Source organism: Cervus canadensis, chromosome 11, assembly GCF_019320065.1.
Source record: "Cervus canadensis isolate Bull #8, Minnesota chromosome 11, ASM1932006v1, whole genome shotgun sequence".
Lineage (NCBI taxonomy): Eukaryota > Metazoa > Chordata > Mammalia > Artiodactyla > Cervidae > Cervus > Cervus canadensis.
The window spans coordinates 55,573,605-55,861,962 of record NC_057396.1 but is presented as its reverse complement, the minus strand read 5'-3'; the positions used below and the strand labels follow the sequence as shown (position 1 = coordinate 55,861,962).

The following is a 288,358-nucleotide window of genomic DNA, read 5'->3' as shown; positions in this document are numbered from 1 at the left end:
GCTTTGGGAATAAAGGTATAAAAACATAGAAAAGAATGGCATGTATACAGAAATAGAAATAGTTCAGTATTAGTGAAACATATCTTAGCACTTTCTGTCTCTCATTTTAAGAGATAAAGTGGGTTATCTGTCATTTTATGGAGTTTAATTTTACTCTGAAGGCAGTGAAAAACCATAGCATGATTTACACAGTGGGTGACGTGGTCAGATTTGTGGTCCAGGTAGATCACTTCAGCTTCTCTAGTGGCTCAGCAGTAAAGAATCCACCTGCCAATGCAGGAAATGTGGGTTCAATCCCTGGGTCAGGAGGACCCCCTGGAGAAGGAAATGGCAACCCCCCCCCCACCACCAAACTGTTTGCCTGGGAAATCCCATGGACAGAAGAACCTGGAGGGCTACAGGCGATAGGGTCACAAAGAGCTGGACATGACTTAGGGACTAAACAACAACAGGTCACTCTGGCAGGAGTTTCTTCAGCAGTTCTCTCATGTTGCCTGTTTCCTCACCCAGGATCCTAGTGGGTGGGGATGAGACCCAGCAAATATACCATCACTACCCAGAGCAAACCCTAGGGTCATGACTTTTTATGACTTCATGTAATAGCTACTTAGCAGGTTGTTCTTCCATCCATTCTGAAAGTACCACTAGAGCAGGGGCAATGTCTACTTTGTTTATTATGAATTCCCAAAGCCCAACTTAGTATCTGGAACATGTGACTATTCAATAAACATTTGCTAGTGAATGGGTAAATAAATACTGATGAGGTAGAGGAGATAATGTCAAGATATATTTTGGAAGTTGGCAGTCAAGGCTTGATGAGTTTTATGAGGATTTATTATGTACGAAGCAGGAGACTGAGTGCTTTGTACACATTACCTTCTTTAATCTTCACAACAATCTTCTGTATGATGTGTAGCATACCTTTTCCAGTTTTTCAAGTGGGAGAAAAATAAGCTGAAAGAGACTGAGTACTAGGTTGAACTTATGAAATTCCATCTAATAATGTCCAACTGTAGTTAATAAATCTGGAGCAGGGACCTGTCTAGTGCTAATCTCTGGGTCACCATGCTCTACTACTGCAAAGAGATGTGAAGAGTAAGGAAGAGGGGGGAGTCAAGAATGATTCTCAGCTTTCTATCTTAGGTAAATGATGGTGTCTCCAACTAAAGAAGAGAACACAGGACAGGAGTACTTCTATCAATGGAGATGATGGATTTGATTTGGGACATGTACAGCAGGAGTCCCCAACCTCTGGGATCTAATACCTGATGATCTGAGGTAGAGCTGATATGAGAATAATATAAATAAAGTGTACAATAAATATAAGGCACTTGAATCATGTTGAAACCATCTCCCCCAATCCCAGTTTGTGGAAAAATTGTCTTCCATAAAACCAGTCTCTGGTTGCAAAAAGGTTCGGGACTGCAAATATAGAGGATGAGGCCTGTGGGATGACCACAAGACAATGTCTGTCTACAAGTTAATGTTTATGGGCTTGAAAACACCTTTGCTAGAGAATTGGATTCATTGGTTGTTGTGCTTAGTCGCTCTGTGGTGTCACACTCTTTGTAACCACATGGACTGTAGCCCACCAGGCTCCTCTGTCCATGGAGATTCTCCAGGCAAGAATCCTGGAGTGGGTTGCCATGCCCTCCTTCAGGGGATCTTCCCAACCCAGGATCGAACCCAGGTCTCCTGCATTGCAGATACTTTACTGTATGAGTCACCATTATTAAGTTGTCAATAAAACAAGCATATTAAGTGAGGAAAGTATGTTGTGTAAAGAGAACTCCTCAGGAAATATTATGTTTTACAGAAGTGATTGACAGAATATAGTGCCATGGGAGCAAAAGGAAATAGAGAATTTGGGAAGGAGGAAATAGGGAGGAGGGAATGATCCATGGTGCTATATGCAGTGGAGAGGACTTGTTAGTGGACATATATTGAAAACTGTTCATTAGATTTGTCAACCAGAAGTTTATTGCCAACCTAAGTAAGGACAATATCAATAAAGTAGTTGGACAGAAGCCAGACTACTCGTGGTAGAAAAGTGATTGGAAAGTACAGCCAAGAAGAATAAATAATCTTTCAAGTGTTTTCAGTGAGAAGAAGAAAGAGGCAAGACATTAGTTAAATAAGGAGTCTGAAAGAAAAGACTATTTTTATATATTTTTATTTTAGTCTTTTAGAAAGAGAGAGGCAATTGAGTATGTTTGTCAGGTGTGAGAAAGAAGCTGGTTGAGAGGAAAAGATATTGGAGAGAAGACCTCACAGAGGAGAGAGGAAATGAAATGAAGCTCAGAGTGGAGGCGTACACCTTGAATTGGAGTTGGGACACCAAACTTCTGAGCTAGAGGAAAGTAGGTTGAGCCATATGTGAATGTCTTCATGGAAGAAGAATGCTGAGAGACATCCTGCTTGATGGGTCTGACTCTGTTGAAGTAACAGGACATCAGATTATATGCTTTAAGTAGGAGTTTTAGAAGAAAGTACAGTACTTCCTCAGTATCTGGGAGATTGGTCCCAAGACCTTCACAGATACCCAAATCTGCAGATGCACAAGTCCCTTCTATAAAATGGTATAGTTCAGTCAGCCCTTCCTACTGTGGGTTTCACATCCTCAGATTCAGCCAACTGAGGATACGGAAACCTCAGATACCGAGGGCCCACTATAAGATTGTCATCATGTGGTTTGGGAGAGCAAACTGATCAAAGATCACCTTGAAACTCTGAATGAGGGTTCAGCCACCGTGAGACGTTAAATTGGGTAAGGCTAACAATTAGTATGATTTTGAGATGTTCTTCTTAGTGTTCAGCTTTCTAGTTGACTGAGCAGTGAACTCAAGACCATCACATTAATCCAAACGTTGGTTTTTACTGGATCAGATGTACATGAAAGATAGTTGTACAAATGAATCAGAGATGCTCTGTTGACTGCTTATAGCCTCTAGAAGCTGGCAGCTGTAGTTTCAAAGCTCTCCTGGGTACAAAAGACTGGCTTTGACTTGGGTGAGGCAGACAGAAAGTTTTAACTCAGGTCCCTGCATAAAAGCAGGACCTTCGGATTGCTGCCTTTCAATAAAAGGGTAATTAGAAAAACTAAATGTTAAAACCAAAAATTAAATAAAATTCTTCTGAGAAATAAACACTCTAAGCTTTTGCCATATGCAAATGTAAAGTCTCATTTGACAATCTTCCTAGGATTTTAATATGAACGTTAATCTATCACACCAATGGAATCTCTGGGTGTCTAGCCAAAGCAGGACTCTTTGTAGCAGCACTTCTAGCAGTCCTGGGCAATAAAAAATATCCATGAAGAGTTAGTGATTAAAATGTATAAATCATAGAAGAAAATAATTCAAGAGAGAGAATAATTAGACATGATGAAGAGGAATATTAGAACTTTAAGAACTTGGAAAAGTACAACAATCTGATAGATACGCTAGAGTAACTGTGCTTAATATTATTAAAGTGATAAAAGGTGTGAAAACCAAAAGTAAAGAGTAAGATATTATGATATTAGAATAGGATACATGAATTCAAAAAATAGTTGAAAAGAACTGTCAAAAATAAAATCATTGAAATAAAAGAACTCAATAGGAGGGAGGAGAGGTCACAGGGAAAAATGAAAATTCCTGAAGTGGAAGGAAGAGTTGAGAAAATTAACTAAAATGCTACAAAGGTAAGTAAAGAAATGAAAAATAGGAAAAAAGGTCAAGACACAGAGAACCATCTGGTGACCATATGTCTAATATGATGAGAGTTCTAGAAGAGAAGAGAGCGGGAAGGAGAGGCAGTATATGAAGAAATTTTCATAATTGAATGTGTGACTGTTGTAAGCAGCATATAGTATTGTGTCTTTTTTTTAGCCTGACAGTTTTTGTTTTTCTATTGCAGTATATATTCTTTGTGTATTTACCATAATTACTAACATAATTGGATATATATTGACCATTATACTATCTCTTTTCTATTTGTCTCGTTTGTTTCATGTTCCTTCTTCCCTTCTTTGTTGGATTAATCAGATTTTTAAAAAAAATTATATTTCCCTTTATCAGCATGAAAATTATGCAAGTGTTATTAGGTCCATGTGGCTATTTAAATTCAAATAGGAATGTAAATTATTTAAAATAAAATAAATTCAGTTCTTCCTATCAGGTACTCAGTAGCCACCTACGTGTAGTCACTACTATATTGGATGGCACACATGAAACATTTCCATCATTGCAGAAAATTCTGTTGGACAGCAGTGATCCAGATAATCTGAAAGTTTGTTTATATCATCTGAATTTTCTCTTTTTCTTATTTCTTGGTAGACCTTGTCACCTTTCATGAAACAATGGGTATTGTATATGGAAAAACTGCATTGGTTCCAGATGCTTTTATCTTCCCTCAGAAAGGATACACCTTGTTCTCTGTCACAAAGCTAGGTTGGGGGTCAGATCATTTTAATTTGATCAACAACTGAGTTGTCATGAATCATCAGTGATTCAATTTTTACTAAGACAAATATACAACTCTTTGCCCCATCTTGTGGACACAGCCATCCAGAGGTCTTAACTGAGAGGCCGTGGATGTTTACTAAGGCCTCTTCTTTTTGCTGGGTCATATACTCTTATTTCCTTGGCACTGTCAGACCATTGTAAACTCTGGTGCTTTCATTGGCATTTTCCTTACATTCTTACCCTCTTGCTTTGTGTACCTTAAAAATTCAACTATGTGTCAAGCTTGTCTCTCCCCATCCCTGCTGTCTTTGTGATTCTGGAATCCACTTTTGGTCTTTTCTGTCCTGGCGCTATTGGTAAAGAACCCACCTGCCAATGCAGGAGACTTAAGATATGCAGGTTTGATCCCTGGGTCAGGAAGATCCCCTGGAGAAGGAAATGGCAACCCACTCCAGTATTCTTACCTGAAGAAGCCCCTGGACAGAGGAGTCTGGCGGGCTACAGTCCATAGGGTTGCAAAGGAGTTGGACACAACTAGAGACAGCACAGTCCTGTATGATTACCAGAAACTCCTTCTACTGCTTTGCTTATTAGGAACTCCCTGCCTGCATGCATGCTAAGTCACTTCAGTTGTGTCTGACTCTTTGCGACCCTCTGAACTGTAGCCAGCCAGGTTCCTATGTCCATCGGATCCTCCAGGCATGAATACTGGACTGGGTTGCCATGCCCTCCTCCAGGAGATCTTCCCCACCCAGGGGTGGAACCCACATCTCTTTCTCTTAGGTCTCCTGCATTGGCTGGTGAGTTCTTTACCACTAGTGCTACCTGGGAAGCCCATTAGGAACTACACCTCACCCAAATTAGCCTTTTAGCCAGCTAAATTAGCCTTTTGGAGAAGGAAATGGCAACCCACTCCAGTATTCTTGCCCGGAGAATCCCACGGACAGAGGAGCCTGGCGGGCTACAGTCCATGGGGTCACAAAGAGTCGGACTTGACTGAGCGACTAACACACATTAGCCTTTTAGCCTTTTATTAGGGCTTCCCTAGCAGCTTAGTTGATAAAGAACCCACCTGCAATGCAGGAGACCCCGGTTCAGTTCCTAGGTTGGGAAGATTCACTGGGGATGGGATAGGCTACCTACTCCAGCATTCTTGGGCTTCACTGGTGGCTCAGCTGGTAAAGAATCCACCTGCAATGTGGGAGACCTGGGTTCAATCCCTGGGTTGGGAGGATCCCCTGGAGAAGGGAAGGGCTACTCACTCCAGTATTCTGACCTGGAGAATCCCACAGTCCATGGGGTCACAAAGAGTCTGACATGACTGAGTGACTTTCACTTTCAAGAATTAGGAAATTAATTCCCCAAGGGGGAATTTACTGGCTTACCTTTCTCTCTTCACTTTTCTTCAGGATCTTGGCCCTTTCAGTCCTGGTTGCCTCAGCAGCTCTTAGTGCTTTCAAATAGAGATTTTTTTTTTTAAATTCTTGTTCTTTTTAGTTTTACTTAATACTTTTGTTTTACCTACTGACTTGGAAGAAATTTCATGACCCCAACCCTTGAGAAGCAGATGTGACCTGAAAATTTTTCTTCCCACTTCCTTGCTTATCTGCAGATTCAATTTCCCCATTGCTTGCTTCTTACTTCCCAGCCTACTTCTTCAGTATTCTGCAAGGTAATCCTGTTCTTTGTGATGTTTAATCTGAAATAAAATGTTGGAAGTTAAATTCTGGTTGTGGATACACTGTAGTTTCTAAGTTTCCCATGTTACCAAAACGATAGTTGAGAAGCGATTCTTTCTCATTGAGAACCAGAGTGTTTTAGTCTATAACTCCATCTAAAAACATTTGGAAATGGGTGAGTCCAGGTATTACAAGAAAGAAACTGACCTTGTGAATGGCTTATTTCAAACATGTTCATAGTTTAGAGAACGACCTAGCATGTTTTCCTATTGCTGTTGAATTACCTTTCTGGCCAGAGTAATCAGGGAATTCCCTAGCAGTCCAGTGGTTAGGGCTCTGTGCTTTCACTGCCAAGGTTGTTGTCATTGTCGTTTGGTTGCTAAGTCGTGTCTGTGACTCCATGGACTGCAGCATGCCAGGCTTCCCTGTCCTTCACCATCTCCAGGAATTCGCTCAAACTCATCTCCTTTGAGTCAATGATGCCATCCAACTGTCTTATCCTCCATCACCTCTTTTCCTCCTGCCCTCAATCTTTCCTAGCATCAGGGTCTTTCCCAGTGAGTTGGGACTTCACATCAGGTGGTGAAAGTATTGGAGCTTCAGCTTCAGTATTAGTCCTTTCAATGAATATTCAGGACTGATTTCCTTTAGGATGGACTGTTTGGATCTCCTTGCTCCAAGGTACTCACAAAAGTCTTCTCCAGCACCACAGTTCGAAAGCATCAATTCTTCAGTGCTCAGCCTTCTTTATGGTGCAATTCTCACATCCATACATGACTGTTGGAAAAACCATAGCTTTGACAGTCCAGACCTTTGTTGGCAATGTGATGTCTCTGCTTTTTAATATGCTGTCTAGGTTTGTCATAGCTTTTCTTCTAAGGAGCAAATGTCTTTTAATTTCATGATTGCAGTCACTGTCTGCAGTGATTTTGGAGTCCAAGAAAATAAAGTCTGTCACTGTTTCCAGTTTACCCTACTGCCAAGGGTTTAAGTTCAATCCCTAATTGGGAAACTGAGATCCCACAAACCACGGCTATGGCCGAACAAACAGAGTAATCATCTGATGGGTACCGAGAAGCACCCTGTTTTTCAGTCTGTTGCCCTCTGTCCTTTTATTACCTTGGTTTCCTCCCTTTACCCAACCCCCTGCTGGGTTCTGATAAATTTTGCTGCTCCAGAAAACCTATTTTAGGCTCTATCTCTGGATGGCAATGATGGACCCTTATTTTCTTAAATGGATCACCCATAAGGCAAACTTTATCTTTAGAATCACAAGTCAATCTTAGAGCACTTACATAATTGCATTTTTATGGAAGAAGGTCCTCTGTGCATCAGAGATGAGAGTAGACAGTGGTGACATAAAGGAGACAGAGGCCCCTGTGCTGTGGGATTATGAATAAAGGGAGTAGGATGTCATGACTAATGAGAGAAGTTCTAAGATACTCAGCTTTTACCAACTTGCTATTCTTTTTCATTATATTTGCTCTTTGACCAACTGTGTGGTATCTTAGAATTTAGTGAATACTTGTGACCCTGATGCAGCTTTCTGGCATTCTTTCTCTGCTTAGTTCCCTTCTCTCTGGTGTTCTGCTATAGAGATTTCTGCTGCTCAACCTCCTAAGTTCTGATCTCTGTCTCCCCGGCTCTGTAAATGAGCCTTTTTCTGCCCTGCTTATACCTTCCTTCTTTGCAGGCTGGACACTTCTTTTGGGCAGAAATTTGGAGTAAACATAAGGGGGTCAGAGTCCTTCACTACCTGTTGTATGAAGTCTGAACACAGATCTTTCACAAAGTTTGTCCAGTTTTCTGTTTGTTTATGGTGAAAATGTCTAGCATCAGTTAGTTACTCCATCAGGAGCAGAAGATGATAACCATGCTTTCCCAGAAGTTTATAGTAATTCAGTCCTAGGCCAGGATTAGATTTTCATATTCAGGTTCAATCCCCAGGTCAGGAAGATCCCCTGGAGGAGGAAATGGCTCCAGTATTCTTGCCTGGAGGATCCCATGGACAGAGGTGCCTGGTGGGCTGTAGTCCGTGGGGTCACGAAGAGTTTGACACTACCAAAGCGACTTAGCATGCACGCATTCATTCCTGAAACAGTTACTAGCCAAAGGTTTGTGATTATCATCTTTTAAAAACCAATTTTATTGTTTATTTTTATTTTTGGTTGTGCTGGGTCTTTGTTGTAGTGTGTGGGCTTTCTCGAGTTACATTGAGCAGGTACTACTCTCTAGTTACAGTGCTCGGGCTTCTCATTGAAGTGGCTTGTCTTGTTGTGGAGCGTGGGCTCTCAAGATCTGGTTCAGTGGTTGTGGCACACAGGATTAGTTGCTCCATGGCCATGTAGTATCTTCCTGGACCAGGGATCAAACTCATGCCCTGCATGGGCAGGTAGATTCTTAACCACTAGGCCACCAGAGGAGTTCTGTGATTATCACCTTTGATGCAATCTATTGAGAATTTATTAAAAGATGCTTGCTCCTTTGAAGAAAAGCTATGACAAACCTAGACAACATATTAAAAAGCAGAGACATTACTTTGCCAACAAAGGTCTGTAGGGTCAAAGCTATAGTTTTTCCAGTAGTCATGTATGGATGTGAGAATTGGACCATAAAGCTGAGCACTGAAGAATTGATGCTTTTGAACTGTGATGTTGAAGACTCTTGAGAGTCCCTTGGACTTCAAGGAGATCAAACCAGTCCATCCTAAAGGACTGGTTATTCATTGGAAGGACTGATGCTGAAACTGAAGCTCCAGTACTTTGGCCACCTGATCTGAAGAACTGACTCGTTGGAAAAGACCCTGATGCAGGGAAGGATTGAAGGCAGGAGTAGAAGGGGATGGCAGAGGATGAGATGGTTGGATGGCATCACTGAGTCAAAAGACATGTGTTTGATCAAGTTTCAGGAGTTGGTGATGGACAGGGAGGCCTGGTGTGCTGCAGTCCATGGGGTCGCAAAGAGTCAGACATGACTGAGTAACTGAACTGACTGACAGTCCGCTCATGGAAATGAGGTTGGCAAACTTTCTTAAGGCCGAATTTAAAAATGAATATATATCAAAGGAATAAGAGAGAACTTTTTTGGATGAATTAAATGTTTTATATTTTGATAGTAATGCTTCTTACACAGCTTAAAACTCATCAAACTGTAAACCTAAAATTAGTCAATTTTACTGTAGTTAAATTAGCCTCTATAAAATCAATTTAAGAATGATTATTGCTTGCTTTTGTTGCAATATACACAAGAGCTGTATTTTAAAAAGTACAAATATCAACAGAAAAAGAAGTCTGAACCCCAGTCTCTCAACCTTACAGGCAGCATTGTACAAGATAATATTTTAACTATAGTATTACTGACAGCCAAAAATAGAGAATCTTCTTAGGTCAGAATTCTTGACAGCTTTTTTTTCCCTTGCAATCTTTCCCTTATCTTTTCCTGGTCACTGTCATCTCTCAGGTAGCCAGGTTCTTTCTCTCTCATACCCCACTTGAAGAGAAAGTACTTTTCGCTCTGTTTAATGGAATGGCCTCTTTTTCCTTATAAGAGTCTATCCTCCTTAGCCTCCCTTAATAACCTGTAGACTAAAACAACGCAAAACAATGTCTCTGTTTATCTTCTCATAGAAATCATCTTTTCTTTAGTACCAGAGTATCCTATTGTTATTTCATTTGGGGCCATTGGTGAGAGAAGCCATTATAACTTTGGAATTGTTGCCCTGTGGCAGATACTAACAGTTGTCTACAGAGCATTCATCTCTCTTTCTCCCACTTAGAACTCTGAACCTGTTCCAGTATCTACCACATGCTCCTGCAGCCATGTGACTCAGGGGAAGTCGATCTTATCCTCTTTCCATGTAGCATGAGCTCAGTAAATCTCTGCTGAATGAATTGCATTGAACTTCTCATTTGATCATCTGTTTCCCCTAGTAGACTTAGGACTGTTTCATTTACTAGGTAGTGTTGGCATGGTGTCTTAGACCTGGAGGCAGGGTCTCTGAAAATGTAAGAGACCTGAAAAAAAAAAATACCAAAAATATAAAAATGGGGCTTTGTATTAGTCAGCATTGGTTAGACTATACTGAAACAACAGATATTTCCCAGGTCTTTAGCAGCTTAATACAAAAGCTTTATTTCTAGCTTGTGTTTCATGCTCATTTCAGGTTAATGGTAAGGGAATGGGCATTCTGGGCTCTAGAAAGTCACTGAAGAACCCATGCTGATACAACCTCCACAATCCCTTAGCTGCACCACCTAGAAAACCCAGGCTTCCTGATTGCCAAGGTAGAGAGAAAGAGAATCTAAAGAACTGAGGCTCTTCTTTGTCCATCATTCTCCTTTCATTGGGCAGGTCTAATCATATGGCTTTGCACAACTATAGCAATTGAGAAATATAGCTTTCTATTTGCCCAGAGGTGAGGAAGGCCAGATATTGGTATTAGAGCATGTCTCCAAAAATTCCAAAATGTGAAAATAAAACTGAAAATCTGAATTCATAAATTTAAGTTAATAAAAAAACCCAAAATTTAAAAATGAAGAAAATCTACATTAATAATTAAATGTTGATTTCATTGTTGAGTATTCATAAATACTTCAGTGCTTTTGAAAATTTTATTTCTTAATTTCAAAGTCCTCAATAAGTATAACTGATATAAAGTCATAATTGATGAATTATATGTGCTATTTGTATCTAAAGATTCACACAATAAATTGTAAGACTGCTTTCACGACTTTTACTGGTACATATAAAATGCTTGAGAAAAAAAAATGCTTGAGGAACTTCCCTGGTAGTCCAGTGGCTAAGGCTCTGCACTCCCAATGCAGGGGGCCTGGGTTCAATCCCTAGTCAGAGAACTAGATCCCACATACCACAACTAAGTGTTTGTATGTTGCAACTAAAAAGATCCTGTGTAATGCAATGAAGATCAAGGATCCAAGACCCAACGCAGCCAGATAAATAAATAAACATATTTAAAAATCAATATGTAAAAATGCTTGAAATGATGTGTGGTCTCTAAAATCAAGAAATCCTAAGAAAGCATTTTAATAGCCCTTCCATGAGGGTATGGTCTTTCTTGCTTGCCATTTTTTTCTCTGGATCCCTAACAGTGGAAGAACTTGCAAATACTTGTTAAACTACTGAACAAATAGATAAAATAATTGTTTGCATTTTTGAGGTGGTATATGCTTAGTGAAGAAACTGATTAGTAAAAATATTCAATACATTTCTGTAAACGTTGCCAGTCAGAGTCCCAGTTGGAAACAGCTGGAACACACAAAATTGGATAATGTGAGGAGAACTTAATGGAGATATGGCACAAAGGAAGGCGGAAGAAGCAGTAGCTGGAGAAAGGGACACCTAAAGAAAGGTGACTTTAGGTCAAGAGATTCAGTTAGCCTGAAGCAACCTTCTCTGGATCAGATAGAAAAAGTGAGTTGGAAAAGTCCATGCTAGGCAGAGGGAATAATATTTGGCAAGACACAGGGGTGTGAAAAGTCCTCTGTGTTGAAGCAGTGGTGAGAAGCACAGCATGTTGAGAGCAGGCAGGGAAGGAAGGATCTGGACTTGATGGAGCTAGAGAGCAATGGGAGCTGTTCCATGAAGGGCCCATGGAAACAGGATGTTCCTCTGTTGACATGGTACATAGGAAACCAGTCCCTCCAAAACACTCCTCGAGTCCCTGGACCCGGCATCCTGGGCCTAGAGACACCGTTTCTCACATGCTCCCACTAAGCTGCCAGAGCTGCCTTGGCACAGCAGTGCTTTGGCTGCTTTAAGGCTTTGACTCACCACTGTGCTTTGTCAGGATGGGCTTCCCAGGAATTGCTGCCAGTTGACTGTGGCGCCCACTCCAGTCAGGTGCAGGTGGTTGTCAGTTCTGTCGACAGGTGCAAAGGCAGTGGTGGGGTGTTTGAGTTTGCTCCCCAGGATCCATCCAAAGGCTAGGAAGCCAGCCACAGGCATCCTAGATGTGGGTAGGTGATGGGAGAGTAGTTGTGCTGATGAACCTACAGATGCCTCTTTTAGTGCCTGCAGACTTCAGCTCTGACCTCTCGTCTTGCATTCCTGCACTGTCCACATGCCCAGATATCTCATTCAGAGCCTTCCTAGTTCTTCCACACTCCTCCTGGTCTGCTTCATGGTTGATTTCCAGCTCATTGTCTCTTGAACTCCTTGTGTGATCACCACCTGGGAAGTATTCTCTGGTTCAATTAAATTACCATAGGCCACACTTGCACTAAGCTTTACTTAGGAGGATATAGGTCAGTAAAATAGATAATTAATAAGGACCTAGCACAGGGAACCCTGCTCAGTACTCTGAAATGACTTACATAGTGTGTCTACTAAGTCTCTTCAGTCGTGTTGGACTCTTTGCGACCCCATGGACTGTAGCCATGTAGGCTTCTTTGTCCGTGGGATTCTCTAGGCAAGAATACTGGAGTGGGTTGCCATTTCCTTCTCCATTCTATTGTCAGAATAGAATCTAAAGAGGTGGATATATGTATATGTGTAACTGATATACTTTGTTGTACAGCAGAAACTAACACTGTAAATCAGCTATACTCCAATAAACATTAATTACAAAACAAAAGGATACATGTCAGGAAAAGCAGCATGCCAGTAGTGCAGGCATGCGTTTCTTTTCAGTGGGAGTAGTCTTCGCAGCAATCCCTACAGTCATCCAGGAGCCAGTCTCTTTTGCACCCCCCACCAAAGTTATAGTGTAAAAACAGATGGTCCGTTTGGGTAAGTACAACATGCACCCTGGCTTAGAAACCCTGTTTCTCAAGTATAACCTAGTGTCTCATGTTACAATCTCAGGCATGGGAACATGTTCCTGCAAGGGACATGTTTAGTTACAAGAGTTATCACTTTCAAGGATTCCAAAGCTGTAGATTCCAACCAAGAATCTATGGTTCACATATGTAACTTTTGATCTGGATGTTACTTATGAATCCAGGGTTGTTTTTACCAAAAGTGCTGTTGCTTAATGACACAATTGCTCTTCTACCCTTATCAACTTTTCAGGGAAACAATACTAAAATGTTAACCCAATGGCAATTTTGTAGGAAAGGGTGTTGTTAACCATTTATCCAGAGGAATTTTCATTGAGAAGATATGATTTGAACAAAGACTTGAAGGAGGTGAAGGAGTCAGCATTGTGACTATCTGGTGAAAAGCTCTCCAGGCAGAGGGAACAATCAGTACAAATACTTGAGTGGAGGCATGTCTGGAATGAGTGAGTAACATCAGGGATGTCAATATACCTGGAATAGAGTGAGTTAGTCCAAGAGTAGTAGGAACTAGTCAGAGGTAAGTGACGGGGCTATAGCTCAGGTGGTATGCCCTAGGACACCGTCAGGACTCCGGGTATTTCTTTGAGTAAAATAGATAGATATTAGAGAGTTTTGAAAGTTGTCTTGCATTTATGAGAATCATTCTGACTGTTGGATTAGTCAGTTCTTGGGAATAGACTGAGAGCAAGTGTGGGAACACAATGACTTGCCAGGAGGCTGATGCAGTAATTCAATATGGACAGTAATGTGGGCTCATGTAGTACCAGTTGAAAGTGGGGGGTATTAGTCACATTCCTGATACATTATAGACAAAATGTGCAGTTCCATGTTTAGGTTTGCATTTGTCTATAAAATATAACTTATTAAGCTTATTCAGATATCTATGTATATGAATATAGAACATAAAGAGCTATAGCAAAGTGTCCTGAGAAATTTGAAATATGACCAGTAAGTGTTCAGTCTTTGACAGTGAAGCAAGTCAAAGAATAATAAGATTTTCAAGCTCAAATAAACTTCATTTGAGTTCATTCAGGAGTATTTTGAATGTGATTAGTGAAAAGCCAGACTTCTCAAGTCAAATCTGCTCACAGAGTTTAATACTGGGCAGAGTAAGGACTAGATTCTGGGCTATGGTAACTTCTTCAAAGTAATACCACCGTGAGAGGGCTCATTTTACTATTAACTCTTTTCCATTGGTGTTAGAATAGTATATTTCCTAATAAAAATGGATAAACTGGCTTTTGATTAACAAATCAGATTTTATCAGTAAAATTTGTAACCTTCAGGGTGAGTTGGTTCTCTGGAACGTGAACATTTCTGCATGAACTGATAAAATAGAGGCCATCAAAACAGAAGACCTTATTCCATTCACCAACATATAATAAAGAGAACTTCATCAGTGGCTATCCAGTACCTCTCCTTGATATCTGAAAATAAAAATGAAACAAACAAAAATGTATATATTTTCCTGCTTTCAGGATGTGTATAAACAAGAAATACAAGTTGTAATAAAATTTAGTGAAACTTTTTGGAAGATCACCCAAGAACTCATGGTTGCAAGATACATGGTCTGTCCTCTTACCTCTTAGTGTCTTCCCACAAATGTGATCTCTTTCTTGAAAGACTTTTTGTGGCTTCCAGGGTACTTTGTTTTCATGATGTTTCTTCTACTTGGAATACTTTTGGCTTTCATTTGCTTTTATGGGATCATCCATCATTCCTGACCTCTAAATGTTGGGATTCCTCCTGTTCAATTCTCATACCTCTTCTATTCTGTCTGTACTCATTCCCTTAGTGATGTAATTCAGTTCCTTAAATTTAAATACCACCTATATAAATTTTAAATTCACATTTCCAATTCTGACCTCTTTTCTGAACTCTAGGCTTTTATGTGAAAACTATTGACATCGCCACTTGGGTATCTAATAAACTTCTTAACTCTTAACATGTCTTAAACCAAATTCTTGATTTCTATTTTATTATTACCTCCTCCCACCAAAAAGGAAAGTAAATAAGAAAAGCTGCTATTAGTGCAGTAGTGTTATGAGTACATTTTCATTGACTAACTGTATAAGCTTGGACAGGTTACTAAAAATTCTTTTGCCTCAGTGTTTTTTTTATTAGTGAAGGTTAAATGAAATAATGTATGTGAGGACTAAGTGAATTAATATGTATAAAGTATTTGGAAAAGTGCCTGGTACCTACTAAGAATCATTTCAGAGTTAACTATTAGTTATTATTAATGTTGTTGTTGTTATCTTGGTAAATGGCATCTCCATTTAGCTGCTTGCTCAGGCCAAATACTTTGGAGTCATCCTTGATTCTTCCTTCTCACACCCTGTATGAAATTGAGCAGCAATTTCCTTTGGCTTCACTTTCAAGTAAAGAACCCAAATCCTGCCTTTTTCCATCACTTCGGTGGCTGCAACCCAAGTCCAAGACATCCTCATCTCTTGTCTGGTAAATGACAACAACCTTCTCATAGTCTTCCTGCCTCCTCTCTTCTTGCCTGTGTGTTGATTAATTTTATGTATTACCTTAAGTGGGCCAGGGGTGCCCAGATATTTAGTCAAATATTATTATGGGTATATCTGTGAGGGTGTTTTGGATGAGACTAACATTTGATTTGGTAGACTGAGTAAAGCAGATCGCTCTGCATAATGTTGGTGATCCATATCCAGTTAGTTAAAGGCCTGATTAGAATAAAAAGTAGACCCTCCTGTGAGTAACTGGGAACTCCCGCTGACTGTCTTGAACTGGGACATCTGCTTTTTTCCTGCTTTCAGATTTGAACTGACCAGTCATCTCTTCTTGAGTCTTGAGCCTGCCAACGTTTAGACTAGGATTTACACCTTCAGCCCTTTTGGTTTTCATGGCCTTCAGACTTAAACTGGAACTGTACTATCTGCTCTGCTGGGTCTCCATTCTACCTGCTGACTGCACATCTTGAGACTTCTCAGCCTCTGTAATCGTGTAAGTTCCTTATAATAAATGAATCTCTTTCCTATCTATCTGTCTATCTAATCTTTTACTGGTTCTGTTTCTCTAGAGAACCCTGACTGGTACACTCTATAAGTCTATCCTCTCAAAGCAGCCAGAGGAATACTTTAAGAAAATAAATTTGATCACATTAGTTTCCTGCTCAAAATACTCCAGTGGTTTCCCCTCATGCGTGGAGTAAAATTCTAAGTTATTTCCTTGAGGGCCCTGTATGATCTGGCCTGCCTTGTTCCCTGATGCCACCTTGTGTCTCATTTACTGCTCTCTGTGTTGCCCCCACAGTGTTAGGCTGTCTTCCTTGCTGTCCCTTGAACACACAAATCTAACTTCCATGTCAGAGTTTTTAAACATGCCATTCCCTCAGCCTAGAATTCTCTTCTTCAGTTTATCTTGGCTTATTCCTAATGAGTTCAAGAATCTACCTAAACATTAATTATCAGGAAGTCTTTCCCTAATAACCACTCTTTCAATCTCTTTCTTGGGCTCTTGCTTGACATTTTGTTAGTTACACATTTATTTAGTCTTCATCTTTATTCAGTCTCTATCTGTCTCTTCTGGTTAGAATATAAGATCCATGAGGTCAAGATTTTGTTTTACTAAATGCTTTTGACTTCTCTGTATGTGGTAGATAATCAATGTTTGTTGTTGAAATGCCTGGAATATAAATAACTGCACTTTCTTTGCTTAAACATCAGATATGTGTTGTTGACTCTTGCTGTTGCCTGGGGCAGTCTTTTAACCTGATCATAACTCACCCACTTGCTTTGTGCAGAGGCCTTTTTGAATGCTAGAGCTGGGCCTCGCTTAGTTCTCCAAAGATTTCTTAATTTAGGAAATTCTACAGGTAAATTCATAGGTATATGCTTGTGTTTTTAGATATCTTAATTAACAGAAAGAGAGAACTATTTTCATTATTAACAGAAATACTATCTGTCTACGTCCTTTTTTCCTTCAATAGTCAGCTGAAAATAGGAACTAGAACATGTGATCACGTGTGACCAGATGGAAGTTTCTTAGCCTCATCTTGCTAAGTGGATGATCTACCCTGAGTTCCAGATAATTGACTTAAAATTTTTAAAATGTTAAATAACTATTTATTTTTAAAGATAGGTGAAATGTATTTTAGGAAATTGACCATAATGTCTATGACATTAAAAAAAATAAAGACCTACTCATAGTAAACCTAGTTCAAACAGTATAGAAAGGTTCTAAATGATTCCCAGTCTCTCATCCAAAAGCACTAACTATAAATATATTTTTGCGCTTCTTTCCAGAAAAGAAATTATGTCTACACTAGCATCTAGAAATATTTCCGGTTTTTATTCACAGAAAAGGATCATACTTTACATTTTATTCTACACTTGCTTTTGTAACTCAGTAATACAGCTTGGCCATCTTTCCATTATCAGATAATGTAAGTTTCCCCGCATATATCATGGGTTGTATGGTATTCCATAGTATAGATGTCATATTTTGTTTAATAAGAACTGTAATACTAAAAGGATTTGTTGTTTCCATTTTTGGCTACAGTAAGCACCCTATATCATATCTTGCAAGTGTGGCTGTAGATAAATTCCTTGCAATGAATTGCTGGATCAAATGAATCAAATTCTTCAGATTTTGAAAGACAGGGTTTAATTGTCTTCAAAATATTGTATAAATCTACACTGCTACCAACAGTGTCAGTCTTGGTCCAATTGTTAAATTTGAAAAATTATGACCAATTTTGTGAGCAGTACTAATTAATGTCTTATTTTGGTTGGCATTTCTTTAATTATGAAATATGAATTTTTTCCATGCATACTGGTCATTTGTTTTTTCTATAAATTATTTTTTCACATATTTTGCTTAATTTTATTAGATTGTCTTAATCTTGATTCATAAAACTTTTCTATATGTTAAAGAAATTATTCCTTTCATATATGTATTACAAATATCCTCCCCAGTCTTGAATATAATTTTTAATGACTAATTTTTTTAATGTAGTCACATGATTTCTGAATTGTTTCTTATTTAGAAAGGCCTTTGCCATTCTGAGATTTTGAATGCATTCATTGGTTCTTTTAGAACACTCATGGTTTCATTTTTTAAGTGTTTAAATCTTAGATATTTCTGGAAATTATTTAATTGTTGCATATCAAATAGAGATCTGACTTAATTTTCTCTTTAATGGATCATCTAGTTGTCTCAAATCATTTATTGAATAATCTATTCTTTTTGATCACTTATTTGAAATACTCACTTAGCAAATGGAGTTTACATCAACTTTTGAATTCTGTCTTTATTCTATTGACCCGTATGCTGCTTCTTCAGTCATAAACTGTAGCTTCTCACCATGTTTAACTATCGGGGTGAGCTTGTCCTTCTCATTTGCTTTTTCAGAATATCCCTGGCTTTTGGTATATGTTCTTTTCCTCCAGTTGAACTTTAAAATTCAGTCTTTGTAAAGCTTTAGTCTGTATAGAGAGGAGTCTAAAGAAATCTTTGCAATGCTCAGAATGATAGATGGTGGAAATTGGGGAAAATTGATTCCAATACTTGTAGCCCTAAACAGGGAATAGCAAAACTCTTTAGATGGAATTCTAGAGGCATGGATGCTCCTGTGTAAGTTGTCAAAATCACGTGATTCTTGTTTTTACAGTGACAAAGTCAACCAGTAAGTGTGAAAAATAAGGGATCCAGTAAAAATATTTAAGAAGAACTCTGATTTATTGACTAGATATTTTCCTGCCTTCTTCCCCAACTCCCATAGTATACTTGGTATAAGCAAGTATCATTTTTTAATTTTGTGTGTTTTTTATTTGACATTTTCTCAACCTTTTTTTAAAATATTCTACTGTGTTGGCACTAAACTTAGAACAAATCTCTTTGGGAATCTGGTGCCCTTTCCATTCACTCTTTAAAAGTTCTTAAATATTGACAACCATCAGTTAAACTCCTAAAAATCTCTTCCCCCATGGATTTTCCACTAGATTTGATTTCTTTTATTTGTACTTCCCATTATAGTGGAAGTAACAGCTAACATGTTTCCCTAAATACTTATGCTCTACAACCCACCCCCCTCCACCCTTACCTTTTAATGTAAGTTGATATTTTAGCAGCTGGGCTGAGCAGCTGGAGAGATTTCAAAATCAATGAGTATTTTTTGGAACTCTAATTAAAACTCTTAATCTTAGTAATGTTCTGGTATATATTAGTATTCTCATTTAACAGAAGTGTAAACAAGCTAAAAGAAGCTGAGAGAGAGGAAAAATGTAAATTATATTTATTGCACACTTACTGTGTGTTAAGAGTTGCTGGGTGCGTTATTCCATGAGGGCGGTGACCATGTTTGTTTGGTTCGCCAGTTCATCCTCAGTATCTTGTGTGCTGCTTGGGCCATAATCCCCACTGAATATTATTTGGTAGAAAGCTTGAATGAACATTCATGTTGTCCCTGTCTTGGTGAGTGTATTTATGGAACAGACCAGTTCGTATCCCTATAAAAGCTTCGGTAAACCTGGATTATTTTATTCTGTTTTATCAGAGTGTCTCAGTGACTATGGGAAACCTTAGTAGATTTTTTAAAATTTCCAATAATTAAGTTTTCACCTCTTTATGTTAAAGGCTAGGGGATAGGCGTGGGAGTGGAGGGCAATACAGAGAAAACTGTGCTTATTCTAGATAGTATGTATCTAGACTGTATTTCCCTTTATCAAATGTTGTTACTCTAACTTCTATAACACTGTAAAGCTTTATTCTTTTGAAGATATTATTCAGTTAAATTATCGACCCATCCCCATGGATAACAGTTCCGTGGGAGGAAAATGTGTTTCGTATCTTGAAATTTCAGTTTATATTTTTGGGACAAAGTCAGGCTGGTTTTCGTTTGGCATTTAATTATGTTTGTGTTATCCACAACACTCTTTTCCATTAGCAAAATTAATCAAGGAATGGTTACACCTCCTCCACAAAGCCACTTGTTTTTTTCAGGTTTTCCATCTTCATCGCTTCCTATGCCTATGACACAGCTTGTGATTAATCACTCATTTTAAATACTTTGAACAATAGGACTTCTGCCTTTCTCAACCCTGGAGAGCCTGGGGAACACTCTCATCACTTACAGCACACATGAAGAGATACATTACAGTAGCCTCAGGGTCTCCTGCCACCCCAGGGTCATTTTTCACAGAAATGTATTTTAAAATTCAAGAGCAGTTGTGTGCCTTTTCTGCTAAATTGTTGAGCTGTTTAATGTCTTTTTAATGTAAGAAGCCATTTGCATTGTCCTGAAGTGTTACAGCCTTTAAATGAATCACAAGATGGTATGAAGCTCCATTTGCTCCCAGATTTCATGTGCTATAGTAATAGTGAAGGAAAAATCATACTCATTTCTCAAACACTGTTGGCAGTTTCTGTTGCTCCTAATGCAAAGGTTTGGTTTTTAATTTGTTGGTTTCTGCAAAGCACAGATCATATTATTGGTCTTAAATGATGATAGATGCTATTACTTTAGGTATGAGGGGAAACAAAACAGGATTGTGGTGTGAAAACTCAATTTTAAATTGCTTGATTAATTTATTTTAGTGGCATGTAGCAAAGACTATTCTTTATTATGTTGGAATAATCCAATTTACTGTAAACTAGTCTAACAAATGAAATGCCTGGAGGTACCTTATAAATTGCAGTAGTGTTTTTGTTGTAGTGAATATAAATGAATCAAATACAAATTCCTAAGACAGTTTAAAAATATGTTTAGCAACATATGTATTTAAATCATTGACCTCAATTTCATTGTTGACTACATTCAGCTTAGGTTTTGTTTGTTTATATCTGCTCAATCCTGGCAGAAATTTGAAATTGCCAATCATTTTGAATTACAGATTTCCTTTTATTTGGTTGGTGAGGAAGTTTCTTCATGCTCCCTTCTCACTGGTCATGCTATAGACTGAATGTGCCACCTCCACTCCCTCCTCAATTCACAAGTTGAAACCTAATTCCCAATGTGATGGTATTTGGAAGTGAGACATTTGGGGGTGATTAGATCAAGAGAGCAAAGCCCTCATGAATAGATTGGTGCTCTTATATTAATAAAAGACCCCAGAGAGAGCTCCTTCCTCCACCTCCTTCCGCCATGTGATGCAGGCAAGCACACTCAATGGTGTCTGACTCTTTGCCACCCCATGGACTGTAGTCTATCAGACTCGTCTGTCCATGGAATTTTCCAGGCAAGAATACTGGAGAGGGTTGCCATTTCCTTCTCCAAGCGATCTTCTTGGCCCAGGGATCGAGCCTTGGCTTCCTGCGTTGCAGGCAGATTCTTCACCATCTGAGCTACCAGGGACGCCCCTCCACCATGTGAGGACATAAGAAAAAGACTGTTGTCTATGAAATAGGAAGCAGGCTCTCTCTAGACTCCAAATCTTCTGGCACCTTGATCTTAGACTTGTTAGCCTCTAGAACCTAAGAAATAAATTCCTGTTGTTTATAAGCCACCCAGTCTATGGTGTTCTGTTATTACAGCCTGGACTGACCAAGCCAAGAAGATAACTTAAATGAGAGGGTGGTAAAACTTTCATAAAAGTCTGAGTTGACAACAGGTAATAATGTAGCCAATAAACACAACATGAATTAATATAATACTTAGAGGACTCTTCATAGATTCCACTGGGTGAGAAAAGTGATATGTGGAAAATCATGTAAAGAGGGTTATTGCATGTGCACATAGGTGGGTCATATGTGTATATACCTACATGTCTAAATATTTTGACATGAGCTTTGCTGTGCTTAGTCGTTCAGTCATGTCTGACTCTTTGCAACTCCATGGACTGTAGCCTGCCAGGCTCCTCTGTCCATGGGGATTCTCCAGGCAAGAATACTGGAGTGGGTTGCCATGCCCTCCTCCAGGGGAATCTTCTCAACCCAGGGATAGAACCCAGGTCTCCTGCATTGCAGGCAGATTCTTTACCATCTGAGCCACCAGGGAAGCCCATTTTGACATGTAGAGATATGTAAAGATGCAAACACACTAGTTGTTAAATCTGGGTTTCCCAGGGAGTGAAATGGGTGGGAATAGAATCAATAAACAAATTAAAAGGTAGTAAATACTTCCCTAAAATGCAAATTTTATACTTATTAAAATGGGCATGTTTGTACCAATTGACTTTGTCTTTAGAGGAGACAGAATTCAGGTACAGTGGAAGTTCTTCTTCATTTATTGAGTGGTGAGTAAATTAGATTTCTCCATACTTAATACCTTCAGTATTGGACAGTAAATAAGGGAAACTGGAAATCTGATTCTTTTGTTTGGAAAAGGAGTATGATTTTAATAACATGAAATAATCAACTCCTATTAATTATCGGTAAGCCAAAACGCCAAAGTGAGAGTGACTATTCATATAGGGCTGTCTCTTTCCTTTAGTCAATAAGAATTATTTAGCACATACCACAGGCCAGGCTCTATGGGAGGTGTTGGGCAGCCTATAAGTTTACAAACTGCAAACTTTAACGAACCTATACTATAGCTGGACCTCCAAAATAATTTTCTTGGGCTCCAAAATCACTGCAGATGGTGACTGCAGCCATGAAATTAAAAGACACTTGCTCCTTGGAAGAAAAGCTATGACCAACCTAGACAGCATATTAAAAGGCAGAGACATCACTTTGCTGAGAAAGGTCCGTATAGTCAGATCTACAGTTTTTCCAGTAGGCACGTATGGATGTGAGAGTTGGACTATAAAGAAAGCTGAGTGCTGGAGAATTGATGCTTTTGAACTGTGGTGTTGGAGAAGACTCTTGAGTATCCCTTGGACAGCAAGCATATCAAATCAGTCAATCCTAAAGGAAATCAGCCCTGAATATTCATTGGAAGGACTGATGCTGAAGCTGAAGTTCCAGAGCTTTGGCCACCTGATGCGAAGAACTGATGCATTGGAAAAGACCCTGATGCTGGGAAAGATTGAAAGCAGGAGGAGAAGGGGACGACAGAGAAAGGGATGGTTGGATGGCATCACTGACTCGATGGACATGAGTTTGAGCAAGTTCTGGGAGTTGGTGATGGACAGGGAAGCCTGGCATGCTGCAGTCCATGGGGTCAGACACGACTGAGTGATTGAACTGAACTGAACTATAGTTGGGGAGACCAACAAGCTATTAATTAACAGCTTGTTTGCCAAGTGAAAAGGGGAAGGAGGGAAAAATTTCCAGGTAGAACAGTGTGTGCAAGGCCTCAGATGTGAGAAAGAGCATAGCATATATAGGGATTGTGGAACAGAATGTGCCTGGGCTATACAGGGGAGGAAGGATGGTTGGGCAGAGGAGGGTTAGAGTCTACCAGGAGATAAGACTAAGGTGCGTTTGGATGAGATTGTTTAGTGGCTTAGTAGGGGTGCTCTGAGGAGCTTGGCTATCTGCTCCAAGTGATGAGGAGCTCTAGGAAGTGTGAGTGTAGAAGTGATATGATTGGGTTTGTGTTTTTAGAAAGGTAACTCTAGCAGCAAGGTAGAAGATATAGTTGAAGAGTAGGAGATTTGAGGCAGTGGAACCATTTAGGAAACCTGCTGAAGATAAGCAAGAGTAAATAAGGGGAGTCAGAAGAGGAAGGAGATCTTGTGGGGGATGGTATAAAAGTAGAATTAATAGAATATAGTGATTGGTCTCAGAGATTGGCTGAGAAAGAGAGGAGTTAAACATGCCTCCAGAGTTTCTAAGAATAAAGTCAGTGTAATAACCAATTCTCTCCCATTAACTTGGTGAGAAGGGAGAGGGCTTAGATTTATAAAATGCTTATACTCAGACTAGCTCTAAACACAAAACTAATTTTTATTGAGTGTTTATTATACATCAGGCTAAAATATTACATATGCTGTCTCTTTATTAATATTCATTCTACAAATACATAGTACCAACTGTATATCTAATAATGTATGAAATATTATTATTATCATTATTTCCATGCTATAAATGAGGAAACTGCACTTTTAAGTGGTTAAGGAACTTGCCCATTGTATCAAAGAGTTTGAGTAAACTCCAGGAGTTGGTAATGGACAGGCAGGCCTGGTGTGCTGCAGTCCATGGGGTTGCAGAGAGTTGGACATGACTGAGCGACTGAACTGAACTGTATAGATAGTGGAGCCAAGACTAGAATTCAGGTTTGTTCACCTCTCAAATCTTTCCAACAACTGTGCTGTGTTGCCTTTTTGACATCATATGGAGTGGGTAGGCTCCATATTTTCCATCTAAGCTGGAGACACACAACTTACTTCATTTCACATTTACTTCAGTACCTGCGAGTGTCTCTAACTAATATGATTTCATTGATATATTCTCATTTATCCAAGCTATTGTTTCTGTCTGTGAAAGTTAAGGATATAATTCTTTTCTTTCTCTGCCTCACTATACACATGCAGCTTTATCTCCTATACTTCCAATACAGTGAGGATCTAATTTTGGTTTAATATATTCATTATTCTTAAATTAAAATCATATTTCTGGAACTTCCCTGGTGGTCCAGTGGCTGAGCCTCCTCACTCTCAGTGCCCTTTATAATACCCTTTATAATAAGCAGGTAAATTAAGCAAATGTTCCTCTGAGTTCTGTGGGTGCCTTTAGCAATCTAAATGAAACCAAGGAGTGGGTTGTGGGAACCTCTGATCTACAGTCATTTGGTCAGAAGCACAGGTGACAACCAGGATGACTGGAGTCTGAAACGAAAGGGTTGAGTCCTTAAGGTGGAGGATCCCATGCTTTTCAGGTAGATGGGGCTAGCATTGAGTTAAATTGTAGGACACCCCGTCAGCGTCCACTGAGAGTTGGACAGTTGCTCCGTGGTGCTGGAAAAAACACATTATAGGAGAAGTTTTCCTTAGATGTGTAGCTGATGGGTAGCTTTCTTCTCAGTTTTCAAAGGGAATTAAAAAGCCAGTTGAAAATGTGAAAATACAAGTGCAAATTGTCAACTCCCTTGCAGGTTCCTCCGACTAGGCATTTGGAGTGGGGGACATCTGATGTTTATATCCTCTGGGGCTGATGAGATTCTGCAGAGGAGAATCTTCAGTCTCCTTCCTGGAGGGTGATGGCTGGCTGACAGCATTCTGTAAGCCCAGTGGGGTAGTGATTTCCTCTATTTTTAGTAAGCTATTTTTAGTAGCTGACCCTTGAGCTATTTTCAGTGATATCAGTCCAGAAGAGAGGTACCTCTGTGTTACATTTCTTAAGGAAAAGACCTCCAATCTTTTGCTGCTGCATTCTGAGACTTTCAGATGCCCAATTAGACTTTCAAATAATTTTCTTTTTAAAAGTCTTCTCTTTACCCACATTCCCAAAGATACCTGTTGTTGTTTACTTGCTCAGTCGTGTCCGACTCTTTGTGATCCCATGGACTGCAGCACATCAGGCTTCCCTGTCCTTCACTGTTTCCTGGAATTTGCTCAAACTCATGTACATTGAGCTGTCCAACCATCTCATCTTCTGTCGCCCCCTTCTCCTCCTGCCCTCAATTTCCAGGGTTTATTGCTGCCAGCTAAGGATTCAGTTTTCTTATCTCTGCTAAGTCATAATTTCTTTTCCTTTTGTTTTATATTCTCTTAGAATTTGTTTTTGTTTTATTTCCTGTTCTCCATGTTTTTGTGGGTTTGTGCCTTTAAAAAAATCCTTTACTATTTTAATGGATTTTTGATAGGTGCTGAAAATAAATATGTTTATTCAGTTTTCTGTCTTTATCCAGAAGTCCAGAAAATGCCAGAAAATGCTTTCTGGAGACTTTTGTGATGCTGCTGTGCTTTTGATTTTACTTATTAAAGCAGTTTCCTTGGTGGCATCTATTATGGAGATCAAATATTATGCCAAAATACCCTTGATTGGATTGGAACAGGTTTTTTTTCTGTTTGTTTTGGTCTCTGTCTTCGACTGGCTTTGTGATTGAAGTCAAATCCCTTAAACTCTGCTTCTTAGTCTTTGTCTTATAAAATATAAATAATACCTTATGCTCACAGGTTATTACGAAGAAGAAATCAGATAATCTGGCAGTGTTTTATGAAAGAGTTTTAATGTGCTTCATAAATGGAAACGCATCTGTATGTGAAGACAACTTAGTGTTCTTCACAGTATAAACAATGTCAGTTTTAAGCCCTTTTCCCTACAGATCTTTTTTTTTCCCATTGCCTAATTATTTTTGTTGCTTTTCCCTGAAACTTTACTCCCTTTTCCAAGAGCAGTCAACTGCTCTACCCTATGCCAAGAGAAGGGAAATCAGTATCCTCAGCTCTTCCTTGTCAGATTTGTGCCAACACCTCCCATGGCATTTCTTCCATAAGACAAAAACAATGAGGGAATAAATTCATCTTCAGCTCATTATGTCTTCTCTGTTTCTCTGTCTCTGGGTATCCCATCTGCTTACCCTAGATGAAGGATTTTCCCCTGTGCCATCACCCAAGTTGCAAATGAAATGACAGTGCTTGTCAGCAGCTTACCCCAGCTGCCAAACTGTGGGCTATACTTGCTCTACTGACTGAAGAAAAATACTGACAAATGGCCTGGATTCAGTGACCTAAGCCAAAAATAGTTACAGGCTAAAAAAACAAAAACAAAAACAAAAAACCCCAAACAAAAAGCAATTGTTTATGATTCCCTGGTAGTAGCAAAGAACTCCAAAATAGCTGTTATTCTTCTGAACTTTCTTTAAAAGATTGTCTTATGATTCTGTAGCATTAGTTCCTGAAATTCATGTGCCAGAGATGCAATTTTTTTTTTTTTTGACTGCACCATGTGGAATCTTCTTTACCCGGTCAGGGATCAAACCCAGGTGCCCTGTGGTAGAAGTGTGGAGTCTCAACTGCTGGACCACCAGAGAAGTCCCCAGAGGTACATTTCTTATGTACCTTTACTTGGAAGATTTTCTCGAGGTTGTTGATGGCTGGAAACTATGTGTTTTGTAGTATTTGTAAAAAGAAATATTTGTAATATTTGTAAAAAGAAAATAAGATGAATTCTGACTTCTAGATTTGATGGAGTAATTAGAACTAGCCTAGCTCTCCAACTTTAAGCATCTAGAAAACTGGACAACGTTTATGGAACAACATTTATTTTTTAAACAGTGGATAATAGGCATTCCCGAACTCTCATCCCTGAGAAGGGAAACAAATATGATGAATCCTAAAATCACTTTGATTTTCTGCCAGAGAAACAGAGATGGAGATCCCAGGATGAGCAAAATGATTCTGCCGATTTCAGGAGACAGAGATCACAGTGTGGAGCTGAGGTAGCTGGAGTTTGCAGGATAGAGTACAGGACAGGAGAGAGCTGTGCAGAAAAAAAGCTCCAGAAGTCTGCTTATGAGTCCCTTGGGTGTGATGCTGAATACAAATCCAGAGATTTATAGGGTAGAAACCAATAAGGCTGGGGAAAGATAATTGGAAAGTTATTAGCCGAAAACTCCCATAGCTCACTCAGGGCTGGGAGATGTTAATATTTCTAACCACTAGAATGCAGAGTGCTCATTTAACACCTATGACATTTCTGTAGTGATTCCAGAAAGGTCATACTTTAGAAGTATTATGAAACTAGCCATAATGTAAAGGCTACTCTAGACTTTTCATAACAATGCTGAAAAAGAAGTTTTGAAAAGATCAACCTTATAGGCAAGCAGATTTACCACCTGGCAGAAAAATGTCCAACACAATTTAAAAGCTGAAACAAAATCTAGCATTCGAGAATGTAAAATTAACAATGGCCAATGTCCAATAAAAGATACTAAATCAGTAAAGAACCTTAAAGCAGCTATTATGAATTTGCTTAAAGATGTAATGGAAACCATGACAATAATGATTCAACTATAAAAAAGAACAAAATGTAGCTTTTGGAGAAGAATGATACAATATTTAGTATGTTTTTTGGATGAGATTAATAGCACATTTGATATTGCAAAATAAAAAAAATAGTGAACTTTAAGATGTATGAGTAAGTCTGTACAAAGTGAAACTCTGAGAGAAAAAAGTCTGGAAAAAAAAATCCACAGAGCCCCAGTAACCTGTGGAAAATATTCATTCATTTGGAGTTCTAGAAAAGGGAATAGAGGGCAAGAAAATACTTGAAGAAATAGTGGCTGAAAAATGTTCGTATTTGAACAGTCCCAGGAAGCTCAAGAACCCCGGGAGTTAGACGCAAAGAAAACCACAGAGAGGCGCTTGGTTTTTGTTGCGTTTGTACTCAGTCGTGTCTGACGCTCGCGACCCCACGGACGGTAGCCCGCCAGGCTCCTCTCTTTGTGGGCTTCTCCAGACAAGAACACTGGGGTGGGCGGCCATTGCCTTCGCCAGGGAATCTACCGAACCCAGGGACTGAACCCACGCCTCCTGTGTCTCCTGCATTGGCAGGCGGATTCTTCACCACTGAGCCACCTGGGAAGTCCATCATAATCAAAGAGCTAAAATTAAATGACGTTTTAAAATTTCTCAGGAGCTGTTGGGGTGTGTATAAGGAGATATGTTCTGTACAGGGGAACATACTTAAGAAAGACTGAAGTCGTTTACACACACAGACACACACACACATGCAATGTAGAAGATAATGGAATGATTTCTCTAAAGTGCTGAAAGAAAAACTCCCAACTTAAGTACTATACTTAGGTACTATACCCAAACTATTCTTCCAAAATAGGGGAAGACATTTTTTTTTTCCAGACAAACTAAAGCTGAGAAAATTTGCTACCAGACTTCCATTATAAAATATAAAAAACACTGAAGAAAAATGTCACAGATGAAAATTTGTATGTGGATAAAAGCAGTGAATAGTGCCAGAAGTAGTAAATAAGAGGGTAGAGATCAAATTTTTTTTCCTAATTGAAATATCTTTAAAAGAAAATTGAATGTTAAAAATATGAATGTAGTGAGGTTTATAAACTTTATAAAAAAGTAAAACGTATAAAAACAAGGATGGAAGGGTGATATGGAAGTATATATTGTTGATAATTCTTATAAGTAAAGTGATATAATATTTGAAGTAAGACTGATAAATTAAAGATGTATATTTACAAACTCTCATATGACCACTGAAACAATAATACAAAAATGTATAGCCAATAATCCAATAGTGGAAATAAAATGGTAAACTAAAATATACTCAGTAAATCTAGAAGAATGATGGAAAAGATAAAGAGGAAAAAACTCAGAAAATAAATTACAAGGGAAATGAGAAAATAACATAAATAGAATGAAAATGAGAACATAACATTGAAATTGGTGAAATGGAGCTATAGTAGTCTTTTTTTTTTTTTAATTTTTTTATTAGTTGGAGGCTAATTACTTCACAACATTTCAGTGGGTTTTGTCATACATTGATATGAATCAGCCATAGATTTACACGTATTCCCCATCCCGATCCCCCCTCCCACCTCCCTCTCCACCCGATTCCTCTGGGTCTTCCCAGTGCACCAGGCCCGAGCACTTGTCTCATGCATCCCACCTGGGCTGGTGATCTGTTTCACCATAGATAGTATACATGCTGTTTCTTTTGAAAACATCCCACCCTCACACATTTCTCCCACAGAGTTCAAAAGTCTGTTCTGTATTTCTGTGTCTCTTTTTCTGTTTTGCATATAGGGTTATCGTTACCATCTTTCTAAATTCCATATATATGTGTTAGTATGCTGTAATGTTCTTTATCTTTCTGGCTTACTTCACTCTGTATAATGGGCTCCAGTTTCATCCATCTCATTAGAACTGATTCAAATGAATTCTTTTTAATGGCTGAGTAATATTCCATGGTGTATATGTACCACAGCTTCCTTATCCATTCATCTGCTGATGGGCATCTAGGTTGCTTCCATGTCCTGGCTATTATAAACAGTGCTGCGATGAACATTGGGGTGCACGTGTCTCTTTCAGATCTGGTTTCCTCAGTGTGTATGCCCAGAAGTGGGATTGCTGGGTCATATGGCAGTTCTATTTCCAGTTTTTTAAGAAATCTCCACACTGTTTTCCATAGTGGCTGTACTAGTTTGCATTCCCACCAACAGTGTAAGAGGGTTCCCTTTTCTCCACACCCTCTCCAGCATTTATTGCTTGTAGACTTTTGGATAGCAGCCATCCTGACTTGGCGTGTAATGGTACCTCATTGTGGTTTTGATTTGCATTTCTCTAATAATGAGTGATGTTGAGCACCTTTTCATGTGTTTGTTAGCCATCTGTATGTCTTCTTTGGAGAAATGTCTGTTTAGTTCTTTGGCCCATTTTTTGATTGGGTCATTTATTTTTCTGGAATTGAGCTTCAGGAGTTGCTTGTATATTTTTGAGATTAATCCTTTGTCTGTTTCTTCATTTGCTATTATTTTCTCCCAATCTGACGGCTGTCTTTTCACCTTACTTATAGTTTCCTTTGTAGTGCAAAAGCTTTTAAGTTTCATTAGATCCCATTTGTTTAGTTTTGCTTTTATTTCCAATATTGGAAATATAGTAGTCTTTAGAGGGAAATTTTTAGCTTTACATGCATTTATTTGAGAATAAACAAGGTTTAATCAATAATCTAGGCTTCCAGTTTGATAAGTTAGAAAAAAAATGTTAAATCCACTAAGCAGAGGTATGGAAACAATAAAGATAAATATAGAAAACAATATAATATTAAATGGGAAAACAATAGAAAAAAATCGCTGGTACCAAAAGCTAGTTTAAAAAAATAGCAAAAGTGATAGACATCTAGCTAGACTGATCAGGAAATTGAGGACACAAATTGCCAATTACTAGATAATGTAAATATTTAAGGAATAATTAGGTAATATTATAGACAACTCTGAGGCCATAAAAATTAGCAAGTGAATGCATTTTATTGTATGTAAATTATATCTCAGTAAAAGTGATTGAAAAAAACAAAATGAATAATTTCAGTTGCTATGATTGAGTTTTCGTCTAGTTACAAGCTATGTCATTTAATCTAACAATAAAATGGTGATATAAGTTAGTGATTTGGAGTTTATACTTTACACAGAGACTACCATCTTTGAATTATGGTTCAGTCAATTAGTAAGTATATGACTAGGTAAATTATTTAACTACTACTATGTAAACTGTTAGGTCTCCCAGGCGGCTCAGTGGTAAAGATCCTGCCTACCAATGCAAGAGACACAGGAGATACGAGTTCGATCCTTGGGTTGGGAAGATCCCCTGGAGGAGAAAATGGCAACTCATTCCAATATTCTTGCCTGGGAAACCTCAAGGACAGAGGAGCCTGGCCAGCTGCAGTCCATGGTGTTGCAGAGTTGCACATGACTTAGCAACTAAACAACAACAACGGCAATGTAAACGCACACAGACTCGGAATTTGTTTTGTTCACTTAGATGATTTCTTGACATATGGTAGGCAACCAGTAAATATTTGTTCTTAAATCCTAGTTGACAGATGAAATTGGCAAGGAAGAGATTTACCTGACTTTTAAAGGTTATCAGGAAGGGAGAAACTCAGAATCTGACTTAAGTCTGCCAGATTCCAAAATTAGTGTCTTTCTCCTGCTGCTATGTCAGACAAGTAAGAAACCTTAAAAAGAGTAAGTCAAAAGAGCCTGATAGGTAACTATGCATGTGTCTTTGAAAGCCCTTATAAGAAAAGGAAATTATACTTCTTTTGATTACCAAATTAATCCTTGAAACTGTGACCTCTCTCACTTTAAATAGAACTGCTGTGCAGAATGGAAAGAAAGCAGGGATCATTTTTCTTTTTTCAATGCTTTCATTTACTGCTGCTGCTTAAATTGTAAAGTTGAGAGCTCAGATGCAAGTACTCAGGGTTGTGTAGTCAGTTGGGCCTGCTGGCTAGGCTGTGTTTTTAAGCAGATTGCTGGGTAGTGTGTGTGGGTCGGGCAGGGCTGTAGCCTGGGATCCAAGGCTGCCCAGGGTACTGTTCAGCCTCCCTGGTTAAGCAGGACCAGAAGCTTCACTTCACAGCTGGGCAGGGCTGCTGGCTTAGATCTTTGCCGGAGCTGGGCTACAGGATGAGCTCTGTTTCTTGGCCATGCCTGCTGGATAGATGGGCTGGAGGTTATGCTCAACAACTGGGCGGGTGTGCAAATGCGCTTCCCAGCCCTTGCAGGTTGGTAGAATGGGCTGTACTCTTGAATGGGCCTGTTATCTGGGCACCCAAATCAGGCAAAACTGCCCATTAACCTAAAAAAAGAGGTAAGCTGAGGTAAACTCAAATGACCAGAAATTGTATTCGGAAACAGCAGAGGACTTCTTCCCAGGTGACGCTAGTGGTAAAGAACTGGCCTGCCATTGCAGGACACCTCGATCCCTGGGTTGGGAAAGATCCCCTGGAGGAGGGTGAGGCAACCCACTCCAGTATTCTTGCCTGGAGAATCCCCTGGACAGAGGAGCCTGGCGGGCTACGGTGCACAGAGTTGCAACGTGTCGGACATGACTGAAACGACCTAGCACAGAACAGCAGAGGAATTGCAATTCGGAAAACAAACTGTAGCAAGCTACAGGTGGGTCTGCTGAAGGTTTGGGGTGGCCTGTGTTAATGAGGAAGGCATGCAGAGTCAGGGGCGTGCAAGCATCAAATTCATTGGCTTGAGTGCAGGGTGAGATTCTTGTGGATGCTCATTGGTCGGGAGATAAGTTACGGGTTTCTGTAAGTCAGGTATTTGGGAGAAACCATTGTTTTGGTTAAGTTTCGTTTTCTTGTGGGCGCATACTTGAGATTCTCCGTTTCTTATGTCCGGTTCCATTTTAGATTGAAGTCCCTTTGCATGCCGGATTAGCTTGCTGACCAGACGGGGCCACCAGCTTGACTTTGCAGATAGGCAGAGCCACTGGCTAAAATTTCTGCTCTGATGCCACTTCAAGTGGGAGTGTGGTCCACCAAGGTCTGACAGATGTAAGTCCCGCCCTTTCCCCCATCTTTATCAGATCCCTGAAGCTGAGCCCTGCAGATAAGTCCAGTAGTTCCTGAGAGGTGAGACCTGAGTGCCCCTCTTGGGAACTCCCCTGCAGTGCTGGAGGGTCTGAGGGGGTCCTCCTTGGTCTCTCATTTCCCCCGCAGAAACAGTAAGCCCACGGGGGCCCTCTCAGGTCGGCACTGTGTCAGCCTGGGGGAGCGGTGATGTGGTCGGAGTGTAGCCTCTCTTCTCACCCTTTTAATGCTGTCCTTCTTGATCTGTGTGGTCCAGGCGGGTGCTTCAGGCTCACCTCTGGGTTTTGGGGTTTCACAGTGGTGTTTTGTCTACAAATAATTGCTAGTTCTTGCAAGAGGAACAGGAGTCAGGATCAATTGATAGCACTATCTTGATATCTCCAAACTTATTTTGAAAAGACACTGTCAAGTAAAGGAAAAAGAAACCCATAGGCTGAGAGAAAATATTTTTAAAATGGATAGCTGATAAATTGTATCCAGAATAAAGAGGAAACTTCACAACCCAATAATAAGATAACTCAGGTTTTTTTTTTAATGGAATAAGATATTAATGGATGTTTCATCAAAAACGTGTACAAATGGCAAAAACACATGTGAAAAGAGGCTCAATATCATTAATCATCAGGGGAATACAGTGAGGTGCCACTGCCCACCTAGTGGAATGACTAAAATTTAAAATGTCTAAAATAACAAGCGTTGGTGAGGATGAGGAGCAACTATAACACTCATACACTGCTGTGGAAATGCAAGCTGGTGCAGCCATAGTGCACAGTGTCCTGCTCTTCCACGGCGCCCTGCCATGCATCTGCTGAGCATCCAAAGTACTATTTCTCAGGTTATTGAGAAATGAATCATAAAAAGTGATTTGGGACAAAACCCCATGTCCTTTACATTATTCAGAATGTTGCAAGGACAATAAACTTGGATTACAAAGGAGCGCCAGTCTCCAAAGCACCAGGCATCCAAAGCCCAACTTGAAGAGTCCCGTTGTATAGGTCTCATGGGCTCCCTACCGGGGGATTCCACATGCTATTTTACTTTGAGCTTTATTTATGCAGGGGATACACACAGCAGGGAAGCTCTGGGGGTTTATCCTGATATTCTCCTGTTACTCCTTTTTCTGTAAGTAACTTTTAGTATATTAAAAGCATGGGTTTTGTATAGCACTAGAAGAAGTGTGGGCCCCCTACACCTTGAATGTGTAGCTCAACATCCATCCAATTATGGTTTTCAGAGGTATCTCCTCTTCTGAATTGGCTTTAACCACTCAGAGGGCAGTGGTTATTCCTATTATATTTCTTGGTAACTTTTGTAGTACCAAGCCTAGTACCATACTATAGTAGAGACTAAACTATATGTTTAAGAGATAATTTAAAGATGAAGTTGAGAGACTGTCAAAGGCATGAATATATTTCCCAGAGTCCACCTTACTACCTGGTTCAGTGAGAGTCTGAGGTGGAAGACGAGACGCTCCAGAGCAGTTGAGGGCAGGTATGTAGGCCAGTAGAGGGTCCAGCTGCTTTTAGGCAAGCTTCTGGATGATCCCTTTAGTCCTGCAGACTGAGCTGGTCTGTGGGAGATTACATGAGGTTCCTAAGATATTTAATAGCTTCAGAGTGAACTCTTGAGACTCACCTCTTGATTGTGAGCAGACGGAACAAGTTTGTGTTGGGAGCTTCCCAGAGGCTCTTATGTCTCCTGCATTGGCAGATAGGTTCTTTACCACTAGTGCCACTGTAGAAATGCACAAAAATAAAGAGGGATTTAAAAAATTTAGCCAATTATTTATGCATTTATTTATTTTCTCAATGTGAGATATTCCCTGTCTATGGATGTTTCTTTTTATCTGTCTGTCTGTCTATCTATCTATCTACCTACGTACCAACCTGTCAGGAGAGAGATCAATAAGAGAACTAGAAGGCATTTACTGGAATGCAAGATTGAAGTGTGTCTGTGGAGAGAAGATTGTTCAAGGTTCTTAGGACAATATAGAGAGGAAGCGGCTAAATGGAGATGCAGGGAAACCTGAAAGTTAAAAGACCATTTTAAATAATCTTTCAAAGTTCAGGATAGATCAAAATAATAATTAAAAATGACTATGGAATAAAGTTGAATTAACTCGGATACCTTATGATGATGAAAGAGAGGAAATAACCAGGATATCCCATGTTGGGGGACTAATTAAATTAGCAATAGTATATATTACAATAGGATTTTGTGCATCTATTAAAATGAGCTTAATAATGAGTTTTTAATAATATAAGAAATTATTGACATAGTGATGACTGGAACATTAGGATTCAGAATTATCAATAAACTTATCAACTCAACTGTATTTGATACATGCAAAGAACAAAGAAAATTTGCCAAAATTATGCTAGTATTTGTCACTTCATGGCAAATAGATGGAGAAACAATGGAAACAGTGACAGACTTTATTTTCTCGGGCTCCAAAATCACTGCAGATGGTGACTGCAGCCACGAAATTAAAAGATACTTGCTCCTTGGAAGAAAAGCTATGACAAATCTAGTCAGTGTATTAAAAAGCAGAGACATTACTTTGCCAACAAAGGTCTGTCTAGTCAAAGCTATAGTTTTTCCAGTAGTCATGTATGGATGTGAGAGTTGGACCAAAAAGAAAGCTGAGCACTGAAGAATTGATGCCTTCAAACTGTGGTGTTGGAGAAGACTCTTGAGAGTCCCTTGGACTTCAAGGAGATCCAACCAGTCCATCCTAAAGGAAATCAGTCCTGAATATTCATTGTAAGGACTGAAGCTGAAACTCCAATACTTTGGCCACCTGATGTGAAGAGCTGACTCATTAGAAAAGACCCTGATGCAGGGAAAGATTGAAGGCAGGAGTAGAAGGGGATGGCAGAGGATGAGATAGTTGGACAGCATCACTGACACAAAAGATGTGTTTGAGCAAGGTCAGGGAGTTGGTGATGGACAGGGAGACCTGGTGTGCTGAAGTCTACGGGGTCGCAAAGAGGCAGACATGACTGAGCGACTGAACAACAACGTTAGTATTTGCTTGGGGAGTGGGATTGTAGGAAAATGGTTTTTGCATTTATTGATATGTTCTTGCCTAAAGTGTCTAATTTTTCTACACTGACCATATTATTTATCATTAGAGTTAAAATTAAAGGAGAAGAAACTCATGGTTTCAAGAAGTAAAAAAAAATAGAATAGTTAATCAAGGATAAGGTGAAGTTTTTTCCTGAAGAAAATATCAGCTATATTTTTTTCTCTTTGTGAACTGCTCAGTGTCTCATAGTAGAATATTTGCAATAAAACCTTAATGCCTGACTGACTGGGTAACTGGCAGTTTTTAAAAGGTTCTGTCATGCTGTCAGAGAAGTGTGCACTTTCTTCCAGCATGACACGTTGTAAATGAGGATGGATGGCTATTTTCTTAAATGATTCTGAGATAGGTTTGGCTCTTAATTTTTTCTTTTAATCAAACTTTGAATTTTTCACATATACCATGAGAAATCTTTTAGGCCCTTAGAATATTCACAAAAAATCATCCTGAGTAAAACAATCTCTTCCTTAGAAGAAAACATGCTGCTTACCCACACCGATTCCCTTTTAAACTCCACAAATATTCATGACCACCACTGAAGCATCTCTTTACAGAGTTCTCAACCATCATTTTGTAGGTTAATAAAACTCTAGGGTTGATATTTGATTTTGATTTATTTTGTAGAAAGATTCAAAAGGATGGAGCCAGTGCCTCCTGTTTCTTGTATTATGTGGCTTGTTGACATTTGAAATTTCAAAGCATCAAGGATTTCTCCAATGTGACTCATTTGAATCAATTGTTTTTTTTTCCTTTCTGAATGATGGGCTGCTGATTCAGAATGATACGATAAAATTAGAATTGCCAATATTTTATTTCCTACTTTTAAAAAAGCTGTTCTTTCATTTTTGACATCAGTTGCAAACTAATTTGATTATTCAGTTTATTTCAGAACTTTTATTTGTGTTTTAATTTTATTCTTACGAACAAATAGCCTGAAGCACATTGATGAAATATGTGTTGGAAATGGTACCATTCAGGGACTCTGGCTATGTTGGTCATAGTATTTTCTGTATCACTGATTTTCTAGGTAGGCTGGGCTCTAAGGTTGGGTCTTGGTTTTTGTACCAGTAACATGAGAAGTGTTGGACTATCCTATAGTCAGGATAGGCTAAGTTATGCTATAGTAATAAAGAACACTCATATCACAAGGCTTGAAACAATCAGAATTTATATCTTGCTTCTATGATTGGTAACCATCATGAATCAATTGGATCTCTCCAAGTTATCATCATTCTCAGACTGATAGAACAGCCACCACCTGAAACATTGGTGTGGCCATGCAGTAGAAGAGAAGATGGTGAAGCATGGATCGGCTCTTAAAGCCTTTGCCCCAAAATGACACATTTCACTTTCTTTCATATTGTATTGATCAAAACTAGTATTATGGCCAAGTGTTACTTCAAGGAAGGGAAATTAGGTATTGGTAAAACTGAGTGTAATCTATAGGTAATCTGTAAAAGTCCTTTAACTCCTAGGAGCCTATGTTTTTAAAGTGCATTGAGAGTGGTTATGACACACTTTTGTTTTGAGAACAAATAAGTGCTTTGCAGCAAAGATGGATAATATTTTGGGAGAAATTTTTATTGAGATAATTGTAGATTCAAATGTAAGGATAAGCGATAATACAAAGAGATCTGTGTATATTTCATACAGTTTCCCCTAGGAGTAATATTTTACAAAACTATAGTATGCTATCACAGCTAGGATTCTGAAGATGATGCAATCCATCTATTTTATTAAGATTTTCCAGTTTCACTTGTACTCATATTTTTAAATGTGTATTTAGTTCTCTGCAGTTTTATCAAATGCATCAGTTCAGGTATTCTCCACCATAGTCAGAGTACTAGGTTCCAATGTCACAAGAAACCTTCGTATTGACTTTTTATAACCATACCCATCTCTTCCTACCATCATTATCTTTACCACTCGTGTTCTCCATTTCAAAAATTTTGTCATTTCAATAATTCTATTTGTTAGAAAATGTTTTCATTTCTCTGAGGTAAATACTCAAGAGTGAAGTTGCTGTGTAAAATGGTAATTGCATGTTTAGTTTTATAAGAAACTGCCAAAATGTTTTCTAGAATAGCTATACCATTTTACATTCCCACCAGCAATGTATACAAGAGCCACCAAATGCTTGCCTGCATCTGGTATTGTCATTATCCTTTATTTATCAGCCATTCTGACAGATGAGTAGTGATATCACACTGTGGTTTTAATTTGAATTTCCTTCATAGCTAACGATATTGAAAATCTTTCCAAGTGCTTATTTACCATTTGCATATCTACATTTGTGCAGTATCTATTGAAGTCTTTTGCCCATTCTTTATTGAATTTTTTTTTCTTACTGTTGAGTTTTGAGAATTATTTGCATATTCCAGATACAAGCTTTTCGTCAGGTATGTTCTCCCAATCTATTACTTGATTTTTAATTTTCACTACAGTCTTTTGCAAAACAAAAATTTTAATTTTGATGACACCTAGTTTATTATTTTTTTCCCTTCTGTGGATTATGCTTTTGGTGTCATCTGAGAAACCTTTGCCTGTCCCTACATCTAAAAGACTATCTCCTCTGTTCTAATGAGTCTGACTCCAGGACAAAATCCCATGTGTGGTCTTTTAGACCCAACCATTGACAATTACAGGGTTGTGTGTGACTGGCAGCCTACATGGGGAGGAAATTGCTGTCCCTACAGCAGCTGGCACGCAGCCAGTGCACTCTAGTTTTCTTGAGGGAGTTGCTGTCAAGGCCCTCATTGGTTAGCTATGCTCATTTGAATTTCTGCATTTCTAGCCCAGGCATCTCCAGTCAAGGCGTCTTTAATGGGCAGCTTGGCTGAGACCCTTCCCAGACACCTCTGCTGAGACCTCTTTATTGAGCTCCTTGGCTGAGTTACATTTCTCCACTTTGCCTCAGTAACTTTCCACTCCTAGACTTTCTCTTCTCTCTCCAGCCCAATGAATCTGTAAAAAGGCAGGAACTTGTTGTTGTTCAGGGTTCCTGTGCAGTGACATGATTTTCTCAGGCTAAGCAGGATGCGCCTGACCCTCACCTTGGGCCATTTCATGGATGAAAATATGGCACTAGGGAACCAGCACCTTTTGATTATGTTGTCACATTAAGTAAATAAAAGATTGATTTTTACTTTTGGTTTGGTTCATTATCCTATTTGAGCACCTCAATGTCTGATTTCTTGACATTTTCTTTCTTTCTTAAAGATCACATGATTAGTATTTATATTTAATTGTGTGATTCTTTTGAGTTGTGTAGTATAAGGTGGGAATTCTCTCTTTTTTTGTGTCTATATGTATCCAGTTGCCTCAGTACCATATTTTGTAAAAATCTGTTCTTCCTCCTTTGAATTGCTTTTGCACTTAAGCGAAAAATTGGTTGAGCATATTTGTTATTTCTGTGAGTCTATTTCTGGATTTTTTATTTTGTTGCGTTGATCTGTGTTCCATTGATCTGTGTATCCTTCTGCCAAGACTACACTGTCTTGGTTACTTGTAGCTATATAGTCAGCTTTAATATCAGGTAAATTCTTTCACTGTATTCTTTGCCAACAATATTTTAACTATTCTAGTGCCTGTGTTCTTTTATATACTTGTTAGAATAATCTTGTCTGTCTACATAAAAATATTACTGGTGTTTTGATATGAATTGTATTATACATATAAGTCACTTTGGTAGAGAATTGATACCTTTATGTTGAATCTTCCAATTCATGAATATAGTATGTCTCTCCATTTATTTAGGTCTTCTTTGATTTCATGAGCATTTTGTAATTCTCTGCATACAGGTCCTATACATGTTTTGTTAATTCTGTACCTAAAAAATAATTTCCTTCAGAGTGACTATAAAATATTGTTTTAAAATTCTGTATTCTGTATATTCACTGTTAATGTTTAAAAATGCAGTTGATTTTTTGTGTGTTGATCTTATATCATTCAACCTTGATAATTTTCAAAGATTTTTTTGTAGATTACTTGAGATTTTCTATGTAGACAATATGTCATCTGTCAAAAAAATGTTTATGTTTTATTCCTTCCTTTCCAATCTATATGCCATTTCTTTCTTTTTCTTACTGCACTGGATGGAACATCCAGTATTATGTTGAATAAAAGTGGTTAAGTGTGAACATTCTTGCCTTGTTCCTGATTTCAGGGAGAGACATACAAATTTTACCAGTAAGTCTAACATTAGTATAGGTTTTTTTTATCTTTATCAAATTAAGATATCTACAATTATCAAATTGTAGCTACTCTTTATCAAATTAAGATAATTCCCCTCTATTCCTAAATTGCTGGTTTTGTTTTTACTCTGAATGGTTGTTGGATTTTGTCAGGTGACTTTTTTTCTTGTGTAAGTTAATATGGTCATATGATTTTTTTCTTTAGTCTATTGATACAGTGAATTACATTGAATGTTGAGCCAACCTTACATAGCAATAAATCTTACTTGGTTGTGGTGTATAAATATTTCTATACCTTGTTTGGAATTGATTTACTAATATTTTAAAGACTTTTGCTTCTATGTTGATGAGAATCATTGGTCTGTAGTGTTTTTTGTTTTTTTTTTTCTTTAAGCTATCTTTGTCTCATTTGGTATACTGGCCTAATAAAGCAAGTTTGAGAGTATTCCTTTCTCTTCTGTTTTCTGGAATAGATTGTGTAAAATTAATGTTAATTTATTAGATATTTGGTAGACTTCTCTAGTGAAACAATCTTGGCCTAGAAATTTGGTTTTGGGGAGCTTTTAAATTATAAATTCAATCTTTTAATGGTTATAGAGTTATTCATAAGAGATAGTTCATCTTGGTTGAGTTTTGGTAGTTTGCTGGTTTTAAGGAATTGATTGATATCTTTTAATTTGTAGACTGTATGAACATAAAGTTGTTTGTTGTATTTCCTTATCTTTTTAGTGTCAGTTGGATTTGTAGAGACATCCTCAGTTTAATTCTGGATATTAGTTGTTTGTATTTTCTCTCTTTATTTTTTCAGTCTTGCTAGAAGTTTATCAACTTACTGATTTGTTTTTCAAAGAATCAGTTTCATTGATTTTTTTCAATTTTCCTATTTTAAATTTCATTGATTTTTATCTGATGTTATTATATTTCTAATTTTTTTCAGTTTGTTTCATCATCTTTTTCTAGTTTCTTGAGGTGAGAACTTAGATTATTGATTTTAGACTTTCTCCATTTCAAATGCAAGCATTTAGTGATTAAAAAAAATAGGCCTCTTAGCTTTGGTTGTACCCCACAAATTTTGATGTGTCAAACTTTCATTTTCATTCAGTCCAATGTACTTTGCATTTTCTTGAGATTTCTTCTCTCTTTGACTCAGCTGTTATTTAGAAGTTTTCTGTTTAATTTTCATGTGTTGAGATTTTCCTGTTGTCTTTTTTTATTTTTGGTAATTGATTTCTTGCTTGATTCCATTATGGTGAGAAACATTCTCTGAATGATTTCAATTGTTTTAAATTTGCTGAGGTTTGTTTTATAGCCCATGATATAGTCTGTCTTGGTGAATGTTCCCTAGGCATTTGAAAAAAAGGATATATTCAGCTGTTAGTGGTAGAATGTTCTGTATAAGTCAATTAGATTCTCTTAGTCGATTGTGTTATGAAGATCTTTTAAATTCTTGCTGCTCTCTTTCTAGTAATTCTAATACTTGCCGAGAAGAGAGTGTTGAGGTACTCAGTATAGTTGTAAATGTGTCATTATGTCACCCCCCCTTGTCTCTAAGTAATTTTCTTTGTTTTGAAGCCTGCTTTATTACATATTAATGTAGTCTTTCCTGCTTAACATTTTTTTAAAAAATTACTGTTTTCATGGAATACTATTTAACATCCTGTTACTTTCAAACTACCTATTTTGTTGAATTTAAAATGAGTGTCTTATAAATGGTTCGGTCATTTCTTAGCATATTCTTGAAGAAGGGGTGTAGGGGTGGTGGAGGGCTCTGGCCAGTTTTTGCCATCAGGGCTCCTGATCACCCCCGTAGTGTTGAGCTTGCCTGATGCCAGAGGGACCCAAGTTTAATCATGGGGAGGAATGAGCCTCCCTAGGTTGGGGGCTGGTAAACACAGATCTGGGTTGCCTTCTTCTCTTAGGTGGATGTCTTACTGCTGTGTGGTTCCTCCAGTTGGGATTCCACATGTTTACTTTCTTCTTACCATCTTTCAGAATTCTCCTTTGGTTGCCTTTTATGTTATTTCCAGGGTTCATAGTTATGCTCAGTGGGGAAAAGCAGTGAGAAATGAATCGATGCCATCTTGTCCAGGCCAAAAGTCAACATATTTTGTATGTCATAATTACTAGGATATAAATTCACTAAATGCAAGATCTGTCTTATACATCTCAGTGTCCTTCACAGTCCATAGTACAGTTTCTTGTGTATTATAGCTTTTCAATAAATATTTGCAACTTTAAGTGGGAATATTTAAAGTTGTGAACTTTTGGTTATTTCTAGACCCAATAACTGTGGGTTTAAAATGTCCATTTGTAATTGTTTTAATACAGAAAACAATCATCCTTATTGGTTATTAACTGAATGCTTCTGTGTCATTTTGGCAAAATGTTGTCACCACCACTGGGACATTGCTTATCCTACAGTGTTTCCAGATTTCTGTGTGTTGAATCTAGTGACTTCAACCTCAGGATTTTTCAGATTACTTTGTAGATCCTATAAGCAAAGGTCATAATGGTAAACTGTTAATATGGAAAAAGGATCCTGCTAAACTAAATTTACTTTCTGAAATAGATGAAATATTTACTTTAGAGTCAGCTATAGGAAGACAGAGGAAAAGATCTAGAGATTTTGAAAATAAAGCATAAAAACTTGGCTTTTAAAGCACTATTTTCAACTAAAAGTTGATTAGCATGTGGGTTGGTTTAACATCATTGAATGCACTTGACTTGATCTCTGCTGGAGTTGAGTGAGATACGCTGGTTTGCTTTTCTGACCTTACCTCACAAATTATAACTTGTCACATATAATTACCTTTCCCATAACAATTTCAGTAGTTCATTTGCCTGTCATGTTTCAGAGAACTCTAAACCTTTCTTAATGTATTTTTCAAGTGGGCCAAAATGCTTCTCCCCCATTCTACCCTGGCAGCTAGTATATACTTGCTTATTATGATCAGTGACTGTATATTACAGTTGCCACATTTCTTTCATAAATACATTTCCTTTAAATGATTTAACTTTTGGATCTGCTGAAGTAATTTTGATGGTGGCTCTGTTCCAAGTGAGTAGGATGAAAAGTCATTTAGATAAAGGAGATTAGGGGTCAGATTTTTGCTTAACAAGTATGCCAGTTACTGAAAAGACCAGAATGCTCAGATGAATGGATGTGAAAAGAGAAAATGTATAAAATCACTCAGAACTTAAATGGAAGTTAACACGAACCATCTGAAGTGGACATGTGTTTCTTCTTTCTTCTGTGGCTTTCATCATCTGTACTACCTAGCTCAGTGGTAGGAAGTGCTGTACCACTTGGCACCTGATTTTATTGATTTTGTGTTCTAGTGCTTATTATTTTCTCTGGTTAAGTATTATTTTACTTGACATTGTGTACAAGCTGCTTATAAATCAGAATTAAGTCATGAAATAACTTATCTGCTTTCTCCTTTATCCCTTCAACTCTTCCTTTTGATAAATCTTATATTCCAGACTTTCTGGCCAGTCATACTTTTAAATGTTCTTCCATGCTATCCCACAAACCATCAACATGTCTCAAAGTTCCAACACTACAGAGTTTAAACTAGATCCAATGAATTGGATATCATAATTTAAGTAAAACTGCAGTTCTTTGGCAAAATGAACTTTATTAGTATTTGCAAGAATACTGCTTTTGCTCTAATTATGGAGCTAACAAAGATAATCATAGACATATTTTAGACCAATTTTTAATTCAGAAAATATAGTCATCATATCCACAGTTCCTAGTTTAGTACTAGTTTAGTTTACATTTAATAACTTATAGGATGTTTACTAGTTTAGTAACATTATAGGATGTTAGGGAATAAAATATTGTTATATTTTTGTTGTTTCCATTTCCATTGTTATATTTTCATTGTTGCTAAAACATAGGGGAGAGGAAAGAAGGGAGATAATTTCACCTATAGCATATTCAAATTTGTACTATAATCTTAAAGATGATATAATTATCTCAAATAATTTTCTGTATCTGTTGACTTTAAGTGTGGGAAATTAATATCTTTAAGAATGGATATGATAAATTCTGTTTTCTGTCTTTGGAGTGTCTGTTGGTGTATCTTTGGAGATGTCTCTTATGTAAATGGAAATACATTTTAAATGTTTTCTCTGGGTAAGTGACATTCTCTTATGAAATATTAATCTATTAGAACAGGAAGGAATCATTAGGATTACCTAGTTTAATGATCTATATTTAAATTTTTCAAGTTTAGTAATGGAACCATTTTTCAAACAAGGGAGAGAAAGAGTGTTGCCTCCAGAGCTATTAGAAAATAAATTTCTGTTGTTTAAACTGTTAGGGAACTGTTGACTGAAACCCTCCTTCCCCACTTGGCCAGGCATGATAAAAATCATTTGCATGAGTTGTCCCACAACAGGAAGTCCTGACAAGGAATATGGTCCTGCCCCTGAAAACTAACCTGGAGAAATTTAGGAGAGGCCAAAAGAGGGAGGAAATGACCACCTTCCCAGAATCCTTTGTACTGGAATCATCTTGGATGAGCGATGCATGTACCACCAGGAAGGACCCTGAGTCAGCCTATAGGCTAAATGATTGGCCAGAGACAACCCGGAAACTAACCCCATTAACCATTAAATGTGAGGCTGAGTCATGTGGCGGAGCAGTTCTCCTAGGTCCCCTTACCCTGCTGCTCTCTACCTGGGCACCCTTCCCAGTACTGTCCTTTTCTTTGTCAGCAAGACAATTCATTTCCAAATGTTAGACAAGAGGCCACTCTCAGGCCCTGGAAGAGATCACCTTTCCTGCAACAAAATCACACAGTCTGTGGTGATTGTTTTATGGCAGCCTGAACTAAGGCAGTTTCCCACACTGCTTTGATTTCTTCTTACTTTTTCACTCACTGGCCTATGTGTCTCCTTGCAGCTTCTGCCCATTTGTCTTTGTCCCAACTTTTATTTAAGAGAATAAAAAAGGACATAAAACATGTTCAAGCCTGGATGAGAATGTAACATTTTGCCCAAAGGAAAATTAAATTGGGAAACAGCATTCTGCAGGTGCATATTAAGTGAACTGGTGGGGAAAATATAATTTAGGAGATGGATAAATTGCTTTTGAGTGAAGATGTAGCCATCTCACAGTGCCTGTGTCAATCTAGAGATAGTTTTCATTTTAGTTGCTTGCATGTGTTGTATACCAGCACTCCCCACTGTATTTCTTTTGGGATCATCAACAATAGATTACTCAGGAGTGGTTTGCAGATGACTATGCAGTTAGGAGAAGGTTCCTGCATTGAACTAAAGATAGGGCAAAAATAAAAATCATGAGCACAATATTTCATTTTCATTTTTAATCAGTTGATTTTTCACAATGTTCAATTCAGTTCAGTTCAGTTGCTCAGTCATGTCTGACTCTTTGCCACCCCATGGACTGCAGCACGCCAGGCTTCCCTGCCCATCACCAACTCCTGGAGCTTACTTAAACTCATGTCCATCAAGTCAGTGATGCCATCCAGCCATCTCATCCTCAGTTGTCCCCTTCTCCTCCCACCTTCAATCTTTCCCAGCATCAGGGTCTTTTCTAGTGAGTCAGCTTTTCACATCAGGTGACCAAAGTATTGGGAGTTTCAGTTTCAGCATCAGTCCTTCTAATGAATATTTGGGACTGATTTCCTTTAAGATTGACTGGTTGGATCTCCTTGCAGTTTAAGGGACTCTCAAGAGTCTTCCCCAACACCACAGTTCAAAAACATCAATTCTTCAGCACTCAGCTTTCTTTATGGTCCAACTCTCACATCCATACTGACTACTGGAAAAACCATAGCTTTGACTAGATGGACCTTTGTTGGCAAAGTAATGTCTCTGCTTTTTAATATGCTGTCTAGGTTGTTCATAGCTTTCCTTCCAAGGAACAAGCGTCTTTCAATTTCATGGCTGCATACAGTCCATAAAAGCTAACCATGCCACATTTCAAGGCTGCACTTGCCCTCTGCGATGGCCCACACTCTGTCTATGGAATGCATTTCTCTCTGAATAAATCCACATCTTACCTATCACTTTGTCTCTCACTGAATTCTTTCTGCAATGAGACGTCAAGAACCTGAGCTTCATTAGGTCCTGAAACCAGGTCTGTGATCTTAGTTGGAAGTCATGGGTTTTGGCTGGGTTCAAATCCTTGTCACGTGGGTTTGAGTCCCAATCTGAGGTAAACAGTTTCATGATCATCTTTTTTGTCCTATTTTTTTTGCTACTACTCTGCATTTCAATCCAGAGGGGTGAGTAACCTGTGGGTGAAATCCCAGATGGAGGGGGAGTTAAGAATCCTGCCTCCCCTCCTCTAAGAATGGGAAAATAATATAAACTCCCATTGATGTTTTCAATAGCTGGAACTGGAGATTTGGGGTTGCTGTTTTAATAATGGAGATTTTATAGCTCAAGAGTGATCAGTGAAGCTCTGTAGCCTGATAAAAATCTTCATGCAAAGGATGAGGCAGGACAGCTACTTCTGAGCAAATTCAAAAGGACAGGGAGGAACAAAATAAAGTTGCTTGTAGGAATACACTCCATGAATCCTGCTTGTTTGGTATATGTGTACTGATGACAGTAGCATATAATATTCATCTTTCCTGGCTGTTTTTTTTTTTTTTTTTAACTTTTAATTCAATTCAGTTCGAACCAGAGATCGAATACACACACCCTGAAGTGAAAGCTGAGTCTTAACCACTGGACCACCAGGGAAGTCCAATAGCATGTAATATTCATACCCTGGAGCCAATGTACAGAAAATAGACTGAATTTAGATCAATATGTCTCTCTTCAAAAGGATGAAGCATATATATATATATATATTTCTTTTGGCAAACATAGAACAACAACTTAGAGCTTTTCAATGCTATTAAAATTGTTGGGTCTGACTTTAGATAAATATTTATTTGAGATAGAGCAGTCAATGTGGCTGCCATGTTCAACTTCCCCTTCCAGATTCAATTGCTTTTTTACTACCCCCTTACTCAAGAAAACAGCATTAGGCTGTTCTTTGCTGATAAGAGGCCACTGAAGGAACAAAGGTTATAATTTAAACATCTTATTAGACGTTGTAGTCCTAATTTCAACATGTCAAAATATTGTAGAGAATATAGCTATCAGGCACACTCAGTACCAGATTGGAATGGACATAGGTGATTACCAGTATCCGCAGTTTTGCATCATTCCTTGCCAAAATGGCATAATATGACAGATTATCATAGAAGAGCTGGGCTAAGAGATGGGAATCCAGGGTTCTTATCCTGCCTGCATATACAGTCTTTGTGATCTAAGTTGGGTCACTTGACATCCTTGGCCTCCAATTTTTCATCTCAAAAATCCAAAGAATGAGCTAGAGACTCTCTAGTGTCCCCATCCACTGTGTGATTCTCTCTTTGCTTCCCCCCACCCCCACTGTATCAGAAAAAGTGTTCAAAAAGTTACCCAAAATTTAAATGAGGAAATACTTTTAGAAATGTAACAAATTTAATATTTCCAAAGGTCAGTATAAGTAAATATTACAGAAGCACTAGGGATTTTTTGGTAAGATTTATTTTATTAACGTCGTAAACATACAGACATTTTAGTCATCTGGTTACATGTGAAAAAAAATCCAAACCTATGACTCTGGTGGCTAGCATCTTTATTTAAAAAAATAAGATTTAAATAAATTAGTTAATATGAGTATGAAACAAGTACATAACTGAGAGGTAACATCTCGAAATCAACTCGTGAAATAGTCTCAATATTCATCCTCTTGAAAGAAACAAATCTGGGAGAACATGGATAGACAAAAAAGAGTACTGACTCAGGACTTTAGGAAACAGCAGTGAGTTTTTTTGTTATGGCTAATTCTTTCTAAAAGAGCATTTTCTTTACATATATGTATTTGAAGATAAGATAAATGTACTCATTAAGTTGTCAAAATTGCTTTCAAACCTGCTCTCAAATCCACCTCTTTCCAAAGGAGTAGATCCTACATTCAAGGGCAGGGTGATATAGTTCTGTGTACTTCCCGAAGGGAATTTTGCAGGAGCCTGACAGCATTTGTTCCATTTATTTAAATGATGGAATAGATGCGGCTAATTTCCACAAGCACATATTAACATTTCTTGCTTTTGCCCTTAACTAGAGGACTTGGCAGTAATAGCTTGGGAATCCTGAGCTTGGTAACTGCCACCTGCCTGAATGATTCAGAGAGTTTTATCCTGCCTCCATCCTGCATGTGCCAGAGGAGAGGTGAGACAGAGCTGAAGCTGACGCCCCCCCTTCCGTGGAGCGCAGCCTCATCAGATAGCCTCTAACATCTTCTCTCAGTGTTCTCCTATCCCTAACTTTATGATCTTACTTTCTTTAAGGAAGCCATTATTGAGTTTCTTACTAAATTCTATGTGGAGTGCTAGGCATTGAGGCTACAATCATGAAGAAGAGGTTGGCCCTGCTCTTGAGGGCTCTTGAGTCTGGCAGGAGAATGCTGCATTTAGGACTTTCACCTACTTTTAGCTGATTTCCTTCCTCTGGGACCGTATCCCTATCTTTAAGAGGAAGGGATTGCCTGAGAGGATTTCTAAGACTATTAAACGGGAAAGCACCCTCATGTCTGTAAGTTAAGTGAGCGTGAATAAGACTCTTGGAACCAGATGTAGAATACAGGTCTGAGTGGCGACAGGCCCCAGCCGTCTCCAGTCCTGGAGCGCCCCCTCTCGGGAGAGCAGAGATGAGCAGGGTCTCCCGCGGTGGTTTGCAGCCCAGGCCCGTGTGCACGCAGACACCTTGGATGCCTGGGCCTGTGAGGGTGGGCAGCTCAGAGCGCCGCCGCCCCTTACTCTCTGACGTCGCTGAAGGAGCAGTAGCTGGGCCCCAGGCCCCGCACGGTGCAGTCGGTGCTGCCGCTGTCACACTTGCCGCAGTGACACGCGGTGGCCACCGGGTACGTGTGCAGGGAGTCTGCGCGGTGAGCGCAGCCGGGCACTCTCACCGTCTCGTAGACCAGCTCCTTGAAGGCACATGTCTTCTGGATGTTGGGCCTCGCTGGGTCCCTGTACACCAAGTCCTGAGTGGTTTAGGAGACACAGAGAGAGAGAGATGAGTTACAGTAGTCTGGAAGTTTCTGTGTAGCGTAATCAAAATGAGACAGGGATTGAATATTTACTTGCTCTAATATTGACACTTTAAAACTCTTTTATGAAATTCCTAATCAAGGAAACATGATCTCATAAATGACCTATATGCTATACATGTTTCCTGATTATTCTACAGATATTTCAGAAAATACAAGTTATTTCTTTTCTTACTCCTTATGTCTATGTCAAAATGTTAATTATTTTTTCAACTATCAAGAAATTTGAATTTCAATAGAGGAAAATGATTAAAAGAGAAATTGACAGAAATTAAATTTGACCCTTTTACTTAGTTAAAAGCTGTATTAATGACAACTTGAACCACAAATCAGTGAAGTTTAATTCCTCAGAAATTTTTTCCAAATGCATTGTCCCTGAGTGTTTATAAAAAGTCAAAAAGTATATAATATGGAACGATAATGCTTAGATTAGCCTGACTATGAAAGCTTATGTAAGATTTTAAATATTTCACTGTCTTGTAGACATCTCTTCACCTTGAAGGCTATATATTTTGTACAAGTCACAGTTTTTAAGGCTACATGGTTTGTACATAAGAACTTTAATCCTGGCATAATAGGTTTTTTTGTAGCATTTTCTAGTAAAAAATATATATATATATATGTATATATATATATTTGCACTGAGGGAAGAAGTTATTACTTCTGTTTAATTTATTTCAATATCATGTCACTAAGTCTATATCCCAAGAAGATGTGATAAGTAGATTTTGGTCAAACTCATTTACCACCCCATAAAGTATATTTCATTAAAAAGTTGATATTTTCAATTTCAATTTATAGAATGAAATTCTGCATAGATAGCCAGGTGTTAGAGGGGAAAAAAGAGAAAGTAGAAACTGCTCCTTGGATTAATTCAAAGAAGCTGTGTGAATACAAACTGTTTTTTGCCTCTGTGCTTTGATTTTCTCAACAGTATAAACAAGTGAGTGGGTTTGCTAATTCATTTTGGTTGTAACAGTCTATAAGGATTGATTGTGTTCTCAGGCTGCTTGTTGGCATTTGTATTCAGCAGGCCAGTAAGACAATTTTTATAACGTGGCTGTGCTTTTATGTGGCTTGCAAACATATTTTGGTACTATCTCTGTTGTAAAGATGTGGCCTCAAGTACAGAAATTGGCTTTTGGACTATTGTAGCTGTTCTATTATTAAATGTATGTATGTTTATATTTTTAATCTCTCCATGTGTAAAATCTAATGTAGAACTATTTTTTGAAATAAAAAATAAAAAAATAGAGTGGTAAATTACTAAATTGATCAGATCAAACCTGACCCTTCTTTACATTTACTGTAATCAAATCTAAGCCCAAACATTTAGTTGATATCATGGTAAAAAAGCCAGTCATAAAACAGTATTGGCTAAAGGACTCATGGCTATTCCTTGGGAAACTTAAAATATTGACAGGTGGGAATCAGTGAAGCCTGCCTTGTCCAGACCCTCAGCACCCTCACTTCCAGCAAAGCAAAGTGCCTACCCGGGTGTAGCAGTAGCCCGCACACCACGTGGTGTTGATGCTTATGCAGAAGCTGCATTCCTCTTTCTCCACCGTGATGGTGATGTTGGTCAGCTCGCAGCTTCTGCAGCAGATTGCTCTCCAGCAACAGAAAAGGAAGCAGAACTGGATGGACTTCATCCTGGGCTGGGAAGCAAACAATTAAGGCCTATGAGAAACTGAAAACCAAAGAATTATAATCGTTTATATATGCTGACCAAACCAAAAATAATTTTTCTATCCATTCTCTCCCATCATATTTTGCTCCAGCAATATTTTTTCCTTCCTTTTCCTTTGCTTTACTTCTTTGTTTCTTGAATAAGCATTTCTAATTATGCTCCTCAATCTTTTTTGGTGTTGTTAAAGTAGAAACATATTACAGATCAAAACTCCAATATAATGATTTAAGCAGAGCAGTGTTTGGTTTAGAACATTACTGCTGTCTATTTTAGAGTGTTTACTCTGAAGCAAGTAATCATGATCATTGTATTTGTCCTTTTACTACCATTTAAAAGACTAAAGAGAAACTTCTATATTACAAACTTAGTTAATAATTTTTAGCATCTCATAAATGTTATCATTTGCTTTTGCCCCCCTTTGTTTAAAATAAGACTCTTTCAGAGGCCAGATGAATTGGTCTATATAAAGTCAATTGCTTGCTAACATTGATTACCATGTATTTAAGAAGCCAGGTTGACAAGCACAGATTCCCTATACAATAGAAGTTAAAAAGCTCTAAATTTGTTCTCTAGATCCTCAAAAATCTGTGAATTGCAGAAGTAACTCACCACTTGATAACTGTGGATGCGGAGGCTTCTGTAGACAGCTGCCTTGTCTGGGGAAAGCTGTAGCTGAGTCCAGTCTCAGTTCACCTTTTATACAAAATTGTGTGAAACTAAACTAAACCTTGTGGATTTGTTGGGTATTAGTAAGAGCAATGTTAGCCTGCAGCTTGCTGTAAGTGAATCAGTGTTTGGACAGACAGGGAGATCAAGCCTTACTAAAGTAGTCTAAACGCAGTAGATCAGGACAAATAATGTTACCAGAGATGATCTTGTACAGATTAAATTTGATATAGTAGAACACCCACTCCTTTACCTTGTCAAATTAAATTTGACTTTGGGTTTTTCTTTTGTACCTTTAACTTGGGGAATTCAGAATCCTTTTCAAGTATTGCTTTGACTCTGTTAAGGTGTATCAAAAAGATATGGTTCATAAATTACTCCGAGGGAAGATTGAAAACTATCAGGGGAAAAACAAATAGAAAGTCTTTCATGATCTGACTCCTGTCTAAAATATAGACTGTATTTCTCTTTACATCCAGATCCTCTAATTTCAAATGTTCTTCTTTGATGCTTTACTTGTAATTCTTTAAACGTTCTGCTGTTCTGCTGATTCGTTTCTCTAGCTCTTTGCATATGCAGTGTTTGTCTTGCCTGAAATGTCCTTGCTTCCCCACTATGTCTCTTATAGCACTGCCACCCCAGGCAAATCCTCAACCTTCAGCACTCATTTGACAGCATTTACAATGGGAAGAAGAGGAGAGCTTTAACTACCAACTTCTTTTTTTTTTCAATTATCTTTATTAGTTGGAGGCCAATTACTTCGCAACATTGCAGTGGGTTTTGTCATACATTGACATGAATCAGCCATGGAGTTACATGTATTCCCCATCCGGATCCCCCCTCCCACCTCCCCCCCCCTCAATTCCCCTGGGTCTTCCCAGTGCACCAGGCCCGAGCACCTGTCTCATGCATCCCACCTGGGCCGGTGATCTGTTTCACCATAGATAATATACATGCTGTTCTCTCAAAACATCCCACCCTCGCCTTCTCCCACAGAGTCCAAAAGTCTGTTCTGTACATCTGTGTCTCTTTTTCTGTTTTGCATATAGGGTTATCATTACCATCTTTCTAAATTCCATATATATGTGTTAGTATGCTGTAATGATCTTTATCTTTCTTCTTTTTAATCCTTTATCTTTGTTTCTTCCAACAGACTAAGAGCTCCATGGATACTGGGACTGAGTTGTTTAATAAATATTTACTAATTAAGCAGTGTGACTGGAGCAAAGGAACAATGGTGAAAATATTCGGATATGATGTCAGAGATGTAACAGAAGCCAAGTCCTGTAGGACATTTTAGGCCGATATAAAGACTTTGATTTTTACTGTCGACTGGGGACCAATTGCAGGGTTTTGAGTAGAGGAGTAACATCATCTGATTTAGGTCTGAAGGGATCCCTTTGACTGCCGTGTTGCTAATGTCGGGATAAAAAGGTAGAAACAGGAAGTCCCATTAGATGCTATTCCATCAACCTGGGTAAGAAATGATATTTATTCAGACTAGTATGGTAGCAATGATGGTAACGAGACATAATTTGACTCTGGATATATTGTGAAGGTAGAGCAAACAGAATTTTTTGATGGATGAATGTTGAGTGTGAGGGGAAGAGTCTAGGATGACTTTAAGGATTATGGCCTGAGAAACTTGGATAAATATGCCATCAGCTGAAACGGGATGGCTAGAGATACAGTAAGTTTTTTGAAAAGATAAGGAATTTAGTATGGACATGTTGAACTTGAGGTATCTTTAAGACGTCTATGTAGAATGCTGAATCTGGATTTGGGGAGGAATACATTGGCTGAGGTGTAAATTTGGGAGTCATTGACATGAGCCTTGAAAAGATTACCGAGGGATTGGGTGTGTGTTAATAGAGAAGATAAAAGGACCAAGGGTAGAACCTGGTGTATTCTAGCACTAAGAGGTCAAGGATAAGATGAAGTTTCTTTCTTCCTTTATCCAAAGGAAACACAAGGGTCATTGAGGAAAGAAAGGAATGAAGAGAATGTGGTATCCCAGAAGTCAAGTAAAGTGTGTGTGTCAGGAGGAGCGAGTGACAACTGTACCCGACACTGCTCACAGGTTAAGTTAGGGGAAATTGCACAATAATCTGGCATTTGTAAAGATCACTAATACCCTTGACTAGAGAAGTTCCTTTGGAGTTAGGGGAACAAAATCCTGACTGGTGTGTGTTTTAGTGATTGGCAAGAGATGAATAAAAATGAAATGAATGTCACATGTGCTGTCGCTTCAGTCCGTGTCCGACTCTTTGTGACCCCACAGACTGTAGCCCGCCAGGCTCTTCTGTCCATAGGATTCTCCAGGCAAGAATGCTGGATGGGTTGCCATGCCCTCCTCCAGCAGATCTTCTCAACCCAGGGATTGAACCCACATCTCTTTACATCTCCTGTATTGGCAGGTAGGTTCTTTACCATTAATGCCACTGGGAAGCCCAAAGAAAGATAAATATATATAGATAGCTTTTTTCCAGGTATTTTGATTCAAAGATGAGGAGAAAAGCAGGTGATAAATTGGAAGTGGGATAAAGATAATTTTCTTTTCATTTTTATGTTTTAAGATGGGAGAAATAACTGCTTGTTTGTATGCTGATGCAAATGATTGAGTATAGAGTGAAAAATAATGGTATTGGAGGAAGAGATGGATTTCAGACACAGCTGGAGGGATGGCTTTAGACAGGAGGATGGAGAGCTCGTATCCTGTATCAGGCAGAGTTGTGAGTATAGATGCTGCTGGGCTGGGAGGTGTGGTGGGGGCAGACGGTGGTGATGGGGAGATGTGGTGACAGTCTCTGTACAAGCTCTCCTGTGATGAATGTCATCTTCTCAATAAAGTAGGAAGTAAGGTTAGCATTTGAGAATAAGGATGGTGGATGAATTTGCTGAGGATCGAGAGATGAAAAGAAGTCTCCCAGACCTTTCTCCTGTCAAGCCTCTTATAGCCTGGTTTATCTGATTAGTGTCTTTCCTAATTAGGTGTTATTGTTTTCACAAAGGTTGTTGGAAATATTTTATTGATGAAAATTTAGAGGTCTTTCTTATTCACCTTTGTATTCCCAATAGGAAAAGAGTTTCTAATCCACAGTAGGCACAGATTCACTTTTGTTGAACAAATTGAAACACAAATCACTCATACTTTCCCTTACGCTCTGCTGGTCCATAACCTGTTTGCTAGCTGATGCATTTCTTGTTCTTGCTCTGTTCTGCTCTCGGAAGCCTCTGGGGAGGGAGACTGGAGCATAGAAGGAGAAGGAAGAAAGAGCATCTGTCTCCCTTTTCTTTCTTTGGCCACTCTGCATGGCTTGCGGGATCTTAGTTCCCTGTTGAGGGATCAAACCTAGGCCCTTTACATTTTTCTTTTCTGGTTAGTAGCTGCATTTTCTCTGAGTCCAGGTCACACAGGAAGCTTTTCTCTTAGTTTTCCCAGCTTTCGTGAGGAAAACCCTCTTGTGGTTTGAGTTTCTGCCAAGTGGTCTCATGTTTTGGCTCTGGAAACCCCACCTGTGTCCTTCTAATCCTGAAGATGAGTGATTGCTGACCTTTGAGTCCTATCCTTTCTCCTGTCTGGTTTCTCTGTAATTCTAACACTTGGACAAGGCATTCCCTGGATTAAATTCCCTCTGTTTTACACATTAGGAGTGGTTTCAGTTTTCCTGGTTGGAGACTGAGTGATAACACCCATCTTTATTTCTAGCCCTGTTATTATATTAACTCAATATTTAACAGAATGTTGACTAAGGAGACTTTATGTCAGATTCTTACTTTCTCCACTTGAGACACCTCCCCATTTCCCAAAATCACATGTATTTTTTTCCTCTCTTATTTGAAAGAAAAATAAGAGCCTGAGATACATTTCTCATCTTTTCATCTAAGCTATTCAATATTTAATACTCCTCCCAGTACTTTGTTTTGTTTCCTTAGTTCTCAATACGTTTCTCAATGTTAACACTCATCACTTTGTATTTTAAATGAACAGCAGGCTTCTCTCATGAATTCTGGTGAACCACTGTCCACAACTGTACGAGCATCCTTAGAATTTCTACCTCTGTATAGACTCAATGACTACATCCTTTTTTCCCTTATGCAGATTTTTTTTTCCAAGCCATTCCTTTATGGTTGTGTTTAAAAATAGGAAATTAAGTACCTTCCTCATATCCTTTTTTAAAAAATGTTTTATTTATTTTGGGTCCTAGTTGTGGCATGCAGACTCTGTAGTTGTGGTGCACAGGCTTAGTTGCCCTGTGGCATGTGGGATCTTAGTTCCCTGACCAGGAATTGAACCCATGTTCCCTGTATTTCAAGGCAGATGCATAACTACTGGGCCACCAGGGAAGTACCTTTGTGCTCATATCTCAACTTGCTCCTTCTATGGTCTAGTGTTCTTTTCCTCCTTCTCTTCTGGCCACGTGATAAATGATTTATAACGTAAAATTTTTAAAAATGTTTAATATATTAAAATTTTAATCTAAATTTGTTTTAGCCATTTGAATTTGTTTCCTTTATTTAAATTACAAAGTAATATATATGATGTAATAATTCCATATATAGTGCTAAATTTTTATTAAGTTTTTATCCTAGCAGATTACTCAACAATAGTATAGCACTGAACTGTCCAGAATTGATGCTTTTGAACTGTGGTATTGGAGAAGACTCTTGAGAGTCCCTTCGACTGCAAGATAAATCAGTCCTGAATATTCATTGGAAGCACTGATGCTGAAGCTCCAATACTTTGGCCTCCTGATACAAAGAACTGACTCATTGGAAAAGAGTCTGATGCTGGGAAAGATAGAAGGCAGGAGGAGAAGGGGACGACAGAGGATGAGATGGTTGGATGGTATCACCGACTCGATGGACATGAGTTTGAGTAAGCTTCAGGAGTTGGTGATGGACAGAGAAGCCCAGCATGCTGCAGTCCATGGGTCGCAAAGAGCTGGACACGACTGAGGTGAACTGCACTGTCTAAGTATAGCAGCCACCAGCCATGTGTGGCCATTAAGCAGTTGAAATGCAGGTGGTTCAAATTAAGATATACTGTAAGTGGAAAATGCCCACTGGATTTCAGAGACAAAATAAGAGTGCATGCAAGCTATCTCAATGGTTTTTTTATTGATTACATTGAAATGACATTATTTTAGCTAAATATGTCATTAAGTCAATCTCACCTATTTCTTTTACTTTAAAAGTACTTTGTTGTAAGATGTGGTTACTAGAAAATTTTAAATCATGTGAGTGAATCACATATTTCTATTGCATAGCACTAGTATAGAACTTGCTGACTAATGAGTAAATTTTCAGAGGTCACAAGACTTGCTTACTGGTCTCATGCCTGGCCCTTGTACATTAAATATTGCCAGGCTAGATCAATTGGAAAAACTCTGAAAAAATAATAAACTGAAATCCACTGGTTGCCAATGTTTATTAATATAAAGACACAACAATGTATATTTTATATTTTTCAGCAAAGGGGTTAGTAGGGTCAGTCTTCATATTAGCAGGTAAACTTCTTGTTCTCATCCACAGGAGCAGTCAGATGGAAATCTAATTCATTTCATCAAACAAGATAGTACCATACTGTGAACAACAAAACAAAATCTAATGTTCATCTCTGTTGCATTTTCTTTTCCTCAGCAAAACAGAACAAAATAGTATAGAGCTCTCCTGATAGGAACTCTTTTAAAAACAGAAATGACACTCACTATTCCATGATAATGTTCCAGTAAGAAGTCAGTACCTTTGGTATCAGTCAACTGATAATGCATGAAGCTAAAAATATTTCATCAGCTTTACAGCAGTCGTATCTTGCATAGAGTAAGCATCCAGTAAATACTTATGCATTTTATTTTTGTTTTGATGATAGTTGGCAGCTTTCTAGAAACTAAAGCATAATGCACTAAGAATGGGATGTACATCTCAGTAAGTAACAATATATGATGCTTGATGAGACCTGTGCTGAAAGGATAGTAATCTAGTGATGGGTCAGCAGTTACCCCTAGCACAAAATGCTGATTCTAGCTGTTTTCGCATCTTTTTGTTTTGGGAAAGAGCACCTTTGTATGCATACATATATGTGTGCATACAAACACACATATAAATATAGACATGCATAGAAAACACTGACATGATAGTTTATGTTCTCACAGCTTCCTTAAGCTCATGCATGTCCTTTAAGTCCTGTTGTCCTCTTTTACAGAGCACATTTATTGAGCACTTATTCTATACCAATCGCTGTACTAAATGCATATATCAGCAGCTTAATGAATTACATATTAATATTATATGTACATTTATAAATAAAGAAATGAGGGTCAGAGCAGTGTATTAAGACATCCAATGTCACAGTAAATAAGCAACAGAGCTTCAAGTGCAGACCAGGCAAGGAGACTTCGGGGTTCCTGGTGTCCTTCCTTCAGTCACAGAACTGTTTGCCAGACAGATTGGGCCAGTGGAGGAGAAGCACGGGAACTAAAAGGCATTGTCACTGCTCTGCATTAACACTGTGTGTGTGTATTAATTTTAGAGAGGTGCCATTTGATACGGGAGAAAAGAGAACCAGCAACTGGGGAGATTAGAAAAAGCAGAGACTTAGAAAGAAGAGAGAGGAGAAAGGTATGGAAACTGTACAATGAATCATTAATCCAAGGAGACATGTTAGGAGACTAGAGCCTGAAACTGAATCGATGAAATAAGAAGCCAGGACACTAAACAATGAGTTAAATTTCACTGAACATGTACTAAGCTTGGTGGTAAATATTTTATATACACCAGTTTAATTAATTTAATCTTTACAGGAACCACAAAATAAATGCTATAATCATCTTTATTTTAGAGATGAGAAAACTTTCTATTTGACATAGAAGTTCAGATATCTTTACCAAGTTCAGTTCAGTTCATTTCAGTCGCTCAGTCGTGTCTGACTCTTTGTAACCCTATGGACTGCAGCATGCCAGGCCGCCCTGTCTATCACCAACTCCCAGAGTTTACTCAAACTCATGTCTATTGAGTTGGTGATGCCATCCAACCATCTCATCCTCTGTCGTCCCTTTCTCCCACCTTCACTCTTTCCCAGCATGAGGGTCTTTTCAAATGAGTCAGTTCTTTGCATCAGGTAGTCAAAGTATTGGAGTTTCATGTGGCTGGTAAATGGGGGAAATGAAATTCAAACCCAAGTTGTCTAGGGCCTGTGCTTTTGCCTATTATATTGTTCTATCAGCCACTCTTATTGGAACACACTTCAGACTTAAATATACGTGTACCTTCATGACCTTTAGAATAAATTTTTATGCCTTCACTGTGTGTGCATAGAGGGAATCATATTGGAAGGCCAAGATATTGTCTTACCTTCTACAAAAGAAGAAAGTTCTTCAAAATAAAACCTGTCATTTATAGAAAGCATGAAGAATAAACGAGGCAGGAAGTATTTCAACCATTACCATGGCATAGAAAAATAGCCAATATTCCATGTACTTGCTCACATTATCTGGCTTCTTTTCACTTAGTTTGGGGCCATGTGACCAATTCTGTTCAGTGGACTATGAGCAGAAGTGAATTGTATTATTTGTGGGCTGAGGTGGTAAAAATCTCTTGGATGACTCTCCAGTGCTCTCTCTCCTTTCTGTGGGTACAACAGAGGCTTTCTCTTCCTGGTAATGTACCCAGAAGTTACTAGAGACTCTGACAGCCTGTGTCCTTGGACAGATGTGTAGAGCACAGTCTCTTCTAATTTACGCTAGATCCGTAGCATGGGAAAGAAATTAACCTTTATTGTGTGACATCATTGAGAATTTGAGGTTCTTTTGTTGGTGCACCGTAACTCACCCTGGGGTTTCCCAGGTGGTGCAGTGGTAAAGAATCCACCTGCCAATGCAGGATGCCCAAGAGATACAGACTTGATCCCAGGGTTGGGAAGATCCCCTGGAGTAGGAAACGCAACCCATCCAGTATTCTTGCCTGGAAAATTCCATGGACAGAGGAATCTGGTGGGCTACGCTCCATGGGGTCACAGAGTCAGACATGACTGAGCAAACATACACACAACCCAGTCTTTTCTGACTAGGAAGTATTTTACCAGGTTACCTAGAAGGTATAACAGTCAGCTTGACTTTGTATGATGCCAAACCAAAGGAAGAGGATAAAAACATAGAGCTGAAGTCTGGAATCTGTTCTAACATGATTTTCAGAATTGTCCTTGCTTTCCCAAAACTTTCAACAACACCCTCCTCGTCCCCCATGCTCTGTTTCTCCAGCAGAGTGGGGCAAAACCATAGCGTCTATCTAAGTTACCGCTAACAAGGCTCCCTTTGCCTTCGTTTGTTTCCTTCTTTGAAGGAGTTTAGAATTCCTAGGTGCTTTCCAGGCAGTCCGTCTCCATCGCTTTTCAACAAACAACAACAGAAATAACAACAGTATCAGCAAAACTAAACCCTTTAGAAAAGTATTTTAAAAACACCAGCTGATTTTATAGCCTATTTGTTCTAAATGTCTAGGGTAGCTTCCTTGGCAAGGCAGATTGCTAGAACCTAGTATTTGTCTGAGGAATAATAACTTCTGTATGATAGATCCAATACCATATCTAATAATAAGTAAATATAGGTAGGCAGTTGAGAGAGGCTTTCCTGGTAGCTCAGCTGGTAAAGAATCTGCTGGCAGTGCAGGAGACCCCAGTTCGATTCCTGGGTCGGGAAGATCCCCTGGAGAAGGGATAGCTACGCACTCCAGTATTCTTGGGCTTCCCTGGTGGCTCAGACAGTGAAGAATCTGCCTGCAATGTGGGAGACCTGGGTTCAATCACTGGGTTGGGAAGATCCCCTGGAAGAGGGCATGGCAACCCACTCCAGTATTCTTGCCTGGAGCATCCCCATGGACAGAGGAGCCTGGTGGGGGCTACAATCCATGGGGTCGCAAGGAGTCAGACACGACTGAGCCACTAAGCATGCATCCATGCACAAAGTTGAGAGACCAGGTTAATGGTGTGAGTTTTCATAAATATTGGCAATTTCTGGAGAATTTCCTTTTCTTTCTCAGTATACAAATGACCCTATCTGAATCACTTGGTATCAAAGCAACATGCCTTTGTTTCTGGTCCTTTGCTCTCTTGACATCTATCTGCTACATTTCATTAAGAAACCTAAACGAAGAATGGAGATAATTTGAATGAGAGACATATGTTTAAAGAATACAAAAGATAATTTATTGCTTGAATCCTACTTTGCCTTGAGTTATTTATATCACATTTCAAAAATTACTTTCACCTTTATTTTCTCAGTTTATTCCCACTCATTCCTCAGAATAACAATCTTTTAAGGTGAAAGGGAAAGAAACTGCTGAGTGACTTACCTACAGTTACACTGAGTGGCAGAATTTGGACTCATAGGTCAACTTTTTATAAAAACAGGGACTACAAAGCATTCTATTTTAAGTGACTCCGGGTTTATTTTTAGCACAGAGAAAGAGTGATTTCAGGAGCACACTATGACAAGGACTTCTATTTGTCCCTGATATCCATCCCCTTTCTGGTCTCCCACATGAATAGATTTGGTAGCTGGGTATGTGTCTGCCTAGAACAAAGAATAGAGTGCCTGTTGCAGCCAGGATTGGCCATGTTCTGAACAAAAAGATACACAAGTAAAATGTGTGGCAGTCTTCAGTAACTTCAGGTGACAGGTAGCAAGCAGCTTTTCCTCCTTCTGTTTTTTCATCCTTCCTCCATCCAGTTCCTTATAATTTGGGTCATTTTGGAGTAAGAGTGCAAAGGCTATACTTTAGAGTTGGTGGTACAGTGACCCAGAAACGTATGAGTTGCTGAGGACTTCCAGAACAGTTCCAGCCCTAGACTACCAAACTTCAAAATTTTACAAAGAAGGGAATACAATCTCTGTCTTGTTTAGGCCACTATTATTTTGGGTCTTCATTGCCTGAAACTGAATGCATCTCACTAATACCTGTAGTCAGAGTCATTATCTCAGGACAGAGCTCCCATTCTTAGCCAAATGCTGAGGAAACCTGCTTTTATAGAGTCTGAAGAGGGTGGGGGATGCCTCTGGTACCTGGAGATGAACCTGAGATTAAGTCTTGGCCCTAAGATCGCAGAAACCTCAAAACTGGGGAAGTTGCGATTTTAAAACTACAGGTTATTGTCTTCTAGAAAGATGGAGATTTTAATTCATTTTTGGGGCAGAACCTTTTAGTTTGACAAACATACACGTGATGTGAGGGATTTCCCGTTTCCATTTCCCTAATTTTCCTTCTTGATGCTGGTAGGAAAAGGGTCTTTTGGCATAATGTGTCAGTGTGAGGCTGTCAGAGACAAGAAAGGAATGTTTGGCTTACAATTTGAAAATCTGTAAAATTTTAAATTTGAAAACACCAAAATATAACTATGGAGGAGCCATGGAAAAAAGATATGTTTGGCCTTGATCTGGGAGAGAGTGGGGAAACCAGTAAAATGGGAACTTGAGGATGTATGTTTTTAAATGACTAGATTTTAGACTGTCCTGAGGAGGAAGAACTGTTGCATATTGTTGGAGAAAGAAGTATGAGTTCTTGTTTGGGGACTTGTTCCAGAAAGATGGAGGCTTCCCTGATGGCTTGGCGGTAAAGAATCTGCCTGCAATGCAGGAGACACAGGACATGGGGATTCAATCTTCCTGGGTTGGGAAGATCCCCTGGAGGAGGAATTTGCAACCCACCCCAGTATTCTTGCCTGGGAAATCTCATGGACACAGGAGCCTGATGGGTAAGGGGTCGCAAAGAGCCGGACACAATTGAGTGACTGAGTGTGCACATAGTATGCCAGGAAGATGACAGATATTTTCTTTGGTGCCACATGACAAAGTGTGGTGTAGAGTTAGAGGAAGAGGAGCATTTAAGGGAAGCCAGCATCCCTGTCTTTCCCATTTTAGCAGGTTCAGCAACAGTATCCTTGGCTAGAACTTTAGCATTCATACAATTGGCATCACCTGCAGTGGGAACTGCTCTCAAGCCCTAGACACAGGGATCCAGAGCCTGAGAAAACATGGCAGACACTAGGTAAAGGATGAAGCTGGATGCCCATTCTATGGGCATGTGAGGCACCCCTTTGTGCCTAAACTTCCTAAAAAGTTGGGGGCACTTTGGAGGGGGTGAGGGTTAGGAGTCTTCCTGAGGTGGTAGGTAAGGGAGGAGGATATGGGCCATTAAAATCCTGGCACATGGTGAGTCCTAAGGTAGTAAAATGAGGATTAATCAAAACATTGGATTTAAGGCTTTGCAAATAAAGGGACGAGTCTGTGCATAGCCCAGAGACAAGTTGGGGTACAGTGCCTACTAAGAGCTCTGGTGTGAGTAGCTCTGAAAGGGGTATGAGGGAGATTGACATGGTTGACAACTGTGTAGTAGACACTGACTTTAGAGACTAGTATATGTGCCGGCTAACTAACTTAAGGGGTTAGCTCTAAGCTTCATTTAGGGATCAGAATTCTGGGGCAGATTCAGAAATGGCTATTATTTTTAAAAACAAAAAGAAACTGGTTATAGTCAGAGAATCTTCTCATTTAGATTTTAAAATATGAGGTGGGATTTTTTTTTAATATAAAAAATCTCCCTTTGGCACCATGATATTTTTATTCAGTATCAGTCCTTTTTCCTTTCTTAGGCCAGCAGATTTCTTCCAATATTCTAATAAAAGCAGTTTCAGTTAAGTGCTTCTACCTCTGGCAGTTTCTTTTGATGTGACATTTCTGCAGACACTACTATTTTAAAAGGCACAAGCCTGAAAGAATAGTTTTTTTTAAAAGAGAGACAGTACCTTTGTGTGTGTGGGTTGGCACATTTAAGGGTTTGCTTTTTTCTTAATGGGTCATAGGGCTTTTGAAGTGGGTGGAAAGAGCATATATTATAGGCATATGTACCATTCTGGAAGACGACAGGCAGTTTAATTTTAATAAACTAAGTTGACCCTAAAGTGATGAAAGACACAGAGGCCCATTTTTATTTGTAACTCAGGCATGTAGGTAATCAAGAGGTAACCATGAGAGTGTTCATAGCATTGGAAAAAGCCTGGTTTTCATTCGTGCAACACCCCTTCCACCTCACATTCTTCCAGATATACTAAAAACAACCCTGACTTTCCCAGCTTTCACACAAGAAGTTCTTTGAAAATCCTATTGCTTCCCCAGAATCTTTTGGTTCCATATTGAAGAAACTTGATAACAAATGCTCTTATGTGTGCTCTGTTGCCCAGTCGTATCAGACTCTGTGCGACCCATGGACTGTAGCCCTCCAGGCTCCTCTGTCTGTGGAATTTTCCAGGCAAGAATACTAGAGTGGGTTGCCCTTTCCTCCTCCAGGGGATCTTCCTGATTCAGGGATTGAACCCCCATCTCTTACATCTCCTGCATTTGGCAGATAGATTCTTTACCACTGCGCCACCTGGGAAGCCCAAAAAACACTCTTAGGAACTAATAGTAATAGCAAATACCAGTTCTCAAAGAATTTTCTTGCGGTTGTTGTTAAAGTGGAAAATGGCATGGTAGAAGTAGAGAATGATAAATGAGTATACTCAAGTAAATCAATATTCTGCAGTTGCAGGATAGTATTAATATAAGAAAAACAGTTTCACTGTGGTCTATACCGATGTCAGTAGTCTTTTCAGTAAAAGGGCCGGGTAGTCAATATTTTAGGTTTGTGGATGTCAGTCCATTTGGGCTGCTGTGACAAAATATGACAGATTGAGTAGCTTATAAACAGATTTCTCAGTTTGGGAGGCTCCTAGAAATGCAGGACTAAGGAATCAGTAGATTTGGTGTCTGGTGAGAACCTGCTTTCTGGTTCATAGACAGCTATCTTCTCTCTGTGTTCTGATATGGCAGAAGGGGTAAGGAAGCTCTGTGAGGTTTTTATAAGTGGCATTATAATTGCACTAATTCCATTCATGAGGGCTCCACTCTCATGACCAAAAGATCGCCCAAAGGCCTCGCCTCCTAATACCACGACTTTGGTGATTATATCAACATATAAGTTTGTATAGAGAGTATTACAAGTGCCACCCAACCAGTTTAGTGGATTAGCCCTAAACTAATGTACAAACGTTCAGTCCATAGCACTAGGCCATATGGTTTCTATTGCAGTGATTCAACTCTGCCTTTGTCATGAGGAAGCAGCCATAGATGCTAAGAGACGGCTATGTCCCAAAGTTCCAATAAAGCTTTATTTGTGAAAACTAGCAGTGGGTCGGAATTGGCCCACGGGTGATGGTTTGCAGGCTCCTGTCTGAATTGAACTGTATAGCAGTGGAGAGCTTCTAACAGTGGAATTGTAACCTGGTGGCTCTCAAATGTGCTCTCAGGGTCAGCGAGCATCAGCACTGCTGGGGGAACTTGTCAGAAATGCAAATTATTTTGCTTCACCCTTGCCCTTCTAACTAAAAAACCCTCGGGGGTGAGCCCTGGCAATTTGTTTTAAGCAGCCCTTCAGGTAATTCCGATGCACTCTTGTTTGAGAACCACTGTTGTGGGGAAAGTTTTGGTTGCAAAAACCAAATCTACCCAAGCTAGCCCGGATATCTTACTGAAAATCAGGGTCATTAGGAGTAGTTGCTGCAAGAGGCAGTCTCCCAAATCTTGGTGCCTTAACTCAGATTTTTTTTTTTTTAACTTATGTTGTGCTTTTGACCTCTGTTTTGTAGCTTTGTGACCTGAAATTTTTGGCCTCTGAAGTCACTGCAGTGGAGAAGAGACAGCTGGAGGACTGAATTTTGTACAGTAAGTTTAAGTGCCAGAATGGGAAGTGGCCTGTATCAGTGCTTCTCAAACTTTAATGTGAATCAGAATCACTTGGAATCTGGTTGAGAATTCTCCCTCGGGTGGAGCCTGAACTTCTCCATTTCTAACAGGCTCCAAGATGGGCAGACCTCAAGGTGAGGTTCCACCAGTTTAAGGGATCACTAGGCCTGTAGGGGAGAAAAGCTCTGCAGAAGCTCCCAGCCATGCCCAGCCTGACCGTGGGCTGGCATGCCTGAGAAGCCTGTGATAAGTTGCTACAGTAAACTATAGTCACTCTTCTTTCTTTTCATGTCTGCTGCTCCTCTTCTCTCTTAATGGGCTTTCAACAGTTCTCAGCTTCAAGTCTATATTCTGATGTTTTAGCTCCACTTCTTTCCAATGATAGCTCCTCTTCCAATTACTGAAACTTTCCCCTATTATTTGGATTTTCAGATGAGAAATTTTGATTGAATCTTATTTGTTTATAAATGAGTTTCCTTCAGGATCAGTTAGCCTGTCAACTATGGTCAAGGATTAGTTTCACCTGGTTGATAGCCAGTTAGCAGAAACTGTGGGACAGATAACTATAAATAGATTTTAATATGCAAGAAATGGAAATGAAAAGATTATCAGTATTTGCTAGTTACTCTGCTAGATAGACTCTTTACAACTATTATGCTCATTTTAAAGATAAGAAAACTGAGGATCAAAGTTTAAGTATTGGCTTCAGGGTCTCATATGTAATGTGTGGTGGAATTGAGACCTTAAACCCATATCTGACTCCATCATTGTGCATTTTCTTCTGCTGCTAGCTCTCAGAGAGCCCAAGAGCTGGTTAAATTAAACACTCAGAAAAGCAACTGGCTGTTTTTAAAGATATAGACAAAGAAATACTTTTGCTGAGAATAAATTTGACTTAAGTTGCCAAAGCAATATGCTATTAATATTCACTTTATCTTCCATGACATTTGTATATCATTTTTCCTGTTGACTGCTCTCCTCTTTTTAAAATAATGTTTTTTTTTCCTGTAGTTTCCCCTTAGTACTTTATCATTTGCTTTCATTCATGTCATTAGATATCCTTATGAAATTTGTTTTCAATTGTTGGATGAACTTGGTTGATCTAACAACCACTTTGCTACAGAAACTTGGATAAGCCACTTCCATTGTTTTTTTTCACTGTTACAAGCAATACTTCCAGTATATCATAGTATTATTCATCTGTATCTGATTTTTTTTCTAAGGTCAGATTTCTAGAGGTAGGATTAGGAGAATAGGGGACATATATATGTATATATATATTGTTGCGTGACACCCCACAGGCCTGCATGCCTTATAGTTGCCCAGCCTGGAAACCGAAGAAAGAACCTAGACAGTGACAGAGACACCAGTGGTTTAGTGGACAGGGAATCTCATCAGTGTGAAGCAAGGGCCTGGAGCGACACCCTCACTGTGTGCAGCAGAGAGTGAGCAAGACATGACAGTAGCCTTCACTATTCTGGGGGAGAGGAAGGCTACCATTTATAGGGGGAATGGACATCAGGTGGGCTAATCACTTATCAGTCACTAATGAAGCCCTATAATTAAGAGGATGGATAGTCATGTGAGTGAAGCAGGGCCTGGTCAAGTAGGGGGATGTACAGAGAGCAAGACAACAGCCATGTTGGAGGGCCTGACTCTCTATAGTGAGGAGGTGAGGGAGGCCTATGGACTAGTTCAGATTGACTTGAGCTTCAGTTTCACTGGTATAAGCTATAAAGTAGCCTAAAGAGGCATCTCTGTTCCTTCCTGCATTACAACCCTTAGGGAGCAGGGCCTTGGTTCTTCCTCAGAACATAGGTTTGGGGAGGAAGGGCCTGTGGCAGAAACCAGCCCTGAGTTGTTAGTACACATTGGGCAAATGGCTGATGTCACTTCTCAGGTACTGCCCATTAGGTCTGGGCACAGTCATTGGAATATGCAACTGCTTCTAGGCCTGAGACTGCTGACACTTGACCCTGAGGTTGCCATTTAGGACAGAGTACTCATCGGTGACTTGAGCACAGAAGCAAGGCCTGAGGTGGGAACCAATACTCAGGTGCCCGCAGCGTCCTCACTATTGACAGCTTGTAACGAACATACTTAAAGAAACTGATTTCAATTGCAAATTAAAGGGCAAATGTTCTCAAACATGATATACACATACACACACATGTATATAAATACACATACATACACACACAAAGTTGATGAGGTTATAGTAACAAGAACCTTACGCTGCTGGCAACTTATATTGAAAATCCTAAAAGAAGATTTGTGTGTGTGTGGGGTGGGGGTGGTATATTTGACGGCTTGCAACTCAGAAAATTGTAATTTGTTTATATTTTCTTAACTACTAGTAAGGTTGAACTTTTTCTTATTTGCATTTCTTTGGCTCATCTGATTTCCTTATTTTAAAATGTGAGTAAAAGGATATCTGTTTTAATGAAGAAATCTTTAGATTTTTAATATTCAACTAGCTTCCTATGTGCTAGGTAAAGATGAGTAATCCTTGGTGCCTTACTTTAGGGATCTTACAGTCTATCAAGATAGATCAATATATGGATCATAGGCAATACTGCAGTATGATTTGGGCTACAGTATGTTGCAATAAGATAACAGAAAAGGGAGCAACTAGTCCCAGCTAGAGTCATAGGACCCTTCTCAGATGCTCACAGATATTTCCTGATAGGTACATGGTTATATGGGCTTCTCAGGTGGCTCATGGTAAAGAGTCTGCGTGCCAAGCAGGAGACACAGGCTCAGTTCCTGGGTTGTGAAGATTCCCCTGGAGGAGGAAATGGCAACCCACTCCAGTATTCTTGCCAGGATAATCCCACAGACAAAGAAGCCTGGTGGGCTACAGTCTATGGGGTCACAAAGAGTCAGATATGACTGCGTGCGTGCACACATGCACACATACACACACACCCTCATGGTTATATAAGTTAGGGGAAAGTTGCAGTATGATAATCAGCAGCATCACAGAGCAAGAGGATTGTTACAAAATCAAACTGGAGAGCCTTAAAGCTAACTTTCTGATATCAAAATTGGCTGAAGGCCAACCCTATGTTTCTTTAGGAGGTTCTTAAGAGCTATGACTGTAATTTTCTTTTCTCCTGGCATTTGACTATGAAAAATTCTGTCAAATAAATGAGAAAAGACAGACCCCCACCTCTTCAGCCTGCAGAACTCAGTGCCCTTGAAACAGCTGTTGAGGATGAGTCACGGAGTATTCTCTGGGACTTTGTTTCCTGGAAATGAGAAAGGTGTCTCTGGCCATGGCTGTGGCATTTTGGAGGAATCGCATTCCCAATCCAGTTGGAATGGTCCCAAGGTTCACCTCTGGATCACTTACATTCTTGACTTTCAAAATGAGTTGCAGTCTAAATTCCAAGGTGAGGTGAAAGATGAAGCTCCAACCAGGGGTCCTGGTGAGTGTTTCTGTTGAACTTCTGGTAACAAGGATCAAGGGCTGATGTTGTCGAAGCTGATGATGTTAAGGGAGATGGGAGTGGTGGTTAAGTAGGAAATGAGTGATGATTCCATGATTTGGAATCACAGAGAGGACATTAAAACCAACATGTAGTGTGTGAGGACTGTAGGTCTTAAACTTGATAAATCTGCTTTGTGAACTTCCAGGATGGAAGACAGCTTTGCCTTATTTTCTGCATTTATGAAACAGAGAAATCAGTTCCATTCTAGGCCCTGTTCATGACCACCAACTATGCTTCATGAAGAAATATTTTTAAAAATTTGAAAATGTTTTAAATCCCAAATTCAGGTATCAACATCAGAGGTTGTTTTAGTTTTTTGTGCACTTAGAGTTCTGAAGTTTAAGACTTTGAAGTTGCAACTGAGACTTTTAGTTTCTTCCTAGGAGATTTACCCCCCTGCAGGTGGCTGCCACCAGGTGAGAGATGGAGCTGGCTGTTGCCATCAGCTGTTCAGCTTTCCTGCTCTCTGCCAGGTGCAGCTGAACACACACCTGGATCCTCACTGTGCTCAACCATAAGTGAAATACGATGGACAGCAAAAATGAGCCCTATTACTAAATCACAGATTCCCCCCTACTGAAAGCACAATTCAAAAACAACAAGAAAACATTTAAGTGCTAAAAGATCCATTACCTGTTTGAGCTGATAACTCTGATTTTCTTCACTGATAGCATTTTGCTTTCATCCAGAGTCCCCCTTTTCCAGAAACTTTCTCTACAGTTATACTCTATCTATATTCTGTTTCCCTTACAAGTGCATCATTAATTTAGATAAAGCCTTGATTAGAAGAAATAGTCTATTGATATTGTTTTTGAAGATTCTGTAAATCCATTTTGGAATAGGATTGGGGTGTAAATAATTAGTGGTGCTCTAAGTCAGACTGTCATTCTTTCAGACCTAGTCTGAATGCATTTGAGAAACTCTTGGCCTTGGGAGAGGTTCTGAGAAGGAAACACAGAGCCCGAGCTAAGGGTGCCCACTAGTGCTGTATGATTCTGGGAATCTGGAGCTTCTGGATACTTGGCAGATTTCCCTCCCTTAAAAGAGCATGGCTTAATTAGTACTATGTTAGGGAACAGCAGAGACCTGGGGCCAGGGTCTTCTGGCATCTTTGGGGTCTAAAAGAAACTGCTGAAGAAGGAATTTTGTCAGAGGTGTAGGAGCCTTTTGAAATAATCGATTTGAGTAGGACAGATTCCTGGTGGGTGGGCCTCTCCTTGCTCAAGACCCACGGCTCAAGCCTTAATCAGTTGTGATTTACCACTTGCCTTTGCCCATTAAATTCTAACACTTTTCTGAATCCTTCTGAGTCAACACCTCAAACTGACTGCTGTGGCCAATGTTAAAATACCTGCCCAGGTCTCCCTTTAGGAAAGGACTTTCTGTCCAGCTGCTGAGATTACGGTTAGTTAACAACCTAGACTAGCGTATTAAAAAGCAGAGACATCACTTTGCTGACAGAGATCTGCATAGTCAAAGCTACAGTTTTTCAGTAATCATGTATGGTTGTGAGAGTTGGACCATCAAGAAGGCTGAGTGCTGAAGAACTGATGCTTTCAAACTGTCATGCTGGAGAAGACTCTTGAGAGTCCCTTGAACAGCAAGAAGATCAAACCAGTCAACCCTAAAGGAAGTCAACTCTGAATACTCATTGGAAGGGCTGATGCTGAAGTTCCAATACTTTGGCCACCTGATGCAAAGAGTTGACTAATTGGAAAAGCCCCTGATGCTGAGAAAGATTGAGAGCAGGAGGAGAAGGGGACGACAGAGGATGAAATGGTTGGATAGCATCATCGACCTGATGGACATGAGTTTGAACAAACTCTGGGAGATAGTAAAGGACAGGGAAGCCTGGTGTGCTGTAGTCCATGAGGTTGCAGAGTTGGACACGACTGAGAGATTGAACAAGAGGCCTTCTGCTGTTTGGTCTTTCAGTGTCTGTCTCAGCTTTAGAGCTGAGGCTGTAGTCTTTTAATCCCTGAGCAAGGCTGTGGTATAAGGGCCCAACCATTTGTGTGCACTGTGGGACATTTCTAAGGGGCAGTCTGTGCTCTAGAGCCCCTAGATGGGCATTCAGATGGCTCCCCCTGTTCCATCCTGCTTCCTTTTACAGGTGTTAGTCACTAATATACCTTTTGCATTCTTAACTTCGTATCACGGCTACATCCAAATAACCCCAACCAACCTAACTACTAATCAGCTTGGTGAGAAAGACACACCAATATTTATTGAGTGCCAATCATGTGCCAGGGATTGTTCTAGATAATATCCACTTTCTTTTAAAATCATCTTGCAGTGTTATGTACTAGGAATTATCATTATTTTTAAGATGGAGAAACTGTGGCACAGAGGACACAAATGACTTGCAAGGTCAAACAACTAAAAGTGGAATCAAGAATTGAATGTTGACTCTAGTGCTCCTAATTATTTTCCTTACCTAGCTTATTTGCCATTCCTGGGCTAATTCAACCATTTCAGCTACCTTTTGCTACCACCACTTAAGCAGGTATGTTTGCTCAAGCGGTAAACTGTTAGTATATATGTGGGAGAAGATGGGATCCTTTATGCTGTTTCTGTTATTTCCAGCCCACAGTGTTGCCTGGCACGTAATAGAAGCCTGATAAAGGTTTGATGATGAATAAACAAGGAGGGTTGAACATCCCAGTGCCCCAGCTCAGGTAAAGGAACGTGGCACAAAGGATAGTGATTGTAGGGAGGACATAATGACTGTGGATGGTGTCAGTGTGACAAGGAAAGAATTTCTAGATGTGAAAACTATATGTGAGCTTTTATATTTTGAACTCACTCTAGTTTCAACATAGCTTTAACCCCCTTAGTCTAGCTCATGGCTGGTGCGCTGATGTGGGAAAGGGTATAAAGCAATTAGCTCTAATATGTTTGACATTGTTGTGTGGATCTTTACTTTCCTTTAACCAAAACAGAACAGTGTCCTTTAAAATTTAACTGGGATATTGTAAGTTAATACATATCTCTGACAGAGGAGTTGATTTTTTAAGTTGTAGAATCATTCAGTTCCCTTCCTTCTCATTCTTCTCATCCTCATGCTGAAATCCATACCAGGTTGAGAACTCTGGAGGTTTTGATTAAAATTCAGAACTATCTCTGGAGATCAGCCCTGGGTGTCTGCTTGGGGATTGGACCACTAAGGTCCTGCTAGTGGAATTAAATCTTGATATGCTCACAGTGTGTATACTTGTAAACCTGTATACTGTATTATGTGCTTCTTTAAAAATGCAACTTCCCTGAGACCTGTAATGAGAGAGTAGATCTAAGTTAGTAACCCCCCTTTTTCTTCCTTTTTCCACTTTTCTTATTGCTGTCTTAGCACATTTGTTTATCTCTCTTCCAGGACTATAAAGTCACAGCAGGTTGGAACTATGTCTCATTCACCACTCTTTCTCCATCTGATTCCTAGTCAACTTAAAATCATATAGTTCCATAAACTTTTGCTGAATACATGAAAAAGAACAGTCTGACCCAGCTGAGGGGTCTTAGGTTCTGGGACTTGAATCTACTTTTATATTTCACCAGCTATGTGACCACAAGCTACTCACTTCTTTGTCTCTGCACAATTTTATGTTGATAGGAATAATATCCCTTTGTTATAAGGTTGCGTAAAGAAAACTTGATAGTATGTGTGTATATTTGCCTCATGTTGTTTAGTTGCTAAGTCGTGTGCGACTCTTTGTGACCCCATGGACTAACTCACCAGGCTCCTCTGTCCATGGGATTCTGCAGGCACGAATACTGGAGTGGGTTGCCATTTCTTTCTCCATACTTGCCTTATTGTAGGGATTTAATATTTATTCCTTCAGTCTTTAATAGAAACATTATCTTAAAGCTTTTCTTTATTGTATTCTTAATAGCCAAAGAAGTGCTTTTCTCTTTTTAAGAGCACACAGGAAATCCGCTGTCTTTGACTGTCATGGTTTGCTTTTCTCTGGTTTGTCGATTTCCAACACTGATTCTGAAGCTTTTGTGCTAATGCTCATCTTACAATGCAAGTAACGGGGAATATTGCAGCCGAATCCAATGGGAGCTAACCAAAAGGAAATTTTCTAATTTAAGATTTGACAGTCATTGCAGCTGAGAATAAGGTTTGCTAAATATTTAACTGGATTAACACTTCTTAAGAGGAATTCTGTTGAATTTTATAAAGAAAGATCAAAGTTTTGAGGTTTAAGTTCTGGTTCTATGTATTTTCTACTTAGAGTGAAAAAGCTCTGAATCTTTTTAGTCTATAGGAAAGTTTTAATAAATCCTTGGTGAACTATTTCCACCAGAGAATTTGTCTGTATTATAGTCAAGAGACCATGTATTTTAATTCATGGTTGAATTCCGGTTTCAGGGCATCAGAATGCTCTGTCTTCATGATACAAATGAACTTACAAAACAGAGACTCACAGACTTAGAAAACAAACTTATGGATTCCAAGGGGGGAAGAATGGGGGGGAAGGGGTAGTTAGAGAGTTTGGGGTGGACATGTATACACTGCTATATTTAAAATGGGTGAGCAACAAGGACCTACTGAATAGCACATGGAACTCTGCTCAGTGTTATGTGGCAGCCTGGATGGGAGGGCACTTTGGGGGAGAATGGATACATGTATATATGTATGGCTCTGAGTCCCTTTGCTGTTCATCTGAAACTGTCACAACATTGTTAATCAATATACTTCCACATAGAACAATAAGTTTTTTTTAACTAACAGCTAAAAGGAAAAAATACTCTGTATTCTATAACATGAATGATCAGTTGGCTAGCTATATTTCATGACCCTGGTTTATATAAAATTCATAGAGGGAAGATGTTTAACTAGTTTATTCTTAATATCCTTAAGATGTAGTTCTAAAAGTAAAAATATATCCTTAAATTTAATAATGGTGATAATAATAACAGCAACATCAATTATAGCATCTAGTGTTTATTGAGAGCTTATTATGTCCTAAGCACTTTGTTAAGGACTTTATAGATATTATTTCATTGCAGCTTCATAATAACTCTGGAAAGTAAGTACTATTATTATCCCTAAATTACAGATGAGAAAAATGAAATTCAGAAAAATTATATAAATTGACTAAAGTATCATTATAATTGTTCTAGCTGGACCATTATGATTCTGATTCATTTCAGATCACTGGCTCTTAACCATTAAGCACTACAGCTAATAAAAAACAAAGGTTGGTATATGAAGGACTATTTAAAGAAATATGCTTATCTGTGGGCTCATAGAATCTCAGAATTAGAAGAGACCTTAAAGGTCATTTAATTCAATATCAAATTATTTGAAGTTTATATAGTCTTTGGCAAGTACAAGGGATTGAGGAAAAGAGGTATGTTTCTTTCATGGGTCTGAAAACTTGCTCTATATTCTAAATCTCTTTATGTCCTTTTTAAAAATGTCCTTTATTTTTAAATAAAATGGTGGTGGTAGCACTGGCCAGATTATCTCAAAGTGTTGTTACTTGAGTTGATGGGTTTGGAAATATTTTAAATAGCAACATATGTAAGGAATTAACAGTAATAAATGCCTTAATATCCTTAATCCACAATAAAATTACAATTTGACTTTAATAAAGTTCTTGAAGGAAGCAGTACCTTATCTTATCTGTACATATAACTACAATAAAACATTGAGAAAAATTTTCTAATACAAGCCTACAGCTTTATGTATATATTATCCTCAATATTCAGAGACTCACAAAATGTTAAGAATGTTAACATGTTAAGAAGATTAAAATATTAATAAATAATTATCACATATTAATACATTTGGAAAATATTTACTGTATCAAAAAAAGATCACTCCCAGGTTTTCAAAATAATCAGTGTGTACCAACTCTAGTCCTCTTGCTAAGTGATTACATTGAACATGAGAGTGAGGGTGGTTACATTTCTACTGACCCTGAAGTAAATATCAAAGGACAGAACAATATTAATTTCCAGACATCATAATCCAACTGTACAAAAATACCAGAATCCTGAATACCTGTTTCTCCTTGTAATAAGTGATCACCTTAAAGAGAATACAACACATCTGACAGATATGAAAGCCGCTAAGTCTTCAAAGAAGACTCATCCCTTCCCCAAACAGGTGAGTCAATAGCATCAACATTTTAAAATGTCAACTGCTGGATTCTATCTTGTTTGGTACAAAACAGCAACAGTTCATTCATTTGAAAAGCCCTTGTTTGAGCACCTGCTATATACAAGGCACCATGGCATGCTTCAAGGGGTGCCAGGGATAAATCATAGACAAGAGTTCCCTAAAGAGCCCACAGTCCCAGTGTAACTGATTAGACATACGCAGTAATCAACTTTGTATGGAGAAATTGCTAAGGGTGGAGTTGTCTTTGAAGGATGGTAGAATTAGAGTGAGCAAAATAATGGAAACCTTATTCCTGGGTGTGAAGGTAACATGCAAGAAGGGACAGAGCCCACTGCATTTTGGGCAAAATTTATGTAAGGACAATTCTGTATCATTAATGCTGAATGATTTGGAAGGCTGCTAAAGGGAGATAACATGTAAAAGTGAGTAGAATCCTGTTGTGTGGGCTTCCCTGATGGCTCTGCAGGTAAAGAATCTGGCTGCAATGCAGGAGTCACAAGGAGACAGGTGTTTGATCCCTGGGTTGGGAAAAGTTCCTGGAGGAGGAAAATGATAACCCACTCCAGTATTCTTACCTGAAAAATCCCACATAGCCTGGTGGCTACATCCCAAAAATGCCGAACGAGTCGGACACAACTGAGCAACTATGCACGCAGAATCATATTGTGCAGAGCCTTAAATGATGGATTAATTATTTTATTGCCAGTGGGAGCCACGGTAATGACCTTGAGCTAACAGTAGAGGTGCAGTCCATGAGGGGTCCTGAAAGGATTATTTGTAGGATGTGGTTTCAGAACCTACAGTTGGACACTGCTGACCACTCTCCTTCTTGAAACTTGCATGCCTCAGTCCCTCCTTGTTGTCCTCCTACTTCTTGGATCAGGCCTTCCCTCTATCTCTCACAGGCTGTTTCCCTGTTGCACCTTTGTCTGTCATGGACTCTTCTGATGCTACAGGCTCTCCTAGGGTGAGTGTGATGATACTTATACAGGAAAGACCCCCAAATCTTTACCTACAGGCCAATGTGCTCTGCTCAGCTGCAGAGCCACATTCCTTACATCCTCTGAAAATCTCGCCCTGGATGGACATTGTCCTGAGTTGAATTTTTCCCCTTTTCCCCTACCTCCCAAATTCATATATGGAATCCTAGACCCCATTATCTCCACATGTGACAGTATTTGAAGATAGGTTCTTTAAAAAAGTAATGAAGTTCAAATGAAGTTGTTAGGGTGAGCCCTAGTCTAACATATCTGGTGTTCTAATAAGGGGAGGTGAAGGACATAGTCACACACAAACGAATCACTTATATGAAGACACAAAGAGAAGATGATCATCTACAAGCCAAGGAGGGACCTCAGAAGGAACCAACCCTGCCGACACCTTGATGACTTTTAGCCTCCAGAATTGTGAGAAAATTAGCATATGTTGTTTAAGCCACTCAGTCTGTGGTCCTTTGTTATGGCTGTCCTAACAAATATAAACATCTCACACCTGAAATACTTAAAATGAAACCCTACCATCACCTCTCTCCCAGGTCCCCAGATCAGACACTTATAGAGAATGACCCAAAGTTAGCCTGAGGGCCAGTAGAACTCTCTCTAAAACATCTATCAGGACAACCAGATATGGGAAGGATATTATGATTCACCAGAAAGAAAATCTAACCCAGTACTGGGTTAGAAGCCAGCATTAGAGTCTGGGCAATGAAACAAAAGGAAGAACATATAGAACATTTAGATAGAAAAATCTAATCAGGTCATCTGAAATCCCACTTCATTTAAATAAATGTTTCCCAACTTTCTTCCATGCAGACAATGTGCATTTTGGGGACAAACATGACATGTTACTATCATAGTGTTCTTTGATATGCTTTTTGTACTTGTCAGTATACTGTAATATATTTTATATGTATCATATAAATATATATAAAATACATTATATATATATAAATATATATAATATATTTATAAATATAAATATATATCATAAACATATTTTAAATAGTATATATATTATATATAATAAATACAATATAGTACATTATATAATATTTATAATACATTATTATAATAATAATATATATAACACAATATGTATAATAATATATAATAAAATAATATATAAAAATTTTATATATATATATATATACATATATATATATAGTCTACAGGTTTTATCTCCAAACCAGTATCATCTCCTGCTTAAATTACTGTAGGCTATTACCAAGTTTCTCTATTTTTTCCCATGCTTTTCTGCAATCATTAGCCATTTAGCAATCTGAATACTAGTTAGCCATGATGATAATATAATAATGTTCTAGGTTATCTGTGCCCTTCCTTAAACTGTCTCTCTCAGCCGTCCATCCGCTGGCTGCCCATTGCACTTCTGGCCATGACTGTAAAGCCCTCCTGCCTACCTTTCTGACCGCATCTGTCACCACATTGCTTACTCTGCCTTAACAAGCCTGGGCTGCTCCTGGTTCTTAGAATGCTGTAAGGCTTCAGGGCCTTTACATGTCCTGACTGCTCTTCATGAAGTACTCTTTCCCTTATTTTTTGAATGACTTGTTTTTATTATTCATGTTCTAGATCAAATGCCAGCTCCTCAGCGATGTTCCTCTTCTGTCCACCTCATGAGAATCAACAGTTTCTAGGTCTCTCTTTATCATAATCCTCTCTTTTGTTCCTGTAACACACAATGCTCACTGCAGCACCCTTATTTGATTCCTGTCTTCCCTGATTAGGATGTCGTCTCCATGGAGGCATGACTTTCGTGGGTCTTGTTTGTATTGTCTTGAAGAGTAACTAGCACATAGCCACCATTTAACTCACATACAGTTAATGAATGTTGAATAAAATCCACTTTCACTGTGGAGATAAAATTATTAATTTTAAAAATGTTTTTTAATTGGGAAGTATTTCATGTATTTAAAGAAAAAATAGGTACTGTAACAAGCACTTTTATCCCCATCAGCTAAGTTGTATACTCTTAATTGTGCCATTTTGGTTTTTATTCAAATCTTCATATTTCCAAGAGATTAAACATTATGGTTTTAGTTGAAAGTCCCTGTCTACCTCTTTTGATCCCCATTCCCTTTCTTTCTTTTTCAGAGGTAACCACTATTATGAAATCACTCTTTGGTGCAAGCCAAGGGAATAATTTTTTTTGAAGTTATGTAAAACAATTTCTTCAGACAGAAGAAGAATCATATTCTGTCTCAAGAGTTCCAGAGGCAAAAAAAGAAAACCTGTACCTCCTTCTAAGCTTTCCTTCCTCATTCCTGAGACCTGCTCATGTTTGGTGGCTTTCTAGTTATAACAGTTTGGCTACTTCTTTTCCTGTGCCCTTCTAGATAGATCTGTGAAGTTCCTAACTACCAGCATTTAATTAGCATCAATCACTAACTACCCTTTACTCTTTCAACTAGGGAAGCACAGAATGAGAACCTGGACTTAGACTATTGTGCACTAGGTAGGTTTGGGTCCATCACTTAACCTACTTAAGCTAAGAGAGTTTTCTATCTCTTACCCTGGATCAGTGACTTTTGTCTTCTATACCTACTGAAAGAGCTTCTTAGGTTGCTCAAACAGTAAAGAATCCTGCAATGCAGGAGACCCAGGTTCCATCCCTGTGTCAGGAAGACCCGCTGGAGAAGGGATGGCAACCCACTCCAGTATTCTTGCCTGGAGAATTCCTCAGACAGAGGAGCCTGGTGGTCTACAGTCCATGGGGTCATAAAGAGTCAGATAGATTGAGTGACCAACACTTCACTTCACAGTGACTTAACACCCAATCATCACAAACCTGATGGCCATGTCTTTGAGGCTTCCCTGGTGGCTCAGACGGTAAAGAATCCACCAGCAATGCAGAAGGCCTGTGTTTAATCCCTGGGTTGGGAAGATCCTCTGGAGGAGGGCTTGGCAACCCACTCCAGTATTCTTGCCTGGAGAATCCCCATGGACAGAGGAGCCTGGTGGGCTACAGTCCATGGGGTTGCAGAGTCGGACATGACTGAGTGACTAGGCAAGCAAGCATGTACCCATTGAAAGTCCTAATTCTTACACATGGTGCACCCAAACCTCCTCTGTATGTTTTATGTCTCTGACTGGGTGCATCTGGTTGTAAGTGCCTTATTTGGGTTTTTAGATTTTTATATAAATGAGCAGTTGTCCCAACATTTGTGAATTTTAAGCTTCTCAGAATCAGACAGATGCTAGATTATGTCTTTGCCAAAGGTTATTTACCTCCCTAATACCTGCTTCACTGCATTTACCAATTTGCTTTAGGGCAGCGATACTCCCAGCTGGAAGCTGGTGAATCATAAACTTGTCTTATCTAGTCTTGATAATGCTGTTACTCTTATCCAGATATTAGATTTCTCACCTTCCCTTGCAACTATGTATTTCTGTATAACCCAGTTTGGACCAATAAGATATGTGATTAGAAGATGCTTGCTCCTTAGAAGAAAAGCTATGACAAACCTATACATCATAGTAAAAAGCAGAGACATCACTTTGTTGACAAAGATCCCTATAGTCAAAGGTATGGTTTTTCCAGTGGTCTTGTATGGATGTGAGAGTTGAACTGTAAAGAAGGCTGAGTTCCAAAAAATTGATGCTTTTGAACTGTGGTGCTCTTGAGAGTCCCTTGGGTAGCAAGGAAATCAAATCAGTCTATCCTAAAGGAAATCAACCTTGAATATTCATTGGAAGGACTGATGCTGAAGCTGAAACTCCAGTACTTTGGCCACCTGATGCGAAGAGCTGACTCACTGGAAAAGACCCTGATGCTGGGAAAGATTGAGGGCAGAAGGAGAAGGGGACGGCAGAAGATGAGATGGTTGGATGGCATCACCAATGCAATGTACATGAGTTTAAGCAAACTCTGGGAGATAGTGAAGGACAGGGAAGCCTTTTGTGCTGCAGTCCGTGGGGTCACAAAGATTCGGACACAACTGAGTGACTGAACAACAGCAAGAGTATTATTGGTGGAGTTGTGAGGAGGCCTCTGATAAGAGGGAAGCTGAATCTTTCATGATCTCACTGAGTACCTGAACCACCCTACTATTGCTAACTCCAAACTTCTTGTTATTGAGCATAGAATCTTCCTCAGAGTGTCTGTATTAGTTTTCTATTGCTACTATAACAAACCCCCACAAAATTAGAAGCTTAAACAATACACATATACTAATTATCTCTCTGTTCTGGAGGTCAGAAATCCAAAATGGGATCTTACTGGGCTAAAGTCAAGGAGTTGGAAGGACTGTGTTCCTCTCTGGAGGTTCTAAGGAAGGATATTCCCTTTCTTTCTCCTGCTTCTAGAAGCCACCCACATTCTTTTACTAGTGGTCCCCATTCTCCATCTTCAAGAAGCCAATGATGATTCCTCTCTCTGTGCTTTTCTTTTGTGGTCACATCTTTCTCTGGCACATTTTGCCTTTCCCTTTCTACTTTTAAGGGGCCTCATGATTACATTCCACACATTTGACTAGTCCAGGATAATCTGCTTATCTCAAAGTCAATTGATTTGCAATATTAATTTCAATTGCAACCTGATTTCCCTTTGACCTATAACATAATTTATTCACAGGTTCTACAGATTAAAATGTGTACATCTTTCTGATTATATTTCAATGAAAAAAAAACACTACTTTTCCAAATTCCTGCTCACCTATACCCATTTGAATATTCCACAGATATTTCAAACATCTCAGACTGAATCCACTCATTTTCCAACAGGTATACTGGCTTACCCACTGTTTTTCTCTCTCATGCAATGCCATAGTCAAACACCCAAGGCACAGTTGGAAATGTAGGATTTTTTTTTAGAATTCTTCCTGCTCATAAAATGTTACCAATTTTTTCCCTTAAATTATTCCTTGAAATACTTTTTCCCCTAGGTATTTCTGGAATTCCTTCCCTTAATCCTCATCTCCAGCTTTACCATATATTTCTTATTACTATACTTATCTATTACTTTTAGGAGAGTTATTTAATGATTTTCTATCTCAGTTTCTTTATCTGTAAAATGGAGATAGTCATAGGTCTTACTTTATAAGAGTTTTGTATTAAATGAATTAATATTTATTAATTGCTTAAGAGGGTGCCTGAAACAAAGCAAGTACCACAATATGTTAAAGCTATTATCATTCTAATTGTCATGTCATACTACCAACACAATTATGTTAAGGTTCTGATCAGTCGCTCTCTGGATTATTTAATCAGCCTCCTAACTCTCCTTCTGCATCTCTTATTGTTGTCAAGCTGACTTCAGCAGCACCTTCAGGCCACTCTGTCTAAGTCGTAAACTGGATCTTTTGGCCATGCTGCTTAAGATCCTCTGATGTTATGCAGAGGATCAAGTTCATGTTTCTTATCCCAGCATATATTGATACAAGGCCTTCCATGAATTGTCCTGTTCCACTGTACCTCAGACCTCACCATGGTGTGTCTCAACTTTCTTTCTCCAGAAATTTGGACCTGCTAGAATAGCCTGCCCCCACATACTGTCACAGGGCCTTTGCTGATGCTGCCTGTGCTCCTGGGATGATCTCTTGTCTCTTCACATTTTTCCCACTTGCTTTGCCTAAATCAGCTAGGAAGGTTGACCAGATGACTTTATTCCTCCCCTGGGCCTTTCCATAATCCTCCCATGTAGCTTGGTCTAGGGCTATACCTCTGAGTTTCCTTGTCCTTGGACAAGGAACAAGTCTTCTAAAAATCTTTGTTTCTCTCTCTATGTATATCATATCTCTCTCTTGCTTAAAACCCTCCTATAGCTTCTCTTTGTCTATATCATGTTTCTCAGAGGTCTGCAGTCTTGGCCTCTGAATCTATTGCCTGTGATTCTTTACCAGAGTCACTAGTACCCACCCCAGCTACTCTCATCATCCAGCCACACTTGCCTTCTTTTTTCCCTTAGACATAAAGAGCTTTTCTACCTCAGCGTCTTTGCCATGCTATTCTCTCTGCTTGGATACTCATTCCTCAGGTAGTCACATGACTGCTTTCTTCTCATTTAGATCTCAGTTTAAATGTTACATACCACAGACCCTGGTTACAGTGCTCTTCCAGACCTCTTTTTTTTTTTTTTTTTTTAAATGTAGTTACACTCTCTCCTATCACCACTTTTTTCTTTTTCTTTTTTTGTGGCTACATGCAACTTTTCATTTAATACAGAGCTTATTTATGAGAACCCAGCCTTGATAATAAACAACAAGAGGGATTAAGAGAAAAATATGTACTGGGAACAATATATTGCAAATAAGAGAACCCCAGGCACCCTCTTGCCTTTTCAACAGAGTGTGTAAGAGCTGGGAAGTTGGGGTTGCTGTAGGAGGCATCACCCTCAGTTTGGTGATGCACCAGTTAGTCAGGCCAGAGGCAAAGCAGAATTGGCCTGCTGTTTTCTTTTTGATTGATGTCTTTCTAAAAAATTATTTTTAGTTAGAGGATAATTGCTTTATAATGTTGTGTTGGTTTCTGCCATACAGCAATGTGGATCAACCATAGGTATACATATATCCCCTCTCTCTTGAGCCATGGCCACTTTAAAAAACTTGGCACAATTTGAAACTCTTACATAGTAATTTGATGACAAGATTACTGACTCTTTCCCACTAGGATGTAAGCTTCAGTGAGGGCAGGAATTTATGAGTCTTATTCACTTCTTAATCCTCAGTTTTTAGAAATAATAGGCTTCTAATAAACAGCTGGTGAAAAGATTCAGTGGATGTACCAATGGATAAAAATGTTTCAAGATATCTGTGTAGCAGAGTTTCAATATGTGGGCTTTGAATTATGATTAAGTGACTGAAAAACTTTAAAATGTGGGCATCTTTGGGGGAGGCATTATTCTGCCTACCGCAGTGCCCAGCAGCACAACGGGAGGAGCAGCAGCAATGGAACTGCTGCCTTGGGTGGTGTTGCCGTGTAAGGGAAGGAGCGGCGATCTGTGTTGAGGCCTGTTCTTGGTTCTGTCACTAATTTGGGCCATCTACTTTCTATCTCTGGGATTCATTGTCTTCATCTCTTAAAGGAGAAGATTGGCCTAGACAAAAAAATATGTGTGTGTATATACATATATATATATACACACATATATATATCGGTTCAGTTCAGTCGCTCAGTTGTATCCGACTCTTTGCCACCCCATGGACTACAGCACGCCAGGCCTCCCTGTCCATCACCAACTCCCGGAGCTTGCTCAAACTCATGTCCATCGAGTCAGTGATGCCATCCAGCCATCTCATCCTCTGTCATCCCTTTCTTCTCCTATCTTCAGTCTTTCTCAGCATTGGGGTCTTTTCCAGTGAGTCAGTTCTTCACATCAGGTGGCCAAAGTACTGGAGTTTCGGCTTTAGCATCAGTCCCTCCAGTGAATATTCAGGACTGATTTCCTTTAGGATCGACTGCTTTGTTCTCCTTGCAGTCCAAGGGACTCTCAAGAGTCTTCTCCAACACCACAAATATATATGTACACACATATATATTTATATATTGGTAGCAAATTTTTTTCTTTAAATAAAATAGAAAAACATAAAGGCTTCATAGTTGCAGTGATAATGCAGTTTATGAAGAAATGGATCAATTGCTTATCCTTCCCTGTATCCAAATACTGTAATTATACTAGGTTGAATAGTGTCTTCTCCAAATTCATGTCCACCCAAAAGCTCCGAATGTGACCTAGTTTGGAAATAGAGTCTTTACAGATGCAGTTAGTTAAAATGAGGTCAAACTGGGGAACCCTAACCCAATGACTTGTGTTCTTATAATAAGAGGAAACACAGATGCAGACACACGGGAGAACACACCAGTGATGGAGGCAGGGATCAGAGTGATGCATCCCCAAGCTGAGGAATCTCAGGGCTTGTCAGAAGCTATCATGAGCTAGGAGAGAGGCGTGGAACAGGTTCTCCTTCAGAGTACCCAGGAGGAACCAACCCTTCTGATGCCTTCATTTTAGATTCCTAGCCTCTAGGACTGTGAGATAATAAATTTCTGTTGTTTTAAGCCACCCAGTTTGTGGTACTTGTTACAACTCATATCATACATTTTTGAACTGCTAATCCAGCTTCATTTAGACAAAGTCCAGGAGCTTTTTGCTATATGGTTTGCCTCTTCTAGATTTTCAGGTGCTAACCAGTAGATGTCTTTGAAGTAAAGCTGAAGATATTGTATTTTCAGTTCAGTTCAGTCGCTCAGTTATGTCCAACCCTTTGCGACCCATGGACTGCAGCACGCCAGGCTTCCCTATCTGTCACGAACTCCAAGAGCTGGCTCAAACTCATGTCCTTCAAATCGGTGATGTCATCCAACCATCTCATCCTCTGTCATCCCCTTCTCCTCCTGCCCTCAATCTTTCCCAGCATCAGGGTCTTTTCAGATGACTCTGTTCTTCGCATCAGGTGGTCAAAGTATTGGAGCTTCAGCTTCAGCATCAGTCCTTCCAATGAATATTCAGGACTGATTTCCTTTCGAATTGGTTGGTTGGATCTCCTTGCTGTTCAAGGCATTCTCAAGTGTCTTCTCCAACATCACAGTTCAAAAGCATTAATTCTTCGGTGCTCAGCTTTCTTTATGGTTCAACTCTCACATCCTGGAAAAACCATAGCTTTGACTAGTTGGAACTTTGCTGGCAAAGTAATGCCTCTGCTTTTTAATATGCTGTCTAGGTTGGTTATAACTTTTCTTCCAAGGAGTATCTTTTAATTTCATGGCTGCAGTCACCATCTGCACTGATTTTGGAGGCCCCCCCCCCCACTGTTTCCATTATTTCCCCATCTGTTTGCCACAAAGTGATGGGACTGGATACCATGATCTTCATTTTTTGAATGTTGAGTTTTAAGCCAGCTTTTTCACTCTTCTCTTTCACTTTCATCAAGAGGCTTTTTAGTTCTTCTTCGCTTTCTGCCATAAGGGTAGCTTCATCTGCATATCTGAGGTTATTGATATTTCTCCTGGCAATCTTGATTCCAGCTTGTGCTTCATCCAGCCTGGCATTTTGCATGATATACTCTGCATATAAGTTAAATAATCAGGGTGACGATATACAGCCTTGTCATACTCCTTTCCCAATTTGGAACCAGTCTGTTGTTCCACGTCTGGTTCTAGCTGTTTCTTCTTGACCTGCATTCAGATTTCTCAGGAGGCAGCTAAGGTGGTCTGGTAGTCCCATCACTTTAAGAATTTTCCAATTTGTTGTGCTCTACACAGTCAAAGGTGTTAGTGTAGTCAACAAAGCAGAAATAGATGTTTTTGTAGAACTCTCTTGCTTTTTCTATGTTCCAGTGGATGTTTGCAATTTGATCTCTGGTTCCTCTGCCGTTTCTATATCCAGCTTGAACATCTGGAAGTTCTTGGTTCACGCACTGTTGAAGCCTGGCTTGGAGAATTTTGAGCATTATTTTGCTAATATGTGAAATGAGTGCGATTGTGCTGTAGTGTGAACATTCTTTGGCATTTCCTTTCTTTGGGATTGGAATGAAAACTGACCTTTTCCAGTCCTGTAGCCACTGCTGAATTTTCCAAATTTGCTGGCATATTGAGTGCAGCACTTTCACAGCATCATCTTTTAGGACTGTACTTTGCTTTGTCTTTTTTGATCTGGAGAATCTCATCTCCTTCCAAGTTTGAGCAATCCAGACTGTTCAAAGTTAAAAAATATGCTTTGGAAAGAAGGCCACTAGGTGGCGGTGGCATTCACCCATGGCCCAGGTAACCTGCTGCGAGGCACGTGGCTGGAGGTGATAGATAACCTTGTGTCCTATCCTGCCTCTCATCAGCATCAAATCACACTGAAAGAGCAAGGCTCTGGTGTTTTGATGCAGAACATTAGCAACATACATGCATGGGAAACCTGAGAGCTGAAAATGCCACCTAAGCCTCAAGCCCCAGGCATGAGACAGACTCGCTGATTCCAAGGATCCTATCACCGTGTGAACAACCAAGATTAACTGTTCTGGACCATGTGAGGATCACTTTCCCACTCTGGACTGTGAATCCTGTTTATTTTGAGATAAAAAGAAGCCATGTAGAAAAAACAAGGTTTTTTTTTTTTTTTTTTTACTGCTTGGAAATAGTCTCCCATTGAGCAGGTGTCTCCCTGTTCCCCCGTCCGTCCTTTTCTTGAACATGTTCAGACCCGTCACTCTTTGCCAGGGAGCTCCCATTAGCACAGCTGAGGCTGGGGCCTGCACAGCCTATGCAGGTTATGGATGCCCGGGGGCTTATCAAATGCCTTTCCCTCCGCACCCCGCTACCTCTCAGGGGCTGATTTCCTCTAAGAACTGCTGAGGGGAGGCACAGTGTGCTAGCTGAGACTTCCAGTCACAACCTGACCGCTCTATGCTTCACATTTAAGGCTGCCCCTCCTGAGTAACAAACTAAGATTATTCCAGGTGACCAGTGTTTGGGATAGTTTGATTCAGTGAATTTAAGTTCATGTAACCCAGTGTTTTGGGCTATTCTACAAACTGTAGCTTTGCATGTGATGACAAAGAGTCCATTTTTAAATATATTTGGGGAATATTATGTTGACAGTGGTGTGTATGTGCTTTGGCTTGTTGCTTCTGGAGTTTAAAATCATTTTGTAACTTTTGTGCAATGGAAATTTTTAAGAAGGAGATATGAGTGACAGATGAACTATCACTCTCACCCCTACTTTTTTTCCTCAGAAAACTTACTGAAACCTCCCAGAATTTCTTTTAAAGTGGTACAATAAAGGTCACCCTACCTTATTGCATATTGTATCAGTTTTCTTTTGCTGCATAATATATATATTTCACTTAGCAGTGAAAGTGCAGAGTTCTTACCACTGGACAGCCAGGGAAGTCCCCAATCAGTATACTTTTCTCAAGACTGAACCAGGAACTTATAAAGGGCCCAGTAGGGATAGGCTGTTTCTGTTCCATGATGTTGGTGGGAAAGCTTCCAAGGCTCAGGGTACCTTAAAGGCTGATATCATCTGCAGCCTCTTTAACAAGTCTGGAGTGGCTGGAACCTCAGCTGTAGCTGTTGGCAGGCACACTTACATATGATGGCTCCATGTCGATGTTGGGCTTCCTTACAGCATGGTGACTGCTTTCCATGAGTGAGCATCCCCAGCAGTCCCAGACAGAGACCTTTTATGGTCTTGCTTTGCAAGTCATATAATGGCACTTTTTTCAGAGTTACAAACCCACCCAGATTCAAGGGGAAGGAACATGTCTCACATTTCAGTGGGCAAAGAGTCAACATCTATTGTAAGCAGACCATGAGGGAAGGGAGCTGTTGTAGCAATTTTTGGAATATGCCATCTGAATATTCATTGGAAGGACTGATGCTGAAGCTGTAGCTCTAATACATTGACCACCTGATACAAAGAGCTGACTCATTAGAAAAGACACTAATGCTGGGAAAGATGGAAGGCCAAAGAAGAAAGCAGCAGAGGATGAGATGGTTAGATAGCACTACCGACTTAGGGCTTCCCTCAAAGCTCAGTTGGTAAATCATCTGCCTGCAATGCAGGAGACCTGGGTTCAATTCCTGGGTCAGGAAGATCCCTTGGAGAAGGAAATGGCAACCCACTCCAGTATTCTTGCCTGGAGAATCCCATGGACAGAGGAGCCTGGCGGGCTACAGTCCATGGGATGGCAAGAGTCAGACACGACTTAGTGACTAAACCACCACCAAACCACCACCACCACTGACTCAAAGGACATGAATTTGAGCAAACTTTGGGAGATAGTAATGGACAGGGGAGCCTGGTGTACTGCAGTCGATGGGGTCAGAAAGAGTCGGAAACTAGGTGACTGAAAAACAACAGCAGCAATCAGGCACACATCAGTACCTTATCTTCAGATAGCCATTGATGGATGACTGGAAGGATGACTGAGATTCATATCTGTATAGTATCAAGCAGTCCCTGTATATAGTTAGGTCTTGAAAGCTATTATATTATAGAATACTGGAACTAGAAGGGAGTTTATGTATCCCCACTCTCCATGGAGTATAACTTTCATTTCTGAAAGCAGCTATATAGCCAGGACCTGAAGATATCAAGATGTATAAAGTTTTAAACTTGATTTTAAGGAGCTCACTGTCTGTCAGGGGACAAAAACTTGTAAAGAACTTTGGAGTTGGATAAAGGAGGTTTCAAAGACATAGTGAAGTGTGAACTGAGATTTGAAAGGGAAAAGGAGTACAAGAGCCAACATGGAGCTGGGAAAGGCATTGCACTCTGCAGATACTTTCTGGAGGCAGTGGGGCGGGGGTGGATCAGCAGTGTGCTGTGTCTCAGAGCATCAGTGGTTTGTAAAGAAAGTGCAAGGTGGAAAGTGGAAGGAATAGCTGAAGGGTGCTGGTCTATCATCATATGAGGGAATTTGAATTTTATCATGTAGTCCACAGAAAACCATGCAAGAAATTTTGAACAGAAAAGTGACAAGATCAGGTTTCAGCATTAGAAAGGTTCTTTATCCCAATGTAGAAGAGACACCAGGGGGCTGAGGTGGCCACAGTGAGAGACACCAATTAGGAAGCAATGTGATCCAGGGGAGAAATGACAAGTCCTGAATCAGGAAGCTGGTGGTAAGAATGGAGTGGAAGGGAAGGGCATTGAGTAATTTTTAAGGCCATTCATGAATTAATGTACATAAAGCACTCAGGATAAGGACCAGCACATAGAAACTCTCAAAAGTGTAAGCTGCTCATATTATTATTATTGTTTTTTTAGGAGCTAGATTTTATGAGTTACCAGTTGTAGGGATGAGGAAAAGAGACTTAAGATGACACCACACACCTGGTTTTGTGACTGAGAGCTGTTGGCACCGTTTCTTAGCAGAGGCAACAGAGGAGAAACAGCTGGTCTGAGGAGATAGATAATAAGTCCTGTTTTGGACATGAGAATTTTTAGGTGTTTCTGTAATCCTGCAGAGGTAAGTTTTAGAAGTTTGTTGGAAATGGAGCACAACAGCAAGGTCTTGGCTTGATATAGGATTTGGTGATCATTATTGAATGCCAATGGAAATTATAATAAAGCACACTTCATTATTCAGATGTTTTAGGACACTTGTCTTATCTCCCCTCATTTTTTCCACCATTCCTCATGTGCAACAAAGGCACTTTAATTTCTCAATCATCTTTCTAAAAACACCTTTAATATATCTCTTAAAATACAATAATATTTAGAAGGGACTTTGGCATAATTGTAACCTTAATAGACTTTCATGTGGAGGACACTAAGCTTAATTTTAATAGAATCCCACTGTCCTTTGCAAAAGGGAAATATAAAACAACTCCTGGATTTCCTGTTTTCATAATTTGTTTTAATTCCTGGTTCTGATGACTTTGATTATATTGCTTTGATTTTAAGGCAGTTTTATTAAACTGTTGCTTTTGCTTTGTTAATATAAATTGCACTTTGCTAAAGAAATTCTACTATAACTAATCAGTGAAACTCTGGGGGGGCTAGTGCTAGGGATTGAGTGGATTAAGTGGCAGCAAGCCTAAAAAGTTCCCAAATTATCTTTGACCCCAAATGTCTGCAGGGCCTGTCACTGGATTGGGTAGAGGAAGAGAATTAGGCTATGCTTTAGGATAAGGCCAAATCTGCAAATATATGACATAGACCACAACTCTTTTTCTTTCTGAATCTGTGGCAAATACATGGGACCCAGAGGTGGGCCAAACCTATCTTAAAGCATGCCCCCTGTAGCTACCAATTAATCAGTAAGTACTTGTTGAAAAACTCAGTTTTTCACTCCATCAAACTTAATGTCTTCAGCCAGACTCCTATCAAAACACTTCGAAGAATATTTTGTCTTAATATTTGTTACCACCAAGATATTAGTGAGAATTATTTTCAGGGTTGTTAGATATCACTGACACAGACAGAGAACAATCGCAAGCAGACTGGCACTGTCCTTGGGCAGAATTTCCTTGATATTTTTGCCAAATGCCTGGAGGAAGACAAAACAAATCATGCTGATAAATTTTCTGGGAGACAAACCGGAATGCATACTTGATCATAAGATTCGCCCCGAATCTTGGTAAGCTAAAATAAAAGACAGAAGCTAACAAGATAAGATGGAACTGATTAGAAAGAATGTAAAGTTCTGCCAAAAGTTTAAATAAATCAATAGTACAAGTACAAGCACAAGATGGGGGTGAGGGGAGGAAGCTTAACAGATGTTTCTGAGGGAAAGAACAGCTAATGACTGCTTTCACAAACTGATGTCTTTAAAGACACTGTGCTCATAGGCAGGCAGCATTGACCAAAGCCTGTTCTCAAGGAGGGGCTGTTCAATGAAAAATGTCCACATCAAATAACTTTGGGAAATGCTTGGTTAAAGTCAAGTCAACAGGTTTCTTTATTGTCGGACTTCTCAGAATCCCAGATTTTCTAATGTGTATTCTAACTCTAGAAAGAAGGCAACATTTTCCTAACTGACTTAATCATAACCCATTCCCCCTAGAGAGGAAATGTGCCATCCAGGTGGCACATTCTGGGAGATGCTGATCTAGCTATTTTTCAGTTTACTAAAGTTCAATTTTATTTTATTATTTATTTATTTGACCACACTGGGTCTTAGTTGCAGCATGTGGGATCTAGTTCCTTGACCAGGGATCAAACCCAGACCCCCTGCATTGGGAGCATGAAGTCTTAGCCACTGGACCACCAGGGAAGTTCCATCAAGTTCAATTTTAGCTAATGATATGGTAGACTGAACTTGCTGCTCTCTCATCCCATGAGAAGCACAAAGTATGGATAAAGTTTGAAGAGAATAATAGTACATTTTGCACTGATGAGGCTGTTGTTTTTTTTTTTTTCATTTATTTTTATTAGTTGGAGGCTAATTACTTCACAACATTGCAGTGGGTTTTGTCATACATTGACATGAATCAGCCATGGAGTTACATGTATTCCTCATCCCGATCCCCCCTCCCACCTCCCTCTCCACCCGATTCCTCTGGGTCTTCCCAGTGCACCAGGCCCGAGCACTTGTCTCATGCATCGCACCTGGGCTGGTGATCTGTTTCACTATAGATAATATACATGCTGTTCTTTTGAAACATCCCACCCTCGCCTTCTCCCACAGAGTTCAAAAGTCTGTTCTGTACTTCTGTGTCTCTTTTTCTGTTTTGCATATAGGGTTATTATTACCATCTTTCTAAATTCCATATATATGTGTTAGTATGCTGTAATGTTCTTTATCTTTCTGGCTTACTTCACTCTGTATAATGGGCTCCAGTTTCATCCATCTCATTAGGACTGATTCAAATGAATTCTTTTTAATGGCTGAGTAATATTCCATGGTGTATATGTACCACAGCTTCCTTATCCATTCATCTGCTGATGGGCATCTAGGTTGCTTCCATGTCCTGGCTATAATAAACAGTGCTGCGATGAACATTGGGGTGCACGCGTCTCTTTCAGATCTGGTTTCCTCAGTGTGTATGCCCAGAAGTGGTGTTGCTGGGTAATGCTGGAGAGGGTGTGGAGAAAAGGGAACCCTCTTACACTGTTGGTGGGAATGCAAACTAGTACAGCCGCTATGGAAAACAGTGTGGAGATTTCCTTAAAAACTGGAAATAGAACTGATGAGGCTGTTTATCAAACAGTTACATAGTGTTTATATGGAGTAGACATGTAAGAACATGCTCTTAATTATCACATTTTATGGATGAGGAAACTGAAAGAAGAAAGGCTTCTTAACATAGCAACAAGTCATGCAGCCAAGTGGCAGAGTGAGGATCCAGACGTGGGCAGTTTGTCTCTAGAGTCTTAGTTAGCACTCTCCTGCCACAGCTGGAAAAGTACTTCCAGTGCCTTCCATTTTGGAAGACAGCCTTAGCAACCCTAGTGAGACCAAAGTATGAACATATCACATATGATGTGGCAGGAGATGCCAAACAGAGAGTGAGATACACCAATAGCAAAACATCATATTTAGCCTAAGTTTACTACCCAACTGCCAGCGAGAAACATTCCAGTCGTTTCTATGAGAATAACTTGATACTCTAAAGGAACACTAGAAATATTCCTGGGGTGTGCATGAAAAAGAGCAATAGCTTCCAGGAGACATGTTTGTGTGACTGCAATCAACAAACTCCCAGGAATCCTTAGCATATTAATGAACTGCTCACATTTGGCCTTTTTGCTTTTCCATAAGCTTTCTGGAAAGAAGGAAATTCATTCTGAATTATTCTCCACCTTCAGACAAGTAGGAAGGCTGGACATGATCCAAGCCAGGGTTCTCTTTCTAACTGACAATACCTCTCAGTAGTGTGAAACATGTGTGTGCCCTTTGATTCTGTAAGTCGTCCCAAGAATTTAAGACAGTTTGAAGGTACTCAGGGATATTCAGTGTATAATTGGCTGTAATGAAAAAAGTTTGGGAGAATCTGTATCCAACATCTCACTAAGTTATAGTAAGGATGTCTAGCATCTGTCCTACAGAGTGAAGTAAGTAGGAAAGAGAAAAACAAATATTGTACATTAATGCATGTATATGGAATCTAGAAAAATGGTACAGATTAACTTATCCAGGGCAAGAATAGAGATGCAGACATAGAGATGGAACATGTGACACTGGGGGAGAAGGAGAAGGTGGGATGAAGTGGGAGAGTAGCACTGACATGTGTACATTACCATTTGTAAAATAGATAGCTGCTGGGAATTTGCAGTGTAACCCAGGAAGCTCAGACCATTGCTCTGTGATGGCCTACAGGGCTGGGATGGGGGTGGGAGGGAGGGAGGCTCCAACGGGAGGGGATATATGTATACATAAAGCTGATTTACTTCATTGTACAGCAGAAACTAACAGTACTATAAAGCAATTCTACTCCAATCAAATAAATAAATATATTTTAAAAGAAGTTATAGCAGAGAAATCAAAACAGAAAAATAATTTGCAGAGCCACCAACAATGATATTACATAAGTGTGGAATATGAATATATATGTGCATTTATGTTCATATAAATATATATTTAATATAGAAGGCCATATTAAATCCCAAGTTTTCTCTAGTGCAGTCTATGCAAGAAACTTTCCTATGATGATGGAAACGTTCTTCTCCTTTGTTGCCTGATACAGTAGCCCCTAGCCACATGTAGCTACTGAATACTTGGAATTGGGCTAGTATGACTGTGCAACTTGATTTTAATTTAATTATAATTAACTTCAATTTAAATAGCCATGTAGGGCAAGTGTCTATCTTATTGGTATAGTTGATGCATAGTTTTGAGGGTAGAAGAATAAATAATGTTAATATTCTTTCTTTTTTGTGCATTTATATTTTCAAAAACTTTGTAATAATACTTTAAAAATAAAATTTTTGGCTATCTATAAACATGAGTTCTTGATCTATTGGCCATAGGAAGAGAGAAGCAAGGATTTACAAAGTCAAGGAATAGAGTTAGGAAACCCACAGGATAGATGTTTGGGAAGTATTTGATTGAGGCAGTTCAAGCAATAACAGCCTTCCACATTTGAATTCTGAACCGAATGAGAATAGATTCAGCAAATAGAGGCAAAATTTTACCTTTATTATGAATTAAGCTGATATTGCAGCATGTGGCTTTTATCTATGGGTTAGTGGGCTTCCTAATAGTAAACCCCTGGGTACACACAGGCAGTGCTGGCCACCCTTCCCCCTCCCTCCCTCTCTTCCTAGTGGTGGGGCCTTTACACCATGTTTACTGCATGGCTGAGGACAAGTGGGAACACATATTCTCTGCTGTCTTCCAAGGAAGGAGGAGATGAGGGGCAGATTACACGTGTGCAACTAGATACCTCTTTTTTTCTTCCCCTGGGGCAGAAGGAGTTCAGAGATGTTAAGCTAGAGGATCTCTCATCAAATGAAAGGAATTATTAGGAGTAGGAAGAACATTCCTTACCCCTTGCCCTTACTCCCAACATCTAGAAGATTTAGGGTGGAGGGTATGAAGAAGCTTCAGGATGCATTTCATAGTGTGAACAAAGCCGTGACTAGCAATAACACAGTTTTGGCCAAGATGTCATGATTGAAAAATAGATAGCTTTCTCCTTTTTCAGATTACCTATTATTTGTATGACAAAAACTTTAACCTACTGAATCTAAACTTCTTAAAATAAGCAGAGGTGACCCTCTAGTGAGATCTGGCAGTACATAAAATTCTGCCAAAAAAATGGATCACGGATTAAAATGTAATAGTTATAAAATTTCTGGAAGCAAATACAGAGGAAAATTTTCTTGATTTTGTGTTAGGCAGAGATTTCTTACCTAGGACACAAAATCAAACTATACAAAAATTAAAAAATTGGATTTCACCAGGATTAGAAATGCTTCCTCTTCAAAAGATTCCATTAAGAAAATAAACAATGGCAAGTCATAGACTAGGAGAGAATATTTTCAAAGCATATATTTGATAAAGAACATGTATCCAGAATATATAAAGAATTATTATAAAAATAAGCAAAGGTTTGAGTAGCTATTTCTCCAAAGAAGCACATTAAAGCAAATAGGATCTACATTATTAGTTAATAGGAAAATGCAATTTATAGACACAATAAAATACCACAGCATACTACTTGGAATGGCCAAAATGAAAAAGGTAGACAACACTAGGTATTGATGAGTATGTGTAGAAGCTAGAGCTCTTATCTACTGCTGCCAAGAATGTCAAATGGTGTAGTCACTTTGGAAAATAGTTTATTGCTTCTCAGATAGCTCAGTTGGTAAAGAATCCGCCTGCAATGCAGGAGACCTGGGTTTGATCCCTGGGTTGGGAAGATCCCCTGGACAAGGGAAAGGCTACCCACTCCAGTATCTGGCCTGGAGAATTCCATGGACTGTATAGTCCATGGGATCACAAAGAGTTGTACACGACTTAGTGACTTTCACTTTCCATAAGCATGTACTTATCTAGATATTTATATAGAAGAAATGAAAATGTGTGTCCACTCAATGAGTTATATGCAGATATTTGTAGTAGAATTATCCATATTAGCCCCCAAATACTCCAAATGCCTATCAACTGGTGAACAGATAAAATATGACATATGCATATAATGGAATCCTATCTAGGCATAAAAGGAAGAAAGTGATACACAGAGCAATATGCATGAATCTCAAAAACATGCCAAATGAAGGAAACCAGAACACAAAAGATTGCATTTTGTATGATTGCATTTATATAAAATTTCTAGGAATGACAAAACCATAATTATACACAGCAACCAGAATGATATTTTAAAAATGAAATCAGTTTATATCATTTTTTTGCTCAAAAATCTCCAGTGGTTTTCCACTGGCTTAAAAGTAAATCTAAACTCCTAACTGTGGCTTACAGGTCCTCCTAGGATCTAGCCCTTCCCTCTCTGAGTCAGTTTTTCTCATCTTGCAGTAATATCAAGGCTGCCAGTTTTTTCTCAAGTTCACGAGGTTTACCGTCATTCCAGGGCTTTGTACTTCCTATGTTTTCTGCCTGGAATGCTCTGCCACCAGAGTCTCCAACTGGATCCTTCTTTTCACTCAGTTCAAACAACACCTTCTCATAAGTCTGTCCCAGACCATCAGTCTAAACAATCTTGCTGTCAAAATCTGTCTCTATTTTAGCATCTACTTCTGTGTAACCAGCCACCGCAAAATACCGTGACTTAAAGCAGCACTATTACTGTGGGTTTACTGGGCTTGGCTGGGGATTCTACTGCTTCCAATTGCGTAGGCAGTTGCATTTGGTGGGAAGCTGCTAGGAGCTGGAGTGTCCGAGAGGACTTCTTGTTTGGCAGGGCCTTCTCCACTGGACCTCTCTCAGGCTTGGGCTTGGCCTGCACTTTTTCACAGCATGGCAGCTAGATTCCAAGAGATGGTCTCTTAAGACCTGGTTGGAAAATCTCAGAGTGCCTCTTTTGCTTCACTCTATTGGTCAAAGCAAGTCACAAGGCCTGCCCAGATCAAGGGGAAAGAGAATAGATCCACTACTTGTTCTGAAGCGATTTATAAGTACTTGGAATTATTAGCCCATTAGCTGGTATCTTTTCAATCGACCCAGCATAGTCTCCCTCACAATGTGTTTGATGCTTTACTATCATTTTCTCCCACTGCAGTTGGTGGCTATATATAAATTACCTTATTGCTCACAAGTATTTAATGATCACCAAGCTGAGTATTACATTGAGTGGTTTGGTGATCCACAGTCTGTTGGAGAAGGAGAGAACTAACTCAATGCATTTTCTTTCTTTCTGTTCCTTGGGTTAGCTTCTATAATAATGCATAAAAACTAAAAGTTAAAGATAAACCAACATACTTCCTCTCCTGTGTATTCTGAACTTGGGCAACTTGGCTCACTAGTGCTGATTAACTTAATAGGCCCCTGAAGTCTCACAAAGATCACTAGTCATTTTCACATTACTCATAAGGCTTTAGTGTTGTAATTATGAAAATCAGTTACATTTATTTATGAGTGGACATGCTAAAAATTGTTTCTCTCATCAATTTCATTAACAAATCTTTGTCTAGTATTTCTTCCCCAAAAGAACAACAACTATACATATATATATACATATGTATATATATATATAAAATGACTCTATGGTTGGTTGGATCCTGGGTGAATAGGAGTTTACAGTAAACCTTAATTTGATCATTACCATTTTATATTGTATATTTCCTTTACTCTTCAATGAATAAATCACTTCAGGCACACATAATTAAAGCCCTTAATTCATATTAGAGATGCTTCTTTTCAAAATGCCAATCCATGAATATGCAAATAAAGAGTACACACTGTTTTATTTTAAAATGTTAGTGATGGCAAGGTATACCTTAATGTGGTCCCCAAAGCCCAAAGATTGGCAATTTTCTTCTGTGGGGGGTGGAAAAAAAGATAGGACAGCATGAATCTATTTGGAGCTACTCTAATTCTTTGATTTGGTTTAGGGGTGGGAGTGGCCAGACTTTTTCTGTGAAGGGACAGATGGTAAGTGTTTTAGTCTTTGTGGGCAACCTGGTCTCTGTTGTGACTAGTCAGCTCAGTCATTGTTGCAGGGAAGCGTATGCAGACAACACATAAACAAATGAGTGTGACCATGTTCCAGTAAAACTGCAATTCCAGAAACAGGTAGCAGGGCAAGTCTGATCTTTGGACTGTTGTTTTCTCACCCCTGGTTAGAATTTTAGGGGCGGGAGAGAAGGTACTGTCTCGCATAACGCGAAGAACACCAGCAAACAAAGTCAAGCGACTTGGTTTTCAGTCCTGGGTCTGCTAATGTGGTTTAACTCAATGAATATTTATAGAGCACTTACTATAGGGATGGAAATGTGGACCACTGGGTGGCCTTTCTCCTCTCCCTTACTTTCAGCAGGCAGCACTGTTCCATCATAGCACTTATTCAGAGTCCAGATGCATCCCTGGAATCCTTGTCAACAGTGTTGGAGGCAGGCAGTATCAGTGGGCTGGAGTGGCTGTGTAAGATGAAATGACTTGTCACTCCTGAAACACAATGTATCATTTTCTATGCAGGGTAATTAGCATTGATACTTCTCCTAATATGCTAATCACCCTGCAGAGAAAATAACAAGACTTAATATATGGGCTTTCCAAGTACTGCTAGTGGTAAAGAACCTGCCTGCCAATGCAGGAGATGCAGGAGACATGGGTTTGATTCCTGGGTCAGGAAGAGCCCCTGGAGGAGGGCACGGCAACCCAGTCCAGTATTCTTGCCTGGAGAATCTCATGGACAGAGGAGTCTGGCAGGCTGCAGTCCCTAGGGTTGCAAAGAGTGAGGCATGATGGAAGCGACTGAGCACAGACTTGGTTCTTACCCCTTAGGGGCTTAGAATCCAATGCCATCTCCCTAGGTCTTAGCATTCAGAACCGCTAAAATCTCTAAAATGGGGATATCTGATCTCTCCCTGGACTGTTGTGAAGATCAAAGAGACCCTGTGAGTGAAGATATTCTGTAAATGGCTGAACACTGGGTAATCTGTCTTTACGTACTTAAATACTTGTTTAGTAAGTGAAAGCATTAAACAGGCATCTATCGAACTTCTTTTCATTCCTTAAAATTTGGACAGTGCCTGGGATGAGGATCAAATTCTTGTAAACTTTTAAAGTTTACATGAAACCCTTCAGCAAGTGGGGCATGAGAAATTTCACCACCCATAAAAATGACTTTATTTTGAGAAATTAGGCCAAACATTTCACTTCTGCAAAAGTGATGTGTGAATTGTATTGCCTAAGGTGTCCTTTATTCTCAAATCTTATAGATGCCAGGTGCCAAATCCTTCTGAAATAGTTCCTAAAGGACAGAGATCCAAATGCAATAATAGTGGGAAACATTTTCAGCAGAGACATCATGAGTGGGAGCCTTCAGGGGAAGCTCTTTGAGAGAACTCAGGGGACTGTAATACTTTTTTAGTTTCAAAGGACAGAAGCCAACTTGGTCTCACCTAAGGAAAGATGGAATTTATTTAAAGAAATAGAGTTATCTTTTGGAACTCAAAGCAATAATGCAGCCAAATCAAAGAAATGACTAGAAGCAGAAATGTAAAAGGAATGAGCCTTCTCTGGATATCACTTTAGTCTCTCTGTGTGTGATTGTTTCATGCCTTGCTGGCTCTCTTTGTGTAGAGTAGTTCTCTCTAACCCCAGTCTGTAATGGAGAAAAATAGTAATTCTTCATCTTCCAAATTTCTATGTTAGAGGCCTCAAGCAAATAATCTCTTTGTTTTAATTCCAAATATCTAGAGATGGAACTGTATGCATCAAATGCCTACTGGTTCAAGCACATGGAGTCAGTGATTGCAAAGATGACATTTTAATGAGTTACAGGGAGATATATTTCCCAGAGGAAGGGTGTAGGGTCATTGACTTCTGTATGGGTCAGACACTCCAAAAGATGTCCATTGTAGAGTTCCAGTGAGAAGATGCCCTTTCTACTCAAGAGTTGATGGCTGTAGTATTTGGATATAAAGCTTTGTTCAGGGGAAAAAGGTGGCCATCTCCTCCAAGAATTTCATCTCAGAGATGTTTACCTTTCTCATGCCCTTCATCCTGGGTCTGTGTTTTCACAGACAGCCTGTGTCCTCTCTAGTATGGATTTTTGAAGTTCATGTGTGGAGATGGTGACTCATGGCTGCTCTGTCAAGTATCAGTATTTGGATAGTGATGATACATACTTATGTAGTATTCTCCTGAAAAATGTGTATATCCTTAATGCTTTCATCTAGATCTAATGAAAATTTTCATAGTAAAATGAGTTTTCTAGAGCGCTGTATCTTCTCTAGATTCTTGTCCTTTACCAAGTATATCAGACATTTTTGGAATAGAGGATAATACGTGTCTCTGTGTATTTACTTCTTCCCTCTGTCCCTGGCATGCTGCTAGGCTTATGACAGCTGCACCCCATATATTTGCTAAAGTGGTTTCTCTGATCAGAGGCCAAGAAAGATGGAATCATAAGAAAGAAGATGGCATCCTAAGAAAGTGATCTGAGAGCGATTCCTTAAATACAACAACTGGAAGGGAACTTCGCCTCTAAACTAACATGGTGGACTAGATATTGGTGCTTCCCTGATGGCTCAGTGGTAAAGAATACGTCTGCTGATGCAGGAGATGTGGGTTGGATCCCTGGGTCAGGAAGATCCCTTGGAGAAGAAAATGGCAACCTGCTCCATTATTCTTGTGTGGGAAATCCTGTGGACAGTGGAGCCTGCCGTGCTACAGTCCGTGGGACCACAAGGATTCGGACACGGTTTAGTGACCGAAACCGTAAGACTGGATATTGACCCCCCCACTTATGTCCATCCTGGAGGAGGGCATGGTGACCCACTCCGGTATTCTTGCCTGGAGAATCCCAAGGACAGAGGAACCTGGCGGGCTACAGTCCATGGGTCGCAAGGAGTTGGACACAACTGAGGTGACTTAGCACACATGTACTTATGTCCATGTCTTAGTCTTTTAGAACCCATGAATGTTACCTTATATCGCAAAAATAAATTTTCAGATGTCCTGAAGTTAAGGATCTTGAGATGGGGAGATTATCCTGGTTTATGTGTATGGGCCTGAAATCATCATGACACTTCTGATAAGGGAGATGCAGGAGCAGAGTTATCAGAGAAGGCCATGTGATGGCAGGGGCAGAACTGGAGTGATGTGCTTTGGAGATGTAGCAAGCGTCCATAAGCCAAGGAAAACAGGTGGCCACTGGAAGCTGGAAGAGGAAATAAACCCTCTCCTCAAAGCCTCTGAAAGGAACCAGTCCTGCTGCCACTTGACATTGGTCAAGTGAAACTAATACAACTAGAGATCCCCAACTGAAAACCATAGGCCAGTTAGTGTACCTGTTTTATTTGGCCAGCATAGTATTCTGAGAAAAAGAAATGAGATGACCTTTATCATTTTAAAAATTGATAAGTTTGACATAAAAAATATAGATTTTTGGCTTATTTGAAAAACAAAGAGATAAAACTCAGAGACCTAGAAATACAGGCTCTGCATTCCCACGTGGCATCCACCCCCTGAATCTGCCCTGCAGCTTCTCCCGTCCCTGGGATTTGTGCCTGTTGACAGTCCCCTCCTCCGCTCCCTTTGTGTGTGCATGCACAGTCAGTCGTGTCCGACTCTTTGAGACACTATGAACTGTAGCCCGCCAGGCTCCTCTGTCCATGGGATTCTCCACGCAAGAATACTGGAGTGGGTTGCCATGCCCTCCTCCAGGGGATCTTCCCAAAGCAGGGATCGAACCCACAGTCTCTTATGTCTCCTGAATTGGCAGGCAGGTTCTTTACCACTAGCACCACCTGGGAAGCCCACTCCACTCCCCACTGTATCTCTAGTTTAGGTTGAATTATCAAGACAAAATTGCCTTTGTTCTTCCTCAGTAGAAATATATTTTTCTGTATTCATATTTGTAGATAGGCTGAGAAGGCTGTATATTTTAAGAAAAAATAGTTGTAAGATGCTCACATAAGATATTAACAAAAGGGGAAACTGGGTGTGGGGTATATTGGAACCCTACTATTTTTGCAACTTCTCTGTGAGCCTTAAACTGTCCTAAAATTAAAAGTCTACTAAATGAAATTGGCATATTTATTTATGAAAATGGAGAGTGTTATTATGTATTAAACATGCAAGCAAAGTGTTTCTCTGTTGAATGATTTTTAGTCTGTTTCACTCATTGCTTTGCTCTCTTGGGTCTCTCTGAGCATGCATTTGTGACCTGCAGATGTCTGCCTTTTTCACATGAGGATGCTGAAGATGTGGAAGGTAAAGTGACTTGCCCAGAGCTATTCTGGCAATTGCTGTGCATGGAACTCATGCCCCCCGACTGACTTCCAGCCCAGTGTTCTCTTCTTTCCTGCTACTGTGGGAAGTAATGGCAAAAGGGAGGGCATAGTAAGGTCAACATTCTAGAATGCAGTGGGAATCTCACTTACCTTTCGAGAATCCTTTGTTGGAGGAGAAGCAGCAGCACCAGAATCAGAGCAGCCTGTTTGCTTGCCTTTTGCTTTTTTTTTTTTAAACTTTTCTCATTTCTATTTTAAATCTGGTGCATAGGGAAAACATTTGACATTTGTCCAAGTGCCAAATGTACTTTGGATTTCATCTTTTACATATTAGCAAACTCCATCTATACATGAGAACATTTCCTCTAGAAATAGAAACCTCTGAGTTTGAGATGGTCAGAGCAGAGTAGGTGGGACTGGGCTTAGGTCTTTGTGGAAGCTGTTGGGTAAAGGCTGAGAGGCAGGTATTCAGTGTGAGCTCCTGTCGTGCTGGGAGGTGGGGATTAGGGGATTTAGTGGATTTGGGAGGTTATGACTACTTGTGGAACACTGTTTCACAGCTTTGGGTCTGAAGAGCTGTTGCTGTGGCTGGCTCAGAGCTAGCCAGAAAGTCAAGGCCAGCTGTGAGAAGACTAAATAGTCTCAGAAATGGGCTGGTTCCTGGCCTTCCCCTGGCCTTTTCTCTGCAAGAATAACTTTCTCTGGGATCTGAAATGTTGAGGGTAACTGAGAGGCATAGTTTTTCTCTTTTCCTAAGGTTGAACACTCTGGAGGCATGACGGCAGGAAGGGAAAGGGAAAAGTTATAATAATGGGTGCAGTTGTATTGAGCACTTCCCTATGTGTTCATGTATTTACGTATTACATAGGCAAGCAAAGTGTTTCTCTATGGAAAGAGTACACCTTAATCTGTTTCATTCATCTCTTTACTCTTTGGGCATCTCTAAACATGAATTCATGACCCCTGACACTTGCATTTTACACATGAGGATTCTGAGGCCCACAGAGAGAAAATAACTTGCTCAGAGTCATAGAGGTAGTCAGGGAAGAATTGTGAGTGGAATCCAGGCCTCCTGACTTATTTCTAGCCCAATTCTCTCTTTTCTTTCCTTCTACTGTGAGGGGAATGACAGTAATAGGAGAGAATATTCTGGAATTTATGCTTATGATCTAGACAGTATGGTGTAATGGCTAGAAGCAGAAACTCCGGAGCTGATTGTTGCTGTTGTCCGTCACTCAGTCATGTTCGACTCTTTGCGCCCCATGGACTGCAACACACCAGGCTTCCCTGCCCTTCACCATCTCCTAGAGCTTGCTTAAACTCATGTCTGTTAAGTTGGTGATACCAGTCAACTCTCTCATCCTCTGTCATCCCCTTCTCCTGCCTTCAATTTTCCCCAGCATCAGGGTCTTTTCTAATGAGTCAGTTCTTCACATCAGGTGGCCAAAGTATTGGAGCTTCAACTTCAGGGTCAGTCCTTCCAGTGAATATCCAGGATTGATTTCCTTTAGGACTGAATGATCACCTGGGATTGAATCTCAGTTTTGCCACTTATCGACTGTGTGACTTGTGCAAATTATTTAATTTTTCTGAACTTATTTCTTTTTCTGTAAAATATAGTAATAATAATACCTACTTCAGAGGAATATATAAGGATTAAATGAGTTAGTTAAAAAAATAGCACCTGGCTCATAGTAGCTTCCATATACATGTTAGCTATAAATATTATTGGTGGTGGTGGTTTGGTGGTTTAGTCACTAAGTCGTGTCTGACTCTTGCAACCCCATGGCCTGTAGCTAGCCAGGCTCCTCTGCCCATGAGATTCTCCAAGCAAGAATACTGGAGTGGGTTGCCATTTCCTTCTCAATATAAATATTATTACTGTTTTGAAAGTGAGGACACAAGCTCAGAGAGGTTACATAGTTTAACCAACAGCACACAGAAAGGAGCCAAGCTGGCATTTGAACTCATATTCCTGCTATCAGTCATCTGTTATATTGCCTGTTAGCAACTTGAGTTTATTCAGACCAATATTCCTGGATTACTTCCCTGGGCAACCCATGGTATGTAAACACAGTTTCTGTGTTAATATTGGTAAAAGGTTGTTTTATTAATAGGTCTTAGGTTTTTCACATCTTACTTTTAAGTTCTTGCCTTGAATATTTTTTTTCCTGATTTTCTTTGTGAAGAGAAATAGAAGTAATGATAAAAATTCAAACTCAATAGGCTGACTGAAGTGCTAGTAACACTGAGTACAGAAAAGAATGCCTGCCTTTGAAATGGGCAAAAGGCTTTGCCTTAACAGTTTCAGATGGAGCCGTAAGACAGTGCTGATCAGAGGGCCAGGTCATTTAGACGTGGTCACTGGAGTCTAGTATGTGTCAGGTGCTGGGTGAGGTGCTCAGGACATGTTTGTAATGCGTTCATTGTCTTCAAAGACCTTCCATTTGGATCTGTTGTCTGCAGTTATTTAATGTCTTCAGTCTGAGCCCATTCTGCCCTTTATGAATCTCCATGCTTTATTTTATATAAACCCACCGCACATAAAAGATTGTTGATCAAGATTATGGAAGGGCCTATTTGAACCCTGGATTATTCAAAGAATAGAAGAGTTGAACACGCTGCTAATCTTTAGGCTGGAAGCAAGAGTGTAGCTGCTCTCCTTTCTTCAATGCTGTTCAAGCGGAAATGAGATTAATTTTGTTTTGGACGGTTCCAGAAGAGAAAACTGGATGGAAATTATAGGCAAAGAGATTCTCGGTTCAGTTTGAGTCAATCCTTTCAGACCACCACGGTACCTACTAAGTGCCAAGGAATTACCCCAAAAGCAGACAAGGGCAGACAGAATCCCTACATTCACAGAGTTATTTATTTATTTTTTTAATCACCAGAGCTTCAGTCTAGTCTTGGCATAAAAATGTTATTATAGAGAATATAGATGTCTGTGATAGTCTACATTTTGCAGATAGCCATATTTGAATGATCTAATTTGGTTGGTAAAGTATTTTGATGGCATAATGGGAAATATTCTGAAGAGAGACTAAAAATAAGGACTGTGTGTGTATGTGTGTTAGTCACTCAGTTGTGTCAACTCTTTGCAACCCCATAGACTGTGGCCTGCCAGGCTCCTCTGTTCATGGGATTCTCCAGGAAAGAATACTGGAGTGGGTTGCCATCCCCTTCTCTAGGTCATCTTCCCGACCCAGGGATCAAATCCACGCCTCCTGCATTTCAGGCAGATTCTTTATCAGCTGAGCCACCAGCAAAGCCCCAAAATAAGGAGTACAGAATTCTAATTCTGATCATATGACAGCCCATGTGATCCCAGGCCTCAGTGTTAGCACATACTAAATGGCAATATAGAACTAGATGGCCTTCAGTTCTCTCTCCATTCCATGATTCTATTCAGCTTTCTTTTTGTTTGTTCTCAGATCTTTGTACAGTCCAAAAATATAATCACATCTGCTCTTGAAGAACAGGGCAGATGATTATTATGAGAGGCCCACTGATTTAAAATGTACTCATTTTCAATTCGAAAATTTCACACTGAATGGAAAAGAAAGTCATTTGGAAAGAATAATTGTTTTTCTTTGGGAAGTTAATTTTATTTTTTCCAGTTTTATTAAGATATAATAAACTTTCACACCATTAAATTTAAGGTGTGAAATGTGGTGATTTGATATATGCATATATTGTGAAATGATTACCAAAGTAAAGTTTGTCAGCACATCTATCACCTCATATAGTTACCTTTTTATTTATTTATTGTGGTGAGAACTTTGAAGATATCTTTAAGCAACTTTCAGGTATATAGTACAGTGTTAACAATAGTCACAGATCCCCAGAATTTACTCATCTTATAACTGGAACTTTTTATCCTTTTAACATCTTTACCCATATTTTGCCACTTGACCACCCATCCCTGGCAACCACCAATAATTTCTGTTTCTATGAGTTTGATTTATTTTAGATTCCATATATAAGTGAGATCAAGCAATATTTGCCTTCCTCTGACTTATTTCAGTTAGTGTAATGCCCTCAAGCTTCATCTATGTTGTTACAGAGAGATTTCCTTCTTCTTTATGGCTGAATAATATTCAATTGTGTATACATACTACACTTTCTTTATTCATCCATCACTTAAGTTGTCATCAACTCAAGTTATTTAAAAATCCTGGCTATTATAAATAATTTTACAATGAACATGGGTGTGTAGGTATCTCTTTGAGACAGTGACTTTATTTCCTTCTCCTATATACCCAGAAATGGAATTGCTGGATAATATGGTAGTTCAGTTTTTACTTTTTCTGAGGAGCTTCTATACTGTTTTTAGTAGGGGCTACACCAACTTACATTCCCACTAATGGTACATGGGTTCTCTTTGCCCCACATACCTGTCAATACTTGTTATCTCTTATCTTTTTGATAAAGTCCTTTCACAACTGTTAGAAGGTTTTCTTTTTTTTTTTTTTGATAAAATAAGTTTTTATTTATAGTTTTATAGTAAAGGGGAAAGCCTTAACTTGCAAGACAATTCTTCAGCAGTATGTACAACATACTTTTTATTTCCATGGAATGGAATCAAACACGGACTGAGACTACAGAGTATACACTAGAAATCAGCAAATGCCGGGAACAGAGTAGGAAAAAGACAAAGAAATGAGGCCTAAACACACAAAACCCTTCACTGGGATCTGCTGACCGCAGCCAGAACCAGGGCTGGATCACATAATGGGGACAGGTTCCAGGACAGTCGGAAGGGGAGGGCGGGTGAGGGTGGGGAGGGGTCCGCACTGGGGTGCGGGTTTAGTAAGAGGTGAACCGCTCTTGGTATTTACATACAAAATCAGTTGGCTCTATTTCTTAGAAATACACACGGAAAGAAAGGAAGATTTGATCATTACTTTATGAATCTGTCGCTTTGCAATACCGACATCATCAGAAATAGGGACAATTCACTCAGGTTCAAATTTCAGCAGCAGGAAATAAATATCAAAACATCATCACTGGCCCTCAATACAAAACCTCTACCCCGCCCAATCCTCCCTCCTTGGCCCACCCACCCTCTACCACCCCCTGGCGGCTACCGCTCCACTGCTGCCGTCCCCTCACGCCACACAAGCGTCACACGGCCTCCCTAAGGCTAGCTGAGAGAAGCAGGAGTGAAACAGGCCAAGACTCCGCGCTGCAAATGTGTCCCCACTTCCTTTTATACCACAAACTTCTTCAAGGATCTGGTCTTTCAACAGGAGCGATAAATAGCCTTTTAGCAGGGGGAAAAAAAATCCTTAAAAAGAAGGGGGAATAATTCTGCTTACTCCAAACTGGTCATCTTCTGAAAGTAGAGCAGTCCACAGATTCACAAAGTCTATCAAACAGAGGTGAGGATGGCCCGGAAGGAGAGGCCTGGGTGGGGCAGGAGTCCCCCGGGCACGTGCCCGGCGGGGCTGGAGGAGCTGGTGGGTGGTCAGGACACCATGTGCTCAGAGGTCTGGCCGGCCGTCTGTCCTCCACAGAAAAAGCTGCCAAGTTGGGGTGTTTTGGTTTAAAAATTCCTGTTGGGGACAGGGAATCCCTGAAGGGAAACGTTTAAAAAAAACAACAAAAAAAAAACGTGGAAATGGGGAAGGAGAATGAGAGCTGTTGTCCAAGAGCTTCTACGTAAAAATAAAATTAAAAAAAAAAGGAGAAAGAGGAAAAAAAAAAAAGTCTCTTAAATGGTTCTGAGGGTTCTAAAGATGAACTGAAAGGAGGATAAGACGACGGAGGAGACAGACAGTTTTTATTGCTGGCCTGCCCCGCGGAGCTTAGCTGGCCTCCATCCGGAGCTTCTTCCTGCTTTGGGGCTCTTCGGGCTCTGACTCCGAGCTGGAGTCCGAGCCCCCATCGAAGGCAGAGATGGTGCTGCCCTTGGCGTTGGTGTAGAGGCTGCTGTCTGAGGAGGGGTAGTTGGTCTGCAGTTGGGCACTCGACCTCGCCTTCTCCAGTGCACGGACTTGCTGCTCCAGGAGAGCATTCTGCCGCTTGAGGTCATCAATATCTTGCTGGTGTGTGTGGTTTTTCCTTCGCATATACTGGATATACTCTGTGGCTTTGTCTAGGATTTGGGCCCGGGATGCCTTCTCTCCTTGGAGTGATGGGACTGAGTCCCGCAAACTGTGAAAGCTGTCTTTGATGTGGTCCCTACGTTTCCGTTCCAGTGCATTATGATGAGCCCGTTTGTCAGCCGCAGATTGAAACCTCGGTTGCTCTTCGTCGCTCTCCACCTCGATGTCATCGTTATCGCTCATTTCCTACGGCCCAGGGAGCGGCCACTGCAGCGGCGGCGGGGAAGGGGGAGGGGTGGAGGGGAGGGGGAAGTCACCGACAGCAACAAGCCGAGTCCCCCCCCCCCCCCCCCACACACACTCCAGAAGGTTTTCTTATAGTGGTTTTTATTTGCATTTCTCTGTTGATTAGAACTTTTCATGTACCTGTTGGCCATCTATATGTCTTGTTTGGGAAAATGTCTATTTAGGTCATTTGCCCATTTTAAAAATAAGGTTATGGTTTTTGCTAATAAGTTATATTTTGAATATTAACCCCTTATTAGACATATGGTTTGCAAATATTTCTCCCATCCCCTGGGGTGCCTCTTCAACAGGTGATTAATTATTTTGCTGTGCACAACATTTTTAGTTTAATGTAGTCTCACTTATTTATTTTTGCTTTTGTTGTTTGCATTATAGGTGTATCCAAAAAATCACTGTCAAGATCAATGTCAAGCAGCTTACCCCCAAATTGTCTTCTAGAAGTTTAATGGTTCCAGGTTTTACTTCAGATTTTTAATTCACTTTGTGTTAATATTTGTAAGTAGTATAAAGTAGGGGTCCAGTTTCATTATTTTTGTATGTGGATATCCAGTTTTCCCAATACCATTTAATGAAGAGACTATCTTTAGCCCATTGAATATTCTTGGCTCCCTCATCAAATACTAATTTACTATATATGCATAGGTTTATTTGATATATTTCTAGGCTCTTGATTCTGTTCTATTGATCTATTTGTCTTTTTAATGCCAGTGTCATACTGTTTTAATTACTATAGTTTTGCAGTATAGTTTGAAATCAGGAACTCTTATGCCTCTAGCTTTGTTCTCCCTCAAGATTGCTTTGGCTATTCAGGGTCTTTTGTGGCTCCATACAAATCTTAGAATTGTTTTTCCTATTTCTATAAAAATGAATTTTGATATTGAATCTATAGATGACTTTGAGTAGTCTGGACATTTTAAAAATATTGATTCTTCTGACCCATAAACATGGGATACTTTTCCATTTATTTGTGTCTTCTTCAGTTTCTTTCATCATTGTCCTATTTTTTAGTGTGCAGATTTTTCACTTCCTGGTTAACTTTATTCATAGCTATTTTATTATTTTTGATGCTATTGTGAATAAAATTATTTTCATTATATTGTTTTCATTGCTATTGTGAATGAGATTATTTCTTTTATTTCTTTTTCAGATGGTTTTGTTGTTAGTATATAGAAATATCAGTTCAATTCAGTTCAGTCACTCAGTCGTGTCCGACTCTTTGCGACCCCATGAATCGCAGCACACCAGGCCTCCCTGTCCATGACCAACTCCCAGAGTTCACTCAAACTCATGTCCATCAAGTCAGTGATGCCATCCAGCCATCTCATCCTCTGTCGTCCCCTTCTCCTCCTGCCTACAATTCCTCCCAGCATCAGGGTTTTTCCAATGAGTCAACTCTTTGCATGAGGTGGCCAAAGTACTGGAGTTTCAGCTTCAGCACCAGTCCTTCCAATGAACACCCAGGAATGATCTCCTTTAGGATGGACTGGTTGGATCTCCTTGCAATCCAAGGGACTCTCAAGAGTCTTCTCCAACACCGTAGTTCAAAAGCATCAATTTTTCGGCACTCAGCTTTCTTCACAGTCCAATTCTCACATCCATACATGACCAATGGAAAAACTATTGCCTTGACTAGATGGACTTTTGTTGGCAAAGTGATGTCTCTGCTTTTTAATATGCTGTCTAGGTTGGTCATAACTTTCCTTCCAAAGAGTAAGCATCTTTTAATTTCATGGCTGCAATCACCATCTGCAGTGATTTTGGAGCCCAGAAAAATAAAGTCTGACACTGTTTCCACTGCCTCCCCATCTATTTGCCATGAAGTGATGGGACCAGATGTCATGATCTTAGTTTTCTGAAGGTTGAGTTTTAAACCAACTTTTTCACTCTCCTCTTTCACTTTCATCAAGAGGCTTTTTAGTTCCTCTTTGCTTTCTGCCATAAGGGTGGTGTCATCTGCATATCTGAGGTTATTGATATTTCTGCCAGCAATCTTGATTCCAGCTTGTGCTTCCTCCAGCTCAGCGTTTCTCATGATGTACTCTGCATATAAGTTAAGTAAGCAGGGTGACAATCTACAGCCTTGATGTACTCCTTTTCCTATTTGGAACCAGTCTGCTGTTCCATGTGCAGTTCTAACTGTTGCTTCCTGACCTGCATGCAGGTTTCTCAAGAGGCAGGTCAGGTGGTCTGTTATTCCCATCTCTTTCAGAATTTTCCACAACCAACTTTATACATTGATTTGGTATCCTGAAACTTTACTGATTTTATTTATTAGTTCTAACAGTTTTTGAGTGAAGTCTTTAGGACTACATCAGAGATTATGTCATCAGCAAACAGAGACAGTTTTACTTCTTCCTTTCTGATTTGGAAAGACTTCTAGTTCTCTTTCTTGCCTGATTGATATGTCTGAGACTTCTAGCAATATTTGAATATTCTCTGGTGAGAACAGTCATCCTTCTCTTGTTTCTGCTCCTACAGGAAGAACGTTCAGTCTTTCACTGTTGAATAGGAAGTTAACTGTGGGCTTGTCAAATAAAACCTTTATTATATTGAGGTACCTTCTATATCCAATTTGTTGAGAGTTTGTATCATGAAAGGATGTTGAATTTTGTCAAATACTTTTTCTGCATCTCCTGAGGGGACTAATCCTTGATTGATATCCATGTGCTGGACAGTATATTAATTCTAATATTAACTAGATTTCAAAGATTATGAGGAAAACTCTCCACCAGCTCTGAGTTTCAAATAAGACATGCTAAGAGCTTTCTGAGAACAAATCAATTTTAGTGTAGACTGGGGGCTAAGGAGCAGTAGGGATAAATTAAGAAAATGATGATGTAAGAAATAATAGAAGTCTGTTTTAGGGAAAAAAGAACACCTAAATTCAGCAACATTCTTATTGATATTTCCACATGAACAGTGAGTACAGGTGATATTTATAGAAGGGCTTAAAAAAGATTTCTAGTAATGTTACCACTAAAATTATGAAAATACACATTTATGTGTCATGAACAAATAGTTCAAGAGCATGGAAAAGTCCAAAGTTGTGCCTTTGGTAGGTAACATTTTTGATTTTTAAGTGTGTTTAAATATTCAGGTTAAAAAAGGAGTTAATATCTTTAAAAGTAATTTAAGTCATAAAGCATTTTTAGCATACACCATTTTGAAAGAAATCATAGATTTGGGAGTACATGTAGTCAAGTGATAAAGCAAATATAGAGACAGTCCAGAAAATACAGCTTTTCTCTCTAGACGGACAATGCTTTTTAAGGGAGGTATTTCTCTGAAAGCTCTTCCAGGTGGTTCAGTGGTAAAGAGCCAGTGTAGGAGACATAGGAGATGTGGGTTTGATACCTAGGTTGGGAAGGTCCCCTGGAGGAGGAAGTGGTAATCTGCTCCAGTATTCTTGTCTGGAAAATCCCATGGACAGAGGAGCCTGAAAGGGGATTGCAGAGTCAGTCATGACTGAGGGACTTAGCAGGCATGCATTTCTCTGAAAAATTAAGTGGAAAGCAAATTAAATATAGCCTGTTAAGTTGCCCTAAGTGCTGTCATGTGGACTTCAGGGTTCTTATCCCAGCAGTGGAGGAGAATTCTGGTACAAGTGGCATAGCAACAACAACAGGTGATATGTCTTATTGCCTGAGGGATAGCTCTACAGAAGGCTGGATGTTCTTGATCAAATTTATTTCAGTGACATAGTATGTAAGGGTAGCAACTTAGGAAAAGACATTCATTGGTCTTGTAATTGAATTTACACAGACCCAAATTCATTGTTCTTGTCTTGGAGCTAAATTCAAATTTGAAATAAAAATTAAGATGCTGTATTTAAAGCTGCAGATTGTAAATGGATGCACTGTTTCCCTTCTGTGCCTACTCCCACCCTCTTAGGTCAACAACTTCTCTGCCTGGAAAACACAGGTGAGGTGGAACTGATGACAGTACTTCCATGGATGAGCAATAAAGTGGACAGTCTCAGCTTAGTAACCCTACCTTCCTGACTCTCCGCTTAATAGTGAAACAACTAGACATAGAGTTAGGTACCTGCACCATGACACTAGAGCAGTACTGGCTCTCTTCTTGCTGGCCATGTATCTCACAGGAGATTATGTTCCGTTTAGTTCTCCTACTCCATCATCTTGAGACCTCCTTCTCCAAAGTCTAGATTTTGTTATCTGTAAAATAACAAGGTTGATCTTGAAGACCTCTAAGTCTATTAAAAATGGGAAACAGCTTATAGATCCTAAATTCAAGTTAAATGAAACCAACAGAGTCCAGACCTAGGTTGAGTGGCGACAGGCCCCAGCCGTCTCCAGTCTTGGAGCGCCCCCTCTCGGGAGAGCAGAGATGAGCAGGGTCTCCCGCGGTGGTTTGCAGCCCAGGCCCGTGTGCACGCAGACATCTTGGATGCCTGGGCCTGTGAGGGTGGGCAGCTCAGAGCGCCGCCGCCCCTTACTCTCTGACGTCGCTGAAGGAGCAGTAGCTGGGCCCCAGGCCCCACACGGTGCAGTCGGAGCTGCCGCTGTCACACTTGCCGCAGTGACACGCGGTGGCCACCGGGTACGTGTGCAGGGAGTCTGCGCGGTGAGCGCAGCCGGGCACTCTCACCGTCTGGTAGACCAGCTCCTTGAAGGCACATGTCTTCTGGATGTTGGGCCTCGCTGGGTCCCTGTACACCAAGTCCTGAGTGGTTTAGGAGTTGCGTTACATTATTCTGCAAGTTTCTGTTTGGTTTAGTAAATAAGGGACAGGGATTTAATACTGCTTGCTCTAATATTTCCTTTCAGAAGACCAGTTTCCAGGAAACTTAAGCACAGAAAACTTGATCTCATAAAGGAACTCATGTTGTTTTTGTTCAGTCACTAAGTCATGTCCCACTTTGCGACCCCATGGACTGCAGCATGCCAGTCTTCCCTGCCCATCACTATTTCCTGGAGTTTGCCAAACCCATGACCATTGACTCGGTGATACCATCCAACCATCTCATCCTCTGCCATCCCCTTCTCCTCCTACCTTCAATCTTTCCCATTATCAGGGTCTTTTCTATTGAGTTGACTCTTCACATCAGGTAGCCAAAGTATTGGAGCTTCAGTTTTAGCATTAGTCCTTCCAGTGAATATTCAGGGTTGATTTCCTTTAGGATAGACTGGTTGGATCTCCTCGCAGTCCAAGGGACTCTCAAGAGTCTTCTCCAACAACACAGTTCAAAAGCATCCATTCCTCGGCACTCAACTTCCTTTATGGTCCAACTCTCACATCCACACATGATTACTGGAAAAACCATAGCTTTGACTGTACAGACCTTTGTCGGCAAGTGATATCTTTGCTTTTTAATACACTGTCTAGGATTGTCATGGCTTTTCTTCCAAGGAGCAAGCATCTTTTAATGTCATGGCTGCAGTTACCATCTGCAGTGATTTTAGAGCCCAAGAAAATAAAGTCTGCCACTGTTTCCACTTTCCCCCCATCTATTTGCCACGAAATGATAGAAGTGGATGCTTTGATCTTAGTTTTTTGAATGTTGAGTTTTAAGCCAGCTTTTCACTCTCCTCATTCACCTTCATTAAGAGGCTCTTTAGTTCCTCTTCACTTTCTGCCATTATGGTGGTGTCATCTGCGTATCTGAGGTTGCTGATATTTCTCCTGGAAATCTTGATTCCAGCTGTGGTTCATTGGCATTTCACATGATGTACTCTGAATAAAAATAAGCAGGGTGACAATATACAGTCTTGACATACTCCTTTTCCAATTTTGAACCAGTCTGTTGTTCCATGCCTTGTTCTGTTACTTCTTGACCTGCATACAAGTTTCTCAGGAATGAGGTAAGGTATTTCCATATCTTAAGAATTTTCCACAGTTTGTTGTGATCCAGTCAAAGGCTTTAGCATAGTCAATGAAGCAGAAGTAGATATTTTCCTGGAGTTCCCTTGCTTTTTCTATGATTCAATGGATGTTGGCAATTTGATTTCTGGTTCCTCTCCATTTCTAAATCCAGCTTGTATATCTGGAAGCTCAGTCTCTTGTGGGGTCACTGCTCCTTTCCCTTGGGTTCTGGAAATCAAGATGGTGGTGTAGAAGGACATGGGCACATCTTCTCATAATTGAAGTCTCTGGGATGAGCAGAGCAGTTAAAAACAGGTGAGAAAATGGCTTGAAGGAGCAAGGAAGGAACTCATATTATACCACTGTTCTTAAGTGTCCTGGGAATGTTACAGAAAGTGTAGTTATCTCTTTTCTCTCTACCACGAATATACCCATATATTTAATATTTTTAAAACTCTATAAAAACTTTGAATTTGTATAGCATAAAAACATGCAAAGATAAAGGAATACAGAAGATATGACCTTTGCAATCTAAAGATGGTTTTTTTTTTTTTTTTTTGTACTTAGTAATCTTAAGCTTTCTTAATGACAGGTAAAGACATAGCATTTGGGTTTAATTGCTTAGAAAAATATTTCCAACTTTTTATATGTATATTTAATCTTTTCTATGTATATTTAAAAGAGGAATAGGGACCATAAGCTCAATTATTTATATTTTGTCTAAAATGTTTGGGAAATCACATACTGGATTCTGATATTCTGTGGCCTTTTAGGTTCTTCCTTGCCATTGCCTTAAATTCTGTACCTGTGTATCATTCTTAATCCAAAAGATATATGATACAGTTTCAGTACCAGAACATTGAAATTAGGTCAAACATATTTCACTCCTCTACATGCCCACTAAGAAAATAATTGGCTTTGAGGGAGAAAGGGGGCTGCTGGATAGTTTATTTTCCCAGCTGGCTATCAGGCCTACATCTCACCCAAAGTGTGGTAAGTTGAGTTTTATTGATCAGTTCATTTAATATTAAATAAATAAAGTATTTTCATTAAGATGCAGCACTTTCAATTTCAATTTATCAAACTTCTAAATAGCCAGATGTGTAGAAAAGTGGCAAAGAACATTTTTCCCCTTTAGCTGGTTTGTTTTGAAGAAGCTGTGAGAATGTAGACAAATGGCTTAATACCTTTATTCCTTGATTTTCTTAACAGCATAAAGAAGGGTGTAGGTTTGCTGACTCATTTTGGCTTTTCTCCAGGGATTGATTGCTCTCAGGCTGCTTTTGGTATTGTATTAAAAATGGGCCAATAAAATGAATTTTATAATTGGCTGCTTGCATTTTTTATTTGGCTGTAAAATCAATGTTATTACTATCCCTGTTGCAGAGGTATGCCTTTTATTATTGCAATTGCTATTTTAAAGACTATTGACAATATTCCATGTTTAATTATAGATATGTACTCATGCCCATGTTTATCCCTCAATAGGTAAAGCTAGCAGAAAAATGCTCTTTTAAAATGCAGAGTTGGCACATTACTGAAGCACTCATTTACATCAGTCTGAGCTGTCCTGAATTTGTTTTATCCAAATTAAATCCAAATCCAAACATCTAAATGATATCATGGTAATTTACCTCAATTACAACACAGACAGTGTTGGCTAAGGGACTCATGGCTATAATTTAGAAGAGACAAAATATTGACAGAGTGATAATCAGTGAAACCTGCCTTGTCCAGACCCTCAGCACCTTCACTTCCAGCAAAGCAAAGTGCCCACCCGGGTGTAGCAGTAGCCCGCACACCACGTGGTGTTGATGCTTATGCAGAAGCGGCATTCCTCTTTCTCCACCGTGATGGTGATGTTGGTCAGCTCGCAGCTTCTGCAGCAGATTGCTCTCCAGCAACAGAAAAGGAAGCAGAACTGGACGGACTTCATCCTGGACTGGGAAGCAAGCAATTAGAAATCCCAAAGTATTTTCACATTCATGGACTTTGACCCATCCAAATTGAACTGAAATCAACCTGCTTCCCAAACTCTGCCATCTCATTCAAGTTCAACAGGCACTCTTTGACAAAAGAGAGACATAGTAACACGTCAGAAATTCTCATAGAGTTCTTTAAGTGGAGGTGTAGTCTTTCTAAGGATTAAAATGTCACAGGTTATGCATCTGAAAAAAAAAAAAACCCAGAAAAACACTAATTTGAAAAGATATATGCACCCATATGTTGGCAGTTTACTACTGCTAAGATATGGTAGTAACCTCAGTGTCCATCCAGAGACAGATGGATAAAGATACACACACACATACACACAAACACACATGGAATATTACTCAGACATAAAAAGAATGAAATTTTGCCATTTGCAGCAACATAGATGGACTTGGAGGGCACTATGCTAAGTGAAATAAGTCAGATAGTGAAAGACAATTACTGTATGATATCACTTATATGTGGGATCTAAAAAATACAACATAGTGAATATAATAATAAAAGAGAAGCAGACTCACAGATACAGAGAATAAATTAGTAGCTACCCGTGGAAAGAGGGAAGAGGGGAGGGGCAATATAAGGTGGGGCATTAACAGGTACAAAGTATTAGATATAAAATAAGCTACAAGGATATATTGCATAACACAGGGAATATAGCCAATATTTTATAGTAAGTGGAGTATAACCTTTATAATTTGTGAGTCACTGTATTTTACATCTGAAACATATAATATTGTGGAGCAACTATATATCAATTTAAAAAATGTCACAGGGGATTGCCTTAATATAAACATTAAGTTGTTGTCCAGTGGCTAAGACTGTGCTCCTAGTGCAGGGGACACAAGTTCCACCCCTGGTCAGGAAACTAAGATCCTGCATGCCAAGTGGTGCAGCATTCCCCAAAATAAACACATTTAAAGTGACAAATTTCCCTGTAAGTATTGCTTTAGCTTCCCTGTAAGTATTGCTTTAGCTTCATCCGCAAATCTTAATTCATGTTGATTTGTCATTATTCAGTTAAATATATTTTCTAATTTCTCTTTTGCTTTCTTCATTGATCCATAGGTCATTTGGAAGCATGTTGTTTTAAGTTCCATATTTGGAGGGATTTTCATGATTTTTTTGTTATTGATTATTTAATTCCCTTGTGTTTAGAAAACAACACTTTGTGTACTTTCTGTCATTTTAAACCTTTTGAGATATTCTGCTGGTTTGGGGTGAAATGTTGTAAGGGTCTTGATAGTGTTGTTTGACTCTTCTATATATTTTCTAACTTTCTGTCTGCTTGTTCTATTGATTACCGAGAGAAGAATGTTGAATATGGTCAGTCTACCTGGATAATTAGTGTTTTCAAAATATATCTTTTCCATCCTGTGTCTTTGTATTTAAAGTGCATTTCATCTGGGAAGCATATAGTTGAGTCTTGCTTTTTAAAACAGTCTAGTCTAATGATCTTTGTCTTTTAATTGAAGTGCTCAGAATTTTTAAATTGAATATAATTTTGATAGTCATGGGTTTATTTAGTCATCATATTGTTTTTTGTTTCATTTATTCTTTGTTCATTTTTCCATATACTCTGCATTCTTTTGAATTGGTTATTTTTTAGTATTTGTTTCATTGCCACTATTGGCTTAGCAGCTTGATTTATTTATTTGTTTGTTCATTTTCAAGTTTAAAATGCATCCTTTACCTCAAGTGATAATATTCCACTTGACACATAATGAAAATATGTACTTACAACATTCCATTTTTCTGCACCCTCATCCTTTGTGCAATTGTTATTTATTTTACTTCAACATTATTCTAATCCCTAACTATGTTGTTGTTATCTTTGTTCTAAATAGTCAATTATATTTTTAAGATTTTAAACAATGAGAAAAGTCTTTTGTATTTACTTACATGTTATCTTTTTCAACACATATTATTTTCCTCCTGTCTAATGAGCGTTCTTTAGAATTCTTTGTCATGTACATTATCTGGCAATGCATTCTCTCAATCTTAAATTTACTAAAAATATCCTATTTCAACTTAGTTTTTGAAGGAATTTTCTTTCTAGTTACAGAATTTCTACCTAGACTTCTCAGTTAGCAAGTCTGTTTTTGGTAGTTTCATTTCAGTACTTCATGTTCTTTATTTGCCTTGTTTCAGATGAGGATTCTGCAGTCTTATATATTTATCCCCTCTATGTAGTATGTCTTATTTCCCTTTGGCTAGTTTAAAGATTTTATCTTTATCACTAATTTTTCAGCCTGCCTTGCTGAATTTATACTTGCTGGCAAGGCAACTGCTCCAGTACTCTTGCCTGGAGAATCCCATGGACAGAGGAGCCTGGTGGGCTACAGTCTATGGGGTCACAAAGACTCAGACATGACTGAAGTGACAGCGCACAGATGCGTGATATGCCTTGGTGTGGTTTTCTTTGGGTTTTTGCTACTTGGATTTCAGTGAGCTTTTGGTTTATAGCTTTTATTAAACTAGAGAAAATTTACAGAAAATTGCCAAATATTGCTTATCATTGCTTTGAATGCAGAATAAGTAAAACAATACAGTTTCCTTCGACTTCTATCTCTTGGTGTTCTGAGGTATCTATCTCATTGCTTATTTTTGAAAAGAATCAGAGTAAAGCTTCGAGCAGAGAAGAGCATCAGTCTCAAGTTGGATAGGGCTCTAAGACAATCATTTTTAGTATAGCTGTCATAATTCTCAATGTAATAATTTTATTGACATCATGCTCCTCTGCTAGACTCCATGAGAGACTAGTGGCAACAAAGAAGGAGCTCAGTATTTTTTTCAGTGAATGAATGAATAACATGTGGCCAGTGAGGTGATATTGATTTCTCAGAAACATGAAGACAGCTAAGGAGATAGTCAAGCCAGGGGAAGGTGGGAAGGAAGCCACACTAGACATGTTGTCTCCACAACCTCAGTCCGCAGTTCAGTAAAGGTTGGTCCAGGGTATCTAACCAGATGGGTTGGTTCAAGAGCAGCAAGAAACTCTGCCCACCTAGCATGACCCAGAAGAAAGGCACAGATCTGGGGGACCCAACTATATTAGTTTGCTAGAGCTGCCATAACAAAGTACCACAAACAAGGTGACTTACACAAGAGAATTTATTGTTTCATAGTTCTGGAGGCTAGAAGTCCAAAATCAATAGATTTGATTCTTTCTGAGGGCTGTGAGCAAGAATCTGTTCCATTTTTCTTCCCTAGCTTGTGATTTGCTGGCAGTCTTTGGAGTTTCTTGGTTTATCACTCTGATCTCTGCCTTCATCTTCACACAGCAGTACTTCTATGTGCATAGAAAAGTGAAAGTGAAGCCACTCAGTCGTATCTGACTCTTTGCGACCCCGTGGACTATAGCCCACCAGGCTTCTCTGTCCATGGGATTCTCCAGGCAAGAATACTGGAATGGGTTGCCATTTCCTTCTCTATGTGCATATTTCTGTCCAAATCCTCTCTCTTTATAAGCACACCAGACATATGGGATTAGGGACCCACTCTACTCCAGGATAACCCTATCTTAACTTCATTAATTATATCTCCATTATTGTCAAATAAGGTCACATTCTGAGTTACAGGGCTTAGAAGTTCAATATATGAGTTTTGATAGGGGGCACAATTCAACCCATAACACCAACCAATCTAAATTTGAATCCTGTCTCTTTCTTTTACTGACTTGGCATTTTCACATCTCAAAATGGGGGTAACAGTGCTTATCCTTCAGGGAAATTATGAAGATTGAATAAGATAATGTTGGCAAAGCACTTAGCTTGAACCTGACACATGGTAAACACTCAGTACATCGTGGCTTTTACTGTCCTGAGCTAAATGCCCATTGATTTACTGAATAATTGTGCTCCTCCTGAATATAACTAAGAAATAGGTCCATTTTTCATTAGATTCATTTGTCCATTAGAAATAGATCTGGTTTCTTTGAAATGTTTGCCAATTTTCTTCTCAAATTGTTTCTGGGGAGGCGGGAAGATAACTACTGAATTTCAAGTGCTTAAATAATTAAGCCAAAACAAGAGAACACTGATAATAAACACTTTTCTGTGCATTATAATTGTGGAGCAATATCTTCTGGATAGTTAACCCTAGAGGCTTTATCGATTTAACTGAAATCTAATCATCTAACAACCCATAAATACTGTTGGAAGCACTTCTCCAGAGAGACCCTGTAATTAGCAGCTGGCCCCCTTCTGGGCAGTGGGGCTCCCACCCTACTTGTATTTGGTCAAGTAATTTTTCAGCTGAGTGATCATCCCAGAGGACATCGTTTCTCTTGATATAGCTCCCTCAGTTTTGCTGGCCACAGCAAATTAGCTGCAGCCTTGCTCCTCAAAATGGTCAGGACTTTAATCTGAGCCTCCCTTCTCTTTGGAAGTGAAGGGCACATATTTAGAACTTTTGACAGCTTGACATGGAGATCTGATCATCTTGGCTACGTTTGTGTGGTCAAGTTAGGGCTTCAGTTGCCTGAATCCACTTCTACCCTTTCTCCATAGTGTATCTGAGACTGGTGTTTAGTTTGTTTCTTCAATTATTTCTTCTATGATATTCTGGATGCATGGTTTCTCATGAATGAGGAAAATGCCTTTTTCCCATTCCCAGTTTTCAAATGAAGGGATTTTCCTTAAGAGCTGTCCTAGCCTCTTGAAAAGACCCTGATGCTGGAAAAGATTGAGGGCAGGCAGGGAAAGAGGCAACAGAGGATGAGATGGTTGGATGACATCACTGACTCAATGGACATGAGTTTGAGAAAGCTCAGGGAGATAGTGAAGGACAGGGAAGCCTAGTGTGCTGCAGTCGGTGGGGTCGTAAGAAGTTGGACACGACTGAGTGACTGAACTGAACTGAACTGAGCCTCTCGAAAAATTTATTGCCCCCTCCTTGGAATGATGGAGAGTTTTACCTCATTGTAAACTTGGAAGTAGATGCTGGGTTTGCTTGACCTTGCCCTGCCCTCCCTTCTCTTAGACAGGTAGTTGCCCACAGAGAACATTCTTCCCCTGCTACTCCTCCTTTCTAGGGGGAGCCAGCGCCTGCCTCAGTGGGTATCCACCTAATTTCGGAGAGGAGTTGGTAAGCTAGAGTTGCTTTTCCAACCATGCAGTTTATTTCAACTTAGCCTCTGTCAATAATGAGGGGGACCTGTAGGGCTCCTTCTGATATACTCCTGGTTCTACTTCTCAAAATTCTGGGGACTCGGGAATGGAGTCTCCAGATAAAGAGCTATTTTGTAAAGAGCTATAAATAACTATAAGCTATAAGCTTATAACTTATAAGCTATAAAGAGCTATAAATAACCCAAAGAGTTATTTGGGTCTTGTAGGAAACAACGTTGGGCTAGCCTCTGAGAGTCATCAACAGAGTTGGTCTTTTTATGTCTGATGAGAAACAGTTTTCATGTATCAACCAGGCACCAGAAAATCTCTATTTAGAAAACACGAGGCAATTGAATATTAGACACCCAAAGCCCTTAGAGGAAGCAGAAGTCATTTTTATGAGGAGCCATTTAAGAAGTTCAGAGCCTGTGGTGAGCATGTTATTCACATAATTTCATTTAATTTTGAAAAAGATGTGGAACCAGGTCAAAATTCAGAGAGGATGTCATTTTGCCTTGGTCAATCTTGTGAGTAAAAAGTGGAGAGTTAATCCTCTGTCATTAAACAAACAATGGTATGGTGCCTCTTAGTGGATCATGTTTAGGAACAGAACCAAGGGTTTTTCTAGTTTCTTTCTTAGGTGAATGGCTCATCTAATACTAATCCTGAATTTGGCCTGGTGAGTCGCTCTTGGTTTACAGACAGAAAAGATGTCAGATGATGAAGTCCTAGTACTGAATTCTTTTTTCAGCGGAGGAACAGAGCCAGAGAGGTTAAGGAGCTTGCTCAAAATCACACTGCTATGCAATAAGAGAGCTGGAATGAGAGGTGCAGTTGTGGAGACCTCGGTTAGTGTTCATTCTGCTCTGTCCTGCCATCCCGGTACTTGGGAGTTGTTGACAGCAACCAACCCTTTCCATTGGCTTCCCAGGTGGCTCAGTGGTGAAGAATCCTGCAGTGCAGGAGACTCAGGTTCGATCCCTAGACCAGGAAGACACTCTGGAGAAAGAAATGGAACCCTCGCCAGTATTCTTGTCTGGAAAATCCCATGGACAGAGGAGCCTAGTGGGCTACAGATCACGAGGTTGCAAAAGAGTTGGACATGACTTAGCGACTGAACAACAACAACCCCTTCCACCACCAACTCTGTTTTTAAAGCTGTCCACTGCTAGTGAATTGGAAAACAGTCTTAACCCAAAAGCAGCAGTTTAAGGTGAGCCCTTCACTTTCTATTTTTTTCTCAGTAGCTTATGCTGTTCTTACCATTCTAGGAACTAGCATCCACTTCTTTTCCTTTAGGAGTGGGGCAGCACACAGCCACCCAGTGGCAGATACAACTTGTCTCTTTGACAAGACAGATAGTATTTCAGCAGAATTATATTCTGTAGCATCGATCACCATGACAGGATGTATGATAATATATAATTGGGACGCGCACCAGGTGCCCCAGTAACAGTTTTGAGTGGCTCACTGAGATTTATGTTTTTCCTGTTACCCTGTCTTGTTGGCAATTTGTTGAAATTCTCCAATGGTGTAATCATTTCTTAAGTGCTTTGCCTCTGGTATATTTAAGTCAGTGTATGTAGTGGCTGACTTAGTTATTTTGGAATGATTTGAGAATCATTTGGGATTAAGCCTCAGCTCATATGCCACCTTTGGGATCTGTTGAAAAGCTGTTATTAATATTCCCAGTCTGAACCAGGGGCTCACCTTTGGAATACTATGTGCCTTGCATATTCCGCTATCAGAGCTTTTCTCATCCTGCACTGTCATTGTTGGTTTGAGTTTTTCTCCTTTGCTAGAAGGTGGTGCTTTTGTGTTTGGTTTGTTTTTTTGTTTTTTCTTTAAGGTGAGGGTTTTTAGAGTCAGATGGACCTGGGTTCAGGTCCTGATTCTTCCACTTAACAGCAGTGTACTTTGGGCAAAGTACTTAACTTTGCCCAAATCTCAGCCCACTCATCTGTAAAATGGGTCTAATAACGTCCTTCACAGAAAGTTTTTGAATATTAAATGAAGACATGTATGTCAAGGGCAGAGCATAGAAGTGTACAATGGAAGCATTTAATAAGTGCAGGTTTACAACAAGCATAACAAGCTTTTGTTGTTGTGCTGGTGTATTTATTAATAGCTCCCCAGATTATCTCCAGATTATCCTCATTTGAATAAGTTATGTGGTTCCCTTTTACTACTTAATCTATTAAGGAAATAAACATCATTACTATTGAAGAAAAGTATATGACTAAATGTACAGGCCATAAATAAAAAATCTTCATATACCTGATCAGTAAATAATTTCTTCCAAATTAATTTATTTGGCTGTTGACGTTTTTGCCCATACAATGTTTTATCCCTAATTTGAGGTAAAGATGTATGTTGTGACTTGTTTTGGTAGCCATACTCCTAGGAAACTCCCTCCATGCCCAGAAAATTGTACATATAGGTGGCGCTAGTGGTAAAGGATCCGCCCACCAATGCAGTAGATGCTGGAGATACAGGTTTGATACCTGGGTTGCAGAGATGCCCTGGAGGAGGAAATGGCAACCTGCTCCAGTATTCTTGCCTAGAAAATCCCAAGGACAGAGGAGCCTGGCGAGCTACAGTCCTTGGGGTCGCAAAGAGTCTGACACAACAAAGCGAGTGCACACACACACACACACACACACACACACAAGTCTAGAGTATGATGAACAAAGTAGGAAAAATAGGTGGCAAGCTTTCATGCATTTAAATTCTACATCATGGAGTTCTCCTTAGCACAGAGGGAAAGTCAGAATAAGCATTGCAATAATCACAGGATCGAAAGGGAATTAATTTTGTCTGTCTTCCTGCACAGAGGAAAAATGATAATTATTATAGCTGCAGATTGATGGTTATCCTGGCTCTTCTTTTTCTTGCCAAGCCAGGCAGTACAAAGTGCTTCCCAAGAAAAATGAGTATGGCTCACTTTGGAATCTTGCAAGATAAAGTTTGTTTTTTTTTAATAGAGTTTATTTTTTAGCATATATATAAGTATAGGTATATATGTATTCTATATATATAGTCAATATTTTGAGTATGGTTCAAAAATCAGTATGTCTATTTTATATCAAGTGCATTTTAAAAAATGAAATACTTTTTTATATTTTAGTATTAGTATTTTAGTATATTAGCATTTTAATATTTAAAGAAAATACTTTAAAAATACATTTGTTTATTATTATTCTCCGATAAAGCACAATGCCTGTCACATGGTAGGTGCTAAAAATGAATGCATGATGAATAAACAAATGGCCTTCAAATTGCTTAAACTCTTCCACGCTGATATTATTTCCCATGTTTACCTGATATGATTGTCGTGTTTACTTAACTCAGTATTTCCTCCTGGAGCTTCTAGTCCAGGAGATGTTGCTTTCATCCTCACCAAAAGGGGAGATGGATTTGAGATCGGTGATGCAGGTATAATGCATACTTGGTCTGGCCTCTATCGCAGCCTCTGCCCTAGTTCCAGAAAATGCCAGATTACTGTCACAGAGTCAGCTCAGCCACCCTCCACAGATGTTAATCATCAGGACGACCAGGCTACAACCAGCAAGGCTCAGAATAAGAGCCAGAGCCTGTTCCCGAGCCTTGTGAATACACTGCCCCTTCTGAGAACTGACTGGGGCGGGTCTTCCATTCTGTGAGGTGCAGTGAAACAGCTATGTTAGTTGTTAAAATACAGAAATACTTTTTTCCTCTAGGAATAAATAGTTCTTCCCTTGGCACCCTGATTACCCCCCACCCCCAGAGGCACTCTGGCCCCTTAGACTCTCTCCAAGACCTCCCTATGTCCAGCAACTGCAGAGTTAATGCCTGGCATGGCAGAGCGAACCCAGGGTCACCTTTTCTAATTGCTCTGGTGCCTGCTTCTCAGCTGCTAAATGAGTAGCACTCATTTTCAGGGGATAACTGAGCTGCTCCCTGAGCTCCTTCTCGGTCCTGAAGGTTTCTCCTTCTTTCCCAGCCTGCGGATGTTTTGTCTTGGCCTTGCCAGCTCCAAGTCGGGAACCTGGTCCCACCCTTCCTCACTGTGTTCATGCCTCTGCAGTGCTCTGTGCAGCCTGACCTTAGTCCCTCTGAATGCAGCAGGTCTGCCAGTGGTTGAAGGATCCTCCCTTGATCCAAGCTCCTCTCAAGCCTCACGTTAATGGGTAGAATTTGGCCTTTAATTATGGGCTCTTACCCTTGGGGCAAGTTTGCCAGGCATCCTGTAGTGACAAGACATGTCTATTTTCTGACTTGGGTCCTATGTTGACTTTGTCAGGGCATCCTGATTTGAGGTCTTTTTAGGAAAACTACAAGAATATGACAAAGCTATTTTTTCAAATTAGCTGGAAATCCTGATTTTTCCCCCTTAAAATTTGACAACCCTACTTTTCCAGCTTGATGACCACAATTTTATCCTAATTTTCTTGTATTCCTATGAATTTCTGCTATTCTTTTTTTTCTCTCGGAGCTAAGGTTTCAACCGTCTGTCTATAATGCTGTGTGGTCTAGTCGTGTCCAACTCTTTGCAACCTCATGGACTGTAGCCTGCCAGGCTCCTCTGTCCATGGAATTTTCCAGGCAAGAATACTGGAGCAAGTTGCCATTTCCTCCTCCAGGGGATCTTCCTGACCCAGGGATCAAACCTACATCTCCTGCATTACAGACCACTTGGGAAGCCCCATAGAAACCAACTGGTTTGCACCAACTCCCTGCTAACCAGGACATAACCAATATTTATTGAATGAATGAATGAAAAGATGAATGGATAAAAGAGTTTGCTCCATAGGATTCTCTTTCTCTTTAGGACCCCTTTCAGAATATGATAGGGCCTTGAGTCAGAAAAATAAGTAAATATGACAGAAACTTAACCCTGCTCTGGGGAGCCAGGCAACCTTATACTGCCGCTACTCTCTGTATTTAATTACCTTTCATTTTTCCCTTGGCAATTAGTAAAGTGCCAGTCTGTCTCAGATGTGCTAAGGAGAACCAAGAGAAGATGTTTTTGTCCACACTTGAGCCAAAGTGTTAAAGGAACAGTAGCACACTTGGGGTGGGGGCTGGGGAAAGTGGAGATGGAAAGTAATTAATATTTATTGAGCAACCATCATGTACTTTTTTAGACATGATCTCATTTTGTCCTCACAGTAACCCTGCAAAGTATATTCTAGACAACGAATCATGTTTAGCCAGGCCACATAAGTTACTCAAATCCTAGAGTTATTAAATAGCACAGCTTGGATTTAAACCTAGGTCTTTTCACACAATACCAGCCTGCCTTCTATTGCTAGAAGCATCATGGTGTGGCAGTGGCAGGGATCAAAGACAGAGAATGCTAGAGGAAGGTGACAGTCTAAGACAGAGCCAAGCCCACTCATTCCCTGTCTCCTTCTCTCCCTTCTGCCTCCCATTCATTCTAGAACATTCCTGGCATAGTTCTGTCTTCTCAGGATACTGATGAACTGATGAATAGGATAAACACAGTCCCTGACCTCACATGGGTCATATTTCAGGGCAGGTTATAGAGACTGAAAAAGTGATTTCAAGCATGATTAATTATTGAAGCTATGTTGGAAGCATATAAGGAGATGGTGGAAGAGTGGCAGTTGTTGGAGGGGTGGGGATCAGCAAAGGCTTCATGAAGATAGTAATATGTGGGTTGAAATGTGAGGGATAAGAATAATTTAGCTTTGCTGAGAGTTGGGAGAACAGTTGTTTCAGGCAGAAGAAACTGCTCTAGGACAAAGAAAGTGTGATGAGATTGGCTTATCCTTCTGAAGAGAAAGCTGTAGGATCCCAGTTTTATTTCATATAGGGAAGCAGCCTGTTACCATAGGGAGAGGTCATGAGTCCTGAGTGCTCAGGAAAGGATCTCATGTGGAGCAATATTTGAATAGAAATGAGGCAGTCATGCAGGCTGGTTTGGTTACAAGCAGTTGAAGGAGACAGAGGCAAAAAGCAGAGATAATGACACAAGCAAATGAAGAACCAGGAGAGGACATTTAAGGTTGAATTATTTGATAAAGAATATCTCCAACTGCAGTGGCAGCTCTGCCTTTGCTGGTTTTGAAATTGCATTTGGAATGAGGAGACAGCAAAATTGTAAAAAGCCACTCCGCACTGGCAGTGAGTATGCTGGGTGGCAGTTGGGGTTGTGATCAAAGCCAGTCTCCCCAGTTCCCCAGTTATAGTGTTTTCCAAAAGTGTAGGTAGGTAGGCTGATTAAAGCACATGCTCTAAAATAGCCAAATGCTTCCTCCAAATGTTTAAAATCCAAGCAGGTCCTTCATCACAGAACACTTTCTGTATTAAATATTAATCAAAATAATTTCATTTTGCAGATTCAATACTTAAAATATCAATTTAGATGATGGATCATGGACTTTAAACCTGGAAGAAATGTTAAACCCATCTCTCCCTCTACCCCATGCATTTACAGATGAGTGAGCTGGGATCCAGAGAGGATAAGGGAATGCTCAGAATCCTTAAGCTAGATTATGGGAGTTAAACCAGAATATTGCATTTTTCCTAATGAAAGAAAGAAAATCAGGTTGATACCAAGCTTCAGCTTTAACTGAGCTGTCCATTGATGATATATCAAATTTCTCTGATACTTTATTGCTTGGCAAATATTTATTTTTCTGGCTTTTACTTCTGATGAGATCTCCATACTAAAGTGGTTGTTGCTATTAGAAATCTGGATGGAATGGCATTAAATGTGGAGAGGGGAGTGTTTATCAGTATGGCAAATGAAGTTGGCTGTGGATATAGCAGATATTTCAGAATCATTGTGCTCTCCTTTGTGTCATAACAAAATGCCCCTTAAGCTTCAAATTCATAAAGTAGTAGCCTGCTTCCTTTCTTTTTCATTCAACCTGTACTAAGTACCTGCTTTGACCTCAGTTCTATACTGTGTATATTGCTAAGTGCTATGGTGGGGGTAGTGTTTAGAGACACACTCTGAAAGTGTTAGTCACTCAGTCATGTCTGACTCTTTGTGGCCCCATGGACTGCAGCCTGCCAGGGTCTTCTGTCCATGGAATTCTCCAGGCAAAAATACTAGAGTGGGTAGCCATTCCCTTTTCCAAGGGATCTTCCTGACCCAGGAATTGAACCCAGGTCTCCTGCATTACAGGCAGATTCCTTACCATCTGAGCCACCAGGGAAGCCCTAGGAATACACTCTAGTCTTAGGATATTTACCATTTGGATGATTTTGGTAATGACTAGGCAAAAATAAGTTAGGGGATAAAAGGGACAAAGAAACTTGCCAGTAGAGCTGGAATCGATATTTCTGCAACACAGCCTTGAAGGTAGAGAAGAGTGAAACAATTAACACCTGGTACCTACAGGTATTTTTCTCTCTTTGTCAGGGAAGAAAGAGCTAAAGAGTGGACGGATGAAGCCAGGTCAGAGGCTTCTGTTGGGCTCTGACTTGAAGTTAGGAGGAGACTGGAGGGGATATTCAAACTTTTCCTATCTTCAGGGTTTGAGTTACACCATGTTTTTTTCACTAAGGAAAGACTAAGTGGAATAGGGAAGACTAAGTGATAGGGCTGTATCAGCCACACACAGACATTATAGGGAACCAATGCCCAGGAACCCACTAGCTGAGTAGATCCTTCTCCCTCTGCCAGGGCCCACTGGCCAATACCGCCAATCAATCACAGCTTTCCTTTCCCTTCTGAGGCTCAGAATCCTTCTCAACACCATGTTTCAGACAGACAAACAAATGTATATTGTTTTTTTTTTTTTTTTTTCATTTTCAGAATGAGTATTCCACAAAGCAGGAAAATTGCTCTATTCATTGCTTTTTGTTTTTTATTCCTGCCTTTAAACAGGGCCTGGAACATGGTAGAACTCAACTGCTGAATTGATGAAAGAGTGTGAAATGGATGGCGTTCAGCTGCTTGGTTGAACCTGTAGTCAGAAGTTGCAAACTCGAGGCTAAGTTTTCCTAACCCTGTAGAGTCATGATCATATCCCAGGGTAGTGGCATCTTCAGTTTTTTCAACTCTTCCCCCTCTTGCCTGAATGTGCACATATTCCTGTGTTCTAAGAAACACTGAGATTGCCTTTCTCTTAAGCTCTAGTGGAGCAATCTGTGTTTCTACCTGAGCCTTTTTAATATATGGCTTCTCTGGCAAGTTTACTATAGTTACAAATGAACCTCTTTTTAGCTCTTTCATGAATTTTTTTCAAGTCAGATTAAGAAGCATTTCCTCAGAGTCCTATGGAAGCCAGCATAGCCTTGTCAACTTCTTTGCCTCATTCCTCACCATTCTACTTCATGCCTCTTACACTGGAGAAGAAAGGAATACCCTGATTTTTCATACCATTCTGTATTTCAATACTGTGCCCATCCTGGATACTTTTGGCAACTTCTGGCCACAACAGTTGCCACTGTTAATGCTTTTTCCCTTGGTGAGGACATATAAGGGCAGCAATGAGTCAGGTTCAAAGACAGAACAAGTGCAGAGAATACTGGATTCAAGCTTTCCCTGGGTCCCTCAAGGCTCCCCTTGGAGCTTTCTGGTTTCAGTACATCAGAGCTGGGCACTCTTCCAGGTGTCAGGCCAGATAGAAGGTACCTTCAGCTAAGGAGCTGGGGAACTTCCTTCAGCCTGGCCTGGTTCACATACAGAGCTGGGCTGTTTCTGGTCAGCTATAGGAAGCCCATGTGTCTTAGGGAGAAGCTGAAGCATTTTGAGAGCATCCTTTATGCATTCTTTAGTTCCTGCTCTAAAGCAGCAGAGGCAAACTCATTTATGCATGTGGAAAAATACAGCATTTCTGCTCTCTGCAAGGCTGAAAAGAAGGAAGGTATGAAAGCCTTTTTTTAACACATTACAAGGTTGTAGCTCATGAGGTTTATCCAAAGCTCTGCAATTTCTGACAATAAATTCTAAACTTAGACTGGGGGTGCGTGTTCCCAGGTGTAACAGCTTATGTATTAACCCTTCATGATCTACTTCTGCAGCAATCTGCTTTTTCTAACTACTCTGGTCAGACATCTCCAGGTTTGAAATTCAGTGACTTTTTCTCAGTTCTCAGTTTCCTGGCTTGGGCTGCCTAATTTTTTCTCTCATTTGAACTTCTCCTTTGAAAAATGATCATGCACCTTGTCTTAAAGCTGTTGTTTGCTTTTCTTAATCAGTTATTTGCAGGTGGGAATATGTCTAACTTGTCTTCCTAACCTGTCACAGTAACTTCCATGTACAAATGTTTGAACTGATGGATAGCTTTGCTCTTTACATATGAGTCAAGGAGTTCTAGAATGAATTAGGTCGCCTTGTCTTTCTAATTTACACTGTTCACAAATTTCTGATGGACCTCTTTCTTTTCTAAGCCTGAGCCAGTGCCTTTAATTACTTTCATTATCGACATAGAAAATGCTTATGACCACAAGCTCATCCAAAAGTTTGGAAGAGCAATTCTGAGCCATCAGGAATTACAGAGTCGAATGAGAGTTTTGCAGCATCTATATATCAGGAGCCAATAAAATTGCAATCTCACATCAGCTGAGTGACTTTAGGCAGGTCATTTATTTTCCCAGTATTTGAGATGAGCAAGCAGAGCACAGGAGATATTTGTCTGAGAGGTTTGTCCCAAAGGTTAAATGAAGAAATATTTGTGAAAACGTTTCTGCTGTTTAGACATGGATTGAACCCATGTCTGCTGCATTGGAAAGTGGCTTCTTTACTGCTGAACCACCAGAGAATCCCTGTAATGTTTACAGTGCTATTTATAAATTGCTTTGACGTTGACCTTGCTAGGGTCCCATGCTAGACTGTCTTAAGCTGGATAAATTCAGTAGAGAAAATGCAGAAACATAAACCCATTCAAAAAGTATTTGAACATAAATAAACATGTATACTATTTTTGTTAAATAGGACTTGTCCTTTTTGGGCAGTCATATTGTTAGCTCCAATCAGCAACATCTGAAGTGTTTTCTGATGGTTTGTGAATGGGTATTACACAAAGAAAGCACTCCTTGTATCAATCTAAAAAGCAATGAGTTAAAGTTCACCAAGATTTTATACTCATAACTTCTTAGACCTTTTGATGGCTAATTTTTTGAGAAGTTTCAAAAAAATTTGCATATGTATGTTTGTGTGTGTATATTTTGGTTAGTGTTGTGTGTGTAGTATATCTTGCTATATTTCCTAAATATATATGAATATGGAGTCCCCAGTCCCTCTTTTTTTCTACAGAGTATTTTAGGCCTAGAATTCCATAGAATACATTTTAGAAAATGCTGTTTCATGGGGTAGCCAGAACTTTTCTGTGACCTGCATATTTAGCTAGAAGATAGACCTAGAATAACAGTTTGATAATCACAGGTATAAAACCTGTCAAAGATTCTATATATTCTTGTGATAATGACCAAGAATCTTGGTCACAAGCCTCCATTTGATTTGGCAGAGGAAGTCATCACCTTGGCATTCATTATTCTCAAGCAAATATACAAGCTGAAAGGGAGGGCCCAATGGTTAAGCTAGGATGTGGATTGTTGTTCAGTTGCTCAGTTATGTCTGACTCTTTGGACTGATTAGAAAGAATTTCTAGACTTCTCAGTAACTCCATTGCAACCATAGAGATCAACTCTGCTAATTGCCCAGGGTCTTACTTCTCAACTTTTGACCTTCTCCATTAGACTTAAAGATGACTTAAAAGATGAACATACTTTTATAGAATTCTATTTGGGCAATACTTCCTTGTCGTTCACTTTTACTGTAAGAATTTACAAGATCTATGGACCAATGGAAGTCACAAGTGTTGGGTTCTGAAAGGCCATGAGTTAAAACTTGGGTTGGGCTGGCTTTTGCCATACATTTGATAGGATGGCTTCCCTACCACGACAAGGTGAGAGTAATGAAAAATTAGAAGGGGGCCACTATGCCTGCTCATACCATTTCTCTAGGGCAGGGGGAAAAATAAATTCCCAGCCCCCTGGGCCTGACTGGATGTAATCACAGGCATCCACTCTAAACCACCTTGAACTTTATGGCTCCCATGAAATTAAAGAGGCATCAACATAAAATACATTCAGAGTGCTCCATTAGTGTTGCTTGACTAAGAAAAAACACATTGGTGGGCAAGCCAAGAAGGCCAACAGGATTGTCTCCCATGAACACAATATGTCATTATCCTTCAGGCAGCCTGCTGAGCTAGCTGTCTTCTAGCCCCTTGCTTCACATTCTGGAGTAGGTGTTTCCTGACACTTGATACAAAAGGTGTTGGTATTGGACCTTTTAGAGAGCAAAATTGTGGATGCTGGGTCATCTTGTTTCCTTCATGGCCATTTCCTGGTGTTGGAACCTAAAATTTCTTGATAAAAACAGCATTTATTCTATGTACTGAGAATTCCAACAACTAGTCTTATTGACTAAAGAGTGAAACAGTAAGGATCTCAGCAATAACCATAAAAGTGCCTTAGTAATGTCAACGATAACATACTTTTATCTCTGTCCTTTAACACAGAATATGAAAACTCAGGTCCTAGAATTAGGCTGGGGTTGAATTTTAAACTTTTCATTTATTAGCTGTGTGATACATGACCTTTCTAAGCACTGTTTTCCTTAAAATGGGAATCATTTTTATAAAAATTATTTAGAATAATTCATATAAGCTTAGCAAAATGCCTGGCACGTATTAAATATTAGGACATATTGTAAGGGATTTCCAGGTGGCGCCATGGTAAAGAACTACCTGCCAATGCAAGATCCCAGGGTCTGGAAGATCCCCTGGAGTAGGAAATGGCAACCCACTCCAGTATTCTTGCCTGGGAAGTTCCATGAACAGAGGAGCCTGGCAGACTATAGTCCATGGGGTTGCAAAGAGTCAGGCACAGCAGCGACTGGACATGCATAGCACACACAACAGTGTATCATGTTTATATCTCAGTGTGTGCCCACACAGACCTATAAATGTATAAATACATACAATACACACATTTATGTAGACATTTTGAAATGATTATGACACAAAATTGTAAATAACCTTATGTCTCAATGAAGAATATTTTCTTATTAAAAATAATAATGATTGATTCTGATTTAAATATTATTTAAAAAATTTGTCTTTTTGTTTTCCTGTATATTATTACAGCGATATATGTTACCAGACTTACAAGGCAATGTTCCATTGTTTGCCTGAAACAATTCTGTGTAAAGAAGTTGAGGGAAAATAGTTTTTAAAAAGTATTTACCAAGATCACTATTTTCTGATCTCTTCTTAAGGATTGAAAAAATCTGAGATTCCAACTAGTCTCATTTCCTTTCAGCCTGAAGAACTTCCTTTAGCATTTCTTATAGTGCTTATCTGTTGGCAGCAAATTCTAGTAGTTACTAATATCAATTATTTGAAAGGAAATTAGTCCTGAATATTCACTGGAAGGACTGATGCTGAAGCTGAAGCTCCAATACTTTGGCCACCTGATGCAAAGAACTGACCCTTTGGAAAAGACCCTAATGCTGGGAAAGATTGAAGGCAGGAGGAGAAGGTAATGACAGAGGATGAGATGGTTGGATGGCATTACCAACTTGATGGACATGGGTTTGAGCAAGCTCCAGGAGTTGGAGACAGACAGGGAGGCCTAGTGTGCTACAGTCTATGGGGTCGCAGAGTCAGACACGACTGAGTGACTGAACTGATTGACTGACAGGTCTTGAGTTTTAAAAAATACTTCAAAGGTGTTATGTCATTGTCTTCAGGCCTTAATTTTCTTTTTATAATGAGAACTTGAGTCACTTAAATTGTTGTTCCACTGAATATAGCCGGACATTTTTTCTCTGGATGTTCTAAATATTTTCACTTTATCTTTTGTTTCTAGCCTTTGTACTCCTCTAAGCTCTTTCTTGTTAAGTCAGATAGACTGAGACTTTTTATTCCTCTATAGAATTCACTCTCCAGATCCTTCTTTTTTTCTTTTCTTTTTTAGAGTTTATATTATTGTCTCCAGGAAGATCAATTTAGTAGGAGCTTCTTGCCTGCATTGGAAGTGAGAATTTTCCCTGTGTATCTTTATTTCCAGTCAGTCATGACATTCTGAGACTCTCCACCTATTGAATCAGTAATAGCCTTGCTTCCAGGTCAGGGCAGAGAGGCCCTAAAATATAGGAACCATTGAGCTACAAATTAGGTTTTTGCTTAGTCCCTGGCAAGTCACTAGTCTTGACTGGAGTTAATAAAAGAATAAAGATTTACAAAGTTCCCAAAGTTTCCATTTACATATCAAAAGCTAAGCTGGAAATGTGAGCACAGAGTTTTCCAAAAAGCCATGATGTAAAGAGATGTATGGTATATGATGACCAAAGCTTTCCCAAACTGTGAAAAGAAATAAAGTAAAAGAAGTAGAGGAAAACAGAGAAAATGAGGGGGAATTACTGAGGCTCTGCTATAACCTGGCACCCTGAGAATGGAAATAGAATTCCTGTGACCAGTTATGTTGTCCATCTTTGCCCCAAAGAAACCAAAGATAGGTGAAGGGAGGATCCAGGTTTATGCCGGTTGGTGCTCTGCCTCCTGCCATGCGCAGAATAGTCCAAGAGCTGCAGAACGACCTTGGGGAGAGGATCATGTGGATGTCCATGAGCCTGAGATGGTACTCCCAGTTGTCCCCAGTCTAGGCATGGCACTTGGGAAACTCAGAAAATACTTTGTCCCTTAATCAAGAAGCATAGAATTGCTTTATAAGAAAAGTGGACTGAAAAAATCTGGAGTTAGGACAGGAGTTCATGGCCAGAGGCAACGGTAAAGTCCATGGTTGTTAGAAGTGGATCTGCAAATGCTCAAAACCTGGTGCAGGTCAGTCAGTCTTACCAGGTGTCAGGGAAGAAAGTCAAGAGACAAAACTAAGCCAGCCAGACCTCAGTGGCATCAGGAGGGCTCAGGAGGACAACACTCGGATTGGAGGCCTCTCCCATCATTATGATGTTATCTAAGATATTCCCGTCCACTTTGGCAGGGAGAAGGAAAGAAAAGCAGAGATGGAGAAGAGCTAAGACAAACTAACTAACTAACCAAAAACCTGAAGAGGTTTTCTAAATGGAGAGAACTTAAAGTGGCAAGATCCATGTGATTATAATCTACGTTGCATGGATTTTTAATTCCATCAGTCTCCCAGAAAGATTGGACCAGATATACTCAGGACTTAGCATCTGCTTGTCAATCTGACTTGCAAACATATCAGTTGCACCTTCTCTCTTGCCCCTCTTATAATTTTTGGCCAACAATTCCACTGCTCAAATATATCAGGCAGTTTTACCCATCTAAAAATATAAAGATAGATTTTGAAGGCTGTTCTTTGAAGCACAGTTTGTAATTGTTATTTGCTAAAATTTCTGAAAAAATCAATCAGGGATTGGGTAAGTAAATTATAATATATGCATGTGTGGCTACTTAAACATGAGGTAGATTTCTAAGTGTTGGTATAAAAATATCTCTAAAGTATATTATTTGGCAGAAGATGGATAATAGGATTTTTGTTTATGTATATACCTAAATACTTACACACACAGAACTCTATATACAGATTATATCTGGGGATAGAAGTAGGGGAAGACTTACTTTTCATCTTAAATTCTTCTCGACTTTTTATGTTGTTTTTTTTTAAACCAGTATGTGCTTTGATTTTTTAATGAAAAAGTAAAATTCATGTCTTAAGCCTCTTTCTCTATGTTCCAAAGGGAAGAAAAAGGAATGTGAAAAAATTGAGTCTTCAATAGTTATTTTATGGTAACTTTCACTTTCACTAAATGTATCTGTAGAATCATTTTTGGAGAGCTTTTTGAAAAAACTGAAGCGTTAAAATAATAAAGCATTTAACTTGTACCTGTTACAAGGATGCCTTTGTGTTATTCCGTATCTATAGTTTTCTGTCTCAAAGGTCTGGGTGAGGACTGCTTTCAGCAAAGAAGACAGAATTTATTTATTTATTTTTTAACATATGAAGGCTTACAATCTTCTCTGTTACAGAAACCCACAGCAAAGAGATGACAAAATGATTTGGTGAAGGTGATCATCCTGAGAAGATAAATAGACTCTAAAATTGTTTTGGCTTGAAAAATCAATTCAGTTGTCCACAGGTTTCACAGGAGGAAAATAACCTGTGCTAAGGAAAATGTTCTTTCTGTCTCCAAGAGGGACAAACCAGTATCAGAGAGAAGCCTTTTTTGAAGTGATGGCATGTCCCTCTGACTAAGAATGAACCTTTACATAGAAATAGGGAACATACCCTTATTTTTCTCAGTGTTGAATTAAAACCTCATCCTTTATTGTTCTCCCAGATCCAAGGCATTAGTCACTTAGATATATAGGATAGAGAGGCAAAAAGCTGTCTTTTACTGTGAGGGCAATAGACTAATTGTCCAATGAATTAAAAATGAAAAATTGGAAGGTGAGAGAAGAATGGGGGGAAATATGCAGAAAAAAGTATCAACTGAGCAAATTATCTATCTGTGGGGTCAAAAGTCAGCAGTCTGCTGCAGCTTTCTTCTCTGTGTTGGGGGACCAATGGGAAGAACAATTACTATAGATTTTCTGTGAAGAGCAGATGGAAGTATGAATAGCCTTCCAGCAACTTCTGGGAAAAGACTAGTTAGAAATGTCTGACTTGTGATGGACAGTCTGATTGGAACTGATTGCTTCCTTGGGGTAAAGAGTGTCAGAAAAGAAAGTTTGGGGGAAGGGATTAAAAGGATTTGTGTGCATGTGTGCTAAGTCTTTTCAGTCGTGTCCAATTCTTTGCAACCCTATAGACCATAGCCCACCAGACTTTTTTGAAGAGGGTTACCATTTCCTCTTCCAGGGATCTTCCCGACTCAGAGATTGAATCTGCATCTCTTGCATCTTTGGTGGGTACTTTACCCATTGTGTCACCTGGGAAGCCCTAAGAAGATTTGGAAGAGGCAAAACCTTAGTTCAAGTGATACAATAGAAAAGGATGAGTTATTTGAGCCCTAAAACCAGCTGAGAGTTTGATGCAGAAAGTGGGAAGGGAATTGACATCCATAAGCATTTTCTCTTTGGCTGTGCTTTCTCTTAATCTTATCATTGTGAGGTAGGTATAGATACCACTTTTTATAGGTGAAGGGACAGATTCAGAAAGGATAGCCTCTTTCCTGTTGCTGCACCACTAGTAAGTCATGGAACCAGCTTTTTATCCACCCTTATTCTGTGCTTTCCCTTTTACAGTAGGCCATCTCTTGGTTACATTAGGACATCCATAGGAAGCTCCTGACTAGCTCATCTTTAACATTTACTATCTTTACTCTTTACCTTTGCAAGAATTTCCCTTCTCCTCTCTGCCATTATTCTCCATTAACCAGGTACTATGACTCCAGCATTTGAAAATACTTTGTTCGGGTAACAACGCTGAGAGGTAACTGTTGTTTCTCTTCATATTATAGATAAAGGAGACTTACAGGTTATTGTACTGGCAAAAATGATGTTTGCTATTAGTTACTGAACAAGGGTGTTCAGGGACTGGCATAGACTTTCTAGTTTGAGTTAAGTGTCAGAGAGGGCTTCCCAAGTGGCTCTAGTGGTAATGAACCTGCTTGCCTATGCAAGAGATAAGAGAAGTGGGTTTGGTCCCTGGGTTGGGAAGATCCCCTAGAGTAGGAAATGGCAGCCCACTCCAGTATTCTTGCCTGGAAAAATTCCATGGACAGAGGAGCCTGCCAGGCTACAGTCCATGGGGCCACAAAGAGTTGGACATGACCAAGTGCGCACGTGCATGCGTACACACACACACATGCACGCACACACACACAACACACACACACACATTCAATGTCAGAAGGACTAGAATGTGTGTTGGAATTGTTGTGCAGTGATCTAATGTCCACTAGATGGCATTGTAAAAAATGCTTTCCACAGTGCTGTGGCTTCCTCTGGAGAGCTGTATCTCCTACTCAGCCAAAGCCTTACTCACAGGGGAGCCCTGGGGCCTAGTTCTCCTGAAAGACTGGCCTCCCAGCTTCTGCTCAGAGCTCTTTGTTCTGATGCATCCCTCCATCCATCACTGTCGGGAAGGGGATCGTGAATGATTTATCACTAATGACTCATCATTAATGAAAATTACCAGTGATTACTCTTTAAAACCTCTCTGTGGGAACTTTGCTTCTCCCACAGAGTCTATTCCCCATGAAAAGTACCCATCTGTCCTGCTTAACTCTTCTTCACTTTTGTCCTGCATAAACTCTTCTTAACCTATGGGGCGTGCCCCTGACCTGGATTCATTTTGGGAATTTGGAAAATTGTCCCAACGTCAATAATTGGACATCGACTCAGCTTTAAGTGAGGGGGATTTACTCCTTACTCTCCAGAGACATGCCCTCTGTCAAGAGTCAGGTTGGCTCTGGAACCAAATTGCCAAGCCTGACATACCCAGAGCTCAGTTAAAACTGTTGTCACAACTGCAGGTAGTAACTATGACTATTTTGCTTAGTTCTCAATCATGAGTGAAGATAGGTTCATCTTGTGTATTTTCTGTTTTCGTGATTTGATCTTACCATTAAAGTCAGCTTTCTTACCTTGGAGACTCTGCCTGCAGATCCCTTGCTTTACCCCTTTACTTAGATCAGGGAGCAGAATATGCAAATTTCTAAGCCCAGTTCAGATCTCAGCTTCGCTATTGCTTCTTTCTACACCCTCGCGTCAGGTTAGAGCCCACTGTTATAGTCTCCCATAACAACCTGTGTTCTACCTTCCAAGCATTTTGCACATGAATTAATTATCTGTAAAGTTTAACAATATCTATTTTCCCTAGTGAATCTGAAGAACCATTAGAGCATTAATCCTCTTGGTCCTGTTCACTGCTGATTCCTTAGAGCCAGGCATATACCTTACATACAGTTAGTAGTAGGTAGACAAGAGACTCGCTAGAAGATAGTTTGGTGGAAGTCTAGGACAAGTTGGATATTTTCATTGTCTCTTAGATTAATATTAGGAAAGTAGCACCAGATTTTCTTCCCTTTGAGGCTGGCCTTGATTTCAGTCTCTTGATTCCTATTGACTTCACTTTGTAGGTTTCAACTATGTAAGAATCTAATATGACATTTATTCATTTTCTCTGGAGAATGACCCTGGGAGAGAAATTCTTTTTACAGAAATAAATTCATATCTCAAGGTGATAAGCAAATATTTGAAATGGTATTTCAGACATATTAATCAGGGTAAATCCTATGCCTTCCAGAAACTAGAGAGAGGACACACCAAACAGTTAGTAGGCACTGTTCCTCATTCCTCAGATCTTTTAACTGAGTCAGCAGGGTTATTTGGGTTTGTCTCTACATCCTTTCCAGGTCTGGTCTCTTTCTCAACTAAAGGTAACCACAGGTTACTTGGTGCTGTCAAAAAGAAAAGTGAAAGTGAAGTCGCTCAGTCATGTCTGACTCTTTACGATTGCATGGACTATAGCCTACCAAGCTCCTCTGTCCATGGGATTTTCCAGGCAAGAATACTGGAGTGGGTTGCCATGTCCTCCAGATCTTCCCAACCCAGGGATTGAACCTGGGTCTCCCACATTGTAGGCAGATGCTTTACCGTCTGAGCCACATAAGTATACAGTTAGAATTTACTCTGAGCTCAGCCACATGTTGCACATTATCAGAATTATTGCAATGTGTGTGTGTGTGTGTGTGTGTGCGCGTACACATACGTGTATACACTCCTTTCTGTCTTCTCCCCCTCCTCTCCTCCATAACAGTACTAGACACTGTTTCAATCTCATTGCAAATCTTGTCTCATAGTTATCCTGTCAGGAAGGTACAGGAAGTTACTATTGTGATTTTGCAAATGAAGAAAACGTGGTACAATGAAGTTAAAAGTATCTTGCTTTTTTTAACTCACAGTGATGAGTTAGGATGCAAGCCTAGGCAATCTGACTCCAAATTCAAGGCTTTTAACTATTATTTTAAGTATGAATCTAACTAGACCAGAATTTGGAAACTCTGATTGGGTGTTATTTAACAGTGGGTGCGATCACTCAGTATAGTTTAGCAATCTATGAACTCGCCCGTGTGATTCTCTCAGTCTCTTTGTTTCCATGCAGCAGAAATTCAAGATAAGACTACATGGCAGAATGCTTGGTATATCTCCCCTGCAACTTTCTATAACCCCCTTCCCTTGGAAGAAAAGCTATGAGAAACCTGGACAGCATATTAAAAATCAGAGACATCACTTTGCTGACAAAGGTCCATATAGTTAAAGCTATGGTTTTTCCAGTAGTCATGTATGGATGTGAGAGTTGGACCATGGAGAATGCTGAGCACCAAATAATTGAAGCTTTCAAATTATTGACCCCTTGAGGGTCCCTTGAGTCAAACCAGTCAATCCTAAAGGTAATCAATCTTGAATATTCAGTGGAAGGACTGATGCTGAAATTGAAGTTCCAGCACTTTGGCCACCTGATGTGAAGAGCTAACTCATCGGAAAAGACTCTGATGCTGGGAAAGATTGAAGGCAGGAAGAGAAGGGGAAGCAGAGGATGAGATGGTTACACATCATTCACTCCATGGACATGAATTTGAGCAAACTCCAGGAGAGAGTGGAGGACAGAGGAACCTGGCGTGCTGCAGTCTTTGGCGTCACAGAGTCGAACATGACATAGGGACGGAACAACAGAAACAGTGGCATCATTAGCACCTGTATTTCTACTAACAGTCTGTTCAAGGAAATGTATTAATATATATTTTCTATCGCTCTGTTCAAAAATTTTCCAGCCTCTATTTCCTAATTCCAAAGTCACTTCCACATTTTGTGTGTGTGTGTTACACCAGTACTCCAGTGATAGATATCATAATCTACATGAGTTAGGCTTAAACCAAAGAACTGAATTAGTCGCAGATATGTTTCAAGATATTTATTTCAATAAATTTTCTTAAGCAACTATGGGGACTGACTAGACAAGTCCAAAATCCAGAGAGCCTGCTGTCAGGATGGAAGCTGGAACTCTTAGGCATAGGTTGAAGCTGGTGTCCACAGCTGGAATGTCTTCTCTGGGAAACCTCAGCTCTGCTCCCAAGGCCTTTCAAATGGTTCCATTAGGCCTACCCAGATTGTCTATGATAACGCCCCCTTATTTAAAGCATACTGAATGATTATGGACTTTAATTACATCTACAATGTATCTTCGTAGCAGCGCCTAGATTAGTGTTTGATTGAATAATGGGGGGGGGGGCGGTGTGTGTGGTGGTTATAGCCAAGCCAAACTGACAGATAAACCTGACTATCACAGGATAGTCAGTACATTTGTCACTGTCCCTTGTTAGCAATGTGACTTTTAGAGTCTTGAAGAAAAGGAACAATAGCTGGACCACAAGCTAGATGGGAACATTTCCTAGGTCCTGTGGTCATGATATCATCAATAAACTCCCACCACTAACACTGAGCAATTGATTTAGTGCAAATATATTTGAAGCAATTAGAAAATAGCATAAGACAATGTATATTTAATGGTTATAGTGTATGGAAGAGACTAAACATTTCATATGAGTTCACAGGTAAAGTCAAGTATTGGTTAAGAAGGAAAGGATAGAGAAAGAATATAAGTTACAGGGAGAAGAATATAATATGGCATATCAAGCAAGGGAACAGCTTGGAGATAGAAACAAACATGTTATGTAGATGAAACACTGAGAAGACTCTGCTCTCTTCCACTCTTATTGTCAGGACAATTGAGATTAACTGAACATTTTATGTGGAACATTGAAACCTGTCCCATGGGATTTATATTTGAACTAGTATGTAATAGAGTTCTGGTGGAAACATTCTACAAAAAAAGGACACTCAGAAAGAGATGGGCAGGATGCATGGGAAAAGGCAGAGGTTCTTGTACTGGATTGGTGTGATGATGGATCAGGGACCAAGATAAATATAGTAGAGGCAAGAATGCAGAACAGGAGACAGAAATGAGTGACATTTTGAAACCAGAAGCAAAGAACACCATGAGCACTTGAGATAAAGAATTGGGATGAGTAAAATTTGATGTCAAATATTTCATGTTGAAATAGGGCTTTCCTGGTGGCTCAGATGGTATAGCATCTGCCTGCAATGTGGGAGACCTGGGTTCAATCCCTGGGTTGGGAGGATCCTCTGGAGAAGGAGATGGCAACCTACTCCAGTACTCTTTCCTGGAGAATTCCATGGGTGGAGGAGCCTGGTAGGCTACAGTCCATGGGATCACAAAGAGTCAGACATGACTGGGATACTTCACTTACTTTATTCATGTTGATTATATGTTGCATTGAAATTTCATACTTGTATAATCAGGGATCAACAAATTCTGCCTTAGTTCATCAAGCCTCCTGCTTCTGAGGCCACTAAGGAAGAGACCTGAAAACAATTTGAGAGAAAGCAGAGTAATACCACTATTAGCAGAGACTTCTGTTTGCACTTTCAGTCAAAATAGCAGTAAGCTGGGGTGAACCATATGGAAAACTTTGCAAGACACCAGAAGAAGCATATATATATATATGGCTTAGAGGCAAAGCAGTCAAACGACTTTCTTTGTTTATGAAGTTCATCCTGGTTAGGAGATCTTCCACTGATGGCATGGAAACGTCAATTCAGAGTGTGCCCAGCACCAGGGGAGAAGTGCTGGTGGCCCCAGGCATGAATGAGGATAAAATATTCACAAGGGAGGGACAGAGGGTTGCACAGAGCACCCCTGAGCCTTTACCTTTTTACCTGTTTAAATAAAGGGAGAAAATTATAGCCACAAAAGCAGTAAACATTATTCCGTTTGAAACTCCTCTCCCAGAAAATGTGGCTAACTCATTTTCCTTGAGCTTAACCAGCTCTTGAACTTGCCCTTCTCTTTGATGGATGAGATTTTTTTTGCCTTTTTTCCTGGCTTATCTGTAGGGATGAGTTAGGCCTGAAAGCAGCATGAGAACCTTCTTTTCTACTGGAAGAACTTCAGTTTTTTCTTCTTTCAAGATGTATTTTTCTTTAAATTGCAGAATAATTGCTTTATAACGTTGTGTGGGTTTCTGCTGTATAGCAATGTAAATCAGCCGTAAGTATTCGTATATCCTCTCCCTCTTGGATCTCACTCCACCCCACCCATCTCATGCCTCCAGGCTGTCACAGAGCACAGGCTTGAGCTCTCTGTGTCATACAACGACTTCCCGCTAGCTGTCTACTTTACATATGGTGATATACATGCTCAGTGCTACTCCCTCAGCTGGTCCCCCTCTCTCCTCCCTCTGGGCTTCTCCGATAGCTCAGTTGGTAAAGAATCTACCTGCAATGCAGGAGACCCCGATTCAATTCCTGGGTTGGGAAGATCCCCTGGAGAAGGGATAGGCTACCCACTCCAGTATTCTTGGACTTCCCTGGTGGCTCAGCTGGTAAAGAATCCACCTGCAATGTAGGAGACCTGGGTTTGACCCCTGGGTTGGGAAGATCCCCTGGAGAAGGGAAAGGCTACCCACTCCAGTATTCTGGCCTGGAAAATTCCATGGACTGTATAGACCATGGGGTCGCAAAGAGTCGGACACAACTAAGCGACTTTCACTTTCTCCTTCCTCCACTGTGTCCCCAAGTCTCTTCACTATGTCTGCATCTCTATTTCTGCCCTGCAAATAGGTTCATCAGTACCATTTTTCTAGATTCCATATATATATGTTAAGCTATGATAACTGTTTCTCTCTTTCTGATTACTTCACTATGTATAACAGGCTCTAGCTTCACCCACCTCAGTTCAGTTGACTCAAATGTGTTCCTTTTTGTGGCTAAATAATATTCCATTGCTTATATGTACTACAGTTTCTTCACCCACCCATCTGTCAGTGGCCATCTAGGTTGTTTCTGTGTCTCAGCTGTTGTAAATAGTGCTGAATGAATGTTGGGATACATGTGTTTTTTTGAATTATGATTTGCTCAGGATATATGTCCAGTAGTGGGATTGCTGGGTCATATGGCAGTTCTATTCCTAGTTTTTGTTTTTGTTTTTAAAGGAATCACCGTACTGTTCTCCATAGTGGATGTATCAGGGAACATCATTTTGAGGCTGGTTAATTGGTACGATACTGGCCCTGTGATTGATAAAGGGAACAAGGAAAGAAATTCTATTTGGAGTAAGAGCTTGACACATTAGACAATGTCAATGCACTGGATGACATGGCACACTCAAATTGAATGAGTGTTTTAAGGGAGTGGACAAGTTTTAAAAGAACATGAGAGCTATTATCACCTCTCATCCTGAAGAGTCAACAGGAGAAAATGGTTAATGGAACCCAAAGATGGTGGTTAGCTCTCTGGAGAAAGCAACCTAAAGAGAGCGATGCTTTTGGCCACACTCAGTCCTGGTGACTGAGAGGTAGGGAACTGGGGGAATACATACATCAACTTCACTCTTCTCCCACCTTGAGTCTTTCTTTTTGTTGATGTTTGCATTGGCCAATGACAAAAGAACCCTGTTCATGAAGTTCACATAAGTCAGCCTTTCTGGGCACAAACTGAGCTGGAAAAAAGTTGAAGGAGGCTTGGGAGGGGCAGCCAGAAGTTTCCAACACAGGATAGACTGTGAACTCAATGCTGAGTGAGCTAGTAGCTGGACTTGAAGGAGGAAATGGTTCTTAACTGATCAGAAGAGTGGGCCTTGTGGTAGAGATTTGGTATACAAGTTGTGTGTGTTAGTCACTCAGTCATGTCTGACTCTCTGTGACCACATGGACTGCAGCCTGCCAGGCTCCTCTGTCCATGGAATTCTCCAGGCAAGAATACTGGAGTGGGTTGCCGTTTCCTCCTCCAGGTACACAAGTTATAGAATGCTTAATCTAGAAGAAAAGACAGAATTTTTACTTAGTATTCATTATGCACCAGGCATAGTGCTAGGCATTTTTGCATATTACCTTGTTTATTCTTTATAAATAACTCTGTGTAAGCATTCTGAGAGGTTTGCAAGTTCATGGTTCTCAAACTGGCACCTCAAGGGCTGAGAATCTGTACTTTTTTGTCTTACATTATGCTGCAAAAGTCAGAAGATTTCACATAAAAATTCAGGCTTCTCTTTTCTATGGAAAAATCAGAAGCTCTGTCAGCTGCAAGCTTATATTCCTGCAACTTAGAATTGAGTGGTACCTTTCATCTTTAGACTGGACATGAACTTTGGCACAATTCTCACCACTCTCTATTGTATTGTAACTTCCAGATTAATTGATCAAAATTATTTGCCAAGTATTTTAATTTTGCAACCCTGATATCCTTCTTATTTTGCAGATGAATAAATTAAGGCATGGAGAAATTGGGTGACTTGTCCAAAATTCCACAGCCAGTTAATGCCAAAGTCAGCCCTAGAATTTAGGTCTTAGACCCCAGAATCAGGCTCTCTGTAAAATATAAAAGGATTTCTATATGTTTTACAATAATCAAGACAGTGCAATGATGGCTTAAAAATAGACAAATACATCGTCAGAACAAAGTACAATCCAGAAATAAACCCACACATATAAGGTCAACTGATTTTCAAGAAGGGTGCCAAGGCAATTCAGTGGGGAAAGGAAAATCTTTTCAACCCATGGTGCTTGAATAACTGGGCTAAACACATGGAAAAAAATAACGTCTACCACTGCCTCTCATTACACAAACAAATTAATTCAAGATGGATTGTGAGTTATAAAAGCTAAAATTATAAAGCTTCTAGAAGAAAACATGGGAGCGTGTCTTTGTGACTTGAAAAAAGCAAATATTTCTTGGAGAGGACACAAAATGCACTAGCCTCTAAGTAAAACAAGTTTTTAAAGGAATGGAGACACATCTTAAATGAAATAATACATAGAGTGTCAGGAGTGTTTAGTATGGGAGTGTAAGAGTAGAAACACTGAAGAAGCAGCTGCAAGAGATAAATAAGAGGCATTGGCAGAAATACGGGAATGAAATATTCTGAGTGTGTCCCAAGGTTCTAACAGCTTATTTAATTTGGGTCTATAGTTTATTTGGAAACTTAATGCTGCTTCTCTTAGTAGGCATCAATAAACTAATAATTCAAATTGCCTAAAGCTATTTCTTTTTGAAATGTTGAGCCATCTCCAAAGCTTTGTTTAGTCCTCTGTCGATGACATGCTCTGAAACTTAATATTTTTCTCCCTAGTCTGAGTCATTGCAGGGTTTCTAGCCTTAGCCATCAGACTCTATTAAGGCAATAGCTCCACACAGCGTTGGTTTGAAACAACCCTGTGTTTATTAGGAAGTGAGATCTGGACTCCAGAATACCCATAGTCCTTTCTCCTGATTGGGTCAATGTGTAGGGTGCAAAAAAGGTGAGTATGACATTGGATAAGGTTGCTTTTCGTTTCTCCTTGCTACTTGGACACCGGGTCTCTTCAGCTGCAAGGCAGACAGTTTTCTTATGGTGAACATTCCCTCTCTTCCTTCCTAAAATATTCATTTTAGAAAATTATTGTACCCTTAATTCCTTTGGGGGCAGCATTCACTTTTCTGTGTCATATATGAGGTTAATAATAGAGTTCTTTTTGGATTATGGTGCTCAGCTTCTGAAAAAGTGTCATAATGAAAACTTCTTTATTTTTGTTCTCCTGTTGCTTCTAGAATATACTGGCATTTTTCAATAGAACAAATTTATCATTTCTACCTATCAGTCATCTTCTGTTTTCTTAATATAGTCTCTTGTTCTTATCCTAAATTTGCCCTCACTCTCCTCCGCTCTTTAGATATTATCATTTCTGTGTTTATTATGCCCTGAAGAGCTTTCCCAGGTCTTTTATGCCCTGAAGATTAATGGATATTTGAATTTGGGCAGCAAGATGACGATCACCATCTAATCTCCTTTTCAATTTCATTTCCTTTTTTAATTACTTCTTTGAAGATGAAACTTACCTTAGTTTTTTGAAGAAACTGGAACAGATAAATGGGAGTTCAGCTCCGTAGGGAAAAGAATGGAGGAACACAGGACAGTGCCCTTGGCAGATGCTCCCACACGGCCTGTCCACAGCCCACCTGTTGTCTTCACAAAATAGATCAAAGTGGCGGTCATGCAAAATATGTCTTCTGGTGAAGAGCTAGAAGGTGTAAAACCAGCTGTATTCTGTTAGCCTTGTCACACTGTAGGGCAGACTGGATAAAACAAGCACTGTATAGGCAAGGATTATGGATTCAACATAGTGACATTTAAATGCTGGAACTTTCTATGGTAGCAGTTTAGTTGCTTCTGTCACGTCCAACTCTTTGTGACCCTATGGACTGTAGCCTGCCAGACTGCTCTGTCCATGGGATTCTCCAGGCAGGAATACCGGACTGGGTTGCCATGCCCCCTTCCAGGGGATCTTCCCGAGCCAGGGATAGAACTCAAGACCTCTATGTCTCCTGCATTGGCACGTGGTCCCTTTACCAATAGCGCCATCTGGGAAGCCACGGTACTTTCCATAGGATGGGCTTTTATGTCTGTTGAGGCTTGTGTCTTCTAGAGCCCTCCTACAGAGCTGCCATTACTGTTGTCATTTGAAGTCACAGAATAGTTTAGATGTCATGGAAAATGAGGATGACAGGATGAGTTTGTGTAGTACTTTGCAAACAAAAAGGGACCAAAAAAAAAAAAAGCAGCAAACAGAGCTGCTACCTACTTTCAGAACTTTTCCAAGCTGTATCCTTTCTCATTGGAATCTGACTGGTATTCCTAAGACACATTTTAGTGTTCCCTCATCTTGATAAGACTAGGTTTCTTTTTTTATTATGCATTTATAAATGTTAAAGTACAAACAGCAAGTTACAATTTGAAAAACAGAAAGTGAAAGTCACTCAGTCGTGTCTGACTCTTTGTGACCCCGTGGACTGTACAGTCCACGGAATTCTCCAGGCCAGACTTGAGTGGGTAACCTTTTCCTTCTGCAGGGGATCTTCCCAGCCCAGGGATTGGACCCAGGTGTCGCACATTGCAGGCGGATTCTTTACCAGCTGAGCCACAAGGGGAAGCCAGAGAAACAGAAAATGATTAATAAGCAAAAAATATTATCAATGAATTTTCAGAGTGTTACAGGCTCTGTAGTACTGGACACTTTAGACACATGTTTCCATTTTGTCATGATAACTACTGAAAGGTTTGGTATTATCCTTGGTTTATAGTTGGGGTTGAGAAAATCAAATGACATGAATGAAACCTGCCATGGATCAAGTGCAGGGCTGGCACTGAAAACAAGTCTGTTGGACACCAAAGCACAGGTCCTTTCTGCTCTTGCTGGGCCTTCTCATGACTTGTTGGGCCAGATGTAAGTAAATATCTCGACTTGAGCCAACTTCTGTGCTGAGGAATGAGGACACTTAAATATATGATGCTAACTTTCTGAGAGTTAGAGCAAGGATGCATTTAACTTTCCTGGGCAAAGGATCATAATGTGACAGAAGGAAAGTTTGGGGAAGGTGAATGTCTCATCATTTTATAGGAAAGACTGGGGGAAGGGTAACTAGAAGCAAGGGCCATGGGCTGGGAGTCCATTGTTGTGATCCAAGTGGGACTCCATAAGGGTCTCAGTTGAGCATATTTTCAACTTCTCCTGTTTTCACTTTCTCTTAGAGGTTGCTGCAATTTTCACAAGGATAACATTGCTCTAAGACATACCATTTGGTATCTATTTTAGTCCTAATTTCTTTTTTTCCTAATATGTTCTCTGGCCTCAGGGTGACTGCAGGTGAAATGCAGTCCCTTAGCCACTGTTTTTTAAATTCCCTGATCCCAGTCATCCTGTAAGCTTGTTCAGTTCACTAATTAGAACACAGGAGACTCCTCTTTTACATAGGCTGATCCCCCAGTCCTCAGCCTGATGAGCCCCTTGTAGTTGGGGGTGGGGGCATTTGAGGACTGCTAAGGAGGTTACTTCTATTCAGGCTGAGACCTGGTATTTATCCTGCCTCAGAAGTTTTAAAACAGAACCCAGCTTCTTTCACCAGGGGGTTGGGCCTCTGGCAGCCTCTCTGCCATCCCCAGCCACTCTTCTCAGCGTCTCTATACAGTGTCAGCCAGATGCCTTTCATAGCTCAGGGCTGCAGCAGGCTGGCAGCATCATAGCCTTTCTTCTCTCTTTCCCAGCCAGTACTTCAGGAGCCACATTCACCTGAAGAGAATGGTGAACCGTCTGTCAGCTGTCAGCCTAGAGCTATACTTTTTCTGTCTGATTCCATCGGTACTCATTATTTACTGTTCTGTTTAGCTGAGTATTACATGGAAACTTTGAGATGTTTCACAGAATCAACCAAGTCTTAACGAAATACCTAAGAACTGCAGATCCCCTCATAACTATTTCCCAGCATCATGTTGGTTAGAGCCCAGGAATGCAAATGTGTCTCAGAGTAAGCTTAAATGTTAAGTTGCAAATGCCCTGTAAATTTGGTAAAGTATGAAGGTTGAGTCAGACTGTGCATTTCCTCTTTGCTCTCGTGTAGGCTTCTTTTGCTACCACTGTATCTACCAGTGTTTTACTGAGGTAAAATTAGATATATTAAAGTAAATTTGAAGAGGAAATTTGAAGGGAAAAACAGTATCCCTTTGAAATGGATTTGGAAAAGCAAATGAGGCCATTACTTTTTCCTGTACTTGCCTCTATTTTCTACAGGTAGGCATCTCCTCACCTTCAGAACCACATAACTGCCTTCTGGCATCATTATAGAGTTCCCTAAAAGTGTGGGAACAAGGGAGAATGCCCTAATTTATCAAATCCTGGGGACCCTGAAAAATCCCATAGTTGATTGTTCCTTGCTTATTACATTATGAAGTAAGACAGTGAAGTTAGCTCCCTCTTGAGGTGGCCTCTTTCAAAAAACGAAGATCATGACATCCAGTCCCATCACTTCATGACAAATAGATGGGGAAACAGTGGAAACAGTGACTTTATTTTCTTGGGCTCCAAAATCACTGTGGATGGTGACTGCAATCATGAAATTAAAAGACTTTTGCTCCTTAGAAGAAAAACAATGACAAACCTAGACAGCATTTTAAAAAGCAGAGACACTACTTTGCTTACCAAAAAAAAAAAAAAAAAAAATAGCAGAGACATTACTTTGCCTACAACGGTCCATATAATCAAAGCTATGCTTTTTCCAGTAGTCATGTACCAGTGTGAGAGCTGGACAATAAAAAAGGCTGAGTGCTGAAGAATTGATGCTTTCAGCAACTGTGGTACTGGAGAAGACTCTTGAGAGTCCCTTGGACTTCAAGATCAAACCAGTCCATCCTAAAGGAAATAAACTCTGAATGTTCATTGGAAGGACTGATGCTGAAGCCGAAGCTCCAATAGTTTGGCCACCTGATGCGAAGAGCTGACTCATTAGAAAAGACCCTGATGCTGGGAAAGATTGAAGGCAGGAGGGGAAGGGGATGACAGAGGATGAGATGAGATGGTTGGATGGCATCACCATCTAAATGGACATGAGTTTGAGCAAGCTCCAGGAGATGGTGAAGGACAGGGAAGCCTGGTATGCTTCAGCCTATGGGGTCACAAAGAGTCAGACATGATTGAGTGACTGAAAAACAAACTAGCAAATGTTGAGCAGCAGGGTGATCTGGGGATTGGAAGCTACTCTCATTGGAGCCTCTGAAGGCAGAGTCCTCATCCCCACCTCCTTTGGGGGATCCCATGGGGATGTTTGATGGCCATGGATTCAAAAGTCAAGTCATCAGAGAGAAGTAAAGCCAAAAGGAAAATAATATGCATGGTCAGCCCATTGCAATACTTAAGGAAAAATACCACTCATTCCCTATCAGTTTCTGTGGTCAGGTTTCCCTTCCTCTATCAATGCCTCCATATGCACAATTAACCCCAGGGGGAGGAATTATGGAGAAGCTTTTGGAAAATAGTCATGTTGTCCTTATGGAAGTTTCCCTCATTATTTGCTTTAAAATATGGTTTGACTTCTTATCAGGAGAAGGAAATTCAGTGTGGTTGGATTGTAGACAGACAGGCCCATCCATCAGGTGCTCATTTGGTCTGCTGCTGGCCTCTAAGAGACTCGAAGTCAAATCATGGCCACCTTGCTGGCCACTGACCTTATACTGTGCCTCCCACAGGGATGAAAATAGGTCTTACTCTATTTTTTGACTATGATTGACTAGAAATGGCTACCTGCTATGATATTGGGGGGAAAATTCTGAACCTGCATCCAGACTCAAAGAGGATGAATTTCATAATTGATGTGAAAAATCTGCCATAGGCACAGGCGGGGGTACAGGAAACATAGCTTTGCCACCCTAGAGCATCTTGTCCTTCTCTGAAGTGACCTCCAGTGCATGCCCCATCTAGTTCCACACCCAGATTCTTCATCCTGTTTGTCTACCAAACTTTCTGGGAACCCCCCACTCCTCACCCACCTCCCACCAAGCCATTTAGTGCTTATTATGCATCAGGCATTGATCTAAACGATTTATATACATTCACTCTTCACCACAACCCTTGAGCTTCATTTATTGCATCTATTTTTGAAGGTGAGGAAACTGAGGCACAGAAAGGTGAAGAAAATTGCCTGAGATCAAGATTAGTGAGTTGCATGCTTGGTGTTTAAACCTGGATATTATGGATCTAGAGCTCTTACCTATAACCAGTATGCTATACTGCTTCTCTAATTGGGCAGAAGGTATTCTGGTCTCTCCAGGGGACATATCCCCTCATACAAATATCAAAGACCCAATTAATAACTCTCTCTTAGTCTCTCTTTCTCTTTATTTTCCTCACTCTCTCCCTTTTCTTTTTAGAGATAAGCAAAAAGACAAACTACATCATCTCAATAATTGATTTCATTTTTTTCCTATTAGACAGAATCCCATTAACACTACTTTCTAAGGCTCATGTTGTTTTAATACTAAAGTACTTAATAATATGTTTATAAATTATATAAGAGTGAAAGAGGAAATGGTTTAGAACTGATAGATTCAGAATCCTGGGTAGAAAGAGAAGGAAAAAAAGATAGGAGTAAGATAAAATAGCAGAGTCAAAGCAAAGTAATTGGGGAAAGAGAAGAATCTTACTATTTCTAGAACTAGAAAAAGATCATAATAATTAATCAGCAATCAAGTATTTTGCATCTACTGTGTATCAGGCATAGAACTGAGCACTGGAAATAAAAAAAGATGACTAAGGTACAGTCCCTTTATCCAAGAATTTTACATTTATCACAGGGAGATATATATGTGGAAACAAACTAAATTTGATGAGTTAGACTCTTAGTCCTGGCTTCTCTCTACCCTCTGACCACTCTTCCCAGAGGGGAGTGGCTTTTTCACTTGAAAGTGCATGTGTGTGGCTTAGCCCCTTTTAGGATCTTCTTGGCCTTTGTTGCCTGGAAAGAACATGCATTCTGAGCTGCTCTCTGGGCCATATCTAGGTTTACTGGTGTTGGCCCTGTCCTGTGATCTAGGGCTGTAGTTCCCAGATCTTCTTATGACGAATTTTGTAGGATGACTTCTTGGGTGCAATATTACTGAGACCATTTTTGCCACACACCTAAGCCACATGTTCCTAACCAACTTTATAGAGTAACAAAGCTAATATTTTGGTCACCATTTGTATTCTGTCCATTCCTGGTCCAGAAGTATTATCATTACCAAAGAGAAACAAATAATAGTTGTGATTCATGGACCAACTGGCAATCACTATCAGCATTACCAGAAATTCATCTGAAATGTTTTGTAAAATTCAAAAAATATCTCTAGCATATGTCTCACTGCTCTTGGTAACTTGTCAACACCCTAGAAACTGAGGTTCTAGCTGACAAAACTCTGAGGGTGAGTGTGTACTGAATTAGGGTAACACCTGGAGAGTGGATAACAGGATACTTCATGTGGGAGGGAAGGGCTGTCATGGCTTTTCTCAATGACTTATCTTCTCTTTGTAAGTGTACTGTTATTTGAAATATTCTTTGGGCTTCTTTACCGCTGAGAAGTCCTCCCTGCCCTCCCCCTCACTTCTTATTTCACAGCGCTCTGTGGTATATACTGCTATGGTACAGTATCAGAATTGTGTGTTTTCTTGTCTACATCATGGGAGGGTAAACTCCCGAAGGGCAGGAATTGTGACATATTTACCTTTAGATTGGCTCTTAAGATATAATTGTGGACAGGAAGAGGGTTATGTGTAGTTTGAAGCTTCCTCAACCAAGATGGAAGAGGGTATCTAAAGGAGATAGGAACAGAAAAAAAGATAACCAGAACTTTGGAAAATAGACTTCAAAAGACAAAGGATGAAATTTATGGGCAGATGTGTGGAATGAAATAAAAATCTAATTGATTTTCTTTTTCAGTTTGGTCCTGGTGTTTGATGTATTGAGTACAGTCTTGCACAATGAGAGGACTGTGGTTGGTAAAAAGTAAGATAAAATCCATGAGTGGTTATTCATTGACTTAATTCCAGAAACAGTATAAACAGTGATGAAGTCAGCTAACTAATCATATGATAACAAGAAACTCCAGGAACACCAGCTACAGGTTTGGATAGGGGGACATGGCTGTGGGATGCTGGGAACTCGCAAGAGTTTTCAAGGGTGGATATCAGACCTGTAGAGATGGATGAAAAACAGACTGTCTTAGCATGAAGAAAATAGGGCTGAGAAGTAATTCAATCATGACTCTAAGATATATGAAATTTTATTCTGTGGGACTGCACTTTGAATCTGTAATATATACAGGGCTTGATATGTTGATTCTCTACACAAATCTCAACATTTGCCCTTAAGAAGGTTTAAGTATTAATATTTTTACATCTTTTTTGTAATACACATTATTAACTAAGCCAAAGAAGGGAGTGGAAACATGTGGTGTATGGAATTTGATTTTCTGAGTTGAGACGATTGGCTTTAGAGAAAGGACATAATTTAGCTTGGTTGCTGGGTGAGCCATGACCCAGACAGATGGTAAATGTTTGATGCAGGTGGTAAAAAGGATTAAGTTGTTATGAAGACTTTAAAGAAAAAAATCACTCAGAATGAAAATGAAAAAATAACCAGAAAATGAAAAGGTAAAATTTAAACTGCACCCCTCCACAGAAGTCTGTATTATTAACATACAAAGGACAACATAGCTTAGAAATTAATGTTTTTAATGGTCATCAGTAATTGCCTATGATGTCATAGATCCCATAAGTTTATTAATCTTGTGAATTATTCCCCCATTCCCCAAATCAATAATTTCGCTATCTCCAAAGTCCAGTTATCAGGAAGTTCAGCCCTTGTTCCCGATTTTATTTACTTAAGACCTTGAGAAGCCATTATTTCTTTGGTTATAGATTGTTGAGGCCTTTTTTCAGCCCTCTGACAATGCTCCCTCATCAGTGTCTCAGCCTGTTCCCTAATGGTCAGCATTTATTGGGTGTGTGCAAAATATAGACCTATGCTAAGCATTTGTGCTTGTGAGCGCTTTAGTCTTCATTTATCCTATTGTTAATGCATTTTACAGATTCAAGGAAGTGAAGCTCAGAGAGGATAAGAATTCATGCAAGGAGACAGACTTAGCAAAGAGCTGAGCTGGATTCAAACCTACATCTATTTTGCCCAGAATCTGTAGTCCTATACATGAAATGGTGCCACTCCCACACTTGCCCTCACATCAGCATCTAACCTGGTTGATTTATCTGACTGCTTTCCTCCTACCTTAACTAGCTTCTGGGGAAGTCAAAGGAGATGGACAGGCATGATAGTGTCTGTTACGCTAAGCATCTGGGCTAACACTTGGCACTATCAGAGTTTTTATGTCTTGCCAATCTATTGGGTGTAAAATGATACCTTATTGTGGTTTTCATTTTCATTTCTCTGGTAACTAATGAAGTTAAGATCTCTGGGTACATTTGTTGGCTATTTATGTCTCATGTATTCATGTCTCTGCTTGTCTTTTGCCCACTTTTTATTAGGTTGTTTTTAGGCTTTTCTTATTCATTTGTAGGAATTCTTTATATATTCTGTGTATATGGTAGATAAAGGCTAGCTGTGGATTGTTGATCAAATTATTTTCCTTGCATTCTGGACATACATGTAGACTGTTTTCATTCTTCCTTGGAGTTAAATAAGATCATATGACTGACTTCTGATGAATGGTATGTAAAAAGAAGCAAGACACATCAATGTTCAGACCCAGAAAAGCTTTCCCTGTGCTCTGCTAATATTTCCCTTACCCCCTCTGACAATTAGCTACTAATAGTCAGGGAGATCTTGGAAGCCAAGAACTGAAGACAGCAGAGTTTCCTATATCTTGGAGTCCTGAATTACTGAGGTAGGGAAAGCCTTCTTAAGCCCAGACTGGAATTTACATGAGTAAGAAACTAACTGCTTTTGTGTTATGCTACCTTGATTTCAAGATTTACCAGTTAAAATAGTAGCTGATCTTCACAGAGGGTAAATTGTCTTTTTTCAGATTTCATGAGATATGCACATCCTGGATGTGGCCAATGTGTATGGCAAAACTGGACTTACTAATATTGCACCTAAAAGGTCACCTTATCTACTCAGTCCTGGACAGAACTGGAAAACTACAGGCCTAATTGATAGAGGTAGGGCTTGCCCCACTAAACTTTTCTGGCCCAGAGTATAGGTCAGAATACATGCTTTTCCAGGCAACAGATGCCAAGAAGATCCTAGATGGAGCTAAACCATGCACATGAAGTTCCAAATTGAAAAGTCACTCCTCCATCTTGGAAGAGCAGTCTGTGGGTAGAGGTCATGACCAGAAATGTAGCTAATTAGGATCTTAGAACATGGAACGTGGATGGGTTGAACATGAACATGAATAATGGGTCTTCTAGTGCTGCCAGTACCACTGTAGTTGTGGAAAGTATGCTTGACCAAGTAGCTGGTAGAAGTTCCACTTCTCATTTTAAAAGTTCTCAATTAACTCTTTATTATCCCAGGACTCATGATCCTATATAAGTGATTGCATTCTAGCATGACTTGATGTTGCTTTTGGTGTGGACTACAAAGAACTTAAAGATCTTGAGCCATCAATGCAAAGAGCTCAGATCCCTAATTTGGGGCATGAACAGAAAAAGACATCTACTACATGACTTTGGTTTACTTGTTTTCTTCTAATACTACACGCTCAAACAGAGGTGTCTAGAGTCCATCTAGGGCCTCATCTGGGGCCATGATTATAAATATTATTCTTATTCTATCTCTAGCATCTATCCCAGTGCCAAGGAAATGATGAGTCAACAGTAATTTAAACAGATAAGTCATGTATTCACTTTGATTGGATGCCTTGTTTCTTAGACACCCCTAGAACAGCCCTGAGTTGCCAGGGTATAGGTAACAGAGAAAAGCATTAGACCCTAGAGACCTGCCATTTCAACAGGCCAGTGACCAAGGGTTAGGTGCATACCATGGTGAGAAAAAGAGGTATTCTAAAATTGAATTGGCTACCATACATGAGAGTGAGCTGCAGACAGAGGATGGAAGGGAGATGGGGGTAGGTGGGCATCAAGTTGAAACTTCATGACCATCTAAGGGTGATGCAGTAGATCACTCTTTAATCTTTTAAGTGTTTTTGTACAAAAATGTGTATTTTTTACATTTTTTAAAAACACTAGTGTGTGTGTGGAAAGTAAACAAGTAATTAGAAAGATGCTTTTATAGCATTATTTTCCCCGTTTAGAAAGGAAAAAAAATCTTTCCAATAGTATTTAAAAGTCCGAAGATGAAATAATTTTATTTTCTTCTCTCAAGGCTAAAAAAGGCCCCTGCCTATTGATTCTATCCTCTTGTGTCCGTGTTTTTCTCCAATGGCCCACACTTGACTAAATCAGACCTAGCTGTAGATGTGATTTAAAAATCAAGCTCATTCATAGGACCTTTTCCCAAAAATTTTGATTTAATACAACTGAATTGGGTTCAGGTATCTGTGAGTTTTAACTGACATACAATAAGTGCACCCAAGTAACATGCAATTTGATGAGTTTTGACATGCTTATATCTACAACCAAGACAAAATATTTACATAACTCTAAAAATTTACCTTGGACTCTTTGTGGTCAATTGGCCCCCTCCCAGTTGCAGACCTAAACTGATCTGCTTTTTGTCACCATAAATGAGTGTTGCTTGCTCTAGAAATTGATATGTGGCATCTAGAGTATGAACTGTTACGGATATGGCTTCTTTTCTTTAGCATAGTGTTCTTGAGGATCATCCATATTTCCAGGTGTATCACTGGTTTATTTTCTTTATTGCTGTGTAATATCCTGTTGTATGGATATTCCACAGTTTGCTTATACATTCACTGTTTGGCAAGGATGTGGGTTGTTTTGAATTTTTACCTATTATGAATAAAACTGCCATGAACATATTATGGGGGCTTCTCAGGTGGCACAGTGGTAAAGAATGTGCTTGCCAATGCAGGAGATGCAAGAGACACAGGTTTAATCCCTGAGTTGGGATGATCTGGAGAAGGAAATGGCAAGCCACTCCAGTGTTTTTGCCTGGAAAATTCCTTGGACTGGCAGGCTACAGTCCATGGAGTTGCAAAGAGTCGGACATGATTGAGTGACTACGCACACATGCACCAACATATATACACGTATCTTTGTGTGGACATTTTCATTCCACTTGGTTACATATTAGGAGTGGAATTGTCACATTATATGGTAATATTTTCCTTATGACTAATGATGTTGAATGTCTTTTATGTGCTTATTGGCCACTTGCGTATTTTCTTTTCTGATGTGTCTGTTTAATCTTTTGCCCATTTTTTGAGTTGTCTTCCTGTTAAGTTTTAAAAGTTCTTTATATATTCTGGATACAAATCCTTTGTCAGATGTAGATATATATGTATATATATGTCTATATATACAGATGTAGACGTATATATGTCATGTCAGATTAATATATTTATCCCAGTCAGTGTCTTGCCTTTTAAATTTTCTTAACAAATTCTGTTATGGGGTGAATCACTTCCTCCTAATATTTATATCTTGAAGTTAACTCCCAGTACCTTAGAGTGTGACAGTATTTAGAGACAGGATCTTTAACGAGGAGATAAAGTTAAAATGAAGCCTTTAGGGTGGTTCCTAATAGAATCTGCCTGGTGTCTTTATAAAAAGAGGAAATTGGGACTTGCAAAGGAACACCAGGGACATGTGAACATGAAAGAAAGACCATGTGAGGACACAGCAAAAAGGCAGTCATATACCAGTCAAGGAGAGAGGTCTCAGGAGAAATCACACATACCAACACTCTGATCTTGGTCTTCTTATTCCAAGAATTGTTAAAAAATAAATTTCTGTTGTTTCAGCCACCTAATCTATGGTATTTTGTTATTACAGTTCTAACAAACTAATAGAGTATTTTTCAAAGAGTACTTGTTTTAAATTTTAATGAAGTCGAATTTATCGCTTTTTTCTTTATGTTTTGTGTTCACTGTGCCCTATCTGAGAGACCTTTCCCTACCCTTAACTTGTACAGATTTTCTCTTGTGTTGCTTTCTAAGAGTTTCATACTTTTAGCTTCTGCATTTTAGATTCATAATCCATTTCAACTACGTTGAGGTTCATTTTCTGTTTCAAGTGGATACACAGTTGTTTCAGCACTATTTGTTGTAAAGACTACCCTTTCCCTGTTCTATTACTGAGGAGGTAAAATTGACCATACACTTATAGGTTTATTTCTTGGCTCTTTATTCTGGCCCACTGATCTATACCCAATTGTCTGTTTTTTTTTTAATAACCATAGGTGATTCTAATGCATAGTCAAGGTTTGAAACCCCTGTGATAGATGATCTCTAAGAAACCTAACTTCTTAATTCTATGAGCCCTCTCTTGACAAGTTACCACCTTTATGAATCAACATAAGAAAGGCAGGGACTGGTAAAATAGATGATCTCTAAGAATCCAAGAGTATTTGTCCTCTCCCTTGGCACTTGAAGTCACTCAGAATTCAAAACAGGTATGGATCAAAAGAGATTCTCATGGAGAGAAATGTTGCCTAATTGTTGAAAGGCAAATTGGGAGTACTTTTTCTCAAAAGCACGTGTTAAATGGCATTAACATTCATTCATAAGCATCTGTTAAGTTGTGCTATGTCTATACAAGGTAAAATGGATGTTACTTAGATATAGAAAGTTTTTTTTTAAAAAACCCTTTAATGTAATAAGAAGAACAAAAGGTATCTTGGAGATGGAATCAGTTGAACAGAGGAAATAGGAGAAATCCTGGCTCAGTGTTTATCATAAAGTATACTTTAGACATCTTTTTTTAAATTATTTTTTTATTGAGGGATATTGCTTTACAGAATTTATTTTCTGTCAAACCTTAAAATGAATCAGCCATGAGTATACATATATCCCCTCCCTTTTGAAACTCCCTCCCATCTCCCTCCCCATCCCACCCCCACTAGGTTTATACAGAGCCCCTGTTTGAGTTTCTTGAGCCATACAGCAAATTCCCATTGGCTATCTATTTTACATATGGTAATGTAAGTTTCCATGTTACTCTTTCCATACATCTTATCCCCCGCTCCCCCTCCCCATGTCCATAAGTCTATTCTCTATGTCTGTTTCTCCACTGTTGCCCTGTAAATAAGTTCTTCAGTACCATTCTTCTAGATTCTGTATATATGTGTTAGAACATGATATTTATCTTTCTCTTTCTGATTCACTTTACTATGCAAAATAGGTTCTAGGTTCATCTATCTCATCAGAACTGACTTAAATGTGTTCCCTTTTATGGATGAGTAATATTCCATTGTGTATATATGCCACAACTTCTTTATCCATTCATCTGTCAATGGACATCTAGGTTGCTTCCATGTTCTAGCTATTGTAAATGGTGCTACAATGAACAATGGGATACATGTGTCTTTTTCAGTTTTGGTCCCCTCAGGGTATATGCCTAGGAGTGGGATTGCTGGGTCATATGGTGGTTTTATTCCTAGTTTTTTAAGGAATCTCCATACCGTCTTCCATAGTGGCTGTATCAATTTACATTCCCACCAACAGTGCAAGAGTGTTCCCTTTTCTCCACACCCTTTCCAGCATTTATTGTTTATAGACTTTCTGATGATGGCCTTTCTGACTGGTGTGAGGTGATATCTCATTGTACTTTTGATTTGTATTTCTCTAATAATGAGCAATGCTGAGCATCTTTTCATGTGTTTGTTAGCCATCTGTATGTCCTCTTTGGAGAAATATCTGTTTAGGTATTTTTCCTACTTGTTAATTGGGTTAGTTTTTCTGGCATTGAGTTGTATGAGCTGCTTGTATATTTTGGAAATTAATCCTTTGTCAGTTGTTTCATCTACTATTATTTTCTTCCATTCTGAGGGTTGTCTTTTCACCGTGCTTATAGTCTCCTTTGCTGTGCAAAAGCTTTTAAGTTTAATCAGGTCCCACTTGTTTACTTTTGCTTTTATTTCCATTACTCTAGGAGGTGGGTCATAGAGGATGTTGCTTTGATTTATGTCACTGAGTGTTCTGCCTATGTTTTCCTCTAAGAGTTTTATAGTTTCTGATGCTACATTTAGATCTTTAATCCATTTTGAGTTTATCTTTGTGTGTGGTGTTAGGAAGTGTTCTGATTTCATTCTTTTACATGTAGCTGTACAGTTTTCCCAGCACCATTTATTGAAGAGGCTGTCTTTGCCCCATTGTATATTCTTGGCTTCTTTGTAAAAAATAAGGTACCCATAGGTGCATGGGTTTATTTCTGGGCTGTCTATCTTGTTCCATCAGTCTATATTTCTTTTGTGCCAGTACCATACTGTCTTGATAACTGCAGCTTTGTAGTACAATCTGAAGTCAGGGAGGTTGATTCCTCCAGCTCCATTCTTCTTTCTCAAGACTATTTTGGCTATTTGGGGTCTTTTGTGTTTCCATATGAATTGTGAAATTTTTTATTGTAGTTCGGTGAAAAATGCTCTTGGTAATTTGATAGGGATCACACTAAATCTGTAGATTGCATTTGGTAGTATAGTCATTTTCACAATATTGATTCTTCCTACCCAGGAACATGGATTATATCTCCATTTGTTTATATCATCTTTGATTTCTTTCATTAGTGTCTTATAATTTTCTGTGTTCAGTTCTTCTGTCTCTGTAGGTAAGTTTATTCCTAGATATTTAATTCTTTTTGTTGCAGTGGTGAATGGGATTGATTCCTTAATTTCTCTTTCTGATTTTTCATTGTTAGTATATAGAAATGCAAGTGATTTCTGTGTATTGATTTTGTATCCTACAACTTTGCTAAATTTGCTGATTAGCTCTAGTAATTTTCTGATAGTATCTATAGGGTTTTCTATGTATATTATATACACTATGTACAGGTCATCTGCAAACAGTGAGAGCTTTACTTCTTTTTTTCTGATCTGGATTCCAGTTTTTTCTTCTTCTTCTCTGATTGCTGTAGCTAGGACTTTCAGAACTATGTTGAATAACAGTGGCAAAAATGCACACCCTTGTCTTGTTCCTAATCTTAGGGGGAATGCTTTCAGTTTTCAACCATTGAGAATAATGTTTGCTGTAGGCTTATCATATATGGCCTTTACTATGTTGAGGTAGGTTCCTTCTATGCCAATTTTTTGAAGAGTTTTAATCATAAATAGGTGCTGAATGTTGTCAAAGGCTTTTTCTGCATCTATTGAGATTATCTTATGATTTTTATCTTTCAATTTTTTAATATGATGTATCATATTAATTGATTTGCATATGTTGAAGAATCCTTGCATTCCTGGAATAAACCCAACTTGATCATGGTGTATGAGCTTTTTGATGTGTTGCTGAATTCTGTTTGCTAAAATTTTGTTGAGGATTTTTGCATCTATGTTCATCAGTGATACTGGCCTGTAGTTTTTTTGTGTGTGTGTTGTCTTTGGTTTTGGTATCAGAGAGATGGTGGCTTCATAGAATGAGTTTGGAAGTTTCCCTTCCTCTGCAATTTTTGAAAAAGTTTTCAAAGGATAGGCATTAGCTCTACTCTGAATGTTAGATAGAATTCTCCTGAGAAGCCATCTGGTCCTGGGCTTTTGTTTTCTGGGAAATTTTTGATCATAGCTTCAATTTCACTGCTTGTAATTGGGTTGTTCATAATTTCTATTTCTTCCTGGTTCATCTTGGAAGATTGAACTTTTCTAAGAATCTGTCCATTTCTTCCAGGTTATCCAATTTATTGCCATATATAGTTGTTCATAATAGTCTGTTATAATTCTTTGTATTTCTGCATTGTCTGTTGTAACCTCTCCTTTTTCATTTCTAATTTTGTTGATTTGATTTTTCTTTTTTCCTTGAGGAGTCTGGCTAAAGGTTTGTCCATTTTTTTTTATCTTCTCAAAGAACCAGCTTTTAGTTTTATTAATCTTTACTTTTGTTTCTTTCATTTCTTTTTCATTTATTTCTGCTCAGATCCTTATGATTTCTTTCCTTCTACTAATTTTGGGTTTCCTTTATTCTTCTTTTTCCAGTTGTTTTAGGTGTAAAGTTAGATCGTCTATTTGATGTTTTTCTTATTTCTTGAGGTGGGATTGTATTGCTATAAACTTCCCTCTTAGAACTGCTTTTGCTGAGTCCCATAGATTTTGAGTTGTTGTGTTTTCATTACCATTTGTTCCTAGAAATTTTTTAATTTCCCTTTTGATTTCTTCAGTAACCTGTTGGGTTATTTAGAAACGTGTTGTTTTATCTCTATGTGCTTGTGTTTCTTACAGTTCTTTCTTGTAGTTGATATCTAGTCTCATAGCATTGTGGTCAGGGAAGATGCTTGATACAATTTCAATTTTCTTAAATTTCTGAGGTTTGATTTGTGAACCAAGATGTGGTCTATCCTGGAGAATGTTCCATGTGCATTTGAGAAGAAGGTGTATTCTTCTGCATTTGGATGGAATGTCCTGAAGATATCAACAAGATCCATCTCATCTAATGTATCATTTAAGACTTGTGTTTCCTTATTAATTTTCTGTTTTGATGATCTGTCCATTGGTGTGAGTTGGGTTTTAAAGTCCCCTACTAGTGTTGTGTTATTGTCAGTTTCTCCCTTTATGTCTGTTAGTGTTTGTCTTATGCATTGAGGTGCTCCTATGTTGGGTCATCAGTCAGTTCAGGACAGTCACTCAGTCGTGTCTGACTCTTTGTGACCCCACGGATTGCAGCACACCATGCCTCCCTGTCCATCACGAATTCCTGGAGTTTACTCAAACTCATGTCCCTTGAGTCAGTGATGCCATCCAACCATCTCATCCTCTGTTGTCCCCTTCTCTTCCCATCTTCAATCTTTCCCAGCATCAGGGGCTTTTCAAATGAATCAGTTCTTCACATCAGGTGGCCAAAGTACTGGGGTTTCAGCTTCAGCATCAGTCCTTCCAATGAATATTCAGGACCGATTTCCTTTAGGATGGACTGGGTGGATCTCCTTGCAGTCCAAGAGACTCTCAAGAGTCTTCTCCAACACCACAGTTCAAAAGCATCAATTCTTTGGCTCTCAGCTTTCCTTATAGTCCAACTCTCACATCCATACATGACCACTGGAAAAACCATAGTTTTGACTAAATGGACCTTTGTAGCCAAAGTAATGTCTCTACTTTTTAATATGCTGTCTAGGTTGATCATAACTTTCCTTCCGAGGAGTAAGTGTCTTTTAATTTCATGGCTGCAGTCAACATCTGCAGTGATTTTGGAGCCCAAGAAAATAAAGTCTGTCACTGTTTCCATTGTTTTCCCATCTATTTGCCATGAAGTGATGGGGCTGGATGCCATCACCTTAGTTTTCTGAATGTTGAGTTTTAAGCCAACTTTTCCACTCTCCTCTTTCACTTTTATCAAGAGGCTCCTTAGTTCTTCTTTACTTTCTGCCATAAGGGTGGGTTCATCTGCATATCTGAAGTTATTGATATTTCTCCTCACAATCTTGATTCCTGCTTGTACTTCATCCAGTCCAGCATTTCTCATGATGTACTCTGCATATAAGTTAAATAAGCCAGGGTGACAATGGCAAAAGGATAGGACACTAAAAGATGAAATCCCCAGGTCAGTAGGTGCCCAGTATGCTATTGGAGAAGAGTGGAAAAATAACTCCAGAAAGAATGAAGAGATGGAGTCAAAGCAAAAACAACACCCAGTTGTGGATGCGACTGGTGATGGAAGTAAAGTCTGATGCTGTAAGAGCAATATTGCATAGGAACCTGGAATGTTAAGTCCATGAATCAAGGCAAATTGGAAGTAGTCAAACAGGGGATGGCAAGAGTGAACATTGACATTTTAGGAATCAGTGAACTAAAATGGACTGGAATGGGTGAATTTAACTCAGATGACCATTATATCTACTACTGTGGGCAAGAATCCCTTAGAAGAAATGGAGTAGCCATCATGGTCAATAAAAGAGTCCAAAATGCAGTACTTGATGCAATCTCAAAAATGACAGAATGATCTCTGTTCGTTTCCAAGGCAAACCACTCCATATGTTGGGCACATAGATATTTTCAATTGTTATGTCTTCCTCTTGAATTGATCCCTTGATCATTATGTAGTGTCCTTCCTTACCTCCTGTAATCATCTTTATTTTAAGGTCTATTTTGTCTGATATAAGGATTGCTACTCCACCTTTCATGTGCTTCCCATTTGCATGGAATCTATTTTTGCATCCTCTCACTTTCAGTCTATATGAGTCTTTAGGTCTGAAGTGAGTTTCTTGTAGACAGCATATATATGGGTCTTGTTTTTGTATCCAGTCATCCAGTCTGTGTCTTTTAGTTGGAGCATTTAATCCATTTATATTTAAAGTAATTATTGATATTTGTTCGTAGTGATGCTTTCTAAGGCCCACTTGACTTCACATTCCAGGATGTCTGGCTCTAGGTGATGATCACACCCCTGTGATTATCTGGATCATGAAGATCTTTTTTTGTACAGTTCTTCTGTGTATTCTTGCCACCTCTTCTTAATATCTTCTGCTTCTGTTAGGTCCATACCATTCCTGTCCTTTATTGAGCCCATTTTTGTATGAAATGTTCCCTTGGTATCTCTGATTTTCTTGAAGAGATCTCTAGTCTTTCCCATTCTGTTGTTTTCCTCTATTTCTTTGCATTGATCACTGAGGAAGTCTTTGTTATCTCTTCTGGCTGTTCTTTGGAACTCTGATTATATTCTTTGCAGCCAAAGATGGAGAAGCTCTATACAGTCAGCAAAAACAAGACCGGGAACTGACTGTGGCTCAGATCGTGAACTCCTTATTGCCAAATTCAGACTTAAACTGAAAAAAGTAGGGATAACCTCTAGACCATTCAGGTATGACCTAAATCAAATCCCTTATGACTATACAGTGGAAGTGAGAAATAGGTTTAAGGGACTAGATCTGATAGAGAGCCTGATGATCTATGGATGGAGGTTCGTGACATTGTACAGGAGACAGGGATCAAGACCATCCCCATGGAAAAGAAATGGAAAAAGGCAAAATGGTTGTCTGAGGAGGCCTTACAAATAGCTGTGAAATGAAGAGAAGTGAAAAGCAAAGGGAAAAGGAAAGATACACGCTAGTAAAGTAGTGCTCAAAATTCTCCAAGCCAGGCTTCAGCAATACGTGAACCGAGAACTTCCAGATGTTCAAGCTGGTTTTAGAAAAGGCAAAGAAACCAGAGATCAAATTGCCAATATCCGCTGGATCATCGAAAAAGCAAGAGAGTTCCAGAAAAACATCTATTTCTGCTTTATTGACTGTGCCAAAGCCTTTGACTCTGTGGATCACAATAACTGGAAAATTCTGAAAGAGATGGGAATACCAGACCACCTGACCTGCCTCTTGAGAAACCTACATGCAGGTCAGGAAGCAACAGTTAGAACTGGACATGGAACAACAGACCGGTTCCAAATAGGAAAAGGAGTACATCAAGGCTGTATATTGTCACCCTGCTTATTTAACATATGCAGAATACATCATGAGAAACGCTGGGCTGGAAGAAGCACAAGCTGGAATCAAGATTGCCTGGGGAAATATCAATAACCTCAGATATGCAGATGACTCACCCTTATGGCAGAAAGTGAAGAGCAACTAAAAAGCCTCTTGATGAAAGTGAAAGAGGAGAGTGAAAAAGTTGGCTTAAAGCTTAACATTCAGAAAACTGAGATCATGGCATTTGGTCCCATCACCTCATGGGAAATAGATGGGGAGACAGTGGAAACAATGTCTGACTTTAATTTTTGGGCTCCAGAATCACTGCAGATGGTGACTGCAGCCATGAAATTAAAAGACGCTTACTCCTTGGAAGGAAAGTTATGACCAACCTAGATAGTATATTTAAAAGCAGAGACATTACTTTGCCAACAAAGGTCTGTCTGGTCAAGGCTATGGTTTTTCCAGTGGTCATGTATGGATGTGAGAGTTGGACTGTGAAGAAATCTGAGCGCTGAAAAATTGATGCTTTTGAACTATGGTGTTGGAGAAGACTCTTAAGAGTCCCTTGGACTGCAAGGAGATCCAACCAGTCCATCCTAAAGGAGATCAGTCCTGGGTGTTCATTGGAAGGACTGATGCTGAAGCTGAAACTCCAATACTTTTGCCACCTCATGCGAAGAGTTGACTTGTTGGAAAAGACCCTGATGCTGGGAGGAATTGGAGGCAGGAGGAGAAGGGGATGACAGAGGATGAGATGGCTGGATGGCATCACCGACTTGATGGGCATGAGTTTGAGCAAATGCCTGGAGTTTGTGATGGACAGGGAGGCCTGGTGTGCTGTGATTCTTGGGGTCGCAAAGAGTCGGACACGACTGAGTGACTGAACTGAACTGAGGGTTAGTACTCTGGTAGTTTAGGGTCCAGGAATCAGTGCTCCCACACCAGGGGCTCAGGGCTTGATCTCTGGTCAGGAATGAAGATTCCACAAGAGGTTTGTTATGGCATTAAGTGATATTAAAACAAATATCCCCAAGTAAGAAACCAAAGATGAACCCCAAACAAATGGCAGTTACAAAATCAGGCAAATAATAATTAAAATAATGGACTATGCACAAATACATATACACCCATGAGCAAAATCAAAACAGTCCAATAAAAATAAAGGATAGTAGAAGGACCCTATGAACAAATCAAAAATTATACTTATCAGTTAAGAACAAAACTAACTAAAGCCTAAACTGGAAAACAAAACTAAAGCAAGGTGCTAAGTGAGGAATAAATCAATGAAAACAAAACAAACAAATGTGCTGAGAGGAAAGGAAAGGAAAAAATAAAGAGTAGATATGCAAAATTAAATAAAGGTAGGTGAAGACGATTTATGTACATTAAAGATTAACTGCAAGAGAAGAACAGTAGGAAAAGCAAACAAAGGAATAAATGTAGAAAAAATAATTAAAGGTTTAAAAAATTAGAAGTAAAGAAAGAGAAAAGAAAAAAGAAAGAAAGAAAAAGAAAGTTTCACAGGACTGCAAAAGCCCAACATAAAGGCAGAGGTTTATAACAACAATAAAAAATGTGACTGAGGGAAAAAAAAGCTCAGAAGCTTAATTAGTTTTCATAGTGCCAGTAAAATTGACAGCTACAACAGAGGGGTGGGGGGAAGGAAAAGAATAAAGAAAAAAGTCCAAAAGAATCTACAGAATAAGTCAAAACATAAGAATAATGTTTTTCTTGAGTCACTGCTGTTAGAGACTTCTCCCTCGCTGGGAGTCACAGTCCCCCTCACCTCCTTAGGATGCCCTCCAACACTGTGCTGATCTCTGGGTTGAGCTGAGTGCGTCACAGTGCCCCCCTCCTCTGGGGGCAGCTCAGATTCTAATTTGTTCCTTCTCCTGTGTGTTCTTGCCCACAACGTCCACAGCTATCAGAACTATTGCGTTTTCTTTTGTGGGAGCTCTCAGTGACCTCTTATATATTCCATAGACACAGAGTCTGTTTAGTTGATCATGTGGATTTAATCTGCAGCTTGTACAGCTTGTGGGAAGGTTTTGGGTCTTCTTCCTTAGCCACACTGCCCCTGGGTTTCAATTGTGGTTTTATTTCCACCTCTGCATGTGGGTCATCCACTAGGGTTTGCTCCTGAGGCTGCCCTGGAGGACTTGGGATTGCCTCTGTGAGGGCCAGGTGTGGAGGTGGTGCAGCTGCTTGGGTCGCAGGGGTTCTGGCAGCACCAGGTACTCGGCGGGGGGGGCGGGGGGGGGTGGTGGTTGGCAGCTGGAGCAGCAGGAAATATAGTGCTCCAGAAGGGTATGGCGACCAGTGTGGGCCAGAACGCTCCAGTATTCTTGCCTGGAGACCCCGCTCCGGGACAGAGAATCCTGGCATGCCACAGTCTACAATGTTGCAGAGAGTTGGACTACTCAAGCATCGACACAAGACCTTTTTGCCTGTGGCAGCTCTGCCCCAGTGAGATCTGAGCCTGAAGGTGGCGCAGCTGCTTGGCTTGTGGGGACCCTGGTGGCGCCAAGTGTGCAGGGACACCGACTGCCTCCACTGCAGGAGCTATGGCCCTATCAGAGCCTTTTTTCGAGGCTCTTGTAGCTGGTGATCAGAAGGCCTCTTTGGCCAGTCTTTTTCTGTAGCTCCACCCATTCAGGCACTTAGAGGGCTCCCTTGCCTGGGGTCCTTCTCTGTTGTTCTGCACATCAGGCACATAGTGGGGTCCCCCTGGCTGGGGTCCTACTCTGTAGCTCGGTACATTAGTCACTTAAAGGAGTACCTTGGGTGGGGTTCTATTCTGTAGTTGAGTGAGTCAGGCATTTGATGGACTCTATCTCTATTGTTTAATTGCCGATGCTGGCGTGTGGGAAGAGAGAGGTTATGGTGATGGCTCCACCCCACTATGTTGACTCAGCAGTATCACCTTGTTTCCATGGCTGCCTGGCTTTCCTCCACCGGCATTTCCCACCACAATTTTCTCCCTCACATCCCCTCAATCAGTCTCTGTGCAGGCAATAGCAGCCCTCACCCTGGGATTGCTCCACAATCCCTAAACTCCAGCTCCCAGCCACGGTGCCTTCCAGGGGACCTGCGTTCCTGTCTGGGGTATGTATGGTTGTGGCAAGGATTGTCTGATTCTCCTTCCTTTTAGGCTGCTACAGATCAGCTGTTTCACTCTCAGTCTGAAATGTTTCTCCTCTGACTCAGCCAATTGCCCTGATGTGAGGATTGGACCCCTGCTTCAGTTCCCCCACCCACCAAGGGTAGGTCCAGTCCTACTAATACTCCTAGTTCCTTCATCCTACCAAGTTTTGCGTGGTTCTATATATTCTTTTCCACTGGTCAGGTCCTCCTGTCTGCCCTCAGCTGGTGTTCTGCAAGCACTTCTGTATCTGAAGGTGTATTTCTGATGCATCCATGGAGAGAGATGTACTCCACGTCCACCTATTCCTCTGCCGTCTTGTTCTCTCTCCATAAAGTATACTCTTAAGATGTGTTATCCCCAGTGCCTAGAATAATACTCAATACATATTTACTGTTGGCTGGTTAAATGAATGTGCAAGGGGAACAGAGAAAAAGAGTTTAGAAAATATGTAACAGAATCAGGGTCGTAAGGCATCCAGTCAATGACACAACTATGTAAAGTTTACCAATATAATGACGTAGTTAGAAGCAAAATCATTTGAGTCAGAAGATTCTAAGTTCAAATCCTGACTCTGATTACCAGTGGTGACCTTGGAAAGATATTTAACTCTTCTAAACATTGCTTTCTTCTTCTGTAAACATTGGGATAATGAACATTGTTCATTGTTTTGAACATTAAGTGAGCTGAGAACCATGTATTTATTTCTCTTTCTACTGTAAATTCTACTCCTCAAGTGTAAAGACTTGTTATAGGTAACTCCTTAAGGGTGAGGGTAAGGTGTCTTGTTATGAACTTGTTTTGGAGCATACAAAAATGCTAGATACTTACTCCATATGTATTTTATGAATGAATGATAATGTATAACATACTGAATTCTGTGTTTTTCATGTAATTTGCCCATAGTTAATAGTGACCATGATATTTTTTATTGTTATTCTATCTTAGGAAGGACAATGTTATAGTCAGTTAATTCCCCAGTGAGGACACCAGGTATTTGTTTTAAAAACAAACAATCCAATTAGGTCTGGTGTATTCAATGTAGATACAATTCATTAATGGTCTACCCTTTGATGGATGTTCATAGGGTCACAGGCTATAACTATGTCAGATGCAGTTTTCCATGCTGATGTTTGAAATGGTCAATTATTGGTTCAAATGATATTTCTTTCAACAAGACACATTTTCACAGATGGCTAAGCACTGATGAGTGCATTCCAAATAGAATGAGTACATCTTGGTTGTCTCTATTATGAAATGAATGTGGATAGACATCTAAGTCTCTTCCTTAATGTATATATGGTGCTGGTTTCCACAGTCATTAACCGAATTTGGAGCAAACAGCCCATTCCAAAGTGCTAATTGGAAAGAAGGATGCTTGTGATTAGTAACTGGTGAATTATAAAGTCTGGACAAGTGCTTGGACAATCTTGGTTCTGGCTTTGTAATTGTTCATTGTTGCTGACGAGTCAGACCACAGATGGAGTTCAGAGGCTTTGTAAACTCACTTGGTAAAGTGAGTTTTTTGAGAGTACAAAGAAAGAGTCAGTATTTGTATTTTCTTTGCCAAGGGAAGACAAATATTATTTTTGGAGAAATCAAAGTATTGGCATTCCATTCATTTTTTTTTAGTTAAATATTTGAGGATTAGCAGTCCAAGTAGGGCCAAAATGTCAGGTTCCATTATTCCAGCAATTTGCCGTATAGTATTTGCTATCACATACAATGTTTTTGAAAGAGGGGGTTAAGTCTACTGATGGAGTAACGTTAGATTGAGCAGACTCAGAATACTGTTCAAATAGGTCCAAATGCTGTGATTTTAGGGCTGACAGAAGATCTCGGAAAAACCTCAACTTGCTGACTTCCCTTTCTCTCATCTACTGTTATCGTTTTGGCTCAGGCATCTGAAATCCCCAACTTTATCCCCATTGGCCTCAAGCTATTGAAATCTACTAAAAGAGGCTGTTATTTTTTAAATCAGAAATTCTTTAATCACTCAAAACACAATTTAGTTTTTAAAAACACATAGGCTTTGGAACCTGAAAGATCTAGATTCAGATCCTAAATTTGCTACTTTCAAACTGGGTACAATTATCAAGAGATTCACATTTTCCACTGACAAAAATACTGAAATTGAGCTATTCCTGAAAGAGGAAACTTAGGTCTTTACTGAGTGATCAAAGTCTCTTTTGATTACTGATTCCAAAAGCTAGTCATACTTCATACCGGGGAACATTTGAGAGTCTTGGAAAATTTGAAACATGACCTTCAGTAGCCTCCTAAGAATTGCCTTCATGAAATGGTGTTCTCATACTATATTTTTGGTTCTTGTAGTATGCTACATACTAAAGCCAGCTGTCAGGTTGACTTGGGAAAATGCTATCTGCCATGTCACTTCCTGTTTCCTGTAAGAGGTATCCACATAATGTCTTTCAGAATCCAGTACAAGAGGCATTTTGTCTCTTCTAAGGAAAAGATGTGCTTACTTTCTGTTGATATTGAGAATTATATACTTGCTTGTCATTTGGTTTTTGGAGGTCTTTGAGACAAAGATCAATTCTATCTACTACATAGCCCTTTATGATCAATATGTTTGTATTCCTTACTTGGTCTTGTCATTTCCCCTCTTATTTTTACTGTTTACCTGATTCAATTGCTTTTTTTTTCATTTTATAATTGTTATATTTTTAGAATTCTAGTATAAGTTGCTTGAACTTCTTTATGAGATGAGCCAGACAATAAATAAATATAACATAAATAAACATATATAGTAAAGCGATTATAGTTCATGCTGTGTATAACGATTAAAATCTTGTAACAGTTATAGGAGATGGCTGTCAAACAAAAAGTATTAGTTATCTGTTGCTGTGTAACAGACTACTCCAACATGTGATGGCTTAAAATGTTATTGCTCATGAGTTTATGTATTAGCCAAGCAGTTCTGCAGTCAGTTACTGAGTCAGCTAAGATCTGATGGTCTAGGATGCCCTTTCTTGTGGGACTGGCTGTTTTCAGACTAGTTGGGCTAGTTGGCCTCAGCTGGGCTACCTCTTTTTGCTTCACTTGATTTCTTCACCTTGGGAGACTAGCTTGGGCTTCATCACAGGTTGTCTCAAGGTATTAGGAGAGGATACGTTACATTAAGCAAGTACTTCTCCTGCCTCTGCCTATGTCACATTTTCTAATATCCTTTTGACCAAAGCAAATTGCGTACTGAAGGTCAGCTTTAAGGGGTGGAGAGATAGATTCTATTTCTTTGTGAATCACATTGCAGAGTGGCCAATTGCAATTCATCACACAAATCAAGATTAAATAGACAAATGGGTCTTTAATAAATAACAAATGGGGAAAAAAGGACAAATGGGAATCAGCCATTAGTGTTTATTGAGCATAGATAGTGTACAAGGTAGTATTTATAGAGCATTAGGTCTAGAGGAAGGAGATTTTTTTTCAGCTACAGTATCTGAGAATCAATGACAGAGGATTTTCCATGACACTGTCTGGGCAGGGTTCCACATATCTGCTTTATAAATTCATCAACTCCAGTTTCTCCTTCTTTGTTTCAAGAAGGGTCTCGGCATCTGAGCAACTGAGAGATGCTAGAAGAGTAAATAGTTAGAGTAACAGACCGTGAAGGTCTCAGGATCCTATAAATATGAGGAATCTGTTATGATTTCAGGAAGTTGCAGCTATACTTTTGCTTTGTGGATGGTTGAAAGATCTGCCAATTTAAGGATGTGGGGAATTAAAATTACATGAATAATTTCTGGTCTTCTCCCCTTTGGGGCCTCAAGGATCGAGGAGTTATAGTATCTCACACCTAGAAAGTCATACAGCCCTGTCCTGTTGCCCGTTTGGTGTTCTGACTCCCACTTAAGCACTTGTTTCTTCTTGGTGGACAGCATGCCCCTGGCTTGATCTCTCATCCTCACTCAGCTCTCTCTCCCTGACTTTGAATTTGTGTGTGCTGCCATGCTTCCAGACTATTTTGAGGGCTTTCACTCCCATTGTACAGGATGAACTTGGGGTTCTGCCAATGAGAGTTTAGTGACTGAGGGAGGAGGATGGGAGGGTAAGAAGGATAACCTTTTGCTCAGGTACTGGGTCAGTTGAGAACTTCAGATTCTGATCCAATGTTTATTGAACATTTACTCTATATAAGAAACTATGCCATATATCTTCTAGTTTAATCCCACGGAATCTCTGGTCAAGACCAGACCCAAGACTCCAAAAATTCCAGAGACTAAGACTAAGCTTGTCATTTTCAAATTGGCATACAAAGAAAAAAAAATTAAAAATCAGTTTCACCTAACACTTCACATTTTAAAAATGATTGAAAATGCAACCATTTTCTCCTCAAACACCTTGGATTCTTCTTTCGGGGAGATGTGGCGAGGTCTTTGCAGTCTACCGTAGGGTGGAGAGAGGTGTAAGTTGGGTATAAGCTGTGAGCCAGGCTTCTTTAGGCTGTCTTCAGTGCAGACAAAATGTAACTTAGGTGGTTCTGTCAAACACAGGAACCTTGATGGATGAATGTTCAAAATTCATTGACTAGTTCTGTACCCTCTTTTAAAGATAAGTGCCAAGCCCTTCCCTTAATTAGACTCTGAACAAAGTAAGATACGTAGAAGAAAAGAATGCATTTTGAATTTCTATTCACTCTCATCCGTTCTTCTAATTACACAAAGCATCTTTTATATCTGAAATCCAGAGACAATTTTCTGCTTGAGAATGAGGGCAGACTTTCTTTTACAAGTTGATAGCACAGTTGTTATGTTGTTGGGAAGAGACAAAAATGACATTATGCAGTGGCGCGTTTCTTTACTCCACGGCTGAGAAATTCAAAGTCTCCTATCAGCTTCAAAAATGTAAAAGGGGAGCTATGTTCATCTGTATGGACTTACAGGGAGAGGGGGGCAGATGCTGATGATGGGGATTAATGAAGGCCGGAGAATCGAAGAGACCTTTTAAGGATTGTCAAGTAGAAGAAAGAGCTCTAGAAAGTAGACTCCAACAACCCCTTGAACAGCTGATGGAGTAAAAGCTCAGTGGCTCCAGTAACCAGCCATTTTCCCGCTGGTAGCAGAGGCTCTTAAACACCAGACTAAATTTCTGGGAGTAGTGGGGCAGGAGAGGGGCATAGGAACAAACTGTTAAACAGTCTTGATTAGAGCGTCTATGGCAAGTAAGAAAGAGATATAAAACAGAGAAAATGGCCTGATGCAGGAAACAACAGGGCAAGAATATAAAGAATTAGATCTTTGGCAACAAGAATATGAAAGTGTTGGGGAAAATCAAGGTTACTGTCTGGACTCCACTGCAGGCGTGTCTGTACACAGTTAGGACCATCAATACTTGGAGGTGATGTAAGTCACCTTTAACACATTAGCAAGCAGGAAGTGTCAAGCAAAGAGGGAAAACATGGGCAGTAAACTGAGAAGTGAAGCCAAGAACCCAGATGGGTACTCTAGTGGGTCATAAGTGGACAGCAGAGCAGGCAAAAATAGGAAAAATGATATGAGTTTCAAAACAGAAAGAGGATGGGGGAGAAGATGGTTCAGTACCAGCTAGAGAAAGCAGACCATTGTTTATCTGGCAGTTATTGGATGCTTACTGTGGGCTAGGTTGTGTCATAAGCAGTATACACTCACCTATTCCTCATAATACCTTGAGGTAGGTACAGTTCTGATTCCCTGTTTACAATTCAGGAAACTAAGATATAATGCGGGTAAGTAACCAGCCCAGGGTTACTTGGCTAGCAGGTGGCAAGGAGCCTGGGTCTGGAGTCTGTGTACTTTCCCACCTTGCTGCTCTGCTACTGGTAAAACTGCTGTTGATCACCATGCTGTTCATTTCTGCATGGCCCGACAACTCAGGCGAGCCAGGGACTTGTCCTGAAAACAACCTCATACCATTGGACAGATGCAATGTGGCATCTAATACCTTACAATTTGCTTTATAGGCTGTATTTTTAAATTTTTGTTGGAGTAAATTTGATTATAATATTGTGTTAGTTTCAGATATACAGCAAAGTGAATCAGTTACACATATACATATACCCACTCATTTTTAGATCCTTTTCCCATATAGGTCATTACAGAGTATTGAGTAGAGTTCCCTGTGCTGTACAGTAAGTCCTTATTAGTTATCTATTTTATGTATAAGTGAAAGTTGCTCAGTCGTGTCTGACTCTGTGACCCCATGGTCTGTAGCCTGCCAGGTTCCTCTGTCCATGGAATTCTCCAGGCCAGAATACTGGAGTGGGTAGCTGTTCCTGTCTCTAAGGGATCTTCCCAACCCAGGGATCAAACCCAGGTCTCCTGCATTGCAGGCATATTCTTTACCATATGAGCCACCATGGAAGCCCAGGAATACTGGAGTGGATAGCCTAACCCTTGTCCAGGGGATCTGTCTGACCCAGGAATTGAACCAGGATCTCCTGCATTGTAGGTGGGTTCTTTACCAACTGAGCTACCAGAGAAGTAGTGTGTATATGTTAATCCCAGTCTCCCAATTTACCCCTCCCTCCTCTTTCCTCTCTAGTAACCGTAAATTTGTTTTCTCCATCTGTAACTCTATTCCTATTTTTGTAAATAAGTTCGTTTGTGCTATTTCTTTTTTTAGATTATACATATAGGCGGTATCATGTGATATTTGTCTTTCTGTGCCTGACTTACTTCACTCGGTATGACAGTCTCTAGGACCATCCATGTTGCTGATTAGAGAAACTGTTCAAGTCAGTGTTGGATTTTTCACGACACTGGTAGCAGAACTGAAGGAGAACTGGCAGCAGTCTGATTATTTTAATTTACTACATCCTTCACTTAGCTTGGTTTTGAAATGATCATTAATTGACTGTGGCCTTTATCTTTAGAGTTCAGAAATCTATAAACTACTTCTGGGTTGAAGAGGTAACGATCTATAATAGGAGCACTTAAATAACACCCAAAGGGTTTTTTAAAGAAGGATTTGATTAATTGCTTTGTAGTGCAGAATAACAACCCCAGATATCTATTTCATTCATTAGGTTTATTGACATTCATGAGGGTGTCTTTGAGGCAGAGCCTTCACGCTGGGGGAGCACTAGAGGGAGGAGGCATGACTTGGGACCTGTGGGGCCAGGGCTTAGGAAACAATGTGGGAGTTCTACCTTTTTCTTCCAGAAAGGGTCAGCTGCCCACAACTCCACGTCAGAAGGAAGTGTGTTTGTGTTGGCTGTATGCTTTGTTCAGCATCTGTGGATTCCAGTCAAGGAGGTTAGAGTCTCTGAGTAGTGTCAGGGCAGCCCATTTGGGTTTACGCAGAAGCTAAGCCAACCCACCGAATATGTAGGGTTTGAGGAGCGTAGCCTGCTAAGAAGTGGCCAGCTGAAAGATAAAACGCACACATTATAAAATCAGAGCTGGATTTGAATTCTGGCTTTACTCCTTATTAGCAAACAACTCAACTACTTACAGCCTCAATTTCCACATCTCTAAAATAGGCATAATAATATCTGTGTTGGAGATATGTCATGAATATTGGAAAAAGAAATGACATGTGCAAAGCATTCAGTTCCTGACACACAGAAGATGGTCAGTCAGCTAGTTATTATTATTACCATGGTGATGACCATAATGATAATGATGCTGATCATTATGATTCAAAGCTGTGTACCATTCTTAGTGAAAAATACAGTGCAAACCAGGAATAGAAGTGGGATAGCAGTGGAGGAGGGTGTGCATAAACTCAGCTGTTCTAGTTGGGCACCCATGGAGGGGCTTAGCAGGGAGGTCGGTCAGAAACACAGCCCAATATTCAAACTGTAGGCCCTGCACATCCAGCTCAGAGTAGCAGCTCAATTTTTGCCTTATGTTTTCCCTTCTGCGTTGTAAAGGCTCTCTTCTGTGATAGCACCGGCTCTGGTTTCCATCCGCTCAGAAGTGGACAGGCAGTGGCTGCAGGTGGCAGGGCCTTAGTGCCCACAGTCCATCAAGGCAAGGCCAGGAGCAGACAGGGACTGAGACGTTTGCCCACCCCACCCCTTGTTGTAAGGCAGGCCCTCCACTAGAGAACATGCTGTCACTTAATAAGTAATGAAGAACAGTATCTCAAGTAGCATCTCTTATGTGGCATTGTCTTTTAAATAACTTGAGGGACTCACTGAAGGTTGTATGCTGGCCTGAGATAATTGCCAGCAGCAGGCTTATATATCTTATCACTTCCTTAGTTCACAAATAAAAGTTCCTCTTCAGGATGGATGATGTTGGTTAATGTTGATATAAAAAGATTGTTACTAGAGGGATACAGTGGAAGCAAAAGTAAAAACGAGAGAGAGATGGCTTGTATGATGATCTTGGTAAAAAATGTGGATAATTAAATAATAATAGCACTAGAAATAACAGTACTATATGTTTCCAATGCTAAGAAACCATGAATTGTGAGATTCATTATCAGTTGAAGAATAGCTTATTCTAGACATGGCTGGCAAAGGAAGGAGTTCTGTATATCAATTTCAGCAGCAGTGAAAGGAAATATGACTATATTAGTATATATAGAGGGCTTCCCTGATAGCTCAGTTGGTAAAGAATCCACCTGCAATGCAGGAGACCCCGCTTCGATTCCTGGGTCGGGAAGATCCACTGGAGAAGGGATAGGCTACCCACTCCAGTATTCTTGGGCTTCCCTTGTGTTTCAGCTGGTAAAGAATCCGCCTGCAATGCTGGAGACCTGGGTTCGATCCCTGGATTGGGAAGATCCCCTGGAGATGGGAATGACAACTCACTCCAGTTTTCTTGTCTGGGGAATCCCCATGGACAGAGGAGCCTGGCAGGGTACAGTCCATGGGGTCACAAAGAGTCGGACATGACTGAGCGGCTTTCACTTCACTTAACTAGTATATATAGTAGCTTATATTTTTTGAGTCCTTACTAGATTCCAGGAATTTTCTAAGTGCTTATAAGTTATGGTAAAGAATCCACCTGCAATGTAGGAGACCTCAGTTTGATCTGTGGGTTGGGAAGATCCCCTGGAGAAGGGAATGGCTACTCACTCCAGTTTTCAGTTTATTTAATTATCTCAACAACTTTTAATAGCTACTAAAATTATTCCCATTTTAATGATGAAGAAGAGGCTTAAAACTTGTGATTAGTTAAGGTAATGATAGATAGATAAAGCATGGAATCTCAATGGTTTCCAACAGTCAGATTTTACTTTTTAAATTTTACTTCAGTGTCTGGGAAAGAAGGTGGCGGTGGTGGTGATAGTGGGGTGCCATTCAGAGATCTAGGTTGAGAGATCCTTTACTATGCGGATGCCATGGTGGTGCTGGGTATTCTGTCAGAGATGGGGAAAGAGAGACTGTAGAGGGGGGCTTTATGGGTCAGGACAGGGAGTTGCATCTATCACTCCAACTCACATTGTCTGGGCCAGACTCATTTGCATGGCCCTTTCTAGATTTAATAAAGGTTTGAAAGCGCAGTTGCTGGCTGTGCAGCTGCTTCTCAATGGCAACTCTACTATATGAAAAAATAGGATGCATTTTTGATGGACAGCAGCCGTCCCTGCCACATGACAGTTAAGTAGGTTGTGAAAGGTCACACGATTCACAAGTGACAGGTCTGGATCTAAATACTTATCTGTCTGAGATCAGAATCTACAGTCTTTGTAGTCCAGCTACTCTAGGGTGAGAATAGTTCATACAGAGAGAAGCATGTAGGTTTTTCAGGTTGCCTTTATTCTCTGCCACAACTTGAGGAGCTTAGAGGAAAACACTATGCCCAGCTGCCTCTTTCTGAAGAAGATAAAATTGCCTGGATGATGCATTGTTTTTTTGCAGTGACTCACCCAAGATTGCTTTAGTTTAGCAAATTGCATCACCTCGTGGAACAGAGAATGACATCTTTGGAGCAAGAGCTTAGTGCTTCTCAAAGTGACACACCAGAAATGTAAAATGAACTTTGCTTTCTAAAGGAGCAGAGAAAACCATTTTAAAAACAAGACAAACTTAAATGAAAGTTTTCTTAAGGCGTATTCTATTCAGTCATCGCTACCCTCACTACTTGAGGTTCAGTGAATTCTGTGGAACTCATTCTTCAGACTGATCATGCGGCTGTGCTCTGAGTGAATTTTTCACATATTACTTTGGTAAGTGGGATATTAGGAATAATAATATTAGCAGGAAATAGTGAGTGTCTGCTCTGTACCAGAATCTTGCCTAATTGCTTCTCATACATCATCCCACTTAATACTTTATCAACTACAGTAAACTCTGGGTTTCCCTGGCAGCTCAGATGGTAAAGAATCCACCTGCAATGTAGGAGACCTCAGTTTGATCTGTGGGTTGGGAAGATCCCCTGGAGAAGGGAATGGCTACTCACTCCAGTTTTCTTACCTGGTGAAGTAACTATGGTAAACTTTCTCTCAAATTAGTTTGTGAGTTAGGTTTCAATCTTGCAGATGAAAACACTGAGGCCCAATACTGTTAAATAACTGCTTAAGGTCACAAATTAGGAGACAGAACCAGGATCCGAACCCAGATGGTGTGACTGTAGAGTCTATATTGCAAGTTACCACTCTATTCAGGGCCCTTCCTGCTACTGGTAGATTGTACTCAATGATCAAGGTGAAGAGATGGGGGAAGTAGAGAGCTAACAACAGAGAGCCCACTAGTTTCTGGGCATTTTGGACATGTAAATAGTTACTTTATTTACTCCATAGTCTTATAGTCTAACTTTTAATGTACTTCTAATGATTTTCAAAATTTATACCCTCACAAGCTTCCATGAGAAATCAAATAAGCCCCCAGATTTATTTGCCCAGAGAAAAATATTACATTGCATGTGAAAAACCCACACTAGGAAGCTCCCTGGCCCACCCTACTTCCTACTGTATCTTTTTATTCAGAAGCACTAGGCCTTTCTTCTGACTGACTTCTGGGTACCACAACTTTATCGAGCAGCGTCTTCTCAACAAAGCAATCTTCTTCTTACACTGTGATTCTTCTCTTACCAGCTGCAATAAAGATAAAATTTTCTCCAAATCCTCACATATATGTTATCTCATTCAATTCTTACATCTCCTTAAAGGTAAGAATTGCTCTTTCCATTCTGTAGATAAGAGAACTGAAACTTCGTGAGGTTAAAGAACCTGCTCAGACCACATAATGGAAAAAGTGTTAGTTACTCAGTCATATCTGACTCTTTGTGACTCATGGACTATATTGCCCGCCAGGCTCCCTCTGTCTGTAGAATTCTCCAGGCAAGAATACTGGAGTGGGTAGCTATTTCCTTCTCCAGGGGATTTTCCTGATCCAGGGACTGAACCACATCTCCTGCATTGGCAGGTGCATTCTTTACATTCTGGGCCACCAGAGCTGGTAGGTAAAACTCCACAAGGTTAAAGAACCTGCTTCAGATCACACGGCTGGTAAGTAAAGTGGCAGCTTGAAGTCTGCCCACTCCAGAATTCAAGGCAGCTTGAATTCTCATAGTTCTGACTTCAAATCCCAAACTCTTCTCCTTCCACCATCCATTCAGTATTTGGATCTAGGCTATAACTTGGCCTGACTGCAGAACAAACGCAACCTGGGGGGCAGTCTTGGTTAGAACAGGACCAAATTCTCTGGAAGTCAGTTAAGGGCTAAAAGAATTCAATTGAGGAAGAAAACACTTTTGCCTCCACTAAGGAAGTTTGGGAGTCAGAAGAGGTCAGTATTAGAGAGCTGCAGTAAAGGACAGAGGGAAATCTTAGGAAAGAAGTTGGACAGAAAAATCAAATGAGGTCAGACAAGAGGGGCTGGGCCTAGAAGCAGAGCAGGAGTTGACTAGACTTGGCAGGTTGAGATCTGAGCCTGCATCATTCCACAGTGGTGAGGCAAATGTCAGTTTTCTAAGGCCAGGTGTGAGACTGCTAACCATGGTGGATGCGTGCCTGCTAAGTTGCTTCATTCATGTCCCACTTTTTTTGGCCCCGTGGATCATAGCCCTCCAGGCTCCTCTGTCCATGGGACTCTCCAGGCAAGAATACTGGAGTGGGTTGCTATGCCCTCCTCCAGGGGATCTTCCCAACCCAGGTGCAGTCAGTGAAACTTTTCTATTCAAGTGATTTCTGTAAAGCATGCTCCAGCCCAGAGGGCAGTAGATATGCCTCTGTTCTTTAGCCTTTAGAAAATTTCCTCAAATTCATGGGTTTTTTTCCTACGTTGACTCTCCTCTGCCCAACCTTAGAAATAAATTTCCCCTATTTTATAGCATATTATAATGCTGAAAGTGAAAAATGAAAGTGAAAGTCACTCAGTCGTGTTCAACTCTTTGCGACCCCATAGACTATATAGTCCATGGAATTCTCCAGGCCAGAATACTGGGGTGTGTAGTCTTTCTGTTCTCCAGGGGCTTTTCCCAACCCATGGATCGAACCCAGGTCTCCAGCATTGCAGGCAGATTCGTTACCAGCTGAGCCACAAGGGAAGCCCAAGAATATTGGAGTGGGTAGCCTATCCCCTTCTCCAGTGGATCTTCCCAACTCAGGAATCGAAGTGGGGTCTCCTGCATTGCAGGCAGATTCTTTACCAACTAAGCTATCATGCTAGACTCTCATAATCATACCATAATCATACATATATGCTGTTTTCAATTTCTCTTATTCTCTCTTAACCCCTCTTCAGTTAGTATTTCATCTTCACCATTCCACTAAAAGTGCTCTTGTCAAGATCAACCATAGCCTCTACACAGACAGATCTAAGGGTCAGTCCTCAGTGCTCATTGTACTTGATCTCCCAGGGGGAGTTGCTATACCTAGTTTCTCCTTTCTTCCTTAAACACTGAACACTTCTTGCTTTGGCTTTCAAGACTCTGCCCTCTCCCAGTTCATCTCCTGTGACTGGCATTTTCTTGGTTTCCCTTACTGGTTTTCTCCTCCTGTCAGTGACCTCTAATCATACCATCATCAGAGCACTGTCCTTGAAAGTCATCTTGTCTTTAATTAGATCAGGCTCCTCGGTGATCTCATGTCTTCTCCTGGCTTTAAATACCATACTATATTTAGAAAACTTACTAATCTGCATCCGCAGCCTTAACCTCTCCCCTGAACTCCAGCCCAATATTTAATTTCCTCCTTGGGATGTCTACCAGGGATATTAAACATAAATGTCCCTAACCCTACTGACCAATGCCTTGTCCATCCTCCTCATTTCTCAAGCCTGGAAACCTGCAGTCGTCCATGGCAGTTTCTTTCACACATGAAATCCAAAATCTTGGCAAATCCTTCTGCTTTGACATCAAATGTATGCAGACTCTGACCATTTTTCACTATTTCCATCATTGCCATCCTGGTCTAAGCCAAAGCTACTTTGTGTGTTAGTCACTCAGTCGTGTCCAACCCTTTGTGACCTCATGGATTGTAGCTCACCACACCCCCCTGTCTGTGGAATTCTCCAGGCAAGAATACTGGAGTGGGTTGCCTTTCTCTTCTCCAGGTGATCTTCTTAACTTAGGGATTGAACCTGGGTCTCCCACATTGCTGGCAGATTCTTTACTGTCTGAACCACTGGGGAAGCCCAAGCTACTTTACCTGGATTTTTAGGAGTGTCCTATGTGATATACTTGTTTCCATGCTTCACCATCTAGTCTCCATATAGAGCCAACGTAGTCAGCTTAAAACTAAAAGCTAAATCACACCACAGTTCTATTCAAACCCTCCAGTGGTTTTCTATCAAAGTATTGTAGCTAAGTAGCCTGATACATCTTGATTCTCTGCTAGCCTGATACATCTTGATTCTCTGCTATTTCTATCTCTCTGACCTCACCTGGTCCTCTCTCCCTCACTTCCTCTACTATAGGCATGCTGACCTCCTTGTCATTTCTCAGACACAGGAATCAAGATCTACTTCAGACTCTATCACATGCATTCCTCTCTTCCTGGGATGCTCTTCACACAGATATCTACATGACTAGCTTCCCTGGTAGCTCAGCTGGTAAAGAATCCACCTGCAATGCAGGTAACTCTAGTTCAATTCCTGGGTCAGGAAGATCCCCTGGAGAAGGAATAGACTACACTCGCCAGTATTCTTGGGCTTCCCTGGTGGCTCAGATGGTAAAGAATCCTCCGGCAATGCAGGAGACCTGAGTTCAGTCCCTGGGTTGAGAAGATCTCCTGGAGAAGGGAATGACTGCCCACTCCAGTAGAATTGCCTGGCGAATTCTAGGACAGAGAAGCCTGGCAGGCTACAGTCCATGGTGTTGCAAAGAGTTGGACCCAATGGAGTGACTTTCACTTCACATGACTAGCTCCCATTTTTATTTTAAGTATTTATTCAAATATTATTTTCTCAGCAGTTCTCCCTCTATCTGTTATCAAGTAGTTCTTTTTAAAAAAAAAAATCCTACTGTAGATGTCAAGTAAAACTTTTAATATATTTTGGGCACTGGAAAATGACTAAAAGCAGGTGGATACTGAAGAAAGTCAATGCTTGGAAGAAGAGAAGTGTTGAGTGACTTTCTAGTTATTAGAGGTTTAATCTCAGGCCCTAGTCTGCCCTGTTTAGATTTATTAAAACTCTGATACCAGGCCCAGAGTCTTACTGGTTTGAGATAATCACAGACTTTTTGGAAAAATCCCAGAAAGACAACAACATCAGCAATGGAGCCAGAGGATAGCCCAGAATTCTGTCTGTGGATAAACTTTGTCAAAATCTCCAATAGGCCTCTGTAACATGCAAGTGTGGGTCAGATTTCAAGCAGCCCAGTTCGCTCTGAAAGAGCTGAATGGGATGTGAGCTGCAGAGGAGGCAAACATACAGTTTGCACACAGCCCAAGTGTTCTTCCCACTTAAAAACAAATCAATACTCTTCACAGGAAAATGTCAAAATCTCAACAACATATTTCTAATACCCAGGTCATAATCCAAAATTATTGGACATATGAAGTAATAGGAAAAATGGGACTTACTCTAAAATGAAAAGAAAATCAATGGAGATTGACACCAAGATGACCCAAATGTTGTAATTAGTAGATAAGGATTTTAAACCAGCCATTATAAAAATGTCCAAGGTTGCAAATAGAAAACCAGGTGCATGATGAAAAGACAGAAAGCAAATTATAAATTTTTATTTAGGAATAGAACAGTTTTCTACAGAGATACAGAACTTAATAAAAAAGAAACAATTCTAGAATGTAAAAATACAGTATCTGAAATTTAAAAGTTGACTGGCCGCACTTCACAGTTGAATGGGTATGACAAAAGTGTCAATGAACTTCAATAAAGATTAATAGAAATTATCTAATCTGTAGAGCAGAGAGAAAAATGATTTAAAAATCTAACGTATGTATAATAGTAGTCCCAGGGAAAGAACAGAGGGAGAATGGAGCAGAAAAAATTTTTTGAAAAAACAGTGACTGAAATTTCCCCAAATATAGTGAAAGACAGCTATCATCTTCTCAGTGAGACCTTCTCAGACTAGATTTTAAAAATGAAACCTCTTATCCCTCCAGTATTTCATATCATCATTTCTGCTTAATTTTTTCTATGTCACTTACCTCCATCTAAATATGAGATATGATACAGGGTTTAAGTTTCATGAGGACAAGCATTTTTATGTACATTTTCATTGCTGTATGCTCAGTGCCTACACCAACACCCATCATATGGCAGGGATCAAGAAAATTACTGAATGCTGAAAAAAATGAAGCTTATTGGTGTTTCCAACTTAGAATACAAAATTTCTAAGCATCATCCCTGAGTGTATGGTCCTTATGTTCAAATGACATTAGGTCTATGAGTATGACATGACAGGGGAGTATGGATAGTGTTTTTTTCTCTCTGAATTCCCAAGTTGCTTTTTGGAACTCATCACACTGAAGTCAGTAAGCTGGGGACCCTTTCCTGAATTCTGCCATTGTAGTTTGAAAGTAGATTGAAGAATTCACCTGAATTCTTGTCTGCTCTTGTTTATGTATCTCCCAAGTTGTTCCCTGGGGTGGACACTGAAATCTCTTAAGGCACGTATACAGATTTCGTATTCAGAAGCATATTCCTAATACTGTGTTACACGTGTCAGAATTCATCAAGCATCAGATGAATCCTGGGAAGCAGATGAACATGTCCTGTCCCTGACACCTTCCTGCTGTGGCACCACCCCCGTCCCTTCCTCAGATATCTGAGTCGGAATGAAAACACTTAGGTGATGCTGAGTTCCCTGTGTGCCATCCCTCTGGGTGAAGGCAGACACATGACTGGGCTTGTCTACCTGGATGCTGTGAAGCACTCTCCCGGAGACGCTGGGAAGGAGCAGCCTGTTCACTCGGGCGCATGTCCTCTCTGTGTCAGGTTGACCTGAAGCTGCCCCAGCCCTGATCTTCATAAAAAAAGACAAGTAATTCCTAAGGCACCCAGGAGTATGATCAACACAACCAAACAGTCTCTCAGCTTTTCTATTCCTTTGTTTCTTCCACCAAAAAATGTACTAATTGTTTGCCTCAGCCAGGCACTGTGCTAGACGGGAGCCATCCCTGCTCTCATGGAGCTTCCAGTTGAAAGGGTATCTAGGAAAAGAAATGGCTGATCAAGATACAATGTAGTTAGTTATCTTAAGGCAGGGGTCCCCAACCTCTGGGATCTAATGCCTGATGATCTGAGGTGGAACTGATATAATAATAATAGAAATATTTCTCTGCAATGACGTTTGATAGCATTTTACCCACAGTAGAACTTTTTTCAAAATTGGAGTCAGTGCTCTTAAACCCTGCCACTGCTCTATCAACTAAGTTTATGGAATATTTAAATCCTTAGTTGTCATTTTGATAATTTTCACAGCATCTTCACCAGGAGTAGATTCCATCTACACAAACCACTTTCTTTGCTCATTCAAAAGAACTCTTCATCTGTTAAAGTTTTCTTGTGAGACTGCGGCAATTGAGTCACACCTTCAAACTTCACTTCTAAATCCAGTTCTCTTCAACTACTTCCTCCACTAAAATCTTGAACCCCTCAGAGTCATCTGTGAAGGTTGGAATCAACATCTTCCAAAGTCCTGTCATTGTTGATATTTTTACTTTATCCCATGAATAATGGTTGTTCTTAATGGTATCTAGATTGGTGAGTCCTTCCCAGAAGGCTTTTCACTGTGCCCAGATCTATCAGAGGAATCACCATGTATGGTGGCTATAGCCTTAAAAAAATGTATTTCTTAAATAATAAAACTTGAAAGTTGAAAATACTCTTTGATCACGGGCTACAGGATGGCTCTTGTGTTAGCAGGCACAAAAACAACGTGAATCTCATTGTAATCTCTGGCAGGGGAACCCCTGGTGGCTCAGTGGTAAAGAATATGCCTACAGTGTAGGAGATGTGGATTCAATCCCTGGGTCAGGAAGATCCCCTGGAGAAGGGAATGGCAACCCACTCCAGTATTCTTGCCTGAAAAATCCCATGGGCAGAAGTGCCTGATGGGCTACAGTCCATGCGGTCGCAAGTCAGACAAGACTTAGCAACTAAACCACCACCACCACCCAGTCTCCAGCAGAGATCTTATGTGACCAGGTGCATCGTCAACGAGCAGTGTGACAAATTTCCTTGTGTTGTTGTAAGAAATTGCCACAGCTTCCCAATCTTTAGCAACCACCACCCACAAACATCGAGGCAGAGCCCTCCACAAAAAGATATCAGCAAAAAGATAATGACTTGCTGAAGGCTTAGATGATGGTTAGCATTTTTATGAGACCAGTGCTCTAACCCCTGAGCTACAGAGCCTGCTAGCATTTTTAAACAATAAAATTTATAAAATCCCTATCCTTCCTTCCGCAACTTCTCCCCAACTTCTCCCACCTACCTGTAAAGATTAGTGGTGAAGGACAGATGAATGGATAAAACACACACACACACACAGAATTTACTCAGCCACAAAAAAGGATGAAAGGATGAAATAATGCCATTTGCAGCAACATGGGATGGGCCTAGAGATTATCATACTAAGGGAAATAAGTCAGACAGAGAAAGGCAAATATCATCTGATATCACTTATATGTATGGAGCCTAAAATTTGATGCAAATTAACTTGTTTATAGAACAGAGTCACAGACATGGAATACAAACTTATGGTTACCAAAGGGGAAAGGGGGGCAAAGCACAAATTAGGAGCTTGGGATTCATAGATATATACTACTACATATAAAGTAGGTAACAACAAAGACTTCCTGTATAGCACAGGGAACTATATTCAGTATCTCATAATAGCCTATAAGGAAAAAGAATGTATATATACACACATACATATATGTATATATGTATATATATTTATATATGTATATATATGTATTTATATATATGAATCACTTTGCTGTATACCAGAAACTAGCCAAACATTGTAAACCAACTATACTTTAATTTTTAAAAATTGATGGTCAAAGTTAAATGAACATTACTGAGAAGACTCTGCCTTTAGGAAGAATGATCTACATGCAGTAATACAGAAAAATATCCAAGATGTAGTGTTACATTAAAAAAAGAAGTTGCACGATCATTCGTATGGTTTGATCTTATTTTAAAAACTTATGGAAAAGCATTACATTCACAAATGTACATTTATTTTAAAAAAATTTGAAATACCCCCAAGTACTGTCAAATAGCCCTAACTGAACACACCACCCACCTGTCCTTTTTCACTCCCTTAAGAGACACTGAACATCATGGAAACTCAAGGAGATCATAAACATAATCAATAGAAAAGAGAACGTGGGTTGATGTATGAATAAATGTTGGAAATGCCAAGCATTTCATGTTGTTTTAACTCTGTTGTTAACAATAAATAACAATAATTGGACGGAAAAAAAAATAATAATAGAAATAAAGTGCACAAAAAATGTAACACACTTGAATTATCCCCAAACCATTTCCCTCCCTGCTGTCTGTGGAAAAATTGTTTTCCCCTAACTGGTCCCTGGTGTCAAAAATGTTCGGGACCTCTGTCATAAGAGATCCAGGAACAAAATGCATAAGAACACATAACGGACTACCTGACCTACTTTTGTGGGAACAGAGAAGGCTTTCTGGAGGAGGCTGACACCTGCAGAAATTCACCAGCTGAAGGAAGGAGAATAAGAAAGAGGAGGCAAGGAGGAAAGGTCTAGCACATAGAAATGCACAAAAGCAGAGGGTGCCAGGTGTCTCCAGAACATGGGTTTGGTTTGGTTTGGCTAGAGATTGCAATATTGGAGTGAGGAAGAGCAGGAAGAGAAAATGCTAAATAAATAGAGGGGATCCCTGTCTGAAAGGATGGGACAGCATTAGCAAAATATCTATACAGACTTTGTTCTCAGAGCAAGGGAAGTAATTGAGGAATCTTTGGCAGAGTGATGAGGCGGTCAGGTTTTATTTTAGGAAAGTTTTCTCACCATGTTGTGTGAAATGTATTTGTGTGTGCTGTGCAAAACTGGAGGAGGGAAGAAAAGATGGGTGGGAGCTGTTGGACTAATAAAGGCAAGATATTCTGGGGTTTGAACTGTAGTTCAAGTTGGGCAGAGGAACAGAGAATAAATTTGAGAGATGTCTAGGTGGGTACCTTAACCGTGCTGATCAGTGGAATCTGGAAATTAATTTTGGCTGCTCCTGTTAAAAAGATTTAAGGTGCAAACCCTTTAAGGGCATTGATAAAAGACTGTCCACTGGCCAATCCTACTTGTGGTCAGGACTAGTTGAAGAGGCGGATATAAACCAAGGAGGATTGAATCAACCCTAAGAGCTTGAGCCTGGAGTGATGCTAGAGGGGGAGGTAAAACTGCACTTGACAGACTGTGGTAGATGGAGACAGAACTGTCAGAAAGCATAGTGCTCCAGGAGTAGGGATCAGGAGCCAAGGGGGTGAAGCAGGAAGTTGAAGATGCTAAGAGCAAGCAAGCATAGAGCTGCTTTTCTAAAGAGGTAAGACATAGGCATGCCGTGGAATGAGTTTCAGAGATATGTAAGGAAGACTGTAGCTGGCCTTTTATGAAGAGACAACCTCTTGTCCTTTTCCTTTCAGCTGGTCTCCCTTGAACTTCTTCCATTGGCTTTTTAGGACACTGGAACCCGGGGTAAAATCCTACCCTTTATTTCAGTCAGCCAGGAGGTGCTCTGCCCTCTGCTTCAGCTGACTGAGGGGTTCTCTGCCTGAAACTTAGCTAATGCAGGCTGCTCTGCCCTCTCTTCAGGCAGACAAGAGTAACTGTTTCCTTGTTTTCATCCTGCTGGTGTGAATTCCAGGCCTCATGCCTGCCCTCTTCGCAGGTGTCTCAGTGGATAAAGAATCCACCGGCAATGCAGGAGACACAGGAGATGCGGGTTCAATCCCCTGGAGGAGGGCATGGCAACCCACTCCAGTATTCTTGCCTGGAGAATCCCATGGACGGAGGAGCCTGGCGGGCTACAGTCCATAGGGTCACAAAGAGTCGGTCACAGCTGAAGTGGCCAGGCACACATGCCTGCCCTACCTTGCCTTGTCTTCAGATAGATTTTTCTGAAGGACCCAGCCGGCTCTGGTATTCCTACTCTGTGTTAAGCCTATGCACTGTCATTGCTGAGCCCTCATTCACCTTCTGTGAGAACACTTGTTTGTTTGGAGCTGAACTGCCTGGCCATGCCCTTCTCCAGGTGGAGCGTTAAGTGTTGTTTCATCAGTATTGTGATCCATATTCTGCCCCTTCTCTCTTCATTCCTCGGTCCTCACTCACACCTTGCTCTGTGATATATATCTGCCAGGGAGCTAGTATTGTTGCTCTCTTTTTCCACCCTCTCGAACTTGCTTTTTATTTTCTCTGGGTCAGAAAATACAGACATTCTGGCCTGCTGGAGAAGAAAGAGAGGCAATTTTTTTTTTTTTTCACAGCTTTCCTTTTATTACTTTCTGATTGGACAGAGGTCTAAATAATTGAATTTATTTCTTAAGATGCTTCTAAACACCTAATTAAGTATGGAGATAGGATGGATGATTTGGAGCTGGTGATTCTAAGATAATCCTTACACAAGAAAAATGAGAAAATATGAAATTCACTTGAAAAATTTGTGATTCTCTTAAATGCCACGAAGAAATACATAGCTTGTACCCCAAGGGACCATGACCCAATACCATACCCAATTCTGTTTCTCACAGCCTAATAATACTTTTCCCTTCAGAGGCCTCTCTGCAAGGACCCTGGGATGTTGGTGAGTTATAAGACTGGTGTGTGTGTGTGTGTGTGTGTGTGTGTGTGTGTGTGTGCACACTTAGTTGCTCAGTCATGTCTGACTCTGTGACCTCGTGGACTGTAGCCCACCAGACTCTTTTGTCCATGGGAATTCTCTAGGCAAGAATACTGGAGAGGGCTGCCATGCCCTCCTCCAGGGATCTTCTCAACCCAAGGGTGGAACCCACGTCTCCTGCATTGTAGGCAGATTCTTTCCTCTCTGAGCCACCTGGGCCCCAATCAGTGTGAGGTTGCTATTTATTAGTCTAGCTTCAGCCCATTCTGGACTTCAGAGAAGGACAATAGGCCATGTCGCTCTTTCCTTAACTGTCTTCTGTTTCTGGATAGGAACAAGGTAAATCAACTCAAGCTTGTCATAAACTTCGTTTTGCTTTTGTCATTTTCGCTCCCTCTCGTTTTTACCTTCCAGCTCTCCATACATTGCTTCTCAGAGTAGAGGTTGAAATTTTCCCAGGAATGTGGTTCGAGGCCAAGAAGAGGCATTTTATTGCTCTAATGAAGGCACCAAGGCACCTTCTGAAGATGAAGAGATGAACCGTGAAAATCTAGAGTAGAGCCAAATTGGCCAGGCCAAGAGAAAAATATTCTTTAAAACGTCCTGAGATAACAAGTCTAGGATATATCTGTATTTATATTCATATCACTGTCAATTCCCATGTTCACCCAATTGCTTATTTTTCTCTGGGTAAATTGTCAATTTACATAAGAAGTTATGATAAGATCAAATTCATTTCTCTGGGGCATTTTGAAATTTTATTGAAAAACATAGCTTTCTTTTTTCTTTTTTATTTGTGTTTTAATGTTCCACATAGCTTAATGGTATGAACATGACAGGAAAGAGATGTAATTTTTATACCTAAGAGCTTTGTTTTGGTAGAATTTGATGCATTATAATGTATTGAGAATCATTTAACTGCATACTTCAGTAGCAATATGAAACATTCGAAAAATGAATTTCCTGACACAAAATGCTACATTACAGGAAAATTACTCTTCTGAAAGATAACATTTTCGCTTCCCTAAATGAAAAATATATAAATAACTTGTTCCAGTTTGTTGAGAGGTAAAACAAATATTTGTTTTAAATTGGGACCATTTAGGAACAAATTGGGTAATTGCGATATTTTCTGAGTATAATGACTTTTCAGCCTTCTACTGGTATTTTAACTCCTTTTTTAAAAAAAAACCCTCTTTTTACTTCTCTATATTTCAAAATGTTAAAAAAGATCCAGGGAAACTAGGAAATAGGATAAATTCAAACTAATAATTTATACTTTTCTTTTATTTCTAGCTATTTCTTTCTATACTTTGACGTGATAGAAGAGGGAAAAGAATTTACGTTTGTTGATAGACTATATCTGCAGGTGGGTCTGTGCTAACCATTCCCATGTTATCCCATTTTAGGGTCAGGAATTGTTCACTAGTTCTGATTATTCCCATTTTTCATGGGAAGAACTGAAGCACAAATTCACACAGCTACTTGATGAAGAGCTAGTTTTTGAAACCAGAACTCTGATTTCAAAATGTGTTTTCTGGACAGCTACTTGTAAAAGAATGAAATTAGAACACTCCCTGATACCATAGGAAAAAAATCAACTCAAAGTGGATTGCAGACCAAAAAGTAAGGCTGGATATTATAAAACTCTTAGAGGAAAACATATGCAGAACGCTCTCTGACATAAATTGAAGCGAGATCATTTTTGATCTACCTTCTAAAATAATGAAAATAAAAACAAAAATAAACAAATGAGACCTTATTAAACTTAAAAGCTTTTATACAGCAAAGGAAACTATAAACAAAATAAGAATACAACCCACAGAATGGGAGAAAATATTTGCAAATAAAACAAAGGACCCGGAACCCAGGTCTTTCACACTGCAGGCAGGTTGTTTATCGTCTGAGCCCCCAGGGAAGCCCAAGAATACTGGAGTGTGTAGCCTATTCTTCCTCCAGTGGATCTTCCCCACCCAGGAATCGAGCTGGGGTCTCCTGCATTGCAGGCAGATTCTTTACCAACTGAGCTGCGAGGGTCAGTTTTTTATATTCCTCTGGGCAAACTTGATTCCAGCTTGTGCTTCATCCAGCCCAGCATTTTGCATGATGTACTTTACATATAAGTTAAATAAGCAGGGTGACAGTATACAGCCTTGATGTACTCCTTTCCCAATTTGAAACCAGTCTGTTGTTCCATGCCCAGTTCTAACTGTTGCTTTTTGACCTGCACACGGGTTCCTCAGGAATCAGGTAAGGTGGTCTGGTATTCCCATCTCTAAGAATTTCCAGTTTGTTGTGATCCACATAGGCAAAGGCTTTGGTATAGTCAATGAAGCAGAAGTAGATGGTTTTCTGGAATTCTCTTACTTTTTCTATGATCCAACGGATTTTGGCAATTTGATCTCTGGTTCCTCTGCCTTCTCCGAATCCAGTTGAACATCTGAAAGTTCTCGGTTCAAATACTGTTTAAGCCTAGCTTGGAGGATTTTGATCATGACCTTGCTAGCATGCATTCAGTTCAGTTCAGTTCAGTTCAGTTCAGTTCAGTCGCTCAGTCATGTCTGACTCTTTGCGACCTCATGGACTGCAGCACACCAGGCTTCCCTGTCCATCACCAACTCCTGGAGTATAGTCAAACTCATTAAGTTGAGTGATTGAGTCGACTCATGTCCATTGAGTTGGTGATGCCATGCAACCATCTCATCCTCTGTTGTGCCCTTCTCCTCCAACCTTCAATCTTTCCCAGCATCAGGGTCTTTTCAAATGAGTCAGTTCTTCGCATCAGGTAGCCAGAGTATTAGAGTTTCAGCTTCAGCATCAGTCCTTCCAATGAACATTCAGGACTGATTTCCTTTAGGATGAACTGATTGGATCTCCTTGCAGTCCAAGGGACTCTCAAGAGTCTTCTCCAACACCACAGTTCAAAAGCATCAATTCTTCAGCACTCAGCTTTTTTTATGGTCCAACTCTCACGTCCATGACTACTGGAAAAACCATAACCCTGACTAGATGGACCTTTGTTGGCAAAGTAATGTCTCTTTTTAATATGCTGTCTAGGTTGGTCATAACTTTTCTTCCAAGGAGCAAGTGTCTTTTAATTTCATGGCTGCAGTCACCATCTGCAGTGATTTTGGAGCCCCCCAAAATAAAGTTTGTCACTGTTTCCGCTGTTTCCCATCTATTTGCCATGAAGTGATGGGACCAGATGCCATGATCTTAATTTTCTGAATGTTGAGTTTTAAGCCAACTTTTTCACTCTCCGCTTTCATCAAGAGGCACTTTACTTCACTTTCTACATAATGGTAGTGTCATCTGCATATCTGACGTTATTGATATTTCTCCTGGCAATCTTGATTCCAGCTTGTGCTTCATCCAGCCCAGCATTTCTCTCTCTCTCTCTTTTTTTTTTTCATATTTTATTTTTATTTATTTATGTTTTTGGGGGGTTTTGTCATACATTGATATGAATCAGCCATAGATTTACACGTATTCCCCATCCCGATCCCCCCTCCCAGCTCCCTCTCCACCCGATTCCTCTGGGTCTTCCCAGTGCACCAGGCCCGAGCACTTGTCTCATGCATCCCACCTGGGCTGGTGATCTGTTTCACCATAGATAGTATACATGCTGTTCTTTTGAAAAATCCCACCCTCACCTTCTCCCACAGAGTTCAAAAGTCTGTTCTGTATTTCTGTGTCTCTTTTTCTGTTTTGCATATAGGGTTATCATTACCATCTTTCTAAATTCCATATATATTTGTTAGTATGCTGTAATGTTCTTTATCTTTCTGGCTTACTTCACTCTGTATAATGGGCTCCAGTTTCATCCATCTCATTAGGACTGATTCAAATGAATTCTTTTTAACGGCTGAGTAATATTCCATGGTGTATATGTACCACAGCTTCCTTATCCATTCATCTGCTGATGGGCATCTACAGCCCAGCATTTCTCATGATGTACTTTGCATATAAGTTAAATAAGCAGGGTGACAATATACAGCCTTGATGTACTCCTTTTCCTATTTGGAACCAGTCTGTTGTTTCAGGTCCACTTCTAACTGTTTCTTCCTGACCTGCATACAGATTTCTCAAGAGGCAGGTCAGGTGGTCTGGTATTTCCATCTCTTGAAGAATTTTCCGCAGTTTGTTGTGGTCCACATAGTCAAAGGCTTTGGCATAGTCAATAAAGCAGAAGTATATATTTTTCTGGAACTCTCTTGCTTTTCGATGATCCAGTGGATGCTGACAATTTGATCTCTGGTTCCTCTGCCTTTTCTAAATCCAGGTTGAACATCTGGAAGGTCATGGTTCACATAGTGTTGAAGCCTGGCTTGGAGAATTTTGAGCATTACCTTACTAGAGTGTGAGATGAGTGCAATTGTGCAGTAGTTTGAGCATTCTTTGGCATTGCCTTTCTTTGGGATTGGAAAGAAAACTGACCTTTTCCAGTCCTGTGACCACTGTTGAGTTTTCCAAATTTGCTGATATATTGAGTGCAGCACTTTAACAGCATCATTGTTTAGGATTTGAAATAACTCAGTAGAATTCCATTACCTCCACTAGCTTTGTTCATAGTGATGTTTCCTAAGGCTCATTTGACTTCACATTCCAAGATTTCTGGCTCTAAGTGAGTGATCACACCATTGTGGTTATCTGGGTCATTAAGATCTTTTTTGTACAGTTCTGTGTATTCTTGCAACCTTTTTTTAAAGTATATTCTGCTTCTGTTAGGTCCATACCATTTCTGTCCTTTATTGAGCCCATCTTTGCATGAAATGTTCCCTTGGTATCTCTAATTTTCTTGAAGAGATCTCTAGTCTTTTCCATTGTATTGTTTCTCTCTATTTCTTTGTATTGATCACTGAGGAAGGCTTTCTTATCTCTCCTTGCTATTCTTTGGAACTCTGCATTCAGATGCGTATATCTTCCCTTTTCTTCTTTGCCTTTCACGTCTCTTCCTTTCACAGCTATTTGTAAGGCCTCCTCAGACAACCATTTTGCCTTTTATGCATTTCTTTTTCTTGGGGATAGTTTCAATCACCACCTCCTGTACAGTGTTATGAACCTCCATCCATAGTTCTTCAGGCACTCTGTCTATCAGATCTAATCCCTTGAATCTATTTGTCACTTCCACTGTATAATCAGAAGGGATTTGATTTAGGTTATACCTGAGTGGCCTAGTGGTATTCCCTACTTTCTTCAATTTAAGTCTGAATTTTGCAACAAGGAGTTCATGATCTGAACCATATACAGCTCCTGTCTTGTTTTTGCTGGCTGTATAGAGCTTTTCCATCTTTGGCTGAAAAGAATATAATCAATCTTATTTCAGTATTGACTGTCTGGTGATATCCATGTGTAGAGTCATCTCTTGTGTTGTTGGAAGAGGGTGCTTTTATGACCAGTGTGTTCTTTTGGCAAAACTCTATCAGCCTTTGCCTTGCTTCATTTTGTATTCCAAGGCCAAACTTGCCTGTTACTCCAGATATCTCTTGACTTCATACTTTTGCATTCCAGTCCCCCATGATGAAAAGGACATCTTTTGTGTGTGTGTGTGTTAGTTCTATAAGTTCTTGTAGATCTTTATAGAACTCTTCAGCTTCTTTTGCATTAGTGGTTGAGGCATAGACTAAAGTGGTGTTAATATATATATACATTTGAATATTACTCAGCCAAAATGAATGATATAATGCCATTTGCAGCAACATGGATAAACCTAGAGATTGTCATACTGAGTGAAGTAAGTCAGAAAGAGAAAGACATATCATATAATATTGCTTATATGTGGAATCCTAAACAAAAAGTGAGGTACAAGTGGATTTATTTACGAAACAGAAATAGAGTCACAGATGGAGAAAACACACTTATTGCTACTGGGGAGGGAGGGATAAATTGGGAGATTTGGATTGACATATACAGACTACTATGTATAAAACAGATAGCTTATAAGGACCAACTGTATAGCATAGGAAACTCTTCTCAGTATTCTGTAATGGCCTATATGGGAAAAGAACCTAAAAAAGAGTGGATATATGTATATGTATAACCGATTCACTTTACTATAAACCTGAAACTAACACAGCATAGTAGATCAACTGCACTTCAATAAAATCTTTTTAAAATGTGCTCTCAAGAATAGCATTGAAACATGTGTATTACCATAGGTAAAACAGATCGCCAGTCCAGGTTTGATGCATGAGACAGGGTGTTCAGGGCTGGTGCACTGGGATGACCCAGAGGGATGGGATTGGGAGGGAGGTGGGAGGGGGGTTCGGGATGGGGAACACATGTACACGCATGGCTGATTCATGTCAATGTATGGCAAAAAACCACTACAATATTGTAAAGTAATTAGCCTCCAATTAAAATGAATTAATTAATTTTTTAAAAGTAAAAAAAAAATGTGCTCTCAATACTGTGCTAGTTTTATCCTTTATTCTGAGTCAACATTCACTGAAAGCTACTTTGCTATTCAAGTAGAATTCCAATTTAATGAGCTCTAATTGACATAAAAAATCATTCCTCATAAAAATGGAAGTTTAATGTAAAATGATGCAGAGGAAAATTTCTCTTTGTTTATTAATTTGTTTTTTAACATGGAGAAAATGTTTAATATCACTAGTAGTTTGAAGTAAATTAACAGAAGAAAGGCTATGGTATAAAAAATAGTGATTTGTTGCTTCCCTTGCAGTGGTGCCTGTATAAATAAATCAACTGTTAGATTACTTCTCTTTTCCTTATTCAACAATTGTTATGCCATTATGGCTCAAAAATATGTCTTCATAGTAGAAAAATTATGCTGATAAACTACCACCCAGAGGTAACTAATGCTAACATTTTCTTCTAGATTTGTGTGAATATATGTAATTTGTTTATAGAAATTAGATATTAATTTTTCCCACTTAAGAATTTTTCCTACTTAAGAATCCCTCCAATATTCTTTCTATGCTATAAAGTGACATCTAATGTACTTTAGAAATTAATTAGTATTCCGTAATAAGAATGGTACATAAATTATTCAGCCTATTTTGGATATCCATTGTTGTTTCTAGTGTTTTTATTTACAAACTGCTGTTAAAAGTGTCCATGTCCATGTATCTTTACATACATCCCTGATTAACCATTAGTATAGATTACCAAGTACAGTTCTTTTAGACACAACAGGGAACTCTCTCATTTTTAAATGCTACAGGAAAAGTATATTTTGGTGGCAATTATGTTCAAGATTCAAGTTGGTCTATATAAAGACAAGGCATTGTTGTCTCAGGATGGAAATAGATCTTTGAGAGTAACAATTTTTTGGAAACATTATTGAAATGTTCCAAGTCTGAATTTTTAATCACTGACTTGTTGAGCTATAAGGAACATTCTTATCTTACAGATGAGGACATTATTATTCATTTAACATCTCTGTCATTCCTTGGTATATGAAGTCCTTGAGAACCAAAACTGTGTACATCTTTTCAGATTTATGTCCTAGCATCTAGCACTATGCTTTTCTTAGAGCACATGTCCAATAAATGTTTATGTAGATATGAAGAAAAATTAGGCGTTGAGTAGCTAAAGAATTTACTGAAGGTCAAACAGCTAATTCAAGGTGGAGCTCACACTTGAACCCGTAACTCTTAACTTCTAACTCTGTGCTTCTCACTTTTACCAGTGCTCCAGCCTGGGTTAGGCTGAGGCAATAATTTGGGTGCTCCTAGTTTATGGGGAAGTTCTATCTCTGGGAATCAGAAAAGAGGAGAAGGGGAATGAGGCAAGAAAGGTGGAAGCATAATTATGGGGATACATTATCAAGGACCCCACTTTTGGTGTCTAGGGTACCTGACTGCTTGATGTCATGAGATCATTTTCTGGGAAGGCAGCAGCAATGCAGGATGGTCCATTGGGGGAGGTAGGGAGACAACTGTACCCACCAGCTGCAGTTTGCTCTGGAGCGTTAATCTCTAGGTGTGCATGGGTGGGTGCTGAATAGACTCCTCTGCAGTGGGCAGTGGCGGGGGGCGGCAGGGCACACTGTTGGGTTGTGCCCACTAAAGTCAGTTGCTTTGGGAGCTGGGGCAGAACAAGTGGCAGAAGTCTCCCGAGACAAGTGGCTGAGAGTATCTAATTAGAGTCTTCAAGGTGTCTGATACAACCCAAATTACATGCAGATTCACTTAGTACATAAATATGAAAAATCTTGGACGTAGTGCTGAGTTCATGGTGGATATATCCTGGAAAACAAGACCTCATTCCTGTCCCCCAGGAGCTTACAACTTTAAGTAAAATGCAGTTCTCTGGCTGATCAGCTAAATCCCTTTTTATTCTCACATCTGTTCTCAACCCTTCTCTTATCCTAGTCTGTTTTCCAGTTGTTGTTTAGTAACTAAGTTGAGTCTGAATCTTTGTGACCCCATGGACTGTAGCCCACCAGGCACCTCTGTCCATGGGATTATCCAGGCAAGAATGCTGGAGTGGGTTGCCATTTCCTTCTCCAGGGGATCTTCCCGACCTGGGGATCAAACCCGGGTCTTCTGCATTTCAGGCAGATTCTTTACCACTGAGCCACTAGGGAAACTTCCTGCTTTCAAGGAACTGCATTTTCCTAGCATGGTAGGTTTGGCCAATGAAGACACTAGGGAGTTTGAAGAGTGGGAGGAAGAGGGTAGCCTCCTCTCGCCTTTGCCACACCTGCTTCTGGTGACATCTCCAGCAGCAACTGAATCTTTTCTGGAGTGCCAGCTCAAGGCATTCTTTGCTGTGGTTCTGGCCTCAAGGTTGGGCCTGCCTCTTGCAATCCACTTATCGCCAGTGTCCCTCCAGTCCCAAGAGCGGTAGTGGCTTCCTGCTGTTGCTAATTTACAGTTTGTCTCATTGACCCCTAATTGGTTTACAAGCTCATTTATCACCAGGTAACCAGTTCCTGGTATCAGTTCTATCTGTTTATGAGACTCAAGTGGTATCCTTTTTCCTAACTGGACCTCAGTGAAAACAGTTTTCCCCAAGGAAATCAATCCATAATCCTTAATAGTTTCATTGATCATGCAGCAAATAATAATCAGTTAGAATAACAGTAACAAGGGTGAATATTAACTGTTCACAGCCAGTTAATGAAAATCATTAGAGCAATAGGTTTTTAAATGCAGATCAAAGCAATTTTATTTGAAGCCATGAGGGGTTAATATAAAACCATGATCTAGAGGGATGAGCATAATCTCATCAGGATGAACATTTTTCTTTATGGACAGAGAACATTAGAATTCAAACATGTATTTTGAATGCTGACTCTTTAATTTTGAAAGAATGCTACATGTGTAAAACGGATAACAGAAAAAAAAAAAAACTTATTTTCTCTTTGACATTCCAATACTTTCATTTCCTTCTTCTGAATATGAGGCTGGACTTGGAGGGTGAGATATGGAAAAGCTTTTTAGGGAGGTCAGCTCTCTTTCTCCACCTATTGTGCAGCCTCAGATGATCTGTATGAATAATGCTATGCAAACATTTGCACAGCTGAAGTACGGTCTTAGAAAAAAAATGATGGTATTTGGAGTTTTTATAAACTCTAAGGAATATTATTGTTAACACTGTAATCTATAGTGATATCTGTCATGTAGTCTACTAGATGCTTTATATATGTTATCTCATGAATCTTCATAATATCCTCTAAACTTGGTATCATTTGACCTATTTTACAGATGTGTAAAGCAAGGGAGGCAAAATAATATGCCCCATGTTTCACAGAGAGTAAATATTAGAGCTGGATATCAAATCCATGTCTATTGGATCAGACCACACTGTGTCACAACTCTCCCTACATAAAACTAAATTCCTATTTTAATACAGGACCTGAAAATAAAAATGGTGATAGAATAGATAGTATATAGACAGATATTTCTAAAATCTATTATAGTTTAAATTTTTCTATGTCCCTTGGAAGTGGAGAATGTGAATTATTTTTCCTGACTGTTTTCTTCTGAAAGTAGGAGTTTTAAGAATTGTGAGATAGAGTCTATAGAGGATAATGGTCAGACCTCCTAGTTTTATGGTGAGAAATCTTCAGTCCAGAGATAGAAAATGATTCCGGCAAAGAAGTTATTACCTCTCAGAATCTCCGTTCGAGGATAGGTATTAGGTATTCAATGAGACTTCAACAGGGGAGAGGAGAATAGAGTTTAAGTGAAACACTTGGACAGGACTGCTCACTAAATGCAGCAGATGGACATTTCCTGTTACATTTAGCAAGGGTCCCCAGTGTGGACTGCTCCTGCATGTTCCTCTGAAAATTCTAAGAAATAAGGACTCTTGGGAGGAAGGAGACAGTTGAGGGTTCTAGGTATCTGAAGGTACTGATAGGCTTCCTCTTAGGAAAACCAGCATCTCTGATCAACATATGAGGAGAAGCGATACCCTGTAACTTCCTGAAGGCGATCTTGGATTGAGAGGACAATTACCACAAATTGGGAGAAAATCAAAGCATAGCTCCCAGTTTAGTCTTGGGAACCTGATCAAGAAATAAGGGTGATTTTTAAAAGTCATTGTGTGTAATATCCTTTTATGAATTATCTCATAAGAAATTTTTCTGAAGAACTGAAAGTAGGAGTCAAATATATATTCCAATCCCAAGAAAGTGAGTACCCAGGACAAAGGTAATGTTTCTATGCAGCCTCAGAAATGTCTAAGAGTTGAAACCAGCTATAAATCTTATTTATACTTAAGTATGCTATAAACCAATCCATCAGATTCTGGGTATAGTGATTATGGGCTGAGATTAGGGTTAAACAGACATGAATTGTGAAATTGCTCTTTATTCTTTTGTATGACCTTGGGTCTGTGACCTACTTAACTGATATTAGTCTCAGTTTTTTAAATCTCTAAAATGGGAGATAATAATACCCTTTGCTTGGCTAATGTCATTAGAGGTGTCTAGTCCAACTAACAAAAGCTGTATCGTTTCCTCTGTAATTACATGATGTAGTTGCTCTGAGAAAAAGGTTACAGTGTCTCCCCCATCAATTAAGGCAATCTGTCACACTTGATTAATTCAGCCCACTCCAGTGCACTCAGCAACTTGATACACTTACAAAGGGACACCTACATACCAAGGGAATGTGCTGCCTTGGGTAATAGTTAAAGAAATCAGCCACTGGCTGTCAGTATTTGAAGGCTCTGTTATCCAATTAAATGTCTGTGGCTAATGGGGTACTTGATAAGCTACATAAATAGACAATGATTTTTCTCTTTGTTAATGAGTAACAGTGAAATACTTTTGCAACATACTCATTACAAAAGTGACCACAGTTAGAAAGTATGAAAAGGGCAGAAAATTTGAATTAGTTTATGATAAACAGAAAATTGAGAGACTTTGCATGTGGTATTTTGCTTCATGGATAACTTTGCCTGGCTTTAGCCCTTAGTTGGAGAAGGAAATGGCAACCCACTCCAGTATTCTTGCCTAGAGAATCCTGTGGACAGAGGACCCTGGTGGGCTGCTGTCCATAGGGTCGCACAGAGTCAGACACGACTGAAGTGACTTAGCATGCGTGCATGCATTGGAGAAGGAAATGGCAACCCACTCCAGTATTCTTGCCTGGAGTATCCCAGGGACAGAGGAGGCTGGTGGGCTGCCGTCTATGGGGTCGCACAGAGTCAGACACGACTGAAGCGACTTAACAGCAGCAGCAGCCCTTAGTTGGGCTTCCCTGATGGCCTAGCAGTAGCAAATCTGCCTACAATACAGGGGAGGCAGGCTCATTCCCCAGCTTGGTAAGATCTCCTGGAAGAGGAACTAACAACCCACTGCAGTATTCTTGCCTGGAGAATCCCGTGGATAGCGGAACCTGGTAGACTACAGGCCATGGGGTCGCAAAAGAGTCAAACACAACTTAGCGACCAAACAGCAACAACAAAGCCCTTAGTTGCGTCTTTAATTCTCAAGACCATCCTGTGGCAATTTGCTTCTGTTCAGCTGTCTTTCCCTTTCCCATCCCAAGAGAATGGGGACCTGTCGTTGGGGACCTGTCATTGTCTGTTAGATGAGTCCCTGCTTTAAACAGAGTGGCAATAAAGATACAAGGTAGTTGTGTCATAAAACTCAATGTAATGACATTTCCCCCTGATGCTATTTTAATACGTAAAAGTAATACATACACAGCACATAATATTTAGAATCGAGAATCATGTAACAAAGGAAATAAAATCATTCATAACCAGCTCTGCTCATTTTTAAAACAAAAAATGATTTGACTTCCAAGCTTAGAAGCATTAAACAAAGGAATGATGGTCTCAGACTGCTTGATGAATTGTAGTATGGCTCTAAGTGATAGTCACAGTAAAAGAAAAGAAGGGGAATCAATCAGTCTGAAGAAAAATATCTGTAGGCAAGATACGTACCCAGTTTTGTTAAAAATCAAAGCTACTTTAATTTGTGCTTTTTAGTCAGAAATAGGAATAGCCTCATCATGATTAAATGAAATGTTATAAGGATTAAAATAAGCATAGAACCAGAGTATGGAAATCAGATCACTATTTTTTTAAATTGGGGTGTAGTTGCTTTACAATGTTGTATTCATTTCTGCTATACAATTAAGTGAATCAGCTGTATATATACATATATCCCCTCCCTTTTGGACCCCTCCTACCCCCTACCTGCATTGCATCCATCTCTGTCATCACAGAACCCCGAGCTGAGCTCCCGGCAGATGACTTATTGTTTGTATAGCAACATAATTATTCCGATTAGAAGTAGAAAAAACATCAAGTACATTAAATTAAAAGTATAACCATTTCCTTGTACAGTGTTCTTCAGGTTAAAAAGTTTAAATTTGTTAAGATTATCCCTTATTATAATTATGATGTGCAATTATTGGCATTATTTATTAGATGTGATTTTTCCCACTTTAGACATGAGGAAAATGAGGTTTAGTCAACTACTCATGTCCTAAAATGAGTTACTATCCTGTGTTGCATATTATGTTGCACCTTATGACAGATTGCAATATTTCCTTAGAGTAGCTCAGATGAATACATCTTGTAATTGAATGTTATCCAACTTTTGTAACTTTAAGAATATTTTTTTAAATTTGTAGGAAAAACTCAAAAGCTTAGAGAGAGCCATATTGATAAAATGGAAAAAAAAAATAAACATGAGTTGGGGCTAATTGGTCCATCCATCACTGTGCCAATCTCTGAAGCCTCTCAACAGAACCCTGAGAACTGTTTAAAAACTGTTCCCACAATTCGATTTGCTGTTATTGTTATTTATGGTGTTTGTTTGAAGTGAAAGACGAAAGATATAAATGAACAATGGATAGATATTTTAAAAAATAAAATTCTGACCCACAATGTGTAGTAACCAGCCTGGAAACCAACCCATTTTTTAGGTTAACCAGCTTAGGAAGACACCCTACTGTCTGGAAGTCAGACTTAACAGGAATTCAGACCATTGTCTTCAGCTGGTTAACTCAGAATGCCACTAGAAAACTCCTGGAATGATCAGCCCCCAGATGGCCAGGACTTGATTAATAATGGATGGCTTCCCTAATTTTTGTCGCTGCTTCCAACTTAGGGCCCACCAGAGAAAGCCAAGCATGGGCCCCTAATCAATCACGCAGGATGCCTCCCTTCTAGTTAGCCCACCTCCAACTTTCCCATGCTTAAAACTCCCGATCAGAGGGCACCTGAGACTTCTTTTCTTTCCACTTTAAAGCTTTATCATTCTTCTGCCTGCCTCTGAGCCTCTGCCAAAACACAAGTAAATGCTTGCTGACATTCTTGCTATCTGAAGCTTTGAATAAACACGTTGCTTTTCTCATTTGGGTGATCTTTTAAAAATTTTCCACACAAGAAGAGCTTTGTTATTTTTATTAAAACAATGCATAATCATTATCAAAAAGCTCAAGCAATAGAAGAGAGGAAAATATAATCTCATCAGCCAGAAATAATCACCATCACCTTTAGACGAATGTAAGAGCAGATATTTCTTTGTGTCTATAGACAGACAAATAAGTATCAATAGATAGATTGATAGAAGACTAGGTGCTGAGATGGATGAATGGGAATGATTTTCATAAAATGGCATCACAGAATACATTCTATTTTAAATTAAATTTAATAAATTATTTTCTTGTAAGAAATGAAAATAAACAGAAGTGAGCTGAGCATCCAATAACTGTTTCTTCCCCAAACATATACTAGTTCCTCATAGATTATCTTAAAGATAGGTAAAAATGGTGTGGAAAAGTAAGATATGCAAGTCACATTTTGAATTCTGGATCTCAAGTTTAATGGTATCAAATGCCTGCCTTTATGAAAAATAGGACAAATTCAGATTAACATTTCTTCCCCCCCCATTTCCCCTCACATCTGTAAATCAGTTATTCATATTAGTATATTTGCTTTGTCAAAATTGGTAATATTTACATTATTTTCTATACAAATATCAGGGGCTGACTTCTGTTGAAATCTGTAGATTCCATGACTGTTCTAAACCTGCTGTCTTTTGTCAGCCTTTATGATTCCCTCTCTCTCTCTTCTTTTCTTTTTTTTGCTTTAGAGTAGGGGCAGAGGCAAGATTAGGGGAAGCATTCATAAACTCCTGACTTATAGTTTTCTTTGACAAAGAATTGAAACACTGATTTGTCCTATTCTGAATTATTGTCAAATATCCTCTATTATGTATAATATTTATACTATGTATAATATTTCACCTGGTTGGAGGAATATCTTGTTTTTCTGGTAGAATACACTAGGCCTTCAGTTAATTCACTGAATATGTAGGTTTGGGAAATTGTATCCCTGCTAGCATTTTCTTGTTCTGGCTCACTCATCACATGGCATGACACTTATGAATTTGCCTTTTTTTTTTTTTTTTTTTTTTGCATTCCTCCTTACTCTTTTAGTCTACTTCTCTGAAAATTAAAGATATTAATGAAAATCTCTAGTAGTCATGTACAGACTTGAGAGTTGGACCATAAAGAAGGCTGAGCACTGAAGAATTGATGCTTTCAAACTGTAGTGCTGGAGAAGACCCTTGAGAGTCCCTTGGACTGCAAGGAGATCCAACCAGTCAGTCCTAAAGGCGATCATCCCTGAATATTCATTGGAAGGACTGATGCTGAAGCTGAAGCTCCAATACTTTGGTCACCTGATGCAAAAAGCTGACTCATTGGAAAAGACCCTGATGTTGGGAAAGAGTGAGGGCAGAAGGAGAAGGGGATCACATTGGATGCCATCACTGATTCAATGGACATGAGTTTGAGCAAACTCCAGGAGACAGTGAAAGACAGGGAAGCCTGGCGTGCTGCAGTCTATGGGGTCACAAAGAGTTGGATACGACTTAGCGACTGAACAGTAACAACAAATGAAAATCTCAAGATTTGGAGGGCTCACCTTCTTTCCCCAAGGTGGTTCTCAGGAGCCAATAATAGTAGTAAAAATGTTAGAATCTGCACCAAGTCATACTCAGATTTCCTACATCTTCCCTCAATCTACCACTTTTCAAAGTTGATAACTTTTGCAACTTTTGAACTTTCCCCCATTTTCCTGCTTTCTGCTCCTGTTTTTCCAGTGTTGGAAGGGAAAGTCAGTAAACTTAAACATCAGGAGCACTGGATGGGAGTGGTATATAAATTCTTTATGTCGATGGTCACTAGCCTTTGAGTGAGGAGCAGAGAATCATGAAAGGTACAGAGTTTTTGAAGGAGGTTTTCAAATGCATTTGCATTCCAAAAATTGTCTGCAGGCTGAATAAAAACAGTACTTATGTATTAGTATATTTCAAATGAATTCAGGTGCTGTTTTATGGTGAATAAAATGGAAAGTAATTTAAATGCATTACTGAATTCTTTATAGCTCTTTGTCATTATGTATTTAGGTGAGGCAATATAGCAGTACTAAGCCGCTGCAGCCAGAAAGCCATGTCACCATGTAACCTTGAGAAAGTTATTTAACTACTGTGAACCCCACCATAAAGTGAGTTGATGATAGTGTCTGTCTTACAGGGTTGTTATAAGCCTAAAGGAAATAATCCATGCAAAGCATTTGTCATGATGCCAGTTACCTCATGGGCACTCAATGTCAGTGATTACAGCTGCAATCAATGGATACTATCATATAAAAATCTAATAATTGTTTGGAAGAGGATATTCTTATTTTAATGTTGAGAATCACAGCAGGGCCAGGTAAGCCTCTTGACTCTTTGGACATGGCTTATCTACTTCCATTAGATTAAATTATATAAGTGCTTCAGCTGCAAGAAAATGTATTGAGCATGCTTCCAAAGAAACAAGGCTGATGGCAGTTTAGCATGTAGCATGTGGCATCTATTTGAATGCATGAGATGATCCAGCTTGATTTCCACAAGAAGCAGACACTGACTTGAAGGTTAGCATGAGGAATTTTATTTGGAGGGCTCTCAGGACCAATACAGAGGAAGGAAAGGGAAGAAAATAAGATTGGGCAGAAGGAAAAGTAAGGTATTGATTCAGTTTTTAAAAAAATTTCTTTTGATGTGAACCATGTTTTAAAGTTCTTATTGAATTTGTTTCCAATATTGCTTCTGTTTCATGTTTTGATTTTTTGGGCCCTGAGGCACATGGGATCTTAGTTCGCGGACCAGGATTTGAACCCACACCCCTTGCAACCACTGGACCACCATGGAAGTCCCTGATTCAATTTCAAGGAAGGCCATAGCTGACTCCCACAGAGAGCTCTGAAGTTATGATGGCCCACCAAAGTGGTCTCAAGCTGTGACAAGGAGGGCTGTACCTTTATATTCTCACATTGACCAGTGCTTGCATGCCAGATACCTCTGCTTGAGGCAACTGTCCTCAGTTGAGGGTAATTTCTGGTGAGGGCTCAGCTTGAAGGACTGACAGCTGGTAGTCTTCTGGCAGGTAGGGGCAAAAGTTCTTCAGGTCTGAAGGGAGGTTTGAGTGGATACAACAGAATCCTGTCCATTAGCTACAGCCTGCTCTTGAAAAGTCATGTGTTCTCGTCTCAAAATAGTTCTGAAATGGTATTCAAAATAAATTTCAGAGCTAGTTTACTCACTGCTTTAAAACATGTATCTAATTACCATTTTTATTGTATATTCTGATGATGATATGAAATAGATAATGAAAAATATCAATGTATTCTTTAGTGGAAATGCATTTTAATATGTGATTAACATGGTTTGGGATGTTGACTGTAGATACTGCATTGAATCTGATTGAACCTGGCTATCCATCTATATTTTAAAGACTATATATACATATGTGTGTATTTGCACACATATATTCAGATCTGTTTTGTGAGCAAGCTTGAACATGATTTTTACATGTTCATGTAAGAGCAGCATTTTTTTTCAGGTCAGTGTCAGGCACTGTAGGAAACATAAAGAATCAGAAGCATCCCAGTCCTCAGGGAACTAAGAGGAGATAAAACATCTGCACAGTGATTATTTGTAGCAGACCACTTTCAAAAAGACTTAAGAGGCCTGACATGGACATGACAGGATAGACAGAAGAGCAGCTTATTCAGGAGGAGGCTGTGTGTAGCCAGGTTCAAGTCCCAGCTCTGTTACCTCCTAGCTCTGTGACATTAGCAAAGTACTTGACTGTCTGTGCCTCACTTTCCTTATCTGTGAAAGGGGTTTAATAGTACCAGTACTACAGGGTTGTTAGGAGGGTTACCTAAGTTAACATACAGGTGTGAGTTTTGTCTATGATCCAGTGCAAGAAACATGATCCTTTTTTCTTTAAAATAATCAGATTAATGTACTCAAAACTCCTTCTTACCTGAGTCAGAATTGAAATTTAGGTTTTTGCAGTGAATCTAGAGTTGTATGAGAATCACAATATTTTGCTGTTGTTAAATCTGCAAAGAATCTCCTTTTCCCTTTTAAACTGAACGATAGTTAATTTACAACAGTGTGTTAGTTATAGATATACAGCAAAGCAATTCAGTTATATGTGTGTGTATATATGTAGTATAGTCTTTTTCAGATTCTTTTACATTATAGATTATTATAAGATAATGAACATAACCTGTGCTATACAATAAATCCTTTGGCTTATCTCTTATATGTAGTGGTATGTATCTGCTTTTCTCTGCCTGACTTACTTCAATTAGCATAATATCCACTAAGTCCATCTATTTTGTACAAATGGCAATATTTCATTCTTTTTTTATGGTGAGTGATATTCCACTGTGTATATATCTATTCACAGATTCACAGGGAAACCTGGCCATGATACAGTCCACGGGGTCATGAAGAGTCAGACACAACTTGGTGACTGAACAACAACTTCTTTATCCATTCATCTGTTAGTAGACATTTAGATTGCTTCCATATCTTGGGTGTTGTGAATAATGCTGCTATGAACATTATATACATTAACATCTTTTCAAATTAGAGTTTATGTCTTTTTCAGATAAATGCCTGGGAGTGGGGTTGCTGGATCATATGGCAACTATATTTGTAGTTTTTTTTAAAAGGAAGCTCCACATAATTTTCCATAGTGGTTGTACCAATTTACATTCCCACCCACAATGTAGGAGTGTTCCCTTTTATCCATACTCTCTCTAACAAATTGAGAATCACAATATTGAAAAATATTTGAAGAATAGCCTTCTGGTCTGCAGTGCACACTTGTCATCACTGTTACATGAACTTCCTCTGCTCCCCATCAAAGGGGAATTTGGATTTTTTTTTTCTGAGGCTAAAAACTACATACTCTAGTCTCTGACCTTCTCAGGTACACCTTGCTGTCATCTCATCTGAGACTGGCATCTTCCTGGTTGTAGACCATGGAGCAGCACATCATTCTCCATCACTTCTGAACTTTCCAGACTACTACTCCCCATTCTCCAGAAAAAGTCTCTCAAAACCTTTCTTATCTAAGGGCTAATTCATTACCTTTCCCAACCCTGGGGTATTAGGAGGTTCAGATATGCTTCTGTCAAAATGATGCTGTCCCATTCCCAGAGAAAGACCATTGGGCAGGCTGAAGGTGAACTCAAAGAAGGCAAGTGTTTTGTTGAGTGGTGGGAAGGGAGGTTCCCTGTAAAGCAATGTTTTGAAGAGTTATAACATCAAATGAAATCTTGGACTATTCAGATACAACTCAAGTGGAAGTAAGTTGGAAAATGAAGAAATTTAGAAATAGAAGAGAGGAATATTATTAGAAGAAAAGAAATAATGGAATCCTAAATATTTAGCCATCCTTTACATTATGATTGTCACATCAAATACCTTGATGAGCATCTGAAAAGCTGTATGAAAATAAAATGCTTTTGTACATTTACTTTTTTTATTGGAAGACATCCATTAATGTGTATTTTTGATTTATTAACATTGAACTCATGGCTAACAATATTACAACTCATGATGGAACAAAGCTTATTTAACACACATGTTTTCTCCATAAGATACTTCACGGCCTTCTTGGACTTGAGAACAGCAGCACTATTCTTGGGGGCCATTTGAAACAGAGAAATCACCAACAAAATGTAGAAAAGAAATGCAAATAATATGACACCAAAAAGACTGAGAAAAAGGCACTTTATAGTAGAATAGCTGAAACAGAGAGAACTTTACCTTATTGACCTCAGCTGGAACTATGTGCATTGTGTGACTCAAATTTTTCACTGCATTGAGAAGAACCAGAGATCAAATTGCCTACATCCACTGGATCATCAAAAAACAAGAGAGTTCCAGAAAAATATACACTTCTGCTTTATTGACTATGCTAAAGCCTTTGACTGTGTGGATCACAACTAACTGTGGAAAATTCTTCAAGAGATGGGAATACCAGACCACCTGACCTGCCTTTTGAGAAATCTGTATGCAGGTCAGGAAGCAACAGTTAGAACTGGACATGGAACAACAGACTGGTTCCAAATAGGAAAAGGAGTACATCAAGGCTGTATATTGTTACCCTGCTTATTTAACTTATATGCCGAGTACACTGGGCTGGATGAAGCACAAGCTGGAATCAAGATTGCCGGGAGAAATATCAATAGCCGCAGATAGGCAGATGACACTACCCTTATGGCAGAAAGTGAAGAAGAACTAAAGAGCCTCTTGATGAAAATGAAAGAGGACAGTGAAAAAGTTGACTTAAAACTCAACCTTCAGAAAACTAAGATCATGGCATTTGGTCCCATCACTTCATGGCAAATAAATGGGGAAACAATGGAAACAGTGACAGACTTTATTTTGGGGGGCTCCAAAATCACTGCAGATGGTGGCTGTGGCCATGAAATTAAAAGATGCTTACCCCTTGGAAGAAAAGTTATGACCAACCTAGGTAGCATATTAAGAAGCAGAGACATTACTTTGCCAACAAGGATGCATCTAGTCAAGGCTATGGTTTTTCCAGTAGTCGTGTGTGGATTGTGAGAGTTGGACTATTAAAGAAAGCTGAGTGCCAAAGAATTGATGCTTTTGAATTGTGGTGTTGGAGAAGACTCTTGAGAGTCCCTTGGACTGCAAGGAGATCCAACTAGTCCATCCTAAAGGAAGTCAGTCCTGAATATTCATTGGAAGGACTGAGCCTGAAGCTGAAACTCCAATACTTTGGCCACCTGATGTGAAGAACTGACTCATTTGAAAAGACCCTGATGCTGGGAAAGATTGAAGGTTGGAGGAGAAGGGGATGACAGAGGATGAGATATTTGGATGGCATCAGTGACTCAATGGACATGAGTTTGAGTAAACTCTGGGAGTTGGTGATGGATAGGGAGGCCTGGCATGCTACAGTCCTTGGGGTTGCAAAGAGTTGGACATGATTGAGTGACTGAATTGAACTGAACTGAGCATATCCATGAATGCCCACAAAAGTGATGAGCATTGATGTTGGGGTTACAAATAAGTTTTAGTGAATAGGCAGATTCACAAATACAGAGTATGTGAATCATGATGATCCATTTTACTTGGAAATAAATATTTACTGGGTGCCCCCAAAGGAGCAATATAGCTGTATTTTCTAAATTCAGTTATTTGAATATTTTAAGGCACTTTAGATTGGGTTGTAATTATTCAGTCTAGAGTATTAATATTGGGAGGAATCTTAAAGATCAATCTTCTCACTTTATAGATAAAGATAAATACCAGAGAGAAAAGGCAACTTTCCTAAAGTTGCATTGTAAATCACAGTGTCAAAATAGGACTAAAATCTATTATCCCTGATCCTAAGCCCTTTTCTTTTTTTTAATACTCTACTCCATACAATGTAGCATGTGTTTTTCAAAATGAATGTTAAAACTGAGATTATATCAATTATTTGATACAATTCCTGATTTGACTTCATCCCCCCTCCCCCCCCAAAAAGTGAGTTTGGCTTAGCAAAAGCAGTAAGCATTGATAGTCAGTCTTGATGATCTGTATTATCATTGGCAGATATTCTCTAATTTTTTAAAAATTAATTTACTTATTTTTGGCTGCCCTGGGTCTTCACTGCAGCACGGCAGCTTTTCCTAGGTCAGCAGGGAGCTCCTCTCTGTTTTTAGTGTGCAGGTTTCTTGTGGTCATGGCTTCTTTTTTTGCAGAGCACAGGCTCTGTTGCATGGGCTCAGTAGCTGTGGCACATGGACTTAGTTGCCCTGGGGCATGTGGAATCTTCCCAGACTAGAGATCAAACCTGTGTCCCCTGCACTGGCAGGCAGATTCTTAAACACTAGATCATCCAGGAAGTCCTAATGTTTAAGTTTAACCATATCATGTATTACACCCATGGAGATGCATTCTCTTTACATAGAAACAAACCAGTTTTAGTCTTCAGCATATACTGTGAGTAAAGTCAACTAGGAAGGATCTTAAATGTTGGTTAAAATGATAAAACAAAACTTAAGAAAAATTTTATTGTATATACAGTATCAAAAATTAAATTTATTTTCAACATTTTTATACTGTATACTCATAAAGCCTTAAGTAAGTAAGTGTTAGTCGCTCAGTCGTGCCCGATTCTTTGTGACCCTGTGGACTGCAGCCCACCAGGCTCCTCTGTCCATGAGATTTTCCAGGCAAGGATACTGGTGTGGGTTTCCGTTTCTGTCTCCAGGGGATCTTCCCAACCCAGGGTTCCAACCCGGGTCTCCTGCACTGCAGGTGGATTCTTTACTGGCTGAGCCAAAAGGGAAATTATAAAGCCTTAAACATTCAAATAACTCACCTTCTAAAAGACTATGAATACATCACTCTTTTAGGGAACTAATGACCCAAGAAGCATTTATTGTCTGTTTTGGAATTGGGAATAATTTAAATGTTGAGAGGCTGATTATAACATAGATGATATATAGATAAATTGATAGATAAGCAGATAGAAATAATGATATCTGAAACAAAAATATATTTAATTACTTTTATAACATATTCTACTGGAATGCTTAGGTACTCAAGACATTTTTGCTTCTGAATTAGTGATTTTCATTTTGTTCTCAATTTGCTATAGTAACAAGAGATCAAAATTTAATATTCCATTGAGTTGAAGTTACTAATTACTTCAGGAAGTCAGAGGGAAGGGGTTCTGTCAAGGAATTGGTTTGTGAAGCCTGAACTATATTCTGAAGTCATAAATATCTTTTCTTTAATGTTCTTAAAATTTGACAACAAATTTAAATATGTCCTATAGCTTTTTCTGGAGGTTCCCAGGTGGTTCAGTGGTAAAAGAATCTGCCTGCAGTGCAGTAGACACAAGAGATGCAAGTTCAGTCCCTGGGTTGATAAGGTCCCCTTGAAGGAGGAAATGGCAACCCATTTCAGTATTCTTGCCTAAAGAATCCCATGGACTGAGGAGCCTGGTAGGTATAGTCCATAGGATTGCAAAGAGTCAGATATGACTGAGTACAGAGCACATAGCTTTTTCTAATGGTTTGGCATGGGTCATTAACTATCCCAGGACTCTTAAGTATTTCCTGTGCTAGGAAATCAAGGATGGAACTGACAGATTGCTGGACCAAGAATCAAAGAGGCCGGGGTCAAGAGACCACTGACTTACTAAGGAAATTTTATTTGAGAAATGGGAGTCAATAGGTGATAGAATAATTATCCCTTAATGCTATTAGTAAATTTTAATGTTAATGATTTTTTAAAAGGACTGTATTCCCTTAATCAAGGAGATAAAAGACCTATATATTGAAAACTGCAATACATTAGTGAAAAAAATTGAAATATACACAAATGGAAAGATACTCCTTGCTCATGGACTGGAAGAATCAATACTGTTAAAATGTCAGTACTACTCAACACAATATACAGGATGAATGCAATCTCTATCAAAATTCCAATGACATTTTTTAAATAAGATAAAACAAATAATCCTAAGATTTGTATAGAACTAAAAATCCTGAATAGTCAAGGCAATCTTTAGAAAGGAGGTACGATGCTTCCTGATTTCAAACTATTGGTTTGGCCAAAAAGTTGGTTTTTTCCATAACATCTTACAGAAGAATCCAAAAGAACTTTTTGGCCAATCTGATATATTTCAAAGCTATAGTAATGGAAACAATATGATATTGGAATAAAACCAGACACATAGATCAATGAAACAAAACAGAGAGCCCAGAAATAAATCCATGCACATGGGTCAACTAATTTGCAGCAAAGGAGCCAAGACAATACAATGGGGGAAAGGACAGTTTCTTGAATAAATGTTGTTGGAAAAACTGGACAACCACATGCAAAAGAATGAAACTGCACTCTAAAAATGGGGAGATATAAGTCAAAGGACACAAATTTTCAGTTATAATCTAATGTATAATATGGGGTGACTATAGATATTAATATCATATTGTATACTTGAAATTGGCTAAGAAAGTAGATCTTAAGTTGTTGTTCAGTTGCTTAAGTCATGTCCGACTCTTTGTGACCATGGATTTCAGCACGCCAAGCTTCCCTGTCTTTCACGATCTCCTGGAGTTTGCTCGAACTCATGCCCATTGTGTCAATGATGCCATCCAACTGTCTTGTTCTCTGTCACCCACTTCTCCTCTTGCCCTCAGTCTTTCCCAGCATCACAGTCTTTTCCAATGAGTCACTTTGCACATCAGGTGGCCAAAGTATTGGAGCTTCAGCTTGAGCATCAGTCCTTCCAATGAATATTCAGGGTTGATTTCCTTAGATGTTATCACCAAAAGATCTTAAGTGTTCTTACCAAAAAAAAAGTAGCTATACGAGGTGATGGATGTTTTAATTAACTCAATTGTGGGAATCATTTCAAAATATTTATGTATATCAAATCATCCCATTGTATACTTTAAATATATTACACTTTTATTTGTTAATTATACCTCAAGGAAGCTAAAGGAAAAAAAGCCATCACATGTGGTGTTAAGAGAGTTGACAATGGACTCAGGCTGTCTAGGTTGAAATTCTGACCCTAGCACATTTTGTCTGTATGGCCTTAAGCAAGTTTCCTCAACTCCTTTATCCCTGCTTGGTCATCTGTAATGGGGCTAATAAAAGTACTAACTAACCACATAGAATTGTGATGTGGGTTAAGTGAGCTTGTATGATAAATATTTAGAACAGTGCTTGGCACATATTAGATGTTCAGTAAATATGAATTGGTATTATATTTGTAGGACTTGAAATCTCCCCATATCTCATTTTAATACCTATAAAGTAGGAACATTAGTACATTTTCTTTCTTTTTAGAATTATAATACATCTCCAAGTTGAGTGGAGAATGTTTTAAACTGTAAGTGCTATGGATCAACAAAGGGTAACCGTTGTTCCACTTTTAAAAAGGAGAAGATAATTACTATGTGGTCTTTTTTCAGGAGCATTAGTCAACAAACTTTTTTTTTGCACCCACGGAGTTGCAAGCTACTGTGTGATGATTCAAATAATGTAGAAAGCTCAATTATGGACTGAAGTAGAATGTTTTTCTCATGTCAGAATTTTTGTAACTGCAGTATCAGGGCAAGAGAATGACAGTTTTCATGTGGAAAAGAAACCCTTTCCTCAGAAACACACAGTATTTTACAAAGAGTAAATAAGGAAGGAATCTATTTTTAAACTGCCTCTCCTCTTAAGAAAAACAAAGTCAAATATTCTTCTTTGCATATTATGTCTATGTCTTCCTTTTGCTTCATTAGAAGTACAAAGGTATTCCAGACACCTAGCAGGTCAGCCTCCCCCAGGTGCATTTCTGTTTTTGTTCCCTTGTTGGAAACAACAAAACTCACAGTTTATTTTAGATTAGCATTTGTTTCCCTGTCACCACTGGGCATTAACTGAGCCTTCCCATTGTCAAACCCCCTACCTAATGGTGCTGATAGAGACTGGCCCAAAGGAAAAGTCAATTTAAGTGTATGAAATAAATATCTGTTAGTGAAAGATAGTGACTAATCAGATCCTGTCATTAGGAAGACTCATTTAATTAGAGGAGAAGAATATCATGGACTCACTCTGAGGATCATAAAATCTTCTCCAGGAGCAACTCCACCCCAAGCATCTCAACGTTAAAATCAAATGGAAAAGGATGCTTACTTTTTTTTTCTAGTTGAGCACAACTGAACTTTGAGCCTGTTTAATGAAATTTCCTGAGAAGTTATGCCATCCTCAGGTGAACATTAGGAAATATATGCATATTAGGATATATATTGAGACAAATGAAAAAAGAATTGGAGAAGCACTGTGATATCCTGAACACAGACTGTATCCAGCCTATTGGTGAATGAAGGTGAAACAGGAAATGTCCCCATCTGCCTGAGCGAATGTGAAACGCAGAAGCGTTGAGAACCAAGCTGCCTGCCACATGTCTGTTGTGGGTCCAGACCTCCTGGCTGAGATGAAGGGGAGACCTCCAAGGGTACACTGGGCATTAGCGTTCAGTGACGCCAATGAGAACAGAGCCATGGCCCAAGTCAGCAAGCATGGGGATGGGAGACTGAAAATTTTTCTCAAGTGAAATTAATGCCTCTATCCATTAAAATAGACAATGTACCTAACAGCTATGAATTGCAGCAGAATTATGGACTACTCATTTTTGGATGATAAGTAATTCCCCTAGGAAATTAGACAACCCCCAAGAGAAAGGGGGAATTGGAAAAACCTGAAATTTGACCACCAAGAAGGAAATAAGCTACCATTGGACATGTTTAAGTGCTGTTTAATGGGGTTGATGGAGTTTGCGCCTCCTACACACAAGAGGCAAAAATAATTATATTTATACATCTGTTCAGTTCGGTTCAGTCACTCAGTCATGTCCAACTCTTTGCGACCCAATGGACTGCCCGGCACCACGCCTCCCTATCCATTACCAACTCCCGGAGTTTACTCAAATTCATGTCCATTGAATCAGTGATGCCATCCAACCATCTCATTCTCTGTCATCCCCTTCTCCTCCTGCCTTCAATCTTTCCCAGCATCAGAGTCTTTTCAAATGAGTCAGTTCTTCGCATCAGATGGCCAAAGTATTGGGTTTCAGCTTCAACATCAGTCCTTCCAATGGATATTCAGGACCGATTTCCTTTAGGATGGACTGGTTGGATCTCTTTGCAGTCCAAGGGACTCTCAAGAGTCTTCTCCAACACCACAGTTCAAAAGCATCAATTCTTTGGTGCTCAGCTTTCTTCACAGTCCAACTCTCACATCCATACATGACTACTGGAAAAACCATAGCCTTGAGTAGATGGACATTTGTGGGCAAAGTAATGTCTCTGCTTTTTAATATTCCATCTAGGTTAGTCATAACTTTCCTTCCAAGGAGTAAGCATCTTTTAATTTCATGGCTTCAGTCACCATCTGCAGTGACTTTGGAGCCCTCAAAAATAAAGTCAGCCACCGTTTCCCCTGTTTCCCCATCTATTTGCCATGAAGTGATGGGACCAGATGCCATGATCTTAGTTTTCTGAATGTTGAGCTTTAAGTCAACTTTTTCACTCCCCTCTTTCACTCTCATCAAAAGGCTCTTTAGTTCCTCTTCACTTTCTGCCATAAGGGTGGTGTCATCTGCATATCTGCGGCTATTGATATTTCTCCCGGCAATCTTGATTCCAGCTTGTGCTTCATCCAGCCCAGCATTTCTCATGATGTGCTCTGCATATAAGTTAAATAGGCATGATGACAACATACAGCCTTGATGTACTCCTTTTCCTATTTGGAACCAGTCTGTTGGTCCATGTCCAGCTCTAACTGTAGCTTCCTGACCTGCATACAGGTTTCTCAAGAGGCAGGTCAGGTGGTCTGGGATTCCCATCTCTTTCAGAATTTTCCTGTTTGTGGTGAGCCACACAGTCAAAGGCTTTGGCATCGTCAATAAAGCAGATATAGATGTTTTTCTGGAACTCTCTTGCTTTTTCAATAATCCAATGGATGTTGGCAATTTGATCTCTGGTTCCTCTGTCTTTTCTAAATCCAGCTTGAAGATCTGGAAGTTCACAGTTCATGTACTGTTGAAGCCTGGCTTGGAGAATTTTGAGGATTACTTTGCTAGCGTGTGAGATGAGTGCAATTGTGTGGTAGTTTGAGCATTCTTTGGCTTTGCCTTTCTCTGGGATTGAAACGAAAACTTATGTTTTCCAGTCCTGTGGCCACTGCTGAGTTTTCCAAATTTGCTGGCATATTGGGTGCAGGTCTTTCACAGCATCATCTTTCAGGATTTGAAATAGCTCAGTGGAATTCCATTACCTCCACTAGCTTTGTTTGTTGTGATGCTTCCTAAGACCCACTTGACTTTGCATTCCAGGATGCCTGGCTCTAGGTGAGTGATTACACCATCGTGATTATCTGTGTCATGAAGATCTTTTTTGTATAGTTCTTCTGTGTATTCTTGCCACTTCTTCTTAATATCTTCTCCTTCTGTCAGGTCCATACCATTTCTGTCCTTTATTGGGCCCATCTTTGCATGAAATGTTCCCTTGGTATCTTTAATTTTTTTGAAGAGATTTCTAGTCTTTTCCATTCTATTGTTTTCCTCTATTTCTTTGCACTGATCACCAAGGAAGGCTTTCTTATCGCTCCTTGCTATTCTTTGGAACTCTGCATTCAGATGTGTATGTCTTTCCTTTTCTCCTTTGCCTTTCACTTCTTTTCTTTTCACAGCTATTTGTAAGGCCTCCTTAGACAGTCATTTTGATTTTTTGCATTCCTTTTTCTTGGGCATGGTCTTGATCCCTGTCTCCTGTACAGTGTCATGAACCTCCATCCATAGTTCATCAGGCACTCTGCCCCCCAGATCTAACCACTTGAATCTATTTGTCACTTCCACTGTATAATCGTAAGGAATTTGATTTAGGTCATATCTGAATGGTCTAGTGGTTTTCCCTACTTTCTTCAATTTCAGTCTGAATTTTGCAGTAAGGAGTTCATGATCTAAGTCACAGTCAGTCCCTGGTCTTGTTTTTGCTGACTGTATACAGCTTCTCCATCTTTGGCTGCAAAGAATATAATCAACCTGATCAGTATTGACCATCAGGTGATGTCCATGTGTAGAGTCTTCTCTTGTGTTGTTGTTGCACATCTGAGTTGGGTCCTATAGACTCCATCATAGAGGATGAAAACAAAGGAGTGTCCAACCTAACGTGGGGAGGACCAAGGTAGAGAGAAAGGAATTCTGGAATTAATACACCGAAGGTTATCACTGTCAAAAGCCTGACTTTCGCTCAGATCTCCTCTTTACTTTGGAGGGGACTTGGAAAACAGTTACTGGGGGTAGTTAGTTCAGGAAGCTTTGTTTATAGTTTTGCAAGGTTTGGACCTGACTGCCCATTTTCATGGTTTCCATCCAATTCTATGCATTGACTGTACTTTTCATGTTTAAGATATGTAGTCAAATAGCATAACTTTATTTCAAAATCTGCATGCTACAAGTAGTTGGATAGAGATCCTCTCTGACTGAGAATGGTACTTCAAAGTTTTTAAAGCATTGAACTTCTTTGATTTTTTTTTTTTTTTTGCTTTTTTCTTTTTTGTTACCCCATGGCTAGCTTCCAAGGCAACAACTGAAATGAAACCAATATAGTTCCCAGAAATGAGGTCTGCTATATTTTCCCTGGCAAGCCAGGGTTACATTGTGTGAAATCAAATGTTGGAATGCATCTTAAGATTGATTGACTCAGACCATTGCTTGTTTTATACATTACAATATACATCAACTGATAAATCTAACTTTTCTGTGTCTGGAGCCAACTACTAAGCTTAAGAAAAAAAAGTAAGAAGCATTAAGAAATAGAATAAGAATAGTAATGTAACAAGCTCAATTTCTATTATGATTTGACAATCTAGACATTAAAGAGAAGTCCTAATTTTAAAATACAGAAAGAGTAGGTAAACCAGTGCTGTCAAGTATCAGGAGAAAGTTGAAAGACCAGAAGATTATAGTAAATGGAGCCTAGCATGGGAGGCCAGAACAGGTTTCTATGTATTAATTAATTAGACAAATACTGGTTGAATATTTACCTTGTATCATACACCGTGCTTCCCTTGTGGTTCAGCTGGTAAAGAATATGCCTGCAATGCAGGACACCTGGGTTCGATCCCTGGGTTGGGAAGATCCCCTGAAGAAGGAAACACCTACCCACTTCAGTATTCCGGCCTGGAGAATTCCATGGACTGTATAGCCCATGGGGTCACAAAGAGACACAACTGAGTGAGTTTCACTTTCGTACACTGTGCTAGGCACTCGGAGATAAAAAGTGCTGCTCTCATGGTGAGAAGAAGAGACAAGAAAGTGATATACACATATCAAATGGTACCCTGTTTATAACTGGTAGTGGCTGGGTTTTTGTTGTTGTTTAGTCACTAAGTCATGTCTGACTCTTGTGACCCCACAGACTATAGACCAGCAGGCTCCTCTATCCAGGGGATTTCCCACGCCAGAATACTGGAGTGGATTGCCATTTCCTTCTCCAGGAGATCTTCCCAATGCAGGGACTGAACCCATGTCTTCTGCATTGCAGGCGGATTCTTTACAGCTGAGCCACTGGGGAAGGTGTTTGGGTAAAGTGCCTTTTTAATAGGTACTTTCTGCAATGTCCGCTTGTCCCAGAGAAAATCACATATACTTGCCAGTCCAGTGGCAGGGGAAGAGGTTGTTCTAGTGCCACTCCTACTCTCTGTTCTGCCCTCTTGTGCAGTCCTGTTTGCCCTCGTGTCCAAATTGGGCAGAGAGCAGAACAGTCATCCCACTGTATCTAATTGGGAGGAAGATGCCTTTCTCCCGCTCTAGCAGGTTTGCCCAATCTCTTAGTTTTATTAGAGCCCTGCTTCCTCCCACCCTATGCCCTGCGTGCGCACGCGCATGCACACACACACACACACACACACACACACACACAATTGTTTTGGGCATAGGAGTATACACCTGTCACCTCTCTCATGGGAAGTTAAGGAGAAAGCCTCAGCACTTAACTTTAGATGGATTTCTTGCAGTCTCACACCCCTGCAATTCTTGTAGTCGGTTCTTATACAAGTTGGGAGACACCAGGTGGCCTGGGGCTTCAGGAGGCCTCAGATGGACCATTGTGGGTATCCGATCCAGTTAGACTGCTTCCTAATAAAATTTGAAGGGGATATCTTGTCTGCTCTTGCTTTGCATCACTTGACAGGGATTCTTATAATCTATTTTCAGAAATTTATGTTCTGGTAATTCATTTAGGAACAACTAAGTCCCACTTACTATCCTACTGCAAATTATCTATGAAAAGAAGAGGGTTGTCTACTTTAAAAACTTTTCTCATGGAGTAAAATTAAATGATAGGTGACAGGCACTTAGGGAAACTCACTGAAAACATAGGCAATAATACCAAAAGAGCCTCATAGTAGCTGCTAATAGCAGCTTCTTCTGAACTCGGTTGAGGGTGCTGAACTGTGGGATTGCAATCGCCCTTTTGAACTGACTGCAATACATGTGGATTGTATTAAATTTGGTTTTCACAAACCCTTCCAAGATGAATCTTCAAGCCAGGGACCTGATTGTGATAAGGGTAAAAATAATAATTGAAAATAATGCAATTTAAACATTTAAAAAAAACACAAAAAATACAAAAAAAGCAAAAAAAAGTAAAACCAAAAAGAAATTAAAACTGAATTTAAACATTAAAACAAAAAAATGAAAGTAAGAATAACGTGTAACCAACATGTAAACAATGATAACATATCTTGAATTTAAATGTTTTAGCATTTTACCAAATACTATTATACCTATGTAATTTGATTTTAATGAAAACCCTACTGTGATGGAGAGAATACACTGGCTTTGTAGAGGCGAGATGATTCCTCTCGCTTGAGGTTATGTGCCTTACACAGAATCACCTGAGAGAGGGATCTGGAATGCAGGACATCTAACTTCCTCTCTCCTCACAGCCAGCGATCAGTTTCAGTTCTACAGTGCTCAGCAACATCTTATCATGTGGGGATGAGGGTTAAAATTTAGGATTATGGCAGAAATTGAGTAAGGCCAAAATGACATTGAAAAATCCTCTATTGTTACCAGCAGAATCTGGCTTCTTTGATTTTTAAAAACCAAAAACTAACTTTAAAATATATTGTTTTTTCCTACATCCAATTCCAGTAAATTAAATGCATAAATGATGTGATTCTATTGAATTTCTGTAATAATATTTGGAACAAAAGCCATTATCATTTATTTTGCAGAGAATATATTGTCTATGTCTCTATAAACATCTCTAATTTCTCCTCTAGGGTTGTTATTCTCTGCTTAAACAGAACATCCATTGCTCTTAGGACTTCAGAAAAATTCTAAGGATTCTAAGATTCAGTGCTTGTGGTCATCAGGCAAGCCCACTATTTTAAAGTTTATTTTAAAGAATAAACTTAAGACAATAGAGATTGTCTTAAGTTTGTTGCTAAGCGATTTTAGACAGCACAGTTGTCTCTTCCCATAGGTATTTGGACTTTAGCTAACCTGTGTACTCTCTGGGAGCTTTCCCAGATCTTTGAACATATATAGTAAAAGCAGATCATTCACATATTGATTCATTATTACTATAGATTTAATTGTGGGAGATCTGATGTCTTATGAGTAAGGCAGCCAGGGACATCAGTTACAAATGAAAGAAGACACCCAAATCCTGCTTTGCTATCAAGTGATTATAAGAGACAGGAGTTCAAGGATTTTATTTTTTGATTCCTCTGTTTTTACTAATATTCTAATATTTTCCCCATTTTGAATCCTAAGCTATACCATGGTAACTGGAAACTTTCAGCTCTAAGAGACATTGTAACAGATGACTAAGGCCTTAAAATAAAACATATTTCTGAAAAACCCATGGCTATTTCTAAAGCAATCATCAATAAAATTGAAGAAATGCACAACCAGAAGAAAAAATAAAATTGATTACAAACTTTAATTTTTGAGCTTAATTTTTTAAATGTTTCAAATTGAATGATGTGACAGGTTAGGATAGGTTTGCAAAAGGCCTTGGATAAAAAATACCTAGATTCTACCACTTACTGGCAGAAGGATTTTGGGAATTTACTTACACTTTCTAAACTTTTGCTTCTGTCTCTTCCTCTTCTTTCTTTCCATCCCCTTTTAAAGAAATGGGATGAATGACCTAGCAATAAATACGATTGTTTTTGTCTTTGGTTATCCCCTTGCCCCTTTTTTAAGGTAGTAACTATGCTTTGTAATTTCTTATCTTTGGAATACTTGTAATGTATTGTGTGGAAAGAAGATGATGGGGACGTGCTCTTTGTGTTCTGTTAAACTTTATTTTTTATCATCTTAAGTGCATGAGGGATGATACCAGTGTCCTGGAAGGCAGAGAGTTGGGAGCAGGTGTGTGAGTCAGAAGTTAGCTGAGCAGGGAGGGGAGCTACTGAGAAACTGGGAGGACAGAGAACTTTATGCCTCCAGAGAAGAGAAGGCATCCATTCTCAGGGATTTCATTCCCTTTGAGAAGATGGCAAGATTGCAGAGGGAAATGACTGCCATCTCCTAGGCCTCCCAACCTTGCATAAGTGTCACATGCTTCAGGTCTCACAGGAAAGCGACAGAGCCACCTATCCTGAAGTGACCATGTGGTCTGGGATAATTGTGGGTGTCTGGGAGGGCACTGGTGTGGATGGGTGACTGAAGATCACTGAGCCTTCCCAAAATCTTAGTGAATCCTAGTGATTTGCACAACTTTGAATTAATGGATGGGGAATATTCCAGCAATAACTGGTTAGATTAGCCTTCAACCCAGTGAACGGGGGACCAAAGTCCACATTAGGTTGACTGAAAACAAATGTAAATGTGATATTTCTTGCACTCCTGACATGAGCTGAGAATCTAACACATAGCTCGATACTCATTCACTTTTCTTCCTCCTTCCCTTCCCTTTCCTTCCTCCCTGCCTTCATTCATTCCATCATTGTATCCTCCTTCAGTCAATTTGAATCATAATTATTGCTGACTTTCTGGACTGATTAGCTCAGTGGCTTGAGTGCTGGTATTAATGGAGTAGTGGTCGTAGTTTTATTCATTCATTGTCCAGAAAACTTTGAACAGGAGGAAAAAAAAAAGAGACTACCAACAACCTAACCCTAGCCAACCCTGTTATTCTCCATCAGGCACAAACTCCTCTAATAGGAGTTAATTGGTCAAAGGGAATTTTAGAAGATAATTTGGTGCATAACCATAACTAAAAGTTCAGTTCATAACTAAAAGAAGTATGTCCCTATGAACATGAGTTAGCCCTACTAGTAACACATGTCCCTGTAGAGAGCAGATCTTAACATTGTACTGGAGGCAAAACATGGATTTTAAGTTTCAGACATGACTTCTTAATGTAAGTAGAAACAGTACTTCTCCCTTAATAGTCATAATGTTAACTAAAATAGAATTAACTGTTGTGGATCACGGGAGCCAAAATTTTTATCCCCGAAAACGTTGGTACCTCATCATCACTCCTTTCTGCTGACAGAATCCTCTTTCTCTTGGAAAATCCATTTTCACATATTTTGGTGCTGAAGGCTGACCACAGAGTTGATCACGAGACTCAACTAATCAATACAGTGTATCTGTTCACTATAGTGACTGGTTTCAGGGTGACCTTAAGACCCAAGTGGCGGTAGTGGTAAAGAACCCACCTGTCAGTGCAGGAGACATAGAGCTGGGGATTTGATCCCTGGGTCAGGAAGATCTCCTAGAGGAGGGCATGGCAGTCCACTCCAGTATTCTTGCCTGGAGACTCCCATGAACAAAGGAGCCTGGAGAGCTACAGTCCATGGGGTCACAAAGAGTCAATACAACTGAGCGACTTTCATTTTCACTTTCAAGACCCAGGACGTTGATTGGAACATTCAAGAAAGAACTTTTCAGTGACATCTTTCATCTAAAGGTCATGTAAACCTTGAATTGACAGTTGTCATTTTGCCACCAAATGAGGAAAATTTATCTAAAAATGAAGACATTTTAGTCTTTGGATCCAACTTAGCTTAAGCTTTATAATCTCCTGGACTTCTTAGTTATATTCATTAATATAAATATTCTCTTCCCCCTTTTCCCCTTAAATTCTTTGGAGATGGACTTCTGTCATGTGTTTTCAAAAGTGCCTGATTAATACAGAAATCACAAGTCAGAGAACAACTGTAGTCTATAAGGGAAAACACAGGCTTCCTTGAAAGCAGTTAAAACTATTTATAGCAAAAGGGGTGGTCATGGTAACAGCATATTTTTAATAATATAAATGTTAACTCTATCTCTCAGTAGCATGTGTAATATTTTTGCTTATAAAAACTTCCAGTTAGGGATCATTCTGTAAGAATAGAATGGAGTTTGCTCCTTTGCAAGTTTTGTAATTCCTAAAACAGGAATTATTTCTATGAAGAATGCTACTGTGAACCCATAATGGCTTTTATGGAAGTTAATAACTATGAATCAATTTACAGTTTTAACCAGAAAATTTTTTGCCTATGAAAGAGGATACATTAAGTAATAGCACAGGAAGCCTAGATAATACAAAGTTATATTTTCTGCCTTAAAAATGTTGCCAGTGCTCTGGATTCTTTCACTTGAAAGAGATGATGCTTGGTTCATTTACTGGCCTTATTGGGTGAGTGATTGCATGAAATCATCATTTGCAGATAGATCACCAAAACTTATTTCTTGCTGCTGGGTAACAGAAGAGGTGACATATTCGATTTGAAGGCAGAATTTTGACAGGACCTTCTTCTTGAAAGAGCTAGGAAACTAACAGATTTACCCTGTCCTCTTTTTGGTTTAGGCTTCCCAGGTGACTCAGACAGTGAAGAATCTGCTTGCAATTCAGGATACACAGGTTCCCTGAGTTGGGAAGATCCCCTTGAAAAGGAAATGGCAACAGGCTTCAGTATTCTTGCCTGGAGAATTCTGTGGGCAGAGGAGCCTGGTGGGCTACAGTCCATGGGGGTCACAGAGGGGTTGGACACAACTGATCATGTAACTCTTTTTCTTTTAAACAAGGAAGATATTCCACTTGCCTAGTGGAAAATGAAAATTATTTTTTAAACTGTTTTTTTTTTTTTGCTTTTTGCTTTTCTATTTGCTTTTCCATTTCAGACAAAATCTAGGTCAAGCTAGCTTAAGCAGAAAAGGAGAACTCATCAGAAGATTTATGGACATCATCAGAAGAATGGACAACCAAACTGCAAGAAAGTCAGGGAATCTGTTGGACCCCAGAGAGAGCACAGAGAAGGCAATGGCACCCCACGCCAGTACTCTTGCCTGGAGAATCCCATAGACGGAGGAGCCTGGTAGGCTGCAGTCCATGGGGTCACTAAGAGTTGGACACGACTGAATGACTTCACTTTCACTTTTCACTTTCTTGCATTGGAAAAGGCAATGGCAACCCACTCCAGTACTCTTGCCTGGAGATCATGGAGCCTGGTGGGCTGCCATCTATGGGGGTCGCACAGAGTTGGACACGACTGAAGTGACTTAGCAGCAGTAGCCAGAAAGAGCTGAGCCAAAGATTACAATTTGAATTTTATCAAATGCTTCTACAAGAATTTATTTTTATATTTTATTCTTGTATACTTTATACAAGAATTTATTATACTTGTGTCTTTTTTCTTGTCATCTATATGACTTCTATTAATATATTATTGGTTAGAGTAGGATAACTTCTGTATGAAATAGAATCAAAGAATATAATAGTTCAAATGAAAGTTTTTTTTGTGGATAGAACTAGAGGGATGGATAAATTAAGGCAGTCCTCTTCCACATACTCATTGAGAGACTCAGATTGACAAATACTTTACCATCATCAAAATATAGCTTCCTAGGTTCTAGAATTGTTCCTAGTCCAACTACCCAACTGGGAAGGAATGAGAGCATGGAGCAGTGATTTATAAGAGGTACCTGGAACTGGCACAAAGCACTTTTGTTCATATTCCATTGGTTAACATTCCATCATGTCAGTTCAGTTCAGGTCACTTCAGTCACTCAGATGTGTCTGACTCCCTGCAACCCCATGGACTGCAGCACGCCAGGCTTCCCTGTGCATCACCAACTCCCAGAGCTTGCTCAAACTCATGTCCAACGAGTCAGTAATGCCATCCAACCATCTCATCCTCTGTCATCCCCTTCTCCTCCTGCCTTCAATCTTTCCCAGCATCAGGGTCTTTTCAAATGAGTCAGTTCTTCACATCACGTGGCCAAAGTATTGGAGTTTCAGCTTCAGCATCAGTCCTTCCAATGAATATTCAGGACTGATTTCCTTTAGGATGGACTGATTGGATCTCCTTGCAGTCCAAGGGACTCTCAAGAGTCTTCTCCAACACCACAGTTCAAAAGCATCAATTCTTTGGCACTCAGCTTTCTTTATAGTCCATCTCTCACATCCATGCATGACTACTGGAAAAACCATAGCCTTGACTAGACGGACATTTGTTGGCAAAGTAATGTCTCTGCTTTTTAATATGCTGTCTAGGTTGGTCATAGCTTTTCTTCCAAGGAGCAAGTATCTTTAAATTTCATGGCTGCAGTCACCATCTGCAGTGATTTTGGAGCCCCAAAAAATAAAGTCTGTCACTGTTTCCATTGTTTCCCCATCTATTTGCCATGAAGTGAATGGACCGGATGCCATGATCTTAGTTTTCTGAATGTTGAGTTTTAAGCCAACTTTTTCACTCTCCATCATATGGCAACACCTAATTGCAAGGATGGTTGGGAAATATAGTCCCAGTTTAGGCAGCTAATTTATATCAATAAATATAAACCATGATTGAATGAGAAATTTTAGTGGATAGCTGGTCATCTCTGTCATAGTGTCTTAATATAGGGTTATCTTTGACTTTTTGGAATTAACCACACTGGTAATAAAGTGTTATTCTTTTAAGAATATATATACATATATATGAAAATTGACATTTCTTTTAATAAGTGAGCAGCATTATAGTTTTGTTTTTCTGTGCTAAATAGGTTATTTTCATTAGTGTGCTTTTGATTTTATATTAAGTATTTTGGGGAACACAGGGAAAGTGTGAGATTATTTAAGTTTTATAAAGATTCATTCATAAAATATCTTGCCTAAGTGCTTAAGAGAAATTTTTCCAGTTTTGAGATATAATTGACATAAAGCATGTCAATTGTAAGGTGTACAACATAATGATTTGATAAATGTAAATTTACAAAATAAATTTGTAAAATGGTTATAGCAATATGCTGAGTTAACATCTGCTGCTGCTGCTAAGTCGCTTCAGTCGTGTCCAACTCTGTGCGACCCCATAGACAGCAGCCCACCAGGCTCCCCCGTCCCTGGGATTCTCCAGGCAAGAACACTGGAGTGGGTTGCCATTGCCTTCTCCAATGCAGGAAAGTGAAAAGTGAAAGTGAAATCCCTCAGTCGTGTCCGACTCTTAGCGGCCCCATGGAATGCAGCCCACCAGGCTCCTTCATCAATGGGATTCTCCAGGCAAGAGTACTGGAGTGGGTTGCCATTGCCTTCTCCGAGTTAACATCTATAACCTCACATACTTACAATTTTTTTCCTTGTGATGAGAACTTTTAAGATGTCCACTGTAAGCAACTTTCAAAAATACAATAGAGCATTGTTAGCTATACTTACCATGTTGTACACCCCTAGAACTTATCTTGCACTGAAAATTTGTACCTTTTGACTACCTTCACTCATTTCCCTCACCCTTTCTTACCTACCTCTGGCAACCACAAATCTGTTTTGTGTTTTATGCATTGCTTTTTTAGATTTCACATATAAGTGAGCTCAGACAATATTTGTTTCTCTCTGTCTGACTTATTTCATTTAGCATACTGCCCTTATGGTCTACAAATGTTGCAAATGCCAGGATTTTCTTCTTTTTCATAGGTGAATAATATTCATATAAAAGTATAAATGCTATATATTATATAATATATAGGTATCAGATTTTCTTTATCCATTTATCCATTGATAGACATGGGTTGTTTGCATATCTTAGCTACTGTAAATAATGATGCAGTTAACATGGGGGTGCAAATATCTCTTTGAGATAGTGACATCTTTTCCTTTGGATATATACCTAGAAGTGGAAGTGCTGGGTCATGTGGTAGTTCTGTTTTTATTTGTTGAGGATGTTCCATACTATTTTTCATAGTGGTCACACCAAATTACATTCCCACTGGCACTGTACAAGGATTCCCTTTCCTCCACATCCTCACTAACAATTTATTTCTCGTGTTTTGATGAGAGCTATTCTAACAAGTGTGAGATGATATCTTATTGTGGTTTTGATTTGCATTTCCCTGATGATTAGTGATGCTGAGCATCTTTTCATGTGTCTGTCAGTCACCTACATGTGTTCTTCAGAAAAATGTCTATTCATTTCCTATGCCAGTTAAGATCAGGGTTTTCATTTTTATTACTATTGTTATTGAGTTTTGCAAGTTTATATATTTTGGATATTAACTATTTGGCTGATATATGATTTGCAAATATTTTATCCCATTCTGTATGTTGCCTCTTCATTTTGTTGAGGGTTTCCATTGCTGTGCAGAAGCTTTTAGTTGGATGTAGTTCTACTTGTTTATTTTTGCTTTTATGCCTTTTTTTATGCCTTAGTTTTTGGTGTCAAACTCTGCCCCACCCCCAAGATCATTTCAAGCGTAAGCTTTTAAAAACAAAGTTCTTTATTTCTTCCTATTTTTCTCCCTCTGCAGATATGTTTATTCATTTCCTTTTATCTTGCTAAAAAAACATTCGTGTCATTCACAGAATTGTGAAGATAGTCTTTTTTACTATATGCAATTATTTTAATTTATTTGGTATTCGATTTTTTTCATTTATTATTTCTTATTCTGTGTGTCATTTGTCTCTACGTTTTCAAATTAGTCTAGTTATTTATCTATTTCATTTTTCCTGGCTCCGCTGGCCTTCTGTACCTCCCTAACCCTATCCCCAGCTTCCCACTTCTGCCAAAGAAGCTGCTCTTGGAATTGTTTATACATTTTCTTTTTTTCTAACTTATCCTAAATTATTTCTACTTTTTTTTTCCTCAGCAAAGTGTTGTTCAGTTGCTCAGTTGTGTCTGACTCTTTGAAACCCCATGGACTGCAGCACACCAGACTTTCCTGTCCACCATCTCCCGAAGTTTGCTCAAACTCATGTCCATTGAGTCAGTGATGCCATCCAGCCATCTCATCCTCTGTCGTCCCCTTCTCCTCCTGCCTTCAATCTTTCCCAGCATCAGGGTCTTTTCAAATGAGTCAGTTCTTTGCCTCAGGTGGCCAAAGTATTGGAGTTTCAGCTTCAGCATCAGTCCTTCCGATGAATATTCAGGGTTGATTTCCTTTAGGATTGGGCTTCCCTGATATCTCAGTTGGTAAAGAATCCACCTGCAATGCAGGAGACCCTGATTCAATTCCTGGGTTGGGAAGATTCCCTGGAGAAGGGATAGGATACCTACTCCAGTATTCTTGGGCTTCCCTTGTGGCTCAGCTGGTAAAGAATCCACCTGCAATGCAGGAGACCTCGGTTTGATCCCTGGGTTGGGAGGATCCCCTGGAGAAGGGAAAGGCTACCCATTCCAGTATTCTGGTCCAGAGAATTCCATGGACTTTATAGTCCATGGGGTTGCAAAGAGTGGGAGACAACTGAGCAACTTTCACTTTCCTTTAGGACTGACTGGTTTGATTTCCTTGCAGTCTAAGGGACTGTAAAGTGTCCTCCGTAATACCATAGTCCAAAGCATTAATTCTTTGGCACTCAGCCATTTTTATTGTCCAACTCTCACATCCATACATGATTTCTGGAAAAACCATAGCTTTGATTATTTGGACCTTTGTCAGCAAAGTAATATCTCTTCTTTTTAACATCCTGTCTAGGTTTGTCATAGCTTTCCTTCCAAGGAGCAAGAGTCTTTTAATTTCATGGTTGCAGTCACTGTCCATGGTGGTTTTGGAGAAATCTGTCATGGTTTCCCCATCTATCTGCCATAAAGTGATGGGACCAGATGCCATGATCTTCATTTTTGAATGTTGAGTTTTAATACAGTTTTTTCACTCTCCTCTTTCACTTTCATCAAGAGGCTCTTTAGTTCCTCTTCACTTTCTGCCATTAGGATGGTGTCATCTGCATATCTGAGGTTACTGATATTTCTCCTGGCAATTTTGATTTCAGCTTGTGCTTCATCCAGCCCAGTATTTCACATGATGTACTGTGCATATAAGTTAAATCAGCAGAGTGACAATATACAGCCATGATGTACTCACTTCCTAATTTTGAACCAGTTTGTTGTTCTATGTCCGGTTCTAACTGTTGCTTCTTGACCTGCGTACAGGTTCATTAATGGTAATGAGACTCCATTTGATGTCAGTTTCCCCTGTTGTCACTTCCCCAATGTACCTGCCTCCAGAAAGTTTGCTTTGCCTAACTAACCTTCCTCTCAGTCTTCCATATTATCATTTCTCACTCCTCCACTGCCTTCTTGGCTTCCCAGGTGGCTCAGTGGTAAAGAATCCACCTGTAATGCAGAAGGCACAAGAGATGTGGGTTAGATCCCTGGGTCAGGAAGATCCCCTGGAATAGGAAATGGCAACCCGCTCCAGTATTCTTGCCTGGAAAAGCTAATGGACAGAGAAGCCTGGCAGTCTCCAGTCCATGAGGTGGCAGAGCTGGACGTGACTGAGCACAGTATATCCATTGCCTCCTTACTGGAACATCTTTCAAGAGCCCAAGTGGGAGTATGGTGGTGTCAGATGTCCTAGTGAGGCTGAGAAGCAGGTGAAGGACAAGTGTTGTATTCTTGTACTTGTGTAGCCCTCTTCTGATACGGGTTGAAACTAGTGCCTTATTTCTAAGAAATACGGCAGAAGTGATGGGCTTTCACTCCCTTTGACTTTCATCTTACTAGTACTCTCATTCCTGCTCTCTCTCACTGGCTCTGATGAAGCCAGCTGCATGAGCCTTCTATGGAGAGACCCTTGTGGCAAACAATCCAGGGAGGCAGGCAGCCAATAGGTCCTGAAGAGCTGAGGCCTTCAGTCCAAACTTCTGTGAGAAAATGGATCCTGTCAACAACTGTTGGAGTGGGCTTGGAAACGGATGCATCCCCAATTGGGCCTTAGGTTGACTGCAGTCTTGTCAAAGCATCTAACTAAGCTGCAGTACATTCTAGGCCCTGGAAAACTATGAGGTAATAAATGTGAATTGTTATAAGTCACTAAAAAATTGCTTAAGGTGTTCCCCTGTACAAGGGTACCCCTGCTAGTAATCTACTACTATTCAAAGTTGACGATTAAAGGAAATTTCCTTTTTAGATTTCAGGCTTTGGACTGTGGTCGAGATTTATGTATACTTTTGTTTGGATCATCCTGCATTTGGAGAAGAAAAAATGCTATTACATAATTTATACACACGGAATAAATCCAGTACTGGCTAAGGTTATTCATTTGTAACTACATGAAAACCCCAATTAGTTGCTTGCTCCCATGAATTCTGAGCCTAAAATCCCTTGAACAAATCTCCGACTCTTTCTAGTTGTTTCTACAAGTAGCTTATTCATTTATTGATTGATTGTGTATTACATGGAAGAACTTGGGCCAGAGATTATAAAGATTAAGAGAAAGTTTAAGTAGGTACACAGATAAATAAGGACAGCCCTATTTTGAGGGTTGTTAAATGCTGTTGGGAGTAGGACAAACAATCATGATAGATAGAATGTGGATTACTGATAGAAATGTGGATTCATCTAGGACTCAAGTTAGGGAAGACTTCCTGAAGGTGGCAGCATGTGAGTGGAATTCTGAGTCTCAACTAGGATTTTAAAATATATTTACTCATTTGGCTATGCCAGGTCTTAGCTGCAGTACATGGCCGGCCCTTTAGCTGTGGCAAGCAGGCTCTTTTAGTTGTGGGATCTTTCATTTGTGACATGTGGGGTCTAGTTCCTTGACCAGGGGTTGAACCCAGGCTCTCTGCATTGGGAAGGCAGACTCCCAGCCACTGGACCACGAGGGAAATCCCTTAACAAAGATTTAATGGCTGGCGATAAAGATCGGAAAACAGGAAAGACCAGTGAATTTCCAGGTGGAGAGAGGAGCACGTGCCAAATAGAAGTTATTCTAGGGGGACGGTGAGAGTCTAAGTTAGCAAAATAAAGTTAGAGCCAAAGCTGAAAATGTAAGAAATGATAACTTTTAGGGGAAGCTAAACCATTTGAACCTCACTGGCCACAGTTCAAAAACAGAAATACTTGAAGAGGCTAGGCAAGTCTTGGGGATAACTAAGCCGGCCAAATGTAAGCACAAAAGCCCCCACTGGAAGGAGGGCTGTGAAAAACCAACCTTTGCTCATGGCTTAAATTTTGTATCCAGTTCTAGTTGATTATGACCATGCTTGAAAGTGAGCTCAGGCAGAGTTGCCAGTTCTTGTGGTTTTTCAAGAAAAAAATAATCTAGATGTATGTAAAATTGACTAATTTTTCATTACTGGCTTAAATTTTTTAAAAAATGTGATGGCCAAATAAAACACTTTTGTTTTGTTTATAGTCCAAGGATTATCAATAGTGGAAGAGAATGCTGTGTAAATCAACTGTTACCTTAGGAAGATTAGGGAGATTCACTGTTTGTTACAGACTGGAGAGGTTAAAGGTGTCAAAAATTGAACCAGGACAGTTAAACAGGAAAGAAAGATTTTGTTCAAGTCTAACAGCATTGGGAAGCGAGACTATTATAGCAGAGGGAGAGATTGAACTCAATTCCACTGTAACAAAAGGCAAGAGAATATTTAAGTGCTAGAGGGTGCGAACAGAAAAATACTGAAGGAAGTTAGTAGGGACATTGATCGTGGTGTTTAAGCTGCCTGTATTTGGTAATTAGTTCTTGTCAAAATTAGGCTCCCACCCTTCCATGTAGAGGTATTCTATCTTTGATAATTATATTTCAAAGAGATGGCTCTTAGGTCCTCAAGAAATCTATTCCTTTATTATAGAAGATTTGCATCTTAAAGAGTCTGAGAAAGACCTTATAATTGCAAGTTTTCTAAAGTAAGCTGCTCCAAAAAAAGGGATGTCAAGGGCCCATAATCAAGAAGAAAGTTGTCAAAAGTTTATTCAAGCTGAGGGAAATGTTAAAGCCCTCTTGGTCAAAAGATAAGTGCAGGGTGATGAGTTAAAAGCTATGGTAATAGTCTGTGTATTAGGTTCTAAAATCTAAAGTGAAGGACTAATGCCTGAGTTGGGAAAATTTGTGAAAAACTTTGAAATGGGCCAAAAAGATTACTAAGCACTTTCAGTAGTAAAGTATGTGTTTTTTAATACACACTCTACCTGGCTACCTGGTTCTGTGGGGTTTGTGCCTTTCATTGTCTATGAGAAATTTTTCAATGTTTTATAATAGGAATTGTAGTTAACTGGCAGCAATTCAAATGAATCTTTTTCATAGACCTGCAAATGAGATCTGTCAGTGACAATCCATTTTCCTGCTCCCTCCACTCATATAGTAAGCCTGTTTTATATCTACATATAAATTATTTACACCTTTTTATAAATTGATTTCAGTATTTCTTATTGCTTATATATGTGAGGTCCTTTGAATAATTGGAACATTTTACTGGTTCCCTATTAACGAATGAGTTGATATAATATTTGACACATGTTCATTTTAATGTGATGGTTTTGATTTTATCTTTAAAAATTGTTTTTTAATACCTGTAATAGAAAAGAAATTCATGACCCAATGATGAGTGTGGGGCTTAAGGAGAAGGGAAAAGATGAAGATGCTGTTGAATTGTGAACCAAGGTGCCTGGATGGCTAATTTATCATAACCAGATATAGGGGAAGCAGGATGAAGACAAGTTCTTGTGTTATAGGGGGAAGAAAGGCTTTCTTTTCTTTTATTCCTTTCATTTTTCCTTCCTTATTCCCGTCTTTCCTTTCTTTCTTTTTTTAAAACAAATACTGAGTTTGAGAGGAAGTTATAATATCCTGGCCAATGTCTTGCCCGTTGGAAAGGTGTGATTGGAGCTCTTGAGACAGGTCAAGGCGAGAGGCATCAATCTGGGAATTGTTTGCGTAGAAGTGGCTGCGGAGTGATAATCTCCCTGAGGAAGGAAGTAAAGAGAGGAGATGAAGGCAGAGTCTTGAAGATCTCCCAGATTTAGGGACAAGATGAAAAGTTGAGACAGCAGAGCAAGATAGATCAAAAACGATAAAATGTTCACTATTTTGAGAGGGCGGGCGCTAGTGACCTTTTTAACCCTTCATTTATTTTTTTCCCCTGAGAATTTTGTTTTAAACCTCATAGCCTTATTTCTATCATATAACCTGCATTCACACAACCTGGCCTCCATGTCTTCAATATTCATCTCTCTCCCTTGATAGCTCGGGGTCTGTCTGTCACTTGGAACCCAAGAACCAAGGTGTACAACTCAGCACAAGTGGATTCATGTCTCTGAGGATCAGTTTTCTCACATGACAAAAGGGGACAATTATGCTTTCTCCATACAGTAATTGTGAGAAATAAGTGTGATAACACAAGACATTGTCTAGCACAGCACTTGGCAAACAGTAAATGTTCTTTGGCTCTGAGGCTGAATTGCCAAATAAGCTACCCCATGATGGCATGATTCATCTGTAACTTGTGCCTACAGCTGAAAGATTTATAATTATACTGCATTTATTGGGGGAGAGCTATTTATCACAATGAAAAATTGTTTTTTGTATTCCAAGAGAATTAGCTTTCCTCTAAATTTCATTTTCTTATTTCTTTTTTCCTTTTCTTTTCTTGACTTTAGTGTATCCTGGGAAACATTTTTTTTCCTTGCCTGTGTGTCATTTCATGATAGACTGTCATGAGCTTATACACAGAGACTACAAAAATATCAGGAAAATATGGAATTGTAAAACTAGAGTTCAATCAAATACAGAACTTTAGTTTAATATGAACCTTTATATTTTTTTTCTCCATGGGCATTCCATATTGTAGGGAGCATGGAGGTGGCTTGCTCTAAGCATTCAGGAGTAATTAGGTAATTTGATCTCTGCTAGCATCTACTTTTTGTGTTACATTTTATTCATAAGCTTTTCTTAAACACATATTTATAATTGAAAGGCTTGGGGGCCCATTATATGCTTTTTTTGGATTGTTGCATTCACATGAAACTTTCTCTAGGAATCAATCTGAAAATAATGCTTTTTTATTTTTAACTTCATCATACCCAACCCTGCTTTATGGAAGGGAAAAAGAAGAAAGTCTTCAGGTTCCTGTTGAATTTCTATCCCTCTCCTATAGTTTCAAAAAGATCAGACAGATTCCACATATTGGCAGCCACATAAAGCAAAAACCAAATCAGATGCATATGTGAAGCTGTGATAAAAGAAAGCTTTACAGAAAGGAAATAAAAGGCAAGCAGGCATACCTGGGTGTCAGCTGAAGAAAGTCCTACTGTCATAATTAAAGGCTCAGGGAAAATAGTATCAATCATTGCCTGTGGACCCACTGTTGAGGACTCATTTGTTTGGTTCTTCTGTAAATGGGAGACCCAAGTGCCTATTTAGAAAATCTGTTGATATGGTGAAATATGAAACACTTTAATAACTGTTGTGATTTGTCAGATCCTTAGTCTGTGCAAGAACTATGTTAAACGACCTGGCATCCATTTATCTAATCCTAGTGGTAGTACTATGAAGGGGGGAACCAGCATTAGCTTCATTTTATAGGTGAGAAAACTGAGGCCAGAAAGGTTAGATAAACCACCCCAAGTTTATACCTGGTAAATTCCAGAGCCAGAATGTGAACTTAGGCTCTTTGGAGTCAAAGACTATCCCCAATTATTCTGCTAAAAAGTTCATGCTACATTTTAAAGTATCCAATTAATCTACTTAAGAATGAGTCTATCTAGGATATAATGTTGAAGGAAGCCAGTGCAACCATCAAAAATAGTTTATGTTCTCAATTATTAAATCATGTGTTTAAAAAAATTACTTTAGGTATTTATTTCATTGTCCCATGTGTGCTCAGTTGCATGGTCATGTCCGACTCTTTGTGATCCCATGGACTGTAGCCTGCCACGTTCCTTTGTATGTGAAATTTTTCCAGGCAAGCATACTGGAGTGGGTTGCCATTTCCCACTCCAGGGGATCTTCCTAACCCAGGTTTTTGACGTGTATCTCTTGTGCCTCCTGCATTGGCAGGTGGATTCTTTTACCACTACACCTGCATTGCTGGCTTGAAATGCAACATTCAAAAAACTGAGATCATGACATCCGGTCCCATCATTTCCTGGCAAATAGAAGGGAAACAATGGAAGCAGTGACAGATTTTATTTTCCTGGGATCCAAAATTACTGCAGTTGGTGACTGCAGCCATGAAATTAAAAGACACTTGCTTCTTGGAAGAAATGCTATGGCAAACCTAGACAGTTGTATTAAAAAGCAAAGACATCACTTTGCCAACAAAAGTCCATATAGTCAAAGCTATGGTTTTACAGAAATCATGTGTGAATGGTATGAATGTGAGAATTGGACCAAAAAGAAGATTGAGCACTGAAGAATTGATGCTTTCAAACTGTAGTGTTGGAGAAGATTCTTGAGAGTCCGTTGGACTGACAGGAGATCAAACCAGTCAGCTCTAAAGGAAATCCATACTGAATATTCATTGGAAGGACTGATGCTGAAGCTGAAGCTCCAGTAGTTTGGCTACCTGATGCAAAAAGTTAACTCACTGAAAAAGAAGCTGATGTTGGGAAAGACTGATGGCAAGAAGAGGACACAACAGAGGACGAGATGGTTTGATGGTATCACTGACTCAATGGACATGAATTTGAGCAAACTCCAAGAGATATTGAAGGACAAGATAGCCTGGTGTGCTGCAGTCTATGGGGCTGCAAAGAATTGGACATGACTTAGCAACTAAACAACAACTCCTCTTCCTCACCCAGATTTCAGAACTATGTCTCTCGCAACTCCTGCATTCTCAGGCAGATTCTTTTACCACTACACCACCTGGGAAGCCCATTTCATTATATGTTTAAGGTAATAATCTAATTCCATGTTCCTCACCTAGTGGGCCTGGTAGGTCTAACAGTGTATATTGATTGCTTATGGATCAAGAAGAGTAAGAAGTACTAACTAGATCTTTTTGTTCCCCTGCCCCCTTCCTTCTTTTTTTTTTTTTTTGAACAAGTGGTTATTGAGCAGTTATTAAACTCTTGGACTGGAGCAATGAGAAACTTCCTACATTTACAATGCTTTCATTCCAGAAAATTTAAGAAATAATAAGTAAATATGAGTATTTCTGATAATGATCAATGGCATGGAAAACATAAAATAGAAGGCAATGATGATAACTGGGTAGTAGGTTCCTTTAGGTAGAATCGTCCTGAGGTATTCAGCTAGTGACCTGAGGGATAAGAAACCAACCACCCAAAGAACTGAAATTAAGCCTCCCAGGAATTAAAAAACAAACAAAAAACAGCAAGGACAGAAGCCCTGTGGATGGAAAGACTTTGGTATATTTAAAGAACCAACAAACCAATGTGATTGGCCCATGATAACAGTGACAGGAGTTGAGGCCAGAGTTAAGGGGGTTGGAATAGTCACTTAGGACCTTGCGGGTTCTTGTAAGGAGATTGGACGTTGTTCTCAATAGAGAAATCATTTAAATGGGGGTGGTGCTACGATCTAAGTTTTAAAAGCTAACTCTGTTGTGAAGAGAAAGAACTTAGGGGTCAGGCGGAGAAGCAGAGGGACACTTCAGGAGGCATTTAGAGTGAGGTAGAATAAGGATGATGGCAGCCAATCAACCAAGGGTGCTGTTTCTTAGAGGGAAAGGGGTAAATGATGGTAGGTGAGCAACTACAAGGTCTACTGTAGATGAGATAATAAAGGATGAGATTAAGAGAAGAATCAGATTTAAGAAGTAAGGAAGTATAGAAGCTGGTTTATCCTATGTAATTTGTGGAGATTGTGATTTATCATAACAAAAAGGAGGTTTCTTTGTGGATATATACATCTACCTACATCCATATTTTGTTTTCCTTCAAGTTCTTCACAGTTCACAGCTGAGGCCAATGACTTGTCTTCCTTCTCCTGCCCTCTCCCTCAGCGCTTTTGTAGCCTCAACAGCACCTCAGGGTCTAGGGCCACTTAGGAGGATCTAGTGAGATCTAGATCTGAGACTCAGTGTTAAAGCACATTTTGAAAAAGTGAGGCTCATACTTCCTTTAGAGACTGGAAAAGATTGATGTTTAAAAATGAACTATCATCCAGGCAATGGAATATTATTCAGTGCTAAAACAAAAGAAGCTATCAAGCCATGAAAATATTTAGTGGAAACTTAAATGCATATTACTAAGTGAAAGAAGCTAATCTGCAAAGGCTCCATACTTTTTGGTTCCAACTTTATGACACTCTGAGCTTTCACATTGGCTCCACAGTAAAGAATCCACCTACAATACGGGAGCCACAGGAGATGTGGGTTTGATCCCTGGGTTGAGAAGATTCCCTGGAGGAGGGCGTGGCAACCATCTCCAATATTCTTGCCTGGGGAATCCCATGGACAGAGAAGCCTGGCAGCCTACAGTCCATAGGGTTGGAAAGAGTCGGACACCACTGAAGCGACTTAGTATGCATGCACATATGACACTTTGGAAAATGTAAAGCAATAGAGATAATAGAAAGAATAGTGCTAGGGATAGAAGGAGGGAGAGAGATAAATAGGCAGAGCGCAGAAGATTCTTATGGTAGCAAAAATCCTCTATGCCGTATTACAATAATGGATATATATCATGATAAATTTGTCCAAATCCATAAAATGTACAGCAATGAGAGTTAACCCTAAGGTAAATTGTGGACTTTCAGTGATTATGAACTATCAGTGTAGACTCACTTGTGGTAAAAAAAAAAAAAAAAAGTACTATTCTGATGAGTAATGTTGCTAATGAAGGAGTCTATGCATGCGCAGGGACTTGGGTCATATAAGAAATCTCCCTCTCAACTTTGTTGTAAACCTAAAACTACTCTTTCAAAAGTCTTAAAAAATGAACTACAATGACTTTACATATTTTTTAATTAATTAATTTTTTACTGAAGGATACTTGCTTTACAGAATTTTGCTGTTTTCTGTCAAACATCAACATGAAACAGCCATATGTACACATATATCCCCTCCCTTTTGAAACCCCCTCCCATCTCCCTTCCCATCCCACCCCTCTAGGTTGATACAGAGCACCTGTTGGAATTTCCTCAGCCATGGAGCAAAGTTCCGTTGGCTATCTATTTTACATATGGTAATGTAAGTTTCCATGTTACTCTTTCCATACATCTCACCCTCTCTTCCACTCTCCGCACATCCATAAGTCTATTCTCTATGTCTGTTTCTCCTTTGTTGCTCTGTAAATAAATTCTTTGGTATCATTTTTCTAGATTCTGAATATATGTGTTAGAATACAGTATTTATCTTTCTCTTTCTGAGTCACTTCACTCTATATAATAGATTCTAGATCCATCCACCTCATCAGTACTAACCCAAATGTGTTCCTTTTTATGGCTGAATAATATCCCATTGTGTATATATGCCACTACTTATTTATCCATTCATCTGTCAATGGACATCTAGGTTGCTTTCATGTTCCAGCTATTATAAATGGTGCTACAATGAAAAATGAGATACATGTGTCTCTTTGAATTTTGGTTTCCTCAGGGTATATGTCTAGGAGTGGGATTGCTGGGTCATATGGTGGTTTTATTCCTAGTTTTTTAAGGAATCTCCATACTGTTTTCCATAGTGTCTGTATCAATTTACATTTCCACCAACAGTGTGAGAGCGTTCCCTTTTCTCCACACCCTCTCCAGCATTTATTGTTTACAGACATTTTGATGAGGGCCATTCTGACCGATGTGAGGTGATATCTCATTGTACTTTTGATTTGCATTACTCTAGTAATGAGCAATGTTGAGCATCTTTTCGTGTGTTTGTTAGCCATCTGTATGTGCTCTTTGGAGAAATGCCTGTTTAGGTGTTTTTCTCACTTTTTGATTGGGTTGTTTGTTTTTCTGGTATTTAGTTGTATGAGCTGCTTGTATATTTTGGAAATTAATCCTTTGTCAGTTGTTTCATCTGCTATTATTTTCTTTCATTCTGAGGATTGTCTTTTCACCATGCTCATAGTCTCCTTTGCTGTGCAAAAGCTTTTAAGTTTAATCAGGTCCCACTTGTTTACTTTTGCTTTTATTTCCATTACTCAAGGAGGTGGGTCATAGAGGATCTTGCTTTGATTTATGTCATTGAGTGTTCTGCCTATGTTTCCTCTAAGAGTTTTATAATTTCAGGTGTTACATTTAGATCTTTAATCCATTTTGTGTTTATCTTTGTATATTGTGTTAGGAAGTATTTTAATTTCATTCTTTTACATCTAGCTGTTCAGTTTTCCCAGCACCATTTATGGAAGAGGCTGTCTTTGCCCCATTGTAAATTCTTTCCTTCTTTGTCAAAAATAAGGTACCCATAGGTGCATGGGTTTATTTCTGGGCTGTCTATCTTGTTCCATCAGTTTATATTTCTTTTGTGCCAGCACCATACTGTCTTGATAACTGCAGCTTTGTAGTACAATCTGAAGTCAGGGAGGTTGATTCCTCCAGCTCCATTCTTCTTTCTCAAGACTGTTTTGGCTATTGAGGGTCTTCAGTGTTTCCATATGAATTGTGAAATTTCTTGGTCTAGTTCTGTGAAAAATGCTGTTGGTAATTTGATAGGGATCGCATTGAATCTGTAGATTGTATTTGGTAGTATAGTCATTTTCACAATATTGATTCTTCCTACCCAGGAACATGGAATATATCTCCATTCGTTTATATCATCTTTGATTTCTTTCATTAGTGTCTTATAATTTTCTGTGTACAGTTCTTCTGTCTCCATAGGTAAGTTTATTCCTGGATATTTAATTCTTTTTGTTGCAGTGGTGAATAGGATTGATTCCTTAATTTCTCTTTCTGATTTTTCATTGTTAGTATATAGAAATGCAACTGATTTCTGTGTATTGATTTTGTATCCTGCAACTTTGCTAAATTCACTGATTAGCTCGAATAATTTTCTGATACTATCTTTAGGGTTTACTATGCACAGTATCAGGTCATCTGCAAACAGTGAGAGTTTTACTTCTTCTTTTCAAATCTGGATTCCTTTTATTTATTTTTCTTCTCTGATTGCTGTAGCAACAACTTCCAGAACTGTGTTAAATAACAGTGGTAAAAGTGGACCTGCTTGTCCTGCTCCTGACCTTAGGGAGAATGCTTTCAGTTTTTCACCATTGAGAATAATGTTTGCTGTATGCTTATCATATATGGCCTTTACTATGTTGAGGTAGCTTCCTTCTATGCCCATGTTTTGAAAGTTTTAATCATACATAGGTGCTGAACGTTGTCAGAGGCTTTTTCTGCTTCTATTGAGATTATCATATGATTTTTATCTTTCAATTTGTTAATACGGTGTATGACATTGATTGATTTCCATATATTGAAGAATCCTTGCATCCCTGGAATAAACCCAACTTGATCATGGTGTATGAGCTTTTTGATGTGTTGCTGAATTCTGTTTGCTAAAATTTTGTTGAAGATTTTTGCATCTATGTTCATCAGTGATATTGGCCTGTAGTTTTATTTTTATGTGTTGTCTTCAGTTTTGGTATCCGCGAGATGGTGGCCTCGTAGAATAAGTTTGGAAGTGTTCCTTCCTTTGAAATTTTTTGAAAGAGTTTTTGAAGGATAGGCATTTGCTCTTCTCTGAATGTTAGACAGAATTCTCCTGTGAAGCCATCTGGTCCTGGGCTTTTGTTTTTTGGGAGATTTTTTTTTTTTTTTTAATCACATCTTCAATTTCAGTGCTTGTAATTAGGTTGTTCATAATTTCTATTTCTTCCTGGTTCAGTCTTGGAAGATTGAACTTTTCTAAGAATCTGTCCATTTCTTCCAGGTTATCCAATTTACTGCCATATAGTTGTTCATAATAGTCTCTTATAGTCCTTGGCATTTTCTACATTTTTTGTTGTAACCTCTCCTTTTTCATTTATAATTTTGTTGATTTGATTCTTCTTTCTTTTTTTCTTGATGAGTCTGGCTAAGGGTTTGTCCATTTTGTTTATCTTCTCAAAGAACCAGCTTTTAGTTTTATTAATCTTTACTATTTTTTCTTTCATTTCTTTTTCATTTTTTTCTGCTCAGATCTTTATGATTTCTTTCCTTCTACTAATTTTGGAGTTTTTTTCTTCTTTTTTTTAGGTGTAAAGTTAGGCTGTCTATTTGATGTTTTCCTTGTTTCTTGAGGTAGGATTGTGTTGCTATAAACTTCTCTCTTAGAACTGCCTTTTCCGCATCCCATAGGTTTTGAGTTGTTGTATTTTCATTGTCATTTGTATCTAGAAATTTTTTTCTTTCCCTTTAGATTTCTTCAGTAACCTGTTGGTTATTTAGAAACATCTTGTTTAGTCTCCATGTGCTTGGCATTTCTTATAGTTTTTTTCCTTGTAACTGATATCTAGTCTCATAGCATGGTGGTCGGAGGAGACGGTGGATACAATTTCAATTTTCTTAAATTTCCTGAGGTTTTATTTGTGACCTAGGATGTGGTCCATCCTGGAGAATGTTCCATGTGCACTTGAGAAGGTATATTCTTCTGCATTTGGATGGAAACTCCTGAAAGTATCAATGAGGTCTATCTCATCCAATGTGTCATTTAAGACTTGTTTTTCCTTATTAATTTTCTGTTTTGATGATCTGTCCACTGGTGTGAGTGGGGTGTTAAAGTATCCTGCTATTATTGGGTTACTGTCAATTTCTCCTTTTATGTCTGTTAGTATTTGTCTTATGTATTGAGGTGCTCCTATGTTGGGTGCATAGATATTTACAATTGTTATGTCTTCCTCTTGGATTGATCCTTTTATCATTATGTGGTATCCTTCCTTACCTCTTGTAATCTTTATTTTAAGGTCTATTTTTTCTGATATGATGATTGTTATATCATCATAACAATCTTTTGTTATGCTTTCTTTTGCTTCCCATTTGTATAGAACATATTTTTCCATCCTCTCACTTTCAGTCTATACGTGTCTTGAGGTCTGTAGTGGGTTTCTTATAGACAGCATCTATATCGGTCTTGTTTTTGTATCCATGCAACCAGTCTCTTTTAGTTGGAGCATTTAATCCATTTACATTTAAAGTAATTATTGATATATATGCTTCTATTGCCATTTTCTAATTGTTTAGAGTTGATTTTGTATATCTTTTTTCTTCTATTGTATTTCTTGACTATATAAGTCCATTTAACATTTGTTGTAAAGCTGGTTTGATGGTACTGAATTCTCTTCACTTTTGCTTGTCTGAAAAGCTGTTTATTTCTCCATCAATTTTGAATGAGATCCTTACTGGGTACAGTAATCTTGGTTGTAGACTTTTCCCTTTCAGTACTTTAAATATATTCTGCTATTTCCTTCTGGCCTGCAGAGTTTCTGCTGAAAAACATATGGGGTTTCCCTTGTATGTTACTTGTTGCTTCTTCCTTACTGCTTTTAATATTCTTTTTTTGTGTGTTTAGTCTTTTTTAGTTTGATTAGTATGTGTCTTGGCATGTTTCTCCTTGGGTTTATCCTGTATGGGACTCTTTGTGCCTCTTGGATTTGACTGACTATTTCCTTTTCCTTGTTGGGGAAATTTTCAACTATAGTCACTTCAAAAATTTTCTCATACCCTTTCTTTTTCTCTTCTTCTTCTGGGACCCCTATAATTTGAATGTTGTTGCATTTGATATGGTCCCAGAGGTCTGTGAGACTGTCTTCAGCTCTTTTCATTCTTTTAACTTTATTCTGCTCCTCAGAAGTTATTTCCACCTGTTTATCTTCCAGCTCACTGATTCATTTTTCTGCTTCAGATATTCTGCTATTGATTCCTTCTAGAGTATTTTTAATTTCAGTAATTGTGCTGTTTGTCTCTGTATGTTTATTCTTTAATTCTTTTAGGTCTTTGTTAATTGACTCTTGCATTTCCTCTGTTTTGTTTTCAAGATTTTTGATCATCTTTACTATCATTATTCTGAATTATTTTTCAGGTAATTTTCCTATTACCTCTTCATTTATTTGGACTTCTGTGTTTGTAACTTATTCCTTCATTTGTGCAGATTTCTCTGCCTTTTCATTTTTTTTTTAAAGTTATTGTGTTTGAGGTCTCCTTTTCCTAGGCTTCAAGGAAAGTTGAATCTTTCCTTGAAGAAGGTTGAATTCTTTCTTGCTTTTAGTTTTTGCCCTACTAAGGTTGGCCCAGTAGCTCATGTGAGCTTCGTATAGGGTGAGATTTGTGCTGAGTTTTTGTTTGTTTGTCTGTTTTTCCTCTGATTGGCAAGGCTGAGTGAGGCGGTACTCCTGTCTGCTGATGATTGGGTTTGTATTTTTGTCTTGTTTGCTGTTGAGGTGAGGTATCCTGCGCAGCCTGCTACTGGTGGTTGGGTGATGCCAGGTCTTGTATTGAAGTGGTTTCCTTTGTGTGAGTTCTCACTATTTGCTACCCACTAGGGTTAGTTCTCTGGTAGTCTAGGGTCTTGGAGTCAGTGCTCCCACTCCAAAGGCTCAGAGTTTGATCTCTGGTCAGGAACAAAGATTCCACAAGTGGTTTGTTATGGCATTAAGGGAGAGTAAAGCAAATATCCAAAATCAAGAAATCAAAGATGAACCCCAGACAAATGGCAGTTACAAAATCAGGCAAATAGTAATTAAAATAATGGAATATACACCCATGAGCAAAGTGAAAACAGTCCAAAAAAATAATGTACAGTAGATTGATCTGGCAAACAGAGGTAATCAAAAATGTTATTTACCAGTTAAGAACAAAACTAACTTTAGCACAAACTGGAAAACAAAACTAAAGCAAGGTGCCAAGTGGGAATAAAGCAATGAAAACAAAACTAACAAATATGTTGAAAGGAAAGAAAAGAAAGAAAGAGTAGATATGCAAAGTTAAGTAGAGGTAGATGAAGATTTATATAGATTAAAGACATTAAAAATTAACTGCAAGGGGAAAAGAACAGTAGGAAAGGCAATTGAAGAAATAACTGTAGAAAAAATATAATAGGTTTAAAAAATTAAAAATTAAAATTATAAAAAAGAGAAAAAATGGACAAAGAAAGAAAAATGTGGGAAAAAAAGGAAAACTCCACAGAATTGCAAAAGCCCAATGTAGAGGCAGAGGTCTATAACAACAATAGAAAGTGTGACTGACTATACACATGTGCATATACACCCGTAAGCAAAATCAAAACAGTCCAACAAAAAATAAGTACAATAGATTGACCCGGTAAACAAACGAAACCAAAAATTATATCTACCAGAACAAAACTAATTAAAGCACAAATTGGAAAGCAAAACTAAAGCAAGATGCCAATTGGGGAATAAAGGAATGAAAATAAAACTAACAAATATGTTGAGAGGAAAGGAGGAAAAGAAAAGAAAGAAAGAATAGATATGCAAAGTTAAATAGAGGTAGATAAAGAAGATTTATGTACATTAAAGATCAACTGCAAGGGGAAAAGAATAGTAGGAAAAGCAAACAAAGGAATAAATGTAGAAAAAATAATAGGTTTAAAAAATTAAAAATTAAAATTAAAAAAATAGAAAAGAAAAAAAAGAGGAAAACTCCACAGAACTGCAAAAGCCCAATGTAGAGGCAGAGGTTTATGATAACAATAAAAAAATGTGAAAAAAAAACAAACAAACTCAAAAGCTTAACTGGATTTCATAGTGCTAATTAAATCGACAACTACAACAGAGGGGGAAAAAATGAAAAAAAAAAAAGAAAGAAAAAATCCAAAGGAATCTACAGAACAAGTCAAAAAGTAAGAATAATAAATGTTTTTCTTGAGTCACTGCCATCAGAGTCCTTTTCTGCGCTGGGAGTCACAGTCCACCTCACCTCCCGAGGATGCCCTCCAACACTGTACTGATCTCTGAACCTGCTGTGGGGGCAGCTCAGATTCTAAGCTGGCCCTACTCCTGTGTGTTCTTGCCTGCAGTGTCCACAGCTATCAGAGTTAGTGCATTTTCTTTTGTGGGAGCTCTCAGTGGCCTTTTTATATCCCATAGACAGAGTCTGCCTAGTTAATCGTGTGGATTTAATCTGCAGCTTGAACAGCTGGTGGGAAGGTTTTGGGTCTTCTTCCTTAGCCACACTGCGCCTGGGTTTCAATTGTGGTTTTATTTCCACCTCTACACCTCGTCCACTGAGGTTTAGCTCCTGAGGCTGCCCTGGAGGGCTTGGGTTTGCCCTTGTGAGGGCCAGGTGTGTAAGTGGTGCACCTGCTTTGGGTCGCAGGGGTTCTGGCAGCACCAGGTACTCAGGGTAGTTGGCAGCTAGGGCAGCAGTAGGCTCTAGGAGGGTATGGCAACCAGCATTGGCCAATACGCTCCAGTATTCTTGCCTGGAGAGCCCCCACTCCCTGACAGATAAGCCTGGGAGGCCACAGTCCACAGGGTTGCAAAGAGCCAGAGAGGACCGACATGACCCTGCGCGCATAAACACAAAACTTTTTTTTTTTTCGCCTGTGGCAGCTCAGCCCCATTGAGAGTTGAGCGTGAAGGTGGTGCAGCTGCTTGGCTTGCGGGGACCCTGGCAGCGCCAAGTGTTCAGGGACACAGACTGCCTCCACCATAGGAGTTATGGCCCTTTCAGAGTCTTTTTTCAAGCCTCTTGTAGCTGACAATCAGAAGGCCTCTTTGGTCAGTCTTTCTCCATAGCTCCGCCCATTCAGGCACTTAGAGGGCTCCCTTGCCTGGGGTTTTTCTCTGTTGTTCCGCAAGTCAGGTACAAAGAGGGGGCCCCCTTGACTGGGGTCCTACTCTGCAAATCAGTGCCTCAGGCACTTAAAGGGGCACCCTGGGTGGGGTCCTACTCTGCAATTCAGTGCCTCAGGCATTAGATGGGCCAGCCTCTTTATAATTCAGCTGCCAATGCTGGTGTGTGGAGAGAGAGCGAGGCTATGGTGATGGCTCCACCCCGTATGCGTGACTCAGCCTTGCTTCCATGGCTGCCTGGCTTTCTGCCAGAGGCATTTCCCACCACGATCTCCTCCCTCACATCCCCTCAATCTGTCCCTCCGCAGTCAACAGCAGCCCTCACACTGGGATTGCTCCACAATCCCTAAACTCCAGCTCCCAGCCACTACCCCTTCTAGGACACCCGCGTTCCTGCCCAGCGTATGTATGGCTGCAGCAAGGACTGTCTAATTCTCATTCCATTTAGGTTGCCATAGATCAGCTGTTTCACTCTCAGCCTTGAATGTTCCTCCTCTGACTCAGACAGTTGCTCCACTGTGGGGATCGGACCCCTGCTTCAGTTCCCCCACCTGCTGAGGGCAGGTCCAGTCCTACTAACACTTCTGTTTTCCCCCCTAGTTCCTTACGCGTGCTGAGTTTTGCGTGGTTCTGTATATTCTTTTCCTCTGGTCAGGTCCTCCTGTCCATGCTCAGCTGGTGTTCTGCATGCGCTTCTGTGTCTGAAGGTGTATTCCTGATTTATCCATGGAGAGAGATGCACTCCACGTCCACCTCCTCCTCCATCATCTTGTACCTACTGACTTTATATATTTTAATGATACAAATACTTAGTATTTTTAGTATTTTAGGTTTGATACTAACCAAAATACTAAAACATACTCATTCTACTGAAGAATGGATATTAGGAAGAATTTTATATTGTCTGAGGAATTACATGTGGAAGATGATTTGAAGAACATTTTTAACCATGTGCCTACAACATGCATGGTGTAACATTCAATATTTAGGAAGGCACAAAAGTGAAATGAGATGTTTTTTCTTCTAATCAATGTTAACCTCACTAGCACAATGTCTTAAAGTTGACTATAAGCATTATTTTTGCAAGTTAAGTTCCACTTGACAGGTCAATCAAACTTTTTTCTACACCTTCTATGTATGCTGCTTACACTGAAGCTAATATTGCTTCCAGATTTCAGTATTATTGTGCCTACAGGAGCATGGCTGAGTTTATTTCATAATCCCTTCCAAATTCAGTTAATTAAATGGAAAAATGTTAGTAAAATCAAACATTTGTCACTACAGTAAAAAGTTTATTCAAACTGCATTTTTCTCTTTTTTGGACTGGTGGTTTTGGCATTGTAAATCTGCTTTCCAAATTCACCCACAAACATGTTTCTGTGGAAACAGAGCTACAAATAGAAGCAGTGGTTATTGATTTTCTTTGGGGGCTACCACCTGGTTTCTGCAAAACCCTGGATAGCATATGCCAACTTCCATGCGTATTTTATCTCCCTTCTCTTTCCCTATCCCTCCCATACCCTCATAGGTTTAAAATAATCCAGGCCTATCAATTATTTATCAAAGAGTAGTAGACTAGCTGATTAAACAAAGAGAATCTGACCTCTGCTTGTTCTTAGGGTGTTGGAGGTGTGACCTCTTCTATAGCCAGCCTCTTATTGTTTTTAGAGAACACTATTCAAGCTGGCTTGAAAATTGACATTAAAAAAACTAAGATCAAGGCATCTGGTCCTGTCACTTCATGGCAAATAGAGGGGAAAAATTGGAAGCAGTGACAGATTTTATTTTCTTGGGCTCCAAAATCACTCTGGATGATGACTGCAGCCATGAAATTAAGACACTTGCTTCTTGGAAGGAAAGCTATGACCAACCTAGACAGTGTATTAAAAAGCAGAGGCATCACTTTGCTGACAAAGGTCCATATAATCAAAGCGATGGTTTTTCCAGTAGTCATGTATGGATGTGAGAATTGTACCAAAAAAAAGGCTGAGCACTGAAGAATTGATGCTTTTGAATTGTGGAGCTGGAGAAGACTCTTGAGAGTCCCTTGGACAGCAAGGAGATCAAATCAATCAATCCTAAAGGAAATCAACCCTGAAAATTCATTGGAAGGACTGATGCTGAAGCTGAAGCTCCAGTAGTTTGGCCACCTGATGCAAAGAGACAACTCATTTGAAAAGACCCTAATGCTGGGAAAGACTGAAGACAAAAGAAGAAAGGGGTGGCAGAGGATGAGATGGTTAGATAAGATCACCAACTCAATGGATGAATTTGAGCAAACTTTGGGAGATAGTGGAGAACAGAGAAGCCTGGCATGCTACCATCCATGGGGTCTCAAAGAGTCAGACACAACCTAGTGACTGGACAACAACAATAACTCAAGCCCAGGATGATCCTCCACCATTCTTTAGACCTTTGTTATGCTCCCTAGTGCTCCCCAGCCTCTCCAAACTTTATTTAGCCCCTTATCCTTTGACCTAGGACCTCCATGTACTTAACTCCCCTCTCAGCTCTGTCTCAGCTAACTCCTACCTACCCAACAGATTGCAGTCTAGACACTTCTTCCTTTAAGAAGTCTCTGCTGACCTTCCCTTTAGACTAGGTTAGACACGCCTGTTAAACACTGCTGTAGCACTTGTAAATGGTAATCATAACATCTATATTGTTATAGATGACTGTAGAAAATAATAGAAAGCTTTAATTAAATAATGAAAAAGTTTGGCATAGTGTCTTAGTTTTCTGCAGCAACTGAAAGAAAATATCACAATGGTGATGGTTAAATAAAGAAATAGAAATTTATTTTTTCCACTGTTTTAGAGGCCAGAAATTCAAAATCAACATGGCAGCATTGCTCTGTCTCTAAGGGAGATTCTGTTCCTTGCCTCTCCCAGCTTTTGGTGGCTGTTGGGAATTCTTGGCTTGTGGCTGCCTTATTCCAGTCTCTGCCCCTGGGATCATGTTGTCTTCTCTTATCTGTGGATCTTTCGTAAGGATGCTTGTCATCAGATTTAGGGCCCACCTGGATAAACGAGCATGATCTCTTCATCTCAAGATCTGAGTTACATCTGCAAAGACCTTTTTTTCCAAATAAGATAATATTTACAGATTCTGGGAATTAGGATACGGAGAACATATCTTCTTGTTGTCCATCGTTCAGCTCAGTGCATATAGTCACTGGCACCAAACACCATAAGGAAGAGCAGCTCTTAATAATGAAGAAAGTAATGATAATGACTTGGTAGAAAAATCAGAACATATCCCCACTGGTTCTTGTTAGAGTAGTGTTTTGACTTTGGTGAACTGTGTCATGGTAAAACCCACATCAGTGACTTCACTCCTGCTATTGTCTCCACAGGAGAGATCCTTGATAGCCTTATCTTACCCAATTTTAAAGTTCAGCTCAAGTTTAACCCCCCCCCACACACAAAACCTATTAAATCAGTAGCAGTGGTAATAAAACACCTAACATATATTCAGTTCAGTTCAGTCATTCAGTCATGTCCGACTCTTTGCAACCCCATGAATCGCAGCACGCCAGGCCTCCCTGTCCATCACCAACTCCCAGAGTTTACTCAAACCCATGTCCATCGAGTCAGTGATGCCATCCAACCATCTCATCCTCTGTCGTCTTAAGTCCTTACTATTAATACTTGCCTGGTGGCTCAGACAGTAAAGAATCTGCCTACAATGCAGGAGACCTGGGTTTGATCCCTTTGCTGGGAAAATCCCCTGGAGGAGGGATGGCAACCCACCCCAGTATTCTTGCCTGGATAACCCCCATGGACAAAGGAGCCTGGTGGGCTACAGTCCATGGGGTCACAAGGAGTCAGACATGACTAAGTGACTGAGCACAGCACAGCACATTATACTTGCCAGGCATGGTACCAAGAGCATTAATTTCCTTTCTGATACCCCCACTGTTCTTCCTTCCTTTGACTTGGTTTAACATTTATATCTGTACCACCATAAACACTATTTAATTATACACTGTCAGATAAATTAATTGTAGGCTATGCAAGTGGCCTATATATAAATTCCTTATAATATACACTACTTATATACTGTTTTACTACACCATATTACTGTGGCTAACAGTCACTAGAGTACTTACAATGGACCTGGAACTGAGTATGTAAATTCTCTCTTTTAATCCTCAAAGCAATTCCACATTGTGTGTACTTCCTTTATTTTCTTTTCAGATGAAGAAAATAAATTTTTGTTAATTGCCCATGGTCAAGTGATGGTCCACAAATGATTCCATGAATCAGAATTTGAGTCAAAGCTGTCTAACTTCAGAGACTTCTCACAAAGACTTGTATGTTATCTTATTTATTTGCCACTACACCATGTAAGTGGAGAAGGCAATGGCAACCCACTCCAGTACTCTTGCCTGGAAAATCCCATGGACCGAGGAGCCTGGTGGGCTGCAGTCCATGGGGTCACGAAGAGTCGGACGCGACTGAGCGACTTCACTTTCACTTCTCACTTTCATGCATTGGAGAAGGAAATGGCAACCCACTCCAGTGTTCCTACCTGGAGAATCCCAGGGATGGCAGAGCCTGGTGGGCTGCCGTCTATGGGGTCGCACAGAGTTGGACACGACTGAAGTGACTTAGCAGCAGCAGCAGCAGCATACCATGTAAGATTTGGTTTCACCTTCCCAAGCATCTAGGTGGATTCAAAGCTTCTTAAGCATACTTGCGCTTTCTATGATGGTCTATTATGATGCTGAGTTCTTGAAATGAATCTTTTTCTGTTTGTTTGTTTTTCGGTCCTGAACTGGATGACTTAAAGAGTTCTTTAGCCGATAGCTATAATTTTGCTCCCATCAGCCATGCAGATGTAAACCAGTTGAGAGACTGCTCAAAATAACCCAAACTGCTCCCTCATTTCATCCCTTTCACCCTTTTAAGCTAGTCTTCCTCAAAGGTAGGGAGTCAAGGAAATCAGCATAAATTGTTTTCCTTCTCAGTATTTTAAAGGTCATAATGTAAGCAGCATTAATACCATCAGTCAAAGGTTGAGAACGGTTAGAGATAGACTCGGAACCCTGTGCCAAAGCTCTCTGCTCTAGAGGCAGAAAATTACATGTCTGTTCCAGAATGTCTAAGGCTGGGACTTCCCTGGTGGTCCAGTGGTTGAAGCTCCACTATTCCAGTGCAGAGGTCGAAGGCTCAATCCCTGATTGGAAAACTAAGATCCCGTGTGCTTCGTAGTGAAGCCAATAAATAAACTTAAAGAAAAAAAAAAAAAAAGGGAAGCAGAAGAAGAACATCTAGGACTACTTTATTTGGTATTCTTAAACAGGAAAACCTTTTATCTTCCCAGAAACATATTCACATGAACAATGATCTGGTAAGATTTCTATACCATAAATTTTACTCATGAAAAGGAAAGATGACAAGAGTTTTTTAAAAAAGATTTTCTCAAACCATCCTCTATGAGTTTTCCAGTTTACATCAGCTCAGCTTGAAATACAGCAGAATTATGGATTTTAACACAACACAGACAAATGCTAGATAGTTTTCTCCAACTTTGATTTTAATATTTGGTCAATTATTTCAGGGCAACTTATTTCCAGTTTCCTTTATTATATCAGAACTTTTCAAAGAAATAAATTCAAAATGTCTATCCCAATGCTTGAGAAATTCCATGGACAGAGGAGCACAGTCCATGTGATCTCAAAGAGTTGGACATGACTGAGCAACCAAACACATATACACACACACAGCCCAATGAAGTATTAAAAATTTTAAATATTATGTTAACAAGTATTAAGTTTCTGTTAAAATTACCAAGCTGATCTGGCAAATAAAAAAATTGAATCCTTGTGCTCTAGAAATGTTTACTTTTTCAAGTGGGTTTTAGAAATAAGAAACGGAAGTACTTTCCAATAGATTCATTAAGTTCTAAATAGTGATGATAACAGTTAACCATTGTTTATGAGAGCTCACCAGGTGAGAATCTAGTTTTAGAATTTTTTTATCTTTGATCTATTTGATCTTCACAATAGCTTTATGAAGAAGACAATGTTTTTATGCCCAATGAACTGATGAGAAAATTAAAAATCAGAGAAATCATGTAATTTCCCCAAAGTCAGAGAGCTAGTAAAGAATAGTGGGTATTTTACTCTACACAGAATACAAAAGGTGTACTGTTGAACACACTGCCCTCTCCAACAATAATTGCCAACACGTTGTTCATGAGTAAACATTTTACAAAGTTGACGATGTAATAATGCTGAACTTTATGTCTGAGCCCTTTGCTCCTGAAAAGCAATAATAGTTAAGATATCTTCCTGCCCTCTAAGGGCTCCCCTTAGGCTCCCCTGTGCTGGTGTATTTTGAGTGAAGACTCACTTGCCTCCTTTTCAAGGACTTCCATAAACTCTCGGATGACCTTCTTGCTTATTTATCCCTAAGAAATTCCAAGTTCCCTCCTGTTTTGTTGAGACCTTCCCCATTTATGACTGTTCTTCCTATTGTAACTGTGTACATAAAATAATCTCCCTTTCTGCATTTGTCTTTCACAGTTTGGCACTGTAACTCTGATATGACGTCGCTTTTGGATCCCTGTGTGCTCTGCCCAGGGAAGGATTTCTGCAACCCTTTGTCCTCTGCTCCTGGCTAGTGATTTGTGACCCAATGGTAAGTCTACCTCCTGGTCCTGTGCTATGGACTTATGTATAGTCTATTCGGTAGCATGGTTAGGATTTGATCTGAATTCTTTTTGAACACATGCCTGATTTCTAATGCTAGCTTCTTCGGGTTTTGTGGTCTGACCATTTGGTAGTCTCTGTAAAGGAATGATTGGTTTATAGAGATCTTACCTCTGTCGGATGAAAGATGACTGAGATTCTGCTTTGTTAGTCTTGCCTGTTTGTCTGTTTGGAGTCCAAATCAATTTAGAATAGTTCTTTGATATGGAAAAGTGAGTTTTTCTTTTCTGGGTTTGTATATACTTGACCTGTGGCCAAAATTTTTAGAACTGAAGCTATAAACATCTCTCTCTCTTTGTATGTCTATGTCTGTGACTCAAGAAGGTCTTTACCTCTCAATATGTGAGTGTGTAATATTTCCTACCTCCAGATGAAATTACCAAATTTGATTATACCTGAAAGAACTATTTAAGGACTTCTATTTTGATTGGCTGACAGGTAAATTATTGCATATGTAAATTGAATATTCCTAAAATATCCAGAAATTAAGGAAATTAAACTACTAAGATTTTCTTTTTAAAACGTTTTTTATTTTCTGTGGTTATTTACTTTTGTCTGCACTGGGTATTCATTACTCTGTGCTGGTTTTTTCTAGTTGTGACAAGCAAGGGCTATTCTCTAGCTATGGTGTGCGAGCTTCTCATTGCAGTGACTTCATTTGTTGTGGAGCACAGGCTCATTAGCTGTGGCACGTAGGTTTAGTTGCTCAGTGGCATGTGGGATCTTCCTGGACCAGATATCAAACCCACGTCCCATGCATGGCAGGCAGATTCTTAACCGCTAGACCACCAGGGGAGTTTCGTGAACTACTAGGATTTTCAATATGCCAAATTTTGAAAATATTCTTACAGAAACCAAATGAGAAAAGTTTTATTATTTCAAACTTACATGCTTTATGTAAATCTTTGGCAAATGAGAGTTGTTTAATATTTTTTGTGTAATAAAAACAGCAATGTTTTCTCTGATTTATCAGCATTGAGTATGATAAACACATAGACTTTTATTCTATTTCCATGTTCTGGGGTAAGACTCACCTCCGTCTTTTCTTATGACCCCCGTATGATTCAAGGATGAGTCCTTTTTTATCTGCTTCTATAAAGCCCCCACCCCCTTTCCTTTTATCTGAAACTTTCCTCATTAGTGAATAATCTACACATTGTAATGGCTCAAATAAAATCAGTTCCTCTGTTGTCTTGTGCATTTTGTCTTTCACATACTTTATTTTATCTCCTCCAATTCTTACAACAACCTTACCAAGCAGGAATCATCATTCTCACTTTGTCGATGAGAACATTCCATTTAGAAAACTCAAGAAAACTAATCAAGGTCATATATCTATCTAGTAGTGGATAGAGATTTGCTGGTTTTAGAGACTGTGCTCTTGACCTGTAATCTATATATCATCATAAACAAGTAAAATTATTCTTTGTATACAGCACATTCAACTTAGCAATGAAATATTCAGTAGCTTCCCATGAGTTAAAGAGGAGTTGTTGTTCAGTCTTTAAGCCATGTCCCACTGTTTGAGACCCTGTGGACTGCAGCACGCCAGGCTCTCCTGTCCTTCACTATCTCCCAGAGTGTGCTCAAATTCATTTCCATTGAGTCAGTGATGCCATCCAACCATCTCATCTTATGTTGTCCCCTTCTCCTCTTGCCCTCAATTTTCCCCAGCATCAGGATCTTTTTCAGTTAGTTGACTATTTGCATCAGGTGGCCAAATTATTGGAGTTTCAACTTCAGCATCAGTCCTTTCTTTAAGCTTCAAACCAGAGCCAAAGTTCATCACTTGAAGGAAATGCTCTGTCTTGAGCAGGAAAATTAATAGTGCTATTAAATATATTATTAGTATGGGGACTCTGTTGAGCTAAGTTTGAGGGACATGACTAGACCACTAACTGCATATACATTAGTGGTGGCAGAAGACTGTATGAACAGAGCTCTCTTGAAAGAAGGCACCAAATACTTTTGTCCCAGATGGAAGAAACCATCTCAGACTATCACACATCAAGTCCACTCTTCTTTAAGTTGGTTTTAAATTTTGGCTATTATTAAATATTATTTTGTTTATAAATCTTGGTATGTCACCCCTGCTGAGAAACTCCCAATTCTCGTGCATTTTTTACTAAGTCTCTTGCTGCAGATTCTGCATCTTTGTAACCTAAATATTTCTGCAGCATATTCCTTGACCATAATGAACTTTTACATTCTAGTTTAGTCTCCTTTTAAAGATTTTTCTTCTGAGTGACTCTGAACAATTAAAAGGCTAAGCAATCAAGACAGTATTTTTCAGAGTGACCCTTACATTTTTGACAATGTAGTATTCTAAAATATTTACTGGAATGCTCTGCCTCTCAGAAATGACTCTCTTGGTGCTTTTAACTAACACAGAAGAATATGCATGGGTGAATCTATTCTAAGATGAAAGCAGTGGTTTGATATTGTCCTAAAAATAACTTTAATTTGGATCCAGTCAGTTTTTTCACATCCTTATTCAAATGATCTGTCTTTAAGTATGGAAGATTTAGTACACCTAGTAAAACATCAGGAAAAATTCTGTAATGTCTTAAGGAAACCTGCTGTTGTTTAGAAAGCTGCATAAAAAATTCCCATCTGCAAATGGCTATTTATTACTTAGTTATTTTTAGATTGTTTTTTTTTTTTGGATGCATCGCTCAAAGTAGCCTCTGGGTACATTTGCAGAGTTTAATAATTAGCTTTCCCACTATAGCTTACACACCACATAGAAGACCACATAAACATAGGATACATTCACATACATCAGCATGTATTCACATGAAGATGAATAAACAGGTAAGTGAGGATGTCTTTCAATCAGAATTTGTCGGCCAAAAATATGATTATTTAATAATACCTTAAAAGTCAAGATTCTTAAGTACTTGACAGTTATCAAGGAGCTATTTCTTTGTTCAGGGATTGTGGTTTGTTTCTGGGCCATGCCTATGTGCCTATATGCTTTCCAGGAGGCTGCAAAATGTCTACATTCTTAAAATGAATTCATTATCTCTGAAGTACAGAAAAAAACTGAACATACTGCAAAATTTCAGTGTAATGCTATCTACTAGTGAGCTGCAACTCCACTGTAAAATAGTTTACATAATCCCTAACCTGGAAAGTGTAAGCATTTAAAATATGCTAGATATGATGCCAGGAAGATCCTCTATAAGTAAGAGTAGCAAAGGTTTCCCAAGATCTTAAAACAACCTGGCATGCTGTTGTTAGAATTAATGAGCTGGACTTGTATTGGCCCTCTGTTCAGAAAATCTCATTCCAGGCACAGACTCAGATGAGTGAACTTCCCTTTGGGACACTGGTGATTTGACCTGTTAAGCCAGTAATTTGTGACTTGAATGACTTGGTTAAAAAGTTGAGCTCAATCAATCAGATTTCTTCTTTTAGAAATTTTAAAGCATGCGAAGGACCTTTAAATTGAAAGACTGTGTAACGATGGACTAAGAGGCCATGTGGGACCACGCGCATGGAGATGTTATGGAAAAGCAGACTCATTCCTGAGAATCTCTATCTATCTGTCTGTCTATATTTGCGACCCCACGTACTATAGCCTGCCAGGTTCCTTTGTCTATGGAATTCTCTAGGCAAGAATACTGGAGTAGGTAGCCATTCCCTTCTCCTGGGGATCTTTCTGACCCAGGGATTAAACCTGGGTCTGCTGCAGATTCTTTATCATCTGAGCCACTGGAGAAGCCTATAGGGTTCACCAAAAGTTCATTTCTCCTGAGAAATCTGTATGCAGGTCAAGAAGCAACAGTTAGAACTGGACATGGAACAACAGACTGGTTCCAAATAGGAAAAAGAGTACATCAAGGCTGTATATTGTCACCCTGCTTATTTAAGTTACATGCAGAGTACATCATGAGAAACGCTGGGCTGGAGGAAGCACAAGCTGGAATCAAGATTGCTGGGAGAAATAAAAATTACGTCAGACAAGCAGATGACACCACCCTTACGGCAGATAGTGAAGAAGAACTAAAGAGTCTCTTGATGAAAATAAAAGAGGAGAGTGAAAACGTTGGCTTAAAGCTCAACATTCAGAAAACTAAGATCATGGCATCTGGTTCCATCACTTCATGGCAAATAGATGGGGAAACAGTGGAAACAATGAGAGACTTTATTTTTGGGGGCTCCAAAATCACTGCAGATAGTGACTGAAGCCATGAAATTAAAAGATGCTTACTCCTTGGAAGAAAGTTATGACCAACCTAGACAGCTAAAAAGCAGAGACATTACTTTGCCAACAAAGGTCCATCTAGTCAAGGCTATGGTTTTTCTAGCAGTCATGTATGGATGTGAGAGTTGGACCATAAAGAAAGCTGAGTGCTGAAGAACTGAGGCTTTTGAACTGTGGTGTTGGAGAAGACTCTTGAGAGTCCCTTGGACAGCAAGGAGATCCAACCAGTCCATCCTAAAGGAAATCGGTCCTGAATATTCATTGGAAGAACTGATGCTGAAGCTGAAACTCCAATGCTTTGGCTGTCTGATACACAAAACTGACTCATTGGAAAAGACCCTGATGCTGGGAAAGATTGAAGGTGGGAGGAGAAGGAGATGACAGAGGATGAGATGGTTGGATGGTATCACTGATTCAATGGACATGAGTTTGGGTAGGCTCCAGGAACTGGTGATGGACAGGGAGGCCTGGTGTACTGCAGTCCATGGGGTTGCAAAGAGTTGGACACTACTGAGCGACTGAACTCAACTTGAGAAGTTCATTTGGGTTTTTGGTAAAATGTTACAGAAAAATATGACATCTTACCAAAAGGTGGACTCCCCTTGTGACTCAGCTGGTAAAGAATCTGCCTGCAGTGCGGGAGACCTGGGTTCGATCCCTGGGTTGGGAAGATCCCCTAGAGAAGGGAAAGGCTACCCACTCCAGTATTCTGGCCTGGAGAATTTCATGGACTGTATAGTCCATGGAGTCTCAAAGAGTTGGACATGACTGAGTGACTTTCACTTCACTTCACTACAGAAAAATGTGAATGACTTTTAGGTTGTCTCAATATATACCTCTGTTTTTCTTAAATCTTAGTTCTTCAGCTCTTTTGTGGACTCCTGTGAGATCTGACAGTATCTTTACTGTAAGCTGATATCTTATGAGCTAGTTTGAACTGCTTTCTATTCCTTTCTGTGAAAAGAACTATTAATAAAAAAGAAGCTGTAACAGAGACAGCACATCATTTAGAGACTAGGTAGCACCAGATCAGGTATATAAATCTGGAAACTAATTTACCAATCAGAACACCTGGGGAGAGCAATCACTCTTCTTTCATAAATGTGAGTGGGTTTTCTGATGTAGAGCTATGAACCCTTCTTTCCACCCAGGACTACCTGTCTAACCCCCTAGGAAGGCCCCTTTCCCTCCATTCTCAGGTACTTAGAAGAGTGATTAAGCCTGAAATTGGGGGCTGAGGAAGGAAGGCGGAAGATGCATTTCCACAATCCCCACTTAGAATGATTAGGTGGTGGTTGTAGAATTAGATCATATTAGGACTCGTGTGCATTTAGGTGTTGTCTGTTCACTAGACTCCTTTTGGGGAAGTCTTTGCTTTCTAGCTATCCTTGTCTGACATTTTCAATTCTTGGACCACATCTCATACCTTTGCTAACAGTTTTTCTCTTCTCTGCCCTTAATCTTCACATGGCAAGTTTTCTTGTCTTGTAGGCCTCAAATGTCACTTTCTCAGAAGGCTTTCTACAGTTATTCAACTGAAGTTGAAACTCTTTTTCCTGACACTCTATTACTTTATAATATTTTCCTCATAACAGTTATTGTTATCTGAAATAACTTTGTTTTGTTTTTATTTTTATTTTTTTTTTAAAGCAGGGACTTTATCATTACTGCTTCATGCTTAGATAAATGCTGGAGACAAAGGAAATGCTCAATAAAATTTTGTTGACTTGATAAACAGTTGAAGTGCTTCCCTGTGGCTCAGATGGTGAAGAATCCACTTGCAATGCAGGAGACTGGGGTTTGATCCCTGGGTTGGGAAGGTCCCCTGGAAAAGGGAATGGCAGCACACTCCAATATTCTTGCCTGGAGAATCTCATGAACAGAGGAGCCTGGCAGGCTACAGTCCATGAGTTCGCAAAGAGTTGGACACGACTGAAGCTTTCGCAATGAACAGTTAATACTGTTAACAATACTCAGAATAGTCAAGCTAACATCATCTATAGTCATTTTACAAGAAAAACTGCCAAAAATTACAAATTGGTTTAGAGTGAGTTTTAGGTTATGAAGACTTGATAAAATTTTACTACCGTGTTAACAATTTGCAAGTTGATTACAAACCTTTCCATTCCTTGAAAGAAAACCTGTAGTGACCATTTCTTACCCAACACATGCTAAGTGTCAGGTACCAGTTTCCAACACCATAGCAAAGTCTGCTAGTAAAGACAAGATAAATGTCTGTTATCAAGTTTTGATGATGTCTTAATCAGTTCAGGCTGCCATGGAAAATACCATAGACCGAGTGGCTTAAACAATAGGAGTTTATTTTCTTAAGTCTGGGTGCTGGAAAATCTAAGATCAAGGTACTGGTAAGGTTGGTTTCATTCTGAGGCCTCTTCTCTGGGCTTTTAGGCAGCCACCGTCTTTCTAAGAGAGAGAAGGTGGGGGTAGATTGAGAGAGATAAATCTCTCTCTGGTGTCTCTTTTTTATAAGGACATCAATCCCTTCATACGGGCCCCATCCTTATGACCTCACCTAACTTTAAGTACATCCCAAAAGCCTCATTTCCAAACACCATCACACTGTTGTTTTGGGATTCAACATAAGAATTTGGAGGGTGGGAGGTGCACAAAAATTCAGTCCATAACAGATGATTGCTACTTTAAAATAACAATGTCTCCTATTTGTATTGTACTTCTATGATTGTAGAGCAGTTTTCCTCCATTTTCTTGTATGATTCCACTCTCAGGACCTTGTAAATTGGGACTGATGGTACAGTTTGTTTTTTTATAGATAAGGAAACTAAGGTTCACAAAAGTTAAGTAGCTTGTTGGAGGTTTTGCACCCAGGAGGCTACAGAGAGACAATCCTATAACCTCAGCATCGGATCTCTGCTCCAGCCCTGAAAACAATCCAAGAGTAATTGCTTTAGTCTAATGTTTATTTTTTTCCCCTGAAGGCTGTTGTAAATCATTAGAATTTCACTGTAATTTCGTTTCAAGTTCAAATGAATCCAGAAAAGGACTCTTTTTGAAAAACCATCTAAAGAAGACTGTCAGTTTTTGCACTCTGGTGTGACCTTTGGGGCTGTCAGCCTATGTTCTCTGTGTCTATTCAGAATAAGAGCTGATTTGTGAGTTTGACTGAGATGTAAATCAGAGGGACTTCTAGTGCATATAAAACCTAATGACTGATGTGCTGTTCTCAGCAACCATGATGAGAAACCATAAGTTAACAACCTATGAGACTCATATTCTCAGCATTGTTTATTTGTGGTTTTGGTTCTAAAATACAGTTGATCCTTAAACAACATGGGTTTGAATTGTGCAGATCCACTTACATAGAATTTTTTTCAGATACACTGTAGTTGGTTGATTAAATCCACGAACAGCCAACTGCAGAAAGGGAGAAATTATACTCAGATTTTTGACTGCACAGAGGGTTGGTGCCCCTAACCCCGACAGTGTATCAGTTGACTAACCTGCAGAACTGTGTTTCTATCTCCAGCCAGGAGTGAAGAAAGTGAGCAATGAGCAGAAATAATTTGGGGTAGACTTCTTAACTGATGTGTACCTACTAGAAATTTCTTCTACATCCTTCTTACAACATTAGCCCTTCTTTTGGAAAGCATATGCTGAATAAAGTCTTTGTATACTTATCCAAATCAGAAGTAATGTTAGTCTGATGAAGGAGAGGTGATCAGGGTTGTGACAGGTACTGGAAGCCTGGAGAAGGTGAATAAATGTTCTTATGCTATAGAGAAAAGGCCTGTTTCAAACCTCGGTGATATCTTTTCTAGGGGGCGAGAGGTATTGATCACAATCAAAATGGAGGAGATGGGAAAGGAGCCAACTAATAAAAGACTGGAATCCAGCCTGTTCTGTAGCCACTGACCATATTTAAAGGGACCTTCAAAGAGATTGGAACACATTCTTGGCAGGAAGTATACCATGACCTCTTATTTTTATAAAAAGTCCCACCTTCAGTTATATGGGCAAAGCTCCTTGACATAAATTTTCAGGAGTTAATATGGAAGGCACAGTGGTGATAATGTCTGTACAAACTAAAAACACTTTTATACCTAAATCGTCTTCCTTTCACCTCTGCTCCAGGTTTGCTCCTGATTGATGGGATAGCAAAATGCTGTTGGTGAATTTTATCTGTATTAAGGTGGATAGTTCTTGTAAGCGAGTCCCCATAACCACCCTATTTTCTAAACTACATGTAAGGAAAGCATAATGAAGAGCTAAAATGATGAATCTGCTTCACCCTGTTATAGTGTACAGTTGGCCCTCAGTACCTACCAGTTCTGCATCCGTGCAGCCCACCAAACCAATCTGCTGATGGAAAGCCGGCAGAAATGGAGGGCTGATGGTGCTATGCCATTTTATATTAAGGGCTTTGAGTATCTGTGGGGTTTGGTATCCACAGGGGATCCTGGATCAGAGAAATGACTGGATCTGACCAGGGGGGATCTCAACTGCAGTGTCTCCCCATAATGGTAGATTACTCTTAAAGGTGAAGTACATCACAAATTCTTAGTTACTTCAGTTAAAGAAGAACATTTTTGATTGATTTACGCTCAGAAATCTAAGTCTGAGATGATTTAAGGTTCTGCCAACTCTTTCTCTCACTTGGCTTCTCAGATGCATTCATCGATGGAAGAAAAGGATGCTACGGTAGCCAGGAAGCCTGGAAATGTCTGTGACACAGTTTCTTTAGTGGATTCTGCAGCTGCTGATCTGGGTTTGCCCAGGGGAGTGTGTCATCCATATGAACCACATCTGCCCTGTGTGTAAAGGTGGAAGGAGGGTTGAGAGGGAATTCTGTCCCCCAGAATTCTTTCCCCATCACATCCCTTCAGAACTCTAAAAAGGCTGATAGCTGCAAGGCTGGGGCAAGCAGGTAAAAAAGCAATCTTCTTTGGGTTTTCTCCCAACACATTCACTGAGCTTTCTTGGCAAATGAAAGCCTCTTCCATTATTCATTCATTTTAGTACATTCTTATCAAGTGCCTACTCTGAGTCAGGTATTGCGCTGTTGCTTGGGATACAGTGCCTGTATTCAGGGAGGTGTTGCGGGCTTCTTGGGGAGAGAGAGGAGGAATGAACAGAACACTGCAATTCCCTGAAGACCATGGTCCCCAAAGAGAACAAAAGCTTTTATAATGGACGTAGTTTGTATCACACGGAGCCTCCTGTCTGCTTTGTACAAAGGAAGATCTGCTACCCTTTGCCCTTTTTTTTTTTATATAAGCATAGGCTTCATAGTGTGGTCTGGAATATCTGTATTACCACTGAGAGAATTCAAAGCCAGGGAGAAATTATTTGTGGTAATAGGTATATTTGGATGTGTTTGAAGAATTTTGACTAGCTGGTAGCTAAAAAAGGCAAGAAAATAATTTTCTCCTCTCCAAAGAAAATACAATTTTGAAACTGAGACAGGGTCAATTTTGTTGGTCACGACAAAGAATCTTTCTGCTACTATTTATCTGTGGGAGTTTCTAGGAATCTTTAAGAGAATTTCAGGAAGACAAATGGAATGTTTCTTGTTTTCTTTATAAAGAAAATTCTTTTAAAGTTCAAGGAGGGGTGTGTGTGTGTGTGTGTGTTTGGGAATGGGGGGATGCCTGAGTGAGAATGCTCTTCTCAGTTGGGCCCCAACTACCTTTTAGGTTCCAGTTACTCCGTCCACCTCAGTGCCACGTGCCCCTGTATTCTGTATGGCAAACACTCCAGTTCTCACCATTTTTCAGACACATTTCCCCTTTCTTTGTCAATCCTTGCTTGCTGCCCCCAAACTAGATACTACTCCATTGAGGCTTCCCTGGTGGCTCAGATGGTAAAGAATCTGCTTGCAATTCAGGAGACTGGGGTTCCATCTCTGGGTTGGGAAGATTCTCTGGAGAAGGAAATGGCAACCCACTCTAGTAAGTATTCTTGCCTGGAGAATTCCATGGACAGAGGAGCCTGACAGCCTACAGTCTATGGGGTCGCAAAGAGTCGGACACGACTGAGCAACTAACACACACACACACCATTTGTTGCATCTCAGGAACACCATTCTCATATTCCATGGACAGAGGAGCCTGGCAGTTGCAGTCCATGGGGCTGCAAAAACTCGGACAGGACTAAGCAACTATTGGGCGTTTTAAATTTTAAAATTCTCTGGGCAGTGATAGGAACCAACAGTAAATGGCTTGTGGAAGCATGATACATAAGTTTTAATGTGATCCAATTAAAATATCCAAGCTTCAGTATACATATTCTCTTTTGTGTATTGTTCAATCTCAGTTTTCATCTCCCTGAAAATATTCCACAGTTGCTTTTTTTGATCTCAAGATCCTGTGCTCTCAGCCCTGCCTTCTACCATCCCAAGAAATATCCTTTTGATGAGATGATAAACTTAACCATCTGCTTTTGGCACAGTAACTACTCCACATTGTGGAGTAGAGAGGGGGTCTGGGGCTGGTACCCTGGATGGTTTTGAGCTTTTGGAGGAATCCACCTTCCTTACTTTCTGAAATGGATGATAGTGGGTCATGAATGGAGACACAGCTTTTCTATCGGGGGAGGAAGCACCATTTTCTCAATTCTTCCACCTGCGGTTGAGGCCAGAGGATCAGGGTACATTTGTTCACGACATAGGTTCTAATTTTTGTCACTAACTGGAAGAAGTTAGGAAAATCAGACCTCATATCAGTTAAATTTGTTTGTTTTTTTCCTTTCTACCGAATACAATGTGAATTTTTTTAGTAATTTAAAAAGATCCAAAAAATTAAATAGCAACGAAATGCAGTCCTGCTAGTGTCCTTCGCCAGGCTAGCAGCGGTTAGGTGAGTGAGCAAGGGCATATCTATAATTCAGCTCGGGAATATTTCTCTTAATAATTAATAGAGTGCCACAAAAGGAGGAGGCCAAATAGGGCCCTCGAACAAAGCTGCCAGCTGAGGACGACAGTGGTCGCCTCGGAGCCAACTGACCCGCCCAAGGTCGGAATTGCTCCAGCAGTCCGGGCGCGCGCCACCACCGCCAGCTTGGCCACAGGCGGAGCCGGGAGAGGTGCCCGGAGCCCCGCCGCCACTGAGCGCGGGCGCGCGCGCGCGTATATGTGTGTGTAAATTCTCACTTTCCACCGCTAATCTTTCTTTTGACATATTTATGAGAATTGCGTGTTAACATCCACGTCCAGGGGGCACTTCAGAAGGCAGCCACCAAATAAGCAATCCGGAGTCCATAGGGGGTGAGGAGCCGCTGCTGGCGCACTCGCGGGTCCATGGGGTGTCGGTGTATGTTGGGGGGGGGGGGAGTGCGTTTTTTGTTGTTCAGTGGAGGTGGGTGGCATTGGAGATCCGACCACTGGGACAGACACCCCCGGGAGCCAAACCTCTCGCCAAACCGTATTTCTTTTTGCAGCAACAGGTTCCCCGAGGGCTGCCCCCCGCCGCCGCGGGGCGGACTGGCAAGCCTGTTCCTAGCCCTTTGACTCTCCTAACTCGGACCTCAGCCTCCCTTTCGTAGCCCTTAGCCTCGGCCCGATTCTAATTTCAGTAATCCTTCCCTTCTCCGAGTCTAACACCTGTGTAAAGTCGGTCTCCTCCGAGCCGGAGACGTCCGACCCCAGAGCTGAGGCCAACAAACTCTCCACAAGGGAGGCGGAGACCGAGGGGTCTGGGCGCGCTTGCGGGCGACTGGACAGCTCCGGGCTGGCGGCCTCGCCAGGGATGCCCCCGGGGGTCCCAGTCCCACAAACTCGTTATGATGCCGGGGTGGGGGGTGCGGGTGGGGGGTGCTGTGTGGTGGGGTGGGGTGCCGGGGGAGATGCAGAGAAAACGCGTCAGGAAGAGAAGACACCCAGAAGCACCTTGCAGTCGAGCCTGGACCTGCCGTCGAAGTCACGTCTTCCAGCCTCTCCTGACCTTTCTGCCCTGCCGTCGGGACCGCATTTCAGCTCCAAAGGGGACACCTCTCCCTCTGCGATTAGCTCCTCGCCTCTGGGGGCGCCATCTAGGGGACCCTGGAATGCTGCCCAGTGGCTCCCGGGAGCTTCGGCGTCTGGGGGCCGGGCCGGGGGGCGGGCAGCCGCGGCATCGTGACTGTGCCCGCCCCGCCGCGCCTGAAGGCGCCCCTGGCGACCGCGGTGAACGCCCCACCCTCGGACGGCCCTGGCCCCGCCCCCGGCCGGCGCGCGCTCCCGGCCAGGGGAGGCGTGTGCTGCTTCTGCAGCCAGCGAGAGAGCGAGAGGGATGGATATTGGAGGAGGAATTCGGGCTTAACAAGTGATCGCTGCTGTCTAGGATTTTGTTGTTGTTGTTGTTTTTTTCTGGGGAACCTTGACTTCTTTTCCCCGTCGAGCCCTTCTGTGCTGAACTCCAGAGGAAGCAGGAGTCTTGGGGTCTTCCCTGGGGCAGCCCTGATCCTCACCCCCTGGCTCCAGCAGCGAGAACTCTGTGCCCCCCCCCCCATCCCCCACCCCCGACCAGGCAGTAGAACTTGTTCCGTGGATATTTGGGAGCTCCCACCTGCCACACCGGAGCGATTCCTTCCACCCCCAAGATCCTTCTTCCCCTCCTACAGCTGTTGCAGCTTGAGGGGGGGAAAACAAGCCAACCGGGGATTTTCTTTATTTTTATTTTGCACCCCGCCTGGGAATGGTAAGTATGACACCTCTCTTACCTTTCCTCTACTCTCCTCTGGCTATTAAGAAACAGTGGACATTTGAGGGATAAATAATGTCGAGAATGTGACAGAAGGGCATGAATGGAAGACGGTTAAAAATAAAACAGGAGGTGGGAGAAGGGAGGTGCAGATGCTGCGCGGCGCTCCGGGGGGCCAACAGTTGTTATTTTCCCAACCCCGGGGATGGGGTGCGTGCGCCCTGGTTAATGTGCCCGAGCGGGAACCTAGGTCTGGAGGCGAGGGCGCGATTAAAGATGTCGTTTCCCAACGAGGTGGGGTTTAGATTTAGCATCGTTTTGCCTCATCTCAGACTCACCGGTTCTATTTCTTTGAGAACAGCTGGTGAAGGGGTTTGAATTGCTGCTTCTCCCAACATTTGGGGTTGAGTGCATTTTCTGAGCATTTGAGCAATACATAGAGACTGTATAAATGGCGTGCGTTGAAGTATCTATTTCTCACGGTATTGGCCCTTGGAATTCTCTCAATCTCTTTCTCCTTTTCTCTTCCTGATAAGGTTCAGGTACCACCCTACAGTTGCAGGAATTAGCACTGAGAGAGGAAAACAGCCTTGATGTTGGGGGTGGGGTGGGAGGAGGAGGGGCGCGATGCTTGACTCTTGTTTGGGGGCGCAGGGATTGGGGAATAGGTAGTCAGCAAAATTCTATTAGTTCGTGGTGTTAAAAGAGGAAAGGATATTCCCCTGCAAGGTCTCTCCATAAAATCTCCTGCAAGGTCTCCCCCATAAAGTCTCCTGAGAGTCAGCTTCAATAGATTCTGCTAACATGAATACCTTGAGTGGAGAAGGGAGAGAAATTTTAAACTAGTCTGATTTGCTGGTTGGAAGGATTTTTTTTTTCTCTTTTTTCTTTTTCTTTTTCTCCCCACTCTTTCCCTTTTTATAGACTCTTCTTCCTCTTCTGAGAATAGTGAGGTGACTGGTAACAAATTAGAAGGAAGATAATTTGCTCTATGTACAGCTGGGGGAGGGAGTTAGGTAAACAAAAATTAACAAACCCAAGTAAAGAAGTAAGTAAATAAGAAACTATTTGGTATAAAGAGGGCAAGTCTAGCTCTCCTGCAGAGTTGATTGTGAATTAGAAGACCCTCTAACTCCTGACCTTCCGGGAGTCAGTTCAGTTTGTTGGAAGAGGGGGTGTGAGTAGTATAAGAATTCACAGGCACTTTGGTTACACTGGGGCTGTATTTAACTAGTGTATTATAACTGCTTTGAGGGGGTTGGGCAAGAAACTGAGGAGACTCTCAGGCTGTTTGGCTTGTGACAGTCTTTAAAGGATATTGGCCTGACCCTCCACAGAGAAGATAGATATTTGGAGACCTTGTGAGAGTGAGCATTTCAGAGTAGGAGATGATCTTGGGAGTCAGGCAAAGGAGGAGACCATTCCAGAAAGCTTCAGAGGTGTGTTTTCTGGGTTCTGCATCCCAGTCAAGCTCACCTCTTGCCCTGGGAGAATGTGATTGATCCGGAAGGGATGTGTGATTGGGAAGACCTTTGTTTGCTACTTCCACGACTGTCACTTGATAAAACCTGGGTGTGTTTAGTCTTCTAGGCCGACAGGATTCAGCAGCAGGTGGTCAAGAGGTGGGTCCTGTTAATGGCTCCAGGAAGCCATTTCTCTTATGCTCCCCAAGAGCTTCCAGTAACAGAGGTTGGTAGCTGCCTTGAATCCTGGCTGTTGTTAGCCTCCCCAATTCTCTGGGTCACTCTGCATTCTTGGAAGTCTTGTTGGACCCAGGGAAGGGAAGATGCAAGAGGAGACAGGAGAAGCGAGATTAGGACAGGCACATTTACAGGTTCTGGCAGAGGAGATGAGTTAGTTGGACCTACAGAGAACAAACTAAGGAAGAATGAAGGTCAGGAATACCAGGTGATGGGGGAACAGAAGAGGGCAGCAGGGAAGATGTGATCAGGAAGTGGCAGACTGGAAATAAACGGAAGGAGGGAGGGAGGGAAAAGAGAGGGGGATTTGGGCCATGGAAACTATGGTTAAATTATAGGGAAGAAAGTATCATAGGCTGAAAACAAAGTGCACACAAACTGGGATTTGAAACATAAGGAGACAGTCCTTGAGCAAAGTGTAGGAGGAAGCATCAAGGTGAACATGGGGGAACTGCAAGGAGAGAAGATGATTATTAGAGAAGTGGAAACTGGGATTAGCTCCTAGGCTGTGGGTGGTAGGGAGTGTTCTGGAGTCTGGGGAACAGAAAAACAACAACAGGGACATGCTTCAGGGAGTCAGGGAATGCCAACTTTATACAGACCACTTGCGAGCCTCAAAATGTCCTGGATGTCTTCACATTCTGTCCTTCCCCCACTTAGACAGTGGTATAAGGACATACGCATTTGGGGGTGGGGAGATTGACCATAAAGTATTATTATGTTATTAATAACTGCAAGCCTTTGTTGATATTCCTCATGTACAAGGCACTGTGGTGTTCTGTCAACATCAATTATCTCATTTAATCCTTACACAAGTGGGATGGGAGAGGTTGTATTATTATCTGCACTTTGTAGATGAGGTGACTGATGCCTGTTCGAGTGGTGGAACCTGGATTAAAGAAAACTGGTTTTTCCAACTCCTCTAATCCTGAATCAAGTCAGAGGGGTGGAAGGCCACTGAATTCAGAAATACTTGATGAGTGGAAATTTGAAAAAAATGCCTTGAGATGAATGAATGATGCAAGCAGCTGTAAAGTGACAACATTGTTATTGTGGAATGAAGAGGGTGACAGTGAGAATTAAGACCTAGCATTAGTGGAAAGGTGGACTGAAAGAAGAACCATGTGGGTCGAGAGTGGAGAGAGGAAAAATAATTAAGTTACGATGAAAGTAGACAGTGCTGAAATGATAGCCAAAGAAAAAGGATAGAAGGATCTTTAGTGAGAAGGAGATTTAACAACCTGCCCCATGACTTCTCCTTGGAAATTTATAGTCGCTTTGGTGCTTTATATAATGGCTGGCTTGCTTGAGGACAAGAGAAAGTGTATGTAAAGGAAATACTCAGTTTGCTCTTTATTATTTGATTCTTTTTATTTTTCTCCCATGCTTGTTTCCCTTCCTTTTTCCAGGTGAAGTGGCTTCTTCTGCATGATTTTAGCTGAAGGATGCTCTGCATTTCCTTGATTTCTATGGAGACCTCAGAGCTGGGCTTGCCCCCCCACTGACACCTCATCTTGCATCTACTCTACCTCTCAAGGTCTTTGCCTCTACAGCTAGCTCAACATTGCCCCTAGGTCCAGGAAGCCTGTGATGAACTTCAGGGGAGAGCCGGGAGAGTCATCCTAGGTTTTGAGTGGCAATGCCTGGACATACTTCAAGTCACATGTTAACATGGGTCAGGCTGTCACTAGAAGGCAAGTGCTAAGACTTAAAGGCTTATTTGCATTTTATTTAAATTTCATGGACTGAGCTTTGGACAATTTCCATGGCAGAAAAAATATATTCCATTCTCTAGGCACAACTGCCGGCGGTCGGCTACTTGCTGTCGTTGAAACTTGCAGCATCAAGACCAATGACATCCTAGTTGTATTTCCAGATTTGAACATCCACCCCAAAACAGGTGTTTTGGAGACCCCGACATTTTCTGACTTTTACTTGAAAGTGCCAGGCCATCTCTCCAGAGGAGCCACGCTCTGGAGAGCAACGTTGAGTCCCCGAGAAGAGAGAGCATGGGGCGTGCTGATTTAAAAACAGAAAATGCAAAGTTGGACTGAAAATATCCTTCGTCTTCCAAGCAATCTGCTTAAGGGTTCCAAACTTACCTTAATTTGGTGAGAAAAGAATCTGCCCTATTTTTCTTTCTTCTTCTCCAACTGGAACCAGCCATTTCCCCAAACCGCCACCATGGAGGTGGCAATGGTGAGTGCCGAGAGCTCAGGGTGCAACAGTCACATGCCTTATGGTTACGCGGCTCAGGCCCGGGCGCGGGAGCGCGAGAGGCTGGCTCATTCGAGGGCGGCTGCGGCTGCGGCGGTGGCCGCGGCCACCGCTGCGGTGGAAGGCGGCGGGGGGTCTGGAGGGGGCGCCCACCACCACCACCCATCGCGCGGGGTCTGCACCTCCCACGAGCCCCAGAGCGGCCGGGGAAGTCGGAGGAGGCGGCGACCGCGCGCGGAGAAGAAGAAAGTCCACCACCGGCAGAGCAGCTTCCCTCACTGCTCTGACCTGATGCCCAGTGGCTCGGAGGAGAAGATCCTGCGGGATCTGAGTGAGGAGGACGAAGAGGAGGACGACGAGGAGGACGAGGAAGAGGAGGGAAGGTTTTATTACAGCGAGGAGGACCACGGCGAGGAGTGTTCCTACACCGACCTGCTGGCCCAGGACGATGGAGGCGGCGGCGGCGGCGGCGGCGGCGGCGGCGGCGGCTACAGTTCGGTCCGCTACAGCGACTGCTGTGAACGCGTGGTGATCAATGTCTCGGGTCTGCGTTTCGAGACCCAGATGAAAACCCTGGCCCAGTTTCCCGAGACTTTGCTGGGGGACCCTGAGAAGAGGACTCAGTATTTCGACCCTCTGCGCAACGAGTATTTTTTCGACAGGAACAGGCCTAGCTTTGATGCCATCTTATATTATTACCAGTCAGGGGGCCGCCTGAAGAGGCCAGTCAACGTCCCCTTTGATATCTTCACCGAGGAGGTGAAGTTCTACCAGTTGGGGGAGGAGGCTCTGCTCAAATTTCGGGAGGACGAGGGCTTTGTGAGAGAGGAGGAGGACAGGGCCTTGCCGGAGAACGAATTTAAGAAGCAGATCTGGCTGCTCTTCGAGTACCCGGAGAGTTCCAGTCCAGCGAGGGGCATAGCCATCGTCTCCGTGCTGGTCATCCTCATCTCCATCGTCATCTTCTGCCTGGAAACCTTGCCGGAGTTTAGGGACGACAGGGATCTCATCATGGCCCTGAGCACGGGCGGGCACGGTGGGTTGTTGAACGACACGTCGGTCCCCCACCCGGAGAGCTCAGGGCACACGATCTTCAACGACCCCTTCTTCATCGTGGAGACAGTGTGCATCGTCTGGTTTTCCTTCGAGTTTGTGGTTCGCTGCTTTGCTTGTCCCAGCCAAGCCCTCTTCTTCAAAAACATCATGAACATCATTGACATCGTCTCCATTTTGCCTTACTTCATCACGCTGGGCACGGATCTGGCCCAGCAGCAGGGGGGTGGCAACGGGCAGCAGCAGCAGGCCATGTCCTTTGCCATCCTCAGGATCATCCGTCTGGTCCGCGTATTCCGGATCTTCAAGCTCTCCAGACACTCCAAAGGCCTGCAGATCCTGGGCCACACGCTCCGAGCCAGCATGCGCGAACTAGGCCTCCTGATCTTCTTCCTCTTCATCGGGGTCATCCTCTTCTCCAGCGCTGTGTATTTCGCGGAGGCAGATGAGCCGACCACCCACTTCCAAAGCATCCCCGATGCATTTTGGTGGGCCGTGGTGACCATGACAACCGTGGGCTATGGGGACATGAAGCCCATCACGGTGGGGGGCAAGATCGTAGGGTCTCTGTGTGCCATTGCAGGTGTCTTAACCATCGCTCTGCCGGTGCCGGTGATTGTCTCTAACTTTAACTATTTCTACCACAGAGAGACGGAAAACGAGGAACAGACGCAGCTCACACAGAATGCAGTCAGTTGCCCATACCTCCCTTCTAATTTGCTGAAGAAATTTCGGAGCTCTACTTCTTCTTCCCTGGGGGACAAGTCAGAGTATCTAGAGATGGAAGAAGGAGTTAAGGAATCTCTCTGTGCAAAGGAGAAGTGTCAGGGGAAGGGGGATGACAGTGAGACAGATAAAAACAACTGTTCTAATGCGAAGGCTGTGGAGACCGACGTGTGAATCTCGCTCTCCACCCGCCACTGCTCGCTCCCCCCAATCCCAGCATCTCCAAATATATTTATGCATAGAGAGTGCAGTTATGAAAATGATATATGCAAATGAATCCAATGCATACAGTAGTACACCATTTAATGGTTATACATGGCATAATTGTTACTAAACTTGTATTACATATCAAATAAATGATACATCTTGGAGAAGAGGGAGGCTTAAGTAGGAGCAAATCTATCTTTATATTTTTATTAGAATGCAAGAATTTTGCACATTAACTGGAAGAGATGTTAAAAGTAAAGACAGTTCCGTAGAGAGAGAGTGTGTGTGTGTGTGTGTGTGTGTGTTTGTGTGTGTGCTGCGCGTGCGCATATGTGTGTATGTACAAGTAAATTGTCAACGTTGTTAGTATTCGTGCAGTGATGGGAAAAGTTGGCATTTTGAAGTATTTACTATGTAAGAACTAATGAATTTGAGCAGTTGTTTATCAGTGCTTTAATAGCATTTCATGTCTTTGGATTCCATAGCTGTTGTTTTTTAAAAATTGTAAGAATTACTATGTAGAAAAAAAGAAAGTGAATTATTTAATAGAGTATAGGTCACAATTTTATCTCGGATTTAATTAAAGTTTATTTTTAACTGGAAATTAACTTTTAAAAAGGCTGCAGGGGCCTTTAGAAATTGATTATATTTTATTATTAATTTTGGGAAGATGTGACATCAAATGCCTAACAATAATGGAAGAAATGGAATCAGAGAAACTGCAACAAATTTTGTTCACAGTTAACAGGACTGGAATTTTCTTTACTTTTTTTTTTCCTTTGCACTACTTTATATGCTGGAGATTGAGAGAGACTTCATACTGTGAATGTTTACAAATGTAACAGTTCAATGACAATCATTGGAAGAATGATTTCTTAGTCTTATTTTATTGTTCTCTTATTTTCTTTGTGTAAGACAAATGGTCACACAGATAGCAGCACATGATTCCCTTCTTTTTTTAAATCTCAATAATTGATCTGCAAAGGGACTATGAAGTCAAATTTAGCAACTGAATCTTTTGAAATTGGTCTGTTAACAATGATGCTTCTGAAACCATACTATTTTATATATTCTTCTGCCTTTAAAGCCAGAATAATTTAACCAAAGTTAATGCATGCACTGAAAGAATTCTTGAAGAAATAAGATGCCCAGCAGCTACAGTGATTATGGCTTAAGAGCTTTGTATTAAATGTGTGACATAAATGCTAGATTTACTAAGTTTATTTATTTGTGTAGCGACTTAAGGGACAGAATGTGGGGATTCACCTCAGAATTCAGCATTCTATTTGCTCAAATTGATATAACAGAACTGGTGTCAAAACATTTGCTTTCCACATCACCATCATTATCATTTTTATGAAAGGAATTTATGACACTTAATAACTGAATTTAACTCACGACAAGGTGTTCTAGAATGTGAGGTAACAGCTAGTGATGTGACTTACATTGTTAAGTCATCAAGAGATGTAGCTTAGCAAACTCAGAATGCATAAGAGGGCTTATTCTCCAATATTTTAACTTCTGTTCTTTATAAAATGGTTGTTCTGAGGTCTGGGGGGAAAATGCTATGAAAGTTATCTCAGCACATAATGAACTCTGACAACTGTGAACTTTAAAAAAAAAAAAAGCTGGAGTAGCTTTTCTCAAGCCTCATAACCCCAGGCCATCATTTGCTAATAACATAAATCTTATCTCTCCTTTAATGGTACTTAAAATTCAAAGTAAATGCAATGTTGGATTTAAAACCCAAGTTTTATCCCCTTCTCTTCACCCCTTCTCCACCACTATAGAGGTACACCTCTCAGGAACACCTTTGGGAGAATGAAAAACAGCGGCAGTAGGGTCTATGGGGGTCGATTGTGCAGACCAGAAATCTCTAGTGGACAACAGAGAGTGACAGAACAAGGAAATGCCATCTTGTAACAAGACTTCCAAGGTGGCATTTTAATATATTTTGGATTTAGAGCAAAAAACGTAGCAAACATTAGACTAGGGTAACACTGTTCAGGTTGGTCACCGTGCACTTGGGCAGGTTTCTCTGTGCATCTCTGCCCCTCCAGTTTCCTCTTACTGAAAAAGAGGGCACACAGTGCATTTGTTAATGTCACAGAGATTTTACAGAAGGCAAATGAGAACATGTGAAAACTCTGAAATGCCAAGTTCCGTATAAATACCTGATGTTACATCTACAGTGCTTCATGCTCCTCTGGGAGAAAAAGAGGTTTAGAACCCTTGAGTTACATGCTTTATTAGGATATTGTAAAAATCATGGATAGGTTCTGTAATTTTGAGCTCCTTACAAGCAGTTGATTTGCAGACACAAGATAGCTTGTCATTGAATGATTAACTTTAGTTTCTTCTCTTGGGGGAGGATCCCAGGCTTGTTGTGGTATAAAAAATTGGCTCTGTGGACAAGACACCATGTATCTTTTGCTGTACCCAACTAGGTCAGATTATTTCTTAAAATAGTTTAAATGTTCTGTGGCATTGGTTGTTTATTGACCATGCTATAATAGCAATAGCAATGATTTGGCTGTTGAGAAAATGTATTTTGTTGGTTCTACAGCATCTCCTTTTTAAATCTGAAAAGTTACATTAAATTGTATTGATATATATTTGAGTTGGTAATTCTGAGAATCCAGAATTTAGGAAATTCTGTAATATAGTCATTTAGGGACCTTAGGGGTTGTTTATCTTACATGGTTTTCTTAAGGGTCAAGAAGTGACAGCAGGGGCTTCCAAACCAAATATTACTAGGTTATCACTAAATGTTTGTTTGTGCTTTTTTCCCTGCAAGACGCATTTATTTTTGGATGTCTGGATCTTGATTCCACACTAGGAAGGAAGCATTTTAGCCCTCAAGACTTGTATAGGAACACTTCTGTGTGGAACAGTTCCCTTATAGAGAATGTGTGAAGGTAGATTCCTCAGTGCAGCTGAGTATTTTCTTTCCAAATCACAGCTAGACAAAGTTCTTTAGTACCATTTGTGAATGTTCTATACTAAAATATGCTTCTAGGGGTTATTTGTAACTGATTTAGCAAACGATATATTCTTCAAGGCCACCATACATATTTGATTGTAACATAAAAGAAAGATGACCCTATTTAGAGATTTGAATTCTTGGGATCTGGGATTCTTTTGTTGCTTTTTAGATGATAATAAATGTTACCAAAAGTAGAATGTTTGAGGGTTATCCTAATCAGAGTCTTTTCAAGGGTAGATGCATTGTTCTCTTTTGCAAATCCTTGGGAAGGAAACAGTTATGCATAACAGTTATGGGAGAGACGGGGGATTTAAATACTCCTTTGATCTTCTGTGAAAAGGGAGCTTGTGGGTTCCTGGGGTGTGACAGCTGGTTTAGGGGTCCAGAGTCAACTTGTTGACGGTAGGCACATCATTTCTAGTCCCTGATTCTCAGGTTTTTGTTTTTAAATGTACAGTCAGCTGACTAGGCTACATATCAAGCTAATTTAGTGTTTTCGTCAATTCCACAGAATGTTGGTGCTGGAAGGAATTAAATGATAATGTAGCCCAATCAAATGATAGTGTAGCCATCAACTCATACCAGCCTTGGTTTTATAGTTAAGTAGGAAGAACAAAACAGTTTTAAAATCTCCCTGTTAGGTTAAATGCAGAACCAGGAGTTTCAAATTTAGCTTTAGAGTGTGAATTAAACCAAATAAATTGGGTTTATGTTGAAGCTATTTATTCTAGCAACTTCTAAAGCAAAGAGATTCACTTATTAAAAAATAACTCCTCAGTCTCCAGTTGAATACACATGGTGAAAGTTGGTAAGTAAACATTTTGATTTCTTGCTTTGTTATAGTACAGTCTTGTCAGTAAACAGTGTGCAAACCTGTGCTGGGGATCTCATTTTATGCTTAGACACATGTAGTGTTTCACAAGTGTTGCTGCTTTCCTTGTCAAATTTGTTTTCAACAGGATCGCTGAAGCTCTGGAAATCTTTTCTTTAAGCATGTATTGAAATAGAATTCAATATAGGATTAAGAAATACCTAAGGAAAATACTGAGTTAAATACATACATATATACTTTTTTCCCCGTTTTTTTCGAAGTCAACGTTAACCAGTGGAAAATTATTTTTAATTGCATCGGAATCATAAACATTAGCACCTCCATGTCCTAAGAGAATCAGGCAGGGTTGTTGATTTTCAGATTGTGATACATTTTCAGCACTAACATTGCAGCTATTCCTTGGTAAAGTGGGAAGTAAATACACCTCAGTTCAGTTCACATTTGTAAGTGAACGTGTGATGTTCTTATGCGCACGATGCAGAGTGTAACATCCCTCTTTATATGTTTTTTTTATTGATACAGTTTAGAATGATTACGGGTTGTCATTCAGTGACAAAGGGGCCTGTTCCAGGAAATCTTCCTGACCCAAAAGCCATTTTGAATTCTGCAAGGGACATTTGGTGTGAACAAAAGGTACCTCTTGGTTTTCCTGCCTGAAAAGAAGCTTGACTCAAAACACAGAATTCCTCAGGCCAATGTTTCCACCACTACAGGTTAGAAGACAGTCCTACTTTCTAGTACGGAGATCCAAAAGATCTGTTTGAAAGAAGGTTGATGGAGTGGTTTGTGTTTAAGGTTGAAGGGACCAGACCTGTTTACTCAGTAAATGGGAATATGTACTTTTGAAATGTGAATTAAGATTAAGATTGTGATATGAGTGTTATTTCTGACTTGGTTTTCTGTTTCCATAGCCTCCCTAATTTCTCATAGTGTCTTCCCAAAGTACGCTAATACATATTAGACCATATGACCCAATTTGAGGTTCAGAAAATATGTTTACTTTATTTATGGGTAAATAACTTAATCCCAGAGTATGAATTAGGTGATTTGAAAAACAGCACATACTGAATAAGTGGCAGCTCTAAGTGAGACCCTAGCACATCCCCTTTCAGGCCTGTTGGTAATACTATGTGGAATTGATGTATAAGGCAAGTGATGTGCTAAATAAGAAGTTTTGCTGTCATCTAGGAAAGAATAGTTCCATATTCCTTTGTCATGGTGTTGCTGATCTGAGATTCAGTTTTTAATCCATTTTCTATCATTGGTATCTTTGAAGGAGAATTTCTATCTTGAGTACTAGGAACTAAGTGATAGTTGACCCACAGATATTCAACTTTTGCTTCCTGACCTGCAAGTTATCTATTGTATAGATTTTCCATAGCTAGTTTCTCATTTGAGGCTGGCTTTCAGACTCAGAACCACTGTCTCCCGTTTAACAGCCAGTCTAGAAATGCAAAATCATAAAAAGAAAACAATGCAGTCCAAAGAATAAAAAAGTATACAGAATTCAGAAAGCCAAGAAAAACCTAACTGGGAAGCCAAGTCTTTTGTTCAGATCAATGTGTCACATACGTTAGAGTGAAATACGAAGGATTTAGGGGTATCCTTTGTCATGGCTTCTCACCACTAGCAGAGATAACTAAGTGGTGACTGTCATGGTGGATGACCTAAAGCAGAGATAAGTTGCTGGAAGAATATACATTGTGAACATTTTCTGCGAAGACAGTGGAAATCCCAACATACGTTTGTTGTTGTTCAGTCACTAAGTCATGTCCAACTCTTGGCGACGTTATGGACTGCAGCCCGCCAGGCTTCTCTCTCCCTCACTACTCCCGAAGTTTGCCCAACTTCATGTCCACTGAATTGGTGATACTATCCAACCAGCTTATCCTTTGCTGCCCTCTTCTCCTCTTGCCTTCAGTCTTTCTCAGCATCAGGGTCTTTTCCAATGAGTCAGCTGTTTGCATCAGGTGGCCAAAGTATTGGAGCTTCTTTAACAACTTACTTTAACAATAATCTTAATAGTAATTTGTAGGAATAATTAATAACCATGGAAAATATGCTGTCTTTTTCCAGTTTTTGGTATTATGTGGAAACACACTTGGATTGTTTTTGATGATTCTGTAGACCAGAGACATATTTTTAAAGCCAAAGAGCATGAAGGCATTTTTACCCACAGTAGGCTACTTGCTATTGAGGGGTTGATCAGTCACCTCTTAAATCAGTCAAAGTACTTAAATAAATAGCCCCTGTGGATATCACCTAAAGTTGTGTCAATGCTGAGCCAAAGAATTATGTTCGTTTTAGCATAATTAGATTAATATATTCATATGTTTATATATATCACATGTTTCATTTTCTGCCTTTATTCTGGCAAAAGATATAAGCAAATGAATGGGCTGAGGCACTAAAGGAAACTTCTTAATGTGAAATGACAATGTGTAAATATCATGTGTTAGGGAAATGGTAACACTTAAAGATGGAAGAGTCTTCATACTCTACGTTGGATTTTTATGCCATACAACCACTGTAGTATTAGGGTTAAACTCTGAGACATTCCACTGGGTAAGATGTGGAGTTCATTGTCAGGCAAGGTGTTTATATTTTATGGAACATTGTAAAATGTTTATTTTACTCTTCATGGACATTATATAAAGGATGTATATAAACTGGACTATGTGGAAACTGGACTATATGGCTCCATAGATCTACTCTGTGCTCTCTAGAAATAGATTGACTTGAAGCTATTATCTTTCTGCATTTTTGTTGTACCTGTTGTTCGTCCGTAATTCTCTTAGGTTCAATTATAGGAATAAAAGTGTCAGATTATTGTTTTTTGTTTTTGCTTTGGTGAATGTTCCAGTATCTTTCAGCCTCTGAGGGCACACACATATAAAACTGGAAAGTGGAAAGTTCTGTATCTCTTGGAGACCAGGCCTATATTCTCTGAACTCTCTCAGTGATAGAGGCCACGTTTGTTAACATGGACGAGGCATGCTATTCTGTTTATAAACTTAGTTCACTCATATCTGAATAGACTGGTGATTCTCCTCCCTGGAGAGCGCTAACGGTGTTGATGGCACCTGAGTGAGTCTTTTTTTCTCCTTCAGTTGGTAGGGATCATGAATCAAATGAGGCTTTCATTTGCTATCAGACATGGTAGGAAATAATTAATGAAGCTCCCCCTGGACTGAAATCTATCGAGAGGTGGTGGAATCTCTAGGGATGTAGTAAGATTTTATATTTATGTGTTTTTTGTTTTTTTTTTGCAATTTCTTGTCAGTGTCTTATTGGCATTACTATTGGAAGATAGATTTTAGTTTCTTTTGATAAGAAAATAGAGACTGTGAGTTCTACATTATTTTTATTAGCTTCAAAAGTATCTCTGATTAAATACTTTTAGAAATTAATTTGAGATTTGGAGATTGCAGTATCTATTTAGAGCCATTTATTTGGAGGGAGAATTATCCTATCAATAATGATTCATTTATTCAGATTTTGTGGGAGGATAATGTTTTTCTTCCCTTTATTGTGTCTTTTCCACACTTTATTTAAATTTATGATTATAGTTAAATTGGTGGATATAAATGTTTATCTTCCAGCAGACCAGGTGAAATGGTTATGAGTGACTAGAGAATGACAAGAATGTTTGATGATCTGTTTTGCAGCTTTGGCTATTAAATGATCTAGAAACTGATTTCAGTATATTTGAAACATGACATAGGGAAGTGTATATATAACATAAAACCATCTAGATGACAGAGAAGGAGTGCTAGGAATAAATTTTCCTTCTGAGTTTAGAAATCTCAGAGTTCTTGACCTGTTTCTTCCAGATCTGATGCAGCCAATGAGAAGCTAGTAAACTGCTTTTTTTTTTTTTCTTCTTGCTGTAGCAGCAGGATATAAGAAGGATGGGAACGAAGTGGGAGCTAAGGGAGTGAGAGGGAGGGGGGCAAGGGACAAAGAGTTATGCCTAAATGAAGTCATTAATTGGATGGCAAAAATAGCTAGGTCAGTCTAAACATCACTTTGTTTGATAGTGCTGCCTACTAATATGTGTTAACCCAAGATGTACAGAAAAGTGAATTTATCACTTGGTATTGGTACCAGACTTAGTAGGCATGTGTTTGTATAGGTCGCAATACCCTAATTTCCTTTGCTCCTAGTCTTTGAGAGCACTCACATTCAAAACCATAAATCTGTTGCTGAGAATTAAAGCTATCTGTCTTATTAAAGATTAAACTCACCTTTCCCTTCAGAGCAAGGGATTCTTTCACGTCCTCAGACGATTACCACTTGGGCAATTACTATATTTCACAGGGAATAATTCCCTCCTCTCATCTCACTCCCTCATCCTAATACAGAATGTTATTGTGGTAGGGTATTAAAACCAGTACAGAATTAAGCAACCAATTGAAGCCCTGGGAGTGAATGTCACTAATACAGAGCTGAATGATGTGTTTATGTTGGTTATTGCCGGTGTGCAATTCTTAGAGGAATGGAAAAAAAAATCATAAAATCTGTGCAGCAACAAAATTAGAACTCCTTGCTGCTGTCATATGCTCCTTGCTGATTTAGCTGCTGCTCATCCTCAGAGAAGAGGTGTTATTTCACTACTAGAATTCACATACTTCACAAGCTGCAAGGCAGTGTGACAAACAGTGGAGAAAGGGTTAGATTAGACAGATGAAGATGAAGTAATGTACAGTATTTTAAGGTGAGAATCGTCTTGTGTCACCAGAGTATATTTACGCACTCAAGGGACTAAATTGACTCTTTGGAGGGGAAAGCTTGCTTAGAATTACCGTTTCTTTTTTGTTTGTCCATGGTATCACTGTTGGAGATCAGTCTAGCATGGGATAAATCCTGCTGTCATTGCTAAAATAAGCTGAAAATAACATGCTGGAAACACTTTTTTTTGTTTGTTTCTGTTATGAAAAGCTGTAGTTACGTTATAAGCTTTGCAAGAGAGATTAGAAAGTCATTCAACTTTCAAAAATTTTACCACATTCCTAAAGAATTTGAAAAGGAAATAGAAGATTCTAATATAAGTTCTAACCAAATATAAACTGGTTCTGGATAAAGTGTTCAAAGCTTTCCTTTTTAGTTTCCTCTTTGAGTTTTCCCCCTCAGTTATTAGGCCTGTTGCTTTTAAACAGCAGAGATCCAACATGTAAAATGCTTGCCACCCCCACTCACCTTTGTTTCAACAAAAGCCCAAATTGGGAATGCTTCTGCCACCCCAGGTTCACAGATTTCTCAGGGAAAGCTTTTTTTTGTGTGTGATCCAGGTAGATGTCTTCCCATTTTATAAATCAGGTCATGCCAGTGCATACCCAGAAAGCTTCTATGATCACCTGCAATGTGAGACTATTAGGTTCAGTTATTATGGTAGGTTATTTTCTGCCTATTACTGAACAGCTGGGATTTTAGAAACAGCTGGATGATTAGTTGTGTATTTTTCTTTTTTTTTCACCCAGATGCTTTATTACTGTGTAGAAACAGCCCCAGTGTGGAATGAGCTGGGAGTATAATAGCAAAAATCTTGATTTGATGCCACTGTTGTTATTAGGAACATAATCAAGAAAATTAAGGGCAAACAGTTTTGACTGTTGTTTACTTTAAAAGCATGTTGTTAGAGGCAATGCACTCATTTCCATTCCTGGACAAAGCAACTGATTTACCAACTTTTTAAATGGCTCTCGCAATAGTCCTCAGGCTACTGAAGCTCTGCTTTGGCTGTTACATTTTACTTGCTTAAGGGGAAATGTCTACACAGGAGGAGACATCACCTGAGTTTTCCATTCACTGTTGGCAAGGGGAGCTGACAGAGCAGGCAGGCTCCGTCCTCTCACTCACCAGGGTCTATTTTTAGGTTGGTCCCTTTGTGACTAACTTCAGCCCTGACTAGAGGGGTTGAAATTCGAAGACAACACAATGTTTTATTATGAGCATTTGCAGGTTTATAAAACTGTTTCGAATTGTGAAAGGGACACATTTAATTCAGGCGCTGTTTGTTGGTTCCTCATCCAGGGCTAAAATTAGAATAACTTCTTTTCTTTCACCAATTATTTTTTTTCAAAAGAGGTTTGTTAAGCTCGCATTAAGTGACTGGGCTGTGCTTGCATTCCAGTCTCTAAATGGACTAACACTTCAGAGAATCACAGTCTACGTAGAAAGATTTTTGAATTATGGAAAGATTTGTTTTTCTAAATAACAGGATTCTTGCTTATTATTACTATTACCCCATCTCTTCCCGCTAGAATCTATATGCGTGACTTGGTCTGGTTTCTCTTTAGAGAATAAATTCCCAGGGTATCATATTTTATTAATACTTTTTATAAATTATATCTAGTGTCTATAAAGTGCTTCCATTTCTATAATAGCTTCTGTTTAAACTGCATAGTAAATGGGACCAGATTCAACTTGCCAATTTTTCAGGATTCTTGCTCATATAATAACAATTTTCAGTGCTTTCGAACTGTAATCACCTCTACAAAGAGTATTTACTTATTTTAATTCCCAGAATTTATATTTCTTCTATTTGATAACATGTGATTATTATAACTCAGGAGGAGAAAGACAAAGATTTGATGGAAATAATAAACATCTGTGAAACAGTAAACAATAATTGTATTTTTTAAATTCCAAAGTAGATTTTTTTTCTAGGACCATGGTTCTTTTGTTGCACAAAAAACAGTTGTTAGGCACATCTGTATCTTCCTTTTTCCTTGGGAATAATATGAGTGTCACTGATGGTGCATTTTCAAATTTTGACTTGAGTAAAGACCTGAGTTCTTTGAATAAATATAAAAAAGATTGTGCTTCTTGTGGACTAGCTACCTAGACAAGCCAGATGAGACTGCGTCAATTACATATCTAAGTCAGGGCAGTTGAGGCCGCTGTTCGGAATTTTTCTGAGATGCCTTCTGTCTGCATTGCTTAGATCACGTAAGTGTTTGCTCAAATGTCTATTTGCTTTCAAGATGCTGTCTTGATTTCTTTCTCTTGGAATTAAGGCTGTCACATTTGAAATCCGGTTGTAGTAACATGTTTAGCTTTCTATATCTAGCTTTAACTTCTTCAGAACAACTCAAACTTCTATGAGATTTATCTTCAGGAACATCCTTTTTTATTTTCTGAGTGTTTCAGAACATACGGTAGAGACCCTGGATTTTAGTCTTCATTCAAGTCAAACAACCATTATCTTTAATTGAAGCTGCTTCTGATTTGAAGCCAAAACAACTGGTTGGTCAGTGAAAGGAAGGAAAAAAAAAGAAGCCAAGTTGATGTCTGGCATTGTGAAGTCACTGATTCAATTCTGCCTCTTAAAAGTCATTAGTATGAAACGCATCCTAGATTCTTTTTAAATTTGGGGAGTTTTCAAGTACTCCCTTCACAATTTTTCCTGAAAGCATTTGCAAACTTTTAAAAGGTATAGTTTAGCCTAAATAAGCAAATACTCAGCTAATATTTGACGATTTTTAGCCAAATAGCTGAGTTGCTCATTATTTACTGTGACGAAGGAGAGGACTGTTACAATTTATTTTAAACACATTAGGTATTGGAAATGAAAATACATATATTTATTTATAATTTCTGAAAGAGACTGAAGGTAACAGCAAAATGTTTTGTCTGGTTCATTCAGAAGTCCTTAAACAGAAGCCAATTGCACTGAAAATATATCAGATTTATCTATACCTAACTAGAGAATGTAATTTAGAAATAAGTAGATTGTATTTCTGAAATTTTAAAATAAATTCATATTATACAACATTACCTATATTTAGGGCCTTTGAAAAAACACACTAAATAGTCTTAATGGGTGTGTGTGAAAGTTCTCAGAATAGAGTTTGACAATTTAAAAGCCTATTTCCCTGGAAGAGCTATATGTTTGCAGAAGAAAAGTTGCTTTATGTACACATTTGAATATAAATATATGACTCTAATTTTAACTTTTATTTTAGATCTTTATCTTAAATTTGGTTTCATTTTTTCAGGTATCAACTGGCTGGTTTCTGTGACATTAAATGATCATTAATTATTTGTTTCTGTTAGAATAAAACTTTACCTTAAAAATAAGAGGGACTAATAATTTGTACAGATTGACCCCTAGAGAATTAGTACATAAAACAAACATTTCTTTTTTCACTGCTCATGTAGAGGCATTTCTCAGTAATTGTGTTTTTCTGCTTTTAAAAAATTTGAGATTCACATTATTTAACGAAGTATTTATTGCAATCTACTCATGCTCTTTATCAAAACCTTACTATTTGCCATAGGAGAAATAAACCTCTTGGCCCCCATAGAGTAGTTTTAAAAGCATCTTGTAATAAAACTCTCACCAGAAAGATGGTTCCACGGTAGATATTCAAGGACAGTATTATAGGCAGCTCTAAGGTCATTTAATGGAAAGTACAACCTAAGTGATTCAGTTTCGCTTAAAAAAAAAAAAAAGGAGCCTATATTCTTATCAAGTTGACTGTTACCATAGCTCCAATGTTTTAAATCAGTGGATGGTCAAGTGAAAAATTGGGGGTGAGGTATAGATAGTTTTGCTATTAAATGAAATAACATTTTAATTTTAGTTCCATTCTTACCTCTGAAAACAAATTCTAATTATAGGAGATGCTTAGTTTTCTAACTGGCAGATAACAAGAGCAAGAAGTTCAAGTAAGATTAATCAGAGTAAGCAGAATTTGCTTTTTGTGGTGTTTATGCTTGTGGCTATAACACAAACTGATTATCTTATAATGTGTATCATTTGCATGTTAATATCATCATATTTTAATAACTTCCAGGGGAAGTTATAATTAATAATTTCCAGGGAAGCCTAGGTGGTAAATTTAGGCTGTGTGCATTGCAGCCAACTACCATTTAGCAGATGCACAGACGTGGTCATAGAGTTTGCCACTGTCCACATCACTATTAGTACTGTAAACATATTTGTGCTGAAAGCTTATTTTTCATTTCTTCCTTAGGTTCTCGGAGAAGAGTGTTTGATTTTTATTTAATTTAAGAAAATCTTTATTTTTTTAGGAGAATGTATTGACTCTGTCCGTGAAATGGAGATCATGTGGCAATAGAGTGTGGGAGAAGTAGTTGTGTGTTTTTCATAGTTTTGGCCACTTAGGTTGTCTGTTCATTTCCAAATCAAAACTTACATATGTTTTTCCTTGATTGGATAAAGTGGTTGATGTCTGCTTCTTATCCGTGTGAAGTGGTTTAAAAGAAAGTCATACACAGCTGAGAAAAGAGTCATCATTTGTGTTCATACTAGTGGAAGATAAACTTCATACTTAAGCCTGGCTTGTGCTACTACTTAATGACATGGGAAACTCAAGGGGGTGTGGTGTGCCCCATGCAGTCCAGCAAATTGTAAGAGGTTCTGGAATCATTTGAATTGTGCCTCTATGTTGATGAGGTTGGCCAAAGTATTTATTCATTGCTTTTGTAGAGGCTATGCAGATGCTTTCATGTATTTTTTAAAAGTACTATTGAAGTCTGTTTATTTCATGCTTATATTTCAGAGTATAATATGATGATCACATGTAACCACGAGGGCATATGATCAATAACAAAAAGAATAGTAGTTACATAGTTAAGGCCTGGGGAGTTACTTAAAATATTTTTTTAAACTAAAATAATATAACCCTGTTATATTCTCAGTATATAGAATAGAGAAAAGGTGAGGGGGTATTTTGTTATTCTAACTCTAACTCCTTTTTTCCTATGCATTGTTATCCTACCTCATTATAATTATAATATAATTATAATCTGAGTTGTGTTTTTTCCTGATCATAATATCATTACCTTTTCCTTAGTGTCACTACATAGTTTTTTAGTATTCTTTTATATTTTGCATGATTTTGTGTCTGCACCATAATCTGTCAAATCATTGTGCATAGTTTTCTTGTTCATTTCAGTATGATGGCTATTTTTTAGATTGCTTTATTTCATTTTAAATAAAACTAATATCTTCCTGGATATAATATTTTTTAAAAAATGTTGCTATTTTTTAAAACTAGCTTCACAATAGTAGTTGTTTTTAAATAAAGATATTTTAATTTTAAATTCTATTGCAGTCTTTTCCAATATAATATGTTAATAATGAATCTAGTGGGGTAAGAAATTTTGAAGATAATTTATTTGCTGTTCTCTGCAGTTTAGCAAACATTAATCATTTAACTATTATCAATAATGTATTGGCTATACACTGACCTTAGCTTTGCCTATTCATATAGCAAATTGTTTTAGATAATAAATATTGCTTGAGCAGCTCATGACAAAGTGGTGCACATTAGTTCTCTGCTCTCCTTTTGTAAGCAGACTCCTGTACCTTTTCATTTGGTTTTTGGTGATCAAGATAATTATATATTTACCCCCTAGTATCCACGAGAAATTGGTTCCAGGACTCATATCAGACACCAAATCCAAGAATTCTTAAGTCTCTTATATAAAATGGTGTAGTATTTGCATATAATCTACACACGCCCTCTTACATACTTTAAATCATTCCTTGATTACTTATAATACCTAATACAATGTAAATGTTGTGGACAGAGTTGTACATACAATATAAGTGCCATGTTAATAGTTGCCAGCATGTGGCAATTTCAAGTTTTGCTTTTTTGGAATTTCCTAGAATTTTTTTTTCCCAAATATTTTTGACCCATGATTGGTTGAATCCAAGGATGTGGAACCCACGGATATGGAGGCCCAACTGTATCTCTTTCTCTCTGTTTATTACCTGAAGGGCTTGCCTTCAGCTTTCCAATCTCTCTTAACCCTACCATCATTCAAGCCTTTCATCTGTCCTTAAAACAACATACTCTCCTGAACTCCTGGTCTCTGTGGTTTGTGAATGATTTCATGGTAATGTCATCATGGGATATTTAATAACAGGGGATGGGTTTTATCTCCAGCTTCATTTCTCCTCTTTCTCTTCTCTTTTTTCTTCTTTTCATTCAATTCCTTTCTTCTCTCTCTTTCTTTCTCCATTGAATATTTAGCTTTTGAGATGAAAACAGTTTGAAAACTTGAGATTCAAGCCAAGCAGTCTGTCTCTGTAAGAGAACTGAGCTATGTAGACTATTGAATTTTACAGAGATTAAATGTTATATTCTTATGGTACTTGTCTCTGGAAATAATACAGGTTATTCCTGGGAATATTAATTCCTGCTCTTGAGGAATAATCTCTGTTTGCTGAACTTCTTGGACTCAGTATTTTAATGAAAAAAACTAGGGGTGGGGAAGAGGAATGGATAATTTTTTTTCTTCTTTTCCTTGGCAGTTAAAAGCACATTTTTAGCTACTTTTTCCAGGACTCCTAAATGGATTTATGAAAATTTTGAAAACTGCTGATTTTAAGCTCTGAGCTCATAACGCTTGTTTCTTATTATCTGCTTATCTTTGGAAATACTGGTTTCGGAGAATTGAGCTGTTTCCACTTATTCCTGGAGCCCCCTCTTGCTTTAGGAAGAAATAGTAGAAATAAGCAAGTTTTTTTTTTTTTTTTTTTAAAGTTTGAAACAACTTAGAGTATCCTGTGGACAGCTTACTTACTACATTTCTTCTATTGTACCTTTCTTTTCGGAGAGAGACGTCTTCGTATCTTAAACCATAACTATGGGGTTTAAGGGTCAGTTGTTCCAATAAAAAGGCAGTAAAGCCAGGAGCCAAATCTCAGTTTCTAGAACAAACAAGTAAACAAAGAAATTAGAACATTTTAATTCACTAAGTGAAACAGTGAGATTATGAATAATGCTTACATTTTTGAATATTTACTAGTTGTGTTTGGGGATAATTTCTGTGCACTGGCATGGTTGTACCAGTTGTTTAAATGCTGAAATATTGTTTGTACTGATTGGTACCCAGCAGACTCTCTGGAGCTTACCAAATGCCCCAAAGTCTTGGCTCCTCCCTTTAAATCTCTTCAAGATCCATGAATTAAACTCCTGGCATGTCAGGGGCCCTCTAAAACTCAGCCCCACTGCTAAGGCTATGATTTATCTTCATTGTTCATGCTTTCACAGTTCTAAGTATATTTTAAATATTATTCCTGATATGAGACCAGTCTTCAGGTGATCCTGTAGTTCTAGCATTTCTAGATTTTGTTTCTAGTTCTGACAACAACTTTAGCTTCAGGTATTGTAGATCTACTTCTCCTATGCCTTAGTCTATCCATTTGCACCAGGGTCTGAGGAAACCAGACTCATAGAAAGGATGGACAAATACCAGTTGGAATTTGTCTAGTGATCAGAGGTTTTAATTATACCTTGGTTTAC

The 288,358-nt window shown here is 39.6% G+C and overlaps 4 protein-coding genes across 6 annotated transcripts; 1 reads left to right on the top strand and 3 right to left on the bottom strand.

Annotated features, from left to right (window-relative positions):
* Nucleotides 1–47,625: 47,625 nt before the first annotated feature.
* LOC122449873 (follitropin subunit beta) lies at nt 47,626–51,555 on the bottom strand. The gene is made up of 3 exons (XM_043481929.1): nt 51,501–51,555; nt 50,695–50,859; nt 47,626–49,135 (listed from the first exon to the last, which is right to left on the bottom strand). The coding sequence occupies exons 2-3, from the start codon at nt 50,851–50,853 to the stop codon at nt 48,905–48,907; spliced, it is 390 nt and encodes a 129-aa protein (XP_043337864.1). The 5' UTR covers nt 50,854–50,859; nt 51,501–51,555; the 3' UTR covers nt 47,626–48,904.
* Nucleotides 48,897–273,461, top strand: KCNA4 (potassium voltage-gated channel subfamily A member 4). Of its 3 annotated transcripts, XM_043481925.1 has the most exons (4): nt 48,897–49,012; nt 65,233–65,308; nt 253,301–253,415; nt 269,460–273,461. In XM_043481925.1, the coding sequence occupies exon 4, from the start codon at nt 270,235–270,237 to the stop codon at nt 272,218–272,220; it is 1,986 nt and encodes a 661-aa protein (XP_043337860.1). In that variant the 5' UTR covers nt 48,897–49,012; nt 65,233–65,308; nt 253,301–253,415; nt 269,460–270,234; the 3' UTR covers nt 272,221–273,461. The 3 variants fall into 3 exon arrangements, with proteins under 3 accessions (XP_043337860.1, XP_043337861.1, XP_043337859.1); XM_043481926.1 differs by lacking the exons at nt 48,897–49,012; nt 65,233–65,308 and adding an exon at nt 225,222–225,258; XM_043481924.1 differs by lacking the exons at nt 48,897–49,012; nt 65,233–65,308; nt 253,301–253,415 and adding an exon at nt 265,553–266,347.
* On the bottom strand, nt 105,966–107,607 carry LOC122449871 (protein max). The gene has a single exon (XM_043481927.1). It carries the CDS (start codon nt 107,494–107,496, stop codon nt 107,014–107,016), a length of 483 nt encoding a protein of 160 aa, XP_043337862.1. The 5' UTR covers nt 107,497–107,607; the 3' UTR covers nt 105,966–107,013.
* Nucleotides 111,905–115,351, bottom strand: LOC122449872 (follitropin subunit beta-like). The gene is made up of 2 exons (XM_043481928.1): nt 115,160–115,351; nt 111,905–112,242 (listed from the first exon to the last, which is right to left on the bottom strand). Exons 1-2 carry the CDS (start codon nt 115,316–115,318, stop codon nt 112,012–112,014), a joined length of 390 nt encoding a protein of 129 aa, XP_043337863.1. The 5' UTR covers nt 115,319–115,351; the 3' UTR covers nt 111,905–112,011.
* Nucleotides 273,462–288,358: the final 14,897 nt, after the last annotated feature.

Excerpts from the sequence above, each read along its gene's own strand:
- LOC122449873 (XM_043481929.1), bottom strand. The coding sequence starts at position 50,853 with ATGAAGTCCATCCAGTTCTGCTTCCTTTTCTGTTGCTGGAGAGCAATC. Across the intron at positions 49,136-50,694 it reads CGGGCTACTGCTACACCCGG|GACTTGGTGTACAGGGACCC; the intron begins GTAGGCACTTTG and ends TAAACCACTCAG.
- LOC122449871 (XM_043481927.1), bottom strand. The coding sequence starts at position 107,496 with ATGAGCGATAACGATGACATCGAGGTGGAGAGCGACGAAGAGCAACCG.
- LOC122449872 (XM_043481928.1), bottom strand. The coding sequence starts at position 115,318 with ATGAAGTCCGTCCAGTTCTGCTTCCTTTTCTGTTGCTGGAGAGCAATC. Across the intron at positions 112,243-115,159 it reads CGGGCTACTGCTACACCCGG|GACTTGGTGTACAGGGACCC; the intron begins GTGGGCACTTTG and ends TAAACCACTCAG.
- KCNA4 (XM_043481925.1), top strand. The coding sequence starts at position 270,235 with ATGGAGGTGGCAATGGTGAGTGCCGAGAGCTCAGGGTGCAACAGTCAC.